Genomic DNA, 276195 nt, shown 5'->3' with positions numbered 1-276195 from the left:
ACTTAGACTTATATAGCATAAATGTACATAACTTTCAGAGGAGGAAAACATGTGAAAGGAGACCATCATCGTGTCTTCTTTAAGTTAATCCCCAGATGCATCACAGAGCTGTTGGAACAGAAGATGTGATCGGTCAGCAGAACCAGTTTACAAAAACAGCTCAGGTCCAAAATTCTATCAGAACATGCAACCGCAGATTTAAGTTTATTTATTCCGAACATGGAACACAATAACAAGGTGAACATAGAAAAATAAAAAATAAAAAAACTAAATAATTATTACAAACAGTGGAGAGTTTAATTCAGAAGAAAATAACTAAATAAGACAATTGGATAATAAGATATTATATGTTACAGGTCTGAAAGGAAGTGGAAGAAGTCGAACTGATTCGTCTGTGTCAAGTCTTTTGTGATCTTTGTCTTTATGTGAACCTGCTGTAAACCAGTCCGGACCGATCAACTGTAACTTTTGTGATTTTACTTTTTTTTATTTGACTGTTTAATACATGAAATGACAGTTTAGTTTATCTTCTTAACGTGTGTGAGGTCTAAATGTCCTGCAGATGGAGACAGCAGTGCAGCAGGTAGCTGTAGGTGGGTAGTGATGTCACAACAACAGCTTATCAAAGTAACATTTCAATCAATCAATCTTTATTTGTATAGTTTAACAACAATCAGGTAGAAGATCTTACTCTCTGTCTGTTAACATGACATTAAAGCAGGTAAAAAAGATTTCATATTTATTGATTAAATGTGGTGCGGCTGCTGATAAAGCCCGCCAACCCGGAGCCAGTGTCACTGTGTAATTACAGACACATTTCCACATATTGTCTGCATAATACCACTAAATCAGAGCAAGCAGCATTAACACAACTTAGAAGAAAACATCAATAAAGCGTCACTGCACACATGAAAATCAAGAAGTTCTTAATCCTGAAGACGGGGATAAACATTCAACACTGTTTACGCCGCAAAGCCTCATCAAACCTGCAGAAAATCCCCGCTTTGCAGCTTTTTCAGTCATAACAAAACCAACCGAGAAAGTCAAAATACCTGCCGGGGTAAAACATGGGAGAAGTCCGATATTCTGTTTGGTTAAAAAGGAGATAAATTATAAACAGTGTAAGACCACTGGGAGGAACGCTGGGACCCCCGCCTCCTCATCATCTCTACAAACACAACACTGAAAAGGAGACTGACGCCATGTTTACACCTTTGGACGGAGGGATTCAACAGATTCTGAGGAGTTATTGGCTGTTTAAGTTTTAAATCAGATTAATATGATTGAACTTTGAGCGAAGATAACGACCTCTGCTGGAACGGATTTGCAATTTATCGTCATTAATGAGGTAACCTGATCTAAAAGAATATTAAACAAGCTCCAATCTGTGCTGCTCTGTTGACCATTTCTTATCCAGTCCACTCTTCTCGAGGCCGAGGGCTCATTATTTGATTGTTATTAAAAACATCTGCTCAACATCGAGCTCACGCTGCACACATGCAGACAGTTTGAATGAAGGATGTTCCACATTCAGCACTTCAGTACAAACACAACATAATGGTCCAGAGTGTGACAGACTTTTCATCAACAATGTGTGGGGAGAAAATATCTCTCTCCAGTTTTCCTCAAAGTTAAGGCCTCGCCACAAACGTCCAGATGACATCTTTATATGACTCATATTTGCTGCTCTTCACAGAACCCAGAGCACTGACACATCAGGCTCGTTCAAAGAGATGTGTGGGTCCCTGAAAGGTAGAGTGAATGTGTCCTCTGAAGACGCCACGTGTATTTGATCAGGAGAGATTAGCCTGCTGGCTAACATTCACATCCTCAACAAGGATCCCATCAGCTTTTGGAGCTGACTAATACTACAATGACTTATATTGTAGCCCACTACTCTCTGATGTTCATCGCTTTGGATTTAAAGCAAATGTGTGACAGTCTACAAACAACTGGAGAAATACTTTGAAATAATTAACATTGATTTAGGTATTATTATTATTATTATTGCAGGCACAATGACTACTTATAATATAATAGTTCTAGACACAAACTCCATACCAGTTGGTGGCGGTAATGAACCAAAAACGTTGTTTTGCCTACCGAAAAAAATACACCGAGAAGAACTACAACACAATTCGCGCATGCGCAGATCTTCCAAAACACCGAAATCACCGCAGCAGTATTTTGAAGTAAAACAATGCTTTATTTTGTAAGTAAATTATTATATAATTAAAGTATGTTTCTTATTTTATGTGTACGATGTTGTAATTTATATCGACTCTTAGTGTAGCACTCGTAAGGTTACCATAGCAGTAGTTAGCATGCTAACTGATAGCAGCCTGTTTTATTTAATAAACATTAGCTCGACTTGTGTTTGTTTAATACATGATCTACCTGCCCAGGTGTGTGGACTCGTCAGTGGGACTTCATTGTGACCGGCTCAGTGGACAGACTGAGAGTCAACATGTCGGACGGGACCGTGGACTGTCCTCAGGACATGGACGGGATCTGTGTGATTCCGGACCTGAGCAGCATCAAGACGGAGCCGTCTGTGGGAGGAAGTCCGGACGGCTCGAACCCCCAGAATAATGTGGCCATGGGCATCAAGTTCATCCTGCCGAACCGCTTCGACATGAACGTGTGCTCCAGGTTCGTCAAGTCTCTGAACGAGGAGGACAGCAAGAACATCCAGGACCAGGTCAACTCGGACCTGGAGGTGGCCTCGGTTTTATTCAAAGGTAAGAAGGTTATTTATTTAAAATTATTTATATTATGAGTTTCTCCTCCTGGTTAAATAATAATAATATATATAGACACAAAACAGTAAAATAAAGCTGTAAGGAAGAATGAAAGAGAAATAAAAACAACAGAGCAAAATATTTTAAGTTACAACTAGTAAGAACATATATTTCTATTATTATAAACCTTTTATTTAAGCAGAAAGATTAAAAATCTCTTTTTCAAAAGTGTCCTGAACAAAACAAGCAGCAGCAGAAGTGACAGAGCTTCTGACTCTGAACACTGAGTAAACCTCCTCCTAATGTTTATAATGGATGTTTTATAAGTTGGGTTGAAACATCACCTGGATTTGAATCATGTAGCGTGACTGTCATCGGTGCTTCCATTTTAAGTTTGCTCTTGTTTTTTTGATTTGTTTTTTTTAGCCGAGTGTAACATCCAGACGTCGCCCTCCCCGGGTATCCAAGTGCGTCACGTTTACACGCCCTCCACCACCAAGCATTTCTCCCCCATCAAACAGTCGACCACGCTCACCAACAAACACCGTGGCAACGAGGTTTCTTCCACCCCTCTGTTGGTGCACTGTAAGTACAAAAAAAAAAAAAAGTCTTCATTTATGTTCATGTTCCTGAACACAAAAAAAGTCTTCATTTATGTTCATGTTCCTGAACACTAATCGAGTCTAAACTGTGTTTGTATCTTCTCCTCAGCTCTGTCCATTCATCAGCTCGCAGCACAAGGGGAAATGGTGTTTCTGGCCAGCAGGATTGAACAAGGTAAACAGTCCATTAAAGTCGTTAAATGGTCAAAATACGAAACTTAAAGTGGCTGCAACAACTAACAATAGTCTTTAATACAGCTTTATTTTCTTGAGTAGCTACATGATGATTTTATTGATGCTCTCCATGTCCATGTTTGACCCCCAAACTCCAGCTATGTTTGATGAGTGTGAGGGCTCTCACGGCGTGTTCATGTCGTCTTATATCAGACACACCCGACTCACAGGAAATAATGTTGAAGTTGTTTGAATATGTGACCAGAAGAAGTCGCTGTAATCTCACAGGAGGAAGTAAACATGTTAACACATCTGTAATCCTCTTCATAGAGACTGTGATCAACCTGCAGGACGAGGAAGGCTTCACCCCTCTGATGTGGGCCGCCGCTCACGGCCAGATCGCCGTGGTCGAGTTTCTGCTTCAGAATGTACGACGGCATGAAACCTGAGACTTTACTTCATGGTGTTAGCTTCTCGAGCGCGCGCCCTCTTTAATCTGCGAGTCCTTTTCTGTGCTGCAGGGCGCCGACCCAAACCTCCTGGCCAAAGGGAGGGAGAGCGCGCTGTCTCTGGCCTGCAGTAAAGGATACACAGATATAGTGAAGATGCTCATCGACTGCGGCGTCGACGTGAACGAGTACGACTGGGTGAGAAGTCTTCGCCTGTGAATCCAGTGTGAAGAAGCAGGAGTCCTCCGTGTCTTTGGCCTCTTGTGATGTTTTTTCTTGTGGTGGGTTTCAGAACGGAGGAGCCCCTCTGCTGTACGCCGTCCACGGGAATCACGTGCGCTGCGTGGAGATCTTGTTAGGTGAGGACGAATCGCGTCGCAGCGATGCTTTCTGTTTGTTTGTTTTTTTTGAAGGAGTAAAAACACAATCCTGCACGACGCTGAAGCTTTGGTGTTTGTCTTCCAGAGAGCGGAGCCGATCCCACCATCGAGTCCGACTCTGGCTTCAACGCGATGGACATGGCCGTCGCTATGGGACACCGGAACGGTACGTACTTGTAAATAAAAGGTTCAGTCTAAGCCTTTAATAATCAAACAACTATAATGTGTGTGTGTGTGTGTTCAGTTCAACAGGTGATGGAGGCTCACTTACTGAAGCTGCTGATGGGAATCAGAGAATAAGCTGTGACGCCTGAAGGGACGCCGGGCTCTGGACAATCATGTAGCACGCTCTGACTGTTGGACGGCGCTCCATCCATCCGTCCGTCTGTTCGTCGTCGTTGTCATGATGTCTGTGATGGTTTTGCTGTGTAATTTCAACGTTTCCTTCGTGCACTTTTCACTGAACGTGGAGTCTAAAAATCGAGGGATAATCTTTCACCGAGCGTGGCGGTTTAAACAGTCTGTGTCCATTCAAGGCTTTTTTTTTTTTTCCTCCCCACTGGCGGTGCCTGTTTTCTAAAAATAACAAATACTGTTCAATGTTTTCATCATCAGCTGTTCTTCATCACCGCTCAACTTTTGGAACACTGCTGCGCTCGTCAGTCACTTCCTCCTCTCACAAACCAATCAGCATCGAGAAGGGGCGGGACTTCTGATATCAGCTGCTGGACAAACAGCTGCTGCGATAATGTCGGCGCGGGTATTTTCTTTTACCTTCAAGTTCGGGGTGAAATAATTTCCTTTTTAATGAAGGAGAATATTCAGCACATATTTCAAACAGGCCGGATCATTGACCTGTGTAACCTAGCAACAGGAAACGCCAGGGCAAAAAGAAGAAAAGCCATTTATGGACACAGACTGTATATTTAGTGGTCATTGTTTTCCTGTCAGAGTCGGTGTGTTTGAACTGTGAGCTAGTCATGGTTACACATCACACAGTCGGCTGAAGAGTGAAAAATGCATGACAGATTTTGTGCTTTTTTAAATGCTGCCGAGCCGTTTGTCGGTCCTGAAGTTTATCGTGTTTATTTATTTGGATTATTTCAACGTTTAGTTTGTGATGTTGACAGTTTCTCTGTGAAGTGTTTATTGTTTTTGTCTTCTCCATCGTGATACCGTCCTCTGACGTCTTGTGAATTTTAAACTTCTCGCCTCCTTTTCAGTGTTTCCCACGAGGAGTCGCGTGTCAAAAAAAAAAACTTTGACCTCAGTGTCAGTCTGTAAGAAAGGTCAAAGGTCACTGGTTATAGACGGTGAAATGAAGCTGTTATTTAATAAAAGATCTTTTTAAAAAAACTGCAACCGGCTCAGCATGCATTAGTAGAAGTGGGGGAAAAAGCTGCAGAGTAACGTCTTTAAATGCACATAAAACTGAAGGATTCTGCAGTTTGAATCAATATCAGCTACTTTCTCTGATCCAATCAAATCCAGAGCATTCAGGAGCAGAATCTAAAGTTAGAAGGAGGACATACTGGCTGCTGCAGGTTTCCTTCATGTCTGATCACAGACGACGGTCTCACATCGTTCAGCTGAGGAAAAACAAACAGAAGTGCAGGCTGTGTATCGACAGTGGCAAAAGTTTATTCCAGATTTGGTGGGTTGAGCGAGGCCACAGAGAGTTCAGGTTCAGTAACATGGAGGAAACAGATGTACCACAGGAGCACACTTTACACACACACACACACACTCTCTCTCTCTCTCTTTAACTGGACAAACGGAGCACGATAAGCATGAACACAGTCTGACGGAGAACAAGAGGTGGAAGCAACACTGTTTAGGACTCCGGACTCGTCCACATCAGAGGTGATGGACAGGTTACACACACACGCTCACCGCCACGTGACCACAGCTATTTGAACTCTCCACCGCCTGAAATGCACAAAAACACCATCTTGTTCCCCTCATGGTCCTGGTCCCCCCCCCTCCTCCTCCTCCTCCGGTTTGATCTAGTTGGCCTCATCCTTGGACGCTTCATCGAAGTTCTCCACCAGATCTGAAGACGACAGAGAAGGTTAACTGAATGGGACGAACTTTGAGCTCCTGTGACGAATCTTTGACTGCTTCATGAAACAGACTCGACACTGACGCCTCAAATTCAGAAAAAAAAAAGAGACAAGAAATAGTTGACGATTTTTTATCTTTTCTTGGATCACATCAGTCGAACGACTTGACCACGTCGATGTCAATTTTTAAGATCTCGTTTATTTATAGCTCAAATAAAAAAAATAGATTCATTCATGATCTGAAAAACTGATGGTTACAGCGTCTCTCTGAAGGATTCTGGCTTGGGGCTTTTTCTGGGTTTTTTTTTTTTTTAGAGACAGAAGGGAGAGGGAGAACAGAACGTCTGGAGCCACAGGCCGGATTCGAACCTGCAGGACCGTGTTACATAAAAGCGCACGTACTAAACATGAGGCCATCGCCGCCTCAGGAAGGAGTGTTTTTATCTGAAACTTAATAACTGACGCACAGCCAACGCTCCACACGAGGCCTCTCTCTCTCTCTCTCTCCGTCTGTCTCTGTCTCTCTCTCTCCCTCTCTCTGTCTGTCTCTCTCTCTCTCTCTCCGTCTGTCTCTGTCTCTCTCTCTGTCTGTCTCTCTCTCCCTCTCTCTCTCTCTCTCTCTCTCTGTCTCTCTCTCTCTCTGTCTGTCTCTCTCTCTCTCTCTCTCTCTGTCTCTCTCCTGAAAGCAGCTGTGATAATGATGGCGTCAATCAAAAAAAAAGAGTGGGCTTCAGCGGCTCTGTGACATGTGAGAAATCTGCCTGTCCATGTTTTGGGCTCGGGGGGGGTCGACGGGGATTAAAATGGAAACAATCGAAGAGGTCTGAGTAAACATGTTTCCCCCGAGCTCGAGAACAAAAAGGAAAGTGAACTCCAACAACAACACGACGGCAGAAGGCTGTTAACCCTGCACCGTCGGCCTTCCACCGCTCCCACCGCTGACTGCATGTGTAATCGTTTGTTACATTAGCGAGAAGTCCTGGGAAACGGCAGAGAGCGCTGTAATGGCAACCTCATGTGTTCGGGCCCCCGACTCCTCACAAAGAAAAGCAAACTGGATCTGAAGCTCCTCTAAACACTGGACATGATTCAAACATGAAGAACCATCATCTGGAGCCAGTGACCAATCTCCTTTTGATGACCTCGAAAGAAAACAAACCTGCCGTTGGGGGGGGGGGGAGGGAGGGGGTGGAGGAACTCACCTGGAACGTCATCGTCCTCTTCTTCTACTGTTGCAATTGGCGCTTTTCCATCTACAGCTGGAGGAACAAACAAAAACAGATCTGTAAGACGCTTGAACATGGACAAGTGGCCAGAGACAATAAACCTTAAAGGGGAAGATTACTGGTTAAAGCGGCTGCTGATAAACTTGTGTCGATCATGTAAACAAATATTCATCGTTTGATCGGTGTTGGTCATAGTGCAGCGGGTCGAGGGAACCGAAACTATTTACTCAGAGCTAGCTGCTTGGGGCACCAGACCAGCAGGGGGTCTCTGAGAGATCTCAAACTTTGCATTTTATTGATATCGGTAATGTTGGAGACAAACTGTGTAACTGCATGCTAATAAAGGTTTTAGAAACTGTATATGTCAACACGTTAAATATCAATAATACGATTTTAGCACAATCATTCAAACATAATTACACATAATAAGGAGGGTAATTTAAATGTTGTTTTGGTGTCAGACTGAAAGCCCCGAGGTGTGACCCTGACGCCCCGGGGGGGGGACTGACCCTGTTTGGGCAGAGCCTCGGCCAGTCTCCTGAGGCTCGTCAGGCTGTCGGCTCCCAGCTGGTTCAGGATGCCCGGCAGCATCTCGGTCAGCTGTTTGGTCTCAGCGTGGCCGGTGATGGTGAAGGTGTTGGCGGCGAGGGAGGCCTGAACTTTGGGGTTGTTGAAGTGGATGACCGTTCCTTGATTTGTAAACATGTTGACCTGCGACACACCGAAAGGTTCGTACCGTTTAACAGCAACATGACGGGCAAGACACGTTCAACGACAACGCAGTAAAAACAAGGTGAAAGTTTACCTCCTCGATACCAGAGATGTTGTTGACGCCGAGCTTCTTTAAGGAGAACTGGAGCTTCTTGTCGTCTGCGGTGGCTGTTCTGTGTACGACCTTCTTCTTTCTGCGAGCGCTGCCCTGAGAACACGTTCAAACAAACAGACTGCTGTGTAAACCTCCTATTATTCATCATCTAACACCACAAATATGCAACTTATTGAATCTCGAAAGGCTGCAGCTGTCAGAGAATATTCTGCTGCATCAGCTCACTCGGACTCGCTGCAGAAAAAAAAAACACATGACGGGGTCTGAACGTCCGGGTGAAGTACGGATTTGGCACGTTCAGCTCCTCTGGGAAATATCAGGAGTTTTCTGCAAGTGTGACCGCCCTATTAGCTCCTCTCTTTTCAGGCAGAGCATTACTTTATGCTACATCGTGCTATTTTAGGGAAGTCATTTATGTCACAACTTGTTTCAACGTCTTTGCACTGATAGTCGATGTTAACTCTGACAAACATGCCGCTTCCTTCGAGCACTTTAAACAGCAGAGCGAGCAGAGTCCTGTTGTCATTTCATGAAGAACTGTGACAATGCATTTCTTTCATTTATTACCTTTCCGCCGATGCGGACTTGGGCCTGTAGCTTGGCGAGTTTTTCTTGATTCATCGCTGCTTCTTTCATCTGAAAAAGAAAAGGCACATTTTAGATGACGGACTCTGGCAGCCGGCGATAAATACAAGTCACGGGTTCAAAAAAAACATTCCTCAAGGCAGAAAACGCACCGTGCAGGGACGAAGACAAAAAGCCTGAAAATACATTTAACCAAGGAAAAGAACGCTGATTCATTCACATGAGTTTAAAGTTAAAAACCCTTAAAAGAAATGAGAAGCTGTTATTTTAGCGTGATGTCCAAAACAAATGATACGACCCATCAATCCTTCTCCTGCCTTTTTAGAGTGACAGGACACTTGTTTGTAACAATGGCGTGTCACTGGGAGGTCAGAGGTTATTCTCCACCTGTCACTCACACCATCTACCACCACCACCAGGATGCATCAGTCAATACATAGCGGCGCTCTTACTTCACAACGTGCATTTAACTGTGTAAACGTGATTCATTTTCTTCACTGATAAGTGCACCACAGAGATGTAGCCTCCATGACACTTCTCACACCTCGGCTCTGCTGTCTAATCACAGCGACCATGAAGCTGCAGATCACATCCCAGGATGTCTGCCCTGACTGAGGCCGACACACATCTGGTCTTATCTGGTTTATTCATGCGCTGATTCAAAGGTTTCATCTCGTTGAGTAATGCAAACACGATCAGTGATTTATAGCTGTTTGTTTACCCAGGAAGAGACGCGACGTACAGGTACGGCAACACCACTTAGACAAACCACTCAGACCTATATGCACAAAGTTTGTTGTCTGTCCGGAATTCAAAAGAGAAGAGAATTCTATATATTCATTCAGCCCATGTCACTTTCAACTTAACTGCATACTGTCTATTTATACTATATCATTGATCCGTATTCTTAAATTCTTATTTGTAAATGTGGTTGTAGTGTTATTTTATATTTTAATATGGCATCTATTGGATTGCTCTGATAGTATTTCGTCGTACTTGTAAAGTGATAATAAAGATATATTTAACAATTATTAATAAATGAAATTAATAATAAATGTTATCTTCGCGCAAAAAAAACTTTAAAAGCCCCCTCGGTTCAGTTTGTCCGCTTTGGGCTACCGTACACACAAGGCGGAGGAGACTCACGTGCAGCAGACCAGCTTTACCTCCGTGATCGTGAAGCTCATTTTAAAAGGTACAAAATCAGATTAAAAACTGCATTTTAACACGATTACACCCCTTAACACAGACTCACGTCTCTCCTGTTTACAAGGCTTTGACAGTGAACTTTGGAGTGGTTTAATCATTTACACAATCAGGGTGACACACTGTGCAAACACACAAGCCGGGACATGTGTGTGTAGGTGTGTCTGTGTGTGTGTGTGTGGAAGTCAAATCAGGAATTGTTAATTCAACAATCAAAGCAGCAGAAATGGAATTACATTAGCCATCCAAAGCTAATGGTTGTTATGCTCAACATGCTAATGTAGCTACGCCACTGACTGACCGTGTGATTGGCTTACACAACAAATAAACCAAAAACACCACAAGGTAACACCAGGTAGGTTTGGGTTCACGTTAAAGCCGAACTGATTATCCCAAAAAAAACAAGGTGTGGTTTATGTCGTCATGAGCAATAACTTAGCAGGCTAACTTAGCAGCTAGCTCCTCGGCTAGCCGGCCTGTCAGTTTGTGTTAGCTTTAAAAACAAAACCAGCAGACTCATTTATTCCCCAGGAGAGCAGACTGAAAGGTTTCCTTTACCTCGTGTTGTCGTATCGAGGAGAAACAGTGCAGAGAAGAAGGTATTTAAAGCTCCTCACTGACCTGTACACTAACAGCAGACACATGCGGGGAGCAAGATGGAAGCGCGAGAGAGAGAGGAGGGCGGAAGTGACGTCAGGAGTAAAAACGCAGTGAAGTATCTATCTATCGAGCTATCCATCGAAAGGTGTAAAATATGAGTCGAGGTGCGCAGTAAAATAAATAAAATCAGCGTCTAAATGAGTGGTTGATTTTAAACTAATTTTCCATCGTTGTATTTAATAATATAACCTGCCTGTTATATCTCTCGTTATCTGCTTTTATATTATTTTTATACTCCCTGTTTGGTCCGTCTGTTTATTCTTTCTCTAAAAGTTGATGTATCTGTTTTTATCTGCAAAGCACCTTTTAAACAGCTGTTTTTAAAGGTGTTATATAAATAAAGTTATTATTATGATCCAGAAGGCTTGGCAGTGAGCTCTGGCATCCAAGAGAGTTGAAGAAAAACGTTAATTTAATTATTGGACCGATAATTTCCACTAATGCATGCTGATCTGCAGCTGCAGGGAATGAAGGAGATGTGATTAAACACTTGTGATACATCAGGGTTGTTTAGAGGAAATCGTCAACACACTAATGGTTCAACCTCCCACTGCGTGTCGTAAATCTATTCAAGATTTGAACAGCACACACAAAACTCTGTTTTCCTGGCAGAAATCGTCCCATATCTCCACATTTCTGTGGCTCAGTGACTCTCAGTCAGTCGTCTCTCAACTGGAAGGTTGGGGGTTCAATCCCCAGCTCCTGCAGCAACATGTCCGATGTGTCCACAAGCTGCTCCCTCTGCTTTATCGGCGTGTGAGTATGAATGTATGAGTTAATACTGACGGATACTTTACAGAGCAGCCTCTCAGTGAGAGAACGTGAAGGTGTGAAAGCGATACGAGAGCGTGAGAAAAGAACGATATCACCAAGTCTATTTACCATTTAGGATATTTAAACTGAATTAAAAGTGATTTTATATCTCGGTGACTCCTGGAGACAAAGTTTCCGTGGAGTCATATCTCCGTCTCTTCCTGTAAGTGTGAAGGTGTTTTCCTTGTGAAATCAAGGTGACTCAATGCGAACACAAGGAAATAATCAGGACAAATGACACGACAGGAGAGCTCAGGGGAGATGACGTGTATCTCACCATTCTTGAGAAACAGGATCGTGTATGTGTCATGGAGCAGCTTCGTATTAGTTTCTGCTCGCCACTTTATTCTTCACCACTCATTTCTTGAATGTGAATATATCCAGTTATCTGTAGCACTGATATCCCTATAGCACCAGACTCTCGTTCTCCACCTGCCTTTAGAGCACTGTCCTTTTCACATCATGTCCAGCCTCCTGAGGCCTCCTCCTCCTCCTCCTCCTCTGACACTGAGGGACATGTGAGCTGCAGGCAGAGTCAGGAGTGTTTTTAACTGAAGAAATACACCATGCAGCATTTTCACAGTCAACAAAACCACTGTGTTGAACTTTTCTGAGGCAATGCTGCAGCGTCCTGATAGCCTCCATGTCTGACTCTGACCCGGTGCACCGTTAAAACCATATAGAAGTTATCAGGAGCTTTAAGGTCAATGTTTTCAAGATCAAATCCTGATTAATGTGATGGCTTCCCTCCATGGCTTTCCTTGTGATCGTCCCCAATCACGCTCTCTCTCTCTCTCTCTCTCTCTCTCCGTCTCTCTCTCTCTCTCTCTCTCTCTCTCTCCGTCTCTCTCTCTCTCTCTCCGTCTCTCTCTCTCTCCGTCTCTCTCTCTCTCTCTCTCTCTCTCTTTGATCACCCGTCCGTTCGGAGCGTTTCGATCCTAAAAATAAAGATTTGAAAACTAAAACACGCGGCCAACTAAAGTGGGCTTTCATTTAAAATTCATATTTAATGTAAAGTTATTATATTAAAATTTCAATAAACCCATCATGGAGAATTTCAGCCAGCGGTGAGAAATATAAAGAAGCTTTTGATTATTAGGTACATCAACGGACTGAAGATCACCTTCCTGTGTGTGAGTCATTTGTCATTTTAAATACATTAAAAAGTGAGTGTGTGTGTTTTTATTTAATGTGTTCATACCTGGATTTATTTTTAAATCAAAACAGTTTTTATATTATTTGTATTGCCCATATTTAATAAAATAATGAAGAATTACAGAAAATAAATTTCTTGTTTCCCAAATCTTCTCGTTGATTTCCCAACAGTAGTTATTATGAAGTAAATATAAATTATTAATGATTAACGGAAGCCTGGAAGTGTCATTTTGAGCTCACTTCTGGAATATTAAAAGGTTGGATTATCGCTTATTGTTTTCCCACTAAACTTAAATTATAATGTTCCACTGAAATAAATGACTCCTTCGTTTGTGGTTGAGACACATTTTCAGAAGTTTTCATCTTTTATGGGCCAAAAGTTTTTCAGTTATGAGTCAACCTCGACGCTAGATGGCGCTGCTTAAATGGAAACGTGTGAAAAAGTTACTGGAAACGTCTGAACCAAAGTTTGGAGAAGTGAAGGCAACGATTAAAGATTTCAAAGTTTTAACATTTTAAAAGTTTTACACCAGTTATATTTATATTTACATTTCTACAGCTGATGTTTATTTTAAGGAACAGTGAGGAAGAGAGTTCACAAACTTCTGCAAAAGTTTCTTATTTGATAAAAACTCATCCAGTGTTTTCTTGAATCTGCTTGCTTTGATTAAATTGCTTTTGCAAAAACAAAAAAATTAGAGCACATTTTTCACAATTCCTATAGAAAAAAATACAATTAATAAATGTCTTAAACACCAAGCTGAAGATTTTGAGTCTGAGGTGACCAGAAAGTCGATCAGAACACTTTACAATAAAACCAGATCAATATTTAAACTTCATTTAAAAAAAGCTTAAATTATTTGTTTTTCTTTTTCTTATTGACTGACATGTGAACCGCCATGAAAAATAAAAAACACTTCAATAAACAAGACACAATGTTTTTACAGGATGAAATTTAATCTGCGATTTTAAATTAAATATTAAAATAATTAATTATGCTTTTTTTTTTTTAAATAGACCTTTAAACTTTGTTTTTCTTATTTTAACTGGGCCAACTTAATGCACCTTTATTTTCAATCAGCCAATGATTTCCCTTTTATAGCCTTTATATGTATATTTGTTTCTCCTTTGATTAGATCAAAAACATCTTTTTTTCATCATCCTTCATGACTCCATACAACAAACTCAAACGAGCAGAGATGTCTTCTCTCTCTCACACACACTCACACTCACACACACACACACACACACACACACACTCACAGCTCCGTGCTCCAGACTCACGACAGAGGCCTTATATCTGGGGCTTGCATGCTCTGCGTGACCCGTGACTGATTCGAGTTAACAGCTGACTCTTTTCCATTACAAATGGCTCGCGGATAATCTAGATAACTACCGGATCACGCAAACCGAACTCCCTCACTTTGGTGCACCAGTCCCCGGCCACTATTTGTGCGCACGGGATATGCTTCACATTAAATATCACAGAATGTTATTTTATCCATAACTCAACCCCAGGTATTGTTTTGATGTCAGCCATTTATAGAAAGTCTAAATTTAACTCTTTAACCTGTTAAAAAATAATATGCATGTGTTTTGTTCATTTACTCCCACTGTAACGCTGCTTAAATAAATAAACCACTTATCCGCCTCAATATGGCGATGACCACACAGCCAATTAGACTTTTTAAAGAGCCCCCTTTTCTTCTTCTTAAATCTATATTTGCGCCAAAAACTGCGCCGGAATATAAGACTGAGATGATTGCGGACAGAACCCTAAAAATGACCACAAAAAGGGGATGTAGGGTCGCGCCATGCTTTTCAAAAAACCCCACTCACAGTTAATTTTTAGATACTTTTTTTTTTGTTATAATTTTCTCTTTCATTCTGCTGCGATGACGTTTCCCCTCCATGTGATCGGCGCGGTGGTATAAATAGGGAGACAAGGTCCGCCCCCTCTGTGATTCAGGTTTTGGACCTTTCGCAGGTTCTTCGGCGCATTTCTCAGCCTGACAACCACTGGGACTGTTGGTTAGTCTGCGATAGCTAAAAAAAAAACAACAACCTGAAAACATATGGAAATAGGTCGAAAACAGGGGGGACACCTCTCACCGACGGCGACACGTGCTCCTTCCTCTCCCCCTCCTCATATGAGTTGTTGAAGAGGGAGGGCAGGGCGGATTGTGCGTCTCATCGTCTTCCTCATCTGGCGTCGGAGGAGCTCCAGCCGCGCTGTGTTTGAGCCATGACTCTGAGCTCCGAGATGTCGGATGCCTCCATCCTGTCCGAAGAGACCGACATAGACGTGGTCGGCGAGGGGGAGGATGGGGACAACCACACGCGCTCCTATGTGGACGAGGTGGCGCAGATGCGCGACGGCATCCTCCTCGCCGGCTCTTCTCCTCCTCCGTGCCTGGACGGCTCCACCTCTTCCAGGGATGCCTACAAGCCGGCGGGCAAGAATACCCTGGTGAAGCCCCCTTACTCCTACATCGCCTTAATCACCATGGCCATCCTGCAGAGCCCCAAGAAGAGGCTCACCCTGAGCGAGATCTGCGACTTCATCAGCAACCGCTTCCCTTACTACCGGGAGAAGTTCCCAGCGTGGCAGAACTCCATCAGGCACAACTTGTCCCTCAATGACTGCTTCGTGAAGATACCGAGGGAGCCCGGGAACCCCGGGAAAGGCAACTACTGGACCTTGGACCCCGAGTCCGCAGATATGTTTGACAACGGGAGCTTTCTGAGGCGCAGGAAACGGTTCAAGCGGCAGCAGGCGCAGGACCTGCTGCGGGAACACAACAGCTTTATCCCGGCCGCTGCTGCTGCTGCCGCCGCTGCGTACGGCTACGGACCGTATGGCTGTGGAGGATACGGCATCCAGCTCCAGTCCTACCACACACACTCTGCACTTTTTGCTTTCCAGCAGCAGCAGCACAGAAATTCACACTCACACACGGGGACTATTATACCCGCACCCTCTTTGATGCCCACCACTACGGACTTATCCCGGACTAGGTTTTACCCCCAGCTCACCCCCAGTCTGGGCTCAGGTAGCGTGCAGGCTGCAGTCCCGGTGCAGAAATCCAGCTCCCCGGTGCAGCGCTCCCCTTTCTCCATAGAGAGCATCATCGGTGGCTCTCTGAGCCCATCAAGGACTTCTCCGGTTGTTGTCCCGGTCTTACCTTCCTCTTTGGGAGCTCCTGCTGTCAACCATCCGTCCAGCCACCACCCAGGAGCGGTTTTGCACCCGGTTGAAAACTTTCCGAGCAGAGTAGGAAGCGGCTCTAACGGGTGTTAAATCTCGAGGTGCGGGGGGCAGCAGAGGGAACCGTGGGTGACCCTCTCCTGGGCTTCCCTGGTCCAACAGTCCTCTTGTGGGCCTCCATCATCCACCCCGGAGCCTTCCCCCCCCACCACACACACACCTGGTTGAAAACTTTCCGAGCAGAGTTCTCTGGCTCTGCATGGTGGGTGTTAAATGTCTTAACAAGAAAACTTTTTCAAAACAGAAACAGCATCACAAACAAAAAAACGCCCCTCTTTGAAGGTAGGATTATTTTTGTACGTTTATTTGCTATCACGCAGCTGAATGATGGACATAAACAAACACTATTTGTGCCTGTATTCATGCTGTTAAAAAAAAAAAGATATATTTATGTTCATTTATTTTCGGTGTGAATCAGACTTTTAAACCACCAACTCTCCCCTCTTGTATGAAGTAAGTTCAGTGACTTAGGGCGTCTCAGGATTACCACTTTAACGGACAGGTTATAAATGATCACATGTTTATAAAAAAAAAATAGGTTAATAATGTATTTGTGTCAAACACATCCATGTTTTTATATTAGTTTGTCAAATCAAACAACATTTTTTTACGGTTTTGATTTGAGCTTTGTATTAAAGACACAGAGAGCAAAGTCATACATTTATAATAATAATAATAATAATAATATGCAGTGTGTGTTTTATTTCAGTCATTCAAACATTGTACATTTTTTTGGGCAATTATTGTGTAATTGAAGTGTGATATTTTTACACAGTTTGTTTTTTCAACAAGAATAAATTTCGTTTTGCAAAAAAAAAAAAAAGAGAGAGAATTTGTTTGGGAATACATTTATGGACTGGCGTTGAATTTATTGGGCCTTTGCTGCCACCCTGGGATGCAGAATATGGGTGCCAAAAAGTTTTCCAGTTGATGTAGAATAATAGCAGTCTAAAAAACAGGCTGTAAAATAACATCTGTATGGTTTTTAAGTGAGGAGGCTGAATAGTGTTTGCGTTTCCCAAACAAGATGTGCGTGCTGTTTGTGTGTCGTTGCAGCCTCTGAACATGCGCAGACGAGGCCTGCGTGTACATCTGACCTCTCTCACACTCATCCTCGTAATTACGGGGCTCGGACACGGAAGGTGTCAGTAGGGGTTGAGGCAGGAGGCTGTATATATTTGTTCCTGCTTCAAGTCGCTGATTGAGCCGCTGCTGGTGTCGACAGATGTGAAGAAAAAAAAAAACACCCCTCTTCTAATATTTCATTACCGGCTCTTATTTGGAGCATGTTTTCCCTTCGGAGGAAATAAAATGATGCTCCTGGGGTCTAGCGTGCTTGGACCTTTATCCACCCTTTATATTCCCACAGTGTTCATTTTATTTCTCTTTTATTTAAACGTGTGACACAGAAAGCCACATAGCGTGCTGCTTGTGCGTAAAAGCGCATAGAAATGTTCAGATCACAGTAAGACGATATGGTAAACATAGACCTCTGAGTAGATTACTTAGCAGGCTATTTGTAAGCTTCACAAACAATCGTTTCCAAAACAAATGAAAGCCCACAAGCTTGGATTTGCAGCACCTGTGTTGCTGCTGCATGTCAGACCTCTTCCTTTTTAATCTTTCACGAGCTCTCTGTGCAGACCTCTACTGTACAAGCCCGCTGCTTCCGTGACTGGATGTGTTCGCCCGTCGACTGTGTGCCTGCCTCCTCTGATTCAAAGCAACGTGTGTGTATATGTGTGTGTGTGTGTGTGTGCGTGTGTGTGTGTGTGTGTGTGTGTGTATAGTAGATAGCTAAATTGGTGCAGCGCTTAGAGCCAGTTCACTAGGCCACGAGAGGACAGCGATTGCGTGATGATGTAACACGCAATGAGAGACAGACAGGCACACACACACACACACACATTGACGAGAGAGTAACAGGAAGGAGGTCAGTTGTAAAGGCTTGTTTACAAATGGAGAAGGTTTAACGGGGAGGAGGAAATTATAATCGATGCATCAGCACACCTGAGCTCGGTTAGTGGCGCGAGCATTTCACCAAATTAATTCTCCAGCAGTCCTCTAGGAAAATGATTTGATCCCGCAGCCCATTGTTTATTCTCCTTAATCATATCTATATGGGTTATATCCATACATAATACCAAGCTGTGCCATGTAGTGTGACGGAAAACACAAATGATGTCTGCAAGCTGAATTATTAAAACAATTGGAGCATGGTATGACCCTCTTAACGGCGTACACTATGTGTGTGTAGGTGTGTGTGTGTGTGTGTGTGTGTGTGTGTGTGTGTGCAGCCTATCAGTAATATTTCTGTTATCTCGCCAGCTTGTCCTCTGTGCATTCACCTCAGCAGCCTTTTAAGACTAGTTCACTCAAATCTCGATGGATGGAGGCCTAAAATATAAAAAACATCTTCTGTTGGAATCTTAATTGTTTATTGTCTGTAATCATATTTTTGCGGTTTACATTCAGATGTTCCATGCAGGTTAAAGGCATGCACAAATGCTGTCTGTTAGGGGCTAATTATTAAATGAATTAGAGCATGTTTGGACCCTCTAACAGCGTACAGTATGGTGTGTGTGTGTGTGTGTGTGTGTGTGTGTGTGTGTGTGTGTGTGTGTATAGCACGTCATATTTACGTTCCTTATCTCTCCAGGTAATGTGTAGTCCCCATCAGGAGCCTGTTTTAGGCTACTCTTATCTCACAGATGGTCTGATAGTGAATCTTCCCTGCTGCACATGTTGGTAATGCGCAGGCGCACGCGTTGTGTGTTTGAAAGACAAATGGTGTGTGTTAGCATGAATATGAAATTCATTAGTGCGTTTTACGACCCTCTCTACCAGCACACGCGTGGAGCCAAACAGTAATATTGTCCCTTCATTAAAGGGGGGAATTCTAGGACTTCTAAAGGGTTTCCTCAGCTCTATGTGAAGCCTGTATGGATCGATGGAGGCCCAGTGTGATACTATAGGAGTCCTATATAGGAATCTTAATTGAGTCTGCAGCTAATTGTTTATTGTCATTAATCACATTTATGGATAGCCACTCATAGCTTAATATCCGGGTATTCCATGCAGTTTAAAAGCCCACACAAATGGGGTGTGTAAGGCTGAATATTAAATTAATTATTGCCCTTTACGACCCTCTGAGCGCGTCCAAGTTATTTCTAATATCTTCCCATCACAGCTGGTTTGTCTCCAGGATTTCCTCTAAGTGCAGTTATTTCTGTTTAGCTTATTTTACTCGCGTCTCTTTGTGATTGTTCTGATAATAACGTTATTTGTTGACTATTCCTTGCATATTAATCTAGACTAGCTTGGGCCTTTGTTGGTGTTCATGCGTGTGTTCATGGATCAGGACGCACCCCGAGCTCTGAATAATTGACGCATCGTAATTTCCCTTCAAGCGTTCAAACGCCATGTTGAAAACACGTCTCACTCCGGATTTAATCTTTAGATATAAATGTAAATCTTTGATTTAAATGCTTTCCAGGAACAGCGCTTTATTATATTGTGCATGAAAACGTTGTAAATCACTATTTCACCCTTCAGGGCTGCCGCCTTGAGACATTTCTGTCGTAAAAATAAATCCGTAGACTCCAGGGGGACAAAAACAGCCTAAATAAATAAAACATTATGATGGTTGCAGGTTGCAGGTCACAGACATCATTTCCGGATGTTTTTACCTTTGACCCACGCCATAACCACAGAAAAAAACCTAAATCTTTATTTCATTAGTTAAAAATCTCTAAGACAGAAAAAGCTGCTTTTTAAATGTCACTAATTAACAAAAATGTTTCTTAAATATATTACATCAGAGGGGAAAACTGCATAAATTCTTAATGTATAATATTAAATTACATGAATGTAATTCAGCCTATCTAATTAGGCCTGTAGATTTTTTTTCACTATTTTCCTTATTATTAAAATGCATAAAACGTTCATCCTTGTAATTATTAAACCGACTGAAGTAAATAGTCCCTCACATTCAAATCAAACAATAAAAAGGATGATAACAGTAAACTTCTTTTTTGGGTGGATTCATCAGAATTGAAAACATCTGAAGTGGATTTTCTAATCCCTTCTGTGTGAATGTCTGATCAAGTAACTCAGCCTGCTTCATTAAGCGTGTTGTCGTGAGTAGTATGAAAAAGTAACCCAGTTTGGAGGAGGAAAAAAAAGTGTCTTTGTGTGTGTGTGTGTGTGTGTGTGTGTGTGTGTGTGTGTTGGGGGGGGGGTCTTTTCATGACATGTCATAGATCATGTGGGCATCAGCCTCCTGGAGCATGACTGAAGCCCAGTTAGCAGTTTATCCTGCGTGGTCAGAGGTCATGAGGAGAGGGGATAAAGCACAACACTCAGCCCATAAAAGACACTGCTGGGCTGCGGCTGAATGTGTCGCTGGCCGTTCAGGCCTCTGAAAATAATCTATATTTCAAAGGCGAGTCATAAAGACGATGGCTACTTTAGTTATAAACTTACAGGGCCACTAAACATTTGGGTCACTCGGGTCACCTATGGCCCTGCTGAGTGAGTGAGTCTCCTACTGACCTCATCAGCGTTTTGTCCTCACACCACAGAAGAAGAAGAAGAAGTGTGTTTTTAAAGACGTAAAAAAAAAAAAAAGTAGCTGGGAGTAAATACGATGCAGTCAATTTAAATTCAGTGCAACAGTTGTTCCATAAATCTGACTTTTACGAAGCGTCTTACATTTTTAAGATGTTGTTTTAAAGTGTCAGAAAGGTGATAACTTTAACTGTTTAATATTAAAGACGTAGTGTCGGTGGTTGTTTGTGGTGTACTGAAGTGCATTTTAACACTGAGAGGTATTCCTAATATATTGACCTTTCAAAATAAAGTACTCCAGCTCACCACCACCAACCTCTAAGACGACCACAATCATGAATGTAAAGTTTAAAAATAAGTTCAACTTTCTGAGCACGTCAACAAAAAGTAAAAATGAGTTCATAAAAGTAGGATTTATTTCTTCGAAGAACTCTTGTTGGATTGAGTTTGAGTGCATGTGTGTTCATGATGTTACAGCTTATCATATAGGAAATTAATTAGGATGTTATTTAAATACTAATGGAGAATATAGGGTATTAAAATAGTTTCACATGGCTTTTTTTTTTGCTGCTCTAAACAAACATCCTCCTCATGAGTGTGTTGCTCTTTAACATTTCCACACAGCTTTAAAACGTCGACATATTTCTCGTTCTGTCAAATATTTTCTAACAAGTATGCGAGATAAAATATTAAAATCTCTTTTTTTTACAAATATCCACAACTTCCATTTGTATAACCCTCCAAACGTTTTAGTTTGCAGTGTAAAAGTACAAATGAGTGAAATGTAATATTTCCGGTTAAACCCCTCAAGCAGTATCACCAAGAGGTCCCAAACAAACATTTACAAAGACGAGGACAACACAGCGATGCAAAGATGATGCATAACACATTAAAGACAACGCAGGCTAAATAATACAACAACAACAACAACAACAAGAGAGAAAAACACAGAAGAAGAAAATACAACAACAAGCTACAACCATTAAAACTCCAGACAGTTCAGAGGAGAGAGAGTCTCCTCTTAGAGGACGTCAGCATAAACAGGTCTGACATTACTGAAAACAATCTGAATCTGATTTAATTTGAGAATATAAAACTTTTTTTTTAAAAAGTGAAAAGTTTAAAACTTTTTCCAATCAGAAGGAGAACCACACAGCAAGTGTAAAGTTTACGTCGAGATCCTTGGATGAAATGTGTTAACTTAAACTTCTTCAGTGAACAAAGCTGATGAACTCTTTGTGTCGTTCTGAGTCACAATAAAATCAAATCAAATAAAATACTTTATTTATCTACAAACCAGACTGACTACAGAAGTTCACCATGTTTGTTGTCGTTTGAAATGAAACCCTAATATTTTCAAATGATTTACTTTTTTTTTACCAACATTAAAACTTCAAAATAAGACTAACCAATAAGGACCACAGAGACACCAGTAAGGACCACAGGGTCACTAGTAGGGAACATAGGGACACCAATAAGGACTAAATGGACACCAGAGACACCATTAAGGACCACATGGACACATAGTAAGACCACATGGACACCAGTTGGGACCATAGGGACACCCAGTAAAACCACTGGGACAACAGTAGAGACTACAGGGACACCAGTAAGGACTGACAGAAATAATGATTTTAGTTGCATCCGTACACACTGAGAAAAAAGAAGGATGTATTTTTACTGGCGTTTTTCATTTCCAGTCAACTTATTATGTTCTTTTTTTCTGTTTTTTTAATTCCAAACACACAACAAAAAGTTGAGTTTTTAGTCATTGTTCTTAATCAGTGAATTGATTTATTCACATCTTTAAAGGGACATTGCACATTGTTAAAGTTCTAATGACTGCAGCTCCTCCGATCAGTATACTTAAAGCAGCAGCAGCAACAATGACGTGCGTAAACCTTTGAACATCTGTCGATGTGAAAATGTGCCGAGAGAAATATAAAGAAAAAAAGAGAGCAGTTGAAGGAGGCGAGTGCAAGGAATGAAATTTAAAAGAGTTAAAAGAGTGAATACCTCCCAGGGAGGTGCAGAATCTCTCCATCTGCTATTCAGTGTATGGAACCGTCGCTACACTTATCCCCTCTCTCTAAAAGGAGCTCCGCTTTCCACCCCATTAAAAAGTTTGGGAACTAATGCCACCCCTGAATACTGGCCTAATTAGAGGCTGCTCACAACTGCAAGGACCTGCTACACACGAGTGGCTTTGGGATGGATTCTGCTTTTCCCCTTTTGTAACGGCATCGTTTTGCTCTTTCTTTTAACAGAACCATTTCGTCTCTCTTTCTCTCCTTCCTTTTCTTCCTTTGCTAACAAAAAGGAGAACAGCACTTTCATAGTTTTTTTTTCTTTTTCTTAACACTTTTTGATCCTCCCCTATACACCGACTCAAAGACGGGGAAAGTCCAGTTTAGAGCAGGGATGAGTCCACATGATGAAGCCTTACAGTTACAGTGTTGTCCAGCTTTAATGGAGAGAATTAAAACCTCTGGCTCCGCTCCCACCTCTCCTCCACACAGGCTGGGGAGAGACTCCGAGCTCTCACCACTTCATGAAGTGCAATCTTACGCGTCCTTGCACGTAATTTATTCAGCCGAGGACTTTTCAGGGGTGTTTTTATTTGTTCTACATCCTGCCTTTCTCTCACCTCAGCATGAACTCGGCAGATCAGGGGTGCTGCTGCAGAATTATGTTGCTGCATTTTTCACTTTTCTTTTTTTCTTTTTTTTTTTTGAGCTGTGCACGTGTTTGCTTTGGCTTGCTAGCTGCTCGTGCAAACAACCGGGGGCCCGTAGCTTATCCATCACGCTTGTGCAGAATGTGATGATAAAATAACAGTGAGCTTGAAACAAACCATTTGTTACAGCAGGATTTATTGTTCTGTCCGCTTGGAACAAAGCACAGAGGTTACCTAGACATCTCCTGCTTCGGTTACAACAATAAATACAGCAAAAATTGGACACAAGCAAATCAGCTAATTGGAAAGTCCGAAAATCCGGAGTCCAGCAGCTGTGTGATGTTGCTGACCGTTTGCATCCCTCACATCATTTAGCATTATCACATTACCGCTTAGAGGGGTCTGCTTAAAGAAGTTCTGCTTGCATCTACCAGCGTCAGGCTTGATTAGTTACATGCAACAACGCCTCTCGGTCATAAACACTTCATCGAGCTCCAGCAGCCAGTTCATCATGGTGACACCCGCAGGTAATCTACACCAAACCGCCGCAGCTGACACAAGGCAGGAGCCCAACATTTCCTCTGAGCGGGACGGGCTTCCAAACACAGACGGCCTGCAACATACACAAGCAAACAGAGCGCCATGCTCAGTGAAGATATAGAACAATAACATAGACTGAAAAGTATTGAGCCAGATATTTGCATAACTCCTGGCCTATAGATACCTCGACTTGACCATATGCCGATACAGAGCACCCCTTCAATTCTAATGCAATATAAGTCTCGTATTTTCTTAATATTTAACACGTGTAGGCTAAGGAGTTTGTCCTTTTTAGCAGCTGTGCACCTAGAAGGCGATAAGATGTTATGCTTACATTAGCAGTAGCAGAGCTAGCATCCACTCCTGATGTCCCGTATTTACCAAACCCCAAAAAAATCCCCAAATTCAAATTTTATGATCTGGACTTTAATTTAAGAAGCACATACAGATTTGAAATGTTTAATATGAAGACACTGATATCTGACATTATGCTAACTTCGGCTAATACTTTACTATTACAGAATACCACCCAGAACAGTCTGCAGAACCTCATACACAAGAACCCACTGTGAATTTTACAAATTAAATTGACTCAATTGTCAAAGAAGAAATAAACAGACCAAGATGCAATTAGCTGGAAAATAAATTCAGGATGAGCCAAAAGTCAAAAAGTCCAAGAAGAAAACAAAAGCTGTGCACCCAAAGGCTAGTTAAGCTAGTAGCAGCGTGGCTAGCATCAACTCATGTAGCCAAAGTGTGTCAAAGACATTTTAAAAAATAAAATCTGCTTAATTTTCAAAACCTGTAATTACTTCAACTTTTACTTTTAAAAGCATCACCTTAAAATATTTCATAAACGTCTCATGTGACAGCTAATGTTACAATCTCTGTTAGCCTAGCATCCAGATTTTTGGACATTTTGTTGTTTGGTTTTCATTTTTTTCCAGGTTAAACTATCTGAATTTTTGAAAAGTGTTAAAGTGTCTGATAAGAAAGGATTGATTACTGTTTTGCAGAACAGGAATCAAGCTGTAATCTTTCTGACTATCTTGCATATCAGACACTGAATGCTTCTGATGTACTGTATATACCTGCATTGAAACAAGGCAGCTCAAACTTGCACACACAGCTCCAGAGTTTAAAATGTCAGTCTTCGCTCCCTGGATTATGTCATGATTTCTAAATGACGACGGCCTTGTCACTCAAAGGAGAAGAAAAACAACAACATTTGAAGCCACCCATGTAGGCCCATTCACTCCTCACTTTTCCTTCTCCTCCCTCCAAACGTTCCCCCCTCTGTTTGTGTATTTCTCTCGCTCCGTCCTTCCCCCCTCTTTCTCCAGCTCTCCGCCTCGTTGACTCGACCGCAAAGTGTCTGTAGCAGGAAGACTCGGATCTCTGAAAGGCAACAGGGAAGACAGACGCTTGAGCTCAAGTACAGCAACCCCACATCCTTCTGTGTCGCTCAGGCTTCTGGAAGCTTTCCCGCATCTGTCTCCGTATTTGACATACGTGCTCTTCTCGCACAGCAAAGCAGATCGAGCCACAATTAGATCCAGAGATTTTTTGAGGATGCTCTCACAAGCCGTGGATGCAGACTTTGCCAAAATGTGCGCCACATTAAAGACACGACCGTGACCCTCTGCAACTTATTAGAGACTGTGAGCTTTGATTTCCCGATCACACGCTGCATCATGGTTATGTATGACATTGTCGAGGTGAAGAAAATCCCTCAGAAAAGACACGTCATTAAATTGTCATCTGCCCTCTGAGTCAGAACGACTACTGGGAGGAAAAGAGTGAGAGGAAATACTATATGTGTCAGTATTTGGGAGATCATTTCAGAACTTTGATTGATATTAGCAGCTCTCAGTGGCCTGCAGCGTTCTTGGAAAAAGTGTACACACACTGTCTACTGAGGTAGAAGTACAGACACTTGAAGGATAAAAGGAGACGCGTTAGAGCAAATGCTTCATGTTTCCTGTTGAGCTGCAAGAGCCAAGTATCAGCGTTTTAATTTAAACGAAAAAGCATGGCGTGCTCGACAGATTTCACCGCCAATTTGATTCACTGCGTCACCGTTTCACGACTTCTCACTCTGACATGAATGAAAGTGGCGTGAACGAAAGGACAGCGGCGAAAAGAAGAAAGTTAAAGGATGAAGCATGACACGAGGTCAAAATGTTAAATCCTGCACTTTGACTTGTTTGCATTAATCAAACATCAGGATGCATTTCGTGTCGTATTGTACTGCAGTGCATGTTACCATGTGAACCTCACTCTGGTTACTACAAGGCCCTTTTTATGCAGCGATTTGAGATGAAAACCGTGAACTGCTTTGGTGCATTTTGGTTAGTTAGTTTACGAGAAAATGGCGTTTTGGATGCCTGAAAATAAAAACAGGTTCCAGAGCGCAAAGTAATGACCTGTAACGCACTTCATGCTTCCTGGCAATACGCATGCACAACATAGGCGGACTTCCTGATTTCTGGCAGGACGCACAGTCAACATTGTCTTGTAGTTTACCTGCTTCGTAGTTTAGAGTGATTTAGAGAAGCTCATCGCCCATCCACACAAAGAGTGTGTGCATTATCTGTGTTTGTTGCTCTGTAGAAGGATGAGCATTGTCAGACATTTTTTGTGGTTGCATGTGAACGTTGTCGCTTGAATGTGGACCGGTTTTAAAAAAACCCAAAAGGAAAAACGATTCAGTTTTTCAATTGAACGTCTTTATGTAAACGTGGCCAGAGAGGTTTTAGGGGATTGATTTTCGTTTATTTTCTTCGCCACACTCGTCTCCATTCCCTCCTTATTCCTCCACAGGTTTGATAAAATAACAAAAGAAAACACACACCTAGTGAGCAACAACAGTGTTGACTCTCCAAAGGGGGGAAAGAAACTGTAAAAACACTGTATATCCTTTGGAGAAGTCCTGCTGAAAGCCTGCTTTTGTCCGCAGAGTTGGTGGTAACATCAAACTGGCGAGATCTCACCAAAGAGGGAAAAAAGATGCTGTTCTATTTGATACTTCCTCCCAAGGCGTTTAGCGCTTCCTGTTCCTAGTCAAAACATTTTCAGGGGCCTCTATCAAAGTTGAACTTCACTGAAGGGGGTGTCCTGCGGGCCCCTGCGCTTCAGGGTGGTCAAACCCGCCAATTCTGGGCAGATCTCGCTGTCTCTCTCTCTCTCTCTCTGGCTATGTGAGGTGGCTCCCCTGACAGGTAACTGGATCCATATTCAGGGCTCAGCAGGGGGGCTGCAGACCTGCTGAAATAAAGCCGAACTCCAGTGTTAGCAAAGGCTAAAGTTACAGGCTAAAAATCTAACTTGACTCTTCTGCTAACAGAAGCTGAAAAATACCTGACGAAGACCCTTAAAGCCGCACTCCTACTACGGTTTAACACAAACTGCGACAGTTCTGAGAGGAGTGAAAGAGGTCCATCTTGTGTGTTTACTGGAGTCCCATATTCTGAATGTATCCCAGTTTGAATGAACAATCAATTTGGTTCACTTTTTTTCCCCCCTACATGTTTTATCTCCGATACTGAGAGTGCCTCACTTATGCTTCCATTTTGCCCTCTTGTACACGGCGAAGCTAGAAAAGTGGCTTTTACACACCCACATACCCTCGGTGCACACAAAATGTGAACACAAAGACTAATTATCACCATCCAGCAGCAGCAACTCGGCACAGTCATTATGCAAGCTGAGCTCTACAAACAGCAAAATACCAGTGTGACTCTACGACAGTGAGGATGTGACTGCAGGCTAACGGAGCATAGTGTAACTTCAGTTCACGTATTTATTGAAAATTCAGATGTCTAACAAATGAAGGAAGAGTCTCTACGGACGATCACACAATTTAAATGACACATACAGGAGTGTGAGGGAGTTTTTTTATTCTGCTATTCATTTAGGAGAAACAAAGCAACAAACATCTTCAACACGAGAGAAGAGGAAACATTAAGATCTAACAAACAGTTTAAAGTCTGATTGGACACACGGGTGAGGACTATTATTATTAATTATTATTATTATTTTTACAGTCTATGGTGAGGATAGAAAAAGTTCAGTTATAATATCGTTATCCGCGTTCGGAGTAAAGTAATCCGTTGAAGTACTCGGATTACTTTTTGTTGTGACGAGTGACGTAACACGTTCTGCAAATTGCAAAGTAATCTGTTCGTTGTTAAGTTCTAGTAAAAGTCATCCATTGCTGTAAAAGACGCTGCTCTTCCTTCTTCCTTTAATCTCTTCATTAGAAGATAACAAAATCCCCGAAGAAGCTGCAGTTTCCGTTTCTCCTCCTCTGGGCAGGTCAGCCTTCAGATGTGTCGGCGCCGTCTACTTCCTGAAAGTGTTCCCATTATTTCTTCTTTTTTTTGTTGTTGTTTTGAGTTATTGTGTCTTTCGTGTTATTGGGCTGCAGAGTGAACAGGTTTCGGACTTTAGGAGAAGCCGTGCAATGACTGTCAAGTCAACTATTTAACCAGCGTATGTGTAAGATTAGATTTTTATGATCAGGAGAAAACTCAGTAACATTACTTTATCATTACAGTAATCTTGTTATGTAACATGTAAAATTAAAGTAAAATGACCTTTCAGCAGCTTTCTTATCAGCATCAACACCTTCCCACATCACTAAGGTGTCTTTAGCTTTTCCTTAAAGGTGCATCAGGACTCTGCACATCGTCTTAATGTCTTTAAAGGCTTGTTCTCTTTTCTAATATTCAGGAACTTTCCTTAGCGAACGGGGAGGGAAGACATTTTCAGGAGTGCATATGTAAAAACAGCTTCGATGAATTAGAACGGAAATAAATAATAAACATGATTTTGCTCAGCGATCAAACTTTTTTTTTTTTTTTTTTTTTGGCTTGATTTGGCTTCAAAGTTGGATTTGTGACTTCAGTATTTCCTAAACCCAGTCCTGAGTCCAGGACTTTGTTTGCTCAGGTGTTTTCTGTTAAAAGCTCCAGTGTTTGCAGCTCTCTACAGTATTTATCTTCTTTCTTCTCAGTGAAGCAAAAACATGAAAAAAAAAACAATAAAAAGAAGCATCCAAATGATTGAAATAACAACATATACAACTCAAACCTGATGTCATGTTCTCATCTTCCTCTGTAACAACATTTGGCTGGATTAAGTCGAATACACTCAGCACTTCACTAATTTCAGCCTGCTGCATGTGAAGCCTAAAAAAACAACATCTGAATTCGTTGACAGTCTGTGTTTGTTTCTTTAAGTGTGGAAGTTTCTCAAACGATGCCCTGGATGGTCTTCAGCGCCTGTTTATTCTTTACTGATTCATGCACGAGCGAAGCGGCCAACTCAAACACGGTACAATAATACATTTGGAAACCTTCAACAAAAACTGGATTACAGAGCGATCTCGTGTTTTTAAAGCAAAGATATTAGGTGCCGGATAAACACAGAGGAGCATTTAGACAGTTTATAGGGAAGTGTCTTTGAAGAGAGGCTGGTTTTGTTTCCTGAAAGTCATCAGCAGGAGTTCATCGACGGATCATTAGGAATCCTGGATATCCAGATAAAAGGTGTTTAACAGCCAGAAGTTGAAATGTATAATCGTGCAGACTGGGACTTCCCTGCTCTCCATCGGTGTTTTCACAGTAGCTTAATTGATTCATCAGCCTCCTCTTCTTGATCTCTCCGTCCTCTCCCGTCACTCTGCACTCAGGTGGAACGAGGCGGTCACACCGTGGGTGGAGGGAGGGAGGGGGGGGGGGGGGGTGTCTCTGTGCAGCCTGAGCACATATGCTACACAGATCAGCATGTTTCCATTTCTCTGCCCGTCACCAGAGGGGATGAAGTTACGATGCATGCAGACGAGGACGCAGGGAGGTCGACGTAGCGCTGGGTGGATGGCGCTAAGACGTAAATCTGAGCATCTGAACGCTGCTCATTTGTTTGGCTGTGGAATTTGCACTCCCTCCATTTAGCTCACACTTTGCTCACACGCTCTAAGAACTTATGCAACTCTTGATCGAGGCGAGGTGAGTTTGAAGGGGGATTATTTTTTTCTTCTTCCCTCGTCAGAAACGTTCACCGATGCCCTCCATTTGGCTCTCCACAACAAAGACACAGATTATAACAGTTAGCTGATATCCGGGAGCTAAGCGTCTGAGTGCGGGCTGTGATGGAGATCGATGACCTTCTCGTTCAGGCAGGTCGATTACATTTAGAACCAGAGCTTGATGGACCGATGCGCTTGGATCTTTAATAAACGCATGTTCCTATCTAAAGAAGCCTAATAATAAAATCAAATGTGGCAAACAATGCGCAGGGAAGGAGCTGCAGGCCAGACCCAAAACCTGAGAACCACGGCACCAGTATCACACGGGACCCAAACAGCAGCCCGGCAGCACCCTGAACTCAGATCTTTAACCTAAAGATTAGTCTGTTAATCTGCTCATCCCGAGGTAACAGAGTCAAAACAGATGAGATGTAAAAAATGAGGAAAGGAGCTGTAGAGAGGCATCTTCTGAATCAGGCTGTAAACATGTTATACATTTTATCATGGGGCCTTATTGTGGCGGATTAAGGTTGTAAAGTGCTGCAGAGAATAAACGGGTTTGTACCTCTGACTCCAGATGTGTTTGTAGAATTATTAGACAAAAAGTCCAAAGATGAAGATGATAAAAAAATAAATAAACAGAAAATATTTCAAACCCTTTTTGTCTGGCTTCCCGCCACCCCTAATAAAATAAACCACGCCCACTGTTAATTACCGAAAACAATATCAAACCCATAGAAGGAGCAAAAAGATCCCTCATGTTTGAAGCCTGCCTCGAGTGGACACTTGAGGAATTGCAGTTTGATCAGTGATGTGTCTTCAGACAGCCTCAAGCTTTGTTTGTCTCCTGACACATCTTTCCATCCGAGTCGTCAACCTGAAGATGAATTTGTCTTTAATTTCTTCCCTCAGAAAGATCAACAAGATCTTACTTATCTTTGTCAAAGCAAGGAGGCGTGTTATCAATCTCTTACGACCACTTTCTTGAGCCTACACCTCAAAATGACTTCCCACTTCTTTCAGCTTTATTTTCCAGTTCAGAGGAGCTGACGGTCGAACAGTCTGACACATTGATCTTCTCTCGTTAATACTTAATGACTTTCTCAGTCTAAACAAATAATCACGCTCTCAGTAGCAGAGCGGAGGGGGGGGGGGATTCTCGGGGGGGCGGGGGGTGATCGATCGATTCTCTTTAAGGGTGTAGAAGGAGGGCTCACGGCAGAGGAGGAGGAGGAGGAGGAGCGGGAGACGCGGCATTCCCAAAGAATTACTCCTCCTTGTCTTTGGCTGCTACGAGGGCGGTCAGTGTGGTGACCTCCCCCCCCCCCCCCTGTAGGAGGGGTCCGCCGTTGACCCCTGTATTCCCCCTGCATCCCCTTCTCAATGCGGGCCATTCATGAGTGTGTGTTTATCCTAGTGATGCTCCGCAGGGACGTTCTGCTATCCACCGGCGTTTTATGGAGCCTGAGGGGCGTCGGGACAGCGATGGAAGCGTTTAAATACTTCACTCACACTTACTCACAGAAACGTTTCGACTCACCCCTTCAAAACACACTTTGTTTTTTCTCCTTCTCGCTCCAAGACGGCGTTTTAATCCGCTTGATTCCTCATATTTGCTCTTTCAACAACACGCCTCTCCGCACAAACGCAGGAGGATTGATACGCGCCGAAGAATAACACCAACTTTTACTCTCTCACACCGCCTTAGACAAACATACAGAGGAGGCGCACCCGTCGAGAGTGAGAGGGAGAGAGTGAAGGAAGTGTTGAAACATGTCTAACGGCGTTTAACCAAGTGAACCTTGAAGTTATTTAGCTTCCTTCGAACTAACCATCTGGATCCCCACAAAGAAAAAAAAACCCCTCTCTCTTTTGGATCTCCCCCTGCTCTGAAACATCGGCCTCCAGAGACCTGCCGCAGGAGAGAGATGCATACGCTCTTTGTTTTTACAGCTGAGGTCATTAAAGTTGTACGTGCGGGATTAAGACAAAGACAAGAACGAGGACGTCTAAAGTCAGATACTAAAAAGGAATTTGCAAACTCATGACGCGTCCACCAATTCAGAAAGCGATGTATAGCGATCCCTCTCTCCAGTCTCAGTCCTGACTGAGGTGGGCCGTACGGATAGACCACCCACACTTTCTAAAAACCTTCATCGGACTCAGAGTCCCTCGTCTGTCTGGTAGAAGTCGTGTTCTGCTGGTCTGCAGTTACTAGAGTCGATTTCAAACATTTAAGCCTTCTTGCAGCATGTAATGCCATTGTAGCAGGGGCAGATCCAGCAGGTAGCCAGAGGTGGTCTGTGCCCTTGAAGTCTGATTGGCCACCCGAGGTGTCACCCATTAATCCTAAACTACGATAGGCTGTTTGCCTTCTCAGACCACAGACTTGACTGTACTCGTGGTCATTTTGTGACTTTAGCAGAGATTGGCTGGTATGCTGCAACCGTTAGCTTGTCAAGTTCTCTCAGGTGGCGACAGCAGACGGCGTGGGTGTGAACGACTTTGTCTTTAGTGTGTGTTTGTCCTCGGCGCCGCTGGAGCAGCATGTCTTACTATCAGAAGGATAACAGGTTTGAGAAAAAATGATGTGACAATCTTTGAAATGATCTTTTTGTTCCCTCTGTTGTCAAAAAGGGGGCGGGGTTTATGAGCTATCCTGCAGCCAGCCAGCAGGGGGAGCTTTAAATATTATGTCTTCATCAGTCTTTTTCCTTACATACAGTCTGAGTCTCAGATGGGGGGGGGGGCTTCTGTCAGGCTCAACTTTTTCCGATTCCCATTCAACACGCTGCTATTAGCTTTCTTTGATTTGCAGTGTTTGTTTGTCCCGGAGATCTCTGCTTCTAACAAACAAGAAGATAATCAACAACAAACCCTCAAAGATCCCGCTCACATTACTCAGCCTTATTACACCGGCTCCCACTGCACTTAAAAAATGTTGTTCTAGATTATTATAATCAGCATTTCTCAGAAAGCCACAGGGTACATTTGTCTCCTCGCTGACTAATGTCGCCTCGCAACAACCTCGAGTTATTTCCTCCTTAAACATGCAACATTTGTTCCTACAAATCTACCTCGGTGTAAAGTGAGTCTGCTCCATGTGAAGGTAGTAAAAAAACGATGCCTGAGGACGTTTGTTTTAAAAGCCCCATAAGTGAAGCTGTTGGACGAAGATGAACCACAAGCGAAGCAGAGGAGGCTGTGATTTAAGGACTTTAAAAAAACCAGACACAGCGCGATGAGAAAACACAACTTCCCGACTTCATACGCCGCTATCATAACCGGCCGACTGTAAAGTGAAATTTACACCAACTCCACGAAAGTAACGACCGTTTTTTTATCCCCCTTCCTTTTGGCGTCCTCGCAAACTGAAATACCACAACCATTCTGCAGGATCCTGTAATTAGAAGCTGTGATTGTAACAATACTGTAAAAGAGCTGATATTTTCGGTACCTATGTGGACAAACGTAAACTTAAAAAGGCCTCTTGCATGTCGCCTTGTCTTTGTTGCGCACATGCGTTTGTGTGTATTTTACAGCACTGCTATCTTTAGTTCCTTGGGAATAACACAAGAATGCAGAAAGTGACCACTTCCATAAAACTCAAAGTTCGCCCACTTTGAGGTTTCTGGATTTAACGTGCTCTGACATACTTCAGTGAATATAATTTCCTTTATTTTTTGATGATTATTTCTATACCAAGCCATGCTCTTCAAAGCGTTCAGATCTAACTCTCAACTCGTTGAGTTCATTGCCAGAGAAGCCATGACCTCACGCTGTAATTTTAGTCTTAATTCATTTTGGGAAGGGGAAGCTGAACCGAGCAGGCCCTCGACGATTCAAGACCAGAAAGGTTAAGAAACTACCAGCGGCTAATAGCAGAGGTAAGGATGCTTAAGAAAATAAGGAGCACTTTTTGACCTGCTTTACTTCCTCTTTCAATCGCACCTCTCAATCATTTTTCCCTCTTAAGAGCCGGCTGCACGTGTTTTCATTTATGAGAGGTTATATTGAGGTAGATTCAGCTGCTGTAAGGTGAATTTTTGATTGGTCTTAAACTAGGCCGAGTCAGCGTTGCCTATAAAGCGACTGTTGACATTTCGCTTCAGAAACCGATGGTTGACTTCGACCTCGTCCGCAGGTAGGATCGAATTAAAACAGACGCTTTCCTCTCGTTTTTTTTGTTTTTTTCCCCTCAGCGACGCTAATATGAAGATGCAACTAAAAGCTAGCTTTACTTAGCACACGATTAGCTTAGCTCAAGGCTTGAAGCAGCTTGTTTGTGGCACATGATAAGTGACGTAAAAAAAAGGGCGAGGAAGAAAGAATGAAAAAAAGCTTGATTTGAAATGTGCACAAGAAAGAGTCACAAAGCGTTCAATCAAGAAACTTTTGCTTCTTTATTAGAAAAGATATATTTGTGTTTTCGGTAACCGAAGGCAGCGTGATAGCTTTGAATGCTAATTCAAATTTTAATTAATATTGTTCATGAAGTTTAGTTGTTTTTATTGATTTCAAACTTGAAAGATTAACTTGTGATTTTTCGGAGTTGATCAGAAATCTGTCTTGATGTTCGACATCCTTAAAGAACACTAATGTCGACGTGTTTAACTATTTCTTTGATTTAAAAAAAAAGCATGAAAACACACTAAAGAGTGGCTGTGGCTCAGTCTGCAGGGTCGCTGGTTCAAGTCCCGGTGCGGATCATGTCTGAAAATTGATCTAGTGCCCCCGTTCACTTCCTGATCACTGCTGGTTCCCTCAAGGAAACCTGCAGCCATGTGGGCTCTCGTTCACTCTGACACTCTCCTTCAGTGCACGAGTGTAAAGTTTAGTTTCCCCCTCGTGGGACTAATAAAAGAGATCGTCTTTGGTTGGAAGAGAGGGATGATGGGAGAGAAGGTTTGAAGGGGAAGGAAAGCAAACGTATCCCAAAATGTCGAACCTTGTTTCAACAAAATGAGCAGATCAATAACGCTGACCTTCAAAAACAGAGCGACGCCCAACAGGGGGTTCAAAGTGTTCCCTCGGGGTGCATAAAGCAAAAGCTTGCAAAGTAAACTTTCAGGTAGCAGAGGTCACAGTGTGCATCACAAAAAGGAGGTTTCAGGCAGAGAAGAAGAAGAAGAAGATGATGAAGAGGAGGAGGAGTGTGCAAGTTGAAGTCTGGGTGTCAGTCTGCTGTGCTGATTCCCTCGTATTAAACTCAGCTGCGGCTTCGGCAGCGTGCCAGCGAGAGACACACCGGCAAGTCAGCCATGCCTAAACTGCTGTCACAAAGACGTCACGCTCGCTTCTACTTTGCTTCACCCTCTGTCAGATATTTCACGTCTACATGGATCTATTTTGTTTGACATTCACCTCATCCCTCCGAGTGTTGTTGTCGCTCGGGTGTGAAACTCCTCCAGGGTTAGACTGAGGACTCATCGCTCCCCCTTCTCCTCCTCTATGACCTCGCCTTAGCCCAAAATCACACCCGTAATCCTGTAATGTGTCTCCCTGTCTATTTTCATCGCACACACACACACACACACACACACTCCCTCTGTGTTGGAGACGGCGAGTCCTTCTCTCCCACCTCGATTTATCTCGATCTTTTGTCGCTCTCATTTCTCCTGCTGTCAGTCCCCTCATCCAACACACGGGGTGATATTTCAGGGTTTTTACAACGACGTGAAGAAGAGCGTAAACTTGCAGGACTGAATCCATTTTACAGGAACATAATGGCAGACATGAATGAGTGTTTGTTTCTCTGCAGAAATGTTAAAAAAACCTGCAGTCTCCAGGAGTTGCTGCAGCTGCCTGAAAAAATGCAACTTTGCACAAGAACGGGTCTTCTTTTCCCAGCAGCCAATCAGCCGCTCCAGCAGCTCGCTCACCCAGCTTTCATAAAACAGGTAAGCTGCAGTGTGTACCGTGCTTGCATGCTTTCATACCAGGTCTTCCTTATATTAGACGCATGACTCTATGATTGGCCATGCGCTTTCACACATTTTTCATCCTGCATGTCTCCTGCCAGTCGCCCCAAAGTGGGTTATCGTGTTCGCAGAAAGTCCATGAGGGCTGATTCACCTGCACGCCATCGCTACGACCTCTGAGCACCAAATCAAACGGCCGCATTTTGTTTTCTGTTCTGCAGTATTTTCTTCTCCGCTCTTCTCCTACACACACAGTAGTGATATGAAGGCAGTTATTCTTGTTATAGCGTCTGACGCTGACCTTCTCTTTACATCGTGTCTTGCCTGCCTCATTAGACCCCGCCCACCCGCCCCTCCCATCCAACAGGGACCGTGCATGTGTGAACTTCCAGATCGGGAAGATTTCAGGAGCAAAATTCTCTCGACATTTTGCAGCAGTGCGAGTGTGAAAACGGCTTGTGTGTGCTGCAAGCAGAAGCCGCCTGACTCCACATGCTGTAGCTGTGGTTAGCTTAGCATCAGGTTTTAATGAGTGGCGCCTCGCTGTGTCTGAAAGTGACAAACGCCTGTAACGCTCGCTTGTGACAGAGTAGATCGATTTGTTTGTTTCACACAAACCTGAAGCTTCGTTTGTACAAACTGTAAAGGCAGAATCATTGGTTTGTTTGGAGCGCTCGTGTGCCAGGTTGGATTTTTGCTCCAAGCAGCTGGCAGCCAATCAGAAGGCTTGCTTCAAGCACATTGTCTGTGAATCCACCCACCCCCATCTTCAACACATCAGGTGATTTTTCAGAGCTTTAATCTTAACGCAAATAAAGGAATTGACACCATGAGCTAACATTTATAATGAAAGACACTGAACAAAGCTAATGCTAATCCGCCAGGCGGTGAAATGTGGTTTCTTGCAGAGGAGGGATCCTGGAGCCGAGCCGCTGTGTATGTGCGTGAGTAGTGTGTTTGTTTTCCGGCGTGGTCATACGGGGGAGTCCTATACGAGCCATCTCGTGCGGAGAGCACTCGGGGACACTAAAGCCACACGCAGCGTTTGTGGGAGATTATTAGAGCGAAAGATATCCAGTCTGCCGCTCTGGGAGGAGGTTCCTCGAAAGATTGAGCCAATGAATGCAGACGGAGGCAGTATGTGTATGTGCACCATAGGGTCGGAGTGTGTGCGTGCGTGCGTGTGTGTTTATACAGAGAGGGGGGGGAGGGGCTTCAGTAATAGTCTTAGTGGCGTTCAGATATATAACAGTAACGACACGCATGTTTCCATTGTGACAATATTATGGCAGTGATCGATTCAGTGCCATTATCCTACATAAACACACAGCTGATGCTCTAATAAATCACACGGAGTCGAGCAGCGCCTGCTCACACTCACACACACTCGCTTTCTCACAGTCAAATATTCTTTAAAGACTTGAAGGTGTGTTAAATAAATATTGTGTAGGGAAGCATAACGACCTAAGTGAATAAATGATGCTTTTCTCTGAATGCAGAGAAGCAGGTTTTATTCAAATATTTGATTTTTTTTTTTTTTCTGTGGCGTCGAGTAGTTAGAGCGTGTACGGAGGGTCAGTCCTTAAAGGGGGCGGTCTTGGGTTTGAATCCGACTTGTAGCATGTTATTTCCCCAACTCTCGCTCTCCAGTTTCCAACTTGACGACTGTCATGTTTTTCAAAATAAAAGCATAAAAAGCCAAAAATGTAAATATATATATATATAATTCTGCCACAAAAAAATACAAACTTTTTTATTGTTTAACGTTTTGGCCTCTTTCATAATTTATTCTTTCAGACAAATTGTTTCAACAAGTAGATTTACAAAAGATAGATTTTTGTAAATGTAAATAAATAAATAAATAAAAAGAACAAATGAAAAATGAACAAAAATGAACAAATGAACAAATAAATCCTAAATGACAAATAAAAGTGGGAGTTCAGGGAAACTTATTATACAGCCATGCTAACGTTTTGATACACGTTGTCCTCCAGTAACATACTGCGCTTTAAGCGCCCATTTTCTGGCTGTTTATTTTGTTTGTTTGTTTGTTTGTTTTTACTCTGTGCGCTCATTTAAAAATAGTTTAACTTTAAGAAAAGGCTCACTCTTCAATGTTACTTCTCCTCCACTGACCAATCACAATCAAGAAGGGGCGGGACTTCTGATATCAGCTATAACAGTTCCTGCTAATGCCAGGCTGGGATTTATTTACGTTGTTTTGTTGTCGATTATTGAATTAAAGCAAATAATCAGCACATAGTGATAACACTGAATTGGGATTAAAGTAACTTGAATTTGAAATCCTGATTTTTTTTGCAGGTCGTTTACTTTTCTGGTAGTTTCATCTTTATTGGACAAACAAAAAAGACACTGCCCTCTCTCAAGCCTCTGAAAGAAAAAAAACCGTCAAAATAATCAAAGTAATCGTTGCAATGTGTCGTATTTTTTTATAGTATTTACATGTAAAATCTTAAAAAAATTACAATTAAATGAAGCAAATAAATGTTGGTATTTAGAGGAGTATGAAACTAAAGGGGCATAAATTGAATTAAAGTACCTCTAAATACACTTTGGTAACTTTGTGAAGTGTTTTTACTGCCACTGTCAGACTTCTTTTTTTTTTTTTTTTTTTAATAAAAAAGCTCCTCAGCGGTCTGTTGTTACTCCAGCTGGGAGACTGAAAAAGCAACACAGGCAAGAGCGAGGGAAAAGTACATGAATAACACAGCTAAACACACAAAAAACAGCCTTTGTCTCTCCCTCACACACACACACACACACACACACACACACACACACACACACACACACACACACAGATGTACACAAACAGAGCGAGTATGACAGCACTAGCACAACACTGTCAGCACTCTTCTACATCTGTTCATGTAAACCTGCAAAGTGTTTGTTCCTCCTGTTATACGCACATAACAAGGCTCGCTTTGGAGGGGGAAATACACCCAGAAGACACCCAGACTTTAAAAAAAAAAACTCAGCGAGCACAGGGGGAGAAACTTGGCGAAGGAGGAGGGGAGGCGGGGCTACATGAGTGAAGGTAAATGACATTGGAAAGCCCGGTCTGATTCCAAGTGCCCCTGCTTTGAAAGTTTGCGTGAGGCAGCTTAACGGAACGTCGGGTTGTTTTTCCGCTCCACTGCTTTCTGGACTGAGCTATAAACTAAAGACGACATCCTCTCATTAGTCTGCCCTCTGTAGCAAAGCCAGGCCATTTAGTGTACCCAAAATCCCATTGTTTGATTGTGCGGGTCAAGTCAAAGGTCAACCAAAATATTGATGAACTTTTTTAAGGCAGGAGGGGGGGGGGGAGCAGTGAGGCTTGAAGCGGCGGGGAGGCAGGCGAGGGCAGAGGTGCAAGGGCCACAAACACAGCTGTACTGCAGCACACACAGAGCCGGGGAGGGCTGGGAAAACAGAGAAAACACGTTTCACAGTCTCCTTTTCATCGTGATGTCGGACTACAGGTGTGTCACAACTTCACATATACGGAGCCAGCGGTTTACTCCAGTTAACATTCAGCGCTATACTGCAGTGCAGAGAACAGATCTCACGCCTGCTGCCAAAGGAGAATAAAGTTTGCAAAACAAATTACAAACCCAAAGCAATCTGTCAGAGCAGGAGCATCCCTCGCACGGATGCAATTAACCCTTTACTTCCATTTAAATTCAGAGCTACTGTAGAGAAACACAGAGAGGACGTGCATGCTCCCGCTGCAAAGGGGAAATTAAACCATCCACTCTCTGCAGCTCAGTCATGACATTTAAGAAACACTCGAAGATGTAGATAACCCTTCACCTTCATGTCAATTCACCATGACTTCAGGGAACTGAGCAAAAGAACATGCTCCCTCTGTAAGAGGTCAACAAAGTCTGCAAAATAAATCACACGCTGCGTGTAATACTCAAAGCTACAGCGCTTTGCTTCTGTTTAAACAAAGTGCCTCAGTTGGACAAAAGTCATGGAGATGATCGGAGCAGGGTGACGGGTAGAACTAGACCTTTACTTGCATTTAAATTCAGACCTTATTTCTGATACCCAACGATAATAAAGTTTGCAATCCTTCCCTCGGACAAAGACAAAGACAGGAAACTGTAGCGAGAACTTCCTTCTTCATCCAAGCGATAAAAAAAAGTCTGCAAAGCAAATTACTCACTGGATGAAATTAATTGTAAAACAGGATCCATTAGAGACCGCATGTAGCCTGGTGGTTAGTGCACGCTACCCCCCCATGTACGCAGGCTGTAGTCCTTCACGCAGGCCGCCCCTGTTGGGTCTTACTCCTGCTGCCAAAGAGGCGTGAAGTCTTTGAAACAACTCACAGTTACATCTGCACCTTCACAAATATACTGTACCCTTTACTTCCATTCAGATGTCGAGGTACACCTGCAGGTTCACTGATTCTCAGCTTCCATTTCAGTCACTCACCACTGCAGAGATTTATAGAAAACTCCAGTCAGCTAGCCTTTTACTCTTATTTAAATAAATCAAGCTCTGTGAAACACAATGATGAAGTCTGTGCAGCTCGCAAAGGACAATCAAGTCCATCCTGTTCTCAAAGTAGAAACACAGGACCCTTGATTCCTGTTATTTATTTATTTGTATTTATTGAACCAGTTTGGTCCCTTTGAGATCAAGAAACTCTTTTCCAACGGAGACCATGGCTGAGAGAGTCAGTCATTCACAAACACACACTCAAAAGGAGAAAAAAAAGAAAACACTAAACGTTGCATTAAGAGGAAACCGTCCATGAGTCACATCTGGGAGTCAGAGGTTCAAAACACAGCGACATCCTGGAGAATCTGCTGTTGATGATCCATGTCTTTAATGTGAGATTTAAAAACATTTAAGGCCACCAGCTCCTTGAGTTCCAAAACCTTCTGGAACTGATTCCAGGCTGAGGGTGCAGAATGTACAAGAGGCCTTTTCATAATGTCTGAAACAATAAATATTCCATTAAATTCAGAATCAGAGGAACTTTATTTAGGCCTGGGGGAGACAGTGGGATGTTACAGTGGCTCTCACTCACAATGTAGCTGGAGGAATGAAGAAAACAAAGATATACATGCAGAGCGATGTGTGCAATAAGCACAGTGCTCAGTAAACAGGAGAGATTAGGATTGCACAGTGTAAATACATGAATAACTGAGGAGTTTATAGAAGTAAAAGAGGTCCAAGTTTTAATGCTTTAGGAGGGAAAAAAAGGGAGAAGTCACTCCTGCTGAGAGGTCAACAAATCACAGGGCCTGAGCCTGCAGTCTTAGCACAGTAGCACCTTCAGAGAACCCTTTACTTCCAGTACAATCCGGCGCTGCTGCAGGAGTTACAGTGAGAAGAAACTGCTGCTGCCAAAGGGGGCCACTAAAGTCCAAATCAAACCCTCCCAACGCAGCACAGTGGAAGCAGCCGCCGCAGAGCTCATAACGTGAATGAGGTGGTGTGCAATGGCTGAGTGTTATGGATTACACTGTTTGTTTAAATCCATGTTAGGTGGATTATGCTCCTTCACTAAAGAGGGCTGGCTGGGGTCAAAGGCCAGTGAGGCAAAGGCTGCTAAGAAGGTCCTCCAAACACAGCTTTCTCTCTGACCTGAGGGAATTCCTGCATGCAGACACCACTCTTTGTTCTCGTGACCACAACTCTGTTACTGTGTGTGTGTGTGTGTGTGTGTGTGTGTGTGTGTGAATACTGCGAGAAACACTGCAATCTGACAGAGGCTCAGGTTGGTTTTTTGACCTGATTGGGTCAAAAAAGTTTGTTGTTTGAGGAAAAATGTCAGAAATCTGAACATTTTATATGAGAACGCTTTCATGCAAGTTTATAAGAAATACAATGTAATGAAAACAGAAGTTAATAAAATGACATCGAGCTGTTTCGGGGGGTTTTGTGATATTCAAACTACTTCCAAACTTTTACTCTGGTGTAGTTTTTTTCTTTCCACAGTATACGCTGCTTTACCGTTTATTTTTCTCGTGCAATCTAGAGCTTTGGAATAGATGAAACCCTCCTGCAGAAGCGTCTGCATGTTTTAACTTGTTGCATGTTAAATCTTAAATCATATGGTTGCCATGACAATGTCAGGATGTACCTATCATAACAACTTAATGCAAAACAAGAAAAAGAAGCTGATGATTTTAAATCATTGTATTAATCACCTCTTAAAAAATCTTGTTGCCCTCTGACTTGTTGCTTTTATACTGAACTCGAGTGTCTGGATTTTTTTTTTTTAACCTTTATTTAAACAGATAATTAATCCTTTGAGATAAAGATGTCTGACCTGGCTGAGAAAGCAGCTGCACACGTCAGTCAATATCACATGATGAAGAAAAAGTTCACAAACTATAAATTAAGAAAAAACAACAATTAAAATGTTCAAACTTGCATAAGTTGTGATCACAGATTTAAAAACACCGCCACTCTTCATCGCTCTCTTCTTTGACATTTTTCGGATTATTTTACAATTTTTTTAATTTATTTTATTTATTTGTTAGTTTTTTTTTGTTTTTGTTTTTTTGGGGGGGTTATTAATGGATGGAAAATCAAAGATTATGGGTCTTTTGGATTAAGTTATAATTATTGGTTGTCTTTGTGTTTAAAGGGAGAAATATTCTTCTTTCCTAAACTCAGAGAATCATTTAAAAAACGGTGTCGAGACGTTCAACATTTATGAGCGAAATCTGAATTAAAAGTCTCCTAAAAGCAAAGCCCTTTATTTATTTGTTTTCTTTTTGTTATTATTATTTTTTAAAGGCCCTTTCTGCAGTGCTGTGTGAGCCTGTGGTGTGCCTCTCCATGCCGGGCCCTCCTGTCCCCCCTCTGTGGAGCTGAGAGCGATTTAAACGCACCAAACAAAAACAAAGTGGTCACTTTATGCCCCAGGCGCGTTTCTGGTGACATTTAGCAGCAAGGAAAGCTATTTCCTTTACCATTCAAAGCCAAACGCTCTTAATTGCTCCAGAAGTCTGCTGCAGTTTGGGAAACACTTAGTGATATTCCCCGAGCTTCTTGATCTCTGCGGTTCACTTGAGTCTGTGTTTATTCCTGAGCGCGCAAAATTGGTTTACTCGAGTTGTAATTTTGATATGACACTAAAATATTCCCTTGAACGCGCACCATTTGGAAAGCTTTGTAGTCCTAATGGCCATTCATTATGGTTTGAAAGATAAGTTTATGTTGTCATTAAATGTGACTAAACACAGAAACAAACATTTCCCAAACGCACCTTATCAGCAGAGCGCAGAGACCGGGACCCGACGCGGATCAGATGGCCTGAGGTCGCCTGATCGGCTGGATCACTTCACCGATATCAATCTTGGGAACAGTTTTTCTCTCCGTGCTGCGAGCGGGCACCCACGGGGCTCCCACCGGGGAAGAGGAATTTCCCTCTATGCCTTTTGTCAGAGGGCGAGAACCAACATCAGCAAAACTTTATTTCCAGCCTCCTTCTCAGCCACACTTCTCAAAGTGTTCACGGGTCTAACTGAAGAAAAGCTGGCGGTGTGGATTTAAATGTTCCAGGAGTGAGAGGACAAATGAGTGAAACACAGACACACACCACTGCCGTTTGTCAACAAACACCTGGTGACACTTGGAGAAAACTCTTTAAACCGAAAACTCCAGAACAGTGTGTGTTCAAATTACCCAGCGTGCAATTAAAGGAATAAAACTCCAGTCTTTATTTCACTACTGAACGAAATGACGGAAGGACGAAGCACACGTTCTTTACATTTAACTTTCCACGACGAGTTGTTTCAATAAAACACTGAATATTTCTATTATTATCAGGCCTATTCTTACTTTGAATTGAGGGACATTGATTCAATATGATCTTAATAGTCTCACCTCATAACCTCTACTGTTTTCAACTTTTTAAAAAAACTCCTTAAAGAAGTGAAACTTTATCTGCAAAATCAAACGTTTTTTGCACATTTGCTATTATTATATCGTTGTTTGCCTATTTTTATTTTGTCATAACATTATGTATTAAGTCTCAGGAGGCGGGGCACACACACACACACACTCCCTCTCGCGCTCTCACACACACTTTTTGGTTCATCTGAGGTAAACCTGCTGACTGGAGGATTTCCAGTTCAAACTCTGCAAACTGGCCTGATTACTGGAGTTGAGCTGTTATTAAAAGAGTTGGAGCCAAGCGAGTTTTGATGCCTTTTCCTGGACTCGTTCCTAAACGGAGGAAGGAGGCTATTCTTCTTTCTATTTCCCCCACCCCAATTCAATTTACTCCATATGCTACTTAACCCCAGCCTGTTGTACTTTGTTTCTAGATTAGAGCCCATTAACAAAAGTTAAAACTTCGGTTCTAACATCGCAAGTGAAGGAGGGGGAATTAAAGAAGTCAGACACACTCTTTACATTCTGCTTTTATATCCTGGATTCAAAATCTTTTAATTATAACTTGTCACGTGACCTTGTATTACTATGATCAAACGTGTTTAAATGATCATTTTCTAATTGGATCAACTTTTTCTGACAACTGCAGACTTTTAAAAACTCAGGAAAATAATTTTAAAATCTCAGCAAAAAAACTAAATAACCCTAAAAAAAAATTTAACTTTTCACACTTTATTTCAGTCATGGCACGGCAGCCTGGAGGTTGCGTTTACGTGACTATACTTTAGTGCAAACACAAAGCTGTGTGTGTGTGTGTGTGTGTACTTTACCTGGATATTTCTTTTCTCTAATCCAGAGAATAAAACTCACATCATTACGTTTCAAAACCTTCCGGTCACTATAATGTGGATTTAATGCATTTTAATAGATTAGTTAAAGACAGGCAAAGGTGTAAAAACAAAGAGCTCCTTCGGCCAAATATAATAATCCACTAGTAGTCTCAATAATAACCTATTTATAAAAACTCAGAGGCTTATTTGTTTACAATTAAATCAATTTATTGACGTTTTTTATTTCTTTTTTTTTCTCTGATTGTTTAACGTGTTAAATAATTCCTGCAACTCTCTTACATAACAGCTTAAAAGTCATAAAAACACCCTCTTTTTTTTGCACCCTCCCAGATATTGCAGTGCGCGTGACCCGTGGTGTGTACGCGCGGCCGGTGCCTATTAATAATTGATCGCTGCCAGCTGCTTCCCGGTTCCCGTTTGGCATGAAGCGCACGCGCCTTAGCAGCAGAGCAGGTCTCTACTGGTGTGTGTGTGTGTGTGTGTGTGTGTGTGTGTGTGTGTGTGTGTGTGTGTGTGTGTGTGTGTGTGTGTGCGTGCCCTCTAATTATTCACAATGCCCCCGTGGAGGGAGGGGGGAAAAGAAACAATGCTTTCGTGCAAGGGGATTGGCAAAATGTTGCAATTTAATAAATTGCCAAAACTCGCCACTTCCAGCGCGCGCGCAGATTTATCCAGGGGCTCAGTGTAAACTGTGCTGCGAGCTTTTACCATCAGAGGTGAAATATTAATGTGCAGCAGTCACGTTGATGAAAAACCTGTTTAAAAATGGATGTTTTGTTTTCCCATGAAGTGAACTAAATATGTTTTTGGGTGGGGGGGGGGGGGGGGGGGGGAAGCTGCGCGTGGGGGGCTGCGTCGTGGTGGGAGGTAAAGGCTCATTGATGAAAGAGAGGAGTGTGTTTTGCCCCAAAGCGAAGGAAGCTGCTCCCTTTTTTTCTCCTCCTTCTTCACCGCCAAACACACGATGTGAGAGTCACATTTTAACATCAGATCAAAGAGTCACACAGGAGGAGAGAGAGGAGCAGAGCTGCACGTGCACCACGCAGGAATGACGTGTAAACTTTACGTATATGACGCACATCAAATATTCTATAAAAGGTTGTTCAATCAGAAATAAAAGAACAGCAAAACAGCTTCAAGACAATTCAGCCTACAGAGAAGTGACTGTGACGCTACATTAGAGTTCATAATAATAACAACAGTTAAATCTGTGCACAAAGAAACAGACACATTTAAAAACAGACCTCGAACATGTTTGTCTGTCAGGGTTTCTAAAGTGCAGCTGAGATGTGACGTACACTCAGCAGCCTTTAAAAGGTGCAGAAGAAGCTGCCACAGATTTTGTCATTGATTAGCTGACTTAATTATTTTGTCAAGTCGTAAATGAATCAATGTTGGCTTCATTTAAACGTGAGGAAGGAGGCTGGTCTTTCCTCCAGCCAGGCCTCCACAGGCAGCTGACGGACATGTTTTAATTATTATCACCACCATTTACGTGGTGTTGCAGATGTGACCTGCTCCCTGCTGATGATCTGTTTTTTTTTTTAATTAAGTCACCAATAAAAACTTGATTAAATCAGGTATAGTGTTGAAGAAGTGGAGTCTAGTTTACAAGAAAGTTTGACGCTTCCGTGTAGTGAATCTAATCTTTATGCAGCCTGCAGATGTACTCTGCAAACAGCCTGATATATACATATATATTTATTTATATGAGATTAAAAGAGAGGTTAAGGACAGGGTGGATTTATAGCAGATTCATTTATTTGACAGAAAAATACACTTTAAAACGTGGAGTGACACCAGCACACATTCAATACAAAGAAATAGAATTTACAGGAATATATTTTATTCAAAGTAAAAACCTGTGTGTCATTATAAACTCTCTTTTTTAACACTCATCCCCTGAAGAGTGGAAGACGTTACTTGGAAAATGAAAATAAATCAGATTCTGATGCTAAAATAATCCTGATTTCACTTCCAGCTGCTGCAGAGACAGTTTCTGAGAAGTTCAGAAAAAAACATGCAGGTCTGCAGTGCACGCGCACTCTGCGTGGATTTGTTTTATCTGAGGCTTTTTAAACTTCTGAGATAAGAAGAAAAAAAAAACATGTGCATTTTACAGATTCTTCATTGTCTAGTGGAGGAGAATTAAATATAGGCCTCATCGTCGTTTTTTTTTTTTTTCCAATGCAGGGTTTGTGTAAACACATCTGACGCGCGTGCATGTGTTTATTGGCATGCAGCGCTCGTGCTGATTGTCTTGTTCATATTGCTGCGGGTCCCTGTAGGGAGGCTCTGTGGGACAAGACTCCCCTGAGGGGCGGAGAGAGGAGCTCAAACTTTAAAGCTTCTTAACAATTAAACAAAGACGAGACAGGTGTTTAAATACGAGCGCGCGCCTTGAACCTCAAAGATAAGATTGGAAGATTTTTTTTTTTAGCAAAACGTGTTGAGGCTTCTGATGGAAATCATCAATATGAATTATTATTATGAATTTCTGAAGAGAACAATTATTGCTAATTTAGCCAAAAAATAGTCAACAAAAGTCTACACATAAATAAATAGAAAATAAATCCATGTTTTGAATAATTTGAAGCAGAGAAAACTGTTTTGTTTTTTTCAGGATTCAACTCTTTACTGACATTATTCAAGAAAACTAAACAGCGAAGTGTCTTCCAAAGCAACACACAAATACATAAGAGCAGCACAGACTAAAGAAAACTTTATGATAAAGTCTTTTTACAAAAAAAAGTGTTTCTAGATTTTTTTAGTGTCTCGATGATAAAATAATTGTATTTTGTGATTACAGACCGGTATTTCTTCCTGTTTTGACTTTAAAAAGTGTTCCCAGATTATTTCAAGTATTTTTAAATATAAAACAATTATTCTAGATGAAAAAGATAATTTCTAGAAAAACAGCTTTCTGATAGATATAACTAACAGTATAACGAGATATAAACAATTATTTTAGAGTTATTCTAGATGTATTTATTCTAGATAAAGCATTACTAGATAAAATATGTTCAACTTTCCTCAACTGTTATTCAAGATAGAAACACTATATATATATTTTAAGTTAGTCTAGAAAAGTCTGACGAGATTATAACTTTACAACTTGTTAAAACTTTTTTAGATAAAAACGATAATTACATAAAAAGCATAACAACAGGTTTTCGATTAGAAACAGTATTTCTAGATTTAAAAAAATCATTCTAGACAAACGCTGCAACTATAAAAACATTTATTCCAGATCAGTAATACAAGTTAAAAGCAGAAGTCTATTTAAAGTGAAGGAAACATTTTTCACAGGGTATTTAAGACAAAGTCATAATTACACTGAAGTGGATCAACATCAAGATAAATGAATATAAAATAATAATATCAGAGTGTGAGTTTACACACAGTGTAAAGCAGCTGTAATGTGGTTCCCACCGTGTCATTACCTTAATGTGTGTATCAATGGATTTAATAGCAGATGGATGTGTGCTTATCTAAAGTAAAATCACATTCACAATAATCCACATGCACGTGGTCTTGCCTCCTTTTATTGATGGGAAGAGTGGTAATCTGTGGATTCTCCCCACAGAGAGGGGAGAACACAGCAGCTCTTCACACCGTTTATTCATGTGCTTTAATTTGACAATGAGTCCAGCTGGATTATATGAGGTTTGTGCGATGTGTTTGCTTCAACGTAACTGATTAATTTTATTCAGAAACGGAGCTGAAACAAAGACTTGTCGTGGAGTGATGTCGTGTAGAAATTCAAACTTACCTCACACATTCAGAGTAACATGTTAGAAAACAATACATTCAAAAAAAAAACAAAAAAAAAAGTGAGAAGAGAAAATGGTGATTTAACCTCCTGAATGAGTTTGGAAACATGATGTCAGACTTCTCCAACATCCAAATTAACCTCCAGAACGTGCGCATTGACTTGCAAATCACTGCCGTTTAAACCTCCGCTGACTCCTCGCGCGCACACACTGCATCGAAGTTCAACAAGCGCTGGTGCTCACCTGCTACACGCTCCGACTGCCGCCAGCTGCCAATTAACACCTATGGCATGTTAATTAGGCCGCAGAGATCTACCACTTCAGGAGACTTTTCAGACCCCTCACCACAAGTGCCTTTATTGTCCCCGGAGCTCATGTGCAATCTGCATATGCATCATGCATGGGGGGGAAAAAGGAGGAAGTTTGAGTGGGAGTCTTGTAGCTGCAACATGTGAATCAATGGAGTGTGAAGGTATGTGGAGACCATGTGTTGTTCATATCATTCAGACCAATTAAAGGGTTATAGATTTGTAAATGAAAAGGATTAGAGGAGGGTTTTTTGGGTTCATTATGTCTGAAAGAGAGACTAAACCCACATATGTTGGACTGCCACCTTGTAGAAATAAAAAATAAAACCCGAAAAAATTGGACTCACATACATTTGAGATTTCAGTGATTGATCATTCTTCCTATAAACATCAATCTGGTGCCTGCAGGGCTTTGAGTTCGTATAGCTTTAATGAAGATGGTTGGGTTGCATGTAAAGCCTGACATAATATGACATTTAAAAGTGCAACAAGTTGTGTGTGTGCTTAGATTATAGACTGTATAAACATGGACGTAGTCTCAGTGCTGTAACCCACTGGATTCTGAAGAGGCGTTATGAGGCTGCAAGGTGGCGATCGCCATATTAGAAGCCATATTGGAAGCTATATTGGAAACGCGATCACAGCCCAACTTTCAATCAGTCGAGGAGCAGCCCAAAGAATTCATAATAACGTGTGTGCACATTTGAAAGGATATCTTCTTACTGTTTCCTTTTTTTTTTTTTTTAAATGTCATTAAAACAAATAAAATGATTGTGAATTCTTAACAACAATGCGTCACTTTTTTCATGTGGTCCTACAGGGATCAACTTTCTTTAAGATGTAAGAAGAGGGGAAGCCCTCCAAGGAAAAAAGTTTTCACCGTACTAATGATGTTATTAAATGAACATATCTCGACTGTACTTCGGTGGCACATTTCTGGTCTTCTGGCCACTGAAAGCACTATTACTCTACATGTCACATGCACACGCTGCACTTAGGTCACCAAGGTCACCCCAACATGTGACTGCAGGAGCATTTATCCAACCATCAAGCCAACAATCTGACGCTCAGCTGTCCCCACAGTTAAATGGTTAATGCACTTTTCTAGTCTTCTGACTACTCAGGTCACACCAACACATTCACACGCTGCTATGAGACCATCAGATGTCACTAATCCTATTGATACACATTCATACGATAGATTGAAGTGTCTTGCCCAAGATTACATCAGACACATTGCTGCAGGGGTTTGGGGATCGAACCGTCAACCTTCCAGTTGAAAGACGACTGGCTCTACCAACTGAGCACGGATCTGTTTCTGGACGCGACGGTACATTTAAAGAAGTCAACTTCATCGTAAGAGTAAATAAAACAGTTCATTTTCTCAAAGGAAGTTCTCAGCTGTGGTCTCTTGAATTCAAGTCTGGGGTTGTTGTTTTTTTTTGGCCTAATCCTCCACCTCTTGGGGACTTCTTACGTTCTCTGTTTCACATAACCGAGACTTCAACTCTGCATCAAAACAATAAACTACAGTTAAACAGTCCGAAGACATCAAACTGTGGTGACTAAGGCCACCAATCACGCCACTTTTGGAGTGGAGATCCAAGCAGCTCTCACAAGCCCCACCAGGTAGAAAGGGAATATTGAATAAATGTATAGGTCAAACTTGAAGTATGATACAATAGGAAGACAAAGAAGTGTGTTTATCCTCAAATATCAACATGGGAATTTCTACAATATACACATATTGTTTGGATTCTGCTGCTGCCTCACACACAAGCACACATGGATGAGTAAGACAAACAAACCTCAAAACAAATTAACAAACGGCTGGCGCTTCTCACGCACAACCTATTGTGATTCTTCTCGAAAAAATCTGGAACCAGTCAGCTCAGAGGTAACGTACGTAAACGGCCTAAAAAAACCTGCTGCAGCGAGCAAGACCTCCGGTCCAGAGGCAGAGGAGAAGACAAACGCAGCAACACGGCATCATTAGTGCCCAAAGGGATGCTGGAGGTGAAGTGGAGAGCGAGAGGGGCCGAGAAGGATGTGTGTGTGTGTGTGTGTGTGTGTGTTCATGAAATGTTACTCAGAAAAGAAGAAAACCACCTAAAAGGCTGCAGAAACACAATGACACATCAAAAGGAAAAACCTGAAAACCGTGGCATAATAAGACTCATGAATGAGCTCAGATCCCAAAGGAACAATGTGAGTTTAAGTGTGAGTGAGAGAGCGAAAAAGAGAGAGAGAGAGAGAGAGAGAGAGAGTTTCTGTGTGTGTCTAAAGCTGATCCCTCTTTTTTTTAACACAGAGCCTAAATTCCCAAAACACAATACAAATTAAACGTGTGTCACGCTAAAATCGTTGTCACAGCAAAGAGAACATCCTTTTGACGCATCAGTGGTTTCACAATCTCTCTCTCTCATCTTCACAAAAACACGCTGATGACTTTGCTGACAACAAAGGATAAAAAGGAGCATTTCGCTCATTAAAGCGGCTAAACGTGTACGCTAAACTTTGTGAATTTAAACAAATACGTTTTAACATGTTTACAGCTTCATAACCCCTCTTTTAGAAACTGATGACTGATGCGACTAAAACTGCGTCCATCTTTTTATACGATGTATGGACATACCACTGTTCTAGCTGTAAGCGTTGTCATTGTGAGCATGCTAGCATCAGCCTACTGATATTAGCATTTAGCTCAAAGACAGATCACAGAGCTGCTCTAACTCCTAATTTCCACGTACTCTGTGCAGTCTTTCAGCGAGGGCACGATGCTGCCGTTCACTACCACTTTAGTCAATGATTGTGTTTCCACAGCGAGCGCCGCGGTTAGGCTCACGTTCCAGAAAATAAGCTAGCATGCCGGGACTCACGCCGTCTACTGGATCAAAACTGTGACGCTGACAGAACCCAGTGCACACCATGAGTATGTGGAAATGAGGTGTTACGCAGGTTTAAAGATAGTACTTATCTAGTGTGACCGCCATATCACAACATGCTAACTTTATCAGTTTACGCTAGAAAGTAAACCCCATTCAAGCTAGTGCTAAGCTAATGCTGTACAGCAGTGGTTCTCAACTGGTCTAGCATCAGGGCCCACCACCAACTACTTAAGGGGAAATTACAAGTTTCCTGATATTCATAAAACTAACCATGAAATGAAAAATAGTGCAGAAAATGTGACCGAACAAATACAATAAACGAAACAAGCATGTTTTTAAAAGCACTCCATTGACTTGGCACACATTCAAGGCCAACTAAAAAAAATGCTCCATGACCCGTTTTTGGGTCCTGACCCACAGGTTGACATACACTGCTGTATAGTCCAGAAAGAGTTAACCAGTCATGCTAACACTTCCTGCCATCAATCCATTTTTTAATATATTTCAGAAGTAATTACCAAAATCCCCCGTCAGTTAAAGCTAGCTCTGATAGCTTGTTACATTAGCACCATGTTTTTTCAAAGAAAGTCTTTTTTAAAAAGTTTTGTGCTTGTTTTGACCTTTTAAAACAACCTTCTTTTTTTTTTCTCGTGTCTGCTGATGTTCATCACCACATGCTCGCTGTGTGTTGAAGTAACTGAGCGGGTGTCATCGATCCCTGAAGTCTCTGTAATAGTCAGAGTGAATTACGCCTGTGATAGATGAGAAGTTAGTGTGTGTGGTTTCCTATAAGTCCTACCTTCTCTCTCTCCCCCTTCCTCCTCTTAAGTGTCTTTTTTCACTTTTGGTACCACTTTCACCCCTTTAGAAAAACACTATTATCACAAGCATGAAGAGCACCACAATTATTTACAGCCCGCTCTTTTTCAAGTTCGGAAATCGCCTTGAAAATTGGGGAGGCCTGCAGAGTGTTTCGGCCCCCCGTCCTGAGCTCTCTCTCTCTGTGTGTGTGTGTGTGTGTGTGTGTGTGTGTGTGTGTGTGTCTACAGACTGTCAGATCTCAGACCGTAACATAAACCAATTTTAAGCAGTTTTCTCCTTTAATCATTTTAAGTAACACTAACAACAAAAACGAGATATCTGTAATTTCAGGACTTACTGAGGTCAAAGTTTACATCCATTAAAAAAAACAAAAAAAACCCAAACAATTAAATTAGGAAGATTTCTGTTTCCCAGTTTGCAGCACATTTAAAAAGTGAATAAGTAGGGAATTACTTAAATCCCTTAAGATTGCATGCAGTGGCAATTACTCAAATTGTCTGTTATTGCTTGATGATTGATTTTAGCTTGAAGCCTCTTTCAGCTCGATCATATCTGGTTTCCAGCTCAGATCTTTTAACTCATAGAGAGCTGGACTGCGTCATATCTGCTTCAGCCAAAACGTTCCTTGTGGTCTCCGTGACATCCAGGTAAAAAGAGGGTCAGGGTGGGATTTCTTACTTCGCAGCTATTGTTGTTATAGAGGGAGAAGATATAGATGTAACCTGCTATTTGACTCGTACATGACCAACATGGGATAAGAGCATTTTTAAGCTCCTGTGAGGAGTTTTGATTTGTTTATGAAACAGCCAGAAATTAATACTGAAACCTCCTAATAAGCTATTTGCGCAAACGAGCACCAGAAATAAAATCTACTCTGTCGATAAAGGTATTTTATTAGTTACTGCTTCAAAGCTGTGATGATCTCAGGCTGGATTTAAGAAAAAGAAAAGATCAATATAAACTCCCTGACACGTACAACACGAATGTTTCTGCAGTGAAATCAAAGAACGCATGACGACGAATCAAATGAGCCGTATGAAGGTTGCCATGATAGCGTCAAACTGAGCCGTAACCGCGTGGACCTTTGTGCTGATGGAACTTGATGTAAAAATACAGTGAAAAAAAGATTTCATGCATTTGACTGATGAGGCTTTAAGTATTTGATTGTTTTAAAGCTATAAATCATATCTCAATAACTCTCGCCTTTGCTGCACTTCTGGGCTGTATTTCAAAACGTTATGCATTTCTGGAAAACCACACCACTCACACATGATATAAACACTTCCACAGAGCAGAGTAACTTGTTTGACTTCCCAAACACACAACAAAAGGAGCCCTTTTCCCACCTCACAGGTCCACAGTCTTTGCTAATAGCAGGTTGGCCTCTCGTTGTTTACAGGAGGGAGGAAAGTTGTATCCCTAAACTTCTGGTGGTGTTAAACTTCACTTTGGATTCAAAGCCGAAAACGCCGCACAGGGGGGAAATGATGTCATACTGCACAGAGAGACAGGGGCCGACTAAAAAGCAGGGGCCACTTAGAACAAAGTCATTTGTTGACAAACCGTAAAAATGGGAAAAAACGCAGAAATTGTGTTACCCCCTAAAAAACAATGAAGCCCTCAGCTAATGAGTTACAGCGCTGTGTGAGTGTATACAACCCAGATGACCGTGTTTCTCTTTCATGTTTTCTGTCTCTGTGTTTTACTTCAGCGTGACATCTGTCACGGCAAAGTTAAATCCAAACTTTTTATTCAGGGTAAAGAACAACAGTATCCTGTAGGGGTCTTTTTTCTCACAGTTTGAACCTCAAGGAGATCTCAGGGACAGTGATTCTGTTACATAAGACAGATTTAACAAATTGTCACAGAAAAAGGTCCAGAATTTAAAGGTCACATATTCTCTTTCTCTATTGTGTAAGTAAATCTCAGAGCTCCTCTTCATCATGTGTGTGAAGTGTGTTGTTGTAAATCCACTCTGATCCTGTATTTGATCATGTCTATAAGCCCCTCTATTTCAGCCCTGCTCAGAACAGGCTGTTTCTGTGTCTGTAGCTTTAAATATGTAAATGAGCTGCGTCTGACCACGCCCCCTCTCTGGAAGGGCTCGGGTGCTTTCATATCCTATTGTTTACCGTGAGAAGGCAGACTCAGAGGGCAGAACAAACATTTAGCTGTGAGAGTGTCAGAAATCTGTTTTTCAGTTTGATGCCCGAAATAAATTAAGCTTAAGAGAATTTAACGTTTCTTTCCTCCGACATAAAATACATCTGGACGTCTCCCTCTAGTGAATTGGAAACTTTTTCAAATCTTATAAATGGTGGTTTCTATTAACCTGTTAACTCGGACTACAAAGTGAAACAATTTAAACTCACCTAGCCTACTGGTTGAAAGCTAAGTAGCAGTGACGATGAAGTATCTTATCTAGATGCCACAGATCTTATTTTTAAGGGGTAATATAAAAACCCATGAGATAAACCTATAGGCGCTTTTGTCAAGGGAACCAGACCTTTGCCAACTTCTGGGTTAGCATACAAAAATGTTTTCTCTGAACAAATCTATAGGCGTATTAGTCTAAGCTAGCTAACAGCAGTGATCTCTAGAAATTGTTTTTCCAACTAGAGCTCATTAAGCAGCAGTTAGCCAATGACTTATATTCTACTATTTGTTGTTTAACCTTTTATAACCGTTTATTTTTGTCTTCTCCAGTTGCTAACTAAATGACAAAGATCACATCAGATTATATTCTTTCCGGGGCTGTGTCTTTGATTTTAAACATTTTAACCCTTTATTAGCTTCTCAACCTTAGCATGGCGATAGAGGACGCATGTTTGGACGTTGTGCTTGGATTTTAAATGTTAGGATAGTGAATCGTTGCTTGTAATGTAGGCATGTAAAATGACAGAAAACTACAAGAGGATAGCCTACCAAAATCGAAAAAACTAAATTTGGAAATCATGCTAAGCTTGTACATCTGCTGTGAGTTGACGCTTCCCATCAAGTGGAATGAGTAAATAACATTTTCACTTGGTGTTTGTGTGGGTGTGTGAGCGTCTGTAGCGTTGTGTGTGATGGAGAGAGCAGGAAGCATGTGTGTATGCTTTCAGTGTTTTGTCTGTGGCTTGAGTGCCCAGACTATTCCCTCATTCTGTCTGTTTGTGTGTGTGTGTGTGTGTGAACTTAATACCTCAGAGAGCGCTCCACCGGCTGTCTGTGTATGATCTGAATAATGCATATGGAGATTCCCTTCCTGTCTCCATCTTATCTCATATCTTAACCACGTCTCCCTCGATCATCTGCAACTCAAATCTCTCAATCATTCGCTTGTTTTTCTGTTATTTACCTTGTTACGTGACCTTTGTTTAGTGTCTCACCCAGCACCATCCATCAATCCACATCCTCCCCCCCCCCCCCCCCTCCTTTTCTCCTCTTCATTCCTCCTCTCTCTCTATCACTCAGCCCCCTCCCAAGCGTACTCATGCGTAAGGTAGTGGGGTGAAAATGCTGTGCTCTCAGTGCAGCCTCTGCACGCAATTGTGCCGAGATCGTGTGAGAAGGCCGGCAGACATGATGCAGCCCCACATGGCTGTGGCATGGAGCCACGGAAAAGAGGAGCCATGCAGAGGGGAGGAGGGTGTATTAAAAACTCCCCACAGTCCCAGCGATCAGGGGTCTCAGCACAGCTCAGCCGAAACCATGGCAACATTCACACTGATGAGGGATTTTTTCTCACTGGCATCGCCCCGGTCAGTCGGGCCGGTCAAGGTGAAATGCCTGCCACTCACGCAATGCCGCTTCCAACAGGAAAACAACCAGAACTCTGCTGATAGAATGATTTTCCAGTGATAATCAGCATCAAATATTGATAATAAATATAAAATGGAAGAATAAATGCATCTGTTGTGTTAGAATATGTAATTTGTACCAGATTTAACAACCTCAGATCCTGCTGAGATCTTCTACTTATCTATCATATTCATACTATCATTTTCTACCTGTGAATTTAAATTAGGGATGTCAAACAGTTGAGATTTCTGGTGACACCTTAAATGACGGTCACAGTATTTACCATTAACTAGTTTCTTATTAGCATGCTAATTATTAGCATACTGGCTTCTTGTTTGTCATTAACGCTGACTTCTACCTTATTCTGCATGACATATTCTACAGATACTCTACATATATAATAATTCACATTTTGCTGATGATGATAATGAAATGAAAATGATCATTCATATTCTACATGTTAACTCAGAGTTTGACCTCCTAATTACTGCTGATTGATAGTGAGCTTGTAACTGCTGATTGACATCCTTGCTAACTTTATGTGTATTAGGGACATGATAGACGAGGCATGTGTTAAATAATAATGTTAATTTTTGCGTCAGGTAAAACGATTTTTTTTAAAGGCTGAAAAAGCACCGATTATTGTTTCACTCTCCTTTCATTTTCGATAATTGATTGCTAATATTTCTAACTAATATTCAGCCTGATGCGTCTCAGGATGTTCACTATGCATTACACGTGTATTTATCAATCAGGTAGTGATTAAATGAAAACAAGTTCACTTGTCTAACAAACATGGAGTGTGACGTGATCGCAACATTTTGAGCTTCCCACCCTGATTGATGTGACATCCAAGCTGCGATTTCTGCAGTTTAAAAAATGACGCCAATCAAGAGGTGGAAAAACAAAAACTGCAGTTCCCGGAGTGTCCACTAGAGGCTGGCTGCAAAAGGACAGGAAGTCACATACACACCCATTGTAAAAAAAAGCCCATTTTCACAGCAAAATTAAACACTATTAAAACAAGCGTGTTTTTAGCCTCTTTCCTGTATAAACACACAGCGTTTGGGAAGTTAGCCTATTTTTTTTTTTACCATTGTGAATGATCAATAATAATAAGAGGCGTGGCTTATCTGACTGACAGGCCCGCCTCACCTCCAGCTCTCATCTTGCTACTACTGTATGTAGACTGAAAGTTAGGTTGAGAGAGCATTGTGACCAACATCTTCAAAAGCCTGTTTGGGAAACTAATGAGTGATGTCACTGAGATGGCGTCCGCGTTGAATACAGACGATGGTGACGTCATGTGAAAAAGGCGGCTGGAGGGATAAATGTTGAATTGCAATTTGAGGTAGAAACACGAAGAAGTTCTGTTGTGTTTTGTAATTTTCATAAATAAACGTGTTAAAATAAGATTTATACATATTTAGCAAAAAAAAAAAGTCAGAGTCCTACATTCACATAGGTTTTATTTAAACATACAAAATAATTGTTCAGATATCTGGAGTGGTCGTTCTTGTCAGTGTGAAGGGAGAGAGTGACGAGATGGCGGTGAAAAACAAACAAACCTCAGCAACTTTCCGTCCATTCATTCGGAGCTCTCCTAATGAAATGTGCCGCTCTGAAACCCCTCAGCATATTTCTTGATTGATTTAAATGTGTGTGTGTGTGTGTGTGGGGGGGGGGGGGGGGGGGGGGGCACAAAAATCACACCCATCACTCATTCTCTTTTGATTTCCACAGGTCAGTCCTCCCCCCCGGGTCCCTCGCACACCTCTGCTGCTGCCGCTCTTATTTCAGGGCCGACTTGTAATGAAGTCCTCGCCCTCTGATGTATGTTCCTCCGGGGCAGCAGGCCGTGTGGGCCGCGACGCTGAGCAAGCGAAGGCCTCTCCATTACAACCGGGTTAACGTCTTGTGTCAAGCTCCGGCCGCCGTGGCTGCAGTTGTCATAATAACATAATGACTTTCTACCCCTGATTACCAAAGAGTCCCAAAAACACGCCAGGATCAAAGTAAATAACAGAGTAGCACCTTCGGCTAGAACAATAAACCCCCTCAGAAGTGGTGCATGCTGGGAGGATTACTCATATTTTTTCTTTTAATTAGGACAATACATCATTTACATCTCGCATGGAGGAATGAAGGGGCCCGGGTTACTCAACATGGGGTGAGTTTAAACTCATGAGCAGCCAAGGAAAATGAATCAAATACAGGAAATATACGGAGTATGTTCAATTATTTTAACAGAAACACGAGCGTTTAAAGTTGATGGATGTAATTGTAGTTGCTGCTCACATCTTGGGTAACATAAGAGGAGAAATCAGTGGAGATCTATTGTAGTTTTCTTCTTTAAATAGACAACCATGGCGTGTGTGTCATGTTTGAATATAGTGCTCTAAGTGTGTGTGTGTGTGTGTGTGTGTGTGTGTGTGTGTGTGTGTGTTTTAGAGGCTGCAGGTGTCTGTTTGTGTGTGGTCCCACAGCGGAGGTGCTAGCAGTATGGGGGGGCTTTGAATAAGGAGGCCTCTTGGAGAACCATCACTCGCAGGGTTAATATCTGTTTCCCATCTTTTCCAAGTGCCTCTTGAGGAACTGCGGCTTTCCCCCCATTTCATTTTCAAAAAGGAGGAAGAAAGAGCCCTCTTATGAAATTACAAGTACTTGAAAAGATCTAATGTGGTCTTAATTGTGCGGCTGCATGTGACAATGGGTGCGGAGGGAAGCCGTGGGGGGAGCGGAGAGGTTTCTCAAGTATGTTTCAAATTACAATAGAGGAGCTCTATACGTAGAATGGGCTCGGCCGCGTTGTGTGGCTTTGTTGTCTTGAACGACACAAGTGAGGAGGTGCGAGGCTGAGGTGCTGCATGAAAGACAATAAACTTTAAAGCAGCTTTTTTTTTTTGCACCTTTTCACTCCTTAAAAAATGTCGAGATTCTTTTTGGACTCTTTCTGCCCATAAAGGACCGACATCCGGGGCTCGTGGAGCCAGCGTCCAGCGGACCCTCTATGAACTGCAGAATTCAACACTTCTGCATCGGCTTCACTTTTCAAGACCAGAGGTTGCATGTATGCAGGATCGCCAGTGAACCTGTATTCTGAAGCTCTGTATACAATGCCTGAGAACTAAATGAACTTCCATTATGAGCCTATGTTAAAGGCCTTTAGTATCTGTATGAATCACACATGTTGCCTTTCTGAAACAAAGACAACATGTGGCATGAAGGCTCTTTCACACATGTACTGACCTCCTGAGAAAATGTCAGAATATTTCAGCAAAGGGTTCTTGTGAAGATTTATTTGACCTTTTTCTTGTCGGGTTTCTTGGTAATATTTTCTCAGGACGTCTGGTGAACTCAGCGGGTAATATTCAACAAATTCACTGGGGGAAAAGCGATGGGATCTTTGTGCACGTAATGAGACTGTTTCAAACATTTTCTGTTTGCCGGCGTGTTCTTAATACGTCCAATTCCATGTTACATGATCATCTATCTTTAATGAGTTTTCATGTCGGTGGACTGTATTTTAAACGAGGCACCAGAAATAAAAACCTAAGATATTTTTAAGGCTGTTTGTATCCAAGAGAAAGAACAAAGTCTCCTTTTAGCAGCCTTCACATGTTGAACTTTTGCTCCTCAATCACCAACAAGTGATTCCTGTACAGGCAAGCCACAGAAACCAAAGCCAGGGCGATCACCGAAACTTTATTGTTTGACTGTACGGCCACCCCTGCTGCCAGGTTTTCTCCTCGGCCAGCCGCTGTATAACCTAATTAGCCATTTCACGAATCACCACGCCAGAAAAGATCTGTCTCCTTGTGTGTGAATTTCCTTCACCGGTCGTTCACTTCAGCATGTTTCCCACCCTCCACGACGACCAATCTGCATATGGCGCACATCTGGGCCTTCATTCAGGAACGTTCAGGGCACTGAGGTGGTTATCTGATGAGAGGAACACACAGGAATATGTGCCGCCATTTTTTTTTTTTCACACCGTGTGACCGATTTGATGTTGACAGTTTGAGGAATAAATGTGTCAAAGCTCAATCGGTTTAAAATACACAACTGCTTTTGTTATTTTCCTGTTTAGCAGCAAGAAAAAAAAATGCCTCTTCGGCATTTTTGAGCACGAGCTGGAACAAAGAGTTCAGTTTATACTCCTTTGATTATTCCCAAATTAAATCAAAGCGCAGCTTTCAGTCTGAAAGGGATTTACAGCTTGCAAAAATAAAGAGACAGATGCACACATACACACACAAATGCAAACAAAATCATCTCTAATTGGATTAGAGCAGCTCTTTGGGCTGATTCACTGACCATGGAGGCCTCGTCCTCTCATAAGTAGGGATCTAACCAGCACTGGTTGTCCACCGACACCTGACACGGCCGGCTTATTCTCCCCACCGGAGCCTAATGTCTGCTGATGGCACGGACCACCATCCCCTCTTTAGTTTGGGTGCAGTGGGCCGCGTACACATAGGCCACGCAAGTCTGTCACCCTCTGCCCAACGAGCTCTCATTAGCACCAGACAACCTGTTTCTGTGCAAGCAGTGTAGTCAATGCGGGTGGTGGATGATAGATAATAATTAGACCCCGGGGGCAGTGCTAAAATACCCCCACAGTCTGGTTGGGGTTGGATTTATACAAGCGTTTAACATTATGTGGCTTTTAGAACAATTTAGAAAAATTACAGCCCACTGTTTAGTGGTCTTAAGTTGTGGTTTTTCCCATTACACTGAGCATGTGCACAGCGGGAGCATGCAGAAGCATAAAAACCTGCATGATATTAATAGCACGCACGGCAGCAAATTTTGGCAGGGATGTGGCCGAGCTCGGAGTCCCACCAACGGAGCTGCAGCTTTCCCAGAATTCAACAGTAAATAACCTGCAGCAAGACTGATTCAACATTGATTTGAAGCTGGATTAGCTTCAATATGTGTGATTGAGTAATTGCTGTTGTGCTTTTTAGGGGCTCGGTTGGAGGTATTCTGTGCTACTTGACTCAATGGAACTGCTTGACGACTTGATTTAATGCAGACTAGAAATAATCGCTTTAACAGGGAATTCATTCGAATGAACACTTCTCAAGTTCTTTGTATGATACAGTTCTTGTGTTTCCTTAATAAGTTGTGATTCATGATGTGGGAAAGTTCAGTCAAAACTGAATTCAAGTGAAATCCATCTGAATGTGATTGATTACACTGTATATTTTACACATTATGATACACAGCTGAAGTCAATGAGGGGATGAAACAGATGCTTCTTCATCTTTGGTGTCATCACATGAATGCTGTCAAACATGTTGCTCTGAAATCTCCCAACATAAGAAATCCCATCACAGAAATGCAATACTATATTCACACATGCACCAAAGTCCTGGCCTTACAGGATCTGGACATTTTAAGGCGGCTATACTGAACATGCGTCAAATCATCAACCCGACTGTTTATAGAGATAGATTTAGTGGGAACTAAAGTGGACATTAAATATAAAAGTTTATTTGAGCTTTTGACAAAAAAAAAAGTTGCCAACAGGTTTGGAAAGTCGTCAGGTTGGCAACACTGCTTGCACCATGAAGCTTCATTGCCGTTGCATAGCAACAAACATGAATGCCACTATATCATGCGGCAGATCATCTCTAGGTCGGTGTGTTTTCGCCTTTCTCAGTTTCGTGGAGCTCCCTCTAGAGGACTCCTCCAGTAACACGTTGTACAAAAGCAAGTATGTGAACATTCATGTTCGAGGATGCAGCGTATTATTTACGCTGATGTGTGGCTCGAATGCAAGTGATATTTGAGCCTTAAGATTCTTCTTTAATCACTTCCACAGTGTAACTCAGAATCATAGAAATAGAAAATAAAATAGAATCTAAGAAGCAATTACCGATGTTTGAAATCGAATTTGAAAAATGTGAAATATAAAGAATCATTTTTTTTAAAAACTGTTAAGTTAAAGTTATCATGATATGTAATTATTTTGTTCACTTTTGTGTTAGCATTAAGCTAACACACTTGGGTGTACAAACTGGTGCATCCTCCCACTTGGGAACGATGCACCAGCAGCCACTGCTAATGAAAGTGCCGTACTCTTCCCGATACTTTTAGTTTGACTAAGTTGAGTTGAGTTAAGTTGATTCAGTGCAGGTGAGTGTAACCTCTGCAACGAGCAGTTTACACAGAGAGGGTTAAAGGCTACACATCCCACTTTGTGCACAAGTAATGAGTTCATCACACTCGAGTTATAATTCCTTTTAAATGATTTTTTTTAATCTTGCTTAATGGTTTAATGTCATGTCTGGAAATATGGAAAAAAATAGGAAATGAATGTTCTGGAGCACAAATCTAACCAGCAGTAATGTTTATCAGCTGCCTGGTGTTTGCCTCACAAGTTGGTACAATAAAAAAATACAATTCATCAAATGTAATCAAGTGCAACCAGTCGATCGTTTAAAAAATGATTAAAATAAAAAAAGTAAACTGTTGCAGCTTTCTCTGCAGCGTTTAAAAACCAGGAACGAGAAGCTTCATGTCTGATCAGTGGGAACAAACAGCTAATGAATCAAAACTTCAGAGATTGGCTGATCGGTCCTACTACATGTCAACAAGCTAACATCAAAAGCTCAGAGTGTTTAAAAAGAGGAATTAATCACGTCCTCTCTGCCTTTTTCTTTTTCTCGCATTCTCCAAAAAAAAAGTATAAAAGATGGATCTCTCTTCCTCTGCACATGCTCGTCTGACAGTCCCTTCCAATTATGGTTAGAAAAATGGGGGATGATGCTCATTAACTTGGGTGGAGAAGCTTTCTCTCCCACTCTTTCACTTTCTGACAGACACTATAATTCATATTGTGAGCAGAAGATTGGTGCATGTTAAGCGCGGAGCAAAGCTGGTGGTCCGTCTTGAGTTATGGCTGAGGAAATGTTTTGTGCATGTGTGTGTTTTTAACTTAAAAAATGAAAAAAAAGGACACAAAGAAGCACTCTCGACAAAACATCCATAACGTCCTGCCTCATGTGCTGTCTATGAACACCACATGTTGCTCGGTCAACGGCTGGAGAAATACGACTTTCCAAAATCGCTTGTGGCAAGTTTACAGTACGCTCCTCTCTGTCCTGCTCGCGCGGCGTGTGTCGCTCTTACGTAAGCGCTCGTAAAAACACATGCGACACCACACACAGGCATCGCACAGGCCAACATGAGACAGCATCATTCAAGACGTGAGCTCAATGAACAGGACGTTGTTGTCTTCTGTCTGCGTGATTCAAATCATAAAAGTTATTATAAAGCACATATTGTCACAAACGTAGACTTTGAAATGTCGTCTCAGTGACGTCACGCCTCGGTATCTAAAGACGCTTGATGGTCTCCGTCTTGGAAATGCTGTCTTAAACTACCTTCAGATGGATCTAAAACCAGGCCGAGAGGTGGAGCTGAGATGATTCTGAAGCCTCCTGACAAACAGCTACAACTCAGACACGCCCCTAACGACGTAAATGTTTGCGTCGCTCTTAGCTAACGGCGTAAATGTTTGCGTCGCTCTTAGCTAACGACGTAAATGTTTGCGTTGCTCTTAGCTAACGACGTAAATGTTTGCGTTGCTCTTAGCTAACGACGTAAATGTTTGCGTCGCTCTTAGCTAACGACGTAAATGTTTGCGTTGCTCTTAGCTTCGGTATCATGGAAACAGACGACTAACAAAGGAGTTCATCTCTCATCAATCTGTACTAAAGAAGAAATCAGCCGTAGCGATAAAACTGTTTTTTTTTTAACCAAGCTGTAAACATGTTGATTTGTGCTCGATGTGCAGCCTGCCTCAAGTGGATAATCAAGGAACTGCAGCTATTTGCACTTAGGCTTCATTTTTCTGCAGCAAGGTTTCTGCTCGGCCACAAACCTGACTTCTATCTATGGGGAAATGAAAACTGCATTTCTGTAATTGTACTTCAGAGGAGTCAAAACAGGAACGTATCAGAATAACACAAAGAAATCCTTTGGCTACATGACACATCTATGGAAGTCCTATGCTGACATACATCAGTACGATACGAGTCCCTCCATTTCCAGTTGTTTTCTCGAGGTCTTGACTTGTTTATCTTTTATTTGTTAGAGTTGTAAAAGCACAAAAAAAATGCTGAAATACACCTCATTAGTGCGGGCAATAGCAGCATGATATGTCATGGTCTGGCCTATCACATCCATCCTGCGTTTTGTTTTCTAGCCAGGCTAGCTAGTTACATTCAGGGCTTCTTATTCTTCTGATCAACTATTTAACTTTCTCTTTAGATTCTTTATTCTGTTCAGCTGCAGGACAATTTGATCCATTTTGAATGTCAGCATCCCTTTGCTTTTTAATGTCGCTTAAAATTGAGTATTTAAGTAAGCGCTACTTTTCAACATGTGCAGTGCGTTTATGCAGTCCCTGTCTCAACGAGAACACAAGTCCTGTCCAAACTGTTAAAACAAGAATATTGAGAAGTCGTATTAACAGTTCCTTTGATTCCTCCAGTCACGAGCTTAAGCTGGCCAAAATGTTCTCTTAAAATGAAATCGTCTCTCCCCCACAGAATAATTCAACATTTTTGTGTCGAGTGTGGGACCTTCAAATGGGAGCCAGCCGTGATCATCAAACCAAAGAATTAAAGTTCAGTAAAAACTGATCATTCTTTCCTCGAACTTTCCATGAAAAACAATATTTCAAATCAATCATAGCAAATAGCCATGCACCCAAAAATCTGTTTGATTGGTCCCCGTTGAAGGAGTCATACCCCACCGCCGCCACAGACCAATGTGGGATGAAAACTGATGTCACATGTGTTGAAACAGTCCCATCCGGAAAAGCTGGCATCTTTGATTCGGGGGGAACGATGCATCACGAGTTGTTCATCTCTCATCACAGGTCAGTTTCATGTGTCGCCAAACATGTCTGGCTCTGTTGGTGGTTCTGCTTTATGCCATGCGAGGATCCGTACCCACCGACTGCAGGGGAGTGATTTATAATGTATGAAAAAACAACTAATCATGGCTAGTCATTCATAATGTAAGAAAAAACAACCGCAGAGCATCCAGTCCCTGATGTCACCTCAGAAACTTCCTCAGTATTCTTCTAGCATGCTGTCGGACAAAACTGATCTTTAGATCGGGACGTTACACCAGCGTCTCATCATCTAATAATGATGTTTTTGGTTTAAATGTTTAGATCTGAATGCTGTTACCGCTTTCCAAAGATAGGGCCTTTAAGTCATAATAACCCTGTGTGAATTCATTGTGCCCACTTTCCTCTGATTGGTCAGCTCTCTGTAAGCCTTCAGGGGGGCCGAACGCTGTAGGGCTGCCAGGGGAGTGCTACTCTCCAGTGCTCCTCTTGACGCCGTTGACTCTCTAGAAGAGAAGTGCAACATGCGTTGGTTTTTATATATCTTAAAGGTTCTTAGTGGAAAACTTCCGCCTGGTATCACAGACCTGATGGATCAGAATCCGGGCACCGACGTGACCCCTTCCTTCTGATTGGCTCGTTCTTCAAAGTCCTTCAAACTTTTACTGAACTCAGTAATTGTGCCAAACTTTGAAGAATGCAATCCAGCAAAGTCTAAAGATTAAAATTCATCCCTCTCTTGCAGAAAATTTTAATTGATCTTAGTTCTTTTTGTCGATTGCAATGGGAATGCCCGGAAAATTTCCTTTTCGAGAAAAAATAAATGGTTTGAATTGAATTGAACTTCTCCAGTCCACACGACCACATACTCTAACTCTTGTTTTGCCTGCTACCAGTTCTACGAGCTTGTGCATAAACACATTAAAATTGCACTGCCTTTAGCGCTTTCTGGAACAACAATAAAACCTGAGTTTACTTTCTCACTGCTCAACTCTTCCTGGTTTGAAGAAACAGGAAGCTTTTTGCCAGCTCTTGGCACCAGTGATTACATTCATTTACAGTTATATCATGGAAGTGTTTTGTGGCCAAAAGTAGTCACTGACTTAATCACAGAGTTTGACATCTAACCATCGAAATCCAGACTCATTAGGCACCTAAAAATGAGCCCGATGGTTGCTTCTGTGAAAAGATAAACATCTCAGATTCATGAAGTCTTTGTAAAATTTGTAATAATACAACAACACATTCATCACATTATAAATATAGACTAAGCAGATTTCATGAGCACAACTGATGGATGCCCTTACAAGGAACAATGCATTTTCCCACTGAACTCAAACTAAGAAATGGAAGGGAAATGAGTAAGAGTGATTGATTTAAAAAAAAAAAAAAGACAATGGATCCCAGCTGAGTAATATAAGTGGCGGATGAATTGAAAACAATATCCCATCCACTATAGGCCTGCCAAATTCAGTTATGCACTTCAGCTTCAACCTATTGGATCCCTGGAGCTGTTTTGCGGGGAGTGAGCAGAAAAGCAAACAGTATTAATCCTCAAAAAGTTCAGAATATCTTCCTGTCATAACAAAGGATCGGGGCCTTGTTCTGCGTAAAGTCTGCAAAATGATATTAAGTGCAGATGTGAAGGAAGATGGAGGCATAAACACTGGGCCCTGTCTTTTCTAAATGTTTAAAAATGAGCCCTAATGCAGAAGGGCTGCGGGTATTTGCCCAGCTGTTGGATAAATAAGCAGAGAGATTCAAAGGCTGGATAACCTCCGCCTATGCCCATCAAACCAAACAGATGAGAGGCCGAATAATCTGTTCCATTCTCTGATGGGACAACACTGACTCCAATTAGCCTCCAAGTCACACGGGCACAGAGGGACGTGGGCGGGGATCTGAAAAACAAACGCTGGGATCGTCCTTTAAGTTTAACGAAAAGCTTTTCAAAGATAAGTAAACGCTTTCTCTCCGTGGTTTCTAAAAGGGCGTTTTGATGATCTCGCTGCACATATTTAATATATGTTTTCTGTTCGCCAGTGTGTCCTTCTCGACAGAGGTGCTGCTTAATAATTGAGCCAAAGAACAATGTCCACAATTAGGTAGCATAAGTGCCATATTGGATATTTACATTTATATGATATCTTCAACCTGTTCTTCTGGATGACACTTCCATCAGGCTTTGACCCATCTGTCACCGCACACAACCAACCAAGGCGCCCTTTCGCCCTGATTGTCTCATGAGTTCAGTGGTACAGTAAATCAATAAATGAAAGGAAAACACCTCAAACCCTCTTTTTTGTCCACTGACCAAGCTGCTGTATTCAACTTCTGGAGATTACAACCAGGCGTGGGATGAATCAAGTCGAGCATCTTTCGTTGTGATAACGGTCACCTCTCTGTTGACGAGCTCGCGCGTCCTCTCTGACACGTCGAGTCCAAAGAAAGGCCTCGATGAAAAGAACAGCCGGATCCTTCTTGGAACACGCGGGACAAACTTTCAAGAAATGTTTTCACTCCTGTTGAGCTCACCGCCGCTCGCTCCGGGCTAAATTGGAGGTGACTGAGGAATAATTAAAGCGAGGTGGAGAAAGTGGGGCCAAACTCATGTCCTAATTCTTCAGTTATTTTCTTGGCTTTCCCTCTCTCTGAAGTTTGTTTTGTCATTGTACCACCGATTTTTTTTCTGCTAGCCCAATGTCACGCTTCCGCATTTAATCCTCGCTATTGATTGTACAAACACAATTTCCAGAGTTATTATGTAATTAAATGTATGTTTTGCGGATGGAAACTTCAAAAGGCCGCCTCTCTCTGAACACATAGCTTGTTGTTGATGTAATAGTTTCCTTGGGATATGTAAAATAAACACATTAGGCTTGGAAGAATTCAAAACTTGTCTGGGGCCATAATGCCCAAGCTTTTGATTGGCGTGAGGAGAGGAATGCCGTTTTTTTTCCTTTTTTTTCTCCCCAGTGTAAACCAATGGGTCGCCTTTAACAGGCTGCGTTTCCAAGCTCCCATGCAGTGTAAATTATAGGATAATAGGGCGCAGGCGATTGCAGACTCTGTTTATTCAATCCATTTCTTCACACAAGTTCCCATTGGCTTTTTCCTCCTCTCTGCCGTGTGTGTGGTGGTCCCTCTGATCCGACTGACCCTCGCCATGTGTTTTCACTTTCCTCTCTGATCTCAGCTCCGCGACCAGCGGGGAACCAAATACAAATTGAACAGTAACCATTCACAGGCCCACCCGTTCTCATACCAACGTTAAACCCGCTTTGTCTTCCTCAGAAAAAAAAGAGATCCGGGAATACTTGTCTATGGTTTTGGTTCTCGGGCTTTCAATGTCTTGTTTAAGACATGAAACAACAATGCGGTTTCCTGCAGTTCGTTGCGCATTAGACATCTTTTATATCTACATCACATTATCCCCCTTAAAGAATCAACAGGCCACAAAACACAAGCTAAAAACAAAAAAATGTGCTCAAAGCATGAAGAAAGTGAGCCAGGGCCCAGAGAAAACACGGCACAGAGGAACAAATCTGGACTGTTTGGGTGGTGTGCTTTTTATTATTTCAGTTAAGGTGAAGTTTTCATTAGTCCCATAAGCCCCTCTCCCCTCCCTCGCTCCCTCCTTTTTGAAAGCGAGCCCTTTTTCTGTGAAACTCGCTGGACAGCAGCCGCTCGCAAGTGGCAGGGTATGTTTGTTCAGCTTTTATTGGGAGATGTGGTTTGAAGAAGTTAAAAAGAACCCTTTTGTTGTTCTTGGGGTTCATATTTTCTCTGGAGTCGCTCCACGTGTGCTGTTTGTTCCCCCGGCTGAAAATGAGAAAAAAAAAGAAAAAAAAATAACTCACCTAAAGTGAAGACAAACTCTGAGAAGACTCTGTGGATAATCTCTCAGATAAGATATAAATCAAGCGAAGGTGAAAACACCTAATCTGCAGGCTTTCTTTCTAAAGTGGCTGCCAGAGCTCGTGTTTGCACAGTTTAGCTTCAAGCTCTAAATGCCGGGCTAAGACTTAGCTGATATTTTAGGGGCTTAACATAATGATATCCATAAAACAGAGGCAAAATGGTCACTAAAGCCATGATGTTTGACCGACTGATACTGGACCGATAACATCTGCAGCAGAATTATTCCATTTACAGCCCGTGGACTGGATGTATTTATTGACCTCAGTTGGCGTCGTCCTGATACTTTCTGTCTCTGTGGTGACTCATGACTTCCCTTCTGCAGAGCGAACGCCGGTTTGAACTTACAAAGAGTTGAATTTTGTTGTTTTATAAGAAAAAAAAAATTAACGTCATTGTTTTCTCTTTATTTAAAAATGTTTGCGAACATAGCACGTGTTATCAGATGACTATCCCGCTGAGCATTGACCGGGATTTATCAACGTTGGCATTTGGTCAAAATCAATTCAAAAACTTTATTTGTCCCTTGGGGGGAAATTCAGATGACAATGGCGTAAAGGGCGAGTCCGTCCAAAAACTTAAAATACAGTCACATCATCAACGTGTCGTGTAGTTTTAGATAATCAGCTCAGTGAAATCTTATCTCAGTGGCCTGTTATGAGGAAGAATCGTCTTCAGGACAGATGACAGCTGCATTAGGTCACGCCACATATACAGAGGTCTTCAAGTTGCCGGCCTGGGTTCAAGTCCGACCTGCGGCTCCTTTCCTGGACGTCATGCCTCACTCTCTCATCCCAATTTTCCAAGGCAAGGCAAGGCAAGTTTATTTATATAGCACTGTTCAGACACAAGGCAATTCACAGTGCTTTACAGACATAAAAACAGAAAAACATTAAAACAGAGCTTAAGGAAAGGATGCAAAATACATCATTAAAAGACGGGGATGAAAGTGAAAATACAAAGGAAGAATGTGTTGCAGTAAGGCAGACAGTATATTTCTATTTGAAAGCCTGAGCGAATAACAAAGTTTTAAGGCCTGATTTAAAGGAGTTGAGTGTGGCAGCAGTCCTCAGGTGTTCAGGGAGTTTGTTCCACAGTTGAGGAGCGTAGTGACTAAACGCTGCTTCACCTTGTTTGGTTCTGACTCTGGGAACACTGAGTAAACCTCTTCCTGAGGACCTGAGCGGTCTGGATGTTTTATATTCTACAAGTAGATCTGACATGTACTTAGGGCCAAGACCATTTAATGCTTTATAGACCAGTAGTAAGATTTGCCTCTATCCTATCAAATAAAGGAAAGAAAAAGCCTCTTTGGCAGCCTGAACAGTAGTCTGTGAAAAAGTGTTTGTCATGTCCTAATGATAAAAGTCCGAAGTCTTTATCGGTCTTTATCAAGTCCTATTTTTAAAGCATTTTAGTTTCCATGTAAAAATCACAAGTCCATCGATTTATTGGCTGTGTGACCTTAAAATAACAGATAAGAGAGCAGAAGAAGAAAAACAAGTCATTCTTCAACTAAATCTTTGTGTCTGCTGTTCAGCACTGAAAAGAGTATTTATTAAAATGGTACGACTGAAAAAGGAATGAAAATATATAAAAACTGTGTTAACTGAGACATCAACCTTCCTCAAAGTTGAAAAAGATGCATGGTTAACGTTTTCAAATTCCTAACACACCAAAATATGTAAATACTCAGCCCCTTGGCAGGTCTCTGTTTTCCCTCTATTTTGAGTAGCAGTCGGTCCTGATCTATGTTTCTGCACACAACAGGACAAACCAAATCCGTGATCTCTTCTGGGTGTTTAATGTAGATTCAATGATCTATTCTTCACCAGGATTGTCCCAGGGAGCCTCTTTATGAGAGTAAAGAACACTCATCACCTGTTTCACATTACAGTTTCACGCATGCAGCTCCAGCCGCTTGTATCTTGTAAACTCTGCTTCGTTTACTTAGCCTGGCTTTCATTTTGGCGGCCATTTTGCAACGGTTTGCCTTTGTTTAGTTTATTAACCCGGGAGGTTACTTCACCTAAACATCACTGACGAATGCTTCTGCTTTTGGATTTCCACATTTGGAAGCAAAGACTTGACGTGACGGAGGGTGGGGAGGTTTATGATCCACTCTGAGAGAATGGATATGGATGTGAAGTGGGGATGTGGTTTAAGGAAAACATATAGAAGATTCTTGAAATGCGGACATATAGACGGAGATTTGTTTTGATTTAAAAGCTCTGGAAGCCTTTATTTTACAACACACTTATGATTCTGTTTGTTAGCTTCAGCATGGCAGCTTTTCTGCAGTTCAAATCTGAAAATTTTAAAATCCCAAAGAACCATATTATCACCAGCAGAATTTGGATTCTGCTTTTCTACGTTTCCAAATCCGGCCCAAGTCAAGCACGCCTCAGTAAGGTGTTATTTACACGCTGCTCCTGTTGTTCCCGCGTGATCTTTTAGTTCTCCCGTTAAACCACAGCGAAGACAGAACACTGCTCATGCTAATCCTGTGAAAACCGCCAGTTAGCCAAAACGTTCAAATACAGGGCTAGCTAATGCAACAGAGCCACCTGCGTTAACTGTTTTAAAAAAGAGAAACAGATCTGGTGTCTTCTTATATCATGATATGCCACTGGCTAACTTTGAAGAACATTTCGATATACACTTAAAATGTTAACTTAGAGCCCGCTCTTTGTTTTAAAGCTATGAATATAATGCTGAATCACGCCTTTGTTGCGCTAGCTTCGACGTTAGCGCATGTGCCTCAGTGGTAGAACTGGAAGGTTCCCAGCTCCTGCAGTCATTCCAGCCGCACTGCAAACAAGTTCAAAGGATAGCCGACACCTTCCGTCTGACTCCCAGGATGCATCACTTTCAACAACACACTCTCAGGGGGGAACTTTGTGTGCGCGCTGAAAGTGAGTTAAACTGTGCTCCGGTGCTAAACCAAAAATATCCCCAGTTCAAGGAGAAGCTCCATGGCTCCATGTTGCTCGGTTCCCATGCTCCAGCATTGTGTCGCTTCCAGCTGCAGCAAAGGGGAAATCAGAGGGGGGGGGGGGGGGTGCACACTCATGGGTGGTCTGCCCCCACACGGTCCCACACTCTGCGGTTTGCGCCCTACATCTGATAGCAGTGGCTCTCAGCTGTGGCGAGCAAGGCGCGCATTCTCCGTGCCATTTTACTGCAACAATCTCAAAACTCCAGGAGGAGGCTGGAAATGTTTACCGTCCAATATCTCCATCAGGGCGGCTCGCTGCACAGCTGGATTCACACACACACACACACACACACACACACGCACCAAGGGATGCTGTAAAAATCCTTCACATCGTAATTGATAATGGTTCTTAGTGGTTATGACTTATCTTTTATCCACTTTCCCCTGCATGCTGCCCGTCAAAAAACATGCCTCCAATAATCGACACTTTAATCTACTTTCATCCCGCTGAGTCGAGTGAGCATTAACTACTTGTGCTGCACCGTAACCATTACTCAGCGCACATTTGGCGTAAAGAGACTCTCACACGCCCTTGCTACGGGGGTAAAATCGATCATTTCTCAGCCAGAAGGTTTTGCGCTGTTCACACAGCCATACAGTCGAGTTAATAATCGAGGGGGCTGTTAGATCATTTATGTCGAAGTGGATTTATCTCAGAGCCCACAAATACCACATTTTATTGACTTTCATACGCTGGCAATCTGATCTGAAGTACAGGAGCACAATTAACTCCATAATAACATTTTATGGAAATCATCGATTTATGGAGCACGGCACAGATTTTGGGTTGCAGCTTCACGTGTGGTCCATGAGTGCAGAAGCCAACCACACACGTAAAGATGAATATCACATCTTTCTCACAGGAGGAAACGAGCCTCGTGGTCGTCGTGAGGTGACGTTTTGTCTTCAGAATTTTATATTACACTTTGCTCCACTGAATTTGAAGGTCACTTACACAGTTAGCTCTTTTTTTCTTCTGTGCATTTTACATATAGACGTTTTTATTATGATCATGAATGTCGAGGTTGAACCATCGTAAAAAGACAGTGAGGATTTTACAGTCATGTTCAACTCTTCCGATGGATTCAATCCGATAAAAGATGCCCATAAACCAAGACTGATGTTCTCACATGGGAAGATTTACTGTAAAGGGAGTGGTGCTCGATGACGACAACCAAACCTGCAAAAAAAAAAAAAATAATCCAGATGCAACAGTAATTTATAAAAGCAAAGCGGAAGGTTGGTCGTACATCATTCTGCTTCAGAGGCTGTTTTGCAACCGTTTTAATGCTCATCATGTTTGTGTCAAGACGAGCGCCAGAAGACTCGTTACGCAAGGAGCGACGCTCGTTCTGAAAAGTGACGGAAGATTTCTCCGAGCCAAAATACGACGGCCTGTTGATGATCCATGTTTTCAAGTTTCTTCTCTTTTCCACTCACTGAGGACGGCGCAGACTCAGGTGTGTGCTGCTGATTGGCCTTGATTAGGACCAGGTGTGGGGAGCTCGTGTGAAACTGTAAGCCTGAAGACGGACGGACACGTCGCCATTTCAGGACAATTTAGATTCTATTTTTGATAAGTCCAATCAGCTGCTCTTGATTGGTCAGAGTAATTTCTGTGAGAAGAACCACGAGCTGATCCCCGGACTCCAGGATATCTGAACCTGACAGAGTCTGGAAGTATTGGTCTCAGTGAGTCGACATCTTTAGGCCATTAAGTCCAGTATTTTGGGGCGTTTGGAAGCCAGCAGACATCAAGATCACTGATAAACAATCTTCTGGACAATTGTGTCAATCAATAATAAACCGAGTCAAAAAATTTCCCTCAATGGTTTTTGTTACCTTTGTACACCCAAGACACACTTTTATACAGCTGTTGAAGAAGAAGCATTAATGTGCAGAAAAATCCAGACTGACATCGACACAGACACTCGCTGTCCTCCCTCAGCAGAGCCTGTTGAACAAAAGTGTAGACAGTGGTACATAAATCACATCACCAGTGTTTTGATTTGAGTCTGCAGCTCCACACTTCAGTTTGTAAACCTTTAATACAACAGAATTAGATATATTCCTGAATTTCCCTCGGGATCAATAAAGTATCTATCTATCTATCTATCTATCTATCTATCTATCTATCTATCTATCTATCTATCTATCTATCTATCTATCTATCTATCTATCTATCTATCTATCTATCTATCTATCGTTTACAAGGGGGAAATTCACACAGACAAAGAAGTAAATGTTTCATGGATGCAGCGAGCGTGCGACACAATATCTAACACGGTGTAAGACAGCGACCAGCTGTTTAATTTTTTTAATTAAGAGTAGATAAATAATATTAAACGTACTTACTGTTGATCATTTGGATTCAAAGTTGGACAAATCCACTTGTTAGAATTTAGTTTTTTGTTTTTTTTGCAGTGTTAACGCAGCTTTCTGATCTCATTTTAGCCAATCATAAAGCCCGGCACACGTGGTCATTCTCTACAGTCATAGCTGACCCATGTGATGCTGAGCTTTGTGCTGCTGCGTCTCCCCCCCCCCTCCCCCTCCCCCTCCCCCTCCCAATCCCAATCCTCACATTGTCCCAAAGGTGGTACCTCTTGGCTGATGTCAGATCCAGCCCCCCTCCCCCTCAGATCCTCCCCCCACTCTAATTCTCCCCTCCTACGGTCTGATCCACCCTGGTTTTGTGTCCCGGCTCTATAGTGGAGACATTACATGGTAAATCTCCATTGTCGCTCCTCGGGCTCTGCGTGTAATCTCTCTTGTCAAAGGGAATATTCAGCGATTAGCCCCCTGCAAATTACAAGGGCTGATCAGTGTGTCTGTTCAGCCCTCATTAACTGCTAACAGGGGCTTCATCACAACCACCCACACTAGCAGGACCTCCAACCTCTCACCCCTGACACCCGGGACTTTCTCACATTGGCTCCCCGAGCACAGAGTTCTCTCTGAATTAGACAAACTTTTTCTTTTTGTGTCTTTTTCCAGAGACATCTGGGAAAGACGGGATGATTAAAGAGCGGCCGCGGTGGCTCAAAAGATAAAAGATTCGGTGGCATCGCACAGAAATAGGCGGGTTGTCATCGCCTGCCTTGACATCATACTTGGTGCCCGCCCATCTTTTAAACTGAAGAGCTCAAGTTAAGGTGTCATTCAGGCCTTGTTATCACAGGACCACCCATCTGTTACATGTGTTGGACAAACTGAAGAGTTTAGGAGTAATATCTTACAGATGGGGGGGTCGTCTATGAAGCTGGTCAACTGGTCATTTTTCCCCCCTCCCCGACCCATTAACCACCTGGGATCGGCTTGTTTTGTCAGCTTTTCCTGAGTTTTGAGTTTCATTTTCAGAGCTTTGAAATCAAACACGGCCGGCCCACACACGCCCAGAAACAAAGCTTTCACTGACAAACGCACATAAACACACGTGTGTGTGAGAATGAGTGTGTGTGTGTGTGTATGCACACTGATGGATGCCCTAACAACATCAAACACACACATGCTAACGCTAAAGTTATGTGCATGTCGGAACGGCAGATTTTAAAAATGAGATTGTGTTAAGGACTGAACTCAAACTAATCAGATGATCATCAGAGATTCAATTATAACGGATGAACGTCCCCGAACTTTTTGTATCACAGACGGGACGGTGGATAGAGTCTGAAATGAGACTGAGAGAGAGAGAGTGGGGAATGACGTACAGAGTCACAGGTCCGATTCACACCTGACATTCCTCACTTATAAACTGAGGATGTGTAAACACTCGAATAAATGCAGAAATGTTTTAGTCTGCAGATGTTCCTTTTTCTCTAAGATCAGAAATCTGTCAAAACTAAACTTTTTCTTTTTCAGATTCGAATGTCACATATCAGGTTTTGGAAGAATTTTAATAAATGAGGCTGAAACATATAGATCAACTTTAGAAAGTTAGGTTTGCTTCACTGACTGTATATAAAAATGGACGTATATCAGTGATGTCACTCATTGGTTTCTGAAAAGGCGGTTTGAAGCCAAATGATGGAGGCCATTTTTATTTATTTTTATTGGCGCCAGTCGAGTCCCGCGTGCCTCAAGTGGATACAAGAGGAGCTAAAGTTTTGTGGAATCCATCTTGACTTCATTTTCCTTCATTTCACCAAAAAAAAAAAAAAAAAGGACGGCCTGGGTTCAAATCCGATTCCCCTCCATCTCTCTCCTTGATTCCTATCCGCCATCCTAACTCTAAAGAAATGCTTAAAAACAGAGCTGAGCGGTGCTGCTGGCGTGCTCTAAAGACGGACTGCAGTGGTAGCGAACGGCGCCATAGTGCCGGGCGCTGACAGACCGCGGCGTGCACGGATTGCATGTAAATTGGTAACCCGACATTTTCAGTAAATCAGCTCTACTTAAGTGTCGTGAAGAATGAAGCAGGTGCGGAATATGATGCACTTGTAATATTCAAATACTGTGTGAAACAAAGAGAAAAAATCCAGAGTCCGAGGGGTTAACTTAAACCGTGATGGACTGCGAACATGTCATAAACCCAGATGCTTCAAACCCACATGAGAAGAACCTCCGTGCCTGTCTCAGCGGATTAAAAGGCTGCGCACAGACTGGGCTGATAAGTGTGGAGGATGAAAGCGGAGATGGTTACCACTTTTCCCCTTTTTGAAATCTGCAACATCTTATGATTCACCTCTCAGCCTGTCGCACAAATCACTGCAGAGAGTTCAAGTATGATAAGACGGGGAAAAACACAAAAGGAAAACCGATACTGTTCAGGGCTTCATGGTGTCCAGACTGCACATGGAAATGAAGCGTTGTATTCCCAGACGCTGAATACCAAATTTTTCTTTGGGGGGGGGCGAGAGAGTTGATTATTATCAGATGCAGACAAGACACTCTGAGCACAACCAAACACTTCAGAGCAGTTCTCACGGTTGCATTTTTCAGCTTTGCATTACGGTAAAGTTTTGCAGTTTGAGGGGGGGGGGGTGATTTTAGACGTGCAATCTACAAACCAAGTCTGCGTTTCATTTTCACTCTTCAACGACGAGCTGGCTGATGTGGAGGCCGTGAAACCCAATCCAATTGTTTCACTGATTGTTTACATGAAGCTCGACAGCAACAATGCCAAACATCTCATCTTTCATGGCTGAACACACTTATTAGTCTGTCATCATGTTTGCGTTCTTCTTCTCACTCGGCTGAGTTATGATTGGATCCTGAAAGAAGCCCCCCCCGCGCCCCCCCCCCTCCCCCCGCCCGTAGCGTGCTGTCCCCTTTCATTGTGGTTTCCTTTTGTCGGGAAATGACTGTGTACAATAATATTAATAAAGTGCCTTGATTTATTCCTGTTTGGTGTTTAGACACATTTATCATACGAAACAACAATAACATCTTTTCGTACAGGCCTGATTGACTTGTAAAACTGGATTCTCTCTCAGAGGGCTGAACGCACGAGATTAAAGGATTTATTTCCTCTCTTAACAAATTAAAAACAAAACTTTTTAGTTTGATGAAACGTGTCAGATGTTTATTCTTCACAGCGTGGGGCGAGCGCCGTTCTCATCCTTTACGGCCCTGACACACCAAGAAGATCGTTGGTGAGCGACCGTCGCACGGCTGCCTTTCTTCGTCCGATTCGACGAATTGGACAATCGGCCAATCAGAATCGGCGAGAGATTCCTCTTTCAGAGGTTTCATTAAACTCTCGTCACAGGTTTGCGCCATTTTCAACATTTGATCAAAAATGATTCTCGACTAGACGCATCTGTAAGGCGAGTGGTGCCCAACAGCAGTGTGAAAATTTTTCGTTACCTCCATTTTCAGTCATTTCCTCTCGTGCATCAGCAGAACAGACGTGGTGATTGGCTGTCTCCGTGACGCGTTCTAGTGCAACTTCTTAGCCGAGACAAAGACGACGGCGTCTCCTTGGTGTGTCGGGGCCTTTAAACGGACCGTGTGCATATCAGAGACTGACTGACTTTCTGTGGAGTTCGACGGAACGACGACGTGAACGAAAGAGCAGAGAAGAACATGCAGGAGATCGGAGCTCCCACATGCACACAGTCTAACCTTGAATTTGCATTATTCCATCGCATGTATCTTTGTCACGCTGAAGCTCTTCTCCGCACAACAAATGATCGTTTTCAGATGCCAAAAAACCCCCGAAAAAACCTTAAATCTTAAATTGTTGAATAATATCTCAACGTTGCAGTGGAGATAAAAGCGTAAAAATGAATAAAAAGGAAGCAGCTGGATGAGAAGTCGTCTCAGCTCTGTGAGGAAGCTCGGAGGAGGAAGAGTGAACACATGGAGAGCTCATAACTCAGCGAGGCCCGGCTGATGAGTTTTACAGAGGCGAAATGATTCCACACAAAATGAAGCAAACACTCTTACATGTGTGAATGTAACACACACTCCTCGGTGGTCCGTGTAATGCACTTAACATTTAGACGCTCCTAATACAGCGTGTGGTTCATTAAATCCACCCATGAGCTCACTTCTGCGCTCGCTTTCTCGAATATCTGCGATAGAGAGGTGCAATGCATGATGGGTGATTAAGGTTCTTTGTGGCGTGGATGACATATCCAGCCCGATTTAAAGTCTGTCGCAACCGATTGCGATAATTGACAAGGCCGTGTTGTGTATTGCTCCTGATCGAATCGAGCTTCCTCCGATGGAATACGCGACTTCATGCTCGGCCTGCTCCGACCTTTGACCTCCACTTCATCGGTGAGACAACGGGAACATGAGGAATGCAAAGGAGAAATCCTTCCTGCATATTTCCCCGTCTGATCATTTGTCTGGAGGTGACACTTGTTATAAATCGATTGATTGATTGAAGAGCTCGCTCAGTCGTTAGCTTGACTCAAAGACATTAAACCAGGATATTATTGGGACTCTGGTTTAAGTATTTAGACTTTCTCAGAGAGTTTTTTTTTTTTTTTTTAAACTCTGACAGAGCGGGGTTAAATAAAAGGGGACATGCAACCGAGCTAATAAGCTACAATATCTTTCTTGGTTTTCGTCCCTCCGCTCCCAGAAAGGTCAGCTCTGTCGAGACGGGAAAAGATAATCCCTGCACGAAAAATATGCAGGTTTTCTTTTTTTCTTTTTTTTGCCCCTTCAACCGTTTTATATGAAATGATCTGATTTAGCCGCACAATTTCTTGGAGTCGAATGCAAGAGAGAATAAAGCCTTTAAGATGTTCAAACATGCCTCAGCAGGAGGATAATGAGCGGCAGAGGGATCAGGCTCTGTGAGGCTAAAATAAGATGCCGTTTTCTTGAGAATCGGAGGAACATTTGGTGAATTTTTTAATCTGTTCTGTGTTATCTCGTGCCTCCGATTAGTCCCCCTCAATCTCCTCTTTAGTTTTCTCCCTCCTCTGACATCCTTTGTGTCAGTCATATCTGAGACGTGTGGCTTTTTGTTTTGCCAAAACATCCTTCGGGGTTTGGCACGAAGGTTGAAACCAAAGCATGCATGCAACATGTTGTACAAGTCTGCAAAGACGGATGCATTTTTCTTTTTCTTGTCTTGCTTTAAGGAGCCTCCGAGGACCACCAAGGATGTCGGCTTCAAATTAATTACAATCTTGAGGACGCTCCAGTTCGAGTGACATCAACTGCATGTTTCTGTTCCCTGATTCATGTTTGTGTGCATTTATTTTCAAGCGCTATTTGACATGCACTAAAAGCACTTTGAATCCCAAAGGCTCAGCGGCGGTCATGGGAATCTGTAGCTGCACGTCGAACATAAACTCCCAGTGGCACCCTGTTGTAAATCCTCCTGCTCTGAACATGTATGGTATCATTTTTTAGAGAAATGATTCCTCCGTGTCACGCACATTTTCAGGCAAAAAAAAAAAAAAAAGTTGAAACATGAGGCGACACGGAGGTGAAGATGCGGTGCCTTGATTTAACAGCTGAAGTTTTAAAAAAGCCCAGTGCATATAAAAGCCTGCCATCAACACATATAATCTCTTAGCTGAGCCCATTGAAAGCTGGGTCCCAGGGGTTAATTCTCCCATCACTCCACGTTTGAATCAACTCCTGACTCACATTGAGATGAAAGCCGCAGAGTCCCAGGACCAGAGCCCGGACTCCGAAGGGCCCGCTGATTCTGGACGACTGGAGCGGATTATTGCATGTTCGTCTCGTCAGACCTCCATCGGGACAGGGAAACTGAAAAGAAAAACAATAATTAGAGATAATTGCTTGTGTCCAAACACGAGCGTTAAAGCCCCCCTCCCTCCCCTCGCATCTCCTTTCGTAGTACGTGAGGTGGAATGAAAGGGACACCCCCCTGTTTTGACAGCTGGGCAGGCGAACATAATTTGTGACAGCTGAACTGAAACGTCTTTAACCGCAGGGACAGACACAGAGAGAGAGAGAGAGAGAGAGAGAGGTGGAGGGAGAAATAGTGAAGATCAGACGGAGAAGCGAAGAAAAGAAGATGTAAGAGAAGAAAAAGAGACTGAAGAGGAAAAAGGGAGAAGTGATTGTGATAAAGAGCGGGGAGGGGGATTTTCAGCGAGAAAAAGGACGAGGGAGGTTAAAAGGGGGGGGGGGGAATTAGTCACACACCATAAACTCTGAATTAAAAATAACCCACAAGAAAAAAGAGCGGACGAGGAGAATATTTAAACAACAGAGCTCGGCTGAACATGGTGTCATGCCAGCTTTGACACATTGGGTTAATTTGCTGCTCCCTGGAGTCGACCTTTGAGCTTCGGGGGACATGGGGGTCAAATTGAACTCAAAGTGAGACAGCCAAAACCATGTTAGTCTGAGGGGGCTGGGGTCACAGGTCACCTCGGAGATTCTTGGTATATAGGCCAAAACTAGGACCATATGTGGACGGAAACACGTTGGAAACAAAAATAAGTCCCCACTTTTTCCGTCTTCTCTTTCTCTCCGACCCACCGCAGACTTTCTGCCCTAATTCAATAAAGTCATAAATACCGCCGTAACAGCAAATTGACATAATGTTGGCCGCCGGCCTTTTAAATTGTCAGTGACAGAAGTTTTCCCAGAGGAGAAATATTAATACAAACACAGGATTCTTTTCCAAAATAACCCGGCTCCCAAATTCTCCCGTGTTTACTTTTCTCCTTGCTCCTAATTTCTGCGAGTGTGAAATGTTATACTTACTGTTGTGTTCACTGACAGGGGGAGGGAATGGGAAACCTGGCCTCTCACAGAGCGATCCTCCAATAAGTGAGGCTCTGTGTCCTTTCACTTTCACTTCATCCCCCGGTGGGAAATCTCCTCTCAGCAGTCGACATAAAGGGAAAAACAACGAGCAAACAAACTCGACATTAAGAACCAATGAAAAGTTGTTTTTCCACGTCATCAGAAATGTTTCAAATCTTCCCAAAAATTCCCATTACACTAACTGCATTATTGCCAAGAATATGGACATTGAGATGACAGTTATTGAATCTGTTTTTAGTGATCAGCAGGGGCCCGATGCAAAACCTCATTGGGGGCCCCTACAACTAGGCATTGGAGGCCCCTACAACTGGCATTAATTATCATTTACCTGACACTCCTCTTCATTTTCCTTCATTGATACATTTTGGTTTTCACAGGAATAATGCTAAAAACACTTAGCAGGGCATTGAGAGTGAGTGGGGGCCCCATCAGGGAGGTTTCCTACTGTCGTTGCAAAATTTGCACATTTTGAGGCGATGATTTGGTTCAAAGTTTGTCAGCCGTTAGGGGGCCCCCTACTGGCCTGGGGCCCCCAAGCAGTTGCCTGTTGACAGGCAGATTTGTTTTGACGGAGTCCCTCAGGAGACATCAGAGGAGGAAAAACTGAAATAAGTGTTTTGTTTATGTCAAAACTTCTGTCTGACGTCTATTTAACAGAAAATCTGAACCAGACCGAGTCGTATAGAATACCGAAGAATGCACTTTAAGTTGAGACCACTGCGTCTAAATACAGATAAATCAAATACACCCGCAAAGACGAGACAGCATTTATTTAATTTAGTTGTTTTCATAACATTTCAAACCGACTGAATGCAAAGCGTTAAAGTGAACGGAGCAGAACTGAACAGTAAAAAGAATCCCTGCGTGGCTCTTTATTTTTATTCTTCATGTTCAGAGACACGATACCCCCCCGATCCCCCCCCCGCACATGTTTCCCCACATTTAACGCCTCACACTTGTTAAAGTCATACACAACTCTCTCAAGCTGCTTATCGTATCCACAGAATGAAAACGGTGTCTCTCAGATGTTTAACGTCCTCCTGCGGTGTAACGGAGCGCTGACCCTGACAGACGACACATGTAATAACACTTAAAACGCCGTTAAATCCTCCGTGCTGGGACTCGGACTATATTTCCAATAACGCCGAATGAGCTGAACACCTGCTCTGGGAGGTGATCCGGAGACGAACGTCCTCGCTGTAAAAGTCAAGAGGGGAAAAGTTATTACACAGGGAGGGAGATGACTTTATCATGGCCGCTCTGCCTTACAGTCAATAAAGAGGGAGAAATGAGCGCGGGCAGCTGATAGTTTGTCGGCCTTCAGCTCGGGGATGAGCCGCTCTGATGGTTCTAAACTCTTTATGAGACATTATAACGACCTGTAAGTCAACAAACGGACAAATAGAAGATAAGAGGATCCTTTATGAGGAGACATTTAAGAGCTGCAGCCGTGAAAATACAAGAAAAAGAATAATACACAAAATAAGAATACACAAACTATTCAATTCAATTGAATAAACTTTATTTGTCCTGGGGGGGGGGGACAAAATAAATGGATCAACTTGGGGTCAGATGTGTGGCTGCAGGATCTGGGGATCAAACCCTTGACCTTCTACTTGAGAGACAACCAACCCTTCCACTGAGCCATGGGTCATATTTAAGGGGGGGTGGGGGGGGGAGGGTTATGGCCGCTCCTGATCTGACTGCGAGCGGGCGTGTTGCAGCTGTCTGTCCGGTGGATGACGGGCCCCGTCTCAGCTCCGGCTCTTCAAGCCTGCGTCTGTGTGACCTGCAAGTTTGGTTGAGGACAGCATTTCCAACATGGCCGCCACCATCGACGGGCTTCAAAATGCACCGTGGCTGATTGAATCAATCATGGCGACACGTTCCAGCTGGTTCGGTTTTGCTGCTTGAGGAGCTGAGCAAAACGTCTGTGAATTATCCGCCGTCATTTTTCAATTCGATTCCTACATGGTCATTGATTTAAAAATCAATTATTGACAAATTTAACTTCCCGCTCAATTCTGTTTCCATTATTTTCCCAGACATCCTGAGCGAGAGCATCCCGCCTCCTCTCCTTTGGAGAGTCTCTGCGTCAGTGGACTGGCCCTTTAAATGTCCTGTATACATGCATATGTGTATATGAGGAAACTTCAGCTGCATTAAAGGACATGTGTGTCTCTGCCGGGACATTTCCTCTCCTTTGACGTGAGACGCAGATCCTTTGAGCCCTGCACTCACTTTGTCAGGATTATTTTTAGCAGCTGAAGGAGTCCGTCTTCAAATCCTGATCCCAGTGACAGTGTGTGTGTGTGTGTGTGTGTGTGTGTGTGTGTGTGTGCCTGCTTCCTTTATTCCTCCATGTGTATCCGTCTGTGGTGCTACGTCAGAGCCTGCTGCAGCTACAGGGCACACGGGCGGGGGGGGGGGGGGGGGGGGGGGGGGGGGGCGCACAGACGGGGGGGGGACAAATGGATTCCATGTTTGCAGGGAAAAAACACGCTGCAGGCGCAGGAAAACTTTGTTGTTTATGAAGAACACGTGAAAACCAATCAAACGTGAATTATCTTCCTGTTGTTCCAGCTTTTGTCGTTTGCAGTTTTTTCAGTTCGCTCGCCAGCAGTGTCACCACCACCCATGCAGAGAGAGCGTGTGTGTGTGTGTGTGTGTGTGTGTGTGTGTGTGTGTGTGTGTAGGGAAGGTAGATACACTCAGGGAACTTCCAAACGCCTGTTATCAAACTGTTTCTTGTGCTTCGTCAACATCGAAGACGATCAGCTTTTATCCTTCAGATTAGTGACCAAAAAAGATGTTTGCTCTATATTGATCTTCTACACACACACACACACACACACACACACACACACTTTATTCTTTTGCAAGAAGAGCATCTAAACCTCGAGGGGATCCGATAAATAGTCACCACAGGAAATGATTTGCAGACCTCCTCAGCATAATAACCCATTTACATACTCATCCTCGTGTTTAGCACACACACACACACACACACACACACACACACACACACACACACACACACACACACACACACACACAGAGGCAAACATCCTCTTCTTTGTAGTGTAACACACACCATATGCACAGACAGACTAACAGGTATGTGCAGTAACTCCAGCGTCATTACTGCTGTCAGATTGTTGTTCTTTAATGAAGTCGTCTGTACGGAAGCCCAGAGCGGACACTTTTCATGCAGCACGCTCAATTTCCCTGTGATCGTCGCTCCTGTTGTTCTCCCACAAACAACGACACAGCTCAGTCCTCCTGTTTCTGAGTCCTCCAGGTCAAACACTTTTCTTTTCTTTTCTTTTTTAAATGTTTGTTGAATACAAATAATTTTCCTCCCACTTTTGTTTTTTTTCTTTTTGTTCTGGAACAAGAAGAAACACTTCATAACTTGACTCTCACAGTGACTGTGATGCAGTTAAATCAGTGCTCCTCCTTTAGGACAGTGAAGCTCACACGTTCACTTATTCAAAGTCAATTTAAGGCAGAACAAACGTGAAGCTCTGAGACACTGAGGAGGTCACCTGCTGCTGTCGTCATGGAGACAGACGTCAACAACCAATCAGAAGTTCAGGTTCAACGTTTAGAGATTCACTCTTTTCTGTCATGTGTGTTCCTTTTCTTTTAAATGAAGACTGTAAACTTTTCCCACGTCACTCTTTAATTTTTATTAAAAAAATCAGAGGTACTCTTCAAGACTTCAAGACATGCAACCTGTAACAAGAAGGTCCCACATGTGTGTCCTGAGGCTTGAGGAACACAGACTTACTAAATCCAGGTGCAAAAAAACAAAAAATGCAGAGCCGTGCATCCTCATCCAGGGTGCAGCTTTCCCAAGACCAGGACTGTTCAGATAGACTTGTAGATATTCATGGGCGGATGGGGTGGGGGGTTAAATGTATTAAAGTGATGTGAGCTGGATTACTATGCCGATATAAAAACCTTCTTAACATGCTGAAAAATGATCTCCAAAAAAATCATGACAAACACCCCGTTACCGTGACGACGCCTCACTTTAACTCTCATCTCAGCAGGCTTCATATTTAACCCATCTGTATTTAAATATAATGATGCAGGCTGAGCTCTTTGCAGGACTCGAACAAACAAAACATAAAACAGTCCGAGTGTGAGAATAAGACGGGTGTGTGTGTCCCGTAGAGCCACATGAGGAGAATAATTTACTAAGATACTGACTTAATGGTAGTTTGCATGTTAATTGTGAACAATCAGCGGCTCTAAACATTTCTCCACATGATGATGAAAACTCTTTCAGGCAGCTTTTTGTTCTCCTCTTTGAGCTGTGACGTTTTTTAAAAAACCAACAATGAGCTCCGGTTACAGCCCACAACTTCAATCTGTTGCTCGCCGCCCAGATCAGCGTGCGCCATATGGGAGGACGGGAGGAGCAACAATACAAACACAATGACCCACTCGGGTCCACTCGGTGCAGCCTGCAGAGCGGGGTCAGCACACATCACTCCTCCAGACTCATCATGATTTTCAGGGATTATCGGACACTTTGGTGTGTTTGAGCCTCGAAGAGAAAATCCACAAATGTTTAGGGAGCGTATTTGGCCTTTTCCCCTCTGATGGGAAATAAAAGCACTTTATTGAACGCTCAGCCTGGAAATAAATCATCTTTAAAAAAAAGAATTAAAAAAACTACACAGGGGAGGAAGAGCTAGGCAAAAAACTAAGCACAGGAAAACACCTGTTGCGTTTAAGGACAGCTTTAAAATGACTTCTTCCTCCTTTTTTTGTTAAATCTTGAAACAATTCACTTCATTCATTTTATAAAATCCTCTGATGTGTCACATCTATCTGGGAAGTGCTCTATATTTGCTCTCTGCTGCTGTCATCTGAAAATGTCCCTGTTGTTTTATAAATAAAAGTTGATCTAAATTAGATTTTCTCTTATCTCAGAGTTCATTTTATGAAATAAATTCCACTAATAGGCTGAAAATAAAACGTCAACATGCTCTTATTTTGTTCGTAATTGTCCAAAGTTGCTGCTGTGACTTTAAATGGTCTCCACATGGAAATAATAAAGTGTTCTACATTTTTATTAACCGCAAAATTACGGATCATAATCTTTTCATAACTTTACAAACTCATATCAGGGCTCGTGAGGATTTCTCGTGGGATTTTTTTTTTCCTTCTCCTCACTTTTTTTTTCTCCTCTTGTTTTCGCTTTCTTTCCGGAGTTGTGATGGTTTCAGCTTGTTCCCTCAGACTTTCATAAATCGTCTCTAATGCTGCAGAAAATGTTGAAATCTATAATAGGGGGGGTTTGGAGGTGAGGTGTGTGTGTGTGTGTGTGTGTGGGGGGGGGGTTCTTGTCGGCCACCCGCGTTTTACAGCGCTGTAAAAATAATGAAAGTCATATTGCGCTGCGGTTACATCCAGATCTGCAGGCACAAGTTTGAAGGAGGTTTGCTAAATTAATGTCAATGTTCAATTTTAGACTTTTTGTCTGAGAGTTTGAGTGCGCGTGCATCAACGTGCACGAGCGGCATACACTTATAAATGATTTTAAGTTAGTTATAATAAAACATAAATAAATACAGATGTACGTGCTCTTGGAGATGAAGATAATCTTCCGCATAAAGTAGATCCACTTTAATAGTTTTTCTCTGCAGCTGAGGCTCCGTTTGTGTCTCGTGAAGCTCCAAATTCAAAACATTAAACAGCAAAAATCTTTATTCTGAAAAATAAAGTCTCGTTTGTTTAAAATGTATCTGAATCTGATGTAAAGATTTGATTTATTAAAACACACTTATATCATTCAGGAGGAGACGTGAAAGGAGAAGTGTCCGGAAGGATGGGTGAAAAACAACAATTAAATAAATCAATAAAGTTTAAAGTGAACTTTTTTTTTACCCCCCAAAAAAGCTCTAAATTTATAGAAATTGCACTATTAAAAATACAATTTAAAATCCTCTTTTACAAACACTGGTTGTTTGAAATATATATAGAAACATCATGTGTTTTTTATTTAGTTTTTTTTTTAGATGTGACGTTTTGGAGGCTTCACGTGCTGACGTTTTACTCACGATCACAAAACACGACCCTCCGTTAACACAGCATGGAAATGTCTTTTACAAAAACAACATTTAAGACTCACTTCATGGATTGATGAGGCTGGTTTATATGTAAAACATCTATTAACAACCTGGGACATTAACGTGACGGTCTGTGACGTCATAAAAACACGATAATAATGATTTTATAATATTTGAATCATGTTTTAAAAAGCTAACAACATTTTTTTTAAAGAGTTAGTTTTAAAAAACCCAGGAGAATATCAGATAGGCCCACAGGACAGTGAAAGAGAAGGAACCTTTAAAAAACAAACAAACAAAAAAAGACTCTTATTATTATTATGATTATTATGATGATGAGTCAGGAGGCCGCGTGCAGCAGACACCTGTCCTGATCCGGGTCTGACTGACTGACTGACTGGCTGACTGGCTGACTGGCTGACTGGGCGGAGGTGTATTGATTTGCTCAGTGTTTCTGCCCCCGTGTGGTGCTCTGACTCTTCTGTTTATCCTGCAAACACAAGCGACAGCGAACGCATCACTAAACCATTACATGCAGCTCAGTGATCCTGCAGGAGGGAAAAAAGCACTTCTGCTTCATATGAGATGTTTGCTGAGCCCGAAACGTTTCATTACTCATCATTAATTATTATTAGAAATAGGGATTTTCTTGATTCTGAAGAACAAGCAGCTTTTTCTTTACTTAAAATATCTCAAATTTCTTTAAAGTTTCTGTAAAATAATATACTTTTTTTTTTTTACATGCTCTCCTTTTTTTAAATGTGTGTGTGTGGCCCACTTTAAATATGAGCATATGATCTGTTCTGTGTTTAGACCTTTAAAACACGTCGGTGGCGGTCCTCTCTCTCAGAAAGACGTGATTTTGCATCTCCATCTTTTTATTGATCTCACAGGAAGACGACCGTCACACTTCACAGAACTCGTTCGTGTTGAATATTCCTCGAGTCAGATCAGATACAACATCTTCTACAAGGGCAATGAACTTTGACCTTTTGACCATTTCAGGGTGACTGTGTTCGGCGGGTTGTATTTATTGTCTATCTTCATTGAGCTTGCTGTTTTTATTCTTTTGTGTCTTTTTCTTACACTCTAATATTTAATAAATCTTTTTAATTGAATTCTTAGAGATCCGTCTGTTTGTTCACTTCAGTGTCCTCATGGTCACTCGTGTCCTGGAGGTCGATTCTCCTTTCACCGACCTCTTTCAAACATCATCTGGCTAAAAAACGTCTCCTGTCGTTCGTTTGGGTGAACGATCGGATGCTTTAAATCTTTACAGCTGTGAGGAACAGTGGGACGGCGTTATCTCCTCTCCTTTGATCAAGGATGGTCCAGGGTTTCCGATGCTAAAGGAGGCTAATGAGTTAGCATTGACCCACCTTAGCTCAGCTCAGCTCTTATCATGGCCGCCACTTAAAAGCTTCCGGATCATTTCCCTCAGCTAGGAACCTTCCCAAGCAAAAAAAAAAAAAAAAGATAATTTGAATTGATTCTGTAAAGAGTCAGTGTCGTTGTTAATTAGGATTCAATGAATTTGAAGACTGATATGATTTTCCTCTTTTGATTATTTCCAGTCTGCAGCTATTGACACACAACAAGCTCCGGGTTTGTTTGGAAGTGTGTCATTCTCTACACCAAAATATCCAAAACACTTGGAGCTGACTTTGTCCATAAATCTCTGTATTTTAACGAGCTTTTCCTCGTCTGATTGGATTTCTGATGACTTCATATTTAATCATCGTGGTGAATCTCGAACGTGATAACAGCTGTGCGGAGAGGAGACAGACGCCGCCAAGTCACTCTCTCTCTCTCTCTCTCTCTCTCTCTCTCTCGCCACTGTGGGAAACTGCAGAACTTTACAACATAAACATCTGACTCGTCATGTTTGATATGTTAACAGGAAAGAGGAAGATTCCTGCAGACTTTATGTCCGAGTGTGTTCATGTCTTCGCATGCAGGTGGACTTAAAGATGTCGAAGCGCTCTCTTCACCGCCGCGTCCGTCTTCAGGAATCAAACGAGAACCATCAAAAAAACAGGCACAAGTGTTTACTGGTCGGGTCAGTTTTCCTCGAACCAAACGTGAGGAAGCAGATTTCCCCTTTTTAAAAGAAAAAGCTGGAGGCCTTGAATTCCTCCCTTCTTTGGCATTAAGCAGCTGAAAGCCAGAGAAACAGGTCAGACGCTGTGACAACATAAGTGAGAGCCTGCGAGCGGCGCTTGTGTCGGTATGATGAGGGCAGCAGTTTACAGCTATCCCGGGTTAACTGTATTATTCCTGCTGTCTGTTCGGATTACAGTGAAGGACTTTTCCCTGGAAACCTGCTGGGAGGAATCGAGTAAAAACAATAAAAGAAAAGTGAGAGCTTGCGGTGAGACGTCTCCACGAGGAGATTTGATTGGATTATAAATAAATGAGATCCTGAAATTAAATGGAAAATCGTCCTTTAACGACGACACGTGATGTTGTTCTTTCCTCGGCACTTGCTAACGGAGCAGGTGTGAAAATATGACGGGCTGAACGCTGACGACACTGTTAGTGTTTCTTTCACATGCTGAACTGAACTGGTCTGATGTGAGACACAGAGAGGGGGGGGGGGAGCAGGGCAGGGGGGGGGGGGGGGGGGGGGTCCAGTAGCTCACGCTGCAGGGACTCATGGGCACCAGAAGGTCACCGGTTCAAAGCAGACCACAGTAAGGAAGTTAGTCTGCTGGCTGGAGTGGCTACAGGTCACTTCCAGAGTACTGCTGAAGTGCCCTTGAGCAAGGCACCAGACCCCTAACAGCTCTGTTCGGCTGTTGTTTGTGCATGTATATTTCCCTGCACAGAGTGATTATACGTGGAGCTGTTTCAGTCCTAATCACTTCGATCTCATTCATGCGAGGCTTATTTATTATGTGGTCAAGTCTGTTTTTTTTTGTTTTGTTTTAACATTTCTGCTTCGGGGTGAATTCTTTCCAAGCTGCTCTAAATACTCCGATCCAACTGAACGCCAGTTTTGGATTTGAGTGTCGTTGAGAGGACTGATGTGTGAGCTGCGAGAGATCAAACGTGTCATCCTGTGTTTGTTTTGATGTTAAAGCTGTTTAATCTGATTTCACTCTCTCTCTCTCTACCTCTACCTTCTCTCTACTGCTGACATGTTGCATGCTGGGTAAAAAGTCAAACCTGGCCTCAGCAGGATCCGCTTCCCCCGGAGACGTACTGTGTGATTTATTTTCTTTCTCTAAAATCTCTCAAATTAAAAAAGAAAAAAAAAGAAAAAGAAAAGTTGAGGAGACTTGGAGAAGTAAACAACCAGCTGCAGATTTGTTTGAGATGACTCAGCGAATATTTTCAGTGCTGAGTCAGCTTAAGAAGTTGTGCTATTGGTGACTTTTTCAGACTTCATGTCATCGGCTCGTGTGCTTAAGTCACACACAGAGTGGAAAGGTGCGACGATACGACGCAGCAGAGAACACGTGGATTTTTATCACAATCAAGTAAACAAATATTAAATGACCGCTTCAGGTCTTTGTTGGTTCACGTGTCCGCCGTGTGCTGGATAGCTGTGAGCGCTGAGACGGTCAGAGAAAGTGAGTTTGGAGTCATTTGGATGTAATAAACCTTCTCCTCTCTTTGAGGTGAAGCCCGTGTGGTTAATATTTCAGTCGGGTAGGAGACACGTCAGCGGCCCCCAGAGAGCATAACGTGAGGGACCCTGAGAGAAGGTGTGTTTAAGGTCCGTTTCAGAGGCGGAAAAATCCGAAGAAAGGGAGATTCCTGCACGCAGGGAACGTGATCCGAAATCCATCCTGTCACATGTGATTTCACACAGACACATTCCCCCATCTGCGCCGTTATGCATAACTTATTAGCGACAGCTCGTGCCGCAATGGCAGGAACAATCAGTCTAGCATGTTAAGTGAGAGAGGCTTAAAAACACATCACGCCATACTGTACGTGTTGCAGTCAGCGGCTCAATGAGCTGAGTGGAACACGCAGAGCTGCAGCACATCAGGGTGTCGGCGCACGCTCGGAGAGATACATGATCCGCTAATGAACGGAACGAGGGAACCGTTGAGATCAGGTCACCATGGTAACAAGGATAGTAACCTGTACGCGTCGTGTCTCCAAGAGCTTTTAACTTCCTGAGTGAGTTTTAGTTTTAGTTTGTTATGATTGGTTTCAGTTCGGCAAATCTGCAGATCGATTTTGTTTGTGCTGCTGTAGCGTGTAGCCGACCAATAGCAGCTATCGACGAGCTCGGACACACGAGCCATTTAAAGGCGGGAAAACCGTGTCACGCCTCGCACGCCGTGTGGAAGGCACAGATCTAAATGGTGTAGAGGGTGGGGCGGGGGCGGGGGACGCTGTGTCCAGGTGTAACATCAGAGCTGGAGAGGCAGAGCAGGGCTTCGTGTGTGTGCACGCCTGAGTGTGTGTGTGTGTGTGTGTGTGTGTGTGCACGCATGAGTGTGTGCGTGTGTGTGTGTGTGTGCATGACTGAGTGTGTGTGCACGCATGAGTGTGTGTGTGTGTGTGTGTGTGTGCATGCATGAGTGTGTGCACGCATGAGTGTGTGTGTGCACGCCTGAAAGTGTGTGTGTGTGCACGCCTGAGAGTGTGTGTGTGTGTGTGTGTGAAGCTCCTCCTTCTCCGTGCCTCTCGCACTTCCGCTACGCCGTGATATAACGAGGAATTCACAAACTCGGAGCCCTTTAGTACGACGTTAAAGATCCCGCCCGCTGACAGTGAAACTCAAAGCAGGTAAAAGGACGATTTCTGTGATCTCGTCTTCGTTCATCCTCTCGCTCTATCAGAAGGTGTTTGATCAGGAAGCTGATTGGGAAGTTACAGCTTCACCGTTGTTGTGTGTATCTGACTTCCTGTGTTCCTGCAGACAGCCTCAAGTGGACACTCGAGGAACTGCAGGATTCTGCTCGGCTTTTTTTTTTTATTTCAGGACCGGAGGTTACCGCTTGTCATTGCACCATATTTGACCAAAGAGTCGACTGATGGACAAAAAAAAAAAAAAGAAGGGGGGGGGGGGGGGGGGGGGGGGGTATGGTGACAGAATATGGCTCTTGAGTGAACTTGCGTGATGATTCGGTGCTTTATAAATAAAATGTGATTGACTTTATGCTTGTGTGAAAAGGCAGAGTTCCTCCCAGTCTTGCTTAAGTATTCCTCCTCTAATCTGATGATGAAGTCAGCGTGCCTTCCTCTGTCGTCTGCAGCATACTGGAGCTAGACGTGTGTGCACTACAGGACAAAAAAAAAAAAAAAAAAATCACCTCTGTTCATGAATTTTTAATCTTGAATGCAAACACAGTGACATGCAAACATGTTTTCAGAGCAGTCTGCTCCTCTCCCAGCGGACAGCTTGCATTCGCCTACATAAAAGCACACCCGCGCTGGATAGCGTGTGACCAGCCCTGCCAATGGGAGAGCAGCATCCTGCGCCGCTTATGGCAAAGCAAAACAAAAGGGTAACAACAGACTATCTCACACAAACACACACACACACACACACACACACACACACAATGCCAGGGGCGGACCGAACCTAACCTGTGTGTGTGTGTCTGTGTCCTTGAATCTGTGTGTTTACTGTAGCTGCAGTTCATTTCACTCGGCTCTAATTAACAAAGGGACAGATAACTATACAAAGAATCCATATGAGTTCAGTGTTTAAAGAACCCCCCAGAATTGAAGCTGCGCACATTCTTTCAATTAGCAAACTCCAAATATTTACGGACTGAACATTTCCTCTCTGCAGGGAAGGGAAGCTCTGTGTGTGTGTGTGTGTGTGTGTGTGTGTCTGTGTGTGTGTGTGTGTGTGTGTGTGTCTCCTGTTGACTCACACTGGGCCGTATTGATCCCCTGGGCTTATGCTTCATTTCACTTGAGCTCTGGCACCATCCTTTAAAAACACATCTGTGCAGCATCTATAGAAGTCTTTTTAGCATCAGAAGGAACACGCAGAGGTTTCAGGATGACTCGTCCACGTTTTTCACAATCACTGATTTTCCCCCCGTAAAGGTGACGATCTCCTCCCACTTCGCCTTCAGTTTCCTCGACGCTGCAGAAAGTCCGCCATGTTTCCTCTGTGGAGTCAGGGGCGTGGCTCCACTTCTTCAAGACTGTGGAGGCCAAATCGGGCGAAAACAGTATGTCCCATTTGTTTACTCTTTCTGTATCCACTCGTCATATCTTCTTGAAATATTTACACTGACTCATCTTTTAGATTGTGCAGAACTTTGTAACGCTAACACTGAAGGGTTAGCTTACTCTCCGTGTACGGAGGCTGGACTCCTCCAAGCGGTCCGACATGTGGCTCCCTGTCCTCCGTCCCTCTTCTTTCCCCACTTTATCCACGGCCCGTAACAGAAGCCAAACGGCCCAAGGTTGCATCTTTAAAAAACGGGAACACAACAGACGGGTAACCTACTCAAAAAGAAGACGCAGAAAGTCGTCATTTAAAGAACGAGGAACGGAGATGCAAATCAAGTCACAGCTCAAGAGTTTATTTTTTACAGAAGTCCCAAAGCCGCCCCCTCAAGACAGCTTCGGTGTCCTCCGTCCCTATCGAGTCCTGAGCACGTCTCACACATGTATGACACTTGTTTTACGGAGTCCTGAAAATGTCCACAAAGGACCAATGAAAGTACATCTCATGTAATCATACCGGGGATTCCCTCCAAGCAAAGTTCCTTCCTTAATTCTCTTTAAAACTTTTTTTTTGTGAAGCCTTGTTTTTTTATTTCTTTAACGGAGGGCAACAGATAAATATTTTCATTTATTTTATACATGAAAAGACAAAATCTGATTTGTGATGCTTGACTCTGTAAAATAAGTTAAAATGAGTTTCTTGCGTTTGTTATTTTTTAAATCCTCGGGAGATTATTCGCTTTGTAGAAGTGTTGCACAAATTCAACTGCCAATTCTGTTGGGCCAATAAGAAACCGCCACAGGATCAGAGCAGGAATTAAGATGTGACCATTTCTCAGTCATCCCCTCCCCCAAACACACAGTCTCACACACACACACACACACACACACACACATGCTTACCATGACAAATAGCCTGTGACGTGCCTCTGTGAACATGGCACGGAAGGGTCCACTCCCTCTCCCCGGGGCAGAGAAGGCAGTTGAATCTGCCGGTGGACGGGACTCAAAGTGTCTCCTCACTGGATCAGGATTTCACTCCGAGTAAATCATTCACCTTTCCAGCAGGAAGAAAAATCCACAGTGAATTTATTCCTGCTTCTGTGTGTGTGTTTTTTTTTTAACTTCCTGTAAAAACCGGCGGTGCAGATTGTGTTTACCTAACCTTTAGGTTTTTACACGTCACCTGACTCGGTGTCCTGGATGTGCAGAGAGAAGCAGAGGGGTGATGGCATATAGAAGTGGGTGCTCTGAAAGCAGCCAACCAGAATGCATGATTCAATTTCACCCAGTCACAATAACTGAGGACGAGGTGGGGAGTTTGTGTGTTTTTATCAAGAAGAGATAAAAAAAAAAGACAACTGGCAGAAGTGAAGTGGATTCTTTTCTCAAAGGAACATTTAAAACAAATCTGACGCCTTCAGCGCACTTTAACGTGCTGTTAATCCATCACGTCACTTTTCTACATTTAGGCATCATATTTGTTTTGGAGGGAAACAAAGACTGATGCTCTCCTCTTCAGGTAAGAGTGACCCGACCATGACATGACATGAAAGCTCTTCGATTGGCGAACATTTGATCGATCAGAGGCGTGGCCAAAGATGTCTGCGAGGCCGCTACGTTGAGTCGAGCTCTTCTGGAGTCACTAAACGTTCGTTGGAGTCAGTATTTCTAATTTGGCACACAGTACAGGACGCCATTTCAGAAACCGCTGGGTGACATCATTCAGACGACGTCCATGTGTTAAACAGTCTATGAAAAATATTTGTTGTAATCCAATAAAGGCAGGAAAAAAAAAAACCAACCCACGTCTGCTGGAGTCGGTTTGTCAAAAATCTTATTTGAGGTGATTAGTTTCCTGTCTGTTTTGTTAACCTTGAATTGTGTTCATATTTGTGTTACCGGGAGGTCGTGGAAAATGTGAGCGATGCCTCTGGAGGTGAGTCTGACATGTTCCAGCTTTGAGTTATTCTTAAGAAGTCTTCTGGGTTTTGGAGCCAGCGGAACAAGAACCCATATTAATGCTATAAACTTACACCGTCCCTGTTTGTTCAGATGGTTTTCCTCGCGGCGAGGAGGGAGATCAAATGGGCACATCAATTATAAATTGTCCATAAACGTTACTGATGTGGGGTTCGCTCTCTGGACTGAAGAATAACTCAACTCTATGGCTCCAGTGGGCTTCTGGACAAACAGAGCTGAGATGCTCCCTCTGCTCCGAGTGTTTAGGAGTCGATTCCCATCGTTCAGACACTTTCAACGCTCTGATGTTTGTTTGTTGAACGAAGCAGAAGCTTCTCAATAAATTAAAATAAAGAAGAGAAAGAGACAGAGGATAGTGAGTCTGTGTTTTGTGGTGGAAGAAAGTATTTTCACCTTTGAACTCAGGATGTCAAACTGTGGATTCCTCAGTATATTTCAATACTTAACATGTTTTAAAGCTAAACAATCTCTCTGTCTTTGTTTACATTTAAAAGTATCACAAAGCGCCAAATGCTTAAAAAAACTACAAATCCTCCGCCATCTTTTAAGGAAGTTAAAGAGATGGATCAGCACAGGTCAGTTCGGACTTTTAGCGTCTCATAATGATGCAGAAGTTACATTTCTGTGTTTTGACTGTTTATTATAAGCCATCATCAAGCCGGAAAAAAAATAAAGTTTTATTTTGTTTACATGTGTGAAAACGTTTTTTTTTCAGGCCTCATCTCAGAATCTGAAGCATTTTTACTCGGCCTCGTCTCGGACTGAACGGACTCCAGACTCTCAATGGAGACCAGTCAGGACCAGCACTGGAAGGCCATTCCTGCCAACCAATAACTTCAGTTCATTCATTATTAGACTTTCATCCCGCGGTTAAGGTCGTAACCTTCCCGCTGTCATGGTCTATTGAGTGACACGCCCGCTGCACACAAGATGAAGATTTTTCAATCATATTTATGGTCTCAGTCTTGACTCCTACATTTCTTGGTCCTGTTTCAGAGCACTCTGGTCTCGTTAAGTGTGGGCTCGACTACAACACTAGTGAAAACACTAAATCTCGTTAATTAGCCTGTTACCTTTGCAGTCGAGTCACTGATCCCATTAGGTTGTGAAAAATGACAGACCACACACACACACACACACACACACACACACACACACACACACACACACACACACACACACACACACACACACACACACACACACACACACACACACGGACGACCATAGGTTCGTATTTGACTTCAGCTCACATATCTTTCTTTGGCCTTTGAGAGGATCATCACCCTCACATCTCTTCGTCTTCATCTGAGTGAGGCTGACGCGGAAAAGTAGCGTGGACGCTGATGGCTCTCACATGTGGCTGTAAACAAAAAGGCGGCTCAGATGGCGAGGAGGAGGTCTTCAGACTGACGGACACAAGGCGTGACTCGAGTGTGGAAACATTGCACAAGGTGCTGATCGTACATGCACAGTCATGCAAACATCCTCCTGAGCGGAGCGCTGCACGAGGTCCCTCGCAGTCCAAACATCGCATTATTGGCAACACATGTGTGGCGGTGTCTTCAGGCTTTGTTTCAGGCTCCATCATCCTGCAAACCTTTTACCACAGGTGATCGTAATAAAAACAATGGATAGATTTACTGCTTTGATTTTTATTGATCTTGTAGGACTGAATCTCCGACTTTTCTGTAAAAATCAGAATATTTTAGTGGGGATTAAGAGGGCTTTAAAGGGCCAGTTCACCTCTCTCTCTCCCTCCCAGTGTTTTCATCAATTCAGGTCATTTCTGGGTGAATTTCAAATGGTGGAACATTTTCACTGAGCAGCAATGTCTCCCAAAGCGAGGCTGCCATCTGTCACCTCAGAGAAGGGATCAAGTGTTTACATGAGATTTGATGATAAGAGTCTGGCGTTCCAGTTTTCCACTGAGTCATGTTGTTGGTTTTTTGTTCGCTTACAAGTACAATCGACTGTGGTCCTCCTAATTCTTCTGTCGAGCAAAAACTCAGCCAAAAAGAGTAAAAAACTGTTTGTTCTACTGCGAATGTGAAACTCTAATATACTCCAGATATTTCTTTCCAAACCCCACATGGCATTTTTGAGACGTACAAATGCCAGGGGAAATAAATCACTCAGAACACACTTAGTCATTTTAATATATTTGTATATATTCATATATTACACATTTAATACAGGCACGATGATAAATCATAAAGACAAAAAGTGGCTGTGATATTGGTAAAAATTTACAATTTATGAGAATCATTTACACAATTTTGCTCTCTTTAAAGTCTGTTTTAATACAACATATAAAGACAGAAAGAGAAAAGTGGAGAAAGGAGCCCTGTCGAGTTTATTTTGAAAGTGTTGTCGGGACAGCAAGAACCAGCTTGCTAAGACTGAACATGATTACAGAAATGTGTGCTTTTTTTTTTTTTTTTTTAATCTTAAACACATTTTTGCTGATCTGGCGAAAAAAAACAAAAAACAAACTATGATCGAGACTATTAAGAGAAAATAGAGAGCGACATGTTAAATTCTCACTGTGCAACTGTGTGGTGCTACGATTTTAGGACACTCAACAACCTTCAAAAAACTGCCCGATTAAGGTTCAAAGACAAATATAAAATGTAAGTCTAACGGACATTTCACCCACTGAGGGAAAAACGTCTTCCTCTGAATTCTTATTAAACGTTTGAGTCTTTAGCGGCGTCCTCCAAGGATAATATAAACCACTACAAAAATGTTTGTTACATATATTTACCCTGGCTAAAACCTGAACTCAGAGCTCAGGTAGCCACATGATGCTCCGTGTATGAAACTCCAGCCCTTAAAGGTCAACGCTTCAAAACAACTAATCCTCTGACATCCAACACCTGAACCCATTTCAGGACGAATACATGGTACTGTAAATGTCCGACACAGCTAGAGATACTCCATAAAAGGAGTGGCATAGCAACCACAACGACAGCAGCCCTCATAAGTTAAGGCAAGAATGAAGCACCAAGAGCCAAATATGGCGACCCTCCATCCATCCGTCTTCATAGACTGTGTATATCAAGTGGACGAAGCCATTGGTTTAAATAAATGAACTCAACGTTGTAACGTACCATAGATTTTAAAACGGGTAATTGAAACCGTATTCTCACGAGGGAGTCGAGAACAATGCGTCACCTCATTGCGTCCACACAGCTCACAGGACGGGTGGCTTAAATTCTATCGTAAGGCAGTTTAGTGTTGATCAACGTTTGCAAATGGAATTAACATGAGCGATATGATGACGATAATTGTCCATTCACAGCTTTACATCTGATTTGTCACAAAAATGGACACTGAAAACAAGGACGAGCCGACGAGGGACAACGCTGTCATATGCAGGCTAACATTAGCATAGAATACTGTACAGTTAAGTCTGCGTCGTGTCTCGTGGCTCTGTGATCGCCAAATCCGCCTAAAGTGACCATCGTAACAGACGCAAAGATCATGTAGGCTGACTTTAAGCTAGCTAGTCTGTATTTCTTCCTTTGCCCAGCTAGTTGACGGCCCAGTCATACCTCAGGGCTAGCTAACAGTTTAGTCAACTCGTGATAAATAATGCTAACTAGTTAACTGTATTGTAAGCTAACAGTCATGTATGCTAGCTAAAAAATATAGAGATTTCAGTGCACCATTTAGATGGCAGTCAAAGATCCACTCAGTGCTGAATAGTATGCTAGCTCGGCAAGGGATAGCTAACGTTAGCTAGCTTGTGACTCAGCAGATTTCGCATTAAAACAGGGCCTGGTTCCCTCCAGATTTTAATATCCATCGTTATGAGCTAATTCATCAACGATTGGCGAAACGGTGAGAATATGACAGATTCAAAAGGTTTAAACAATTTGCAAACGGATAATGAAGAGGCTTTAAATCCACTTCGTATACACAGTCTCATCCCTCCATTTTTTTTTTTTTTTGTGCTGTTTCAAGAGTTGTTTCCCAGCATGCACTTGGGAAGAGGCAGGACAGGTTGGTAATCTAAAAAGGCAGTGCTGCGCCACATTATCTGTAAACCACAGTGAAGAACGCTGGATTACTCTGCGTCGAGTAGTCGTGTTTAAGGCATTTCCATCATTGATTTGGCCTTTTTGTGCGAACAGTCTTCTGCAAGTTAGGATGAGAGTCCAGTAGAAGAAGATGTATAAAAAAAAAAAATCAATCACAGAAGGCATAGCATGATTAATTCATTTCGTGGAAGACAGTTGGGGTCGTAAAAACCTTTTTTTTTTTTTTCCCTTCAACATCCAAAATATCGGAGTAAAAAACACGTCTGGCACATTTGTTGGTGCTTTTCTTATTACTGTGCTTTAGCGTACAAAAAGAAATACAGAAAAAAGTTGGACTGTGGCACATTTCTCCATTATTAGTGCACAACAATTTCATTAAAAAAATAACACAGCCAGTTCTTCAAAAAACCCCCACAGGTTGCACGTTGGATTATGGGTAACATCCCTTGACTTTGTTTTGCAGCTAACATTTGACGCAATGTTTAGGAGTCAAAAAATGGCTGATTTTTTTTTTTTTATGAAGAGGGCTTCAAAATGTAAAAAAAATACAAAAAAATGAATGAAAAGGGAATTCACACGGGGAAAACATCCCAAAAGACCGCACCGATCAGAGACCCCCCCGAAGAGGTGATTGTTAATTTAAAAAATACCTCTGTAGCAGAGTGACTTCAATCTGGAAAACCCACGAGGGTAAAACCCTGACGCACTTTTGTTGCTTATTGAACCACAGTATAAGAGGAGGCACTGAGGTCAGACTTCTTCTTTTTTTTTTTGCATTTGTTTGAAAGCACTTGGATGTTTTTTTTTCTTTAAAGGTCGAGTATGTGAGTACGGTTTCTAAGACAGATTCCACCTTCATCGCTTCATTGCACATGATCAAAAACGACAAATCGTGAGGAGGAAAAGGAAGAGAGGAAAACCAGTAAACAAAACTGATTTGAGTTGAGTCAGAGCTGGTCGAGCGGAAAATTCTGCGTTAATATTTACAGATTGGAGAGAGGAAGCTTTTCTTCTCTGCCGTGCAGACGTGGATTTGTTTTATATTCCTGAAAGGCTCGTGAAAGACGGATACAAAGAGGAGCAAGAAGGAGCATCGGAAAAGATTGTTAGTGCATTTTTTTCTTTGTTTTTTTCTTTTCATGATTTCAAATACAATATAGATTTATATCTAATCCATAAAATGTTTTCAGACTATACAGAAGTGAATTGATCAGAAAGCATTCATATCTACACATTTCCTGAAAGCTCGTCTTAAGTTTTTTTTTTTTTTTCTTTTTTTTTTTTAAACAGTGTTCAATACTCAGTGCTGCTTTTTTTGTAGTGAGATTCTCGCTTGCCGATCTGTGCTCGGATGGATCCGGAGTTCTGGAGCATCCTCGCAGAGTTGTGTCAAGCAAGATTTGTTTTCTTTTCTTGAGAAACCAGAGTGATGGGTCCATTTAGGAATCTGCCATATAACGTCCTGAAGAGAAGAACAAAACGATTCGTCCTTAGAGCCTGAGAGATACACGAGTCAACCCAGACATTTTTTAGCTAAACTTGCGTATACATTTTAGGATTTCCACCTTTATAGAAACTTTTTTTTAAAGACTATTGTGAAAAATGCTCACCATGTTTCTCCAACTCTAACATGAGTCTCTAGTCTGTCTACAAACCCAACCAATGATGAGAAAAGTCCCCTGCCTCCTGCCTGCATCACTTTTCAGAAAATGTGTGCTCAAACAGGCCGTTTGGAGATTTTCCCCTCATGACATCACAAAGGGCAGTAGCCCCTCCCCCAGGTGGGTGACACTCCCACAGCTAGGTGTTTGTTCTGCCCTCTGAGTCTGCCTTCTCACCGTAAACAATAGGACATGGAGCCAGAAAGCAGCGAGTACACCCGAGCCCTTCCAGAGAGGGGGCGTGGTCAGACACAGCTCATTTACATATTTAAAGCTACAGACACAGCTAAATGTAATTTTGGCTTCACTTTTGTACAACGGGACACACAGTGGGTTTGTCGGTATTGGAATAGGGATTGGTCGGGCTCCCTTAAATAAAGCAGTATGAGGTATATATAAATGATAAAGGGGACCACAGACCTGTTGCAAATCTCTTCTTGTTCAGAGAAAGTCTGAATCCCGTCCCCAGCAGATCCATGTCCACTCCTGACAGGGTGCTCCCCTCGTTCATAAACTGCACCGCCAGGGTGGAGGGGTTCGACGGGCCGTTGGACAGCTCAAACTTGGCCCTCAGGGACCCGGCGCCTTGGGGCCAAACACAAACACAATACAGTCATTTTCTTCAGAAAGCTTACACATGATTCAGGTCTATGCAGACAGAAGATAAAAGGATTGTTTACCTTCATTTTCTGACTTTTCGGAGATGTCACTCAGCTTCCACAAACACTTGTTCTGCTCTGCATTCCTAAAATAAGAAAAGGACATGTTGAGCCACCGGCATAAATTAAAAAAATAAATGTTTCCCATTTACAGGACAAGCAGCGCTCCCTACCAGAGGGAGTTGGGAAGCGACTGCATGCTGGTGACTCCTCCGTCAACGGGCACTAAGACCTGGATGTTTGTGAGCGGACCCGGTGAGGCCATGGACTCGGGGTTGTATCGGTAATCCACCCGCAGGTCCGACGTCGTCGGTGTGCACTTCCAGTAAATGGCCAGGTTGAGAGGGGTGGAATGAATCCCGTCAGACTGGACCTGAACACAGCACAAGAGCATTTTGTCCAACTTTAAAATTAAACATCCTTACAGTTTATCTGCACAGAGACTACAGCGCGAGTGGAACTTAATCTAAAGTTCTTGTATTTGTATACAAGTCTTCCTGGCTCAGCGCGGGCTCACACACCTGATATTTGAGGATGTCCACGTTATAGTAGGAAGCTGAAGGATTCTGATCCGCGGCCTTCCTGAGGTAGGACGTCAGTGCTTGCATGTTGAACCAGAAGTCCTTGGAGTTTGAGTCACTTTGGGAAGGATCGCTGCATAAAGACAAACACACACACACACACACACACACAGAGGGGGATGATCCAGATGCTGAATTATTAACTGCCTTTGTTTTAGTCTTTAAAGCTCCATTTGGACCTGATAAGTCATTTTCTATTACAGAAGATGCAACATCATACTCAATGAAAAGAGACGCATTGTCTTTGGAAAACTGAGAGAAACCGGGAAAATAGATGAGAATTCCCTTATTTGAAAGTTCTTATCATCATGTTTGTTTGGATGAGGGTGGCGGAGGAGACCTCTGCAGATATAATTATCTCTGTGTTAAATCTTCCTGAGCGATGAGCACAGAAAGTCACGTATAAAAAAGTTGTACTGAAGAGGAGGCGAGGCGGCGTGCAGACGCCGGCCGCTGGAAAATACTTCCCTGACAGCGTAATGATAGCTTTATGTCACACAGCTAATTGAATTTCCTCTCGCTGACGCAGATTACATTTCCTCGCTGGTAGCAAAGCCACGACTCCCGACAGTTCAACCGTTCGTCATCAGCTCTTCACTTTGGCCTCCAGCCGCTCTCTGAGCACATCGACACGCCGCTCTCACCTGAACAGCAGCTGCTGGTTGGGCAGGATCTGCTCCAGTCTGCTGGTGTTCTTCAGTTTGAAGGTGAGCACGGCGGGGGAGGGGTTGCTGGTGAACACCTTGATGATGCCCATCGGGAACGACAAGGTCATGTCTCCGGTGATCTTCACAATGCACCTGCAAGATGAGAAGCACGCGAGTACGAGTTAAACGTCTCATAATGATCATTTCTGTCCACTTTTTAATCCAATCAACTCGTACGAATATATTAATTTAAAGGTTTATTTATTTATTTTTTGATTGGACGGTGGATAGAGGAGGAAACCAGGGGAGGGAGGGGGGAGAGGGGGAGAGAGAGATGACATGTAGGAAAGAAACAGGTCTGACTTGAACCTGTGCCGCCGTACATGGGAATTAAACCCCCACCTTTAAGCCACCTGCAGCCCTGAACTTTGTTTTTCTAAGTAAAAGAAAAGTAGCAGAGCCCTGAGCGGACATGCACAGGAGATTCACATTCAGCTAAATGTTTTCGAGGGGACTCGTTTCGGGTTTTTGAGCTGATAGTGGACGAACCGGCTCAGGTTTAACACACCTTCGTCCTCCCCCTTTTTTTTCCTTTTTTTTCCCCCACATACGTCGACATGTTTCATATTCTGTAAATCCAGTTTCTGAAAACGTTCTGCATCCAGTAAAAGTCTCGCTCCTCCTGCGGTCGGCCTCAGCCGCGGTTGGTTACAGCCAACAGCAGGTCTCCACCTCGCACTGCGTCTCCGCTGCATTGCTTCTGAAATGTTCCATTTGCTAATCCCTGCATAAATAAGCCTTTTGCACAGCAGCAATTTAGCAGCAGTTAACCAATAAACGGCTGTATGTTTTCTCTGCCCCAGACTATAATCTGCCTCGTGTAGGTTATCCACTCTGAAAGAATGGTGTCAGACTAACGCAAAACATTCCACGCAGGCGGAGCGAGAGGCGCTAACACTCAGCTCAGAAGCCCTTTGGTGCTGTGTTTGGCAGAGTGCATGCTGGGTAACGCCCCATGAGGTGCAGGACCATGTACTCTTATGGGCTCAGGTCAAATATGGACAAAAATGTGCATGCGTGCAGGTCCGAGTCGGGGCCTTTGAGCAGCTAGAGGTCATGTGAGACTCACTTAGTGGGATCAGCTCCTTTGAAGTAAGCATTAACCGATTCTGTGAAGGCCACGGCAATGGGCAAAGCATCTTGGGATGCCAGGGTCACAGGGCTGGGACCGCGAGATGTCCCTGAGAAGAAGAGAGAGAGTGTTTCAGGTTTCGGCTGCAGGTCAGACTTTTATACAATTAAATAAATAAATAAATACAGGTTGGATCATGCAGGGAAGCATCGAATTATTGTGTTATTACATTTCAGCAAGGCACCAAGGCATTCGGAGTCAGCACATTCTGTTAATCCTTCACTTACAGAAACTCGAGCGAGTGATTTAAAAATGTCAATAAATTGTCAAAACACTGTAAATGTTCTACTTCTCAGATATTTCTTTTTTTGCTAATTGAGCAGCAGCAGCAGCAGCCGGCCGTCCAGAGACAGATGGCAGCGCCCAGCGTTTAGTCCGAGCGCTCAAGTTAAAAAATCTTTCAGGAGATTGTGATCAAACTTCACGGCCACAAATCCTGGGGCAGGTGATTGGTTGAATTTGATTGAACTTTTCAAACAGACTGATAATACTGTTTTTAATCTAGTATCATTAGAGGGTCAGAATATAAACCAAAAAAATAATAATTAACACGTCAAAATAAGTCATGAAGCATCAGAAATGAAATATTTGAAATGTTAGACGTTGATGCTGTTTGAGAAAATGACAGATGTGAGAATGAAACATGGCAGAGCAAGACATCCAGATGTTGATCCAGCCCGTCCGGCAGACCGGTGTTAGTTAGTTTGAGGAACAAACAGAGAGGAGAGTCTTCTGGTTTGAAGGTTCATCATACCTGCAGGTGTTTCACATCGCTTCTCAAAGGTGGGCAGCTTCGCTACGAACACATCGTCCTCTTTACGTCACATTTAAGGCGTAAAGAAGGAAAGAGGAGATAAACCCAGAGAATGTGAGGAGAGATGACGCTGACAGTGATGCTAATGAGTGATGATTAGCATCACTGTTAGCAAAGAGCTAACAGGTGCTAATGATGAGGAGTGACACGCATGACGAGGAGACACGGCGACGGAAAGGAAGACTCACTTTGGCTTAGTAGGAAAAAAGGAGAGAGGGAGAGCAGCTCTGGCTCGGGGGAGGAGAGGGGGAGAGCAGAGGTGTGCTCAGCTCCTGTGAGGAAAGGAGTCAAGGAAGGAAGGAAGGAAGGAGAGGAGAGGAAAACAGAACATTGTTTTGCAGAAATAAAGGCTTGTGGGAAACGGGAGAAACAGAGACTTTAAAAAGTACAATAAAAAAAAGGAGATACTCAAAACACAGAGGCTGAGGATGCTCACCGACAGTGGGCGTGTTCGCGGCGCTGAGCGAGGCGTTCGAGGACAAGGAGGAGGAGCTCTCTGCCCGGGCGAGAGGGGCAGAGCTAGGAGGAGGGCTGGCGTTCGAGGTCTTGGGTGGGCTGAACGGCCGTACCTGAAGGAAGGCGAGAGCATATTTTTTAAAGCTCCGTGAGGAATTTTTAGTTTGACCACAGGGGGCGCCAAAATCCACATGGTGGTATTTCTTATCTTTTTTTTTTTCCTGACACCTAGCGGTGATTAAAAACACTTTGAATCTAGAAATTACCGAGTTTGTTAGTGGGCTTGAAATTCCTCACAGGAGCTTTAAGACCGATAAACATTTCAGAGATTAAACTCACGATTTCATTGATTCCTGTGAGCTTCCCGCTGGAAAGTTTGGGCCTGGAGGAGGGTCGAGGCGGGGGCACCAAGGCTCCCGCTGTCAGCGGAGTCGTGGGCCGGTTTGGAACTGGCACTACACAGAAACACACACACACACACACAAAAGGAATATTTTAGTGGCTGTAGAGAGTCACACAGCAGCGGAATCGGGTACAGAAGAAGAACGTGTCGTATAAACAGACCAAAAGTGGCAGTAGTTCTTGCTTAAGAAGGCTTCCTTTGAGGGACCTTTGCATAATCACATCGATGCTTTTTTTAAAATTACAGATTAAAATATCACTGCATCAGCCCCACTATTTACAAGAATGAAAGATTGTGAAGGCCAATATGCTAAATCTACAAACCAGTGTTTGGCTACGTCACCTTCTTATCGACAATCGTTCCCATTTTAATTGGACCAAATCTATTGAATAGGTCAGGCTGACATGTTAAACCAAAAGTATTTACAAGTTTCAAGAGAGCTTCATTCAACTTGATGCAAAAAACAATCATGCTTAAAAAAAAGAAGCATAAAAACCATAAAAAGGAAGAAAATACAAAAAAATACAAACAAGCAAAAAAAACCAAAAAAACACTTTCAAATCTGACAAAGAAACTCAAAGAAACTCAAAAACAAACTTTGCAAACCAGGCAGTGAGTTGGACAAAGCAAACCTTTAAAATAAATCAAAGTAAACAAACACATCAAAATCAATCAACATCACAAATAAAACAAACCGATCATACAAACCACACGGTTCAAATCAAACAAAATGTGAAACAGAAAGTCCAAACTCAGGCAAACACCACGAGCATCCATATTTGTTACCATTGAAGATTTTAGGCGAAGGAGAAGCAGCAGCCATCGCCCTGTCCGTGACCCCGGAGAAGGCGTCCGTGATGGCGGGGTTTCCGTCCTCTCTGCTTCCTGAAGCTCCGCCGCACGCCTCTCCAGAGTCGTCAGCGAGGGGGCGACTCAACCTGCCCGAGAACGAGCCGGACTGCAGCCTCTGGAGCTCCTTCACCGACGACCCCGAGCCCTGCCGGCGAGGAGGAGCGAAGTTATCACTGAAGGCGATCCACTGGCACTGGGACCAGGACGCGGAGGAGAAGGCGTCCACGCTCTTCGGAGGGCTGGAGGGCGGCGGGCTGTAGATGGGGTCGACGGGCTCGGCGGGCAGGGTGATGGGGGCGCTCTGGGCCCTCGCTGGTACGGGCTTCAGTGCTTGGAAAGGGTTCTCTGGCGAGTCCCACGGCGAGGACGTCGAGGAGGAGAAAAAGGAGACTTCTTTGGACTGTTGGCTCTCTGCGAGGGGAGGAGAGCGCTCCGGTAGTTGCGCCGTCTCAACTGAAGGGGGCGACGTGATTGATAAACAAGTACAGAGCGTAAACTCATCAGACAACAAAAAAATATGACAGAAAAGCAACCCGTCGTCAGTTAGTCGCACACACGCAGCAACATGGAGCCGATGCAGAGCTGCAGTTCCTTGAGTGTCCACTTGAGGCAGTCTCCAACAAAACGAGGATTCCCCTTTAAAATATGTATTTTTACAGCATGTTAAAGAGGATTTCAGCCCCAGTACTGATTGAAATCTGAGCTTTATTTAAAAAGGAACAAAATTGTTTTTTGTGTCTCTGATCTCACTCACATCCATCACGATAACATCCACAGGAGTTCTGTTTTAAACGCGTGCGTTCATGTGTTTGTGCTTCCCCACTCAGGGACAGTTTAGATTATTCTGGAGGCTCAGAGAGGATCTGAATCTGCAGCTGGAGGAGAGTTATATCTTTACATAAATAACCATGCACACGGCAGCCACACAGCGCTTCTATAACTGGGGGGGGAAAAAAACGAAAAGAGAAAAACAACCCTGAAACTGTTTGCACGTATTTATGTTGTAAGAAAAAAACAAAACAGTCGAGCTCACACAAACTCTGACATGCATTCGAGGTAAAGATAGAAAACAGCATGCACAAAGGCGGTTGACTTGAGTTTTTTTTAAGATGTATTTTTTTTTCATTTTTAAGTTTGAAGCTCCGAGCACACACGTTTTACCTGCAGCCTCCGGCAGAAAGACGTCATCCATCAGTAAAGACGGAGAGGAAGGGATGGAAAGGAAGAGAGAAGCGAGGTCTAACGAGAGACGTGCAAAACATAAATCAAACCGATGAAACACCAAGTTGTTCGAAACTTTCAAATTAAACCAAATAAACGATGCAGAATCAGTGGCTGAAAGTCCAATCATTGACGGTGTAATCTTTTGAAACCTTAATGTGTCATGTGTGCTTTAGGAGCTGCTAATGCTGCCTCACTGTACACAGAGAGATTTAACAGGCTCTAAGCCGGCCTGTAAGTCCCTCCACGTATCCTAATCAGGGCACTGCGAGCTGCTCTTTTGACTTTTAAGCCGAGACCTTTGACAGTAATGAGACACTGTTTGACAACATACGTGCCAGTGGGCTTTATGGGTCGACCCGCTGACCTCAACTAGGTGCCAATTAACTGTGGATTACGCTTAACCTAGGCAACGGGTCAGTGCTAATGTCACTCCGTTTAAAGAGGGGTGTCATGAACCGGCGCTATGAGAACCACGCTGTGTCCTTAAAAACGTCAACAGTAACAAAATTAAACAAACGTTTAAATGTCTCCTCCTGCTTCTTTAAGAACTGATTCACTGTTAAATCGATTGTTTTAAAAGTCAGGATTTCAATACCAGACAAGCTTTTGGGGGTTTTACACTTTAAAGGCCGGGTTGGTCATTTTTTTTGAAAACTAGCATGATTTTGAAAGTAGCATTCCCTCAGTGCTCCATCTGCACCGCCTCCCTCTCTGTGCTCCCTCTAAAGCCACGCCCCCTTTCTTACATGCAGAAGGTGACCTCGGCTCATCTCTTCATCGTGTAGAAACGACGTCGTCTCATGTCTCATTCAGCGGTGAGTAAACTCTCAATATAAACTCCGTCAGCGGTGACGAGCTTTGAGCGAGGGCGAGCAAGAGGTAGAGAACGAGCAGGGAGACAGGGAGGCGTGTGATTGGTTTATCAGATTGGTACCTCGTGGCAGACATTGGTTGAAGTTTTTACAAACCTACAAACTGATACAGATGATGGATTTTCTTTGTTCCTTTTTCAGAGAACCCGAGTTATTAATTTCTGTCAGGACCTAAAGACAATATTAGATCAATCTTAAAAACTGGATCTGGAGAAAATGACCAACCCTGCTTTAACTCTTCAACAAGTCCTGCTGTGTAAAGAAGTGAGAAGATGAGAAACGGTCCAGAGTTTAAAGGGATATCTAACAGAGCTGTAACGGGTCGTATGAGTTTGATTCAACAGGGGAAATAAAATTGAAAAGTCCTGGATGCACATTTCTTAGTTTTTTCTAATTTAATCACAGATTGTTTAGTTTTTTCGATCTCGTGTTGTTCAGAACGTCCTGTGACGTCGTGTTTCACATAAAACAAGAAAAGCGGGAAACGAAACAAATCAGATGCAAAAACCAAAACAAAACACAAAAACATCTCCAGAAATGAAAAACAAAAACAATGATGTGGCTCAAAACCCAAAAATAAAAACAACAATAACACTTTAAAGTAAGGTCACAATATTCACCATTAGCTTCTTGTTAGCATGAGCTCAGCAGAGCACCCACGACTGAGTGCGAGCTGTGCTTCCTCTAACGCCCTTCACACGGCCTGACAGGAGCCCTCTAAGGATTCTGGGTAAAATGAGCGGAGTCGGTGGATTACCTGCTGATGACGACGCAGAGAGAGAGGAGTTTCCTGCCAGAGTCGGACCGAACGGATCCAGAGACAGAAGGTCGTTGTTGGCCAGACTGCAGAAGAAGAAAGGGGAGGGGGGGGGGGGGGGGGGGAAGCAAACGGTAAATGGACTGAAGAAATACGACACATCTGTGATTTCTTCACGTGGGTGAAGATGGCGGCAGCCGTGCACGCTTTCATACTTACTCGTATGAGGTTGGCGCTCTGGGTTTCGCCAGCTCATCGCCTGCAGCAGAGATGAAAAAAAAAAAACAAACAGAAAAATGAAGAGCCGGAGGCTGACGCAGAGCGATGACAGCGAGAACACTTTCACACCAGCTGAGAAATGAAATCCAAACCCCGACACAAGAGGTTTTCATGGGCTGGTATTCAAACACAATGTGCCAAAAGTCATGTTCGATCTCCATCACACCTTCGACCAAAAACATCAACTGAGGTTTGGACTCGGCGAGTGAGAACAACCGCCTGCCATGAAAAGTCAAAGAATTATATTTGCAGTGAGATTCGGGCGAGAGTCAAAGTTTTCCTTTTTTTTTTTTTTTCCCCTCTTTCCTTACACAGGAAAAAAAAAAAAAAGTAACATCGCACCCAAAAATCCTGCAAAAAGTGTTTTTAATGTGCTGGTGACACTTTACAACAGGGGGGAGAGAGAGAGTCATTCTGCAGATCTATCAGGTCCAGCATTTCTTACTTTGCACCCCCTTTTTCTAAAGTGTCACACAGACTCTCTTGAAGCGACCTGAAGCAGCCCGTAAAGCACCAGAGGGAAGAAAATAAAATGATAAATCCTCAAACAAATAAAGTGCATTGAGAGGACACAGCGTCAGTGGTGTTAGCTCGTGTCAGCTGGCTGCAGCGAAAAGGCTCCGATGAGGGGACAGAGATGAAGGAGGAGGAGGGGGGGAGGGGGGTAAAGGTGAAAACATACTCACCAGGACGGCTAGCCTTAGAGCTTAATGAGGACACTCTTGTGGTCCCTGAGTGTGTGTAGAGTATACATCTATCAGTGCTTGTGAAGATAACTGACCTTTAACTCTTCTTTAAGCTGCACAGTGACAGTTTAGTTACCGTTTACATCTTCTTTCAAATTCAAAAAAACAACTGTATTTGCATTTATCTCGACTGGTTAGCACCTCAGGGTGCCTTTGCAGATTTGCAGATAAATCACAGAGACGGCCATCGACGAGCGTCTCCTCTTTGACTGTTGGTTCCAGCTACGATGGAGACGCTTTGGTTTGGTGCCTTGCTCAGGTGCATGTCGGCAGTGCTAACAAAGTGAGCGTGCAGACCGAACCCTGCAGACCGAGCTACAGCTGCCCATGTTGCATGACGAGGTGCGTTTGCCCCTACAGGTGTGTTGCAGTCATTACAGGCTGAGTGAAGCACACAGACCAGGATGTGCTTCTACTGCTGCAGACACTGAATGTCCTCTGACAACGTGTGCAGATGGAAGAGATACTTTGTGACATGTCCAAACATAAACAGCTAATTTAGCTATTACTCTTACTCGTCGGGCAGGAGGGAGACATCCTTCACGCTCGCGCTCGGCGAGGAGAACACTTGTTTACCTTTTCTCGGGGACGTGTTGGCTTTGGCTACACTCTCTGGATTTTCCCTCTTTAAAAAGACGACCTCTTTAAAAACACGTCGTGCCAAGAAAAATCTCACCGAGAAGTTGTTCAGTTCAGTTCACCCCCCTCCCCCCTCCCTCCCCGCGCTTCATACAGTTATACAGCAACTGAACAGACAGAGAGGAGAAACAGAGAAAATACTTACTGGACTGATTCCTCCGCATCTGACCCTGAAAACACAAACACACATTTATTACTCAAACCACTCCTCTTCATGCTTTTACTTTGACCCTGAAAAATCACAGAACCAGTCAAATGTAAAGCGGATAGAGATGATCACACAACGTGCAGGATGAGAGAAAACTAACGGGCTTGCTGTCACAAAGTGAAATGCAGTGTGTGATAACGTCCAAACTTCAGACTTCTGTCGACGCTCGCTGAAACTTCCTCTGAAGGCAAAACGCACTGAAGTTATTATTTTCAGTGCGCCGCTGAGTTTTGATCCACGAGGTGAAATGTGTAGAAAAAACAGCTGTTTTGTTTTATGTGCGTCTCATGTTGAGTTGTCTGTGTTTTAAAGGAGGTGCTCAAACCTCCAGCGTGGACTACATGTCACTGTCACATCATAACAACACAATGAAATAATAAATAAGATGCTGAATGAGGCAGCAGAGACGACCCCCCCCCCCCCCCCAGGAGGACCCACTTAAAAAAAAGAGGACAAACATTAAATTTCAAACATTAACAAACATTTTTGCAGATTTCATTCATCAGAATACGTCCTCTCACTTCTCACTAAAAACCTCTAAGCATTATTGAACATGATTTTATTCCATTTTAGCAAATCTAATTGGAAGACCCCCGAGCAGACAAAGCCTCACAAACCCCCCTGAGATCTCAGACCCCCCCCCTCTCCCACCCCCGGGTCCTTCGAAGAGGGCGATAATAGGAGAGTTTTCTGGCTTTACACGTGCACAAACGTCTTCCCTCTTTATTCACAGTGCAGCAGTCTGAAACCTCCTTTGATTGTGTTTATGCAATAACAGAAACTATTTAAAGTGTAAAGAAAGAAAAAAAAAAAGCACGAGGAAAGTTAAAGAGCGAGAGAGACTTCATGGAGTGAAAAGTATTCGGTGAATTGTTCCCAGCGGCCCGGGGAAGTTTTTCCACTTCGGAGTTAAAGACAGTAAATCACAGGACGGCTCTCCGCTCTCACATACCTCACGTTAAACCTAGGGTGAAAAATTCAGCCGCCGTCCATCAAAAGTCCAAACAAGAGTCAGTGAGGGACGGCGGCGAGCGAGCGTGGCCCCGACACTTCACCCACTTCCTTTTACACGTAAATCTGCCGCTTCACGCCGAGCAACACAAGATAGGAACGATACACTCCAGAGGGTCAGCCGCCCGCTGGAGACTTAGAGCATCAATTTCAATAAAGAATATATTTTCACAAGGAGAGAAACGTGTGTGTGTGTGTGTGTGTATGTGTATGTGTGTGTGTGTGTGTGTGTGTGTGTGTGTGTGTGTGTGTGTGTGTGTGTGTGTGAGGATGGGAAAAGCAGGAGGAGGAAAGGACACTGAAAAAGTGTTTAAGCAGCACAGCGCTGTGAGGCCAGGGTTTAGTCCCACAGGCGCTAAGCGGCAAATGGGTTCAATTACGACTCTTGCCGGCCACACACACACACACACACACACGCACACACACACACACACACACAAGTACGCTGCTTCAATAAAAGGAACACCGCAGAGAGGGGGAACCGAACAGGAGGAGAAATGAGCACGGAGAGAATAATTCGCAGCAGATGATGAAACCTTCGTCGTCTCCACCTCGGATCTCAGTTTTTACTTTAATGCAAAAATAACTTTGTTTGTTTGTTTGTTTGTTTTTGTTCTGACACTTGAAGGACGAGAAAGTGTTTGTGGGCTCGAGTCTCGACAGAAAACGTTTAAAGGAGAACATGCAGTAAATATAACGCAGTGAAAGTTGCACTTATTGATGTGCTTGAGTTTCCTTTTATGTGGACAAGAGAAGAAAAAAACAAAAAGGAGAGCCCTGAAAATGTGTCACTTCTCTTAATTATCGACTCTGATCATAAAGTTTCTATAAATAAACAAAAAGAAAAGAAAAGTCCGAGCTCGAATAAAACCAGAAGAGTGAAAGCAAACGAGAGAGAGAGAGAGAGAGAGAGAGAGAGAGAGAGAGAGAGAGAGAGAGAGAGAGAGAGACAGAGAGAGAGAGAGAGAGAGAGGGAGAGGGAGGATGCCGTGACACTGCAGCCGGTGAGAGCGGCGGGTGGAACTCACTAGACCCCCTCGGCGACACTGAGCGTGCCCTCTGCTGCAACACTCACACACACATAGAGACACACACACACACACACACACAGACACACACACACACAGACACACTCTGACAAGGTGGATGTTTGCACACAAGCTGTGGTGGGCCTTTAAATTTTAATGTCGGCGGCTGTTTTTCACGGAGGACAGTGATTCAGAGATTGAGTGGTGGTGAGAGGCTGAATGAACGTGTGTGTGTGTGTGTGTGTGTGTGTGTGTGTGTGTATGTGTGTGTGTGTGTGTGTGTGTGTGAGTCTGCAGAAAAGGCCAAAAGACATCAGATACCTTATTTGGTAACTGTTTCTGAGCTCTTGATGTTTTGAGTGAAACGCGTGTAAACTAGACATCACACCTAATCCTCTGAGTGTACATAAACACAGTTTTGACATTCTGCTGTTGCCCTCTAGTGTTGCACGTGCAGATCACACTTCTGCAGCAGCAACAGGTTGCTTCATGGGGGATCAGGGCGTGAAGCCTTACCGAGGTCGACGGCGACAGGATGATGTTTCCGATGGAGGCTTTCAGCTCGTCGATGGTGGCTCGGTTTTGATGCGTGCCGTTGTTGGGCTGCACGGGTTTGATCTCTACGTGGAACTTCCTCGGCTCGTCTTCGTCCTCCGAGTCGCTGGACGAATAAAAGGAATTCTCTTTGGCATGTGAGCGCGAGAAAAAACAAAAAAAAACAAACAAAGCTAAGGAAGCTACCGGAAGAACAGAGAGAGAATAACAAGAGGATGAAAAAAAAAAAAAAAAGGATATCGTTCTCATTGAGCTCCGGTCTGATGCAGAAGCCCTCTGCATCCACCTGCGGGACGTTCTGCAAAACAAACAGAGCAGGGAGGACGTTTAAAGTTTCTGTTCATAAGAACGCCAAGCAGAAAAGGTTCATCTGTGTTTCTTAATCCAGATGTTCTCAACGGTCCAATCAGTGACCTCGCTCTGTGATCAGACAGGATGGAGATTCTGCTCCTGATGCTCTGGATTTGTTTGGACCAGAGAAGTTTAACATATCGTATCAAATTATTCAACATGTAAACAACTTATACTGATGAAATGCATCTATTAAATATTTACCCATATTTACTGTCTTTTATTTCTTAAAATAAATAAACACCTGTGTGTGTGTCTGTGCGCACACACAGGTGGTTTGTATAGTGTGTGAGGGGGCATGGGTGTGCGGATGGTTTGTATTGTGTGTGTGTGTGTGTGTGTGTGTGCATGTATGGTTTGTATTGTGTGTGTGTGCATGTATGGTTTGTATTGTGTGTGTGTGTGTGTGTGTGTGTGTGCATGTACGGTTTGTATTGTGTGTGTGTGCATGTATGGTTTGTATTGTGTGTGTGTGTGCATGTATGGTGTGTATTGTGTGTGTGTGTGTGTGTGTGTGTGTGTGTGCATGTATGGTTTGTATTGTGTGTGTGTATGTGTGCATGTATGGTTTGTATTGTGTGTGTGTATGTGTGCGTGTGCGTGTGTGTGCATGTATGGTTTGTATTGTATGTGTGTGTGTGCATGTATGGTGTGTATTGTGTGTGTGTGTGTGTGTGTGTGTGTGTGTGCATGTATGGTTTGTATTGTGTGTGTGTGTGCATGTATGGTTTGTATTGTGTGTGTGCATGTATGGATGGTTTGTATGTGTGTGTGTGCGTGTGTGTGTGTGTGTGTGTGTGTGTGCGTGCGCTGGCTCACTCACAGCGTTCTGGATGTCGATGGAGCCGTAGTATCCGGGCGGAGCACCGTTGGCGGTGTTCTACGAGCGTCAACAATGAGAAATGAATGAATGAACAAACACGGGGGAACGGAGACGCTGAGAGAGTCACATGACCCAGAACAACCGGAGGGTGATACTCACAGCAGCTTCAACTTCTGTCGACTCCCTGGAAGACAAAGAGTCACATGATGAATGACAGGAAAACAAAGCGATTCATGCTAAAGATCAGAGATGGACACTCACGTCGAGTCCGTGTCCTTGTCTTTCCTGCGACCTGGGATGCCAAATGGTTTTCTTCTTCTGGGTTTAGCACCTTTATTTAAAAAATAAAATTAAAATCAACCAGTGTAAATAAGTCTCTGAAGTCCCCAAAAGAAGTGTGTTGATCCACTCTGATCCTGTATTTGATCATGTCTATAAACCCCTCTATTTCAGCCCTGCTCAGAACAGGCTGTTTCTGTGCCTGTAGCTTTAAATATGCAAATGAGCTGTGTCTGACCACGCCCCCTCTCTGGAAGGGCTCAGGCTGCAGATGTCAAGATTTAAAATCTTTTGGCTCTATTTTTCCCCCAACTTAGGATCTACACTTCACACGTGAGTTTGAACATTGAACGCCGTGTGACTGGGAGACACGCCGCTCGCAGATCTCACCTTCAGTGGCGATGGCGGCGTTGCACTCCTCAAACTCAATGGGCCCTAATGAGACAAAAAAAAATTCATTTAGGTTCATTTGGCATGGAAAGGGTCACTGACCCACTGCTGTGAGAGCTGTGAATGTACATCACGCAATATTCACACACACACACACAACATGCAGTCTGGCGTGCCATGCAGAGTGTGTGTGTGTGTGTGTGTGTGTGTGTGTGTGTGTTAGGGCAGGGTCTGCTCCCACAGGGCAGACAGGGTCAATAGCCGAGTCAACTGTGTGTCTGGTGGTCCTCGCAGAGATTGCGGCGCTCCCTCCTGGGAACACAAAGCGCCTCTTCCCTGCAGAGTGGCAGAGACGCACAAACGGGACACCTGATGGACGCGGGAGGCGTCGGGGATCCCGGGCTAACAGCAGGTATGGCGACTAAAACCCGAGCTGAAGCTAAACCTCCCCACACGGGACACGCAAACCGCTCTAACCCTATTACAATAAGACAAACACGGGCAAGATTACATGCAGTGAAGTGTTTAAAGCCACATGGACAAATCTGCTCTGCGGGCTTAAGACATGCCCTCTCCCCTCTTTCTGTTGCACGCCAGAAAAAACAAAAAAAAACAGAGCATACATAAAACAAACACACGTCATGAAGCCTGCACGAACACTCAAAGCCACTCGCATAATCGCGGCAGCCTTGATTAATAGATTGAACTAACAAGTTGTCACAGCGGATCCAACCCACTGCTGAAACATCAGTCGGAGCGCGACCAGCTTTTAATATCCACGAAAAGAAAAATAACTTTGCTTTTGGTGATGCGGATACGTCAGTCAGAGAAAAACAACAACGTTTACGCTTCATTTAATGCTCATCAATTATACACATCCATCGCGGAGGCTCCTCCCTCCTGCACGTCTCGGGACTGTCACGCATCCAACGTGCCTCCGGAGCAGCAACACACACACACACACACACACACACACACTAAAGGCAAGACATGCAATGAGGGTGCGTGTCGATCAGAGGGATCAGGGAGGTCGGGGCTGTTGGTGTCTGCGAGGTGTTATCATTCTGCGTCAGAGACAACTCGGCTACACGATGACAACTAACTGTTGCATAAGTGTAACGATTAAAGTGAAACATTTTAAGTGTTTACGCTCACTGAGCGCTGATGCAGCCAGAAACTCACGAGACGTCACGGCCTCAATACTTCAACCAGAGGCCGACTGATTCATCAGACTGACGAGAGCAGTGACGATCGGGATCGGCGGATTTTATTGCAGATATTTCTTTATTTTTTTTATTTTTTGAAGATGTTAAAACACAAATAAGACGTATAGGCAATAAAGAACCAAAATAAACAAACAAAACAAAAACAAACGGGGATCCTCAGCAACAAATAAGTCAAATAATATCGTTCATGTTTTGAGCTCGATTCATAAAAAATAAGTAAATAAATAAAAAAAAGGAGTTTTTCATCCATCAGTGTTTAATGTTGAACTTCCTGGTTAACCAAATTAAGTTTTTGGACAAGGCAGTAACCCAATAATAAAATGATGGTAGAAGATGTTCCAGCTCATTATTCAATGTTTTCTTCCTGACGTGATAAAATGACTTACTTTGGTTTTTTTTGTACCATGTGAACATGTTTATTTGTGCTGTAAAATCACCTTTTTGCAACTTCCAATCAGCCTCCGAGTGCATGCTGTATTACCTGCTGCATCGTCTCATCATGTCTCCTGAAATATTTGCTCACTGTTTTGTCTTTCTTTAGTCAGGGACGAAACAGACGTGGTTCCCCGCTCATCGACGCCCCGCCTTAGAAACGAGAGCAAATCTCCAACCTGTGAAATCTATTCGTGTGCGTCTCTTCAGCGCCCGATGATGAACGAGAGAAGTCCTATAGCAGGAACGTGTAAGGTACAGCTGCTCATGTTTTTCTCTCCTTTCTTAAAATCGTGTTCGGAGGAATCTCTAAAGATGCACATATGTTTCTTGAATCCTGCTAAATCGAAGAAAAAAAAAACACCATGAAAAGCTCAAATTTGAAATGTTTGGACTTTTTCCTTTTCCTGAAATGCACAACCTAGAACATATGTAGCGTGTGTTTGGTATCGAAGCAGCTCAGAAACAGATAACTAGAAAGCCTGACAGCTTGCAGGACGAGCAGGAGGGAGAGAAGAGGAAGAGAGGGAGACGGGGCAGCAGCCTCTGGCAATATTTCTGATCTGCTAACATGCCTTGACCTGAAAACAACAAAGCTAATGATATTTTAACTGAAAACGTATACAGTAGCGGCGGCCTCTCCCCAGAGGAGGCCGGTCGCGAGCAGAATTGACGCATTGTTCGGCGTGTGCGATTGCTGAGTGAAAAGCGCAGGGAAGCGGCGAGTCACGAGAGGCATGCATCACGCCAAGTGAAGTGGATAAAGTACACCAATGACCGATCTACTCTACTGTGCAATATCAGGGCCTCTTCACCGCCGGCGAGTACACAAGCGACGGCACGAATGAGTGTCACAATGTGTGTGTGTGTGTGTGTGTGTGTGTGTGTGTGTGTGGGGGGGGGGGGTTTCGTGCCAATCAAAACTAAATTGGCATGCTCGTTCCAGGACGCCAGGGAGGAAGTGAGGGAGGTCAGTGTGCTGACATGAAACAGGTGAGATACTGATTTTTAAAAAAAAATATTTTTGCACTAATATAGAAAATGCTTCATTTTTAAAACACAAGCAAACAGAGGGAGGATGGAGGGGGGGGCTGTGGGGGGGGTTGGTTACTGGAAAATGACAAGTCCTGTTCTTTATTCAAGCTCTGGGATGTTTTACAAAACGCTAAAGGATCTACGTAAGGCTCAGGCAGAGCAGGAACTCTTCGCCGCCGGCATCCTGCGATTGCATCTGACAATATTTATGCAGAAAAAGTCCAAACACCAGACAGATGAATATTACCTAAATGTGGGCAGACATTAGGAACTGTTTAAACCTCTCCCAAACAGACAGACGACTTTGTTTATACAGGGGAAGATGTTTCTTTTCTCTCTCTCTCCTCTCTGTGAGGGAAGCATGCAGTCACGCATGACTGGAGGATGGTTTTTTAAATTGCATATGCTTCACATGGCACTGGGAGTGGGAGTAGTAGAGGGAGGAAGGAGGAGGTGGGTGGAGGGGGGGGGGGTTTGCGTGTCTGGCCCACCGCCAGTTGACAGCTCAGCTGGATATCGTTGAACACTCCGAACCCCCCTGCCTCGCAGCGTGTCACTTTGGGATTGTTTCCGCAATAGAAAGTTTATTCAACCTCTCCCTCTCTCTCTCTCTGCGAAGGCACCGGGACCGGCCATCTTTTCAGCCATTTAATCAGAGGACAGGACGGCTGATTTTTCCTGACAGGGCCGAGGCTGCCGAGCGATCCCTAATGAACAGCTTGATACGGGAGGAATTTTCTGACCGTTTTTTTAGCCTCAATTAATTCTGCTGTCCAAACAAATGAAGGCCACCACTCCCCGGACGCAGCGTCTGCACACTGGGGTCGCCGTTTGTGTACACACAAACACAGCGGAGGGGGAACTGACCTGACGTAATCCAGTACAAGTACAGGGAGCGCTGTGGTTATTGATATGTAGTGGTGTTTTCACACATTCAAAAAAAAGAAGAAAAAAAATCTGCAACATATTCAGGGGGAGCTGCGAGTGTGAACGCACAGATGGATTAACACCCAGATTTGAGCCTGACTTGAGACTGACATGAACCTGACTTAAGTCTGACTGAAGCTTGACTTGAGCCTGACTTGAACCTTACTTAAGTCTGACTTAAGTTTGACTTGAGTCTGACTTAAGTCTGACTTGAGCCTGACTTGAGTCTGACTTGAGTCTGACTTGAGCTTGACTTGAGCCTGACTTGAGTCTGACTTAAGTCTGACTTAAGTTTGACTTGAGCCTGACTTGAACCTTACTTGAGTCTGACTTAAACCTGACTTCAACGCTGTCATCATAACTTTGGACTCGTCCACCATTTTGGATCTGATTTCTGGCTGTGATGGATGTGAGATGTGAGAACAGCTGAAGGCTGGGCGTCTTTTCACAGGTAAAAGAATCTACTGGGCGATCTAAAAACCATCAGAGCTTCTAACTGGGCCGAGCTGTTAGAGTGTGTGTGTGTGTGTGTGTGTGTGTGTGTGTGTGTGTGTGTGTGTGTGTGTAAAAAAAAAAAAAAAAATGGAGATGAGGGGCGGGGTCAGAGCCAAAGGACTCTGAGGAGTATTCCCTTGATTATTGTGGCATGGCCAAGTTTACACAAGAGTCATTGTTGAGCCCTGACCTCCTGAAAAGGTTGGTTCTAGCTGCTTAGTCCCCCCCCCCCCCCCCCCGCGTGTCACATGCTCAGTGGAATGCCGAGCCTGCGTACCTTTACTACAGATTACTATGATTGACTCTGATGGCCCTCTTTAACGTCTAATTGCCCCTCTCTACATACCCCTCACCCTCCCTCACAAGGCAGCACCAGGCTGAAGGCTCCTTCTCCATGACTGTTGACGTGTTTACACACACACACACACACACACACACACAAACACACACACACACACACACACAGAAAACTGAGATATGAACAGCATCAAGGTGACTCACCTGGCCTCTCCTTCCCCGTTCCTTTGCTCTCGGCCAGTTTCTGAATTAAGCTCTCCACGGAGGTGTTCTCGATGTTCCTCACAAACTCAGTGTGGACCTGAGAAATAAAAAATAAAAAAAGCAACGTGAAATCGACGAACTTCCCGCAGCAGAAATTTACTCCACGATCCACATCGGCCGCCAGGATTTGGGATTGATTTGTTGTGGTGGTTAAAAATGCACGGAGGTAACAGACGATCAATTCTTTGTACACTAACAGTCACTGCGATCAATCAGGGACATAACAGTTTATTAGGTCGTTTAATGTGGTCCACTTCACTTACTCCCAATAAAGGTCAGATTAAAGAGGAGATGTTGACCTTCTTTTTCATCGGTTTAACATGCGAGTGGAGGCTGCTGTGGAAAGTGACCACAGGTGGCTGCAGGAGCTGGGAATTGAACCCTCGACCTTCCAGTTGCCGTGGTTCTCAAATATTTCTTCTGTCATGATTCAGAAATTAAAGCCAAAAAAAAACATAGATGGATGGATGGATGGATGGATGGATGGATAGATGGATAGATGGATAGATGGATAGATAGATAGATGTGTGTTCATTTCCGTGTTTGCAAAACGTAAAGAAACTACAAATATTCACATCCACCTTAACTACTAAACGATAACGGTACAGGATGAGCACTGGTGGCGTGCCGTGCCCCGTGTGTGGATGCTTAGGTCCTCCAGGCGGGCGGATCCAGGTTCAAACCGGACCTGTGGCTCCTCCCCTGCATGTCCCTCCCTACTCTGTCCTGTCCTGTCCCTCCAACGACGACTCGACAAGCCCGAAAACATTCATTTAAAAAAAATAAATAAATAAAAATCTTTTATACGTTTATCTATTTACAAAAGACCTTCTCCCATTGGTTCTTCAAACCAACTGAATCCAGGAAGTACTCCTGTCCTTCCTTTTTGTCTTTCAAGCTTTCTGCGTTCGACACTGACGGTAACTTTGTCAACATCCAAAAATCGATGACCACGTGTGAAGGAAGCTCTTCCTGCGTCGGGCCGGGTTAAAGTTCAGCAGGATGATTTTAGAGCTTCCTGAAACGTTGACGGTCGTGTCAAAGAATGAAGAAAAACCAAAAAGCCAAAGGCTTAGCGTCACGTGTGGAGCGTTAGGTGTGACTCTGCTGCTTCGCTGTTGTCTGGTATTTATAAGGTTTATCTTCATGATTGGCCCGTGGAGACGTACTGTACTTAAGCGTCTTCCTCTGGTGTCAGCTCGTATCAGCGTTGTTGGCGCTGTGCTCTGCAGAGGCCCTTTGGGCAGTATCGGAGGAAGGGGGATAGTGTTTGTTTGCTTGTTTGTTTTGGATGTGCCCGTGTGCTTGTGTGTTCACCGAGGGGGAAAGTGAAAGCCATGTAGAGTTATGTGGATGAAGAACAGCGGCTGACTGCCATCTCGCCACAACCATTTAGATGTGCGTGATACTGTTAGCGCAGAGTGGCTCCACTTTCAAACCAACACACACACACACACACGTATGTTTCTGCCCCCCGGGCCCCCATGGAGAGGTGGAGTGCATTAGCCTTCTGTGCCCTGGCAGGAGAGGATGTTGGGGGGTGGGGGGGGTTGCCGTGGTGAGGAAGTATGCTCAGTGCAGCACACGCGATCTGTCAGGTGCTGCTGCCACGACGGAGGTCATCAACCCCTCTCTCTCTCTCTCACACACACACACACACACACACACTCGACCACATGCTCGAAACATGCATCTGCCTTCAAGGGATCCTCTCTCTCTCCCTCACACACACACACACACAAATGCTCACTTACAAAAACAAACACAGCACGCGAGCTATGACACACCTGCCCTTCTGTGAGTCTAAAGCCCTCTCCTCCTCCTCTGCTGTCTGAACCTAATACACCTATTTAAGGTCTTTTCCTTCCTCTATCCCCGCTCATCTTCTCATTCTAACCCTCTTACCCTTCATCCCCACTGAGCTGATCGCCGCTGTCTGTAAATACCTGCCAGGCTGACGTCTTTTTTTTTTTTTTTTTTTTCGGTGACACCTGCGGTCCCTCTTTTTGCCGTGAACAAAGCGTCTCTGCCTCGCCGTGACGAAAAAAAGGAACTCCACTTCGAGTCACAGTCTTTGATGAGCTGCAGTTTTTTCTGCTGACGTCAGATGCGAGTCGTCTCTCTCTCTTCACTCTCTGCACGAGTTTACCTTCAAACTTTCAGCATTTCACTAAAATCTTCTCTTAAATATTAGGAGCTTAAGATTTCTAATTCTGTTGCCATGGTGTCTCGGTGCATCTCGAGGTGTGCAGACACATCAGAGAAGAACTACAAGATCATGCAAAAATAAGGACGTCTTTCTGATGATGATTTGTGTTGACTAAAAAATACAACCCTTTCAATTCAATTAAAAAAACTTTACTAATCAATTTTTAAAAAAACAAAAAAAAACCTGAGTCCTATATTGTGTTTTATTTTGAAATTGACCGGACGCTGTGTGTGTGACTTCCTGTCCGGCTCGCTGTGTTCAGTCCTGCCTCTCGATCATTAACGAGAGAGGCAGCGAACGGCGTCATGGCGTGCTCGGAGTGAGTGTGTGTGTGTGTGTGTGTGTGTGTGTGTGTGTGTGTGTGTGTGTGTGTGTGTGTGTGTGTGTGTTTTGAACCTGTGTGACGTTTATATGAAGCCCACAGCACGTTACAGAGAAACATGAAGGTGACGTGTAAATATCAGCCGGACGTGATTCCAGAAGAGTTTGTAGCTGAACTTAAAACTCGTCTTTGCTCAGAGCAGAAACATCAATAAAATGACTCACAGCAACCCAACATGTGTGTGTGCAGTGTGTGTGTGTGTGTGTGTGTGTGTGTGCATATCTAACTCATTCAGCACTCACGACAACTTCTTTTCTAAATGCAAGTATATGCAAATGTAGCATCGTGTTTGTGTGACTGCCTGACAGCGTGGAGGCCTTAAAGCTCCGTGACTCAGCGCAATGCTGCAGCAGAGTCAAAAACCGGCCTCGGCCTCCCTCGCCCTGCTCCCCCCCCCCCTCTCTCTCTCTCTCCGCCTCACCCTGATGTGATGAGATCCCTCGTAAACCAGTTTGAAAAAAAGAAGAAAAAAAAAAGAAGTGTGCGTCTCAGATGGTCGTTGAGGCAGCAGCTCCATCCTTCAGAAGCAGGAGCTATGAAACCCGCACTCGCCCGTCGCTCTGTGTTCTCCCCACCGTGCCGCGCGGGGCTGCAGGCTGGACACGAGGAAGCATTTGTGAGGCTTGGTCGCCCTCTGTGGACATTAGGAGAACTGCAGCTTCACTCCCCCAGGCAGAGGGGGGGGGGGGGCAGAGCAGCAGATTGCAGCCCACTCTGTGTGGCGCTAATGTAAGTGTGATTGTTGAACAAATAAATGGAAAAAGAAACCTGTGCTCAGCGTTGAACGCAGATCCATGTAAATGATGTTTGAAAGCTCTTAAATTAATCACGTTTGATGCCATTACCTCAGACGTAAACCCGCTCTTGCAGAAACAAACGAGGCCGTGCAGAACTTTTAGATATCAGACGCAGGATTTAGCGAGTGTTTGGACTCGTGGAGGTGTTTCAGATCGGCTGGGAGGGGGGGGGGCGGGGAAGTTTTGATCAGTTTTTAATTGCTCGGCATTAAAGGCTGAAGGAACCATTTCCTGGTTCTCAGTTAAACGATTAGCGAGATCAAAGACAACGCTAATGGATATGACACACAGTGAACCCAATGAGCACAGCCCTCAGGTCAACAAGACACCTACTCCACCCAAAGGAATGTTACGTGTGTGTGTGTGTGTGTGTGTGTGTGTGTGTGTGTGTGTGTGTGTGTGTGTGTGTGTGTGTACACACACACTCACCTCTCCGATTTGAGAGTGTGTTTCTTCAACAGACTGCGAGTACGACTGGATGATCTCCTTCATGTGCAGGATGTGATTTTCTTCAATGTCTTGGAATTTCTGCAACACACACACACACACACACACACACAACCAGAGAAATAACATCATGGAGTCAGTCTCACACATGAAAACTCAAATGAGTAAAAAGAACGTACATCAATCAAAGACTGCAGATAAAAAGGGAGATACAGCACGGAGAGTTAAACCTGCATTCTGTGTGACGGCCAGCAGGGGGCGACTCCTCGTACAAAACGAAGAGGAGTGAATGTTTGAATCAGGCTGAAATCTAAAAGCTCCTCCCACAAGTCGTTGAATACTTTGTTTGATTCTGAGTTGGAGGTTCTTCTTTGAGTTTGTAGAGAGACGTATGGAGAACATAAGGAGGCGTGGACCGCCGTGCGACTTTGAGAAGGGGAGTGAGGCGGTTAAAAAAATCGATTCAAAAAGGTGTCACGGTTCGAAGACTAGAAAAAGGAAAAGAGGTGAGACGCTAACAGATGAGACAAAAACGGTGTGCAGATATTACAAGAAGATGGAGAACTTCACAAAAAAAAAAAAAAAAAAAAAATCACAAAGAGAAGCTCCGATCACCTCCCGATTCTCTCGTATCGTTACATCCCTAACTTTGAGATTTGTTTTGGAGTTTTTCTACTTTTATAGCAGAGATAGAAAAGTTGGATCGAGTTGGAAATCAGGGAGAGAAACACCGCAAGACATGCAGGAGAGGAGCCACGGGTCGGATTCAACCCCGGGCCTTCTGATTGGTCGTAGACTCTTTGAGGTAACTCGAGGACAAACGTATAAATAATGTGAGGAGGAAGAGGAGGAAGGAGAGGAAGGAGAGGAAGGAGAGGAAGGAGAGGAAGTCTTTTAACCACAAAGTCCGTCCTGCGTCCGCGCTGCAGAGACTCGTGTCATCCCACCGAGATAACAGCTAGCATACGTTCGGACAAAGAGAACACACATGCCGGTGCCCGGGTGATGTCACAGCTCACGTCCACATGTGCTGCGTCTGAGATGAGCCGTAGACTGAGGGACCGGGGGGGGGGGGGGGGGGGGCGGAGGAAGGGGGGCTTAGAAGTCTAACTGGAACCAGTTCTGGTGCTGTGGTGGAGGGATGGAGGGAGGACACGGAGGGCGAAATCTGTCGATCTGATTTTAATTTGGAGTTTATCTAATCAGACCTTCAGATGGATTCAATCAAGGATTTCCACAGCGATTCCGTTACAGAGGAAAAAACACAATCTGGAGATGATACAGGGCACTTAACATGAAACACACACACACACACACACACACACACACACACACACACACACACACACAGGGCCTGTTGGATTACACAAGACAAACGTCTCATGCCACAGAGACAGTAAACAGGGACTTTTTGAGGACATCCAACCGTTACGTACCTGCGCGGTCTCTGCCATCTTCTGTTCAAACTCCGACTTGGCCGCGGCGTATTTCTCCACGTACGACTTGTAGGTCTCTGTGGCTTTTTTGGCTTTCACGCCGGCCTGCAAAACACAAACAGACGCACAAACGGCGATGGCGAGTTTAAGCTTTGCACAATGGCCCCTCTGTTCTTCAAAGACCGAGAGAGAAAAAAAAAATCAGCGAGGAAACATCTGAAGCTTGTGAGGTTAAAGACACTTCATCACGCCTTATTACCATACCATGATTATGTGCGTGCGTGTGTGTGTGTGTGTGTGTGTGTGCGTGCACATGTGACCTCCCACCTTGTCCACATCTCTCTGGGTGGCCCCCTCTTTGCGGAGGCGCTCCTGCTCCACGGTTTTGGCGTTGTAGATCTCCTTGGATTTCTGCAGGGCCTGAGAGGTGGTCTGGATGTTCTGCACGGCCTCCAGCGTGGACGCCACTTCCTCTTTTGTCTGGTGACGCACAAACGTTTCACACAGTGACTCAGCCGACAATAATAAGTGCAAGTGTTGCTGTCGTACGGTCGTGTATGTCTCAGCCTGCTTCGTCCTGAACTCCACTCCTGTCTTTAGAGACTGTGACCTGTCGTTTGGAGACTTTTTGTGTTCATTTCAATAATATATAATTTGTTCTGATGTTTTGTGAACACGAAGCAGCAGGAAAAACAACAACAACACTGATGAGCTCCTGCTCCACACACACAGTGTTTACTTTGTGTTACTCACGCTGCTTAAGTTCACCGTGTATCCACGTTAGCCGAGAATCACGGAAAAAAACCCAGAGAGACTGAAGAAGAAAAAAAAAAAAAAAAAAGTGGAGGAGAAAGTGTGACAGCCTTTTTGTCATGCTAAAAGCACAAACACAGCTCCACTAATTCCGAGCTCCCTTTTTCCAGTTTGTGTTGTGTGGCGTCATGCGTGAAGATGTGAGCTGATGGTTCGTCTCAGCAGGGAGGAGAGACGTAGAGGAGCAGGGTGAGACTCAAACCAGCGCCGCACGCTACGTCCTTTTAGACTCAAATCTGCTCCTTTTCAGGATTTCTGTTTGGAGTCTCGTCTGACTGTAGAGCCGAGCCTGTTAGTGTGCGTGCTCCGTGTACACAGAGGGTTGAAGTGAGAGCAGGCAGGCGACCCGGGTTTGAATCCGACCTGTCGTCCCTGACTCTGCTGTCCTGTCTTTTAAATAAAGGCACAAAAAGTCCCAAAAATAAATCTTCAAACACGCTGATGAAGGCTTTCGCTAAAAAAGCGTCCATAGCTGGTTGATAGACTGAACAGAAGAAGCCTGAGTGACGTTCCCTGTCTGTTCCTGCAGGGGGCGCTGGAGTCTGTTTGAGTCAACCTAACAACAAGCTGAGAGCTGGAGCTGATTTTTAATAAAACACTCACAGTTAGTAACTTTCATCTTAAGAGGATTGTTGTGTTTTGGTTTTGGGAAATTTTGTGCAGCCGATGAGAGAGCTTATCCTTTTTAATTTCAGGAATTCTCCCCTCATTTTCTTTTCTTTTTTTTAATTTACCCCCCCCCCCCCATGTCCTTACCTTCTTGTGTGCTTTGGCCTGCTCCTCCACATACTTCTGAACCTCCTTGATAAGCTCCTGCAGTTTCCTCACCAGCTCCATGTGACAGCTGGCCAGCTTCTCCGTCGAGCTCTTGAACACATCCCACACCGGAGCGAAAGTGCTGCCATTGAAAACGCAAACGCTTTACACATACCGACACGGCAGCGACGACATCGAAATCAACGTCTGAACGGCTGCTCACGACTCACCCGAGCTGGGAGAAGTTGCCCGCTGATTTGGCGAGTTTGGTCATCGACCTGGCGTAGGCTTCTTCGATAGTACTCCTGAGAGAGAGCGAAGAAAAACAACAACACAGATCGCTTGTTTAATGGCAGCGTGATCACGTACTGCGTCTGACACACCCAATAAAGTCAGTGTAACGTCCAGAGTTTGATTTCACTTTTTCACCCGCAGCGAAGAGACGGGAGTAAAAAAGACACTTCAAACTCTGAGGCGGCGTTATCGTGAAGTCCTAAATGATGCATGTTTCATTTAGCCAGCCTCGCTCACTCACTCGCTCTCTTCCTGCAGTTACTTCACAGGAAGAAGGTCAGCCAGGGGGAAACGGGACAAACACACACAGGTACACACACACACACACACACACACAAGTACGCAAAACACAACACGGAGGACGGGCTCTAAATGCATCACACTCCCTCTTCTCCTCTCGTCTCTGTCTGGGCCCAGAATAGAGCCATTTTATTTTTACACTCCTGTGAAGACCGTCAGAGTGCCAGGAGTCACGTCTGACTCGAAATAGAACAATAAAAGAAGTGAAAGTAAAAGTTTAAAAAGGTGTGACGCTGATTTATTCATCTAAAACTTGTTTGGTTTTTTTTTTTATTGTGGTCAGGCGACCTTTTGACCTCCCGTTCACGCACGCACACCTCTTTCCAACATGGACTTTAAGAGTTGGAGGTTTTATTATTTCACACGTTTCTATCTGATCACCTTTGATCACTTCTATTTTTATATATTATATTGGTGCAGATGGTCTTTTTTCTTTGAGTTTCCTGCAAACAAAACAGTTAAGGCTTTTATTTTGAAGTCAGCTTTTAATTCTTATGGAATTTGTCTTATCGATTTGTTTTGTTTTCTTCGAGTCTGTTAGTTCTGACATCAATCTGCTTTACATCAATGTTTATTAGTCTCTTTTTTTCATAGTTCAGCTCCTGTGTGTGATTCTTAATTTTCATAATGTGCTTTTTTTAAAAATTGTCTTTAAAATAAACGCTGCTCAGGAGTATTTCCCCAACTTGCAGCAGAAATCATCTTTGTGTGTTTGTAGTTCATCAACAGGAAGTTAAGGCTGTTTTTAATCCTCCTCAGGTCTCGTCTTCAGAGTCTGAGGAAGCAAAAGAAGAAGTGAGAATAACGCAGCTGATGATGTTTATGTTTTATCTTGCTTGGCTGCAGAAAGCACCGACGAGGTTTGTGACACCCTGCAGGGATCGTCTTTGTCCACCAGAGGGCGCCACGGTGCAGCTTTTCAGAAGAAGGGGAAACTGAACTGAAGAGACCCCGCTCCTCGCTGCGACGCTGTGATTAGAATAAAACAACAAACAGAGAGAAGCTAAATAAACCCGGCTCCCGCTGAGTTTCTGTTGTCCTCTACGAGTCATTCATTCACTCCTCGGTACAGATTAAACAACTACATTCCCACAGACTGCGAATAGTGTTAATATGTGCTCAAAGCTGATTTATTACAGCCCGCCTCCAGGGTTTAAACAATGACCTGAACAGGTACAGGTGGGCTTAAAGGAAAACTTCAGTTGTCTAAATGTGTGCAGGAACAAAGTTGTCCTTGAATGCACCGTAATAATGAGGTGAAGAAAAACCTCCTCATCGTCTTTGTAGATCAGCAGCCACATCGATCGTGCACACTGAGCTTTTATATCAAACAGTCCGAGAGCATTCCTCAACGTCGGAATCCACGGTTGGATTCCAGCGGCAGAGCATCCATCATGTGGCGTGTTATAAACACACAGAAGCCACCGCCGCCGCCGCCGCCGCCTCCTCCTCCTGACGCTCGTCTTCACGGAGTGAAGAGGAATCAGAGTCGAGGCGGTTTTGACGGCTGTAGACGCTCAAGGAGAGGAGACGCTCTGTGAAACACTCAGCCAAAAAAACTCAAACACTTAACTTCTGCTCTACAAAACAAAATCCTCTCCCTGGTTTCCGTCTCTGTTCATTTTCCCATCCCTCCACTAAAGGCACAAAAAGACAAAAATGAATCTTTACAAAAATAATAAAAACAATAACAAATCCTCTTCGCTTTGTGAGTCGAAGAAGCGTGAAGGTTTTCTGCTTCTCACATGAGTTAGTAGCTACTGTCACGTTCTGAACGGTGACATCAGATCCTGCGTGTTTTATTTTGAAAATTAACCGGCTGTTTTGGTTTGAGTGACTTCCTGTCTCGAGGACGTCTCACCTTTCTCTGATGAAGTCCGTCAGCTCCTTGGACGATATTTGGCCGTGCTTCATGTTGTGGTAGAGGACGTCGAAGCCATTGTTTTTTTCACCCTGCAAGTCAGAGACACAAAAGAAGAAGAAGAAGAGATCAGTCATCGAAAACAAGCGGTGAGTGAACTAACCACAGAACTCTCTCTCTCTCTCTCGTGACGTCACCGTGAAGGCTCTCTCTACAAGCTGAGCTCGGACTGCGTGCAGAGCGTCCAGGTGTGTGTGCAGCAGCAGCCTCGGCTCCACCATGCTCATCTTCGCCATGTCTCACTGACAGTAACGGAGGTTGTTAAAGGAGGAAGACGGGGCTCGACGGGCGTCACACTGGAGTGAGTGAGTGTGTGTGTGTGTGTGTGTGTGTGTGTGTGTGTAACCATGCAACCAGAAAACAGTGTCCTCTTGCACCTAACATCCCTCTGAATTATTAATAAGAACGACGACCAATGAGAAGATGATGCTGGGATCAGATCGATCACATGACAGCTGATGACATCACAATAAATCAAACAGAGATGGGAGAAAGTATGAGGTCTGATATGGAAGTTATTTAAATATCGGACTGATGGCGCCGATCAAGAAACTCGCTTTGATGACTTTCCGTCAGTCCCCGTGTTCACCGAGCGCCGCCGTCTGTATCGATGAGTCGAGAGCGTTCGCAGCAGGAAAACGCCCAGGGTCTTTTTTTTTTTTTTTTTTTAAACAGGCGCTTCACCAAATGTAAGACATCCCCCGTCCAGTATTAGATTATCTTGTACCCGCATCCTCTTCGCTCCGTGTCTGCTATCTCAAATCTAAAACATGCAGTAAAACGTGATGTTGTCGACAGGCTGTTGTCATGGAGACAGCTAGGTGGACACGGGGGGCCGAAGAAGTGTCCACAAATCGTCTCCATGACGACGACGACGACGTTCAGAAGAGATGGAAACAGCTCCGTCTGCTTGATCAAAATTCAGTCATTTCAGTTTAAAAGCTTTAATTTGAAAAGTTGTTGCTGCTTCCTGTTTCAAACACATTTCCCTGGAATACTTTGAATTTTTAAGCATTTTTATTTATTTTCTCGTCATGCTGCATGCCGTCGTTTTTAACTTCTTCGCTTTAACGCCAACCACATTTACTGCCGAAGCAGAAGAAGCACAAACAGCAGCTCAACTTTCTCCTGTGATTTGGAAGAAGAGAAACAGAATCCCGTCACTTCCTGCTTCAGTCTCTTTGTTCAGGGAGGGAGGGACACGCACACATCATGACAAACACATCAGCTGGGACTGAAACACTGCTGCTGCTTCTTCTGGGGTTTTTTTATTGGCTCTGACTGAAGGTCAGCCTCACTCTTGACTGAATGAGCGGGGCAACATTGTCTTTCAATAAAGATTTTATTGCCATTTTATAAGATTTTGGAACACTTCAAAATACACACACGCACGCATACTTACAACTCAGAAAGACAGCAAAAAAACCCCTCTAATACAGAGAAAAGATAATATAAATAATATTAATAAAGTAAAACAAATAGCACTTACAAAAGGAATAAATAAGTTTAAATAAAATAAATTTAAATAAAATAAATTTAAATAAAATAAGTTTAAATAAAATTATAAATAAAATAAATTTAAATAAAATTATAAATATAAATATAAGTTTAAATAAAATTATAAATAAAATAAATTTAAATAAAATTATAAATATAAATATAAGTTTAAATAAAATAAACAAAATATATTTAAATAAAATAATAATAAATAAAAGTTTAAATAAAATTATAAATATAAGTTTAAATAAAATAAACAAAATCAATTTAAATAAAATAATAAAAAATAAAATAAGTTTCAATCCTTCCTCTTCTTTTGCCCCCTTTCCTCCAAACAGAGCGGGGCAAACTTTGCTTCACCTCAGCCACAGCCGGCTGCAGATATTTCCTGGAGCGCTCCACAGTCAGCAGTTTGTTGAACGGCGGGTGAGACAACACGATGAGCTCTGACAGAGATGAAAGGTCGGGATGTTTGGGACAAAATGAAACCCAGAGCCACGCTCAAATAGCTCGATATTTACACAGCAAACATCCTCCTCTAGGCTGCGCCGCCTTCTTTTTTTTTTTTTTTTTTTGCCTGGATCTGGAGATCACCATCGATCAAAACTTAATCCGTGAACCGGTCTGAAGCAAACAGCGTCACATGCAACAACAAGGTGAAGCAGCTTACGTAACACTGGCCTGAGACACGAAGCGGGACAGACGCTTGGCCAATCGGCTGACAAAACAGGGAAGTGAGTAAAAAAAAAAAAAAAAAAACCCACACAAAGCAGAACAGCGACAGGAAGAGGGTCGAACCAGAGCGCTCATGTGGAATGTGATATCGACGAATACAAAGAAAAAATACAAACAAACACAGGAACCAGCTCGGGCGTTTCTGACTTCTTCTACAATACTCAGATTTATTTTAAAAACGATCACAGTATGAACGACTGGCTTCTTAAAACGTACAAATTAAACAGTAATTATTGCAACTCTGGGCCGGTGTGCGTGGGAAGCAGCCCTCGTCTGGACGCTCATCGATGAAGAGGCCCGGCGTCGGCTGTTTGATATTCTAACCACACGTCGAGGAAGTTCTGTTTCTGCATGCAGCGAGAGACGCTCCGCTGCACGCCGAGAGGTCAGCGCAGACCTGTCAATCATGGCGTCGCTTTCTGCAGAGGGAGCTTCCAGAAAACGGTTCATTGACAGGAAGAGAGCGAGATCAATATTCAGTCTCTGTTGGTGCGTCTGCCTCGTCCGGGCTGCACGGGAGCTCAGCACCGTTTGCTTTAAGACGGACGGAGCACGGCGAGCACAGCGAGCACGGTTCAATTTGCTCTCAGGCTTTTGTTGGAAGAAGTGCAAACCATCACAAGCAAACATCACAACATAGCATGAAGTGATCCTTACATGGCGTGGGGGTGCAGATATCTCTGACCTGTGGTGGCGTTCATAACACGCCTGGCCGATAAAGGATCAAAACTCATATCTGGATATTTTATGGATAGATATCGAGTTGCACAAGAATTTAAAACTTCCTGTTTATTGTTTATTTTTTGTGATGCAGAAAATTAATTGTCTCCAGAGAGATTTGTCTCCTCCCCGGATGGAAACAAACTCCGGCTTGTAGAATCGACACAAACACAAACTTAAAGGTTGTTAATCAATCAATTCCATCGTTCTGAAGGGAAGAGCTCCAACGTTAACATCTGCCCGACAGACGAGGAATTCAGTCGTTTCTTTCAGCAACATATTAATATCCTGCGTGCACGGAGTCCAGCGTTCGCTCGCTGACGGGTGGTAATGAAACCCATCACACACAGAGAGAGAGAGAGAGAGAGAGAGAGAGAGAGAGAGAGAGAGAGAGAGAGAGAGAGAGAGAGAGAGAGAGAGAGAGAGAGAGAGAGAGAGAGAGAGAGAGAGAGAGAGAGAGAGAGAGAGAGAATTACACCGCCCGCTTGTTCAAACAACAGAAGAAGAACACCTGTCTGTCAAAACATCCCAACTTTACTCGCCGTGTCACAGATTCAGACTCATCGCCGTGTGATCTCGGCTTCCTTCCACTGTCCTCCTTTGAAAACAAACGCTGTGATGGCGTGCATGCTCCTACCGCCAACGCACCTGCCGCTGTACGTGGAACTTTACCCGACTGTCCTCGGGTCGAATTTTTCTGCAGGAAGTCGAGGGGAGCCGGCGTGACCACGAGCAGGAAGTGTTCAGGAACGTGAGATGTAAAAAGGTCAAAGTGTGATCGCAGCGTCAGACTCGGTCGCTCCTGAGATTTTTTTGACGCTTTTTGAATCCGGTCGAGGAAAAAGACGGCGGCACGCCGGACATCGCAAGCGAAGAGTCGGCGTGTGCATGAGCAATAGACTATAATACAGACGTCGTTAAGAAGGTGTCAAACTAAACGCCGACCTCAGGGGTCACTAGGGGTCATTTCCTTCTACGTCTAGCTGAGGTTCATTTGTATGTTATATCAGAGGTTAAACATTAATCATGTTTGCACAGTATTTTATTTTACAAGCAGCGAACAGACCAGAGCTCAACCTGCTGACAGAGACGCAGGAAATGCTTCTCAGCAGCGTGAGAGCGAATAAAACACGACATCTTCACAGTCTGTGCAGCCGTGATGCATCATCATCATCACATGAAGGTGCAGCGTGCAGCGTGCAGCGTCACGGGGAGCGTGCAGCGTTAGCATGCTGGAGGAAGTCTTCAGGATAGGATTTGCACCAGCAGCAGAGTTACGTACTGACTCCACTCCTTTCTGTGTTTAAAGGGCGAGTCGCGGTGGCGGCGGCGAGCGGCGTCTGCTCTGCACGCTCTGCTTTCAGGAATCTCAGGTCATTTAAACACACGAGTCTCCCTGCTGACACAGACGCACTGTGAACTGTGCACACAGCCCGGAGCGCACAGCGAGCAAGACGGCAGCATGATGACATCAGAGCGTCTGCCCGACCGGGGCGCGCACGCACACACGCACGCACGCACACACACACAGAGAGAGGTCGGCCTTTGTTTGCAGTACAAACATTAAACGTGTCCGTCAGTGAACGGTGTGACATCACAGAACAGGTCATCCAACCTGTAAACTTCAAGTCAACGTTTGACTCAACCGAGAAGAATAATAGAAATGTCTCCGACTCTCACAGCCACTTTTAACCTCTCACCTGGATTCCTTTTAACTGTTAAAATATAATATAATATAATAAAATATAATAAAATAAAATATAACCCACGCTCTGAAGTTTCAGGCCTTCAAACCAAAAATGTTCATCGAACAGACCCAGAGAAAACGTCTGGATCTGAAGGCTTCCCCCAACAAGTCCTCTTCTTCTTTTCTTGCTCTACATTTTGCCTCCATCATTCAGTGAGTAAGAGAGAGACACACACACACACACACACACACACACACACACACACACACACACACACACACACACACACACACACACACACACACACACACACACACACACACACACACACACACACACACACACACACACACACACACACACACACACACACACACACACACACACACACACACACACACACACACACACACACACACAAGAGAGTAGAATGGCATCCCGGGGCTGTTGGCTCTATCAGCACTGTTTGCTCATCACACTGCCATCTATATTTCCCCCTGACATGCTGGAGGCTAACAGACTCCATGTTTGACACCTCCTCCTCTTCCTCCTCCTCCTCCTCACACACGTGCAGCCTGAAGGTGGATCATCAGAGCCGACTACCAGGACTGGAGATAAGTCCTTCAAACCAGACCAGAGTTCTGCCCGGACCCTGGTCCGCTCTGTGCCGACAGTCCGCAGCACGGAGAGCAGAGACCCTCGACTGTCTGACTGTGTGAGCACTTTGCGGGGACAGATGAGCGAAAAGATCCAAGGTCGTTCTCCCAAGAACTGAATGGATGCATGGGATATTTTCTCGTGCAGACCTTTCATGTCCTTACAGTGAACTTGAGTGCTCAGCTTAAATCACTGAAGAGCAGGAAGGAAGGCCGAGCTCACTTCCTTTTTTTTTTTTTATATTTTACATTTTGGCGACCAACATTTTATTTCGGTCTCAAATTCACCGTCCAGGACAAAAACTCTGATGATCCCGATTCCAACTTGACTTTAAAGGCTGCAGTGAACTCACAAACGTGTGCACAATCACATGCAAACAAACACTGGGGGGGAAAAAAAAAAAAAAAGGGAAATGGACATTTGAAATGTGCAAGTAAAAGCAGAGAGCGGAAATGTTGCAGCCAGGATGCGCTGAAGAGCGGCAGCTTTGACAGAAAGTAAAAACACTCCTGCAGAACGTGTTTACTCAGCTGAGCGTGTCGTGTGCAGGACAGATTCAAGACGAGATTACAGACGAGGACGACGATGACACGACAATGACACGTCAAAGACACGAGAGCGCTGTTTGATAACAGACAGAGATTATAACCTGTGTCTGCATGAGGTGATGATTGGTAGTCAAGTCGAGGAGAAATGAATGCATCAGCTAATGCCAAGACTGTGTGTGTGTGTGTGTGTGTGTGTGTGTGTGTGTGTGTGTGTGTGTGTGTGTGTGTGTGTGTGTGTGTGTGTGTGTGCGTGTGTCCTGCATGCTAAACACACAGCTGATCTTTGCCATCACTGGTGTCTCTTGTGGCTCTCTGAGGGGCACAAAGGGCAGATTGAAGAATCACGAGTGTCTCCTCTCTCTCTCTCTCTCTCTCTCTACCGTTCACTTCATGATGGAGTCTCCTTCACAGCTCTCACTGTGTTTCTTAACTTCTCCATCACTAGAGCCGTGGTCGGAAGAGGCCGGAGTGTGGAAGTTGCTGGATTTCCCACGTTGTAGCAGAAACAAGAGAACGTGGTTGAGAAACACTGAAACTCGTCGAGTCATCAAAAAGTTCAGGACACAAAGATCTGAAGTCTCGTCGTCCTCGGACGTATTTTTAAGCACCAAACAGCCGAGAGAAAGCGGCGCCTAGAAATCAAAGCTCGATCTCACCTGATGAATCCTTCTCATATTTACTGGCCACATAAATCCCTGATTGGTCGAGCTCTGACGTCTGCATGGCACACACAGAAAAAAAAAGTTGGCAACTTCAACGGTAGCGAAGCGTCGCCAACATATTTGTGCAATCGACACCGCGGAGGAGTCGGGCCGCATTCTTCTGTCCATCAAAAACATGAAAAAAATCAAAACACCTGACACGTATCACTTCGTCTTGGACTCAAAGCAGACGAGAATCTCAGTTATGATTTATTTTTATCTTATTGTGAGGAAGAAAGAAAAACAAACTTTTGCAACAGACTAGACTTTTATTTTGAAGTCTCATACTGTAACCGCCTCTTATTTTGAAGGTGCAGCGTATCCTCTAAATGTTTCCTCCAGATGTGTCGCTTTACAACAAGTCATATTTAGTTCAGCTCAAATATGACACCTTTTTTTATTTGCACATCGACACTGAACTTCCTGTCTGACTTCAGGAAGTAAGGCTCGTTACGAAGCATCGATCACATATTTGGGTGAACTGTTCCTTGTTGTTGGTGGTGATAATTATGCGTCACAAACCAGTGGACTAAGTAGGGCGAAACCGACATTCACAACCTCTAAATCAACTTTTGATTATGATTATTTAGATTATTATTTTCAGGGCGGAGTCACATGATGACAGCGTCCGTCGTTTGGACACGCTTAGTGTTTGGGGATGACGACACCACACACCAAGAGGTCAAATTTTAAACACTGAGGAAAAAAAGTGTTTGAAAGATTTTTTCTTTGCTGTTTTAGAGAAGTTCATTTTTTTTACTTTAAATCTCAAATGTGCCGTTTTTAATTTCAAGCAATGTTTAAAATTTCAATTCCAAATATTCAATTAATCACCACAAAATAGTTCCTCAGATATTCACCCTGTCATCAGAACAAATATCCCAGCTTTAATACTTTAAAGCATATTTACAGAAGAGGGCGTGTCAGTGAACAACGAGGACAAAAAATAAATAAAACTAATCGTTCATTCATCGTAATCGAGCTCAAACGTTCATTTAATCGTCATGTTGATTTGAGGTCACGTCGCCCGGCTCTATACATCAGTTTTTCAGTTCAATGAATCTGTCATTATTTAGAAGTAAACCTGATTTAGACATAAATAGAAGTGTGTATATTGCATTATTCTGCATTTATCTTGCACTACATCACTTTGCACCTGATCATGTAAAACGCAGCTCTGTGTTTTTAATAAGTTTAGGTACAACAGATAGAACCCCCTCCATTCTGTATATAATAAACCCAAAACAAGATATATAAGCCCCCCCCCCCCGGTCAGAATAAACAAATTAAACCTGTGCAATTAAAAATAGACTTATACCTATATAAAGAAATGTACATAACTTGTGCAGGTAAATAAAAATAAACTTAAAAAGAGAGACCTCTGCAGAGGTGTAAAAGCTTATTTATTATTTACGTATTTATCTTAGGTCTACTCTGAGTGTTTTTGTCTTTGAGGCTCGAGTGTTTAATGTTTAAAGCTTTAATAAAAGGTCTCCAAAGAAAGCTGACTTGAATGTGACACTCAGGGATTTTTACTTTTCTACCTGCAACAACAACAGAGCCACGTCAAGAAGACAAACAGACCAACACACATATATAAACACACATCTATTTAAAGAGTAGAAGAAGAAGCACTGTGTAAATATTACACTTTTCGACAGAGTTTAAAGGGCGATTTCGCGTTTTTTTTTTTTTTTTTTTAAAGCTGTTCTCTAACTTACTAAACATCTGGCCTCTCACTGAAACTTTGTGACGGAAGAGAAATGACGAGTCCAGGCTGGTTTGTGACTGACGCGCCGCGGCGTCCAATGGCATTCGAGGAACTCGCCATAAACATTCCAAGCAAGTCCGAGACGGCCAATTAGCGCACGCAGTGGGCGGGTCCCTTTGAGATTTCATGTTAGATGGGTTTCCAGAGGCCCCCCCAAAAGCCCCGGAGTGGCAAAATAATATTTGCCGAGGAAATGTAACGATGTCCGGGTGGCTGCTGACCGGTTAGCCCCCCCCCCTCCCTCCAAACTAACGAACAAGCCGGCTTCTTGTGTGACCGTAATAACACTTGATTCCTGGCTGACATGAACATGACAGAGGCAGCACAGCAGTACAACAATTAGGGGTGAAAAAAAAGCACCACCTACCCAGAAACTCTCCAGGAAGTACGGCGTTATCATCTTGTTTTATTCCAAACTTCGCCGCAACTCTCAGAATTATCGTCGCTGCAACTTTTAACGCGTAAATCATCCGCCGTCCTCCTCCCTCCTGTTTCTGTAGTTATCTGCCTTTCCCCTTTCTTCTTCTTCTCCTTCTCCCTCCCCACCTTCAGACTCCACCTCCACTCCGCTGTGCAGCAGCTTCTCTCTCTCCAGTGGAGGAAACAGCGCCCCCTGTGGCGGGTCAAAAAAGGAAAAAAAGACACGGAGTGGCAGTCGCTAGGTAAAATGTTGCCTTCAGGTACATCGCGTAAATTCCTGTACTCAGCGAGAAATGTATTTTTTTCATTTTAAATCAGTAGTTTCCAAACCTTTTTTTTTCTTGCGGTCCAAAATTGTTGTGTTTAAATCCCTAGAACAATTTAAATAATATTGTAAGAAGTTTGGGAGTTAGTTACCTGTCTTGCATATTACCTGCCAGTGTCTGTGGTGTATTTCTTGCAGAGGATAAAATATTTTTGGTGATTCCAGAAATACTTTTGTTGGATTTTTTTTATTCATTTTTCCGCAATCATACAGTAATGTTAGTGCAGTTGACCTTCAGGGCCACCATAAAAGTGGACTCCTTAGAACAAGATTATCATGCATTACTCTAACTCTCTGTAGCTATTATCCATCATTTACCACTGACTGTTACTGCACTAAAAACATGCTGCACAGTCATTTTAAGTGCAAGTTTATAGCAAGAACTTCCAACGATTTCTGTGTATATAGTTTTTATTATTACTGGTATTATCTTTATTGTTTTTTATTTAAATGTTTACCCCCTGCACTTTTCAATATTCCTCTACAAAGGATCAATACAGCTTATCTTAAATTTATTACTGCAACATCAAAACATCCATAAATAAATCAGTGTCAGCTTTATTGGCCAGGTTTGTTTGCACATTCAAGGAATTTGACCCCGTAGTGGTGAGGAGTGCAAAGCAGGCTGGGCTAAACATGATAATAAATAGTGTAGTTATGTTCCAGACGGGTTGATTGAACATGAGATAGTTTTCACAGTATTTACAAAGTGTGTGCAAAGTGTCATGACACAGGTTGTCAGATAATCCTGACTAAAACCAGATTTAGACTCTGCTGCTCTGAACAAAATATCACAAACACAACGAAAATGAGTTTAACCAAGAAGAGGCTTGTGAAGTAAATTGCATCACTATAAAATTTAAGTTTGATTCCCACAATCCCTCATCGAGTGCCTCACCAAAAAACTGGTAAAAAAGGATCTGCTAAATTTGAGTAAAGAGACGAAGGCCTGAGATAATGTAAACAGTTTATTGGAACAATGTACAGATTCAAGCAATGGTAACCATTCACATCCACTATATCATCTTACAAATATTACAAAATTACTACAGTACAATATAGAGTCTTTGCATGATCCAAAATATTTGGTGGCCCCAAAAAGTATTACTTTTTTTTTTTTTTTTTTTTAAATTCAGCAGCTTATCAAAAAAAGAGAAAGAAATCAAACCATGTTTCTATCAAAATGATGTTTTTGCTTTTTATCAGCAAAAAATATGAAGGCAGATCGTCTAACCGAGAGAGAGAGAGAGAGAGAGAAGGCTAAATGAGAGGACAGGACTTTCTTTGACGACACATTCCTTAATATTGGTGGGTGCTTTACAAAATACACGCTTGATAAAGCTTCGTAGAAAGTCTGCAAACATGACGTTTGAAACTGTACGTTTACACGTTGGCGACAGGGTTGGAAATTAACTTTGTCTCCTACCTGCTGATCTTTACCTGCCACCTTTTCACCGGCAGCTTGATGTAATGAAGCGTAATATCTAACTGTTTTATGAATAACAGAAAAAAAAAATATATATATATATTTGTGAGGCTGGTAAGAGTCTCCGCTGTCTTCAAATGTTAATTTGGTTTACTGAGCTGTGAAAGAAGCTCAACTGAGAGGCAGGACAATCAATGTGTTGTTTTAAAATCGCTCAGTTTCGTTACTTTTATTTTCCCGCCGAATAAAACCCAGCCGTATTTGGTGGGAGAGGGGGGCTACAAACCACGCCCCCTAAAAAATACACCCAATTCAATCCAATCTAATGTAACCTTCACCCTAACCAATTGGGTGGGTGTGGTTTGCAAAGGGGTGTGGTTTGTAAAGGGGCGTGGTTTATAGAGGGTGTGGTTTGTAAATGGGGCGTGGTTTATAGAGGGGCGTGGTTTGTAAAGGGGGCGTGGTTTGTACTGTCCCTGCAGCTGGGTAAACTTGGGGCTAATTTCCAACCCTGAAGGTCAACCTACTGTACGTCTTTGCATTTAAACTCAGTGTTTCTTTAGATACAGAAGACTGTATATCTATTGCAAAACGCCAACTAAGTATTTGCTCTCAAGGCATTCTGTGCACTTGACTCTAAGTGTTTAAACCGCAGTCTTATAACAATCACTTTGGACTATAAAAGCACGTTAATTATGTGCAAGTTCCCGTTAGATTCTTCCCCCTGCTTTGCAGCTGTAATCATGTTGGACAGGCAGCCGTGTGCTGCACACATAAGGACACTAATGTCGTTTAACACCCACACGTTCTGAAATAAAAGGGGCGAGACTGATCTGAAGAGGAGATGCATAAAAAGGCAAAAACACACGAGGGCTGAACGAATAACACTGAACACAGACAACCTGAGGTCAACACATATTCAAGTAGTGAAACACAACTACAATGGATAGCAGCAGTCGAGTCAGAAGTACAGCACAGTAAAGGTGGGGATCGTTTGTGTTTGACATCCACACACACACACACACGCACACACACCCCATCGAGCTGTAGTTACTCCATTATTTTGCATGCCAAACAGCTGGAATGTGACGAGACGAAATCACTTAAACACAACATGATGTGGCACATACACGTCTCTGCCTCTGTATTCCATGATGCATTAAATCCTGTATTCACGAGTTCATCTTATCAGTGTTAAAATCGAACCGAGCAGGTGAACGCGTCGTCGCTCTGTTCGCGTTTGTCTAAGACACTAAACTGCTTTAAAAACGAACACACTTATTGCATTTCTTAAAAAGCATTTGAGCAGCAGTTTCTCATTTTTGTGTTCCAGCGAAAGTTATATTCAAGGATTTTGGCTACATCTTCATTTAGAAGCACTCGCTATTTAAAATGTGAGTGCATTCAATGTGCATTACAAATGTTTAAAATACTGCAGTTATTACTCTGGCCAGCAGAGGAAACACTTACTGGCTGGGCATTAAAAAAAAACAAAAAAATAAAACAATCAAACTAAGTCTCTCCAACCCATCATGGAATACATTCAGGCTTCATGTAACTTAAAACACTTTATAAAATAGAACAGCGCAAACACAACCGGAGACGATAACAGCGTTGTAGTTTCACAGTATTTAAAATCTATACATCCAGCTATGGGGTAAGAATTAAGGGAGGAACCTCCAGCGATAAAGCCCCAGTGTTGTAATACATTAATGGTTACTATGCACTTAAAAAAAAAAAAAAAAAAACTTGAATCAAAGCGCCCCTCCCTCCCCAATAATCCCTCCCCCCCCCCCCAGTTCACACTTTACGTTGGGGTGTGAGGGGCCACCAACATGCAAGAGATGAAAGCATCCAAGTACCCCACAAACAAACAAACAAAGAAAAAAAAAACACAACCACCCGAAACATTACACAGTCATCCTGGAGATCATGCTTTTAGCACAAGGAGGCCAAACAGCCAAGAAAGAAAGACATCGAGAAATCAACGTGTTCCACATTCGCTCGATGGACTGCCAGAAAATCTACGAGACAGGATCCGAGGAGCTTCTCCTTCTCTCTCACACACACACACACACACACACACACACGGTATATAAAGGATTTAAAGCTCTGCAACGTCACACGCCACAAGACCGAACGCCAACGTCACATCACAGCCAAGATTGTTGACACCTTTTTTTTTTCTCTTTTATTTTGTCCCACATTTCCCTGCGTGCGTGCATGCGTGTGCGTGTGTGTGTGTGTGTGTGTGTGTGTGTGTGTAAACCCTCCAGGCATGCTACACTACAGCTGAGCGCCGGCTGTAATTCTCTGTTGAAACGGAAAACTGTAAATAGATTTTTTTTTAAAAAGACGAGGTCAAAGAAGAACCTTATCACAGGGTCGATGACGACAGCCGTCCAAAACGTAACACGCATCACTAACGCTCCACAGCTTCACATCACAACGGTACACGCATGCTACCTACTCCCACAGAAGCTGCTCTTTGTGCTCTTCACTGACACTTTTAACAGCCTTCGTCCTGCTAAAGAAGAAGACGCTCGTCCAAAGACATGGCTCTAAAATGATTCATTAATCTCCATGATATGCAGCATTATTAAATTAAAAATCCCACCCCACTCCCACCCCTGCTCTGATAGCATTAGCCGCTAGCAGTCAGCTGTTTGGAGGAGAGCTCTCTTCTTCCTCCACAGGTTCGACTTCAGTCCTGTAGAGAGCGAGTACACCGTCCTAACCTTCCTGACCTTATTTTAAATCCACTCCTAAATGTGCAAACTCCTCCTCGAGCCTTCACAGAGTCGTGTAACCCTTCTGTTGGACATTTCTTCTCAGTACGTCAGGAAACAGGAAATAAGATGTTTGTGGGCATACATGGATTGAGAGAAAGAGAGAGAAACGAAAAAAAAACAGGTGACAAAGTTCATTATTTTCCAACTTTCGGTTTGAGAACGTGAATTTTCCTCCCATGATAAGGTTGTTCTGCCGGTCCCTCCCCCGCCCACACCCTCCCACCCCCTCTTTGCCTGTGCATGGGGGCACCGAGCACTGCAGCTACCACCTCCCACCCACCCCGTCAGTCAGGTCGGGAAGGGGTCCGCACCCCTTTCCCTCCCCGTCAGCAGGCAGACCCTTCCCCCCGATAAAGGGTAACATGTTCCCTGGGTAAAAGAGGTTCCCTATGTTGTCTCCCGTAGTTAATCACCTGTGGACAGAGAAAGGGGGGGGGGGGGGGGGGGGGGCAACATTAGAATATGAAAATCAAAAATTTAGTAATCGATAAATGAGAGAGGAAACGGACCCCAGTGATGAAGCTCACTGCTGAGGGAACATTTACACCCCGTAAAAGGTCGCCAGACGTTCTTTAAGTGGCAGCGGGAACTGATCTGAGAAGCGCGTCCAGTTCTCCTCTCCCACCTGGTTCTTAAACCCGTGAAGGATCTGAAATCAGACACCAGGGAAAAAAAAAAAAAGTCAGAACAGTGAGGGCCGCCTTTAAAAATAGACCCCGAGCATGACGAGCGCGTCGCCGCAGATGCTGACATTCTTCTGTTTGACCACTGGGGGGCAGACACGGTTAGTGAGGCACTTCCTGTTTGTTTGGTTTTACCTTGTAGAACATGTCTCTGAGATCATCCTTTGGATTCACCCAGGAGGCCACGGCGTCACAGAAGAAAATAAAATCCTGTTTGAGAGGAGAAGAGGAAGAAGAAACGAGGACACGTTTGAATTTGCGGTGCGACCAACAAACCCACCAATCACAGGAGCCCGGTGCGAGCGGACCTCACCTGAACTACACCTCCGGGGTTCACACTGATCATAGTGCAAATTCCTCTGAACGCAGAGTCTTTCTCCTCGTTGTCTCTTATATTTCGCAGAGAGGTGCACCTGACGAGAGCGACGGCCACATTTAATATCAGACGAATAAAAACACAAACAAAAAAAACAACAATCTCACAAACATGTTGAAATCTACTAACGATGCTCTCTAACGTGTTATCTGTGGAAAAACTTTCATAAGGTGTCTTATCCTCAACTTCCTCAGCATGATCAGACTTTATGTGTGCGTCTACGTGAGGAGAAAAATGTGTCTACGGTGTCGTGAGCTAAAAACCACCACGAGTCAAGCATGCACACGCAACAGATTCAAACATTTAACTTTAAAACAAAAGAAAAAAAAAACGCTGATTTTGACGTCTTGACTTTTGTCTATGAGTGATGTGTTCAGCTCGAGCTCGTCTGCAGCCATCTTGAATATAACGTTACTCTACAGAAGGGTTGGGCTCTTTGCTTTTTTGTCGGGACAGGCACATGCAGCTGGACGACTACTAAACGAGAGAGGCCGTTAAGGAAATGCTCTCTTTGTTTCGGAGCACCAAAAAATAAAAAAATAAAAAAATAAAAAAGCAACACTTGTGACAAATCTTGATCCCCCCATGCATCTTTTAGGTTAGCAACAATTAACAATGACGAAAAACTACAAATTAAAACAAATCAATATATAATACATGAAGGTGCTACTGAGGCAAAAAAATAAATAAAAATAACCACACGGAGGACCTAAAAGAGGACAGGGTTAGTAACATGGTTGGCAATGATTTACAAACTGAGAGGAACCAAAAAAAGAAAACTTTTTTTTTTGAAGAAGAAGAAGAGTGAGGAGAGGAGTGAGAGCGACAGTGGGGGAGAGAGAGAGGAGGGCGGGGTGGGGCGGGGCGGAGCAACAGGAGACAGACGAAGAAGAAAGAAGGAAAGCAGAGAGGAGATGAATTAAATAAAAGATTGAATAATACACACCAGGGTCTTATAAACTGCTGTAGCATGGGTGCCACCTCTTGAGGACAAACGTAACCAAGACGACCAATTGTTATTGCTAAGGTAACGCAATCACGGTTACACACCACCAAACGCCAACCAAGACATGAGCAATGAGGAGGGGGAGGAGAAAAAAATAAAGAAAAAACAAACAACTCAGAGACATAAAAATCAACAGAATCTGTGTGTGATAATAATAATAAGAATAAGAATAATAATAAAGAGAGAGAGAGAGATTTCACTAGCGTTGATTATTACTGCCCCCCGTCTGTCAGCCAGGAGGGGGCGGGGCGTAAAATATGACACTCTACAAAAAAAAACATACAACACGTTTAAGGGAGAACACATTGACAACTTTGACAGGACATTCATAGATAGAAAAAAGAAGGCAAACAATGGCATCTGCGTTCAGAAATCAGAACAGCTATCTGATTGGGAGGCGTTAGCTTGATTTGGAAATGGACACAGATTTCTCCCTTAAACTCACAAATGTTAAAGTTTTTCAGAGGAAACAGAAATGTTTGTTGTTGTTTTTACAAAGAAAAAAAAAAGAAAGAAAAGAAAATGACAAGATTACTCCAAGCCAACTACATGGAGGGAGACTAGTATCCAGCACAGCAGAGGAGGAGGAGGAGGAGGAGGAAGAGGAGGGACCTAAGTTTAAGAGACACAAAACTATGCAACATTCTCATTAACAAACAGGCATTTATGAACAGTCCAATGACACATGCAGAAAGCAGATGGTATGCTCATCAGAGTACAGTTCAGTGCAGGATAAACTCACATCACGGCTCAATGTTTACATTCTGAACCAGTTCACTAAACTGGGTTCTCTTCAAGCCGGATCCTGATTCATGACTTTAAATGTTTTCCCCAAAAAATGTTGAGACGCTGTGATAAAAACATGAATAAAAACACAATGTGATAATGTGCGAAACACCTCCAAAATGTGATTAAAAATTAGAACCAGAGAATTACAGACGTGAAATTTTGCCATTTTTAAATATTGTAAATCAATCAAACTTAATTTGTGTAGCACTTTTCATCCAAAGACGTATCACAAAGTTATTTTCAGATCCCCACTTGTGAATTTTAAAGTTTTTACACGTACTTAAAACGGCAGTTGCAAGCAGCTAAATGAGACTACAATGGTTGTCATGGAGACATAAAACGTCATCACATCGGGAACTCTCTCGCTCATCCTCCTTAAAGCCTCTAGTCGTGTTTTTCAGAGCTCTTGTAAATATTAGGTTCATGAACAACTTATTAAGCTAACGTTTAGCTAGCTTGTCAAAACCGCTGATTAGATCGATGAAGCATGACGGTCGTGACGTCAAAATCAACCGACCGCGGTGTAGTTAGCTTGTAGCATAACGTTAGCTTTTTACTTTTCTCGGCTGCGTTGAACAAAACAGCTACTCATCAGAATCGAGATTATTTTTTGCAAGGATCCAACATTCACTTCCTTGTTTGAGCACAGTTGTGTTTACATGTCCCTGAATCATCACATTCTGTATTCATTCACATTTTCGTCCCACATTTTTTAGAAACAGGTTTATACGTTGTTGGTTTTTTTTTTTTTTTTTTTAGCCTTTTCCGTTACTTTTTGTTTCCAATCACTTCATTGAAAGAAAAAAAAAAAGCAAACGGGTCAGGAACAGATATTCATCCAATGGCATTGCAGTTCTCATCACTTTAACGTATCCTGCATCAAACTTTGGCCATTCTTAACAACATTTAACATCTATTGGCAGATATGCATCCACATTTAAAGAACAGTAAATAAAAGCAACAAATAAACTGACAGCGAACAAACAGGAACACATCTACAGAGTCCCTACAGGTCTTAGATTTAGTGCGGCTTACACTCCACTCTTGAATGTTTAATTTTTTTACTATATTTTGACTCGTACTTTCCAATTTCTCAAAACAGGAGCGAGAGTGTAACCTTGTATTTAAAATCCTCTGAGCTAGCTGCCCTACGTTGAGTCAGTTTAGTTTGTTCTGTCAATCATTTATGAGCAGTTCTGGTTCAAGTGTCCCTCTAACTTCTAACCATCTGTCAAACACTGCCTGAGCTCTGCATGCTGTTCTGCTTCTGTATTCTGGTGCACGCTCAGTCTGCATTAGTCAATCCAAAGACTGGGCACTTACACGGCTCGCTCGATTCAGGACTGTTAAGAATTTCACACCGTGGCGTGCCTACGGTTGCATTTGTTTTATCTTTATTTTACGCTGCCAGGCTGCAAATCAGCAGGGAGAAATATTTCACATGCTTTGGTGAAACCAGCGAAACTTGTAAGGCTCAAGATTTGGGAAGGGTTTTTCTTGGATAGAGATTAAAGGGAGGGTGGGGAGGAAGGGGGGGGGGCAGGACAGGCTGGATCCTGACTGAGTGGACCTGAGTGTGTTTGACCACCTCCCTGTGTGTGGCGTGCGAGCTGGCTGGCTGGCTCAGCACTGCCACCGAGTGGTACCTGTGTTTTCCAGAAGAGTCTTTGGGGTATTTGGCCTGTTTATGATCTCCACCAGCTGGTGCAGCACCATGGCGATGTACGGCTGCATCTCAGGCCCTGAGGGTGTACAAACAGTGAGAAGTGGTGGAAGGAAATCTGTGCAATAAGTAGCACAAAACAAAGAAGCGGTTTACAGTTAAGCCTGGCTGGATTTACTATCATAACGCAGTCTGTGTTTGGGGGTCACCCTGAGGGAGAGAGAAGGGTTTCCCGTGTGATGAAAATGCAGTTTCTGTGCAGACGTGTCGCTCTTTGTGGTGCACAATCAAAAAAAAGAAGAGGCTGTGTTTCAACAGTTCCTATTAATTAAGATTAAGAACGTTAAGCTTCATCAGACGTATTGGAACAATTCCTGTGTTGTCAGGGAATTATTGTGAATATCACTGGAAAGAGAAGCACTCACCCATTTGTATGGAAATCTCTCCAATGGCCCATGTGGCATTGTTGCACACTGATATTAGCTCTGGGTTTAAATTTGTACCCAGTATGGGCATAAAATCAGCTGCAAGAAGGAGAGCAGGTGAGCTTAGCACGAGGCTATCAGCTTGATCTAAAACAGTGTTAATTAGAGCTAACTCCTCAGTACATACCGATGCATGGTTTGACGTGTTGGAAACAAGCTTTGGTCAGATCTCCCAGCAGAGCGAAAGAACTCTGACGCACTTCGGGCATTTTGTCCTTAAAGGCGGGAAAAACAAAACGTGAGTGACGTCATGGCTTGATCAGACGAGCGCAAAAGGTGGAAGAGCCGCTCACCTGCATGCACTGGAACATGAGCGTGAGGATGTTGCTACGGGCAACCAGCTGCTCTATGGTGCCCCCTAAACCTTCTGCCAGGCCGCTGAGCAGATCCAAAGCCACGATCATGAAGTCTTTGTCCGGGGCCTCGTACTGGTCCGGCTGCGACTGATGAAGCTTCAAGAGAAAGAGACAGCAGCAGAGTTAATTAAGCACACACAGAGAAAACAAGTTATTGTGTCTGACGGTAGCATCGAAGATGTGATCCCTCTGAAATAGGGAAAAATAAGGGGGGAGAAATGTGGAGGAATCAGGTGCTCTTCAAGGACAAAGGCGAAAAGTCGAACAGCTAATACAAAAGGAAGGAAGTGTCCTGATGAAAAACAAAGTTTGAGAAAAAAAGGTAAAAGTCCAAACTGAAAGTCCGACTCTGATGTCGTCTAAAAATCCTCGAGCTGCAAAACCGAAAAGTGTCCGAAGTAGGAAATGTCAGAGCTCTGTTTTGTCTCTGTTGTAGAGCGTCAATAATAACTTTAACGATTGTTTGTTTATAGTAAAAAAAAATAAAAAAAATCATACAGGAAATACAGTTTTGTATTTGTAAGGATCAGCTCACAGCCCTCCATGGCATGACGATCTACCCCGGTTTAGAACTGAAAAGGCAGAGTTTACCCTGAAGTGTCCTCGCTAACCGGAAAAACCAGCTTCGTGGTTCCATTTGACCAATCCCTCTCCTTCAGTACAGGCACACACACTCACCATGGACTGGGCGAGAGTCTTCTGCACCAGGTTGACGCAGCGCTGGTACACGGGCTCACAGTAGGGCAGGAAGCCGCTCTGCAGGGCCGTGGCTACAGACGACAGACACTGACGAAGGCAGACAGAGGTCAGACACAGTCAGAGGTGAGTTTCTGCAAGAAGTAGGACTGACACGAGTAGAGCTGTCACTTTAAAAAAAACACACACACACACAGTGGATTTGATTTAACGTGACAACAATGAGGACAGATTCATTTTGGATATCATTCAGAAGCAGCTTTCTTTTTCTTCGCCGCTGACTCGACTGGTTGGGGTTGGTAGCGTCCTCGTGTCTCTCCATCAAAGCAGCGTGTCTGCAGACAGACGAGTGGGTTTGCACCTCCTGCATCCTGCTGCTTCATTCCACAACATCGACTGAGGTCAAGCGTGCATGCAACGGTCACGTCACACAGAGTGCGCCCTCTGCTGGACACAACTACACACTACTTCAGCCGGCCTGACGCGCTGATCAGACTCAACATTTTGAACTTTCCTCCCCCGAAATGACTCGTGTGTGAAGTGCAGAAGAGAAACTCACTTCTAATAAAGGGAAGAGGTCTTTGTCTTCGTCTTTCAGCTGGTTCCACTTCTGGATCAGCGGGGGCATCAACATCTGGATGTACTCCTACAGATGACACACATTTAATTCTTCTTCTCACCGACACATATGTGCGAATGATCATTACAGACATGAAAACAAATGAAGAGAAGATTTAATAATGACACAAAGATAAAAAATCTTTGTTTCAAAGTTAAATTTAAAACGAGTGAGAGGGCGTGTTAAGAAGTGCGGCGTGTTATTGTTCTGCATACCGGTTTGTTGAGATGGTGACCCACTGAGTCTGCGAGCGTCCCGATGGCGTCGTACAGGATGAGCAGGTTTTTGTGCTGGTACTTGTTGAACGCGAACACGAGCGTGTCCAGGATGAAGGCCAAGTAGGGCACCAGCTCCGTGCACGCCTCCTCCTCCAAAGTGGCAAAGGCACTGACGGAGCGGGAGAGATTCAATTAAATTAAAAAAATTTAAAAAAAATAGGAGACGGGAATTTTGCAACGTTCACAAATCGGGATGCAAAAAAAAAAAAAAAACCAGAACTTCGTGCTCACCTGCAAGCAGCCTCCTGCACGCGCTTGTTGCTGTCCAGAATGCGTTTGAGCAGCTCCGTCATCAGAGGCTTCAGGTACGTGTCCGGCGGCTGGCTGACCACCCAGTGTGCGTAGCGGCTCAGAGTCCAGCAGGTGATGGAGCGCACCAGAGCCTTCTTATCAGACAAACACTGGACGAGGTGGGGGATGAGCTCGGGCAGGTACGGGATCATACCCTGCATGCAGCCTGCAGGCGGAGACAAGGAGGCGTGGCTTCTGATGCACATTTTTTTCTGCACTTACATTTTTATCGATTTTGATTTTTTGCACTGTGTGATTTTCTTCTGCTGTAAATGTCTCCGCTTGGATGATCTGATCTGATCAGCTGGTCGTGTATCATGACTCGTCAGTTTACGTGTCTGGAAGCGGTCCTTTACCTTCAGCGATGGCGCCCAGCACCAGGATGCCGGACTCTTTGACCACCCACTCCGGATGGAAGAGCAGCTCTTTGAGGAGCGGCAGGATGTGCAGCAGCAGGTCGTCCCTGAACACGTTGGCCAACACGTCCAACGCCGCGGCTGAACACTTCCCTGTGGGTGGGCACACACACACACACACACACACACACACACACACACAGGAGCGGAGCCGTCAACACGCTGCACGTGTCCAGGATCTCATCATGGAGAGAGGCACTGAACTCACGCAGGTTCCAGTCTGAGATAGTATCATCATCATCATCCAGTTCATCGTCTTCATCCTCATCGTCCTCGATCCCGTCGCCCTCGTGCTGCTGGGCGACCGTGCGGGAGCGATGGAAGCGCGGCCTGATGTCCTGCTCGTTGTCGGGAATGGCTTCATCTTCCTCGATGTCGCCCTGGTGGCAGGAAGTGTCAAATGAACATTTTACTTTTTGTCCTTCAGTCTACGGTTTTTTTCATTCCAGGTAAGAAGCTCGCCGTCACGACCTTTAACCCTGAGCTGCAGAGTTACAAGGCGTTTTTTTAAAACTGCATCCAGCAGGAACATAAACCGGTGAAATGAAGCACACGTCACCCTGAGTCACGGGGCAATTTGTCGTCTTATCCACAAATATTAAGCTGTAAAAAAGAAACTGACCTTGAGCAGGATGATGTCGATCTCAGAGTACTTCATCCCGTTGACGAGCACCGGAGTGAGCCTGGACAGGAAGCCAGAGGGAGAGTGATGAGAACAAGGCGGGGTCGGCGCCCGGCAGCCATCAGTCACATGTGACTCGGGCGGCGGGCGGCGGGCGATCTGACAGTTTGGTGACAGATGTTACAGCCGAGGTCAACGACCCACGGCTCTTAATCAGACGCCATGAGGTGAGGGAGGAGAATAGCCTCCTAAAGAGCAAGGTCCTGGACGAGTCAGGGCCGAGCGAGTGTGTGTGTGTGTGTGTGTGTGTGTGTGTGTGCGTGTGCGTGCGCTTACTGTGAAAGGTGTCCACACAGCGCCTCCTTACACACCGGCTGCTCCGCCAGTGTGAGCCAGAACTCACAGGCCTCCAAGGCGACGTTCTCATCCTGGTCCTGAGTCCTCTGCAGCATGTACTGAAACCACACGAAGACAACGTTCATCCTCTTTCATTCAGAGTTACGATGAGACCACATCTGCAAGTCTGTCCGAAGAGAGTCATCCAAAGGTCCCTGAATGTCTCGGCCTTGTATCAACCTCCTCTTATTTTATGTTTGTTTGCTTTTTTTCTCTCTTTTCTTTCGTTTTATTTGAATTGTTTTATCCTTTAAAAATCCGCCTGTGGACAAATGTTGCTAATTAGCACGCGTGCTAAAACACTCACATGTGGTTTGTCCACATCAAATCAACATTAAATTGCATCAGTGTCGGTCTGCCTTCTTCTTGACTACACTATTTCTATGTTTTTATTTCTGCTGCAGATCTAATTTCCTTCGAGATCGTTATAAGAAGTTCAAGTTGTAAAAAAAACAAAAAAACAAAAAAACAGAACACAGTAAGAAAAACATTTTCATTTTCAGCGCAGCGCTCTGGGAGGAAGCTTCATGGCGTCCAGCAGGAGGGAAGATCTGGTAAAGAGACCGGGACCGGGCTCTCTGCTGATCCGTGGACCGATACAAACGTACAGCACGCCTCCGTTCCTGCTCTGCACCCTTCAGTGTTCACGCAGCCGAGCCTCCACTCCGTCTCACCTCGATGATGTTGTGCATGTGCGGCAGCAGGCGGTCCAGACGCACTTCCAGCAGCATCACCAGAGCTCTGCACACGTTCTTCCTCACCTCGGGCTCCTCGTCTGTCGCCAGCGCAAACAGGTTCTACAGAGAGGAGGAAAAAAAAAACACGAGTCCAACGTTTGCTTTGTGAAACAATAAACACTTCAAAATAGAGAGGCCGAGTACGGAGACCCTGAAGGGGGTTCCTGCTGCAGACCAGAAGTTTGAATTGTGCACCAGAATATAAACAGAAAGTAGCTTGTGTGCACACAATACCTCCTTGTGCTCACATGAGACGTCTACGGTGCTTCGGAGGAGAGGTGGTGCAAGTCACAAGTTACTGCTCTCAAGTCTCAAGTGATGACTCCCGAGTCAAAAGTCCTGTCATTAGCACTCATAACCTCCAGGCAGCACGTGTGTAAGCGTGTGTGTGTGTGTGTGTGTGTGTGTGTGTGTGTGTTACATGCCTCGATGAACGGGTCGATGTGCAGCATGAGAGCCTGAGTCCTGCTGATGATGAACTGATTGACGCAGGCGATGGCGTGAGACCTGAAACGCAAAGACAAACAGTGAACGCCTCGTCCTCTGACAGCCTCTCCACAGGTTTAACACCAAGTGTTTGCACAGCTCTGTGTGTGTGTGTGTGTGTGTGTGTGTGTGTGTGTGTGTGTGTCTCAGTTTTAACCAGTGTGTGAAGGCAGCAGAGAGCAGGCGTGCATGAGTGTGGTGTAACTGAAGATATTGTGCATGACACACACTCATTAGTAGATGATTAATTCATGTTAAGATATGCTCCAGATAAAAACGCTTTCATCATAGAAGGAGACGGCGTGTGTGTGATGTATATGTGGCCAGCACTCGTAAACACTCGCCACGCCGAGGCGTGATGAAAGGGTTAAAACGTCACTGCACACGTGTCCTACCTGATCTTGGGACTGCTGTGTTTGAAGAACTGGAGGAACTTGGGGATCATGATGTTGAGCGGCCGGTCCAGCATGTCGCTGTCCAGGATCTCAGCCGAGTCCTCGCAGATCTTCTGCAGCGCCCCGAACGCTCCCTGAGACAGCGAACACAGAGAAGACGAGGGTCAGCTGACCCCCCGACACTCGCGCCCGTCACCAGGCTCAATTTGCTTCACTTTAATGCAAAGGGAGGTGTCGTCCATCTTTATACACAGGCTGTAACCCACATGACTGTGGGAGGATTTAGAGATGTGCATTTCTTAATTGTCCAATCACGTTTCATTTCTCCGGTTCTAAACGTTCTGCAGTAAACAAAGATATCTGTTCTGTGTTTACAGATCGATCCTACCGCCCGTCTTTGAGTAAAAAAACATTTTCATCCCGTTCATCTTCAGTGAGACTCAGAGCTTCTGCTCCAATAACCTTCAAACGGATGGCACACACACACACACACACACACACAGGCTGGCTGCTCCAGTGATGGTTAGTATGCATGTTCACAATACGCTGCAGACTTCAGGAGAAAAAAAAAAAAAGTCTTGTCTGGGAAGCAGATTACAACAGCTCTGCACTGAACCCAACGCCGTCTGAAATGTGTTGCCATGGAAACCGTTACCATGTCGGCATTCCTCTGAGATGACAGAGAATGGTCTAAAAAAAATATGGAGGGGGGGGGACGGGGGAGATGGGGGGGGGGGGGAGATGGGGGGAGAGAGAGGATGAGACTGTATCAAGGTCAGAAACAGAAAGAGACAAAGACACGCCAAGGTCAATGAAGACGCTTCCATCATTAGCACAAAGACAAAGCTAACGTGACGTTAGCGGCTCGGTGCTGTCGAAGGTTCTGTTTACTGTGGTAAGATCACATCCTGCCTCCATGAGGAATAATTCTCTCCACTTTATTTATAATGCAACACAGACGATCCAAAGTGCTGCAGAGAGAAAAACACAAAACAAAGGAAGACAAAGGACAATCTGAGTCCAGAGCAGAACATGGTCCGCTGTAACGTCGGCTCGTGTGTAATGTTGGCACGTGGAAGTGTTCGGGGCGGGACGTCGCACCAGCGTGGCGTGAACGGAGACGGGCAGGAAAATGGGAGTGGCCTTGAAAAGCATTCCAGCGACGCGTGAATCATCTGAAGAGTAATCCTCCCTCCGAGTCGAGCCGAGGAAGGTCATTAAAGTGTAGAATGTAAGTCACGCAGACGACCACGGCGAGCCGGGGGACAAGGGAGAGGAGAGCGTGTGTGTGTGTGTGTGTGTGTGTGTGTGTGTCCTGCTACGGACGTCTGAATAACGTCTCCATACTGACGGGCGCAGAGGTGACGAGACATTTTCAAACATGATTGTTTGACCTGAACTTGACCCTCGCAGGCACTTTCCAAACATCCATCTATCAGACGAGTATAAAACCGCTCGCAGGCACAAATCTATAAAAAGCTCTCCACCAACATTACACTTGGCATCCGACACACCTGCTGGTGTCTGTTTTTAGAGCGTGCAGAGAGGGGGACACTGTGCTGCGCAGGGGAATATTTCTAGCTGCAGATGGAGACGAGAGTGAGTCCCTGAACTCATCACGGGAAAAACTACAAACACCAGCTGCAGGAAAAAAAAAAAAAAAAGAGAAACTGCAACGATGAAACGTACGAGCGTGATCATTAAATCCACTGAGCCACGCGTCTGCAGGCATTCGCTTAACAGGCATCATGTTGCACAAATAAAACGTGTAAATGCACGACACAGGAGGCAGCGTGCAGACGGTGCAAACACGCGTGTGTGACATCGCTTCACGTGGCTCAGAGACGTCCCGGCGGCGGCGGCCACACACGCAGCTGTATTCACCTCAAGTTATTTAAGGCTCTCTGTGAGGCGTTCGTGTTCAGTCTCACCTCTCTGAGTATCAATGCATGGTTTTTAAGGAAGAAATCCGTGTCCTGACACGATCGCTTGAAAACTCCACTTCCTGTGACATCACAAATAGAAGTCTCATTGTGCAAAAACCACAAGGACGAGCGTGAACCAAATTAAAAATCGTCTTCCCAAAGATAAGTAGAGAATAATCCGGAACATTTTCAAATATGTGTTTTGCACCTTTAAGAAAAGATCAGACGTTCTCAAAAAGCACCAACTTCACCGTCTTCAACATCCGGCGCTAAGAAGCTTTTCAGCCACCCGAGCTGCTTTACAGAATTCAAAGGGCGTTTTGGTGGCTGTTCACTGCTGAGCCGTGTACACACACACACACACACACACACACACACACACACACACACACACACACACACACACACACACACACACACACACACACACACACACACACACACACACACACACACACACACACACACACACACACACACACACACACAGAGACTTCCAGATCCTCTGCAGTAAATAGCTGACCTAAATCTCAGCTTCTGAATGAGCTTCATGTGGGGGGGGGTCGAGGTAAACGGGGGCAGCCATTCCTGTCGTACCTTTTCCTTTCCTTTTCGGAGGATTAGAGAGGGAAACGTCACACGCTCGCCGGTGCGGCGAGCTGATGGTGATGATGAGCAATCCAAACAGGAAACATGCTGCCTCACGTGCTCTCTGATCTAACGGATCTGCTTCTGACCGACCCGATGGGACGGGTTTATCAGAATCAGCCACACTGTGTTTTAAAAGGCTCCCGTGTCTGTTACAGTCAGGAGAGTGTGTGAAGCCAAAGCTGTCCCCACAGGCGGCAGCTGTGGGCCCTTCACATTCACAGATCAGCAACATGCTCGAGTCCTTTCGTCGTGTCATTAAGACGCACAGCGGAGGAGGTGACAGCGTGCAAACGATACGTTCAGAAATCTTAAAGGGGCAGCGCCGTCCAAAAACAGGAAACCTTCAACGGAGCTGCAGTCGTTGATACTCATATATATTTATAATCATATTGTTGTCAGCTCTGTGAATTTACATGGAGTTGCTCGTGCAGAGGCAGAGAGAGCACAGCACAGCGGGAGCTCCACGTACACACACAGTCAGACGCGCACACACACACACACACACACACACACACACACACACACACACACACACACACACACACAACGCTGTTCTTCCTCCAAGCCGGCGCTTCAGCTTCCACTCTGACCTGCGGCTCCCGTCACGACGTCATAGAATGAAACACTGCAGATCTGCACGCCCCACGTTAAGAGGTGTTTACGCAGCGGCTGAGGGTTTGAATCCCTCCTCCCAGCATCCTTTGCTGCACGTTATCCTGCAAACACTTCCCGTCTCTCTCTCTTCAGCTCTCCTCTCCAACCAATCACATTTTGTATCAAAGAAAGAGAGCAGCTGAAATGTTGCTTGTGTGTTTGTGCACTTTCGAAAGTGTTGAGGACTCGTTTTTTTTTTGCTGCCATGGTTTTAAAACAGATAACACATTTTTATTTTATTTTGAATAGAATAAAATCTAGGCGTGTGTTGTTGCCAGATCAGACAATCCAACGCCCCCTTCAAACGCCTCTATCGCCACTTTTAAAAATACCGTGCGGTGCTAGACTGTTTGGGCTGATTTGCATATCTTGTTATGAAAGCTATTCCGGGAGCTGATGCGAGCCAAGTCAGGAAACGAGGTCATAATGGTGTTTAGGGGGGGAAATAAATAAATAAATAAATAAATAAGCGATTCCACGTTGAATAATCTGTGGGGTTGTGCAGCCGCTCCAGCTGTGAGGCGGCCATCAGCTCATCTGGCCAGCAGGACGCAGTCCAGCTGCTGCTTTAAGGTTGACCCAGCTCTCTCTCTCTCTCTCTCTCGCTCGCCCCACGGTAAGTAGATAAACAAATAAATAAAGCAGCGTGCATGCTGTGCTGTGTTCCCAGACATGCTTACTTACAGCACAAGTGTGTGAATGACATATGATCAGCACACACACATAATCCCTCTCCGTCACACAACAACCAACCACACAATCAGAGAAGAAGAAAATCTGTCGATAGCTCCAGGGAAGCCTGGGTTAGGGGTCAACGACTTCCTTTCCTATGCTACGATGCTAAGCACTCTTCTTTTCTGCATCATCATCATCATCATCTTCCTCAGCAGTGGATCATGACACAGATCCTCCTCACTCACCTCACACGTGTTGTAGTCCTCAGAATCCAGCAGCTGGCAGAGTTTAGGCAGAAGCTCGGGCCAGTTCTGCAGCTCTCCTTTGGAGGCGATGGTGGTGATGAGGATACCTGTGTGTGAAGGGTTAACGGTTAGCGACGCCAGTGTGAGACAAAACAACCAAGAGCTCGTCATATTTTTGTTTTTTTGGCTCGGGATGCAACGACTCCGTGAGTGAAATTATCAAAACTGACACAAATATTGACGCTTAAAATCATCCGTTTATTATCTATACCGCTTTCTCCTGTTCAGGGTTGCAGCTCACTGTAGCCTAGCTCCTGTCAGACGGGGATTCAAACCAGCAACCTCCTCGCTGTGAGGGGACAGAGCTAACCACTGAAACAGAAGAGGACGCGATCGCCTGCATCGCTTCTCTTGACTAGACAACCTCATGACTTCAGTTTATGAAGAGAAAGGAGGAAAAGGGGACAATGTGCACGTGAGTGAAGAGATAAGATGCTGCAGAGAGGAGTTTACATCCTGGCACATATGAGGACTGATGTATCCATGTGTTGTGTTTGATGCATATAATGCAAAAGTCCTTGAAATGTAATAAAGTCGACCTCATGAGACTCAGACTCACTAAGAGCACCAGAGATACAGACGGTGTATTTTTAATTTCCTTTGTGTGTTTGCGGTTTTTTTAATCAGCTTTTTCGTGTTGCAGAGTTTTTCGACGGGCGAACAAATCTTAGGACGCACGCCACATCCGGCCGGAGCCGGAGGATGAAACGTACCGACAGTGGCCCGAATGAGGGGCGACGAGTCTCCGATGTTTTGGAGGCACTCGCTCTTGATGAAATCAGACACGCCGTTGGGAAAGTTCTGATAGTGGGCTTTCACATTGTTCTTCAGAATCAATCCACTCAGAGACCGAGTTGGTTCATCTGCAGGGGGGAGGAGAGAGAGAGAGAGAGAGAGAGAGAGAGAGAGAGAGAGAGAGGGGGAGAGAGAAAAAAAACAAACACAAATTTATTGAAAGAAAGGCAAAACACAAAAGCAGAGGCGACATTAGCTGAGAAGATGCTAAGTGCCAAAAAAGGAAATAACTAATACACAAACTACACCCAAAACGGGGAAGCGATGGAAGCGGGCAGTGGAACTGCTTCAGATAGAAGTGATTGTACCCGAGCTAAAAAGCCTCTGCATGTTTCTAATAAGCTCCAGCAGCAGAAAGCTGCTCAGACTAGGATCAATGTTGGAGATGAAACATGGAGAGAGGTTAGAACGCAGAAAGCTTTACAGACCCATGCAGAGCTGGCTAAACACTGAAGCTACAGTGTCCACCACATGGTGACCTGTGTGAGAGGAGGGGGCGGAGCCAGACAGCTCTCTGTGATGATTAGAGTTTAGACTGCAGTACCCATTTTAAACACTAGGGGGCTAGAGAGTTTCATACTGCTCCTTTAATTACAATTGCGTTGATGGAAAATGAAATAAAACCAAAAAAAGATTGAATGTCAAAGACGCCCTCTGACTCTCATCTGTATATTCCAGCTAAAGGTTGGAGGCTGTTTGAGCCATGACAGACATATAAGCTGTGCGTTAAAGCTAACATGCGCTCCCTTTAATTCACATCATCATCCTAGCATCTTTCAACGCCATCACATATTTTTCTCGTAGCGTGCAGCTCTAATCTGTTTCCTCAAATGTTTTAACAACACCCCCCCCTCACCCCCCCCCCCCCCCCCCCCAGATGTTCAAGAGTTGCCAAGAATTAGGTTTAAAATTAGAGTGACCCATATTCTGAGTGCCACATCATCTGTGGCGAAGACGCCATCGGGTCAGCCGAGTCACGGCCGAAACAAGACCTGTCAGTGAGCGGTGACAAAAACAAATGTTGACATGACTGACGGTCACACTGTCGGCTACCACCAGGTGCTTTAAAGAAAAACAGGCAAAGAGACAAACGGAGGCAGACAGGCGGAACGCTTACCTTCTGATTTTAACTTCGTCAAAACAAATATCAGGTAGTTGTTGAAGTCTGGGAACTGGTTGAGCTGCTCCAGTCTCTGTGGGAGAAGTGGTTAAAGGAGGACAACTGTGCACTCAGCACATTAAAAACATTAAATCACACTGACGCTGCAATCTTTCACAGCCAAGACGTCCATGTGAGTAGATGAGGAACGAGCACAGAAGTGTGTGTGTGTGTGTGTGTGTGTGTGTGGCAGTAAATGTGTCACATAGGAACGAGGCTTACGACAGTGCGTCTGCAGCCAGATGGTGTATTTACAGGCCGGTCTATGAGTTAATGATGCGGTGCATACGACACATTACATAAGTAAATCTTTCAGGATCAGGGTGCAGCCGGGTAGAACGCAAACGGAGCGGCGGCGTGGAGCCGTGGATCACAACTGATCTCCATGCTGACGAACGAGGGGGGGACTGCTGTCACACTGACGGTTGGGTTTGAAGGTTCAGGAGTGAGACCGTCTGATTTTTTTTTTTTTTCTTTGTGTATGTCATCGTGCAGGTAGTTTCACATTTTATACAGACGATTATGGTGTGAAAACAAAATCATGTTTAGCTGTAAGCTCATTAAATACTCAACAGTGCAGCACGTCGCTCAGCTCTATTAGCAGATTAGGTTTATGATGGATGTATTACAATGTTGTTGCACGAATGGGCTGTTAACTTAATTATATCCACTCATCGGCGCTCCCACTCTTTTCTGCAGATTATCATCCGGGACATTTTCAGCGACAGGAACACGTCGTGCCTTTCCACCAATATGCTCCTGGGCGAAAGGGGGGGGGCTCTAACCTAAAGACAGATCATTTCTCTTCATCATTATAAAATTTGCACATTTTTTTAGTGCCACTGCTTTGGTTTAAGTTTGGCCGGGGGCCCCAAGCAATTGCTCGCCTTGCCCTGTCGCCAAGCTGCACCTCTGATGGCTACAAAATGATGTACAGCGTATTCCTCCAGCAGAGCCATCAAAATGTAAGAAAAGAAAGAACGTCTTCCTTCCTTATCTTAAATACTGCTACGTCTAGGTCGATAGGTCACTGTGTTATTAGATCTTTAAAATCATTTTAGCCCTTTTGAGGAAACTGATATGAAATGAGGAGAATGCTTAAATAATTTCCCAGAGCATTTTGCCTTTTCTCTCATTTTCTGTCGAGATGTGCTTCCCCCCTGAAATCCCATCCTGTGACTTAATGTATACAGAGGGAGTCGTCATTTAATGTTATTTTTAGTGCTGGCAGTATTATTTGATATGGGATATCATATGCAGGCAACCCCGAGGGCTGAGAAACTTTAAACCACCGTAGTAAAAGCTGTGCAATTTTTGCAACGACAGTAGGAGACCTCCCTAATGGAGCCCCACCTGTCTGCACTCCCTCTCTTCGCCCTGCACATCATCTCATGCAATCTTCATATTAAAACCAATGAAGATGAATTATGTGTCTGGGCATGAAAACAGCTCAATGGTGGTCGAAGGGGCCCCACATTTAACGTTTTGCTTCGGGCCCCCCTGACAGACTCTGACGGTCTCTGCTGTCGTGCTTTCTTTTTTTTTAACAAGGCAGCACATTTCTGCACAACACCTGCGTACCTGCTTCTCCTAACGGTACCCACCTAGGCTAAAGTGTTAGCTGTGGCTAGCCTGTTGAGTCGGTGTGATGTGATTATAACCAAAGAATAACAAGTTAATTAACACGGATTAATAACACAAACGCGCGTGCCTCGGCTCAGGGAAGGATACTTGCTGGACGGATCTTTGCGTGGACGTATCCGGGGACTGGGACTCTTTCAGCAGCTGTAAAATCTGTTGAAGTCCTTGCTCGTCTGGCTTCCACTCACACTCCATCTTGCTGCTGCTGCGAATAAAGAAATAACATCTTACGCACACGCTGAGGATTTGACAGCGAACGCCTCACGGAATACGTTTTTCTCCCTCGCAGGAGAGAGGAACTTGAACGTTACACGATGTATGTAGACGAGTAAACTGCTGCTTTCGGATCCAAAGGAGGAGTTTACCTGTTCTTCTTCCGACTGTGGCTGACTCTCTGTTAAAAATGTGACCGTCTGTCTGGTGGCTGCAGACATATGGGGCCTGTTACGGCAGGAACATCCGTTTTCGCAACAAGCTGGAGAAAGAAAAAAAAAAAAAGCTGCAGGCCATCCAGAGCAGCGTCGCATGTATGAGGCGGCCTCCCCCAGCTGACAGGCGGCCGAGCGGTCCTAGCGCCGGACCTGTATGAGGCTACCTCCCCCAGCTGACAGGCCGCCGAGCGGTCCTAGCGCCAGACCGGCTCCAAATGAGCCAGCATGTCCCGGATTTAATTCTGAGTTCTTTCTCCTGACAAATACTGAATCCGACACCGCTCCAAGTAAGAGACAGATTAGATATGAGAGAGAGAAAATACGACGTGTGATATTACGGCAGAGCAGGTTTACATAAAAAAAAAAGGCACATGTCCGACAGCGCGTAAAGGCAACACGACTCGTGATGTCATCACTTTGGTTTATCATATTGAGATAAACATGTATCAGCAGCTGTCTTTACAATAGCAGAAAAAAAAATGTGTATAACCCACAAAGTCATTTCAACCGCTAAATGTAAAACGGCGTGTGACGTCACCGTTATCTCTAATTTTGAGAAATGCTCAATAAACAGATTGTTTTTTATCAGCGGCTGTTTTAACAATAGCAGCAAAATTCATAGAAAAATTCAATAGCTGCAAATTTCAGACAGCACTTAAAGGCAACACGGCGTGTGTGACGTCATCGTTTTAGTGTTTAGGCTTTATCTCAAGATTTGTTGATATTGATGCTGTTGACTGATTTTTTTAATAGTATAATGTATTTCTCTGACTGCCCCCTTTACGTGTCATACTAGAAAAACCTTAAAAATTACATTTTACCAAAAACACCTGATTACCATTGACGATATATATTTTTTCCTTTCATATGTAGTGATCAAAAGCGCTGAGCTATTAACTTGTCATGATATTTCTTTGACAATCAAAATGTCATAGCTCACTTATATTAAAAGCCTTCTGACACACAGCCTGCAGTTCCTCGAGTGTCCACTAGACAGAGGCACATAAAGTCACATAGACACCCATTCAACAAAGCCTGTTTTTCTTTTTTCTTTTTTTTTTTACAGCTGAAATTAAAATGTTTACAGCCTGGTTAAAAAAAAATGAAATAGGTCATGTGTCGATTGGCATACACTGTACAGGGGGAGGAATTTGTTTTTATTTTCATTTTATAAAGGATAAGAGTAGCGGACCTGATTGACAGGTCAGAATCAGAATTAGAATCAGAAATACTTCATTAATCCCAAGAGGAAATTCGGTATTTTATCGTTGCTCAAACACACAATACAGAAGTAAAGAAATAATTCTGACTGTTACATAAAACAAAATAGAGATACTTAAATATTCAGGTATCTATTTTTTTTTTTGGCAAAGTATCTTCTGAGTAGGGCTGAAATAAAGGAGTTTTTTAAGTATATTAAAATGCAGGATTAAAGTGGAAGTGGAGCAGGATGATATATGTGACCTTTAAAGGTAAAATATAAACTCTGGTCCACACTCCAACACAGTAGGTGGCGGTAATGCCCCTGAAATGTAAGCGCCACCCGCCACAAAAAGATGTGCGTAATGTATGTTTATTTTTCACCACTAGATGGCGGCACACGACAGAGACGGCTTCAGCTCCGCTTGTGGACGTCAGATGAAGAAGTGATCACTACAGACAGTACGCTGCTGCCTCTCAGCGTACAGTCTACCTTTAAATTACATTTATATGTTCTTATTTTGACGTCTGTTTTATTTCTGATATTTTAGTCGTTATCATTGTTAGGTTAGAAAAAGTCTACAAACGGAAGAAGCGAAGAAGAAACAAGAGGACTTAAACATCCTTTTTTTTTTTTAAAGAGAGTTATTTTCAGCGGCCTGAGGAAACATGAGCTTCCTTTTGTGAGTTATTATTGTCTCATTTGTGCTTATATTAGTTTTTTTTAATTCTTTTTTAAAACAAGCAACAACAAAAAAACACCACAGTTCTCTTTTTCATTTCTGGTTTAGCGGCTAGCTTCTAGCATAATTCGGGCTATGACTACTTCCTGAATTCACATCTGAACGTCTAATGTGATTAGTTCTGCTCTTTTTTAAATTATTGTCAGTAATTATCATCTGCATCGATGGGGAATTAATTGTAACGTAAACTTGGGCGTTTCCTTCATGTCATTAACGACATAAATGTGTTGTAAGAAGTGAAACAAATGAGAGAGGTGTTATACAGCGGATCCGTCTATCTGCTGGTGTGAACACTTTGTTGCTACCAGCTAATCCAGCAGAAGGAGAGAGAGGCAAGATTATTTATTATAAAGCACATTTTTTAGCAACACACAAGGCATTCAACACATCTCAACTAAAGGCAGGAAACACATTTACATAATGATGAAAACAAAGAGAAGAATAAAAAAAAACAGCAGATGAAATAAACTAAGAGGTAGATTACAAATAAAACAGGTGAACAACGTAAAGATATGCGTGTTAAACTCTTAAATATCTTAAAGTCTTTTCATTAAAAGGCAGCTGTAAACAGGTTAAAAGCACACAGGGTCATAGACACTGATCACACACACCTATGAGTCTCTATTCAAGACTTTCCCAACCTGAGGGCCAAAAACAAAGTCAAAACAAGTCTCTGTGTGTCTGCAGGAATGTCCTCCCAGCCTTTCTGCCTCTCTACTCAATATTCTGTCAACAGGAAAAAAGCCTGAACGTGCTCCAAGATGCCAAACGATCACACAGGGATGTCCGGATTAAAGTTCACATCGATACTCTGGAAAATAAATCTCAATAATAGTTTTTCTTTATTTCTTTTACTTCACAGGGACGAGGCGTTTTAAAACACATTTCTGTAAATATACCAGAGTTAGTCAGAAAGACTCATTTTCCTCTGTCGTCGCCTGAAGAATATGATAAACGTCAGCAGCTGCAGAGAAAGATTAAGAAATTAAGGGGAGGTGTGGAAGCATTTTGACTTCAAGACAGAAAATAAAACGAGGAGAGAAGATGACACCCGTGTGCAAATACTGTTAGACGACGGAGAACGACACAAATCTCACAGCCAACATGATGCAGCATTTAATGGACAGCACGACGAGACGCTCCGATCGCCTCCTCTTGTTGAGAGAATGAAAACATAAGGTCAAACCACACTGACAGGCCGGTTAGCAGCTCCTGAAGGAATCTCTTTCACTCATCGTCTGTCTCATTTTGTAAAATAAATCGTGACAGAATCGTATCGTGAGTTGAGTGAATCGTTACATCATCAGCGCCAAAAAAGGTTTGAAAACCGAACCCGACATTTTCTTGGGTTTAATTGTAAAGTTCATATTTGAACGCTCTGTTAAAAACATAAATGTTCGATGAAATAATAAAGCAGAAGATAAAGAGTGAACAACCAGACGGACTCTCTCCTCCTCTTAAAGTTCAGCTTCTTAATTCATGACGCGCTCGGTTCTCTCGGCCTCTCCAACATATTTAAACTTCTCTCTTGATCTTCACAGCAGTAGAATCTAAAGAAAGCCTCCTCACTGTCTTCATGTGATTATCCACAGCTGACGCTTTAATGGTTTAATGCTAAGTTGATTAGAAGCTGGAGGAGAACATTTGACTGTCTGTTCTGCCACCAAAACTGAAAACGTCTCCCTCCCCGTTTTTAAAACGACACAGCCGAGTAAAGTACCGACGCTTTAAGCAACTACAAATCAGAATCGGCTCTCAAACATTACTTCATGTTGTAAAAATAAATCAGTAATTTCTCAGTTTGTTCTGAGCGGTTCGGCTTCCTCACATCCACACGGGTGTTACATCCAAATGAGTTAGTGTTGGTTTGAGGCTGTGACCCAGAATCGTGTTAAACGTGATGATAGGTCATGTGACGTCACGCAGGGCGATCCGAAGGAAGCTGCAGGTGAAGCACATCGTTTTCGCCACTCAAAGGATTATTGATTTTATTTTTAATCAAACGATCCTGCGACCGAGCAGCGGCGCCTGAGATCGCAGGATGGCCGTGTTTGAGAGCTTCTGAAACGACCAAGTTTTCCCCCCTCGGGAATTAATAAAGGATCTCTGATTCCCAGAACAACTCAATCCTAAGACGTTTGCATCGGAGAGAAATTGGGATATTAAAACATAGCTGCTAAAGTGTGTGTGCAATATAGAAAGAGTGCAGGAGTTTAGACTTTTGATAAACAGGAAATGAACTCACGTGGTTCCTATCTTCAGTTTTTTTCTAGTGGTGTCAAAATAGGTCTCAGAATTTTTTTATTTACGTTGAAGTTTACACGTCTGCTAACATGAGAACTCTGCTGTATTTGGACTGATTTGTGAATTGGGTTCTGCAGACGTTAAAAGAGGACAGATACGAGGAGCATGTCGTGATGCCTCCCTCTGAAATTCCTGTTTAATGGGGTGGCGTGGCATTGTGTACAGCACCTCTCCAAACGGCCTCATTAAAAGGCACAGAGAGACCCAGTGTTCTGATTCCAACCAAACCCATCAGCTCACCGAGAGCTCGGCTCTTTTGTCAGCTTGTTTTTTCAAAAAAACCAGAGAGTCTGTCCTGTTCTAGGAAAAAAAAAAAGTCAGTTGAATTACGAGAGACTGCGGGATTTGTCATCATCCCGTCTGACTGATCGTCCTTATTTGTCATCTGTCCTGTCTTCCTCTTTTGAAAACATGACTCACAGTTCAAAAAACCGTGCGGCCCGGACGTTCAAGCCCAAGAAGAACATCCCGGAGGGTTCTCATCAGTACGAGCTGTTGAAACACGCGGAGGCGACGCTGGGGAGTGGAAACCTGCGCATGGCTGTCATGCTGCCCGAGGGCGAAGACTTGAATGAATGGGTTGCTGTCAACAGTAAGCTCCAATTTTACCTTCCTCCCACTCCCCCTTCCTACTACTACTACACACCCTCCTAGCTTTAGATTCCTGCTAGGCTAACCTCACCTTACCTCGCCTTTTACACTTACAAATCACTCACTTTTTATTCCCACTTGATTCAAAAATCACACCAAGGTAAGAACATCAGGGTGTAAGATTTTGGCGTCCCCTCTCAAGGCTGCGTCCATTCATACTGGAGAAAAAAGCCCCTCCGTGAATGTTAAATAGAGCTTATTGACTGTGCTGCTGGAGCCTTGTTTGCCTCCCTCTGAATGAAGACAAATGGCCGCTCAGTAAAAGGCTTTAATGTCCTCTGAAGTGGAGAGTGTCCTTAAAGGTTCGGATGTGCAGTGACTGAGCAAAGCTTCGTTCTACACTTTGAGTCCGTTAAAGTTTTTATACATTTTAAAGGCGACGTATTCAGAAAAATCTACTTTGATAGTGTTTTTTAGAAATATTAATGTTGGTAACCGGAGTGTCTACAGATGCACACAGTGTGAAATAAATGCATCCAGTCGTTTGTTTGTGGTCTGCAGAAGTCTGACAGCACAGAGGGGAAAACGCTCCGTTTCAGCTGTGCTCTCCTTGTGATGTCACAGTGGGATTCCGGGGGTGGGGAGTAAAAAAAAAAAAAAAAAATCAACATGAAGTCCTTACAGCTCACACGTGCACAGTGTGTGAAAGGGCTTAAAGACAACTAAAAACAACACTGTATTCAGAACGTCTCACTTTATCATCACAAATGTTTTGGACCCAAAAAAAAAAAAAAAAAGGATTTTCTTCTCTGCGTCTGCAGCCAATGAAACAGCCACGATAACTCATCATGGAGGCAAAACTTGGCTGTAAGCCCTCCGAAATGAGTGATAACTCAATTTGCAGATAAGTGGAGTGTGTCCTGGTCTGTTAGTGGGAACTGGGCAGTGAAGTGGGGGGAAAGTTGATGCCAGATATTTCCGTTGGCACAGATGGTATTTTCTCTTTGTTTTTGAATGTTTGTTGTTTTGCTTCTTCTCCACAGCTGTGGATTTCTTTAACCAGATCAACATGCTGTACGGCACCATCACAGATTTCTGCACAGAGGAGAGCTGTCCAGTCATGTCTGCCGGTCCCAAGTAAGTACATCACAATCCATCAGGGGGGTCGTTGCCCCCCCCTGCTGCTGGGCTCATTCGCTTCTCAGTGAATGTTTCACTTCAAATTATGGCTCAAGATAAACAGAGCTCATGAGATTTAGATTCAAAGTATCCCAACATTGAAAAGAAAATTCCGGTGTTTGTAGCGATTATCCCTATTTTTAGATGTTTGGAGTCTAAATGAACAAAAGGATCGCAGCTGCCAAACAGACTTAATCTACTCTTGGCAAACCCCCCCTGATCAAAGTACATCCACGAGAAGCTTCTGTTAGCCACCAGTGGGCTCTGATTGTTATTAAGACTGTTTGCCAGAATTACAGTAAGGGCCTTAAAGTACATTTTTAATCATATAAACTGCTGTTTTTTTTCAAAGCCACCAGATTCTTCTCTCTTAATCACTCCCACGAGCCAATCATCCAAAATAAATCTAACTGTAATGTGAGCACGACCTGCGTACAGTCTTTGCTCATTGCTCCATTCCTGAAGCCTTGTGCTAGCATGCAAGGGGACTCCCTGTACTTCCTGTTAAGACGTGAAAGGGGAGGAGCTAAAGCCCATAAGTGGTGGAACAGACGACGCACGAGAGAAAAAAACCTGGTGATGAAACTCAAAAGGAGACAAAATTAAAAACTGGTCAACCAAAAGTGGAAGTCAAGTCGAGATTTGGCTGTGAATCATATGCAATGTTATTTCCCAACTTCAACATTGTGGCTAGTTAAGAAGTGCTGAGTGGCTCGTGATTGTTGGAAGCCTCGTTGGCCGGTGAGCAAAATGTCGGGCCCGTCTAAAGAAACGTTTGTAGCCATAAAGGCATCGACCCTGAGGACTCTTAACGCTCGGTGTTTGTTTCGCCTGCAGGTACGAGTACCACTGGGCCGATGGCACCAACATCAAGAAGCCCATCAAGTGCTCTGCTCCCAAGTACATCGATTACCTCATGACCTGGGTGCAGGACCAGCTGGATGACGAGACCCTTTTCCCTTCCAAGATCGGTACGTGCTGTGTCCGTTACGTCTCACCTCATTTTCTCTCTCTTTTTTTTAATTTATGTGTCGATGACATTTCAAATTCTTCCTCCGCTTGCAGCGGTGACTTGTGTGTCTTTTACCTTTTGGCTTCATGGGAAGTAAAACTGCCATGCAAAGTGAATGGAAGTTAAAACTGATCAAATGTAAATCAACTTGTGGACGTATTTTGAGCTTGAAATGTGAAGTGAGGTTTGCGTCGGGTGGAAAGAGAAATATGCGTATTATTAGCGAAGCCTTCGGGGGGGGGGGGGGAGCACATGTCTTTGTCTGTTTGCAGAACCAGTAGTTACATGTTCCTACAAACACTTCCACATGATAGTATCAGGAATTCTCTCATTTAAAAAGAAAAAAAAATAGAGTTGGCATTTGCATACATGTCAGCACAGAGCTCAGCCTCCTAACCAGCAGAGGCTTGTGCTGCCCTTATAGAGCTGGAAGGCAGCCAGCTCAAATACTCGTCTCCTTGGTGCCTCGGTACATCTCCATGGAAGCAGCCAATGACTGAAGGGAGGGGTGTCTTTTTCTTTTTTTGGGGGCCTTTTTGACCTCTATTGAGAGACAGTAAAATGTTGGGAGAAGCAAAGGGCTTAAGGTGCCCCAGGAGAGAGTGTCTGTTCATGGAGCAGCTGCAATAAAAGGACTCATTTTCTGTCTTCAAAAAGCAATCGAAAAAAACCCCACGACAGCGTGTCCTTTAATCCGGGACGTTCCTGCCGTCTAATTTCAATGCAGATTAAACACAAAGTGGAAATTATGACTGGCTGTCTCGTCCGACGGGAAGAAAACGCTTCAACAGTCAAAACACAGACTGAAGTTCTCGGCTCAGTCCAACGTGCAGGTTTACGTCCAGAGAAGCCCCCCCCTGATGTGCCGTTAATTTCACGTCTTGTAGTTTGTGCGTGCTCATGGGATGATCGAGAAGATTGTCCTGGAGTGTGACAAACTGTGTAGGATGTAAAAAGCGTCTGTCGTCTGGACCTGGAGGGTGCAGAGAGCAGCAGCAGCTCTCTTGGAACAACTTCACACCTTTCTAACTCGGGATGAAAAACAGTGTTACCATGGAGAACAGTCGAGAGTGTTTGCACTTCCCTGAAATCGTGCCGTGGCCTGCATGTTGAGACATTTCAGATCCAGAGAAGGCGCTGGAGCTGCTGCTGCTGCCTTCATTTGCTTTTTTTTTTTTTTCACACTTGTTGGGATGAACAGTTCTAATGGAGAGAGAGAAGTCGTGCACAGTTTGAGAGATTTATCGGATGAGTTTTTTCGGCTACTTTTTTTTTTTTTTTTTTTTTTTTCATTTCAGTCGTTCATTCTTAATCTTAAGGGTCCCTTCATGTTTGCCCAAGGCTGAATGTTTTTAAAAGGATTCACTGTCAGGAAAACTGATCAAACATGGAGATATAATCATCAGACGATCATGAATCTCTATCTGACCTGTCCGTAGCGTGGACCGTATAAAACATGGACGTAGTGATGTTTGAAAAGGTGTTCTGAATCCCTAAAATAGTGTTTTTGTTTTGTTTGTTTGTTTGCTTTGTTTTTTTTGCCATATTGGAAACGCTCTCTCCAACTAACCTCCGGCTAATTTGAAAAAAACAGGCAAAGAGTCTGACAACTCGCCAACCTGTCATTCAAATAAGCCACGCCCCTAATTATGCAAAACATTGTCAATATATAAAAACTTATGTTATAAAAATAACAGAAAAAAAATACAGATTATAAATAAAGAAACAAGTTTCATGATGATGGTTTCTGCTTCATATGAGCTCTGATTGGGATTTTTGTGCATTGCCTTTATTTATTTTATTTATTTTACTATGTTTGGTTTTGGTTGTTTTATGCCTTTTATCTTGAAAGATAGGACAGTGGATAGTGAATAACACGCAGCTGCCAAACAGACTTGTTTGCGTTGCCTTTATTTATTTTTAAAACGTTGACGTGAACGTCGTCCACAAGCAGCAGCTGTGCTCTCTTGAGCATCAAACTGGGAAGGTGGTAAACATGATGGGAACTCTCTCAGGACACGGAAGCTAACGGCTGCTCCAACCGTGTCCTGTTGAGCGTTGACTTGTTCCTGGAAGGTTTTTTTATTATTGTTTTTAACTGCGTTTGTTTTTCTGCTCTCTTGTTTTTTTTTAAGGTGTCCCCTTCAAGCGAAACTTCATGTCGGTGGCAAAGACGATCCTGAAGCGCCTCTTCAGGGTCTACGCTCACATCTACCACCAGCACTTTGACTCAGTCATGCAGCTGCAGGAGGAGGCCCACCTCAACACGTCCTTCAAACACTTTATCTTTTTCGTTCAGGTAGAGAATCTCCCACATTTACACAATCCTTTTAGCTGCTGGCGATTTAAAAAAAAGAGTCGAACATTCAGAGAAAAGAAATTAACTTTAGAGGAGAGACATTTGTTTGCAACAATTTATAATTAAAGAAAAGAAAGTCACGGTGAACGTCGTGGAGGCGTAACGGGTGGACGGAGTAATCCCGTCTCTGAACATTTCATACCAGCAGCTAACCCCCCCCGACATGTGTACAAACACCCGACATATTCAGATATTCACTCCGTGTCCTTTGTCCTTGTCTTCAGGAGTTCAACCTCATCGACAGGAAAGAGCTCGTCCCGCTTCAGGAGCTGATTGAAAAACTGACAACCAAGGACAGATAAACATCGATGGAACCCTTATTTTATTGGTCATCTAGTTTTTTGCACAGATACCCCTTTCCCCCTCCCCCTCCCCCCCCTCCCACCCTGGCTGTATGTATGCAGTATATACTATATTTCCATTTGGGGAAATGTTTTTAACAAGGCCAGGAAGAAGGAAAGGGTCTTGATAGGTTTAAGGCACCAGGACTAATGCAATCAGGGATTAGACTCGTAATAACGGATCCACAGATGAACCTAACAGAGAGAGTAGTTTTAGCTTTACGGACAGATTCACTCATGGCTTACATCCTTTAGTTTTCTATCCTCCCACACACACGTTCTTCTTCTCTCCTGGATTTCTGGCAACACTACGCTTTTTTTTTTCTTCTTCTTCCTGCTCTCATTGGATTTTCAGACTCACCCACGGGGGGCGGGTCGTAACGAGGAGGGCTTTCCTTTTTAGCGTTGAGGTGAGAACAGAACCGCTCACCGTTAATCGATATCAAAGGAGCCGGGACGCCGTCTTATCGCCCACATCTTTCAAACACAGAATAATCCTAAGTGCCTAGCATGGCTCGTTAAACGCCCTATAACAACACATCAAGACATCCCGCCTCCCCTCTTTAGTTTGTGGATCTTCTCTTTGTCTTAGTTTGAAGACGACGTTCTCTCGGCGAAGTGTCCTGTGCAGATTTCTGATCGATGAACGTGTCGGACGTAGAAGCGAGGCTCCAGGATGTTTGTCACACGAGTCGCACGGACGTTAATTAGAGTTTTCTAGCGACGTTTTCCCGTGTGCTAGCTTTCCCTCCAAATCTTTTAAGTAGAGACTTTTAAGTTTTTTTAGGACGAGTCTTCAAGGGATCTAAAAACTAAATTGTAAATATTAATGTCCGCTGAGTCGAGCCGCGCGTTTTTAAAAAGTAACAAGCATTTTGAATTGGAGTGTGCTGCATCCCTCGTTTATCTCACAAGCCATAAAGCACTTTGAACAATGTTTTTTTTTTTTTCCCTGACCCCTCTCTCTCTCTTGCTCGCTTGCTCGCCCGCCCGCCTTGAATGTTTAACTCTGCGTTGGCTTGTGCTTTGTGAGAAGCCGGTACGTTCCCTCCGTCGCATTTAACCCCCCAAAAATGAATGTCGAATTGCTTAACTTCCGCTGCGATTGGCTACGAGGCGTACGCGATTTCTCTTCTGCTTCTTGCTTTTTTATTTTCTTTTTCTTTTGTACGACGTGAGCAGATGCATGGCCCCTCCCTCTCCCCCTGACCTCAAAGTGTAGTTTACTATGCAATGATTGACACGACACTAAAAGTTTACCCCGTTTTGGCTCGTACTTTGGTATCTCTTCGGTGTATGATAAGAATAGAAAACGCTTCTCTTTCAGGATCGATAGATTTTATACGTCTTGTTATCTGAAGTTTGTCGGCGCGGTGTCAAACTTTGAACGCACACATGTAAATACTGAAGGCTTGAGAGTGATTTCCAGCGCGCATGGAGTGGAATTTTTTTCCGGTTTGAAGAATGCATCGAGTCTTTTTCGAGGCTGCTTTTCCCCCCTCCCTCTTATTTGAGAAATTAAAAGTATAGTTTGTTTTAAATGTTGAGTACTTCCTCTCCCCCCCTCTTCTTCCTTAGCCAACTCTTCTGAATGTTACTGCTCACCAGATATTTGAAAATGTAATAAATAAATGGGTCATCCTGAAAAGCATCTTATCGTCATGAAATGCCCGTAACATAGGCTTTTTTTTTGCCTCCAGGTTTTTCCTCTTCTGCTGTGAGAATTGATGAAATGTTTGTACATAATGGCTTGGTAGGGGGTTTTCAATGCTACTGAATTGATTTATGCTGTTTACAAGGCAAATAAAGGTGGTCTTGACTCTTTGAATGAAGTGTGTCTTCATTATGGGAGCCAAAGTTTAACGCTCTGGTTTCCTTCTTTATTCCAATATTGACTTTTTTATGGCACTTTACCTCACATCGTCTGACACCTACCCCTCCCAGCAGATGTAACAAGAATCCAAAAACAGTTGTGTAGACATGATGAGTCTTTTCCCTGAATGTTTGGATTGCTTTCGTAGCTCACACAGAGGCAGCAGGATTCATTTTAGGCTTTTTTCACAACCAGCAGAAAAGTCTGCACAGAAGCTTATAAATTAGAAACAATCGTTTTTTATTGTCCAGTCTATTCACACATACGAGGAATTTGTCTTGGTGTGAAAGGAGAGAACAAAAGAGGCTAAAATAAGTACTTAAATAAAATAAAATATGAGAAGCAATTACTGTGCAAGTAAACCTGTGACATCAGATTTAGAATTAGATTTTTTATGCATCTAAATCAGATTTATATTTTATTTTTTTCCTGAAGTTTATTTGCCTATATTTCTTTTTTTTGTTTTGTTTTACAGATTTACTTATATTACCAACATTTAAAATAGTATTTAAATATATTTTATATTATATTATATTTTAAATATTTTTTTAAATATTAAGTATAAAGAATAATGTACAGCTATACAATATACGTGTTCATACATTTTGACTTATAATTTCTCACCTCTTTATTAAAAGACAAACATGCAAACAGACTTGAAAACATGCACGGGGGAATGTTGTTGCTGGTGCACGTGGGAGGGCTGCGGGCTGCAGCTGCTTCCGGGGGGCGGAGCCCCAGCTGTGCAAGAACCCGCGGCTTCCATCCTCCTGACATCCGTTACCGCCAAACTTTAAAAGAACACGGAGGGCGCCTTCAACATCCACACAGCTGCAGCTCTCACTTTGATTAAGAAAGAGAAAAAACGTCTTCTTCTTCTTCTTTTTTTTATTGGCTTGAAGAAAAACAAAGATGTCTCCCACTCAGAAGAGACCCTGCCCGGACTCAGTGAACGAGTCCATGAACGACTCGATGGAGAAGAGGATAAAGCGGATCTCTGTGGAGGGAAATATCGGTGAGTGCATTAAATGAAAAGAAAACTAGCAAGCTTAAAACGTTGCTCTCAAACTAACTCTTTAACAGTGTGGAGCTAGTTGACGTTTCACTGCAATAACAACATGTAAGCTCATTTAACATCAAGACTTTACCGCCTTTTTGTGCTCCCATTGCATCTACTAAACTACATCTACAAACGCATTCAGATGACACAGTGTAGATATAGTTTTTCCCCCCCAGGTGTCATTGATTAACAGGCGATGCTTTGTGTTTCAGCTGCAGGTAAATCCACCTTTGTGCGCCTCCTGGAGCAGCAGAGCTCGGACTGGGAGGTGGTACCGGAGCCGGTCGCAAGATGGTGCAATGTGCAAACAAAAGGCAGTGACTTTGAGGTAAAAACACACTTCACTCTACTTGTGCATTCACAATGAATGCTCCTCAGTGGATGCAGGGAGCTTTATATTCATACATGCTCACAGATGCTTGCAGAAAACTGCACCAAAAAAAAAAAAAACCGATGTAAGGTGAGAGAAGACAGGGATCATATTCTGCATCTTAGCTTGCGAAACAATAAATCAAGTATGCATGAGGAACATGATCCCCTGGGTTAACATGCTCATGTTAGGGTAACTAAGAGGGTCTTCATCTGTATTTAGAGTGCAGCTGCTATCTGTCCATATATCTGCAGCCAGTGGTCTCCACCCAGAGCAACAGATGGTCTCACTGGACAGATGAACATGCCATCTTCATGAGGAGAAATGTCCCGGGTCCGACCTCCCACACAACTGCAGACTCACCCTTCGACCTCGCCCTCTGCGCCGGCTCATTTTCAGGAGCTTCAAGTATCCTGTCTGTAATCAGTCAGCAGCACGTTAAAGTGCCGGCCTGCATTCACGACCATGACCTGTTTAAGGGTCGAGGTTTTAAACGTAATTGATTTATGTAAAAACCCCAGATTCTAATCTTCAGAGATTTATTCCAGTCTTCTGAGAAGTGCTGAGGCGAGCACTCTCACTCGGCAGGAAGCTGAACGGAGCAGCCAGAAATTCAACCAGCTGACTCATCATGGAGATGTGTGTTAGTCTTTAGAGCTGTGTAAAGTGATAGCACAGGCCTGTTATCAGTGTGTGTGTGTGTGTGAGGTATGTGCAACCACCACGCCTGCTCTGCTGCAACACTGCAACCTTCAGATTATGGAAAATACAGCAGTTTGATGAAGCGCCCTCTACTGGCTGTGAGCATCATTACAGTTATGCTCTTCTTCTGCAGGGTTAACAGATAATTAACGGGCTGGGTGTTTTTTTTAATTTTTTTTTTTAAATATCGAACAGGAGCTGACCACGTCTCAGAGGAGCGGCGGGAACATTCTGCAGAAGATGTACGAGAAGCCCGAGAGGTGGGCCTACACCTTCCAGAGCTACGCCTGCATCAGCCGAGTGCGCGCTCAGATCCGCTCGGCCAACGGGAAGCTCCGAGAGGCCGAGAACCCCGTGCAGTTCTTCGAGCGCTCCATATACAGCGACAGGTAGCCACTCATTTCTCAATATGACTTAAAACAAACTTTAAAATAGGTTTGAAATGAAATGAGTAAAAATATCTTCCTCAGTTTAAGGATGTCAGGATGCACTCTTTTTATAAATTAATGTGAATATGCATCGTCTGTGTTTTGATTGGTCGTGTCTCAGGTACATCTTTGCAGCGAACCTCTACGAGAGCGAGTGTCTGAGCGAGACAGAATGGTCCATCTACCAGGACTGGCACGGCTGGCTGCACAACCAGTTTGGCAAGAACATTGAGCTGGACGGTATCGTGTACCTGAGAGCGTCACCGGAGGTACGCCGCCGCCTCCTCCACCGAGTGACGCAATCACACCTGAACACTCCTCCGCTGCACTTCCTTTAATAATTCAGATGGTGTTTTTTTTTTGTGTGCAGAAATGTTTGGAGCGTCTGCACCTGAGAGGCAGAGAAGAAGAGCAGGACATTCCTCTGGAGTATCTGGAGAAGCTGCATTTTAAACACGAGAGCTGGCTGCAGCATAAAAACATGACGTAGGTCCACACGGGCTCAGACAGCAGACATGTTTGTTGGCGTTAGAAAAAGACTCGGGCGGCGGTGCGAACCGTTTCAGGCCCTCGAGAGATGTCAGCTCCATCACTGTTAAAGAAAAGCACCAGGCTGGAAATGAGCTCGTCTCAATTCTAGTTCAAAAATCTAACCGTGTCCCCCCCCCCTCTGTCCCCTGCAGCATGGACTTTGAGTACCTCAGGAACGTCCCCGTCCTGACCATAGACGTGAGTGAAGACTTTAAAGTGAGCGACACGAAGAGCGCCGACATGATCGAGAAGGTGAGTGACACTGTGTTACATACAGACACTTTTTTTTTTTTTAACTCGAATATTTTTGCACGAGCAGAGTGAGAATTTGAAGGACTACAAGGTGCAGATAAAGTCTTTAAGACGTGTTTATTCAGGGGGGGGGGGAGCGTCCTGATGCTAATACACATGCTGGTTTCACTGATGGAAATCCGGCCTGAAGGACTGCTTCTGTTGCAGTTTCATGTTGACAGTAAACACAGGGAACCTTCTAGAGATTTCCATCCTGTTCAAAAGCCATTAGTAGGAAACGAATCCGCTCTGCATAAATGTCCTCCGAGGCTGGACTGAAGGAGATTTAGCCCATCGGCGCTAACGGTTCTTCTTCTTCTGTTTCAGGTGAAGGAGTTCTTGAGCACGTTGTGATGGAGGAGGAAGAATCAGAGTATTAATAAGGAAAAAAGAGTCGCAAGCGTGACGTTTGTTTTTTTATCAAATGATTTTGTATTTTTTAACTTTTGTTGTTTTCTCACATCTTTTATCTATTTATGATTCGTGCAAAATGAATATGTGTCAACTTGGGATGTATAAATGACAATAAACTTGAACATCTTTTCATAGCTGTTGGTTGAGATTTAATTCTGTCAAGCGTTTGTTTCTCAAACTGTGGTGAGAGTCCCGCTGGTGGTACGCAGGATCCCTCTAATGCTACATCACAAATCTCTATTTCTGAAATAAAGATGTGCAAATCAAACGGTGGACAAGCAGAGGAAGTAAACATGACGGCTCCAAACAGGAAATACAGAAACCGAGTGTCATCCAGTTTGGGATCTTTAGGAGTGGCACAGAGAACGAGCCCTGTATGCATATCAGGAATAAACTGTATATGACCTTAAATAACCCTACGCTACCGGATTTAGAAACAACCAATCACATCTCACTGTGAGAATAAAAAAAGAGGAAGAAGTCATGATATTTTGGCTCTAAATCACACCAGGTGCATCTTCAACGATCCCTCATCAGTTTAGACTGCGTTACTTATCTCGTCCACAAGAGGTCGCCAGTCTCCACAACCCGAGCCACTCAGCTATTCCGGACTGCTGAGCTCATTTACCTGTTGGACTTGATTCAAACGCTCTGAAATAGCTGCAATAAAAGAAGTGTTATCATAAGCTCCTGTTATAATTGCACGCGCTGTAAAGGCCAACAGGTGAGGAGGAGGTTGGAGCATCACGGTGAAGCAGCCTGATGCAGACCACACACTGGAGCTACACTTAATCAAAGTTAATATTTAAATGTTTTTGTGACAAAGGTCTAAAATGTACGCAGGCTTTTGCAATCATTCATAAAAAAATAAATAAAGACTGAACATGAAGTCCAAGCTGCTGAAAATCTGTCCAATCACAGAGAAGCAACGCACTATTTCTAAGTCTATAAATCCAGAGGAGAGATGTCTTTATTTCTCTGAGAATAAAAAAAAAGTGGACAATAAAGAAGGCATGAGTGAGGTTGAAGTGTGCTGCGCCACCCAAGAGCACAACTTTGTGACCCCCCCCCTCCCCCTCCCCCCCGTGTCGTCACTCAGGAGGAGGGATGGCACTTTAAATATGGAAAAGACACGCTGCGCTCTCAGAGTCTCTCTGCACGCTTCAAGCGAAACACACCACAAAAAAAAAAAAAAAAAAAAAGACTCGTATCTTCACCATGTCACCGAGTCACGACCTGAGCGAGCTCAGCGCGATATGAGGAGCGTGTGTTTGATTTACAGGGCGGAAACAAGTCATTCCAGCGAGACAGCTCCGGCTCTTTAATACTTTTTCTTTCACTCCTTTTTTTTTTTTTTGGACCCTTGGAAAAGCGCGGACAGTTCGAGAAGGAGAACATCTGTAATCAGAGACTATAATAAGAGAGAGAGCAGAAGGATTGATCAGACCTAACTGCTCACCATGAGTTCCGAGAAGTCCAAGTAAGTGTGAGATCTCTCCTCTTTCCTTGTTAACAGCTCTCAGCAGTGTGAACTTTCGCCTGCAGGAGGGCATTTCCCGTCTAGTTGACGTGTTCAAGTTGGAAGTGTATATTGGGCATCAGGTGAGTTTTTCACACTCGGTGCAGACTTCCTTGTGCGTAAAGTCAACTTTTCGACTCCTCTGCTTGCTTTAGTTAACCACTTGTGCAAACTGTATGTTTGGTTATATGTACTGAAAGCGAGTTCAGAAATGCCTTCAGTCATTCGTGCAGCAGTAACCACCCTTCCCTGGATTAGCCACTGCTGCCGCACCACCGTGGCTTTGAACAGCCAGGTAATCTATTTTCCAAGAACCTGTCCCAGGTGATTAGTGAGACAAGCAGGCAGGGAGCGCAGGCCAAGACAAGGACACTTGTCTCTATATACAAACTTTTATTTAAAAACAAAAAAGTTGTGTGTGTGTGTGTGTGCCTCTTGAAGCCATGTGGAAACACTCCGCGCTGAGCGTATGCGTCCGCGTTGCGCAACGCCGCGTCAGACTCCGCGCTTTACTATGAAACACGGAAACACTGTGCGTGACCTTTTCTGACATGCACCTGGAATCCATCAGCTGGTTGCAAAAAAAAAACCCTCCTCTGCAGCCAGCCAGCATGAGTCGCTTCAACAGAGGAGAATGTTAACTGTGCTGAATATGCGCCACGTTTTCCCCTGACTCTATCTCCGGTCCCCTGAAGTGTCACGATCAGCCCCTTCTATAAAGTGTGAACAGGTGAAACCAGCAGTCACCTATTGTGGCCTCACTCAGGTGTCTGCCCTGCCCTCTTCTTATACAATGACAACAGAAACTGTAAAATCCTCACTTGATTCCTCATTCTTGTCTGTTGTGTTGGATTGTGAAATCCAGCAGCAGCTTCCATTGATTTTTCTTTTGTCAGGTGTGAATCTTCCTCATGCTTCTAACCTGAGTCTTGAATGCTCCTTTTGTTGCCCTGCGGACTGATGATCCATCTGAGACGAGAAATCAGATGGCTGTTCATTTCCTCATCCAGCCCGCTGTTGTTATTAGGACTTCGAAAAGTAAGAGGAGAGGGGACGATTTGATTCAGTAATCGGATAATAAAAGGCTCCTGGAGTACTGAGTGCCCTTTTCCCTCTTTCACACTTTACACCCTTTGATTTAACTTCACCAGAAACAAATTCAGCCAGTTCAAACATTCTGTTACCCCAGCTTTTCCTATGTCGCATTTTGCAGTTTGGAGCCTTTTAACCGCAGTTGATTCTGTAATTAATTCATAAACCTGCAGATTATTTTAATGCATAATGAATGTCTGATTTATAGTCTATAAAACTGCAAAGCATTTAGGTAAACGAAGCTCGTCAAAATGTCCAAGTTCCTCAAAACGAGACCGTTTTGAGTCCATTGCTTTTGGCGACCTTAAAAGTTGGCTATAAACGGCTCCCTGCAAAGTGGATTAAGAGCCGTTTGAGAAGTTTTCTCAGGAGATTCAAACACTTAAAGTTCTTCTTTATGCATCTATATACATGCTACATGCAGCGGCTCTAATGCAGACCTCTGTTCAATCTGCTGGATGGGACTTAAAAACACTCCCACCTGTCACACCCTGGGATTGAGACTGTGAAACACTCAAAGGTCCCTCCTCTTCCTCCTGTTGTGGTGGGTCGGTGGGCGAGGGGGGGGGGGGGGGGGGGTTCACACTACACTATTGTTGAACCTGGCTGCTGGTGGGATCTGGTGCGTCATTCTGTTAAAGAGATGGGGATGATCCCTGATCTGGAGCAGCTGATCCCGGCTCCTCACGCACCCACAGGTTTATCCCGACCCATGAGGTCACTGAGACGCCGAGCAGCAGCGCAGGGAGACGTTGTGAGACGGATGCAGCAGGTTGCTCTCTGACCCTTCACCCCTGCTTGTGATTTTCTATCCATTTTTTTTTAATCAAGCTTGGGAGGTTACAGCAGGAAATGAAAAAAGAAGATCAAGAAGATTTCCAGCAGACACAAGATCTTCTCAGGCAGCCTTTGGTCATTAGGACAGAACTGAAAATATTTCAATTCATGCTCGCTCCCAAATTCTCATTATTCTCAGAGCTACATTCATAGAGGTCTAGTTCATTTGGATCCAGCGCCGCTTCCAGATCAGGAATGTGGAGCTCTTCCTCTTGCATCCTGCATGCCAGTGCACCACCTGTGTTGTGTTTTTCATCGTAAGGCTCTCCCTCTCTGAGGCCTCAGTGAGTGATTAACATGGCTCCATTGACCAGCTCCAGGCAGGCAACATGAGCTACCTCGAGCTCTCTCTCTTCTGTTTAGCTAATGGTTTTCTCCCTGTGTTGTTACCTGACCTTCCTCCGTGCAAACGCTCACTTAACCATCAACACTTGTCCAAGTAAACGCTACAAGACTGAGCTCTGATCCTGGACAGATCTGCACGTCTCCACAGCGGCCAAGTTCCTCTAAAATCAAGACTCAAATGTTCTTATACTGTCATAAAGTCAACCTGAGCAGAGTTTTTATTTGATCACAGCACTCCTCATTGGCTCCCCATACAACACAGAGTCACCTTCCAAGTCCTCTTATTGGTCCATGAAGCTGTCAGTGGTTCAGCTCCTCTCTGACCTGTTCATAGACTACAACCTGACCCGGACCCCTCAGGTCATCAGGTCTTTTGAGCGTACCCAGAATGAGATGGAAGTCCAGAGAGGTTCTCCAAGGTGTGTGTGTGTGTGTGTGTGTGTGTGTGTGTGTGTGTGTGTGTGTGTGTGTGTGTGTGTGTGTGAACTGATGTATGTTTTTGAATACACTTTTTAACCTCATTGTGAAGCACATTGACTTCATTTGTACTGAAATGTGCTTTTATAAATAAAAATGATATTTCAATGATTAGCAACGTTAAAGCTTATTGATCTTGAAGGTCATCAAGGACATATGAAATACAAAAAAAACCCAGCAAATAATTATTTAGGTGCTGACTCGAGGAAAACAAACAAACAAACAACGACTCCTTGATGCACCGAGCAAATAAGTATGCTACATCTTTGGGAGCCATTGTCTCTGTTTGCGTCTTTACTACAGTACATACTTTTCTTTGGTAGTTTAATAAATAAATAAAAATAACTTTTAATTTGTATCCTTCATAAATCAAACAGCATTTCTAATTAGATGGTTAATAACCCAATAAGAAACTGGCACCATTAGCATCTTAGCTTACCTTAAAGTCATCATGCTGTGCTTTAAAACTGTTTACAACATTAGCTGCTAGCATCAGACAACAGAAGAAGCTAGCATTCAAAATGCTACGTTATGTTGTATCCTATAGCTGTTATCTTTTCAGTCTGATTTATTTTGCAGAGGTTTAAAATAATGCTAATGATTTGCCGTGACTCTTGGTCTACGACGACATTGACGTCTTTTTTTGTTTATTTTAATATATTAGCATGAGCACATCTCCGCCTGAGCGTGACATTAGTCAGGGAAAATGGCCTTTGTTTAAATTTGGTGACTGGTTGAGCAAGAGTGGGAATAACAAGGCTCCACCCTTCAGTCTTCTGTCATGCTGTCCGCTGACCACGCTTTGAGCCGTTTGTTTTTAACTGCTGAAGTTCAGAGCCGATTGCAAAAGAGCCCACATAAGAAACTCCCTGAAGCTAAAGCCGCTCCGTCATGGTTGGAAAACTCGACGCAAAGAAACCTGGGATTAAACCACGGCTTTGAACTTGAACTACCCCTTTCTGCTCGCAACAAAAGAAGGTTGCCGAGGCTAATTACTGTATTAGTATTGCTTAAAACTTGACCCCAAGTCTCGCCACTCCCTCCTCCTTTTTTTTTTTTTGAGCTACCTCATGGCTCAACATTACTGTCTGCAATCAGCGTCGTACCTCTATCTATCTTTCTCAAGGCCAGATATCAAAACCCTCTGGGAGTAGAGTCCGGTTAGTTTCTGCTGCTATCGCTGGAACAAGTTGTATCCTTCCTGACTTTGTTTATTTAGGAGTTTGTGTACACTGCTCCCATCCCTTCATTTTGCAAACAGTATCATCCTCATGTTTGGGGTTTGTTGTTGGGATTAACTTGAACTGTTCTCATAAATTGGTCAGATATTCGATGCCGACACACTCGATGTTATCCCAGACAAAAAGCTAGAAGATATCCTAACAGATATGTGACTAAAAGCTTCTTTCCTGTAATGATTATATAATGGCTCAGTTTTTGCAGTGAGCTGTTTCGGCTTTCGAAGGTTAAATTCTGAGATTGAACGCATATGTTTTGGCTCAAAGCTTGCTTTTTTTTTTGTTTTTGTTCCTGGCTTCGATTAGTCAACGTTTCACTGCATCGAAGGAGCAACGTTCCCGCCAAACCTTCCAGGAACTTTGAGGAATAACATTTTCAGGAAGCTTCATATCGTGAGGATTTTTTCTGACCTCCGACTAAACATTCAAGCCTCCGATTTTGCAATAGTAGTTTCAGCATTTCAAGATTTTACTCAACATCTCATTGACTGTTTTTTTTTCTTTTTTTTGTGTCTGTCTCAGAACTGTCTGCTGGTTGCAGCATTGTTGTTGGACAGAAAACCAAAAGGCCTTTTTTCAGGTCATTTGTGGCCGAACTATCGTAGTATCAGAACGCTCTTATGTGATGACCGACCAGGTCGGCACATTTTAAAGCATTGCAGATATTCATGTTTTTATCAGAACCACAGAATCTTCTCTGTCAATGCACAAGAAGCAGTTATGAAATCTTTTTGTACAATTTATCGAATTTAACTGACACTTTATCTTTAGTTATATTTCAGTATACCTGCACTTGATGTACATTTGAAAATAAAAACACAATCTGTAAACGTTCTTATCTGGACGGCTGGAGAGTCTCGTCTACAGAAAGCTTGTTTATTAAAATGCATTTTTATTTTTACACTGAAGTACAAACTATCATGTTGATGTCGTCTTTTTTAGGTTTCCTTAAATTCAGTGTTTTCAGGCTGTGGAGATGATTGTAGCTGTGTTCTCTGGTGGTCATGTATTAAAATGTGTCTCTCCCTTTCGTGGCAGAGTGGAGGATGAAGCCGTCTTGGACAGAGGAGCATCCTTTGTCAAACACGTCTGTGATGAGGAGGAAGTGGAAGGTAAGATCCGTGATGAATTCCCGCTCTCTTATCCCTTCATCTTGACCTGTGAAACCTGCACTTCTCCGCTCTGGTGTCACATTATGTAAGATAAACACAGGAAGATGTTTCTGCAGCCTGTTCAGTGCTGGCTGTCAAGTTGAAGCCACAGGAGAATTCATCCTGTGTCGTCCAGCCGTTAGTGGTTGAACCCAGGACATATTTCACTGTGAGAGGCGTTTAAACTGGTTAAACTGGAGACGTGGAAGAAAAGTTTGCAGCATGACGAAGTTTGTAAAGATCTTAATCGAAGCACAGGACTTCTTCACGGTTTGCATGCTCAGACACACGTTAGCATCAGTGCTATCGCCTGTCTCGGTTCTGTCTTAAATTACACACTCATTCCCTTCTCCGTACTTCGGGAGTCCTCTGAAGTACACTCGTCGGGCGCAATAATAAAAACGTGTCATGGCCGAGAATGACGTCATTCCTGTTGCACAACGTGAGCGCACAACGTGAACAGCTTCACGCCGGCCGAAGACAAATAACGACATTAAAATTATGACACTGCCGATCCTGTTTTCACAAAAAGATTCGATATGACTTAAAATAAAGTTCCTGAGTTTCAAATGTGTAACGCGTTCTTTTTTCACTCTCATGTCGGTCAGCATCATTTGGAAAAACTAACGTCACTCCGCAGAGAACTTTTGACTCTTTACTCTAAGATCGCATAGATTTCAGTAACAATACTCCTTTTTTTTTTTTCTGCGTTCCCGCGGCTCGCTCCTCTCGTTCGCCTGACTCCTCTTTTTTTCCACATAGATGCAACGTGCGACGTTTTGCACCGTCGGTACTTGCATCGCAGGAGAACTACAAGATTACGCGGGAACTACAAAATTCCCGCGTAAACTACAAGATTACGCGGGAACAAAGAAGAAAAACATGCACAGTGTTTCGCTTTGTCTTTCTGAGACGGATTCGTCGTTCGATCATAATGTTGATAAAGTGATCAAAATACGTTAGTGAGTCTGTGTATCGTATTTTGAAGTTGAGTGTTTTTTCTCTAACTTCCTCACTGGGTCGATATATTCTGTCCTGTTAGACGTGCGCTTGAAGCCAGCTCTGATGAAAATAGAGGCAGCGTGATGATTTCCTGAGATGCTGTGAAGGGAAACAGTCCGCCTTTTGTCGAAACGCAGCTGTCATGCTCTTCCTGATTGGGAAATAAAAACATAAATGTCAAGGAAGCGCTGGAAACAATGCGTCAAAGCAGCCTCGCGATAAGCGAACATTCGGTCACACAAGTCAAACCAGTCCTCATTGTTTTCCTTCCATCCAGTGGTGAAACGGATTATCAGCGTTCAGGATTAATGTGACTTTCCTTTTGTGTGAGTGTAATCTGATCTGCCTTTCCTCCTCCTCCTCCTCCTCCTCCTCCTCCTCCTCCCCCGTGTGTTGCATCTTGTCACGGCAGGTCACCACACCGTGTACATCGGCGTGCACGTTCCCAAGAGCTACCACCGGAGGAGACGCCACAGACGCAAGTCCAGCCACAAGGAGAAGCGGGAACGCCCGGATCAGAGCACGGAGGGGTACAAGTCGGACGGCGAAGAGTCCTACGCCAACATCCTCAAACCTCTCAGTGAGTTCAGCGTGGAGAACACAAATCACCAGAGTCACATTACTGACGGTTATATCACTCTCCAGATGTTGTTGGCAGCCGAGAGAAGAACAGAGAAACCTACACTCAGAGTCGAGTTAGCGCCAAAATGAGCCTGCATCAGCTTTCTGTCATGTAAACACGGGAAGATTGAAGCCGCGCTTGGTTGTAGGATTTGAGCGAGAGGATCCTCAAATGATAAAAATACACAAAGTCAAGAAGCAGGAGAGAAAAGCACAAGAGACAGATGGACAACGCTCCTTTACTTAACCTCGGCGGTAAAAAAAAAACCAGTCTCTAAAATGACTGGCTGTAAGTGAAGCAGCATCTCGTGATTGAAAGCCTTCTTTCACATGATCGTCAGACGCTTGATTCCCAGAGTTCAGTGCTGTCCTTTGTTGTTTTAAGTCATAATGCGGAACAACTCGGATGCTGGGAATCAGATGTGTGGCAGAACATCTAACATGGTTAGCAGAACAAACTTCTTCTTTCAGCTCTTTTAATGAATAAAAAATGTGTGCGAAAATGTTTTTTTTTTCTACACCAGGAAGAAGGCGTCACCTCTGCGGTTTAAAAAAAAAAAAAAAAAAAAATTATGATATTTTCAGAGTGCTAAAACCTGAAGACGTGTGGTCTGAGTATTTACTGTCTTTAGGCGACATCATATTGTACTTTTTGATGAAGGATCAGAGTTGTTCTCAATAAGAGGCGTGCAGCTGTTTGTCAGGAGGCTTAAAAACCCGCCTCAGCTCTCAGCCTTGTCGTCATGGTGACCGTTGAATCCACTCGGTTGAGTGTTGTGAATCATTTGGACGCCACGTGACTCGCAGGTTTTCGGGGGCCACAAAGTTCACGTTAAAGATTGTCATGGGCCTCGTGGGTCTTCTCCAGGAAGGAGTGCACCAGATGTCTGCGCTCATATGGCAGATTAGGAATGTAGCAAGGAGAAATCATTAATCCCACGATCCATTTCTAGAGCAGGAAGGAATAATACTTATTTGTGAATCAGCTTTACATGAAGCCCGTTCTTCTCTTTCACATCAATCTGCACCACACATGCATGGAAACATTATCTAGTGACAAGGTAAAGGCAGATTTGAATCCCAAGAAAATCTCTATTTAATCTCTAAACTGTGAAGATGAAGGCACAACAAGCAGCTATTTTCTGTAGAAGACGTATAATTAACACAGAGCTGGAATTCACCTTTAAATCGCTCAGTCAGGAAGCTGGGATCATGGCCGTGTTTACGCTCTGCTGCTTGTTTGTGGATGGAACCATTAAGGTCTGACCCCCCCCCCCCCCCCTCGATCCAAAGGCAGCTGGAGCCGGTGGACGATCTTCACCTCGCCTCCTGCAGATCTGATCAGTTTGTTTTTCTTCGAACATGCACTGACTAAAAGTAGATGTGTAGAAACGTTGTGCAGTGTCTTCAAAAAGGACTGAATCGTACTACACATAACACGCACGTCACCCCCGACTAGCGCCTCCCATTTCCTGTCTGGCAAAGGCAAAAAAATATATAAAATATCTGTAAAAAATAAAATAAATAACAGTGAAAATAAGCCCAGAAGTAAAAGTTTAAAAATGTAATTTGGATGAGAAAAGTATCTTTGCATGGTCACAAGAAATACAATCCCTGGAGTTTTCTCTTTATTTCATCAGTCTGAGAATCAAGCGTATCAGATGGACTCTGATCAGCAGACCATAAACATGAATTAATCGTCTGCGGACAGTTTCCAGGCTGATGTGCCAGACGACCAAAGCAAAACAAACGCACACAGACACACTGCTCGACACGCACGCACGCACGCACAGAAGCCGCCACTTGTTGGATTTTCCGCTGTTTTGCCCTCAATCTAAATCCCTGTAATCCTGTTGATTCTAGCAAACCCTGCAGAGCCGTCCACTTAAAACTTGTGTGTAACCACAACAAACGGCTGGTTTTCATTGATAACACCACTCGTGGACTTGAGAGGCGAGTGATGTTTGTGTACGCCATGTGCTGTAAAAGTCAAGTTCCTGTCTGCAGACGGGCCCCCAGGCCACGGCGAGAACTGACGGACCTTTGTGTTTATAACTAGTGGCGGGTGACGCGTGTGTGTGTGTGTAATGCCACACAGGTGGGGATGCACCAAAAGTCACGTATATCATCGCTTTTCCGCAGACTTCGATCCTGACCTTCATGTAGCTTAGCATTAGATTTTCTCGCCACAGTAGAACAGGCCCAACAGCGCTATTTTAAAATCAAGCGTCCTAAATTAAGCCTGGGTGTGCTGTGTCAGGATTAAAGGGTTACACTGTTACGTTGTCAAAGTATCGACCTGGCACACACCCAGCCTCTTAACACTTGCCACCTCACCTTTTTGGTCATGCAGCTTCGTAGTTGCACAACTTTCCTAGAAGTGCGAACGGGAAAGATGTTTCTGGACACTGAGGTGATGTTGACTCAGTGCAGAACATTTTACACATGTCAGTTCAGTGATACCGATCAGGTCGCACCTTTTTATTACAAGGAAGTTAAAGTTGAGTAAAAGTCATGACGTGTTGGCAAGCTGCTTCTAGCACTGTTTCCTGTTTGAGAGTGATGTATCGTAGAGCTCTACAGAAGAGCAGGTTTAATCTGCTCTGCACATCAGAGAAACCTGAAACAAGCACGCAGTGATTTTTGCATTTCCTGTTGACATCTGCAACCAAAAGCTCTCAAAGGGAAATGCACTTTCAGGGGGGACACTCCTCAAATGTAAATCTGTATTTCTGTCGGTGCAGCCACATTTAAAAAAGTGTTGTGCTTGTGTCTTACAGGTGCATCAAGTGTGTAGATTTACTGTCTGTATGTTGATCACGAGTTTCTTTAATTATTCATCAGCTTTACGTTTGTATGCATGTTAGAAGTGTTCATGCATATGTCAAATTGTTTTTATTACTGCACTCTCACTTCGTTGGAATTTAATGTGTTGCCATGTCGCATCAAATGTGTTCAAGTTTCTACTGTTTTTTTTGTCTCCGCCGCAGTTTCTCCCGCTGAGAGGATCCGCTTCATCCTCGGCGAAGAGGACGATGGCCCCCCTCCTCCTCAGCTCTTCACCGAGCTGGACGAGCTCCTGGCTGTGGACGGACAGGAGATGGAGTGGAAGGAGACGGCGAGGTGAGCCGCTCAGTTCCACAGCCATGAACTCTGTCGAACATCTCCCCCCCCCCCCCCATCTCCACTCTTCTTTTCGAGCCGCGGGCAGGGTAGTCGTTAATTTCCTGCTGCACAATCCCAGGGCAGCCAGCGGAGCGACATCCCTTTTATGAATTATCGTGTTTTGTATGTGTGGGGAAATAGGCCAGTGAACTCCCAGTCTGCTCTTATCTGACTGCCATCTGGAGTACCTGACCTGTGGGACCAGGAAACAAGAGAAAGTCCCACATGGTTAGAACAAGACTTAAGGCTACAGGAAGCGTTTTCATAACCACATGATGCATTCATGACCTCTCAAAATGACAAATACTACCATCAGTCAAACTTTAGTTTCTATAAAGAAACAGGCAGCAAATGTCACGTTTTCACACATGTGCAAGTTTTGAGTCTTTGAGCTTTTTTTTGATGATACAGGAACGCAAAATAAGCTAACTCGTGATGAGCATTTCTTTCTAACTATTACTTCTTTAACGTCTTTGTCCTGGTTCAGGAGGGGGGGGGCAGGTTGTCGAATAGGGCGGATTAATGTACTCCCGGAGGTCGTCGGTGTCTTCAGACTTATGCTAACATAAAGCAAGACGTCTGTTGGCGGGCGTGTGGACGGCAGCCAGAGAGATACTCTATCCCCCCTGAGGAAACCCCATCCTCAGGCCTCCACAGAATGGCTCTTTTGTAGCGCTGACATGTGAGGCATTATTGTTAAAAAAAGAGCCCTTGTCCTGGGTCTTACCTTTAAGGCCAAGTTCACCCGAGTGTGGCTTCTCGTGTTAAGCCATGTGTGGTCTTGAAGTTAAAAAAAAAAAAAAACACTGACGCCGTTGTGTTTTCCTCAAGTCTAGTGATTTATTATGTCACCGCTACGCCGTCCTGCTTCCCGTATTATCGCCTCCTGTACTGTGACGGTTTCAAAACACCGTCGGGTTGTTTTGTAAAGAAAAGAGGACCCGTCTTGTCTCCTTTTGTTTGCAGCCCATTCTGGTTCACGAGCTTTTAAAGCTACTGTTTTTCTAGATCATAGGGACAATTTCTATCAGTGAAGATGTTCCAGGAGGTCCAATGTTTTAGATTTGGACCAGACTACCTCTCAGATACAAGATCTATTTGATCATTTATTTCTTATAAAGCAGCTGCTAACCATGTTTAAATGTGATGTGATTGCCATCCTTATTGTATAGCCTTGCTAAGTTTATCACATTTTTCAAGATCAGCTCAGCTAGCAGCAGCTCATTAGCATCCATTCAGTAAGCAGCAGCTCAGCTAGCACCAGCTCAGCTAGCAGCAGCTCAGCTAGCAGCAGCTCAGTTAGCACCCGCTCAGCTAGCACCAGCTCAGTTAGCACCAGCTCAGCTAGCACCAGCTCAGTTAGCACCAGCTCAGCTAGCACCAGCTCAGTTAGCACCAGCTCAGCTAGCACCAGCTCAGCTAGCAGCAGCTCGGCTAGCACCAGCTCAGCTAGCACCAGCTCTGTTAGCAGCAGTTTAGCTAGCGTTCCCTCCTGCTGCTTTAGTGTTCGCCCCTTTAGAGAGATATAGGCTACATATTTAGAGAATCAAGCATTGCAACACTATATTGGGGATCAACTTTAAACGTAGTTTGAGTGTTTTTCCGTATCAAAGTAATTCTACGGTCAGGAATCGGTTTCTTTGTACACAAACTGGAGCCCGTGCCTGTTGAAGAATCATCCAAAAATTAAACCTCTGTTGTTTTTATTACGTTTTCCTGACAGATGGATCAAGTTTGAGGAGAAGGTGGAGAAGGGCGGCGAGCGCTGGAGTAAACCCCACGTGGCCACGCTGTCCTTACACAGCCTGATGGAGCTCAAGACGTGTATTGAGAAGGGAACCATCATGCTGGACCTGGAGGCCTCCACGCTGCCACAAGTCGTCGGTAAGAAGCTGTTGTGAAACTTCTCAACCTTCTCTGCCTCCACGACGTGTGATGTTCACCGATCTTTTTCGCACGACAGACATGATCACCGACAGCCAGATCGAGAGCGGCCAGTTGAAGCCGGACCTGAAGGAGAAAGTCGTGTACACGCTGCTACGGAAACATCGCCACCAGACCAAGAAGTCCAATCTGCGCTCTCTGGCTGACATCGGCAAGAGTGTTTCAAGTGCAAGTCGGCTCTTCTCCAACCCGGAGAATGGTAAAGCTGACGAAACGAGCATGTCGTTTATTCTGCTTTCTTATCCTCAAACTAACCACTGCGTTAAATTTTCTTTTCCTAACATCACTTCTTTCTGCATCTTCTCTCCTTCCCCCAATCATTTGTTTCCCTTCTTCTTTTTTCTCTTTCTTTCCAAACCTTTCTCTTCGGGTCTCTGATCTTCCTGCGTCTTGGGCGTTTAAGCGCGCAACCCCCTCGAGCAGCAGCACCCCGTGCCTTCATTAAGCCCACAAGAATTAGAGGAAGCATCTGAGGTGATGAGGAGCTCCAGCATGGGATACCTCTGTAAGTGAGGTCACAGCACTTCGACTGGGGAAAAAAGCAGCATAGATGCATTTTAATTGTAGCTACAGAACAACGCAAATGCTAACTAGAATTACATAAACACAATCCGTCCCTCCCGTTTGAAAAGCTAAAGGCTAAAAAAATGAAGTGAGGGACTTGAAGCTTCCTTTAAAAGTGGATTTTTGGCACCAATTTGATATTAGATAACTTCTACAGTTCGGGAGCCAGTAAAGTGAATGATTAAGGAAAGCATACGAAGAAAGAATGTCGCTTGTCAAATGTCATTTATCACAGCCGATCATCGGCTCGGCTCCGAAAGCGATCAGAGAGAGAGAGAGAGAGAGACAATGTCTCACAAATCAAACATTTCTGTGGCTGCAGAAATCTTAGATCTGGTGGAGTCGGTTAAACATTTTCAGCTACAGTGATTCAATGAATGGGCTGTTTCAACGACTGAAAATCTTATCCGTGTGGTGAAGTGTAGCATGTTTCTGCTGACGCTCATAAGCAGCTGACCTAAGACGGCCTGCTATCCTCGCTCTCCTCTCTCTCTCTGAATGAAAGGCCATCTGGCATTAGTCCTAAAGCTTAAGCCTCTCTACATTTAGACACGTTTTCTGGCTCTCTTCGAGTACTTGTCCTGATGCTTCTTTTCTTTTCTGGAACTCTTTTTTTTTTTTTTCCCACCTGGGCCAAAAAAAAAAAAAAGTCTCACTGAGGCCTTTATAGTTTGTCTTCTTTGACCCCGACAGCGTGTCCCCTCTCTCTGCAGGTAGTCCCACCACTGCCCATAGAAACCTCACCTCCAACAGCCTGAGTGACTTCTCTGACAAACCAGAGAAGGATCAGGTAATATTTCTGTCTGTCTTTGAGGATTCTGTTCCCAAAGCAGGCCATGTGTTTGGCTCAGTGTATATGTGTGTGTGTGTGTGTGTGTGTGTGTGTGTGTGTGCACGAGCTCGTGAGCCTCACATACTGTACAGATAGATAAGACCTCAGGCCTGCCTCGCTCTCTAAGTTCCTCTCTCCAGCCGTGACTCATGATTCAAAAAAAAAAGGCGGCCAGTGAGTAAAGATCCCAGAGGCAGTTAAAGTGTAACAACTTGAATTACACTCCAGCGACAGTTGACGGATCTGTATGTGTGTCAGAACACTTTGGCCTTTGACAAAAACAACAAGGCTGGAGTTAATCATCTCCATGAAAGTGGGAGTCTTTTTTTTTTTTTTTTCCCCCTCCACATTTCATGGAGCTGAATCAAAAGTTAGCAGATTTCACTTTGCATGGAGATGTTTCCTGCGCTGTTGTAAAGTTTGTTTTTATTAGGTAACATAAATTCACATAATACAAGGAAAGGGCGGGAACGGCCTGTTCTTAATAAGCCTCTGCCAGGTTCCGGGTGATTGCTTTTTAATCGGCCCACACTTATTTAAAAGGACACACAAATCATTGCATGTCACGCAAAACGGGGAGCAAGAGTTTGAGTGTGTCAATCTTTGTTAGACATTGAAGCTCCCCGACTTTATCTGTCTGCTCTCGTTCTTCTTCCAGTTAAAGAATAAATTCATGAAGAAGCTGCCGCGTGATGCCGAGGCGTCAAACGTGCTGGTCGGAGAGGTGGACTTCCTGGAGACTCCCTTCGTAGCGTTTGTCCGTCTGCAGCAGGCCGTCATGTTGGGAGCTCTGACTGAGGTCCCCGTGCCCACGAGGTAGCGCACAACACCAAAACATTTTCACTAAAATAAAAAAATAAAAAGAACCTGTGTCATCTGCATGGAAACGATCTGTTCCTCAATCTGTAAATGTGAATCTGCCATCTCCGTTAGGTTTCTCTTTGTCCTGCTGGGCCCGAAAGGCAAAGCGAAGTCCTATCACGAAATTGGAAGAGCCATTGCCACGCTGATGTCAGATGAGGTACTTCATTATTTTGACTATTAAAGAAAAATCCGATCAGAAGCATGCATCAAGGTTTTATTTAGCTGCGAGAAGGCTGAGCTCTTGATCCCTAAAATGCATCGTTTGTGCTTCAAGTCTTTGCACAACATTGAATTCAAACTGTGGAGCGTCAGGGCTGCAGCACTCTGCAGGAGAACGTTGCTTTCCTGAATCCGTTGAGCTCAACCTTTAAAGCTTCGATTGGACTGATTAGGCTGTAATTGGTTGTGAACCTAAGTTAATGGCATCTGGAGATCTCTCTTGGAACGACACGGCCTTTCCTCCGGATTGGTGGAATACCTTGTTAAGGCTTTGTGGAAGATGCTGGACCAAAGATTAAGGGCACCTACTCTTTTCCAGTACAATGACATGACACTGTTGCAGTGTTATCCATAAAGGTTAATTATTTATATTCTCAGATTTAAACCCACTCAAGCAGGCGAGTTGTTGGGGAGGTTCGACACACAGTCGGAGGGCAGAACCAGACTTTCTTTACCGTGGGTGCTCTGACTAAGTCGGGTGTTGCATGAAGTTTTTGTGCACACATTTTCAGCACCTGCAACACAATATCTGTTAACGTAATGATTGATGGTATCAGAAAGTCCAAAAATCTTTTCAAAGAAAACTGCCCAGATCTCGTCATATTGTATTTTTAAGAGGGAGGGAAGCTGTGGTCCTTTCAAATGCCGTCCATTTGATGTCACGTAAAAATGCAATAGTAGCAACATTTCATTACCAAAGTGTTGCCAATGTATCCGTCTAAATCAGACCGTGTGCAGGAGTGTGTTTGCAACTTTTGCTAATTAAAAACAAGACGTGGAGTTTTTTTTTTTTTTTTTTTTTTTTGCAGTGGCATCTAAACTGGTATCAATGGTGTTTGATAACAACAATACTTCAAAAAGTAGCAACAATTTAAACATAAATCTGTGTAAATATTTCTCTCCTGACTCTACAGTGAGGGAGAAGCTCGAGTCCGGCTGGCTGTGTTGTTGTCAGAGCCATGTTTACACAGACTGCTTATTGATGTCATACCGCGTCAATTTTTGTGCAGTGTGAAGCTACGAGCTAACTAAAGCGTGCCAACACAACAATGCAAGAACCATTGTGTCCGCCACTTGCGCTTAAAGTTGCTTAATCGCGGTGCGTTGATTTCATGCAGGAGCTCAAGGGCGACATCTACTGGATCCAAAAATCTTCTTTTAATTACTCCAATGATTTGTTCTGGGCTGTTTCAGCCTCGATTGGATAGGACAGTTTAAAAGGAGACGTTGGAGGAAATGTTGTGAGGAGAGAGAGTCGGGGTAGACGTGAAGCAAAGGTCAGAGGTCACGTTTGAACCCACAGGCGTAATGACAAGGTTTATAACCTCTGTACTTATCACCAGGCTATCTGACAGAAACAACGCTATGGCTCAGTTGGCTGTGTGTTGACATTTAGGGACACATCTGTCAGCAGACTGCACGCAACACAATCAGGTCGTTAAAGACTTGTTATATGTTCCAGCTCTGTCTGCTTCGTGTCTCTGCTCTGTATCTCCACTCGCTCTGACTCAACCTCTCCGAGTTGTCAGGAATGTTGACGCGCATTTTCACAGGGTCCTTAACCCTGAGATTCCCACAGGACCCCCGACTCTGCCCGGTGTGTATCTCATGTGTCAACAACGCAGGACAGGAAGTGTTTTTCCAGGATTTCCTCAGGTTAAACTTTACCCTTCTCTGCCGTCACGTTTGTGTGTGTGTTCTGTTGAGGTTTGGAAGTTGATCAGTAGTTAGTTACCGGCGTCTATCAGTGGACGTCAAAGATCAGGACTCGGTATTTGTTTGCATTGCGAAAGTATTCCGATTAACTCTGGTGCTTGTTGATAGTATGTAGAGGGGATTCCATCATTTCACAGTCTGTTATCAGTGGGACAAAACTATCACGAAGGCCTTCAGTGTCAGATCCACTACGCCTGGATCACAACAGGGCCCTAAGTCTCGAACTAGACTTCTCCTCTGTCGCCCCCCGGTGGTGGAACGAACAACAAAACTCCATTCGATCTGCAGAGTCCCTTTTTAAGAAAAAGCTAAAGACCCCGCTCTTTATGAGCACCGTCGTTCATGATGACAATATTTAGTAAGGTTTTTATGCTGATTAGAACTCTGTCAATCTCTTCCGCTGGTCACTTCCTGAAAGCAGCTCTGGTCACTTCCTGTCAGCAGCTCAGGTCACTTCCTGTCAGATTTAAGTCTGTTTTTTTTAACTTTGGGACATATGACGTTGTATTTTTCTGATTTTAATAAGATGTTGGTTTTGTTTGGTTTGCTGTCCTGCAGGTTTTCCACGATATTGCCTACAAAGCGAAGGACAGACAGGACCTGCTGGCGGGTATCGAGGAGTTCCTGGATGAGGTCATTGTCCTTCCCCCCGGAGAGTGGGACCCGGACATCAGGATCGAGCCCCCCAAGTCTCTGCCCTCCTCAGACAAGAGGTCTGCTCGAAGCTGCACCACAGAATCCTCCAATCACTTCAACTCATCCTGTTCTATTATTTCAAGCCCAAGTGTTATGCATACATTTGCATAATGAGGGGGCGGGGCTAGGTTGACTGACAGCTGTGCCAGGAGGCTTAAGGCTCCCTGGCACAGCTACATAGACATGAATAGACTAAGATGGAACGAAAATATAGTAAACCTAGAAGCACATGTAAGACACTTAAATGCCAGACAACGTAAGACCGGACAGCAAAACCTTCCACCTAGCAAAGCGCTAAAGATACCTAAAAGCAAGACAACAACCCAACACGCAGTCTGTGTTTTATCCAGTCTATGCTAGTAACGGGAGCCGATGCATGCTAAGAGCTACGATGCTACCCCCCCTGAATTGTCAGTCAACCTGACTGCACTTGTAATTGCAGATGTATGCACAGCTAACCTCATCATAATGTAGTGCATTCATCCCTCCGATTGTTTTGAACTCCAGAAAATGTTTGAAGGGGCGCCGACCCGTAGACGTGTTTATTTCTGCTGTAAAACTTGTGTAACTGCAGTTTGTTGTGTTAATTTTCAACACCAGAGGTCGATAACGAGACAAAGTCCACGTTTTTATACAGACGGTTGGATTGATGTCCCCAAACTGACGCACAGTTTGTAGTTTAAAACTTCATATGGACAGGCGCCCCCGGTGGCCTCGTGGTCAGTTTGCACGCCCTTATGTAAAGAGGCTGTACAGTCCTCGACGCTGGCGGCCCTGGGTTCGACTCTAGCCTGAACCCTCGCCACACCGTCGCTGATACGTCGTTCTTTCCACTCTTCTGTTTCTACAATAAAGTCAAGAAATGAATCTTTATATGGACTAAAGTCCGCTGTACAGTTCGTTTCTGAGTTTTTATTGACGTATCTTAGTAAATTGCCCTCCTCAGATTGTTTGACGTTTGTGTGAAGACGTAAATGTGACAGTCTGTCTGCTGTGTTGTTTTTAAAGGAAGCACATGTACGCTGGATTAGAGCCGCCGCAGATGAACGGCGACACGCCCCACGATGCGGGACACGGAGGAGGGGGAGGCCACGAGGTCGGAGAGGAGCTCCAGAGAACTCGAAAGTAAGAAAATCTCACAGTGGTCAAGTCTTGATCACCCTGAAAAATAATCTTCATGGCATATCGGACAAGTCGCACAGTCATGACCAGGACAAATATTTAAATCTCTCAAATCTGCGAAATATTCTGGAAATATTCCAGACGTGACTCAGAGCAAGATGAGCTCTTCAAACCTAGATAACTTCTTCCTTCATGTTTCAGGAACACGCTGACCTTTCTTTTATCGTTGCATGCAATCAAAGTCGACGGCGTTATGAAATGAAAGGAGCGGCTGAACATGTTGTGATTGCGTGTTTTCTTTTTTGTTTTTTTTTAAGGTTCTGTGGCGGCCTCATCCTGGACGTCAAGCGAAAGCTGCCGTTCTTTGCGAGCGACTTCTACGACGCTCTACATATCCAGTCTCTGTCGGCCATCTTGTTCATCTACCTGGGCACAGTCACCAATGCGATCACGTTTGGGGGTTTACTCGGAGATGCAACGGAGAACATGCAGGTAAAGAAAGACCCCCCCCCCCCCCTTGTCACTCTGCAACGTTGTTATGAGTGCTGACATGTAACGAGCTGTATGGAAGATAAACCCTGAAATGTGACCACTTAGTAAAAGGTAAGAAGACATGAGCTGCAGCCAGTCACTCATTGTAGTTGATAAAGCTGACATCCAAAGTCCCGCCCCTTCTCGATTTTGATTTGTCGGTGAGAGAGAAGTGACGGGCGTGGCTGTTGAGCACAGTGAAGATAAACGGCTGACGCCGAGAGTGTTTCACTCCAATTATTTTACGACAACATTTCTACAGGCAGATGAACATCGGATCCGGACTTCCATCTGAGCCTACGTTTCCCATAATGCATCTGAGCCTTTATCACAAAACTCATGAAAATCTCCAGAGCTTTTCAAGCTGCAGGAGTGCACACACAAACGGCCTCTTGGACTCGCTGCGTGCGAGTGAGTGAGCGAGCGAGTCAGTGGGCGAGTTGATGATGTAAAGATCACGTGGTTTCTGTCTTTCTGCACGTACTGCAGCTGTTTTCCTGCTCTCGAGTTCACCACCGGGTTCAGACTAAATCCATGCAACATGTGAAACAACAGCAAATCTGCAAATCTGTCATCTTTCTCCATGTCATGCCTTTCCTCTCCCGAGACCAACACCCCCCCCCCCCCCCTCCCCCCCGCCCCGCCCCGTCCGACCGGGAAAACATTGGAACCACATGATGACCTCGAGACTTCAGGGCCAGTTTGGCCTGATGTGTTCAGGGCTCGATACACCCGAGATCATTCACATGAAGAGTTTTAAAGACGAGCCAAAATCCAGATTTCAAATGATTTTATTTTCTTAACTGAACACCAAAGGTCACTTCCTGTTGGTGGCCAGGAAGTCCGTTTAACCGGTTCAAATGAAGCGTTATTGGTTGATAGATTGTAATGCTGAAGTTGGCTGGGTTTGTAGAGACTTGATTTGGGGATTATTTTCTCTTCACACCGGTGAAGGTCACTTCATTAAAGAGCTAATCAGCACGGCTTAATTGGCTTTGGTGCACATGTCTATGCTTATTGTGTCCGTACGAAACAACAGACAAAACATCAATATGATGTATATCATCATCCTGACCCGTGTGGGTAAATGATCTCTGCTGCTTCAGGTCCATAGTTTGCGCTTCTTCATAGCTCCTGAACGATGGTGGATTATGACGTGATGTGATGTGAACAGAATTTAAAAGAGTCGGATAAGAAGGACGCAGGATGAAAAAAAAGATGAAGCGAGACGAGGAGACACCGAGCCCATAATTCTGTGTGTAAATCTGGACTTGATCAATCAGATATCCTGTGGTGTCTTTTATAGAATTACTTAGTTATATCTCATAGTTGTCTTGGTCGACGTATCGCGTCCTTACAAGACAAATGTGTCATTTTCTCCCTCCGACGTCGCCGGCCTGCGTGGAATAATAAGGAATCTATCGTGAGATATCTGTTGTTTTCCGCCTCCCGTCAAAGCTCTGTGTGAAGTCCCAGCCTAATTAACACCAAATAGAGTTCAGTTCAGCTGATAAGCCATGCTAATATGGAGCTCAAAGGCTCATACTGCATCCATCTGTTGCACCTGCTGTTGACGGAGCTGCAGACGGAAGAGTCTCACATCTCTGCTAAAACATCGCTCCGCTTCCTGGTGCAGCACATACCTCTGGTACAAACACAGAGAGCTTGTGCAGTCATTAAAAGCAGCTTTGGCTTCTTCTTCTTCTTCTTCTCCTAGTGGTGCAGGAAGCTGCCTCCACACACACTCACACACACACACACACACTAACACACACACACACTGCCTGCCTGCACCACCGCCGCCGCAACCACAGGGATTTACCTGGGCTGGAAATAACCACAGATCCAGATTACTCCACTGCAGCCTCGTCATGCCTGCATTTCTAATGACCCCCCCCCCCCCCCCAACACACACACACACTCCTCAAGCCCCTCTCAATCCGTCATCCCCCTGCGCTCCCACAGCGGAGGGCTTCCCTGCACTCACTTGAACTTTACTCGGCTCGAAGACTTCGACCATTTAAAGTCACGTATTCTCTCCATCGTGCTGCGTCTGTGGAGCAATAAGCTTTTAAATTACACACACAGTCAGAACGAGCGACGCAACACGACAGGAAACTGGCTTGTCCTGATTGGCCGGCTCGGCGATAACTGTGCATTGTTTAGAGGGAAAACAAAGCTCCCTGCTGAGTGAGCAGAAATATTATATGTGCTGTATTTTCAGAGGCTGAGATGAAGTTTGATTGTTTCTTTCTTTGGCACTAAATGAACACTTCAAGTTGATTTAGGTTAGCTTCTTTCAGCCTCACCCAACACACCCAAACGTGGTCGACCTCCCTCATACAGTGCGTGCATGTAAAGTATGTAACAGAGGTTTTGAAAGTGGAGACTTCCTCCATGTTTTGTTTTTTTTCTTTGTTAGACGACGACACAAAGAACAATTCAATAAAACATTTTTTTATGCCCCCTGTGGCCAAAGCTGTAACTGCAACGTCTTTTGCAGCGCTTGTCCAAATGAGCTTATCATGTTTCAAAAGCGTCGTGCGTTTTGGAGAAACCTTTTTAATGTTGTATATTTGTGTCCTTGTAGCCTCAACATGATAAAAAAAAAAAAAGGTAACGTGTTTGTTTGCCCTTCGCGCTGTCTTGCAGGGAGTGTTGGAGAGCTTCCTGGGTACAGCACTGACTGGCGCAGTGTTCTGTCTGCTCGCCGGGCAGCCGCTGACCATCCTGAGCAGCACGGGCCCGGTGCTCGTCTTTGAGCGACTCCTCTTCAACTTCAGCAAGTGAGTGTGTTTCTGACGGAGCCGGCTCAGGGTGACCCGGGGATGGGGGGGTATTTATAGATAGTGGACCCATCCCCAAAAGGACTGATGGCGTTTGTGTGTTGACTTGTGACCTCTTCGAACAGAATAGAAAGGGAAGTGTTGAGAATGCAGAGCGATCATCACATGAACTTTTTCCTGCTTTATTCACTGACGAGTTCAGACTCCGCCTGGTCACGAGCTCTTCAGCTCTGCAACATGTGAAGGAACCTCGACTTCAACACCTCTTTGTAAAGTCCGTTCAATTCATTCATAGTTACATTTTTAGTGAGTGAGTGACACGCCGGCTGCAGATGTAGATTTCTCAGCGACATGTGTGACCCTAATCTTGGCGTCGTCGACCCCTTGCCTTGATCTCGATCCCAAAATGTCTCCGTCTTTGAGGACTCTGTCTGTCTCGGTTATTTTGGTCTTCTTAAGTCCAGGCTGTAAGAAAGGGGAAAAAAAAAACCTTAACAAGGTGTTTATCTGAGCGCCGTCCTGTCGGATGACCTCTGACCTCTTTTTTTTCGAGCATGTTAAACTGCTGACTCCTCCTCCCCTCTGTTCTGCTCGGTCCCGCAGAGACTCTTCTAGCGTTACCAAACAGCCCCGCCGCTTATGTTCCACCATCAATAATTCACTCTCATTTAATTTTACACTGTGACTGAAGAATGTTGCGGCGAGCGTGGCCTCCGAATGTTTCCACGCCTGGAGTGAAAAAAGCTGCCGAGTCAGCGTCGACCTCAGGGAGCATGATGGGAAAAACCTGTGCAATGTTTTAATGCATTTATTAAAGGAAGCATATCAGCTGTTGCTCACACGCAGGTTGACTTCATGTCACGATACCTGTGATTTATAAAACGTCTCTCCTGACACCAAAATATCTCCACAAAGATCTGATCTCAATATTTTCCTTAATCTGAGGGCATTCCCAGGTTTCCATTCACCGGGGAAAATAGTTTAAAGACATGCTGAGCGGGAAGCATGGCGTGTTTTTCGTTGATATTTGTGGTGATAGATTGAGACGTTGTGAAGTGTAGCTCAAGGTCGTAGCTTCTTTTTAATCTCCTCCTCAGAGACAACGACTTCGACTACCTCGAGTTCCGGCTGTGGATCGGCCTGTGGTCGGCCGTCTTCTGCCTCGTGCTGGTCGCCACGGACGCCAGCTTCCTGGTCCAGTACTTCACGCGGTTCACCGAGGAAGGCTTCTCGGCGCTCATCAGCTTCATCTTCATCTACGACGCTTTCAAGAAGATGATCAAACTGGGCCACTACAACCCCATCAACGCCGGCTTCGACGCCAACCTGATCACTCAGTACGACTGCAACTGCATACCTGGTTCGTACTTTTACCTCTGGATTTAAACGTCCGTGATGGCGTGGTAAAGATTAGATCACATCTCATCCCCATTGTTGCTCGTTTCTGGCGCCGTCTCAGTTTCACCCCCGTCGATACCAGACGGTGAAAGCTGAACACTCGGATTCTGTTTTTCTCGTATTTGGTGCTGATGTTACCATTGTGCATCGAACAAAGCTTCCTGCTTCTTGTCCCGTGTTTACAGTGCAGATAACAAGTGATACTCGTATGTGTCGGCCTGGAGATACCGCTGTTTACTTTCTCAACAGCCTTATCAGTTTCTGTGCCTCCGTTTGACCTGGCAGGATCGTATTGGACAGAGATTTTGACTCGGGTTCATCACGCTGATCACATGTTGTTGTTTCTCTTCACCAGGCAACTCGTCGGATCTCCTCGACCTCGCGGCCTCGACAAACAGTTCTGAGCTGGTACGTGGTGTCCCTGTTCTTGGGACTTTTTTTTTTTTTAGTTTTTTCTTCCTTTTCCGATCCCAGACGTGCAGGAAACTTCATGAAGCTTCTCTGACAACAAAGCAGCAGCCAGTATGTCCTCCTTCTAACTTTAGATTCTGCTCCTGAATGCTCTGGATCTGATTGGACCAGAGAAGGTAGGCGGGGCTTTGAAGGCCGTTTTGGACGCCCCCTGGGTTTGCCAGATATGAGAGCAGTTATCAGGTGAACAGGTGTTGCAGCGATGGAAGCGGGCAGTGGAACTGCTTCAGATAGAAGTGATTGTAGCCGAGCTAAAAAGCCTCTGCATGTTTCTAATAAGCTCCAGCAGCAGAAAGCTGCTCAAACTAGGATCAATGTTGGAGATGAAACATGGAGAGAGGTTAGAACGCAGAAAGCTTTACAGACCCATGCAGAGCTGGCTAAACACTGAAGCTACAGTGTCCACCACATGCAGAGCTGGCTAAACACTGAAGCTACAGTCTCCACCACATGCAGAGCTGCGTGAGCATCCACTCTACAGACGAGGGGGCGGAGTTATGTACGACTCCTTTTTAAAGAAGCTTTTTGTTTGTGTCTCCAGCCAGCGAACGCCACCTGGGCGACCCTGACCAAGAAGCAGTGTCTGCATTATGGAGGTGAGCTGGTGGGAGACGCCTGTGGCTACGTGCCTGACATCACCCTGATGTCTTTCATCCTGTTCTTTGGGACTTACACCTGCTCCATGGCTCTGAAGCAGTTCAAGACGAGCCGCTTCTTCCCCACCAAGGTGAGAGACGTTCTGCCGGTTCAAATCGAGTCCTTCCCACCGCAGAAAAACAAACCGCTTTAAATCTGGTTCAAATGCGTCTCCCTTTGCAGGTGAGGAAGCTCATCAGCGACTTTGCGATCATCTTGACCATCCTCCTCTTCTGCGGCGTGGACGCCTTCGTCGGCGTGAACACTCCAAAGCTCATAGTGCCAACCGAATTCAAGGTAAGCGACTCTCAGGGAGGAACGCATGTTTGAAATCAGTGCAGTGGAAACGGCCAGCTGCTCAGTCCTCCTCTGATTACGCTGATCATGATCCACGTCGCCTCTGAAAAGCTGCAGTTTTTTTAAAACTCCAGGCATAATGCTTTCTTTATGCTCCGCCCTGTTCGTGGTGCACGTTACCTGAAACACAAGCACAGTCAGGGTTTTTTTAAAGCTGCCCCTGCAGCCTTGACCGAGGGAGGAAGGGAATGATGGGGGCAGAGGAAGCGGGTTACCTGCGTCGAATAACATCTTGATTATAGGCGATGTGAGAACACGCAGGACTTACAGACGCCGCTTTGTTTGACCACAGAGTCGGACTCTTCTCAGTGTTTTATTGGAAATGTGTCTCTGAGATCTGGACTCAATGAAACTGCTTTGAGCTGTATTGTTCCTTCCTCTTTTCTTCCAGCCAACCAGTCCACACAGAGGCTGGTTTGTGAAGCCCTTCGGAGGGAACCCTTGGTGGGTGTACCTGGCTGCAGCCCTCCCCGCTCTGCTGGTAACCATTCTCATATTCATGGACCAGCAGATCACCGCAGTCATCGTCAACCGGAAAGAGCACAAACTCAAGGTTTGGACGTGAACTTTGAACTTTACAGATCTACCGTTTGTTTGGTTTTTTTGCAATGTTTTTAAAATGATGCAACTAAAAAAAAAAGTCCTGTGCTCTCAGAAAGGGGCGGGCTATCACTTGGACCTGCTGTTGGTGGCCATCCTGATGATAATCTGCTCGTTCATGGGCCTGCCGTGGTACGTGGCCGCCACCGTCATCTCCATCGCCCACATCGACTCCCTGAAAATGGAGACCGAGACGTCGGCCCCTGGAGAGCAGCCCAAATTCCTGGGTGTGAGGTGAGTTACCCCGGCTGCTTGGCCGGCCGGGTGTTGATCCCGTTTAACCCTCCCTATTGTCAGAGGGGTTAGTTTATCTTGAGCTCAGGGTCTTAGAGCACACAATAGGAAGGTTACGAAATACATAGCTCCTTTTATGTGATCGTCACAAACACTCTGATGTCCTTCTAAGAGAATCGTCGCAATGCCAGGATCTCCGAGCAGGTGACCAAAATGCAGTCTGGGAAGTTTTGCAGAAAATCATGCAAAAGTCAACACAATACTTAAAATCATGTTTTACTGATAACGTATGCAAGCGACAGATCATGATCAATGCAGAGCACCTGAGAGTTTGCAAATTTTGCAACAAAGGAAGAAGAGGAAGAAAACCATCCTGCAGAAGAAGAGAAAAATGCAACTCAGAAAAAAGAGAAAACTATCTCAGAAAAGAAATCCTGCAGAGCTGTGATATGTTAATGCACACAGTTATGGACATCATGCATCTGTCCTCTTTAAAATGAAGCTGTGAACTTCATACATTCTCATTAACTAAGCAAGGACAGAACTGAACTGTTCCAGTTTCATGATGTTTATTTGTGTTGTCTCTAATCCAGGGAGCAAAGAGTCACCGGTATCTTCGTCTTCCTCCTCACGGGACTCTCCGTCTTCATGGCCCCCATCCTCAAGGTACACCTCCCAACTTCTTAATCCTCCTATTAAAAAAAAAAAAAAAAAAAAAAAAATCTGGATTACTGTCCACCTCAGGACAAAGTCGTGTCCACACCTGTTAAATTTTCAATCAATTCAAGCCTTTTATTCATCCGATTAGAAACCCCCATCGTTGAAGTAATGCGATGTGAAATAAGCATGTCCATCGGGGGCTTAAGCTCCGATTGCAGCTGAGTGGCTTCTCCAGTTTCCATTCCCACATTAAGCTGCCAAACAGAAAAAAATGTGAAGTCACTGAGAGGAGATTGTTGGAGCGTGTGCTCCCCCTAGTGGACATTTTTGAGTACTGCGCCGAAGGTATCGTCCTCCTTAAGTAGTCTAGTTTTCTGATTCTCTGTAAATATATGAAAGTAAGAAATATGTAAAATAAGTGATGTCATGATTCTGCTTTTTTTAAAAATGCATATTAATCTTTCTATCTAAAATATTTAATTTTGATGCACATTTTCTGCACCAGCTCGCCGGTGTTTAGCGACAGTTTTTTTTTTTTCTTTTTTTTTTTCGACCTCTACTTTAAAGTTCTCCAGCAATAAGTTACCAAACCTGCACAAATGTCAGCCAAGTGACCGTCGACTCCGATGTGCCGACTCAAAGAACATTCTTGGATAAGCTGCTTGGGGGAGTATTTTTAAACGGAGCGATGGCGCTAAAAATAAACGTAGTCATTACGTGGATGAAGGGAGTTCCCTCTTCCTGGAATATCTCAAATTGTTCACGTTTTAAAAGTAATTCAGCATAAACACACATTACCACAGCCACACACACACACACACACACACACACACACACACACACACACACACACACACACACGCACCGCAGTAATGAGCGTTTTCATTGTGTCCTTCAGTTCATTCCCATGCCGGTGCTCTACGGCGTGTTCCTCTACATGGGCGTGGCGTCGCTCAATGGTGTCCAGGTGAGTGAGTTCAGCGTTGAGCAGTTACTTTAAATAGTTTTTTTTTTTTTTTTTTAAATTCCTACTCAACAACAAAACTAAACTCTTGAACTGTATTAATGAATAATTAAGGAAGCCCATCGACGGTGCTTTGAAATAACTGAGGAGATAACAAGACTCTGTGATGAACCATTAGCCAGGATTTACCATCCTATTGGTAATAATTAGCTTCCTGTTAGCACTCCCTCCGACTCCGAACCTGTTTGTTGTCTTCATTGGATGAAAGCTCGTCAAATCTGCCGGTGGCTTGAAAAGCAGTGATTCTGTGCCGGCTGAGATTCATCAAAAGTGAAGCTGGTGTTGTCAAAGCTAGCTGACAAAAAAAGAAGCGGATGATGAGCTCGAGATTTCTGTCGTGTTTCAGTTCATGGACCGCCTGCAGCTGCTCCTGATGCCGGCCAAGCACCAGCCAGACCTGATCTACCTGCGACACGTCCCCCAGAGACGCATCCACCTCTTCACCTTCATCCAGGGTCTGTGTCTGGCCCTGCTGTGGGTCCTCAAGTCTACCGTGGCCGCCATCATTTTTCCTGTCATGGTGAGAAAACCCCGCTGGTGATCACAAACCACACGCACGACTAACCGTCTTTATCAGCTGATTTAAAACAAAAACAAACATGTCCTCCGTCTTCAGATCCTCGCTCTTGTTGCCGTGCGCAAGGCGATGGACTACGTGTTCTCCCAGCACGACCTGAGCTACCTGGACGACGTCATCCCGGAGAAAGACAAGAAGAAGAAGGAGGACGAGAAGAAGAAGAAGAGCAAGAAGAAGGGAAGCATCGACAGTGAGATTGACTTTGTAAGTATCCTCTCACCTGGACGAAGTCGAGTGGTTGTTGTCATGTGTCTACAGCCTCCTGTAGATGTAGAAGAGTTAATGTTCTCCCTCCCTCCTCCCACAGTCTGACTACCCCTACCATGACAATGTCCCCAGTATAAAAATCTCTATGGATATGATGGAGAAGGAGCCCATGTTGGGGGATAAATCTTTGGATAGTGAGTACTCGTGAGGGTCTGCTGCTCAAACTCGGCTTGTTAAAGGCTTCCTGCTCAAACGTCTCTCCTGCCTGACTAGTTTTCTTGCATGCACTTAAAAAAACTGAACACCTTCAATGATCAATACTGTTCTGATTATCCTTCCCCCCTCTGCTCTCTGCAGCCATCTTTGAATAAGTTCTTCACATTCTGGCTTTAGAAGCAGCTTCTTGGCCGTTTTGAGTTGACGTTTCTAAAAGATTAAATATGTTTCCTAAAAGCTTTTTTTTTTTTTTCCTGCAGGAGATCAATCCAAGACTTTCCTTGACACGCATTCGCCGTGCTGAACACTACTTTGAATCTGCCACTGTGGCCGAGTGAGTGAGTACCAGCTGGCATTCATTTCACAGATTTTTCTCTGTAAACAGCAATTCATGCAGCACGCTTTTTCAGTCCTTCAGACACTTTATTTATTTTTTTGGCTCCTTTTTTTTGTTTTTTTGTTTTTTTTGTCTTGCAGTCTTGAAAGAAGTGGCTTCACAAAAGGTTCCCCTCAGATTCGAATAGAAAGGGACTCTGAGGAGAACGGTTTTGTCCGGAGGAAGGGCTCTGAAACGGATCTGTGAATAAATTATCCAAAGACGCAGCAGAACCAGCGCAGCATAGCAATCTATAACCGTCCTCTTTTTCTTTTTTTTCTTTTTTTTGTACTATAGCGTGTTTTTAATGCTCCTCGTGTGAGGATTTTAATCAAAATGGCTGGAAACATTTTTGTCAACACTCTGGTGGTACTGGTTTGTAATCAGGGCTGAAAGGACAGACACGTCGTCTGACTCATTTTTTTTGTTTTGTTCTCACAGAAGCAGAAGGGGTTACTCAAGGTCACACATAATGCAGTTTTTTTTTTTTTTAATGCAACACTAATTATAGAAAATGATCGCGTACACAGTCATAAAATGTGTATCGAGCCAAAGATGTCAAATCAAGAAGGATGCCCGGAAAGTTTTAGTTTCACTCTGCACACATCAGCAGTCCCCTTCCTTTCTTCCTCGCAGACGACCTCCAAACACCGCCAGCAGGGACAGACCCGTCTTTGATTTCACCAGCACAGCAGTTTTCTCCCCCACACGGTTTTTAAGCGTTAAAACTACATGTATGATAAGAGTGAACACAAGGTCGTCTGTGAACCGTCACAAGCTGACATGAAATGAAATCTTCATTTAAACCTTTATCGACCTGCACGCGCGTCACAAAGACGATCCCATCTGTGTGTTCGCCTCGAAAAGACTGGAAAACATTTCCCCGTGCTTCCCTTTTTTTCCTCTTTCATATTTATTATATTTAATATCTTTGCGGAACAATCTGAGTCTGAAGTGTGATTTTTATTTTTTTCTCCCTCTTCTACCTGTAAGTAGCTCTACCTCCTCTGTCTCTCTGTAGGTGCCAGATATTACACCTTCAAAACATCTCTCATTGTGATCAAACACTGATTCATTTCTCTCTCTCTGCTGGCACGGTGTAAAATCTGAGTCTTCACTCAAGTCCTTTTTTTTTTAATTTTCCATTGTGACACTTAAGATATTATATTTTTGTAAATCAATATGTATTATGTGCGATTTGCAAGTGTTTTATAAGGAAGCCCTAAGAGGACGTGAAAGCATACATTTTATTTTTTTGATTCCCGGTGATGAAAATGTAATTTCGCTTGTTTTCTCCACGTCTCATCTTGCATGTCTTGTTATCTTTGAGTGACAGCCCAGTTTTTTTTTTCTCCCTCCCTCATCAATCAATCAAACAAACGAGGTCCTTTCAGTCATTTTCCTGACATCTTGAGATATTAAAACGTGAAAAAAGAGCGTCGTGCTCTCGAGATGAGAAGACGTACAAGTCAAAGATTCTAATAATAATAACTCGTCGGTGAAATGTTCTGAAGTTTAAATTCACTAAAGTCACATTTTAAAGTCCACTCGCAGCATGCTGGAGAATACTGGTGATAAAACAGCTTTTTGTGTTTTTTTTTTCTTCATGTAATGAAGTTGGGTGTTTGATATCCTCACACGCTTGACCGTATAGACCCTCAAAAGTCTTTTGAGTTGAATTCACCTTGACAATGTGATCATATTTAAAACGCTTAATGTGATGATTCCTGAGATTGTTTTTTTTTTTTTCTGAAGAAAGTATGTAATGTGTGTGCGTGCGTTTTTATTATGCAAATCAACAAACAATCACTGTGAGGCTATGATGCGTTGGTGTCACTTCCTGTCCTGGAGGAGCTTTTTTACTGTTCAGGGTTCAAAGTGTTGGTGCAGCAGGTTCTCTTTTTAAAACATGAATTCTTCTCTCGGGACGGTTAACTTTATCTACTATCCATTTAGTGACAGTTTGATTAGTGATGTCTTAAATTCTCCTGATCAGTGAGTTGCTTTCGTTGCTGTTTTGAATTGTTCACCTGATTCAGTCGATGTTATCATATTTATGCATATCTGAATGTAACGCATCTCAATCATTTAAAATGTACATGTGTATATATTTATATAATCCTCGATGGAAGAAGAAAAAAAAACCATGCACAATCACTGCCGTTTCTGCTTTTCTTTAGCGCTAACAAAAAGGGCTTTAATGATCATGAACTCTCCGTCTCAAAATGTGAAGCACAAGACTGTCAAAGAACCAAAAACTCCAAAATCACATCGTCTTCCACTTCCTGTGATCTGCACGTCTTGACTTTTGATTCCACGATAAGTGTGATATTTCTGATGTTTCTAACTCTTGAAATCAATTTTATACAAATATATATTATTAGCTCTGTAAGCGTAGGTGACTCCGAAGGACGCAGGTGTCTGTGTGTGTTTTTTATGGACTAGTGTTTGACATTAAGGACAATAAAACAGTCCAAATGATTCTTAAATTCAAGCCTCTGTCTTTTTTTTCCCCATGCGTGGGTATTGGTCCGGTAGCTGGGCGGGGGCCAGATCACTTCCTGAGCACTGAGGCTTTCAGACGGGGGGGCCCCTTAGGGAGGTCTACCACTGTCATTGGAAATGATGCTTATTGTGGGGCCGCTGCTTTGGTTCAACGTTTTCATCTCTCAAGAAACGCAGTATCTCAAGGAGACTTTTGAATTTATTATTTATTTTGTGATCATTTTAATTTATTTTGATTGATTGCTTTCCACATTGCCCCGAAGAGGGCCGGCCTACAGAGGGTCACAGGTCACCGAGCTGAAGATCTTTGGCCCTTTTTGATTCTGTCTGACTCTCACTTGTAGCTGCTTGTTTTGTGAATCACAGATTTTTGACTCACGATTGCTTTATTGTGAGTTTTATGTAAAGGTCTGTTTGTTTTATTGAAGAAAAAGGAACTCTCTGTGGATTATTAGACATCCGTTAAATCCTTCAGAAACGAAGACCAAGCAGCGATTTACGATGCAGCGTTCATGTTTGGGTCACTGTTTGAAGAAGAACAGGAAGTTACCTGTTATTGGGAAAAAATAAGAAAATAAAACAATCCATGCATGTCCCTTTAGTGCCTCAGTAAAAGTAGTTTGTTAAACTTGTTCTTGAGCCAACGCGGGTTACAACATCAGAAATGAAACGCAAACACATGGAGGACCACGTGCGTTATTAAGGATGTGATTCTGGTCTGATTTTAAGCCCGATCATCACAGGCGCCCATCAGAGCAGAAGATGAAGGCAGAGCTGATCCGAGGGCTGAGCAGGCTGTGATCACAGTAATTGGCTCATTAGCATGAGTCACTGTGTTTTTGTCTTTGCCAAAGGCGCTGGGAAAAATCATAATTAATTTGTGAGATGATGGAGGGATCATTTCTTTCCTGACATTTGCTCAGGTGGATTTTATTGCTTATTACAGGTGTTTACCCGAGTGGCTGCATGTGAGTGATGGTGTGGCTGTCAGGATTAAAAGACTGAAACGGGCTGAATATCCGCAGCTGATTATTCTTACTCAGTCAAAGTCAGTGAATTTATAACTTAACATTCTGTTGTGTGCTGCAACAAACAGGAGAGCTTCAAATTTTACAACCTAAATAAATCAAAAACATCACCTGCACATCCTCTCTGATGTTTCTGCTGCGCGTCAGGTGTTGTACGATAATTCACCACAAGAGGGCAGTAAAGAGACTGTTTTAAAAAAAACATGTAATGCTCCACATGTAACAATGAAACCTTAGCTTTAAAAAAAAATCAATAGCATGAAAGGTGAGTTCTGTTCAAAGCTGTTATTAATGCGTCTGATGTTACAGCATCAGAAACATCTGAAGGAAAAAATATCGACCTGTGATGCAAGACCGGGACAACAGCACTGCAAGAAGATGCAGTACTTGAAAAGAAAAAAAAATAAAATAAAATCCTGCTCAATGTAAAAGGTCAGTGCATCTTTTTTTTATTTTTCTTAACTTCTTAACTACAGTGGCTGGAAAGTGCAAAGCTAAAGTAAAAAAAACCAATATACTTTTACAGAGGATGAAACGCATCTACTAAACAACATTCTCCTCGTCAGGGATCCTGAGGCCTTCCCAGACGTGTAATCCCCCCCCCCCTCCCCCCCCCCCAGCAAACTCTGGGTCTGCCCCGGCGTCTCCTCTCAGTTGTGCCCGGAAAACCTCAAAAAAAGGGAGGCGTCCAGGATGCATCCACAGAGGAGGATGTGACATCAAAAACAGGTTTAAAGTAAGTAATTACAAGCCTATACGTGTGTAAAGATAATCAACTTGTGTGCATGGTAAAAATAGACTGTCTGTTCAGTAGCCCCCCCCTCACCCCCCCCACCACCCCCCCACCCCCTCCCCTCCTGCTGCATTAACACTCGAGCTGACAGCTCACCCGCTGGCTTTGGACACACTCTGGATGAGTTCCAATGACGTGCAGCTTCATCCAACATGGTCCACACTGTGCTCGATGTGTCAGGAGCAGCCATCAGTGTGTTTCTGAGCTGTAGGCAGCTCCACTAAAAGTTCCTTCTCTCTTGAACAGACGTGGAAGCAAACAGAAGCTCTTACTCTGCACTTTATGTTCCCGTTCATTTAATATTTCTGTTACAAATGACGTCCAGGAGATGTGTCCGAGTGTGATCTGAAGGCAGCAACACGGCTTTAATGTTTCTGTCGTTACAAGGTGCGAAAGCAAATAAAAGCTTTGCCAAGTTGAATGCATGTGAAGTCCAAATGGAGCAGCGTGAAATAAGATGTTACAATGAGGTCTCATGGGGAGCCAATCAGAGGATGAGTTGGACTTACGCTTGACAAATTAATAAAGTAAATGAGCAGGAATGTTTGTAATACAGGTTCTTGTAGAGTGATTTAAATCGTTGGAGTGCCAGTCCTGCAAACCCACGGGACACTGCTTCCAGATCTTCGGGGGGGTCGTGGGGAAGTGGATGACCTGGTGGTCATCCGGTGGACAGTGAGGAATCCCAAATGCATGAAGTTCCACTCTCCGGCCAGAAAAGGAACCCCCGGGGTCTCAGTTTGTGCACCCCATCCATGTCTCCGATCCTGTAGAAGCAGCCAGAAAGAAATCAGGCCAGGTGTCTTCCTGCTTTATTTGAGCATGAATGAAGTCTCCTCAGGAAGAACAGCCTGCTCTGTCCTTTCCCTGAAGAGGGCGTCGGGCGTTATGAGACCAGTCCAGATTCTACTTCATGTGGAACCCCAAAGAACTCGTAAGAGTCCACCCTCTCCTCCTCTTCCTCCCCCTTTTATTTACAGACCGATCTGAAAGTGGTGAAATGATGGATCAAACTTCTTCCCCCTTTATCCATTTCAGCTTGATTAAAAAGCCTTTTTAGCCTCCCGTAAATGAGCATGAGGGATTTCTGTGCAGATGGTGCAGATTGTTTGATTTGGGGGATTTTGCTGCAGCCTGCATGCGCTACGAGTCCATCAGAATACTGCCCTGTTGGAGGTATCCAGATCAATGCAGACATGGGCTTGCACACTTCCTCCACAGGAGAGACCTTACTCTTGATAAATGGAGTTTAGATCCAGGATGGGTGATGTATAAACACCCATTCTCTTTTTCCCCTCCAAGAAAAAAAAAACAAGTGTTTGAGTCTTATGGGAAGCCCGACCTGTACCTACATCTGTGACGAAGACACAGTGCGTAATAAAGTGACAGCTCTATATGCAATTCACACATCACCCCTTATGTATATAGCTCTCGACACCGCCCAGCACAGATCTCCCTCTGGAGTGAAGCTCATCTTCCCTCCATCATCTATGAGCACTTCACAGCAGTGTGTGTCTGATAGGCGGACTGAGAAGACGCACAGAGAGCCGAGAGCGCCAATTGTGTGAAATGGATTTACAGCGTCTGTAATCAAAGAAGAAAGGGATCTAAAACTCAGCTTGTGTCAGCTGGAAGGTAAGAGCTGAGTGAAGAAACGTAAGGTTGGTTTTCTTCAGTGTACAGCACAACTCTCCTTACTGAACTTTAATGTCTATTTGTGTTTGTAAAACTGTCAAGGTTTGTGGATTTGCACATTATTTGATTCTTACGCTCAGCTTAAAACTAACCAAGAACAAGTTTTTTTAAAAAGCATTTTTATGACATGAATGTCATTTTAAGTGTTTGTTTTGTTTGTTTTTTTCCCCCCTCTGTCTAATGTAACGTCTTGGTTCAAGGATCCAGACGAATTCATTTTGCTTTCACATGTTTTGTACGTCGTTTTGGAAGCTGAGCTCCGACATCTTCGCCATCATTTTGTTAGACCAACAAGTTTCAGAGAAAATAAATAAATAAATCTGTGCATTATTTCTTCCAAACCTCTCAGAGACTTTTGGGGGGGTTTTCCAGGCCGCTTGCTGTTTGATTGCAGCCATGTGAGCAATGACAGAGAGACTGAAACTGCAGCTATAATCAAATATTCTCTTTCTCTCTCTTTCTGTATTTGAAGACGGAGAAACGGAGAGGTCGTGAAAGGAATCTGTGTCAAACTATCACAGCAGCCCATAAATAAATAAATGAGTTTATTTTGAAACAACATTAAAAAAAAGAATAAGAAAACAATAAAAAAAGGCTAATTAAAATAAGTATTATTCGAAAAGTATTAAGAAGAAAAAAAAGTATATAATCCTACCTCTTAGTTTATAGATTATCCCAATCATGACGAGAGAAACATAAACATTAAATCATGTTTTTATGCCTAATCTAACGATGAGATCAGACAGAATACATTTATATTAAATAATATATAGTTATTGAGACATCACATGGTATTTATTAAATATACATCAATATGAAAACCTGGCCTACTTTTATACCTCTGAAGAGCTTCTTTTTTTTTTCTTTACACAAAAAGGCAGAGCTTTGATTTCCTTCAGTTGCACAGCAGGCGCTGAGCTGCAATAATTGATTTGAAGGCGTTGAATTGAATTCATAGTAAAAGCTTTATATTCAACACTGTACATGGAAAAAGCCAGACGAGGAACAAAGTTGGTTCTAAGAAGAATCGGAAATTTAAAGGCAGGGCTGGAAATTTGTTCCAGATCCACTTTCTTTCTTAAGATTCTGGTTGAACTTGTCTTTAGGTGCTGACAGAAATTAAATAACTCAGGTTCTCTGAAAAAGGAACAAAGAAAATCCATCATCTGTATCAGTCTGTAAAAACTTCATCGTTGGCTGTTGTGATGAGTAAAATATTCACATTTTAAAGTTTAGTTACCACTGAAGGAGACGTGACTTCCTCCTGACCTCGAGCAGTTTCCTGCCTTGTTTCTTGACAAGCAGCAACTGTTTACAGCTCGTATTGACCCCAAAACAATGTAAAAAAATAAAATAAAATAAATTCAACAACACAAGTTGGATTAGACTCGCGTCTTATTGGGAAATAATTTGGTTTAGTCAAGAAGTAGAACATCTGAGAGCCGCTGTCGAAATCCATGAAGATCCTAAAAAAACACCCCAGTTACACAAGTTAAAAAAGAAAAATCGGCACCAGTCAATAAAAACCCAATTTACGCGCCCTTAAAGCCTCCGACCCCACTTTCTTTCAGAATAGATTTTCCATTCGGGACGCCATGTTCTGTATCAGAGAGTGTGTGAGAGCATACACTTGACTTAATCAACCGAGCCACTCCAAAGACGAGAATTGGGGTATGGATTTTTTGATGGGTTATATTGTGTAATGTAATTACCAATTGATTCCATCTTGTGGTCTTCAGGATTGCACTCCCATTTTGAGGATTTGTAATGGTGCTCTACTTTATAATTTGGTTGTTTTTGGATGCGGATGTTATTAGAAACAAGGCAGAGGAAACACATGAGAGGTGATCCACGTGTCTCTGCTCGTCTCTCTTTCCAGAAACAACGATGAGCCAGAGTTTAAACTCTACCTGGGAGGGTTTGAATCCGCCCAATCCTTCGTTCCACCAGAACATCACCTATGTCGATTTCTACCTCCACAAGGCCTCTGTGGCCGTCGTCTTCACCGTCTCCTACCTGCTCATCTTCGTGGTGTGCATGGTGGGAAACGGGGTGGTCTGTTTCATCGTGCTGCGGAGCAAGAACATGCGCACAGTCACCAACCTGTTCATCCTCAACCTCGCCATCAGTGACCTGCTGGTCGGCATCTTCTGCATGCCGACCACGCTGGTGGACAACATCATAACAGGTCAGCATGTCTAAGCTTTTGTTGGGGTTTCATTTGAACTCTCCGAGAAGGAACGGTAAACTGTAAACATTAAGAAACTTAGTCGACCAATGTCTCGTCTTTTAAAAGCTGACTGGTGTCCCATTCTTGCTTGGTGTTGTACTGCAGCTTTAACTGACACCGCTAACAGTTAAAGCTGTACTTTTCCCAAAGCTCCAAACATTTACAAAGACAGTGGCAAGACAGTTAGCCTAACGTAGCCTAAAGCTACCGTAAAGCTAATCCAGATACGGTACGGCATTTGGTTTACAGATTTTTGGGACGACGAGATGTTTTTACGTTGTGTTAAACCAACAGAAATGAATCTAGCAGAACACGCCTTGAATGCTTTCTTCTTATTTCCTGCAGGATGGCCATTTGGCAGCGTACTGTGCAAGCTAAGCGGGATGGTTCAAGGGATATCGGTGTCGGCGTCTGTGTTCACTCTGGTTGCAATCGCTGTTGACAGGTGAGGGGAAAAGAGTACAGCACGTTATGATGTGCTTGGTCGTGTGTTTCTCCTTTGGAGACTTACTTTGCTTGATGCACTCCCTTTTAATCCCCCCCGTGTTTGTCAGGTTTCGCTGCATTGTCTACCCTTTCAAGCAGAAGCTCACCATCCCCACTTCAAAGCTAATCATCGTGGTCATCTGGGTCCTGGCCGTGTCCATCATGTGTCCCTCCGGGGTGATGCTGCAGGTCACGAAGGAGCACAGGGTGAGGATCATCCTCGGGCGTAACAATGACACCCAGCCCTTCTACTGGTGCAGAGAAAATTGGCCCAATCAGGAGATGCGGAAAATCTACACCACAGTCCTCTTCGCCAACATCTACCTCGCTCCTCTGAGCCTCATTGTCATTATGTACGCTCGCATCGGCTTCACCCTTTCCAAGACATCGATTCCTACGGCGAGTGGAAGTGGGTCTGAAAAGGGCGTGAGCAGCAACAAACCAATCATGGAGGGTCGTCTGACAATTTCAAAGAAGAAGACTCGTGTGATCATGATGTTGCTGGTCGTGGCGTCGCTGTTCATCTTGTCCTGGCTTCCTCTGTGGACGCTGATGATGCTGAGCGACTACGCCAGCTTGACAGAGCACCAGTATCGCGTCATTAACATCTACGTGTATCCTTTTGCCCACTGGCTGGCCTTCTTCAACAGCAGCGTCAACCCGATCATCTACGGGTTCTTCAATGAGAACTTCCGTAGAGGTTTTCAGGCCGCCTTCAAGTTCCAGCTCTGCTCCGTCGGCATCGAGCGCCAGAGGACCTACTCCCAACGGATCCGAGGGAACGCGGTGCTCCCGTTCCAACCTCCCGCCTTCAATAGATCAGGCTCAAGAAACGGATCAGCGCTAGCGATAAATGGGAATTGTGCAGGACAGGAGGGAAGCAGCTTGCGTGGCAGAAGTGATATCAAAGAACAGGACTTGATTATGGAGGATCTGGAACAGGTGTCCCAGATTTAGAAAGCCTGAGAGAGACAAAATAAAGTGCACTTCTGAAGGGAACTCCAAAATGTAGTGGGAGTGCAAACTGAAGCAGTGTAAACATGAAAGTGAGAGGAGAGCACATCTTGGCAGGTCACAAAGCAAACATTTGAAAATCGTCTGTCAAATATCAATGTTGATGCAGAAAAAAAAAGAAGAAGCTTGAATGCAATTTCAGCAAGAACTCATGTGAGAGCAGTTATTTCATGTTCATACGTAAATAATTCAAGCTCAAGAGCACGGGCAGAGTCAAGGGCACCCACGCAACAGAGGGAATGATCACGATGAAACATGTTTTAGTGATTGCTGATTACAGAGATTCGTGGTAAAGAAAAACACACAGGTTGGTTTAAAGGGCTGAAAGTCTTGCTTTAACATCACGTCATATATCCTTATGTCAATCCAGTCTACTGTAGATCAGAATGTAAAAGATCTTGATGCAACGTTGTTCTGAAGGTGATGATATTCCTCTGAGATTCACGTACAGCATACTGATCAGGCTTTTATTCATTATAAGACTATAGCACAGCTTTCATGGGTGATGTGTAAGGCTCTGTGATGAAACCCTGTCAGTGTGTTTGCTCTAATGCCCCGAGGCTGATGCAGTGTGAGAGCTCCACAGGCTCGTCTGGAGAGCCTCTCTGTCCACCTGGACACTGGAACTGCAGGAAGGTCGAGGGTTGACGCTTGGATTTACATAATGGCGGTGTGTTAGTCAGTATCTCTGAAAATCTATCGGACATTGTCTTCAATGCAGTTACCTCTGAAAACGTATTGTTTAGTCAACATGTGATGTTTCATTGCAGATGTTGAAGCAGATTGCAGAAGAATGCTTCGATTTCATGCAAGCCGGGTATCTTTGTTATTATATTATATTATATTATATTCAAACGCCAATGCATTTGTTATTGTGTTCAGTATTATGCTAACTAAGATTGTAATGTGATTGTGCCAAAATCTTCAAGGCTGCCTGTGCAGTTTTTCACCACTAGTAGCGCTGTGGAGCAATGTTTTCAAAGGTCAGCTTCCTGTTTTGGTTGGTTTCTCTTACGAGGTCTTGAATTTGATAGATTTGATAAATGTAACTTTATTCATTTTCACACCGTTCAAGTCTTGGTAGCTTGAATAATATCTGCAGATGAAACAGAATTTTCTCGATCTAAGTGTGCAGGGTGAAGTTTCTCCTCAACAGGGCGAACTTGTGAATGAACCAACGTGACAACAGACTTATATCACCCTATTTTCTAACCTCGTACGGGTAAAACAGCTCATCAAGGTGTGGTGAAAAAGACAAAAACTACTAAGTGTTGTGCAAACAATTCCTGATTTCCTGGTTTTATTTGCTCTTTCGTGTGTTTTCCAGGTGTCTTGTGCATGTTTAGGCACATCTATGTACATGCAGCTTCTCCTACCTCCTCCTGTTAGCAGTAGCAATAGCCGCATGTAACGCTCGTGACAAAACAAACCCACGATGTCACTGATCCGAGCCCATTGGCTCGCTGTTGCAAGCACAAGTTCCCATCAGACTGACTGTAGCGTTCCCAATATGGTAAAAGGGGCGGGACATATCTAGAACAAACGACTGACCAATTATCAGAGAGTGGATTGGCTAACCAATCAGATCGGACTTGGCACACATGGGGACCTTTTTTTATTCTCCTTTTTATAGGGATTGTGAGAGTTAGAAACACAGACAGATGAGAGAACCTGTGTGGAGTGGCAGGACATTAGCGATGCTGAATGTACATTATTAAGCACATTAATTAAATACAAGAACCCCAAAAAGGGCATAATATGGGAACTTTAAAACACGAGTCTTTTTTCAAATGTTTCATGAACAGTGAAATGCACTTTTGCCAGTTTGTTTCAGCGTGAAGTGGCGCCATTTTATAGTGACAGAAACTTCAAAATGGGGCCTGTTGTCACTGGACACCTGCTGCTTTAAGAGTATCATATGAACGCATCATGAATGTTATGGGACAGTCATGAGTGTGTGAGTCATGATACTGGTTTTGACTTACCTTATGCTATGCCAGTGCCTGTGCATGCATTCTGTCCTCGCCGTGCGTTAGAGAAAATATCTCATTGGCTTTCATGTCACTCCTTTGTCAGGGGTTAATATTGGCCCACATGGTACGATGGTAATGGAAGCTTACCTCAGCAACACTTGAGGAAGCAGCCTCAGGGACTAAAGCAAAGAAGAATACCTCAGTGAGTTCATACAGAGCTCTGTACTCTTGATTATTTTGGTGCTGCTTTTACACTTTGACGCTTTGCTATCTCTCCTAGTAGCAGGATGTTAGAGAATATGAAAGTGGTCAAAAGATGTATGATTGAATGCTCTTCATTAGCACAACCTGTTTCATATGTGTAGACTAATGTATGTTTGACCTGATGTATATTTGACCTCGTTAAAGGTTCATTGTGTAATGTGTTTACTGAATAAAATGATGAAGTGACCTTCCTCTATGATCATGAAGGAAACCTGCTGTGTTGAAGCTTCTCTGACAACAACGCAGCAGCCAGTATGTCCTCCTTCTAACTTTAGATTCTGCTCCTGAATGCTCTGGATTTGATTGGACCAGAGAAGGTAGGCGGGGCTTTGAAGGCCGTTTTGGACGCCCCTGGGTTTGCCAGATATGAGAGCAGTTATCAGGTGAACAGGTGTTGCAGCGATGGAAGCGGGCAGTGGAACTGCTTCAGATAGAAGTGATTGTACCCGAGCTAAAAAGCCTCTGCATGTTTCTAATAAGCTCCAGCAGCAGAAAGCTGCTCAAACTAGGATCAATGTTGGAGATGCTTTTGAAACATGGAGAGAGGTTAGAACGTAAAAAGGTTTTAAGGTCCCTGCATTGTCTATATTGTTCTTCAATATGGGCTGCAGTACCCCTTGTGAACGCTAGGTGTCAGTTTACACATTGCTCCTTTCATGTTTTTCTTATAGATAAAATGTGTTCTTGTACAACTGTATTTAGTCAAATGTGCTGTCAAAGTTTTTGATGCTTTTCAAATAAAATTGAACAGTACCAAGACCGACTCTTCCAAGAATTTGTAATTATTATCCTCACGTGTAACTCAGGGGTGGGCTGCATGTTGGTGCAGCTGTTGGTGCTGCCATATCCCACCGAATGTTCCTGGTTTGAATCCAACATTAGACAGAGCCTTTCTGTGTGGAGTTTACATGATATCCCTCTGCGTGTGTGACTTCCTCCCACCGTTTAAAAACATGCTAGTTTTTCTCTGAAAGTCGGCATTGTGATTGACTGCCGACCAATCCAGGGTGTACCCAGGGTTTGCAGCTGGGATCAGCTTGATCCAGTATAGAGAGTGGATAAACAGATGGAAACCTCCTGTGTTTACAAATAAAGCCAATAGGAAAGTGCAAAAAAAAAAAAAGTGCCCACTTAAGGCTAGCTCCAAGAGAACTGGCTCCAGCTCCTCGTCAGGTTGACTGAAAGTTGAGACAACATCCAGCATAGAGACCACCATCGACGGGCTTCCAAAAAACCCCTTCAGTAACAGATGAGTGACGTCCCTCCTGTTTCCTTCGTTAATATTTACAGTCCATGTTTTATCTTTTCATACTTTCCCATAGAAGCTCTGAACTGTCTGCGTAGTGATGGATTACCTTGTATGTCAAATCAATTTTCCCATGATTTCTTTTTTTTTTTTTTACTGGCTATTTAGTTTATTGATCGATTTCAGTTATTTTCTCAAAAATAAAAATAAATTGGCTCAGGGGAGTTTGACAATCTTTGAAGAATTTAATCGAGAAAGAAAAACCCCCCGGTGAAAATGGATCCAGAAGAGGCTGGATTTCATTACATTAACACAATCACACTGTAGAAATAATTCAGTGTGTGACTTAAAATAGATGAGATGTGAACGCCCAGATATGAATTAATTCATTTGACTCGTCATTTGTGCTTCACATCTTACAGAGAACAATGACAGTGTTCTGCAACATGACTCCACACCCGAGGCATTATACCTTTTGGATTTCAATTTGCTATACATACGGCTTTAGCATGTACAACTTGAATTCATTCAAAAAAAAAAAAAAAAAACTAATTTCACAACATCCCAGAAGCCCATTGTCGACCACGACACCCCTGACCCCCAAATACAAAAGACTGTTAATGTGATGGCTGTATGGACGTGACCATTATGGGCCAGTAAGTGGCCATATGAGAAATTCTTTGGAATTCTCTTCACAATGAAAAATAATTTATATCATTATATGAATGATATATGGTTCCTGTACTGACAGGCAGCCGCTCTCAGTGCATAGGTAACCATGGAGACAGCCGTGCGTTCCCTTGCACTGATGCATACCATACAAGTGTTTAGTTCCCAGCTTAACACCAGCACAACGACACGACACGAACAAGGAATACAGACTTGAGTTTGTTTCAACCGAACCGAACAGGTCAGGTGTGAAAACGCCCAAAAACGCTCCAGCGAGCTAACAGCAGTATGCGACATTCGTTATGCCTGTTGTCCGTCGATGTAGCGCGGTTAGCTTAGCTTATTTAAACTGAACTGGGTTCACCTCAAAACAGTTATTTCTTCTTGTACTTGGATTTTCCTTCAGCTCATTATTCTGTCACTCCAATAGGACTCACTTGGCCAAGAAAAATATGAACCACACCTTGTTTATTGTTGTACAAATGTGTGTGTTTGGGGTTGGGAAAAAAATTGTTATGTTAATGATTATAAATTCGATATAAGCCAACTCTAAGGAGCAAAGCATTTAATGAAAAATTAATTAGTTGTTGGTGCTGTCGTACCAGGACTGTCATTGAAGGAGGACAGAGTTGAAATGTGAATAAGTGATTTTACAGTTGGTTATTGAAGACTCTGATAAATACAGACCAAACTAATTATCTATTAAATCTTTGTCCTTTGGGTAAAGACGAAATGGATTGTCTTCTGAACAGATTGAAGTCGCCTCCCGCGCCCACTAATCTTCAAAAGCCATTAGTGTGTTTACCTCTAGCAGTAACTCCGTCTGTGCTTTTCCATTAGCTTTATGTGTCATTTTTTTATGGGAGATTTCCATCAAGAAGACGTGCGTGCCTTTTTGTTTCCAAGTGCTATTTATGGTAAAAGCCCACACCTTTTAGCTCCCTAACACTAAACCCAGTGTTAATCTTTCATCACCTGTGCAGAGCTTTTTTGAGCTTTTTTTCCACCCCCCCTTACCTCAGATACACTTTATTAAATGTTAAGGAGCACATCTCAGTACCGGTAATTGAGTTATTTAGCTTCATTATCTTATTCTACCAGGGGGGAATATGGGGCGTCAAACGTGATTGGTTGATTCTTAATAAATGTGGCATGGTGATGCATGTTGGGTAAATTCTCACGGGGCTTTTCTGGAGATTGATTTGGGATTTGTGCATTAAAGTTCAGTTAACAGCATATAATTTCAGGAGGAAGACAACGACTCTGTTTATTGGTATATTGGCGTTTTGGCAACGTTTTTTTTTAAAGTATTTCCTCCCGTGTAATCAGTAATGCTCAAAGATGTGTCCATTATCAGCAGTCAATAGACAATGTGGAGGTCAGAACAGAAATCCTTCCTCTCACTTACAAAGCTCTTAATGGCCAGGCGCCGTCTTAACTGAAAGAGCTAATAGTGCTGTATTACTCCTGAGTGCAGGGCTGCTCGAGGTAGAACATTCGGGCCGGAGGCGAACACACTGCGTACTGTTCAGAACAGACTTCAAACTTATACATCTTATAGTTTGGACTGGCGCAGGTATATGGACCAGCTGCTGTAGGCTGACACTGACGGCACCTTGAGCTCCTGTCTCTGTCTGCATTCACCTCATAGGTCATTATCTTTAAATCTTCAGGTACAATGTAAAGTAAGTTACTAACCACATTATTTACCCGGGAGCACCTGAGCGCTCTCGTGTCTCCGTAGGTTCTTCTGGATCGGCCTGCTGCTGTGGCTTATGTGATAGAAATCTTTGAAATTCTTCATTCAGGGTTGAATGAGAACTTTTCTCGTTTGTCTCCTCAGCTTCGAGGAACTCTTCATCCTCTTTATAGTCCTCATTTCTCCTCAACAGTCTGTCACCTGAGGAGCTCTCTTAAAGGCTAAAACATTTTTATGAAAAGTGACATTTGTCTTTACAAGGATCCGGTCTTAACTTGTTTTAGATTTTTGTCACTGGGAGTAACTCTTCATACTTTGAAAGCTTTGTGAATACGGCCCCAGGACTCGGAGTTCTTCAGCTGACAGATGTGGCAACTAGAAACAGAAAACTCTAGACAGTCCTCTTGCACCATCTATTGGCATTTTGACAGAAATACATAAAACATACAGCATTCACACATAAAACTGAATAATACAGAGCCACTGATGGCATCTCCTGCCTCATCAGTACCACAGATATCTGTTTACTGTATTCCCTCAGATGACACTTTCTCTAGTCTTGTGAAATTGCTATTTTCTGACTTTTAAAGGTCACATATCCTCCTCCTCTTCAGTGTAAATAAGTCTCAGAGATCCCCAAAACGTGTGTGAAGTGTGTTGTTGTAAATCCACTCTGATCCTGTATGTGATCATGTCTATAAACCCCTCTATTTCAGCCCTGCTCAGAACAGGCTGTTTCTGTGTCTGTAGCTTTAAATATGTAAATGAGCTGTGTCTGACCACGCCCCCTCTCTGGAAGGGCTCGGGTGTACTCGCTGCTTTCTCGCTCCATGTCCTATTGTTTACGGTGAGAAGGCAGACTCAGAGGGCAGAACAAACACCTAGCTGTGGGAGGGTCACCCACCTGGGGGAGGGGCTACTGCCCTTTGTGATGTCATGAAGGGAAAATCTCCAAACGGCCTGTTTGAGCACACATGAGGAGGAGGGACTTTTCTCATCATTGCAGGATTTGTAGACGGACAAGAGACACATGAGTCTTAGAAAACATTGGCAAGTGTATTTTAAATAACCTTCATGTGACCTTTAAATACACCAGCTAATATTTCCATAACAAAAACAAAAACAAAGCAGTGCAACCTTTGGGTAAAATTTATTTCCCAGGTGTTTAAGTGATACATGTTTTAAGGGATTGTCTCAACAACGATGTCTTCCAACCTCCCAAAACAACCAGGAGAGTAAATGAAAAGACTTTCTTTTTTTTTACTTACTTTTCACACAAACTGTACAATATGTGAATATACTGTAGCACAAGGGATAAAAATGTTCAACTGGAGTACCCTTAATCAGACCCGAACTCACTGTACTCCATCAAGTATCAAAAACAGACAAAAGTACTGCTGTTGGTACTGAAATGTTTCTGTGACTGCGTACTTCCACTTTTATCAAAGACGTATCATCTCCTCAATCAAACTTTTTTTTTTAGTCTTTGTTTCCTGTTAGAGTCTTTAAAAAAAAGGAAAAAAAAAAAAAAAAAAAAAGCCTTTCTCGTGTGCTTCAAATCTCCATCCCCTTACTTATCAACGTTATCATCAGCTCCAAGAGAAATATACATGCTCCAAGACGAATGAAGGCATTTCATACAATCGGATGTATGGATTAAAAACAGTCAGTGAAAACAGGGATTTTGACAGAATATTTGCAGAAGCGACCACGGGGACTAAGGCAGGTAAAAAACCCACTATGTGCAGCAAGACATGTCAGAGTGGCGTGAGTCATCTATAAAAACGGATCCATTTGGACCTTTCTTTGAGGGGTTTTCTGTATTTTCTTTTTCTTCGATGACTCTTCTTTATCTTAGAAAATGACGGCGCGGTTTGGAATGGAAGAGGAATAAAACAGATATGAACCGGAGTACAAAAACAAAAAAAAACACGGGACAGGCCGCTCAGTTCAACCTTCATCTTTAGTGGTTTTATCCTCCAGATCGTCGCTGCCGTCTAAATGACGCTGGAGAATCTTCTCCGTGTCGTTTCTGCTACTCTCATCCCGATCTTCCTTCTCCTGCTGCTGGACTGGTGGTAATGGTTTCACTGGTTCATAGAGGGGGGAAAAAAAGGAATAACTTTAGTTAAGAAGGGTTTACAAAATAAACACATTAAAACGTTCCGACGTTAAAACTCACCTGATGACGAAACAAATTGGTCTTCAGCTCCGCCACCGTTATTGCTGTGACCGCCGCTGACGGTTCCTTTCTGTCCCTCGTCTGTGACGATTCTCTGCCGGGCGCTCTCGAACACAGACTTAATGACGATTGAGTCCTCATAGATCTGTGGAGGTAAACAGAGACCACACGGACAAGTTCTGAGTCCAAATACAGCGGATAAATATTAAATAGACTGAAGACTGAAAAAAACGATTTTGTTGGTGTGAAATGACAGAAGTGCTCACCTGAGATCCCTCCAGGTTGTAGGTCTGCGCGTTGTGACAAAGGAGGAAAACATCCTTCTCCAGGTCGGCCACACTTCTGTACTTGTGATTGCGAACACGCTCCTGTGAAGCAGAAGGTCAGTGTGAAAAACCTCAACGTGTGAGCGCAGCAAGTAAACATAAAAAAAAGATCACAATCGCTGAGAAAGTCTTCTGAGAGTTCTACGCTCTGAGGAAAGCTGCTTTTAACAAAAAATTATTTTGGAAAACTAGCAAGATTTTGAAAGTCGCATTCCCACAGAGCTCTGTCTAAAGCCACGCCCCTCCCCCCTCAGTGCTACCCCTAAAGCCACGCCCCCTCTTTGCTCCCTCTAAAGCCACGCCCCCTCTTTGCTCCCACTAAAGCAACGCCCCCTCCCCCTCTTTGCTCCCTCTAAAGCCACGCCCCCTCTCCCCTCAGTGCTCCCTCTAAAGCCCCGCCCCCTCCCCCCTCAGTGCTCCCTCTAAAGCCACACCCCTCTTTACTCCCTCGAAAGCCACGCCCCCTCTTTGCTCCCTCTAAAGTCACGCCCCCTCCTGACGCCTTTGTCAGAATCCCAACCAGTCGCCAATAAAAAATATGAGACAAAAGTTGCATGCTCACTTTAAGAGTTGAGATTCTCTAAATCGTCCATATTGACGTCAGTGTGTGAGTGTTCAGCGACACGTTACCCTGATCCTCCTGAAGTCCACCGGTTTTCGGATCAGCTCGTAGTACTCGGGTACCTCCTTCTTCGAGGGAAGCTGCACGAAGCCCTTACTGATCTGTCGGCCCACGCTGGAAACACAGTCAGGTTATTCACTCACGTTATCGACAAACGGATCCATCAGAACACCAGTCTGACATTCACCAGTCCAGAACTGTGAAAATACACTTTAAACACCGGCACAGTTTGGCTTTTTTTTTGATTGACAGCTCTGATGACAAATGCGGCTCCTGCAGCGCTGAGTGAAGCAGACAATCAGAGCAGAGGAGGAACAGTGAGAGGAAACCTAACATTTGCACTTCCTGTTTTTGAATCGTAGGATCACAGCTTACCCGTCCTTGTAGTTGATGACCATGTCGACCAGCGTGCTCAGTGTTCTGGTGAGCTCGGGTGGATTCGGAGGCAGCTTCTCAGCCGGTGGGCGTCCTCGCTTCCTTTTCACCTTCTCACCCGTCTCCTGCGTGCTCTTTCTCCCCGGGCTGATCGCTTTTACGCTTTTTCAGACCGATGTCCTCTTCCATCTCCTCCAGGGAACCGTTCTCTCGAGACTCGGGCTGCAGGTAGGGACGGAGAGAACGTGTGAGGAACTGAGAAGTGAGGGAAAAGAGAGGTGGAGTAGTGGTTTGTGTGAACATAAAGAGTGCCTACTCTCCTTTTGTTGTTCAGGTAATAACCCACAATCTCAAGCAGCATAAGAGCTGAAGACAAACTGTTCCAGATTTCACATTAAAACACGTCTTTCTCTCCTCCATCTGAACTCTTAGTTTAACTTTCTTTTTTGTCAGTTTGGAGGCTTCGTGCTGAATTTTACACATTCATTTTCCCGCTTTACGTCTAAAACGCTCAAATCAAGCCCTTCATTAGCAGCTGTGGTTGAATATTTGGAGCATTCAGAATGTAGAAAGTATGGTTTTGTATTCAAATAAAAGACGTCTCATAATATCATTCAAATGTGCATGAGCAGGAGCGACCCCGCTGCCTCTGGAAATAGGACAGATTATTTTATCTGCAGGCTTTGAAGTTGGATGATAAACGAAGGATCAGCATCCTGTTTCTAACTGCCACATTGATGTCTGAATACAAGAGGAGAAGCCGTGCCTCATAATGCGATTAATGCATTAAATATTAACCCGTATTTCACCGGTTCCTCACAACAACAACAACAACAACGGGAAAAAAAAAAAACGAGACGCGAACATAATGTGACGCATCTGATGCTCGACATTCGTGCATTGCTGCACGCTGGTTATTTTCGATCATTTCATTGCTTCATTTTTTTAACTGTCTGCTGCAACCGCTGCCTTCTTCACAAAGGCAATTAGAGGCCAGAAACATGAGTATGCATGCAGCAGGAGCAGCAGCAGCAGCATCGCCGTCTGGAGAGAGGAGGGAGGGAGGGAGGGAGGGAGGGAGGAAACAGAAAAGGCATGCTGTCCAATCCGAGCAGAATATTGATGCATCAATCACACAGGCTCATACAGTACACACAGCAGCATTCAAATCATCTAATAAAATGAGCATGCGCTTGTACTGAAAAAAAAAAAAAAAAAAAAAAGTGCTTCTCAAGGACAGAGATGAATGCATGCGGAAAAACGTTTTATTTTGCACACATTTGGTGAAGGGAAGGGGAATATCATCATGCAGCAACATAACTGAAAAAAACAATAATAAATAATAATGCAATAGGAATGAAGGTGACTGTGACACACACACACACACACACAAGGCATGGCTGTAGCTGCAAACAAAAAGACGTAGCAGGTTATTGAGTGAGAGGAGGCAACAATAGGAATCCTGCTCTTCGTCGCTCGGCTCAAAATGTGAGCTTTGAAAGCCGCGCTACTCTCTCTCTCTCTAAGGGGCTGCAATGGTTCCAGAGGAATACTGGAGGGATAGAGGGTAATCCTCAAAGATGTCAAACGCAGCTGTGAGCTTGTCCGACTGTCGGCTGTGCATGTGTGTGAGAGAGAGAGAGGGAGGCTGTCAGCGTGTGCATGTGATGCTCCATGCCTGTGCCTTTTCTCCTGAACAAGCCTGCCTCTTCCCTGACTAATCTGGCAAAGATTCCCTCTCATCTGTTACAACACACACCTACACACTCCCTCTTCCTCTCCCCCCCCCCCCCCCCCCCCCCCCTCTCTCCCTCTCACACTCTCACACACACACACACACACACAGATAAACTCACAGACACTCTCTTCCCCCCCCAGCGCACACACATTTTATCCATCTCTTCCTCTCTTCCCATGCGATGTAGCCTGGCTGAATCCCGAATCTGGAAGGCTGGAAAAAAAAAAAAAAAGAAAAAAAAAAAAAAAAGGACATGGAGGAGGATATTTACCTGAGTGCAATCTGCAGGCTGGTGATCAGGATCGGCTGCCAGCTGTGGGGGAGAGAATTAGCAAGCCAGCATAGCGGCGAGCTGCTAGTCTCTTCATCAGCTGATCACTCAGAAGCAGAGCCCAGAAGGGGGGAGAATAAAAGCGCTATGTTTTCATATACAAATCAATGGGCAGAGGGAACACAGAAATGCCATACCCATCTCCTGTCCTGCAGCTCTCCGAAGTCTTTTTCCTGACTCTGGAAGGCCCCGAGCTTCTCTCCCTCTGCATGTTTTTAATATCGACCGCTGCCAGACGCTTTTTTCTCTCTCTTCCTACCCCACTGTTAAAGTTATCGGGTCCATTTTTGATTTTTTTTTTTTTTTTTTTTTTTTTTGTGCAATGTTGCAATTCAGAAAGGGGGACGTACCATTTCATGTCAACCAATGCAGTGATGGTAGAAACATGAGTCCAGCCTGCAGCAGTGGAGCTACAACACAGTCATGTCTGGGTCATACAGTGTGGCCAGTGAGGGAGGGAACAGGGTCATTTCCCTCATAAATATTTCTAAGAACACGTCATCAAGTCCTCTAAAAGCTTCGAGAAAAAGCGACTTAAACATCCAGCTTCAAACCCCCGTTAGTGTTCGGCTTTGTGTTAATGTGAAGCAGAAACAGTGAAGGCAACATGCTGTGCTGCCAAAGTTTTCCTTTTCCTCCCACCGCCCATTGAAGTCTGACAAACAAGTTAATCACTTGCATGTTTACACAAGTATCTGCACATTTAAGGGGGACATGAAGGCTCTGCGTGTAACCCCTGAACTGTGCAGTAACATTTACATGTTCATATATTATTTACAATGTGCGCGCGCACACACACAATAGCCCTTTGTCTGAGACTTATCAGAACTTCCATCGATGTTTTATACAGTATATATATATATACTGCTGCATGCATATATATATATATATATATATATATATATATATTTATTTATTTTTTAAATCTTTTAATTAATTAATTCTTTTTTTTTTCTGAAGCCTGGTCCCAGGTTGCATCACGTTGTGGCCATATAGGCAAAAATTCAAGTAGCCCTTCTGATCTGCGTTTATCACCATTGTGATATTTTTATATATAAAAAAATAGGGTACCAACACATTACATGAAGAAATGTACACTTTTTTTTTTAACTTTCCAAATTTAACAAAGTGTGAATAACAAAATGTAAACATGACGAACAATAAAAACGTGGGTATTTTGTTGATTGGTGTTTGACTCTGTTAGCTTGACACAGTGGGGTTTTTGTTTTTACAGATTTCCCGGAACATCCCGAGTCCCAAATTTTAAAACTGAAAATCTTGCAAAATCTCTCAGAGATGGGCAGGAAGCTTTGAGACTACTTTTTTCATTGCATCAGCTTTCATTAATGCTTTTGTACGAAGGCTCTAAATTCCATCAGGGTGATGGACCTAATTTTCTCGTGTTATTTTGAGCCGATGCTGGAACACATCTGTTTTCTGGGAATCAGTTTGTTGTCTTCCCCCCTCCCCCCCCAACATGTGCAAAATGCTGCAAGAAAACATCACACAGTGTCAACGTCTCACAGCACAGGAAATGAAGGTTACAAGAAAACAGAAACAGAATAGGACGACAATATCCTGCTGCATGTTCTTCATATTATCTGAAGCTCATCATGACAAGACATTTCCTACTCGTGTGTGCTGCAGATACTTGTGTGGATAAGTTGGTCTTTTAGCAGCTCGCCAAGGCTGTTTGTCATTTTTAACTTCACACCTTTGTGCTTTTACTCCAGCCTTACCATGGCTAGACGAAAACACTCTGATTAAATAAAACGCAATTCAAACACTTTTAAAACACACCAAACTTTTAATGGAAGAGACAGGGTTACAAATTACAAAGGGACTTTGTATTTTTCTGCACTGGCAGTGCCTGTTTTCAATTCAAAAACAATGTAGTTCAGTGTTGGAATCGGTGCTCACACAGGTCACCATGTAGTGGACACTGTAGCTTCAGTGTTTAGCCAGCTCTGCATGTGGTGGACCCTGTAGCTTCAGTGTTTAGCCAGCTCTGCATGTGGTGGACACTGTAGCTTCAGTGTTTAGCCAGCTCTGCATGTGGTGGACACTGTAGCTTCAGTGTTTAGCCAGCTCTGCATGTGGTGGACACTGTAGCTTCAGTGTTTAGCCAGCTCTGCATGGGTCTGCAAAGCTTTCTGCGTTCTAACCTCTCTCCATGTTTCAAAAGCATCTCCAACATTGATCCTAGTCTGAGCAGCTTTCTGCTGCTGGAGCTTATTAGGAACATGCAGAGGCTTTTTAGCTCGGGTACAATCACTTCTATCTGAAGCAGTTCCACTGCCCGCTTCCATCGCTGCAACACCTGTTCACCTGATAACTGCTCTCATATCTGGCAAACCCAGGGGCGTCCAAAACGGCCTTCAAAGCCCCGCCTACCTTCTCTGGTCCAAACAAATCCAGAGCATTCAGGAGCAGAATCTAAAGTTAGAAGGAGGACATACTGGCTGCTGCTTTGTTGTCAGAGAAGTCAAAAGGTACACGGTGACGCTCTGAAGTGACTGGATCAGCTTACCCACGATGAAGAGGAGAGATCATTCCAGTATTTTGTTTCCTTTAAAAAAATAATCGCCGACTGTTACCATGGCAACAGCAAATTCTGACGGCGGACCTTGTGTATCATTGTGTTTTACTGCCGTTGCTTGGAAATGACTCAGAGTGCACTCTCAGTGATGGGACGCAGATACACACAGCGAGGGGAGGAGGGATGTGGCGACGACGGCAGGCCGCTGTGAAGAATGACAACATAATTCATACATCATTGTGTATGTGTGGGGCTTTTTTTTTAAATATATAAAAGCTTTCTATTCTTGCTGAGAGGCAGCACTTTGACTACAGGTAGAATGAAGAACTGGTTCAGATAGAAGTGATTGTACCCGAGCTAAAAAGCCTCTGCATGTTTCTAATAAGCTCCAGCAGCAGAAACCTGCTGTATCTCCAATATTGATCCAAGCAGAAACCAGATCAATGTTGGAGATGCTTTTGAAACATGGAGAGAGGTTAGAACGCAGAAAGCTTTACAGACCCATGCAGAGCTGGCTAAACACTGAAGCTACAGTGTCCACCACATGCAGAGCTGGCTAAACACTGAAGCTACAGTGTCCACCACATGCTGACCTGTGTGAGAGGAGGGGGCGGAGCCAGACAGCTCTCTGTGATGATTAGAGTGTACACTGCAGTACTCATTTTAAACACTAGGGGGCGGAGTTATATACTGCTCCTTTAAAACGTTCACTTGAATGTATTCAGTTTTCTCATCGAACCAGCCAGAAAGAAGAGACGTGTTTTCAAAAATGTTAAAATTGTCTTTTATTCTGTAAACGAGAGTTAACTACAAATGAAAAAACAACAACAAAAACAAGTTTGAAATATAAACCACATCAAAACTGAATCAACAAAATATTTTTGACTATTACAAGCTTTTAAGGACCAATGATCTGTGGTTATATGATCCTATTGTGATGAGAAGCGATCGTGCAGGATACAACTCCTTAGAACAAAGAAAATGAAGATAGTGTGACATGCACACTTTATGTAATGTTATGCAGACGCTCCTCTTAAATGGCTGCCATGTGAATAAGTCGTCGTCCAGCTAAATCTCTGAAATGTGTTCCTTTTTGAAATTCTTCCTTCTTTCATTTAGGCTTTGATATTCAGCCACCTCATGAATAAAATCCCTGAAGGCGTTGAGGCTCATTCAGAGTGATTCCTCCCACCAGACGCAGACAGAGACCTGTGACGGGCAGCTGCCTGTAGACACACACACACACACACACACACACACACACACAGAAGACACAGTTAACAAACAGTCTTCCATATGGAGAGTGTCCAGGCTGTATCTGCATAATTCAAAATAAGACACACTGAACGTAAAGTAGCTGACTTCTTATCTGTGTTGTTCTCTGATGTGGACTCAGCTTCTCTTCCCTTTTTTAAAAATATTTTGTGAGTCTGCCTGTCTTATAAATCCCCCTCTCCTCGCTCGACGCGGCCCGCAAAATAATTTCAAATATTGATTTATTATAAATATTATAAAAAAAAGACAGACTGTGACATTTGCAGTTCAAACTATGACTAAAGAGGCCGCCTTCATGTAAAGGCTCTCTGACTTTTTTCCAAGAACAAACGAACAGGTGAGCAGAAGGGACAGCTTCATGAGGCGCGTAAAGACGGCACCAGATGGCGATTCAAAACGCCATGACCCCGACTGTCACTCTGACATGTAATCTCCTGCGATCACACCTTTACGTCCACGTGAAAATGTATGGGGGGGCTGGCAGGAAAAAAAGAGTCTGGGCAAATTCAGCTGTTTGCATTTCAAGCATGCAGCACATCGGACACGTTGGAGAGATGTTCGGGATTTTTATTTGCACGTGTAAAAACAGCGTTAAAGGCTGAGAGATGTGCGTGCATGTATTTACTGAAACATATTCATCAGACCCCCGCCACGGGTACGTTATGTATCTGTAACCACAGACTCTGCACATCAGTTGACACACGTACCCCCGTCTGTCCTTTGGAGAAGTTAGCGTGTGCGTAAAGGAGCACTGCGATGTCATGATGCCCCGCCTCCAGCGCGATGGACAGGGCTGTGCTTTCATCCTGTCAACACACAAACTCAGAAACATTACGTGACGGTCACTCATTCATGGACAGCTGCTAACTTCTCTACGTGAGTCAAAGTTTGGACAATCAGTCTGACACACTCCGCACACAGAGTGTCAGCGGTGACTCACATACACTGTCAGTCAGGGTGGCATCACAGTCCGGCTGTGCCAGCAGGAGTCTGACGATCTCAGCGTGGCCGTGCTCGCTGGCGCACATCAGCGCCGTGGAGCCCTCGTCGTCCTGCACGTTTACCTCCGCCCCCTGAGCCAGCAGCGCCCGCACCATGTCCATCCTGCCGTGACTCACGGCCAGCATCAGAGCCGTCTGACCCGCCTGAGCACAAGGAGGCACGGGGATGAACATCTCCAACCATGCAGGTAAAAACCCTCAACACTCAAAGCTTTGCACAGTAGAGTCATGACAGATTGAAAACGAAGCTTTAAATAGAACATGGACAAAAAGATGAGAGGATTGCATGCAGGGCGTAATCCTCACCACGCTCTGACATCAGATCTGACCTCCACATGGAGGAATAGTAAAGAAAGAACCCGGCGGCCCAGCAGCACCCGCTGAGAGCAGACTGACCTGGCTGGCCTTCGCGTTGACGTCTCCTTTAGAGAAGAGCTGCTCCACTACCCTCATGCCCTCTGAACCGTCCACAGCAGCGAGAGCCGCCAGCATGATGGGCGTGTAACCGGCCTTGTTCTGCTGATTCACGTTACACACCTCTGAAGTCAGCGGAGAGAAAAGCAAGAAAGACGTTCAGGAGGTTAGATTTATTTATTTAATTCCACTCAGACGGACTGCACCAAGCGTTACGACGACGACGTGTGAGAAATAAACATTCATTGAGTACAGCTGTTGTGAGGTGGACGAGAGCGGAGATTTCATTTCACTCAATCAAAAAGTTGCTTGTTCCCCTTTTCAACCCACGTTTTACATTTCAAGTCCCAAATAATAAAAACTAAAAAGTTGGGCCCTGTTCTCCTCGACCTGCACTGTTTCTGCGACATCCACATGCAAAAAAGATTTCATGACTCATCCTGGACTCGGGGAGGAGATTTTTATGTTCTCTATCTTTATGTGCTTGCTTGCACTTCAGCGTCACTGAATTTGTGTTTGAATAAGTCCCGACTGAAAAAGCCAATCAAAATCTGTCTCACTAGCAGGGAAACACACAAAGCAGAAAACACAGGCTTTGCTCGTGGAAACTTGAAGCTTGGTGTTTTTGTCGTAAAAGCTTTGAGAGTCAATAAACACGCTTTTTTTTTTTGCAAACATAGAATTACTGGTAGTCGTCCTGCCAGTCTTCCTTTTTACCTGCGTCCAGCAGTTTCTTGACGATGGCGAAGTTGGAGTGAGACACACTGTAGTGCAGAGCTGTGTTGCCGTTGCCGTCAGCCATGTTGGATACATGCTGCAACACCGAGGGTGCAATGACCCGAAACGTTGACAAGTAATCCTCCACAGTGTCGGGAGAAGCCGACTTGTTGCTGGACACAGAGAACCAATCCTGCTGCAGGATTTGTAGACAATCGTGCTGCAAGGAGGACAAAAAAAAAACATCAATGTTGTTTTTATGCAACCAAATAAAAGCCTTACAAGTTGCTCGAGCAATTTCGACTACTGCTTTGAAATAGACAGGAACATTTTGTAATTATAGGACTGTGGATGAAAGGACAGAGACGAGGACAAAACACGACAACAGCTCGCTTTTATAACGCTCAAAACAACATTAGAACGGATTCAGCTTATTGAATCTGACTCTAATAAATCCATACAAGTCGGCGCTCCGTTGGTGCGTCAGGTTTCATGATCAAATCTTTACTGTCCTTTTGTATAGGAACGTCCTTCCTCTCCTCACTTATCGGGAAAACAAGACGTCTCTTCTGCTCACTTAGACAATCGTTTTCAAGCTGAACACAAAATTAAAATGACAGAAAATTACAGAGCCGACATCATTCCTGTGCTTCGTGATTCCGACGCCAAAGTCATTTCTTTCTAAAATGACACACTTGAGCTCGCCCGTCTCTCCACACCCACCCGCTGACATACCACACACACACACACACACACACACACACACACACACTGCGCTCTCAGAGGAATACAGTGGACAAAAACATACCAGTTGAGTGCTGGATAGAGTCGTCTCCTCGCTCAGGTGCTTCTTTAAGGCTTGACAAGCGAAAAACATCTTTTCACTGAGTTTGGACCTGAAAGGATTGAAAATGCTGCAGGTTACGCAGAGTAAGATCACACCTGTGCACGGACCCTCAAATGTCACTCTCACATAGAAAACAACATCGCTGGGTGGGTGCCTTATCTGATTACCTGACTCTCCAAATGTTTCTGAACTTCTTCACACCGAATTCTCGAGGATTTCCTGAACATTTTTTAGATTGAGTTGGATGCCAAACGTAGAATCTGTTCACCCGAGGCTTTATTCTGACTTCTTCCAGCCAGAACCAAAGTAATGTTTTTCCCCCCCCATTCTTTGGTCGATTATCAAACAGCGTTGACAAAAAAAAAAAAATCATGATTGCATTTGAATAGGGGGTGTGGATGTGACTTGTGGGTCTTGTGAAGCCAGCCTCAGTGGGACCTGAACAACTGCACTTTACTGTACTCCAGTGGTGTCCAAACTTTTTTTCTTGCGGGCCAAAATTGTCGCGTTAGAATCACTCACGGGCCACAGGGTTTTTTTGTTTGTTTTTTTAAAATATTGAAAGGAACTTTTTGTATTTTGACCTCTTCAAAATACATGTGTTCTAATTTTTTAGAAAGAATAGTCAGGCTTTTATAGGTCTCCCTCGCCAACATGAAAAAGAAAAAAAGAACGAAATATGCGATCTGATGAGGCCTGGGGCCAAAATCTTCTGATTCTTCGATTTGAAGTTAAGGGCCACAAAAAATCCACTCAAGGGCCACAAATGGCCCCCGGGCCGCACTTTGGACACCCCTGCTGTACTCCCTTCCTGGATTCATTTTTTTACCCCCAGTTTAATCAACAGGCCACACAGTTAGCATTGTGCTAACGTATTTGTTGTTACCTTTCAAAAACCTGAATTAGTGAAACTACAAAGAGTCAAAACAAGTCTGGGATATTTCCCTAAAGGTCAGTCGCGGTCAGAATCACATGACTACACACCTCGTCATCCACCCACATTCATCTCATTATCCAATGATAATAATCCACCGTTCCCCCGCTTAATTGAAACCCGTCCTGCAGGAAAGGCCTTTGTATGAGTGCCAGTCCTCATTGACAGGAGTGGGAGAAAAACAGTGGAGGAGGAGAAGGAGAAGGTTTTCTGAAGTCCGCGATCAGCCGTCTCGGGTTTCCACTTTGGGGCTGAAATTCCGTCGGCGCAATCGCAGCTTGGATTGGTCTGTTTCCATCTTGGATCAGCTGGCTCCGGAGTCTGGAGATGCCGGGTCCAGTGGAGAAAAGACCGACTTACTAACGGACTGGCTGTTTACTTCGGTACCGTGAGTACCCGGTGTTTTTTGTTTTTGTTTTTGTTTTGTGTGTTATTTGCCGCACCGCGACGAGAGACGCTGTTTGTTTTTTTAAAAGTTTATTTCCTTAAAACCCGGAGCGGATTTTTGTTGTTGTTGTGTTGTGAGTACCTGGCACTGGACTGGACTTTGGGTTTGGGGAAAACGTGAACACATTTCTATTCCCGAGTGGATTGAACTTTGATAAAGACAGAGACTGAGATACACGCTGCTGCGCACTTTCATTTCAACTATGAATTATTATTCATGGTTTCTTATAAACATTGCATTGCTGAGTTGTTTGTGTTGGTGGCTGTTGTGTTGTTTAATTAATTATTCCTGACTCTTGCTTAATTATTTTGTGCAGGTTGACTATTTTTTTATTTAAATGTTTTTTACTTTGTCAGACTTGACTCTGACTGGCACACAAACATTTAAACCGGTCAATCCCTCAACAAGTCTTAAGAGGGTTTGTCTTTTCACACACTTCTCATTGTGGTGCAATCATGGCATGTACGTCAGCTAGTGTGGTTGAGGAGCCGTCAGGAGGTGTTGCAGGCCTGTCATCAAACCTCCCATATCGCCTAGTCTTAAACTAGAACCGTCAGAGGACAATGCTGCTCTTCCATCTTGGATATGTTGTTAATACTACACCTTTTCATCTCATGTCTTGTCTCCTATCTCTCCTATCTGACAGGGAAAAATCTCCTGCTGTGAGTCTGTTAGTGCCATGTGTAAAAGAGAAACTCAGGAGGAAGTATACAGGAGTGGATGTGAGAAAAGGGATTCCTCTTACCTTTGTTGTATCTGTAGTCTGGTCGATCCTTTTGACCCCTTGCTGGAGCCACTTTTGCCCTTCTTTGAATGCGTTCCATCTTGAGACGCTTCTTTTGATTTTCTGTTTCCTCTCCTTTCAGTTTCCTCAGAGTTGGTCCACTCGCTGGCAGAAAGCTCATAAGATGACACGGGGTCCAAACTGTAAGGCAGAAAAAGAGTAAACAAGCAGAAAAATAAAAAAGATATAGAGTCAAAACTACTATTTTTTTTATTAGTTCACATATTTGGATTATTACCCAGTAGTGACCCTCATAAACTTCATGTTTTTCCTGTTGCTGCTACAGCCTTGGTCTCCATTGGACTTCTTCCTCACGGGTCGCGTCACACCGGCAGGAGCTGACCTATCTAAACAGAACAAAGCAAAAATAAAGTAGACACTAAGTAATAGGCATTGTGTCATCTGCGGGGTTAATGTTCAACCTCGCCATGTGGTGGACACTGTAGCTTCAGTGTTTAGCCAGCTCTGCATGTAGAGACACTGTAGCTTCAGTGTTTAGCCAGCTCTGCATGTGGTGCACACTGTAGCTTCAGTGTTTAGCCAGCTCTGCATGTGGTGGACACTGTAGCTTCAGTGTTTAGCCAGCTCTGCATGTGGTGGACACTGTAGCTTCAGTGTTTAGCCAGCTCTGCATGGGTCTGTAAAGCTTTCTGCGTTCTAACCTCTCTCCATGTTTCATCTCCAACATTGATCCTAGTTTGAGCAGCTTTCTGCTGCTGGAGCTTATTAGAAACATGCAGAGGCTTTTTAGCTCGGGTACAATCACTTCTATCTGAAGCAGTTCCACTGCCCGCTTCCATCGCTGCAACACCTGTTCACCTGATAACTGCTCTCATATCTGGCAAACCCAGGGGCGTCCAAAACGGCCTTCAAAGCCCCGCCTACCTTCTCTGGTCCAATCAAATCCAGAGCATTCAGGAGCAGAATCTAAAGTTAGAAGGAGGACATACTGGCTGCTGCATTGTTGTCAGAGAGGCGTCAACACAGCATGTTTCCTTTATGATCACAGAGGGAGAGAGCTTTATCTTTTTATTAAGTACAGATCTTACTGACTGCTCCTTTAATCCTGTACTTTACGTTGCTACATATCAATTATCGCAGATTCCTTGCAACACGACAGCATGTCTTACTGTGAGTAATCCTACAATCACTTCCAAATCTGAAAGGTTCATTCCTCATGACACCAGCTCCTCCTACACAGCCGTTCAATTTTAGACCCTCAGCCACAAACCAGTATGTGGTACGAGACGCCTTCCGAAACCAAAATTCATTCCAAACATTGCAAGTGTATCCCTAACAAAAGTCAAATTGCCAAGCCAAAGGCAGCCACTTCCTCTAAACCTCACACGAGTTAAACTGGGGCTATAGGGTGTTGTCTGCAAGTGAAGTATTTTTGAACTGGACAGCTTTCACAAAGGCATTATTCCATTGTTCGGACACGAAGGCGTGTTTACCTTGCAGAGCTGATGAGGCCTGTTGTTCTAACATCTGTATCATTCGTTTGACGTCGCGTCCGTCTGCTTTGTCACACTCGGAAGACTCGGCTGTAGGTTGAGATTCACAGCTTCTGTCAACTGTGACATAAAAAAAATAGGTTATTAGAGGACTTGGTTCGAGAGTATGACATAATTGTTATTTAATTTCAACATTTAAGTTACCTAGTGGAGGATTTTTTTACGAATAGTGGCGCTATCGATAAAGTCCTTGATCTGTGGGGTCTTTATTCGTTGGATGATTTGATACTAAGTCCTGATGATTGTGCAGTGAAATGCAAAACATAGTAATCAAATACTATATTTATTTATTTATAAATGGTCAAATGGACTTTAGCTTGTAAATTTCTTTTCTACACTTCTGGCTACTTAAAGTGAGCTAAAGTGGCCATCAGAAGTAACAAATAAGAATCCATTCATACGTATCCACACGCTACCGATGAAGCAGCGGAAGAATTCAGGGTTAAGTGTCTTGCCCAAGGACACATCGGAAAATCCAGATTCAGTTGCTGGAATCAAACCCTCCACCTTCCTGTTGAGAGATGACAACTTTGCCACCCTCAGTGTTTATAATTTCTCCTTTTCACTGAGGTAACCAAGCCATTTTTAAATGGTTTTAAAGCCAACAAAATAAAATCTTCAACGCTCCTTTTTTTTTTTTTTATTCACCTGCAAACCTTCTTAACCTGTCACATAATGTGAGATTAAAATGCCCCCCCTCCAAAACATATTTTTTGTACTTTTTTCCCGAGCACCGATGTCTTCGAAAGTAGGTCTTATAAAAGTACTTTTTTCACTTGCTGGACTTGGAGGAATTATCCAAGAATAACATTTTTCCTATCGGTTAATGGATCCCCAAATTCTTTCTCACAGTGTTCCTTGAAATGCTTGAAATTCCCTACAGTTTTACCTGATGGCTGAGCATGTGAAGTCTGGATTTCTGGTCCACCTTGTGCTGCAGTTTTCATAATGCAGGGCAGCTTGGAACGGGCGCTTCCTTGGCTACAATGCTGGTGCACCATGCCATCTGTGCGCGGAGTGCAGTCTTCTGTGAGGAGTTCTCCGTGCTCCCTGAGGAGCCACTGCATCTTCTCGATGTAATGGTTCAGTTCTGGTTCCCACTTGGACCGAGAAGACGTCTGATCAAGTTTACTTGATGAAACTGAAAACTCTCGTATCCTCCCCTCCCCTACACCGATACTCCTTGTCTTGATGGGGTCAGGTAGATGGGATGGCCCAGAAGCCATGTTCCGTGTTTTCATCCCAACAAGGAAATTATCATTGACGTTCGTTAACCCAACACCAGTGTCCCGGGTAACCTTGGTGACTGTTCCGGGTGTTTGCTTGAATGCACCTTGTGGCAGACTTGCAGTTCCTACACCGATTGTCCGCATCTCTGGATTTCTTTGGACATCTTTAACCCTGTTTCCAACTGAAACTGTCCTAGTGACAGTCTGAGCGGTATTGGTGTGCTTGTCTTGGGTACTCAGGACAGTATTAGTGCTGGAGTCCGAGTTGAAGGCATGTCTGGTGCTGGTAAAGCGAGACACTGAACTGGATAACGTGTTGGTACGCTGAGAAGTCGTCTGAGGTGATGCCATGATTCCTAGATCCACTCCCCTGACTTTATCTGTGGCAATACCCGTGGAAACGAATTCCTTTGCCTCACAGACGATCACATCGACTGAACAGTCCCCGCAAGCCACCGAACGATACTTAATCTTCCTCTTCTCAGACCGTAGATTCGCTACTGGCACCTCGGTGTTGGTTTCTGCATCACAGAATTTGATCTCCATCCCAACTCCTTGTGTGTTTGTGAAAACGTGCATCCCAACGCCCTTTTCCATAGTCTCAACTCGCTCCCTTACCTCCCAATTGCTCATGGGTACATCTGGTCCTATGCAAACATTCTTTAGTGAAGGCCCACAACAAGATACTCCCACATCTTTTACATCTGTTGCCTCCCCCGTGCTGGCATCTTTGAGCTCCGTGTGATTACCCACTCCCTGGCTAGTGGTGTCGGGCCTTGCCTCAGTGCCTGTGCTCACAGTGGATGGCCTGGCAAACGAGGCTTTATCCACTCTGTTCCTTGCTCCTGCAGCCAGAAGCTCCAGTTTCAGACGGCTCATCTCCGTCTGGAGAGCTGATTCTTCCAACTCTGCTTCCAGGCGACAAATCCTCCCCTGCAAAACGCCAATTATTTGTTGTTGGGAGTCGGACTCTGCTTCCTGTTCTGTGTAAATTCCAAGATTCACTTCAGAAACTTCTGTTCCAATGGACCTCATTTCCACCTGATCAGTGTACACAGATTTGTTTTCCATTGCTACTTTTGACAAAGTGATATCGGTCTTGATAGCGCTGTCCTGGACAGGGCTATGGCCTCTTTCATGCCATGCTTGCGAATGTCCACCCTTGATGGTTTTTTCTAATGCCTGCATCTCTTTGGTCAGTTCCCTGAACTCCCTGAAGTCAGTGGAGACAGCCGTAATCATATTGTTGCCAGTGTCTGATCTTTCCATGCAAGATGCTTTTTTCCAGATGTCTTCGCTTATGTCCTCATCGTTTTCACTCAGGTTCTTGAGCTGAGAGAGCAGATGCCTCTTTTCTTCCTGAAGGACTGATATTTTGACCTGCAGGATGGGAATGATTTTCACCTGCTCCTCCAGCTCTTTCAGCCTCTGCAGAGCCACCACCATCTGGTCGCGGACAAGCTGCAGGTGTGTTTGGCCGACGAGACTTGAAACAGGGGTGCTTCTACCAGAGCTCTGTGGGCTTAGCCTGAGGCATCCTGTGCTACCTCTACCACTCATGGACGAGCTAAGGTGGATCTGCATATCACTTCCTGTGCCAGTAGGCTTGTTACCATTGTTGTTAAGATTATATGCACCCAGGCCAGTAAAGGGGGAAAGTGATCCAGATGAGCTTACTCCTCCAAAGCTGGCCAGTCTTCGACGAGGATATGGTTGAGGTGGAGACCGGGCCGGCAGCCCCTGGTCCAAGGCATTGTCGGTTTCCATGATGGTCTTTTCTACCACTGGGCTTTGTCTTTGTAAATGAAGAGATCTCGCAGCAGGCTGAGGCTTCGACTCAGTAAGCGTCTGAGAGGATCCCTGTCCTTCGTTCCTTGAGGGTCTGTAATCCAAAGAGGATCCATGTGGTGGAGGAAGAGGAGGTCGACCTCTGGTTGTCGCCGACATCCCCAGCATTCTTGTATCATCACTGCTGGAGGATGACAATGACTCTGCAGAGTGCCACTGGCTCGGAGAGATGCCACCCTGTGTTTTTTCCACATTATTGACGGCCGCCCTGGGCCTCCTCTTAAGGCTTAAACGCTTAATGTTGGTGCCGTTTTGGAATCTGTCTGCACACTCTGGGTCTTCCACGTCTGATGGACAACTGTAGTTGATCCCAAGGCAGTTTGGAATACCCTCTTCAGCACTTTGTCCTGTTTGACCAACAATGGTAAAGGCAAAGTTTATCGTTATTACTATTACCTTTGCAGAAATTCAAAAGTGATGGTGATTCTTAAATCCAGCACTATGATGGAATTTATTCAAATTTCTCCCTTAATGGGTGTAATAAAAATCAGCAAATGTTATCATTCAATACATTGAGTCTAAAGTTATTTTCAATACTGACTTTGCCTGATCAAAAACATAGATTTAGAAAAACTAAGACATGCTAATAAAAAGTCTCTTGATGCTACTTCATGCTATTTCTTCTGTCCATAGAGTTTATATGATTTTTCCTTACCTTGGTATAATACGCTCATCAGGTCTAGAGCCTTCCCTTCTGTCAGCTCCAAATGTTTTCGACTATAAACTCTCTGAGCTTGTCTCACAAGAGGAGGAGGCACGGAGGATGTACCAGTCTGTTTTCAGTAGTCACTTCTCCCCAAATGGTACGTCTCTCCACATAGACTGAACCCACTCTATAATTACTCTGCAACTTTCCCTCTAAACGCCTGACCATAGTCTTGGCAGGTTCTCCAAACCACAGACATTCTCCAAGTATTTGAGCGGGTGAAAAAACAACAACAGTAACAGAATCAACTTCTATTTCAGAAGATTTCTTGATCAGTTAGTCGAGTAATCGATAAGAACATGTACTTCCTGAGCTTCAAGTTGAATTAAAACCCTTAAAAAACAAAATTCTGGACTCATTCCTTTTTTTTTTGCATTACATATGGACGACTGGACTCTTTATCGTATTCACTTCAAGTTAATACAGGATTCAAAGTTATTAGAAAGGTCAAAGTAGTTACCTGACACATTTCTCAGGATGTAGCTGCCTTGAGCCATGAATATGATTCACAAACAATCAGTTATTGAGAAATTCCTTTACGTCCATTTGGACCTTTGAATAAGTCTGTGAATTAAAAAGGAAAAAAAAAACCTGTAAATGAAGCTGCACATCCTGAAAATGAGCTTTTCCAGCAGATGCACGGTCCTTCAGCATCACTTGTCATTCTCCGTCCGAGCCAGGGTCCAACAGTCAATAACAGCTTTCCTTACAATGCTGCTTACAGAGAGGAAATGCAATACCGGGCCTTGTCATATTATAGTTCATTCTGCAAAAAGTACAGCGAGGGACCGGCTAAGCCTCAGTGCACAAGAGTGACTCACCACATCGCAATGCCGTATCACTTTCTCATCGGTAAGCACCTTCTGCTCTCAGCATGTAGAGCTCATGAGGAGTTTTATTTAAGCAGAGAATGCAGAAAACCTTTAAGTCTGCCAGGGTCTTGAACATTACGTGTATTTTCCTTTTTATAGAGAGGGGGGTTAATTGGCAAGTAATGCAGGTAATGAGCTACATTTTGTTTTAGAATAACATTAAATGAGGTTAGTGGGGGTCACAGGGGTAGTGGCAATCATACACTGAAAAACCAAAAAGGTCCCTGGACAGGACACAATAATGGGTTGCAAAGCATTTTTTAGTTGGTTTCGAAATTTTGTCTGGAACAAAAACTTCTGTGAAAAATCCTTTTTTTATTTTTATTTTTTTACAAAGTTTGCGACATTCAGTTTCTTTTCTTTTTTTTCTGTCATGCTTTTTTGATTTTTTGTTTGGTCTGATGTCCAAACTGCACATTTCTTCTGACTGATTGAGAAACATAAGATGAGAATCACCGCTTTAGGCTACAACGCAACTGTTTCGTGAAGCTGCAGTTGATCTTTACCATCGAGAGTTATTTTCCGTGATTGCACATGCTCTACTATTTTATCTCAATAAGGGGGAACAAGGTTGATCCAGAGCATCAGGAATCAAAGGAGAAAACAGGGAATGTAAGATAACAAGATTCAAACACAAGGATCTGAAGAATAGTGTTAACATTTCAAAGCAGCTAACACTCATTTATCGTGGGCTGTAAAGACAGATAAGAAATGTATGTAATTATTCATGCATCCATTTCTCCAACATTGTACTCATTAATTATACATCTCTAACATATACAATCGCATGCACACCAGGGAGAGTTTTTCAGCTTCTCCTCCACAGCCGGTATCTCAGCGTGGACCGGAGAACATGACGCCAAGCCTCAGGCAGTCAATCCAAAAGTTTGGCAAGTTTACTTCAGATTCAGCAGCCACAGCGACCCGAAGAACTATTTTTGAGAATCTTTGATGAATAATATAGAAGATTTATGTTTTCTAAGATGATCCTCATTGAACACTGTGGAGCTCACACAAACAGAATTATTTAAAAATATGTCTAAAGCAGATCTTCTGAAGACACACAAAAAAAAACCCATTTCACTCAAAGCCAATGTTTCAGGTTTGATTGCATGACCCGGTCGTGTCTGTTACTCAAGTTAGTTCAAACACAGGATGATGAACCCTAACCCTTCAGGGAGCGACTATCGCCGCCTCAGTGTTCTTCACAACAACTCAAAGATCGGACCCGAACCCGGGCTGCCCAACCGGAGGATCCAAACATCCGTGAACGGTGCGCACACTAACCAACAGACCATCTCACATTCTCGCTGTCCATCCTGCTGGTCGCTCGAAAGTCAAGGCTCAAATCTAAAGGAGACGTTTATTTTGCCTTCAGGGCTTCTTGGCTTTGGAAAGATCTGAAAAGACATGAAGTCACCTTCTTATTTAACTGTTCTTTGTTAGTTTGTAGTCCTCTTCCTCCTGGACGTTGTAGCTTTTATTAAAGAATTTATCTTTTGACTTTATGTTATCCTGTCTCTTAACTTTTTTGGTGATGTGTTGGTCGCGATTGGAGCCTACTATTATTATATGACCGACAAAGCCAGCTCCCATTTTCCTGTTTGTTGTTATAAATACAAGACAGAATAAAAAGATGTTTTTTCTCTGTATCAGTCACAGGTAGTCATGGTGGCGTTCGTGTTTTGTTCCTACCTTTTAGACGACTCTCTGTTCATCCTGAATGTGTGGAGTGTTATTCCTGCCTGTGCATGGCCTGTTCGACTCTCTGCTTTTAAAGGTGCTATTTAAATAAAGTTATTATCAGTAACTTGGTGAAGGAGGGCCAGTGGAGTGAGCAGAGCTGATGCTTACAGTCATCTGTTTAGAAATGACCCATGTATGTAAATGTGCGATCTGTCTCACCAGCATTATTTGAATAGTGGTTATCACATTATTAAAAGTAGCCTGCTTCAAATAGGGTTCAGTCGAGGGGGTTATTAGAAACGGTGAAACATATTCACCTAAAATCACATCTTAAAGACACCCGAAAACAATAGGACATGGAGTGCCGCTTCCCCTTCCAGAGAGGGGGCGTGGTCAGACACTGCTCATTTACATATTTAAAGCTACAGACACAGAAACAGCCTGTTCTGAGCAGGGCTGAGATAGAGGGGTTTATAGACATGATGAAATACAGGATCAGAGTGGATTTACAACAACACACTTCACACACATGATGAAGAGGAGCTCTGAGCTCCTGCTTGTTTACACTGGCTGAACGTACCTCTTGTTTATTGTTCTGTCACTCACCTGCCCAGGGTCAACAATTGAAAAGTAGCCATGATGGCTAAACTGGCATGTTACAGAAATGTTATAAATGTGCATCTTCCTTGTATTTTTAATCAGTATAATTAATAACACTCTCAGGTTGAGCTGTTTATAATGTTCTTTGTTTTAAAGGGGTCAAAAAGAATTGTATTTTATTTTGAAGGGCCTTAGAGGTCAACAAGAGTTATAAGGTTGATAAATGACATTCAACAAGTAGTGATTCTAATTTTGACTCTCACATGTACTTATATTACATATTTTAAAATGTATGCATTCCCAAGAATCTATAGTGAGAGATGATTCAGGCCAAGTCGTCCTGTAAGGTCTATAAAGGAGAATAAAGTATAGTGATGCTGAACTCTGACGCCTTGTGGTCGAGCTGAGACAATACAACATCAACTTAAACTATAGTAATATAAGGCTGGTGCAAACTCCCTGAACCTGCTTTCTCACGTTTAAAGTCATATTTAAGTTATTCCGTTAGCTCAAGGTAGATGCTGCTCACCTGTTCAGGAGGAGAAGGTGTCAGACAGCCACTCATGATGTCTCAGCATGGCTTCACGGGCTCACATAACACGCCCTCCTTCTACATGTTTGTTTGTTTGTTTTGGAGTTTGTATTTTTTTTTCTGCAACGACATATCTGGGAAAGAATAAAAGTTTTCCAGCGCACGTACAGGAACGCGACACGCATTGCGCATGCGCATTGAGCTGTCAACATACACAGCAGGTGCTCCTGGGAGATGGTCAGGTGATGAAAAGTGCTCCGTGAAATATTCATGATGCCTTTTTGAATCGATTACACAGCATTAAGAGGACATGATCACTGTCTCGTTGTTGACATGTGACGCATCTTTCTTCACATTTCTGGAGGATTTAATCTGTAAAGCTGTTTAGTCTTTCTTAATGTCTATATGTATGGATTAAACTACAGGTGAAAGGTAGTTGTGTACTTCTCCTGTAGTTGAGCTGTGTTGATGTCTGTGAACTTGTAAGAGAAAAATGTAGGCCTTTTCTTTTTCTTTCTGCAGAGCACTCAGAAGACTGCAGTTGATTCAGGACCAGGTTTAGAGTTACAAGCAGAGACAGCAAGCTCATGAGAATTGATTCAATGCCCAGACTTCATTTGTTCTCATCAGCTTGTAAACTGCACAGCGACATCGTGTGGACACTCTGGAGAACTGCATTTGACAATAAGACAAGCAAGGCAACAACACAAATACAATACTTTATTGACCCTTGGCAGGAAATGTGTCATCACAGCCTTGCACAGTTTGTAAACATATATATGTAACACAGGTAGAAACATATGAACAACAGGAGGACACGTAAACAATCAAGGAACAGAACTGTTTTTAAAGTGTGCCCTCTTCTGGCTCAGAGTCCTGTATCTCTGACCTGATGGCAAGAAGAAAAAAACCAAAAAAAAACGTAGGCCTGTAATGCACAGATGTAAATATAAATACGCAGATGACAAATAGGACAAGTCATCTTCTTAGCAGAAAAAAATATCCATTTTATTTTAACCCATTGAGGATGTGTTTGTGTTTATCTGACATGACATTAAAAAAACATCTATGAAGTTGTTCAGAGTGCACAAGAAGCGCACTACAACAAAGACACACACACACACACACACACACACACACACACGTGATGCACATTTGCAGGAGGACATTAGTGTTAATAGAATATCTACAGTACATGTGTATTTTGCAGGTTTTTCAAATGCAAGCCAACAAAACTGCACACGTTTTAACATGAAAGAGCGGTGCACGGTTTGTGGTTAACCACCACACATCACCTCATGACGAAGGCTATCATCACGTCTGCTACCCTGTGTGGTTCAAAGTTCAACTTCAGCTCTCCGTCTGTCTTTAACTTGAACACTGAGCTTATGTTGTAAGTCATCAGCTCTGATAACTGCACGAGTCAGGACTGCAGGATATCAGTGCTCTGTTAAGTGTTGCCTATGATACAAACATGTGACATAAGAACCTCATCGTTCAAACTAAGTCATACGTCTACAGTGCAGATGTAAAAAAGCAGCTCATCTGAAGTCAAAGTGAGCGGCGATTAAATCAGGTGTTCCTTGAAAACACAACAAAATGTTCCCTATCTGTGAACTTTGAACCCTCCGCCCCAGAGGTGATCAAACCGACCCTCCTGCCTGAGGGGAAGAGAAGACTCGTTTGATTGGTTCAAAGACTCTCACACCCCCGTCCCTTCCCCCTGTCTCAGTTCTAGAGTCCACTTTTTTTTTTAACGTCAGGACTCCACTCACCTGTTCGACTTCATTCGGCATCAGGTCCCGGTCTCACACCTGACAGCAAGATGTCTGACAGAGGAGCCTTCGACACCAACGTTGTGACCCTCACCAGGTTTGTTCTGGAGGAGGGGAGGAAGGCCCAGGGCACAGGAGAGCTCACCACGCTGCTCAACTCCATCTGCACGGCTGTCAAAGCCATCTCAACCGCTGTCAGGAAGGCTGGGATCGCTAACCTGTGAGTAGGATAAACTCCATTATTACTACACTGTAAACATTTACACAACGCTGCAAGGCTTCTCCTCCTTTCCCCGTGCATTAGTCATGAATCCACGACTAGCCTTAAGGTGCATTTTGACATATTGAACGAGTTCTGTTTGTTTCTTTCGAGCACGGTCGAGGCGGTTTAATGCAAAGAGAAAGTTGTGCAATCACAGAGAGCGTGCACGCTCTGCAGTAAATCAAGCTTTGCAGACAAACAGAGCACGTCTTGCTACGTTTTCCCTCTTCAAATCGTGCACCTTGTTCAATATTCCTCAAACACTTTGAAGTTTTGACGCACAGTCACTGATGTGTACATTAACTGGGAGACGGATCGGTGAGTCAGACCCCAGGCCAAAGGTAAACTTTACTTGTTGTGTACATCCACTGGGGGCAAAGGTCAAGAAGATAATGATGTTTTCAGACTCTTCTCTGTGATGAAGCCTTTTAAACTGTTAGGGGGGAAAAATGAGACATTTTATTTAGAGAGTCATTGCATGACTTTTTTTTTTTTTTGCGTCAGAAGTGAAAACTTTTTACTCCGGCTTTGGTCTCACTCTCTCCTCTCTCCTCTCTTGGAAGATATGGCATCGCAGGAAGCACCAACGTGACGGGGGACCAGGTGAAGAAGCTGGACGTCTTGTCCAACGACCTGGTCATCAACATGATCAAGTCCTCGTTCACCTCCTGCGTGCTGGTGTCGGAGGAAGACGAGAAGGCCATCATCGTGGAGCCAGACAAGCGGGTACTTCTTCATCCGTACAGTCTACATGTGAACAATACAAAACAGTGACATTCAATATGAGCAGTGGGATATAAATAAATAAATAAGACAAAATACGATTTTTTCTTTAAGCTAGAAAAGGTAAAAATATGAAAAAAAAATTTCTTTAAAGATTTAATAACAGCTGTAATCATATTTTTTGTTCTCACCTGACAGGGTAAATACATCGTCTGCTTCGATCCACTGGACGGCTCCTCGAACATCGACTGTCTCGTCTCCATCGGAACGATTTTCGCCATCTACAAAAAGGTGAGCAGACGCATGCTGGTCATGAATTAAAAAAAAAAAAAAAAAGTCAAAGAGAAACGGCACCCGTCAGTGTGAGGAATCACATTGATTACCTTTTTTACCGTTCCATAGACCACAGATGACGAGCCGGTGGAGGCCGACGCTCTGCAGCCTGGAAGACAGATCGTAGCAGCAGGTTACGCTCTGTACGGCAGTGCCACCATGATGGTCCTCTCCACGGGTCAGGGGGTCAACTGCTTCATGCTCGACCCCGTAAGACCAGAGTTCAACTAATGCCTTCCTGTCGTATACAGAATCTTCTGCTTCCTGCTGCTTTGTTATTGTTATTTCAGTGTCCATGTATGTCGTCCTGATTGCGTCCCTCTGCAGGCTATCGGTGAGTTCATCTTGGTGGACAGAGACGTGAAGATCAAGAAGAAGGGAAAAATCTACAGTTTGAACGAAGGATACGCGCAGCAATTTTACCCAGACGTGACAGAATACCTGCAGAAGAAGAAATACCCACAGGTAACCCGGTGTGCAGTGTGCTTTTTAACACGACACTTACATGATATTTTATTACTGAGCTAATAATTCAACCGCACGTGTTCATGTTTCTAGGATGGTTCTGCTCCGTACGGCAGCCGGTACGTTGGGTCTATGGTAGCTGATGTTCATCGTACTTTGGTGTACGGAGGAATCTTTTTATATCCTGCAAATGTCAAGAGTCCCAAGGGAAAGGTGAGTGTGTGTGTGTGTGTGTGTGTGTGTGTGTGTGTGCAGCCGGATCAGTCTCAAAAATGTGTCTCCATGTGGGTGATGCATAAAACGGTGAAACACTCATAAAAAAACACAAAAATGAAAGAAGGCCTTTGATAAAGCTTCCTTTGCTTACCTTCCAGCTGAGGCTGTTGTATGAATGCAACCCGATGGCGTTCATCATGGAGCAGGCGGGAGGCCTGGCCACGACAGGATCTATGAATGTTCTGGACATCCAGCCCACATCCATCCACGAGAGAGTCCCTGTGGTCCTGGGGTCCCCTGATGATGTGCAGGAGTATCTGGACATCTGCAAGAAGCATAAAAAATGAGGCATTTAACTCCTCTATTTATCAATCATACTCAGAATATAATTTTTAAAAAAAAGGCATCATGTGGGATAATTAATGACTCGATGACGTTGTTGTTCCAGCAGACAAAAGATGCTCATCAGGACGTTCATCGTTTAGTGTTTTCTACTCATTCCCTCGACTGCATTGAAAAGGAACCGGGCTCCTCGGTGGTCCTGCTGAGCCTGCCGCACACTGGGCTTGTTCCATCTCGGTGCTGTTTGTGTTTGTTTGTTGAGACACAAAATGTATTTTTTAAATAAACACATTTAAAAAAAAAAAAAAAAAAAAAAAAAGTGATCTTCTTGAATACATTGAAAAGCGACAACATCATGCATGCATAGGTTTTCCTTATAGACTGTAAATATTTGTCCTGAGGGAGGTCACTCGTCTGTTCCTGCAGGGGGCGCTGGAGGCTGCAGCTGCCATGTTGGAAATCCTGACTCAGCCTAACTGGTTTTCTTTTCAGGCTGTAAACATGTTAGTGTGCTTTGAATGGGACTTCCTGTGCGAGCAGTTATTTGCACTTTTGCATTGGCTTCATTTTTCATCTCTGTATGTTGCAGCTCGTTTGTCTGCAGCAACTCCAGCGACACTGTGAAGGCTATATTAGTCTTTTCATTGCATTGACAGCCCGGTGCGATTGCTAGCATCAGCAGGCCACCCTGAAAGGCTTGAGCAGAAAATGTTCCAAGATTTGCCACACTGCTAATGAGCCATAAAGACTCACGGAGACAAACATAAAGATCCAGCAGACACAAAAGGCCCCATTCAATCAATCATGTTTATTTAGCGAAGCTGTTCTTGTGTTTCTGCAGAACTACAATGCCTTCAAAGTCAGCGAGCACACAGTCTGTGTCTTTCATCATAACGCAGAGCAGCTCCAAGCTACGGGAAAACCAGATTAAGATTCTGATATGAAACTAAATTAAGTTTTAATAACGTTACATTGTTTGAATCCCTGGCAGCTTTTGTCACTTGGAAACTTGGCACTGCGGCGCACAAGCACCTCTGAGAACACTTTATGCTGCCTCTTTTTCATGACTCCTTCACTGTATGTGAGTCATATAATAGTTAAATTACATGAATTGAAAGCAGATGTTCGATCAGGAATGGGATTTTCAGTGCTTTTCAAAGAACGTCTTTGTAAATGTAAAGCATAAAAAAACCCTAATTCATGCAGCTCCAGCGTGCTGGACGGGATCCATATTGTCTGGTATTCAATAAAAGCTCAACCACTTCCTTTGTTTTATATGTGTTTTGTTAGTGTCAGCATTCAAGGGGCCCCAGTGCCCATGAGACACACAAACACATGCACATTACAGGCGCACTTGTTTATTTCCATCGTGTTCAGACTGTGTATGATTATAGGTTACTGAGTCAATATTTAGATTGAGCAGAAAAAAAAAAAGCAGAAAGCCAGCCTGTGTCCCTCGCTACCGTGTGGTGTATGTGCAAGTATGCATGTGTGTGCTCGTGCATAAAGATGGGATGATGCATGTAAAGTGGAGGAATATTTCTTACTGTTAAAAAAAAATGATGCAACTCATTTGAAAAAAAAAAAAAAAAAAAGGTGGATTAATTTAGTATAGGTGGATTATTTTAAAATCTGTGTGGCTGCACCCGAGCTCTGTCGAATTGCTGTAGGAGCAGCTTTGTCCCTGGAGCCACTACAGAGGGAATTATGAGGGATAAAGTCAGAACAGAAAAAAAAAAAAAAAAAAAGTCTGAACCAAAATAATAAATATATTTCAGAAGGCCTAATCCTTTTCCGTTCTGTTCGGACTTGGGACTTACGCAGGGAATCGGAGGGTTACTTCCTTTTATCTCTCTACCGATGAATTCACGTCATATGACTGCATGTCACGATCTGTGTTTCTTGTAGTCTTGTAGGTTCGTCTGGATTGTTGGTGAGGATGACCGACTGTTGCCAAGTGAGCGTGCACATTTGCCCCTTAATCAAATATCTATTTATGTAAAAAGCTCACAGACGATGGACACAAGTTTCATAAAGACTGGCTGAAGCAGCAGCTCAGCTCATAGACAAAAGATTAAAAAAAAACTGTACACCGTCCTGGAACGTAATCAGCCAGTGGCTTCTATTATAAACAGGATTATCTGTGGCAGGTTGTGTACCATTAAACGTCTCTATAAAGTCCATCAGCAGCCGATCGTCTCATCTCTTGTTTAACTGATCAGCGTGGCTTTTCTCAGAGCGGTGACGGAACGCAGGCTCAGAGAGAGTCTGTGTTTAAATTCAACATAAACTCTGAACCCCAGACCACCGTGACTGGAGCTGAGTGCGAAACCAAATACTGCCTGGACCCATATTTGTACCTGATACCCCCCCACCACCACCACCACACACACACACACACACACACACACACACACACACATCATCAAATTCTCTAATTTGGAGGAAACAATGAAAACACCGACCTGTTGTTCTTTGTAGATTCCCATTATAAGACCATATTTCATACATTTACACATCACAAATCTTGAAACTAAACAGACATCGGAGTTATTTTGGCGCAGAGTAAAAACCTCCTCTCACGTCTCGTCTTACCCAGTCAGAACTGATGTGGCTGTATTGGTGCCAAGTTGGATCTGAGAACATTTTCCTGCAGTTTAGAGGTTCAAGAGAATACAATGTTTTCTCTAAAGTTATGTTACCAGGCAACATTTATGCTCACCAAGCGCTGAGCCGGCTCTTTTTTTTAAGTTTACCTTTGACAGCGCACTTTATTAAACCTCCATCTGCTCTCCTCTTTTTTTACGCCTGTATCTCTGAAAAGTGCTCAACCAAAGGCGTCCAGCTCAGCGAAATAGTTGGCAGAGCATCAGAAGACAAAAACAAATCTCAGTGCATCGGGACAAACCGATCCTGCAGGAAGGTTTATCTTTCATTGCTGGTGGTTCAAATACAGTAGTAACCATGGTGTTTGTGGTACGCGTCTGTGGAAGTGGTAAACAGAGCACTCAGATCCTCTTGATTTATTCCATGGTGTCATGGATGGGGACTGCAGGACCGGACCACCACCGCTGCTGCGTCTTACAAAGGCTGGTGTGTTTAGATTACATGCATGCGTGTGGTTACTGTCACTGAAGACAGTCTCATCTCAGATCCGACCACCGGACCCGTGTTCGGGTTTTTCTGCTCATAGGAACTGAGCGTAGTGAAGAAGACGAGTTATTTTACCTTATCTGTCACTGAGGATCTACTTCCTCTTCAAGGGAAACATCGTCAGAGTCAAGAGTTTCTTTGTCTTCTGTACACCCCTCTTTCTTTAGACACAGATAAACCCCGTTTTCACCAAGCAGTCCGGTTTGGTTCAGCGTAAACCAGCGAGTATTAGCATAGATTAGATTAGATTAGATTAGATTAGATTAGATGACTTTATTGTCCACCGTGGTGGAAATTTGTCTTTGGCTTCTCCAAAATATAAAAAACACACAGGACAAATTAAAACACTCCACAAAGTACAACAATACGCAATAAATAAATAAATAGTTGTGCAAACAGGTGACAAAAAAAAAAGGGGGGGGGGGGTCCAACACAGTGTAGCCCGTACATCAATCTAAGTTCAATGAAGAAGAGCGGTCCACAGTAAATTAAAGGAACCCTTTGGGGCCGGATTGGCACCCCAACAGAAGGGTACCAAAAAAGCAGGACGGTTTATTTTGACAGTGGAAACGCTAAACCGAACCGACCTGTACCGCTTGGTGGAAACGGGGCTTTACAGTACCTTTAAGGTTATTAGTGTGGGTTTATCATCCTCTTGTGATTGTATCAGCACCTGACCAGTGTCGGTGGGTCTCTGCAGGCTTTACACTGTCCAGTATAACAGATTTACCTGCAGGCATTATTAGCATTAACCTACACTACCTCTTTATCTGAAAGGTCCATGATCCTTTCTGTAGCATGCTCCAGTTTCACTCCATGGTGTTTCTCTGCTGCAGGAAACAAGACAAAGAACTCTCCAAGTCTTTAAACTGTTGGGATACATCAAAAAACGTAACCAACTATCTTCACATCATAGCGAGCTGCTCCCAAACGGTTAGCACTTCCTGAGTACATGATGCTGCCTAACCGCCTGACTGACCCACGTTTGAACTCAGTTCAAAGTCAAACCCCCCCCCCCCCCAGAGAGACTCACTTAGTCTGACAACATGTGGTACCATGCTCAAACATCTCTCGTGTTACAACAAACGAGCTAACGTGTGAAAACGCTCCTCTGTAGCTTTTCACCTGCAGCCGTCGGACAGTTTGAGAGAGGCCTTCTCAAGCAGGTTTCATCTCTATTATTGGTAGTTTTTATTCTTGCTTTAGCTTCCCACTTTAAAACGTCTTCATGCTCGGTTGCTGTTTCGTCACTGACTGATGTTGGTATTGTTGTTCTTCGACTTTGATTTCTCCCACAATGCTTTGCTCCAATTAGGGCGGGGCCGAGAGAGGGATGAAAGTAGACCCAGGCCGTCGTCTCTGGGGGAAATTGTTGGTTGTTTTTCTTTTAGCGTATCTCGTCTATTTTCATTTTAGTAATCTACTTTGGACTCCTGATTTTTGCTCTTTTGTGCGTTTTCATTTAAAAAAGCCACCGCTTTATTTTTCCGCCTTGCATGGTAATCTCTCAGTTTTGCAGTTGATGCAATTTATGCCCCGAGTCACCAATAAAACTTCAGCCCAGGAGATCCAATTACTCCTGATTTGTCAAAGTTTTTCTGGTGCATAATGGGGAAAAAGCCTGCAGGGAATCTGCTGTTGATTTGGTTAAAAGATGACAGTTATTCTGCTACTTTATGCACGGGCTGAACGAAAAGGACAAAGTTATTCTTTGTGTTTAACCGACATGATCGCAGCTCGTTTTTCAGTCGTTCGAAAAGAATGCCGAGAAACATGAGACACATCTAAGACAGACATCTGAGAATTTTCCAGGAGACACGGAGAAATGAAAAAATGCAGTCAGAAAAAAAAACACTTGGCAGCTTTTTAAAAAATGAATCCTTTCCCTCCCTCCCCTCTCTCTCTCTCCCTGTCCCTCTCTCTGGGCTTGGAAGCACTTGAATACAGAGTTCAGTGGATTGCAGCCGCTTGTGTGTAATGACTTCTGACAGCAGTGGAGACAAACTGAAGAGCACGTCTGTCTCTGCTTCAGTATTTACAAATCTACTCCCGGGAACCGCATTCCTATTCTGGAAACTCTATTATATGCAAGTCGCCATGAACAACCGCATCTACAGGATGCATATCCGGAGCAACCCGTTTGAAAATAAATGGAGGACAAGAAAAACTGGCCTCATACTTCCCTGCAAACGACCCAAAGACGCTTGCTAGCAGAGTAAAGAATCAGCGTGTATTAGAATAACTGAAGAGGTTCAGTTTGGGGGAGCGCAGCAGCTGCTGGCTCAACTCAATCTGGTCGTTGTTCTCGTCTGGCTACGACCCAGCACTGATGGGATTTATGCATTAACAGTAAAGTGAAACGTGTGGGCAGCATATGTTCTTGAAATGAAAGCTTCAAACAAGCCGTGTGCGTCAGTGTGTGCCTCGAGAAAGGCGTCATATCCCAAAGCGTGACAGAGCGCTAGCATCTACAGCACTGCTGTTAGCTTGAAGATCTCGCAAACAGTAAACAAGCTAATATGCTAATATGATGCAAGCTATATGATGAAAAATCTCAGGAAATACAACTTCATAACATGACACTGGAAATCCACACCACATATTAAAAAGACGTTTTTACAGCAGGCGTGTGTCCACGGTGAGGCGTGTAGCTGATCTAACTGACAGGTGGCTGAGTTAGCATTTCCAGCGTGGCGGCTGCTGCTGATGAGCCTCCAGCGCCCCCTGCAGGAACAGGCTTCATCCGTTAATAACTACAGTCTATGCTTCAAACAATTACATCACAAACAATTCGGGTATTAAGAACGTTTAAAGTTACGTGAATGTAAATGATTTAAATTGTGACACTTTTTTGAGATGCTAATGCTAACTTTTGAGCCTGCAGGACTCAGTAAGAAGGTTACCGTGGGTTTTAGGTTTCCATTGGTTGTTCAGTGTTGTTTTGGGCTTAAGCAGTCTGCTCTCATGTCAGATCTCTTGTAGTTAATGGACCCTTGAGCATCTCAATGTTTGAGCTTTCTCTGACCCCCTCTTTGATGTAGCCTTAGCTTGAGTCTGCAGTCGTCCTGTTGCTCTGGTATGCCTGCTGGATGACGTGGAGAGAGGGGGGTGGGGTGGGGGGTGTAAGTGTGGGTTGTTTGGGTAAGAAACTCCTCTGCTCTTGTCTTGACTCCTCTCTAATCTCTCTAATTGGAATTTGGGGGGGGGACGGGGACTGGCCCCTGAGAGCTGCCAGATCTTTGCAGTGATGGTGTGGTGAAGTGACAGGGTCAGAAGAACAAAGCTGACCGAATGAACGGGGGTAGTTTTGCTTTCTAGCCTTTTTCTTCTGTTGTCTTTAAGGTGCTTATAGAACCATTAGATGTTTGTTGACAGGGCTGCTTCCTCTTTAAGGTCTGTTTGTTAGAAAATACCCGGAACAAAAGGGAAAGTGCTGGATCAGGAGGATTTACGCCATCGTTTGAAGAAGAACGGCGCCCTTGTTACCGACCGTTCTTGTTGCACGGGTGAGCTCTGATAAAAGACTATTTGAAGTAGTTTGCAGCAGAATCATGTTGAGCATGATGTTGAATAACACAAGATAAATAATAAAAGATTAGCAAAACAAACAGTCCAGTCACATGTCCAGTCCGTCTGCAGATTCTGAACGTGAGCGTCACTTTAACAGAAGAGAGCTGTTGTTGTTTTTTTGTGCTGTGCAGTGTTATATCTGCGCGTGGCCACTGTAGCATGCTTAATTAAAGGCAATTAAGCCTGCAGTCAAGCTTGGCTGCTGATTGGTTGACAAACAACAACACTTTTGTTTTTAGCAGACTTACTGTCTGCTCTCCATTTTCTGAAACCTCACGTTTGTGTCGTGTCAAATTACGAGCTCTCAGGTATAAGAAGACCTTTATCTTAAACGTATCCGTCGGAGTGACGCGCACCTGACGTTAGCATCTTCCTCAGGATAAATACAGAGCCTTTGGGATGTTCTGACAGAGCTAGCTTAGCAACACACTGTGTTACTAACTCATAAACTGCTTCAACTTAAGCCACCTGATCTCCTCAGATCTGCTTAACAACAGTACAGCAGAAAGCAGCCCGACACTGTAGACTAAACTATGACAGCATTTATTACCTGTGCAGAAAAATGACATACTGCTCCTTTAACTTATATTTATAGTATAGATTCACCCTTACTAAGAATTTCTTGACTTCATATTTAAACAACATGACAGATGTATGTTTTCATATTCATAACAATTCTGTACCAACTTTTGGAGTGATGAAAAACTTTTATTCATCCTGAAACCTACAAATATTTAAGGTCATTTTTATACGGCACATTTTGGATTTACTAAATGTAAGCCTCTTTCAACAAAAACAAGTATAAGATACAAAAACATTTCCAACGTGTGATGACATAAATAATCAACCGGAAGTTAGAAGAGCATTCTGCAGAAAGTTTCCTCAAACACAAAACAGCTTGCGTCACTGCTCTTGCGCGTGACGAAATAATCACAACAGTTTCTCGAGCCAATCAGAAGTGGTTGTTGCAGCAACCTAGTCAGTCCATCAGCGCAGACTTCATCACAGATCTGCTGCAGTCCGGGTGGTTGCTGGACGCCAGCGGAGCGGAGCGGTGACTTTTTACACTCGCGGACAGGTCGCTTAACTTTGGGAAGAGTTTCGGGAATAACTTCCTCCTTTGTTTTTCAGCACGTTTCGTCTTGTGTGCACGTGCTGGGCGACAGATCGGCTGCGTGTGCATGTGAAGCCTCCAAACAGCAGCAAAGGGACCGAGTTGATCTGTGACTTTTGAATCCACGTTGAAAGTGAATATGATGGACTTGTTATGGACATCAGTGTTGACCTGCGTCGTACGTTGTGGCAGCTCTAATACCTTAACATCTAACATTATGACGTGATATAAAACCACCCGTGAGTAACCCTGCAGAAGCCCTGATGAATTCTAACGTATTTAAGATTTCTTCTTCCTGGAAATGGCAAATCGTGCCATATTGATGGAGCGGGTGGTGCTGTTGATATGCTGTGTATTGACCCTAATCATCGGCTCATGTATCGGCTCTCCTAACCACAGTCGCCGGCTGGTCTGCTGGAAAGCCATCCTCAAGTGCCACGGAGAGCCGGAGTGCCATTACGCTTACGACAACTACCTCTACGCGTGCGCTTCTGTCATCAACGGGGAGCGCAAGAGGTGTCCCAGCCACTGCATCTCTTCTCTCATCCAGCTTAATTTAACCCAAAGTGGGCCGGACCTGGAGGAGTGCGACTGCGCCCTTGACCCGGTCTGCAGGAGCACCAAACAAGCCATCGAGCCGTGTCTGCCGCGGACCAGCACCCTGGGCTGCACGGAGGCCCGGCGGCAGTGTGAGGCGGACACGTCGTGCAGCACCGCGATGAGGGATTATTTGTTTCAGTGCAGGAAACTTTTCGGAGGGGAGAAGTGCTCGGATGGGTGCCGGAGAGTGATAGCGAACATGCGCTCCATCCCTAAAGCGCAGCAGCTGGACACGTGCGTGTGTGATGGCACAGACAGGAACATCTGTGAGTACGTGAAAGTCAGCATGAAGACTTTCTGCTCGGAGTCCGCTGATAGGTTCGCGGGGAGCGGATTTTCAGACTCCGAGGAGGATTCAGAGGATGATTACATCGATCAGGAGGATTATCAATACGTGGAGAGCTCAAGTGACTCCACACTGAGTCAGACTCTGACAACTATCCTTTCAACCGCTTTGGTTTTTACGACATTAGTACGAGAGGTGATGCCTTAAAGTGCCGCTCGAGACTCAACACAGATCACATCAGTCTGCCTTTCACGGATCTCTGGGGCTGCAACGTTAGTTTTCTTCCTCCCCTGTCAAGATGATCCTGTTAGGACAAAATCAATACTACAAGTTGCCATGTGGGAATGTTTTCTAAAATATGGCTGTAATGAGTGCAGCTCCACACTCTGTTGTCTTTAAAACCAGCAGAAAGCACATCACAGTCTGTCCTGAATTAAGAATCAAGCTTTACATTCTACTGATCTGCACAAATCCTCAAACCCCCAAATGTTAAACTTTACTCTTGTAGGGTAAGATCAATAGTATATGTTGCTAATGAAGTTATATTTTCTAACAAATAAAGCTGTTTTTATGGTGCAACGAGAAGCTCGATTGTCGTCTAAGTCTGCAGAAATGACATCCAAATGTGTCCTGAAGCAACATCTCCACCTGTAAGAGGCTTTTTTTTCCCGCTGTAGATCTGCACAAATTGTCATGTTAAGTGCCTAGAATTCATATGCTGTTACAAATTCCACATTTTAGCCGTCAGAAAATGTTTAAGGGGCCATTTTTTATTGTATATCCCAATTATATAAAGTTAAATTGTACAGTATATTGTAAAAAAAAAAGTGTTTTTGTATAAATATTTCTTTTGTGAGAGACGAGTTTTGCACTGTACCAGAAGGTGAGCCACTCTTTTTTTTTTTTTTTTTTGAAGACCACAGAGGAGGGGAACATGTTCAAAGTGCCTGAAAAGTCTGGTTTTCTAGTCCCCATCATGTGACCATATCAGAGGCTTGCTGTGAAAGCAGCTGTACACAGACTTCCTCCACAAGCCCGTCATTAGAAACCAAAGTTGTTGTAAGCCTCAGAAAATGTGTCTAAATCTCCGAACAGGAAAAATAATGCAGGACAAACCCGAGGAGGGACTCACTTGACCTTGTCAACACGGATGTTTGTGTAAAGTACGAAGTGTTGATCCCCCCCCGCCCCCCCCTGGCAGCCTGATCTGGTGAGCGGAGATGTAAAGTGCCGTAATGAACACACACACACACTCCTCTGAATGTACATGCACATGAAATAAAAAAGGAGTTTAAATGATTATCTGGACGTTTGTGTCGCTCTGTCAAACTTTTCATGTGTCGTCTTTTCAGAGTGAAAGATGTTCGTGTCACACTTTGTTTGAACTCATCTGCATCTTTTTACACTTAGAAATGTTCCATCAACATTTGTTCCCCGTCGTTACGGATTCACAGTCTCATGACGAGCGTCAGTCGATGCAGATTGCAGATTCTTGGTCACATTTACACACTGATGGTAGAGGCTGCTGCGTGAGGCATCAAACAGGATAAACATTCATCTTCCCCAAGCTCACAGGTGCAGGAGCTGGGAATCGAACCCTCGACCTTCCTGTTGAAAGACTCACTTACCACTGAGCCACAGCTCAGGGTGATAAACACAGTAAGACGTTGAAACTTCTCCAGCTTTAACTTACATGACTCGCAGGTTAGCATCGCAATGTTTTTGTTTTGCTAACGTTACGATAAACAAAGCTTCTCCTTTTGTCTAAAACAGCTGTTTGCAGGCCTTTTATGTTACATATTTTTGGTGAATGGTAACTTCATTGAGATAAATAAAAAATAAAAAATTCTGTAATGAGGCTGAAAGTCTTTTTATCCAATCAGGGGAATAACGTGTGTACTCCTTAAAAACAGCTGATTGAGTGCATTTAAACAAAAACTACAGAGGCCCTATGTGGACATTCATCCTAATAGTTTCCTTTACTCTGTTTCTTCACGATAACGAATCTTTTCCACTTGTCCTCCCAGGATCTGGACTTCTGTGCGTCCATAACTCTGGAAAACGCTGATTTAAAAGTAAAACCACCAAGATGAACTGGTAATCACGGGGAAGATAAACATGTTAAAACTTTCTGCAAACATCCAAAACCTTTTCTCCTCGTTTCTTTAAAGTAAAATAAAATAAAATACATGGATGCATATTTTCTCTAAAACAACGCGGAGCATTTCGGCAGGAAAATGACAAAAGTCAGTTTACGAGCTCATGAGTCACTCAGCTCCCTCTCCAGTGTCTCCTCCTGCACTTGTGATAATGGGTCTTGAAACCATTGATGGCAGCCATGTTGCTTTTCAGAGGGGGGAAAGAGATGGGCCCTGAAGCCCATTGATTGGAGGAGAAGTCGAGTGGCACCTCTATTATGGAGATCCCAAAACACACAATGGTGCAGCGGTACAATGTGGGGGCACTTCATTCACTCCTTTTTTTTTTTTTTTTCCTGGCTGTCACCTCTTTTCAGGGGAGTGGGGGGAGGCGGGAGGAGACGGCTATCTAAGAGGAGGACGGAGGAGTTATGTGTGTGAACGCTGGGCTTTTATCGCTCGCTTTAAGGCCTGCTGGGAGTCTGTCTACAGATACATTTATATGTGCAGGTCATGTTCTCGTAAAACTCGACGCATAGATTCTCTGTTATCGTTCTTTAGCAGCCTCTGGAAGTTTAAAGCGCTGGGCTTTAAACGGCCTAAAAAAACAGAAATCATAAATCTCACAATGCCTGAAAACCAACAAAGCAAATGTGGTTTTTGTTACGAGAAACGAAAGCCTGTCACTGTCACTTTAAGAGAGCCGGCCCCCCCGCTGCACCCATTAATAATTGTAATGCCTTTTTATTATTGTTGGGGATAATGAAGGGATGAGGATCATATGGGAGGCCCGGGCTATACTTTGCCCTGAAATGTTTTCAATTAACTTTTGGCACCAGAGGAAAATGGGAACGTTGTGTTTTTTTTCCCATGCTGAATCGGAAAAGAGGCGACTTGGTCTTTTGGTGCGGGGGACCAGAACATCATTAAAATTGCTTCATCATAACCAAGTGTTGCTTGGCCGACCTCCCCTCCTGCCCCGCCCTGAGCCCCCCCCCCCCCCTCTTAAAACAAACACGCAGCCTGGGATAAACGACATTTAGTTGGTTTTACTCACTTTCTTAACGTTCCTCGGTCATGAATATGTGTGGGCACATAAAACTCCCCTGAATGCATCATGGATTTATGGCTCCTGTTGGATAAACTTCTAAATCATAATGTAACCTAAAGCCTTTTTCTGCAAGATCAACAAAACTGCTCTTCCTCCTCGGAACGACTTTTTCCTTTCAAACGTTCGATCCTGCAATAAAACTAACTTATTCCACTTAAAGTCAAATCACATGACCATAACCTCGGCTCGAAATGGAAAGATCTTAAAAAACACAACTGTCTCAGTCTTCATCTTCTCCTTGAGAAGAGGTCTGACCACAGAAACAGGGGACGTCTTTGGTGGCTTCGTCTGTAGATACAGGATTAGCTTTTTGGCGTGTCGAGGCGTTTATCTCACCGCAGTACGTCGTACCAGACGTACGTCCAGCCTGAACCCTCAGTTTGTGTCATCGCCATCTTGGATGACTAGACATGGACACTGTAGTTTGTGCAAAATGGAGCATTGTCATTGGCTGGTAATTTTTTTTACATTTACATTAAAAACACCCGAAAAGCCAGCCAACCACTTTTTTTTTTTTTTTTGTAAATCTGAATTTTTATTTTTTAGATTTTTTTAGGATCTTTTCATAGTTAATTTACACCATGGCTCAGAGAGAATTTTTTTTTGATTCTTCGGTATGTCTAGCACATGTTGAAAAATGGACAATAAAGATGACTTTGACTTGTGTGATCAAGTCACCGACCTGTTGATCGATACACAAGCCTTAATTATGCATCATGTCCATTCTCTGTACCTGTGCTTGTGTACCTGTTCCTTTACCTCGTGCATGAGCATACAGCAACGAGAGCCAATGAAGTCCTTTACACTACAAACTGGACTTTGGGGGTCCAGACTCAACGTTGGATGTCGCACTCGTCTGATCTTGAATTTCCCTCGGGATCAATAAAGTATCTATCTATCTATCTATCTATCTATCTATCTATCTATCTATCTATCTATCTATCTATCTATCTATCTATCTATCTATCTATCTATCTATCTATCTATCTATCTATCTATCTATCTATCTATCTATCTATCTATCTATCTATCTATCTATCTACTGAATCCTGTTTACCTTGTGTGGATTTCTTTACAGGTTTAAATCTTTGTCCCTGGATGCTCAAGGGTTACTCTTCAGTTTTAACCCAAAATAAACAACTTTAGCAAAAGCAAAGTAGTAAAAACCCCGGTGACCCACAGTAATTGGAGGTTCAGGGGGTGGACTTGAGGAGGGCAGCACCCTGAGCTTTTAGAGAGGTGGGAAAGGTGGAGGAGGGGTTGATTTATGATTGAGGGTTCATGGGGGGAGGGGGCTGTGCATGGGTGAATGTCAGGGGGTTTCGAGCCTCGCTGAATAACGATGCAAAGAAGGAATATTTAATCCACCAATCAGATCCCTTCTCTCGGCCATGCCTGGGTAGGAATTGTCCTCGGGTTACCTCCCCTGATCCCTCCTTCAGCCCGGCCTGGGAGCAAGGGTGTGAAGTTTGAAGGCTCGGGAGGAGGTGGGGGGGGGGACACAAAACATAGCTGACAAGGGGGCATAACTTCATTTCCACGGTGCTGGGACAGCTGTGTGGAGTAATCTGCCGTGGCAGCCCCTTAAAACTTCAATGCCTTTAGTGACCCGGGGAAGTGGGGAGGGGGCAAACTCCAACTGTGTCAAGGCGTTTAGGAGTGCAAGGAGGGGTGGGGGGGGGGGGGGGCTCCTTTCACACCCTCCAAAGGCTTTTGTTGTAAAAAATATCCCTTACCTCTTTTTCGCTGAATGCGAGGACTATATGTTTATGAGAGGAGACGACAATGGCTCCTGTTGGAGACCTAGAATTCATTTTCTCGCTCGTGAAACCCAACGTGCCAAGTCCTAAGATTTGAGTTTTTAAAGGGAACATAAAATGCATTCACTCTTTTTTTTTTTATCTTACCTGATGAATCTCTAGAAATAAATATCTAGATTTTTTTTTTAATGGGTGAGAGAGTTTGAAATGTTCGACTCGAGATTTAAAATTATAATTCTGCAACTAAACTGCAAGTCACCTGCAAGAAAAAAAAAAGTCCACGTTTGCAGTCAAATATTGGATTTTGAACTGAACATATGATGTATTGTGTTGTTGTTTTACTTGTTGCGTGTCATTTTTTAATTTCCTATTCAAAAAGCTTGACTGAGTTTTTCTTCGGCCAGCTGACGAGCGAAACATTTTGAATCTTAATCACATGTGTAAGTTCAAATCAAAACAAAAATAATTTGCAAATTAATTCACTTTATAGTTTGAGTCAGCATATGTACAAAAAAAAAAGGTATCAGGCAGTCCATCGATGCAGAGGGGTTCATTATTTGGTGCTAACTGTTCTGTTGAAGGCTGAAGGAAGAACAAAACATTTTAGCCTAAGATAATGGCCCGAGGCTGGGTCGCTGTCCGCGCTGAATGGGGTCTCCCTGGAGCTCAATAAGGTCCCAAACTTTTACTCCATTATGCTGACAACCTAAAGGCCAGGGGGTCCCACCCCCAGTGGTTACCTCTCAAGTATGCATTCATCACCCCCCACTGCACACACACACACACACACACACAGACACGCACACACATAATCTGAGGGATCTATGGGAGGCAATATCTTCTGAAAACGTACGGAGGAGGAAGAAGTAGTGAATGTGATGTGTTCAAATATAACGGTTGAATAACTGCTGTGACATTCGCACCTCGTACACACACACACACACACACACACGCACACACATCCTGTTGCTCATCGGCCTCTGCTTGACCTTCTGCTTTTACAGGAAACCTCGACATGACCTCCTGCTTTTCTTTGAATTAAGGTACAGGAAATGTCTCAACTTTGTTCTGTGCCAAACTCTTAATCTGCCCTATGACCAAGCCGGCAACCTCCGGCATGAAGAAGAAAAAATGAAGGAACGGGAAGTGTAAAATCCTGCAGTTCCTTGAGTGTCCACTTGAGGCTGTTCCCAGGAACATCGGAAGTCGCGTACACATGACTGGCAATAAAAAAAAGCATTTTTTACAGCATAAATTAACATGTTTACAGCCTGGTACTAAAAAAAAAGTTTGATTAGTTATTGTCATCACTGTCACACAGTACTGGGGTGAATTATTTAAAAACGACACCATTTTGATTTTATGAACGATAAGTGTTCTCCATAGTTAGGCGTGTAGCTGAGCTGATTAGGAGGCGTAAAACCCGCCTCGGTTCGAGCTCTCAACCTGTCGTTAGCTTGACTCAAAGTCAGGATGAGACTGCATTTCCAACATGGTGGCTGCTGCTGATGAGCCTCCAGCGCCCCCTGCAGGAACAGACGGCTCACATCACTCAGGCTTCGTCCGTTAATATTTACAGTCTAGAGTTTGTCGATCTCCACTCCTCCCCCTTTTGATGCAGGGGGGCCTTCTTCCATCTTGCTCTGCAGCCTGGTGTGCTACTCTGTATTGTTTCTTCCTTACTTGGAAGAATTAAAAAAAAAGAGAGCCAGATCATCGTTCGAGAAGATTCATTTCCACCTGGCAGTCAATAAATGTTTTCCTCCACTGCAGAGGGACCAGAGGGGCTTTAGCGGCTCAGGCCATTTTAAATTAAATTCAGAATGTCCGACATTAAACTCAGAACTTTTAACGTCATGGTTAATCAGTGTATTTTATAACCGATGGATTTCTCATCACAAGAAGTCTCCATTTGAAATGAAATGTAAGCACATTTCCCTTTCACAGGCCTGTGCACATTCCTAAATATTGTGCAAGGCTGCAGCAGCTCGATCACTGGTGCTGTTTGTTTAACGGGGCCTCTGGCACGAGGATCTCCACTCATGCCTGCAGAGTTGGCGCTTAAAGGACAGAGTTTAAATCCATGAGCAAACATGGGAATAAAAGGCTTTAAGCTGAAGCGAACGCCCCGGGTGAGAGCAAATAGTCTATTATTCAGTATTTGTCCATCATGTAAATCCAAGAGATTGACAGTTAATCCATCAATACTGAATTTTGTCTTCATTTGCAACATTCAATTGAGGACAGTTTAGCACAGATGGACACCATCATGCTCATTGCAGTTGTCAGGTTGCAGCCTGTCCTGCAGCCTTCGCTTTTGCATTCGAAGAACTGTGTTTTTTTGTATGTTTTTTCATTCTTAAAATGGTAAATGGACTTGTGCTTGTACAGCTAAAAACTTCTCTGGTCTTCTGACTATTAAAAGCTGTTTTTACACCAACCTATTTATACGCCGCAGACGAAGCAGCAGAAGCAATTCGGGGGTTCAGCAACATGTTGCTGCAGGAGCCGGGGATCAAACCCGTGGACATATTGTCGCTTTAAGTAGATGTTTACGTCTCTCTTTCCAACGGCTTCTCCCTTCAATCCCACTGTGGTCACTTCTGCTTTCAAAAAAATATAATGACAGCAAAAATGTTAAAACTTGAGGCTACAAAACGGAATTCCACGAAACGCTGGATATCGTCCAAGTGGCTCACTTTCTAAACACAACATTGTCTCTGCTTTACAGGGATGTAGATAATCAGAGTATGCAGAATATCCATAAGCATTAAAAAACATGTGAGTCCTTCAGCTTGTTAAATGAAAGCCAGGAAAAAATGTTTTATAAGTTATAAAAGCCACAGAAGAACAGCTGTCTAAATGATCATTACTTGCATTCAGATAACTCCCCCTTCATATTTGCACATTTCTCTCTGAGCAGATTAAAGTACAATAATGAGATTGTGTGAGTTTCATCCAATATTTGCATTGGCACTGCAGCCCCGTCTCCCGTATGAAGACAAACACCGCTTAAAGGTTTCTTCTTTTGTTTTCAGTCTCGTCTGCAAAAACACCAAATTTACGTTAGAGCCTTCTGCAAAAAAAAAAAAGAATCCTCTGCAGCTGAAGCGAAGTACATGAAGCAATGCATGCATGATGTCGTCCTTTGTGTTTGTCGTGTTCATGTCCAACACCTTCAACTCTCCCGTGTGTCTCTCCATTCCGCTCAGCCTCATCTGGTTCTCGTTAGCAGAGCACGGCCAGCTGGAATGTGTTTGTGCTTTTAAAAATGAGTTATTTGCCCATTAATACATACTTCAGCCTGACACTATTTTAAGAGTGGAAAAACACAGCGTTGTTTGTGGTCAGAGAGCCAACGTTCCTTTGGATCTAAATGTAAGTCTGATTAATGATTAAACTGAACGTGCTGTTTTGTCTGTTCGGGGTGCAGCGGGCTGCAACAGACGTCTGAGGAAGAAGTGATAGAAGGAACTTTTAATGTTCATTATTGGATCAAAGCGGGCCGATAAAGACAGAGAGGAAAGAACTGACAAGTTGTGCTTTTAACAGACACAAAACCCAATAATTTGAGGGGCGAGCAAAAACAAACCTCTGACTTTTTCAGCCAGACTTTACCTGGAATATTTACAGCCAGCCGCCTGGTGAAATATTCAGGAAAATTCACCTCGACTGAGCAGTAGAGGGCGACAACAACATATCCTGCGACCGGTGTGATCTTCTTCTTCTCTGCTCTCTTGTTCTACTTCACTCTATTAGTGATATGGTGACTGTGTTGATTTACACATTTCTGGTGTTCATATAGGACGCTCACTTTTGCAGAAAAATTTCCAGGAGGAGCTGCATGTCAGAATTTTTCTTTCTAACTTTATCCAGAGTTTCTCCTTCCAGACTCCAAATATGATCCTGTTACTGCAGCACGGTGCATCGACTGTATCCCTGCACGGAATTAAACCTTTACCCCATTATAGTTTTCTACACGTGGCTTTGATATGAAGGCAAATATTCTCATTACGGCATCATATAGCGATGTGTTTTTTTTACGTCATGGCTTACCTTAGGAGACCCCCCCCCCCCCCCCCCCCCCCGCCATCCCTCCCTCCCCTCCCTCCCAAATGAAAGGGATAGTCTCCCTGTTATGAGGTGCATGTGTAAAAAAATGTCCAAGAGTTCAAACTTAAAGAAGCAGCAGCGTTTTTTACTTTTACAATGAAATGTACAGAACAAAGGGGACGACTTTAACTTTGAATCTTTATTAAAATTGCTATTAATAATGTAATAACTTTTATGATTGGGGATTTAAAATGACTTTCAGCCAAATATTTGTACATATTTACATTTCATGTTTAATACTCAAACTTCACAATCCCCCCTAAAAAAAGACTAAAAATGTCTGACCTGCGTTATCCATTACCAACCTGCAGGGGGCGATGTAAAACAGCAGGTTCAGGTTGTACGCGTGTAAATGAAAGAGTTGATATATTTTCTGTTTAGCAGTATTCATCACTTCGTATATCTCCTCTGCACGCAGCTCCAGGCAGCCCGTCTGTGTTACAGGTGCGTGTCCGTGTGCGTACCCCTCCACTGCAGTTCGACCAGTAGGACCAGCATGACCAGTTACCTTCCTCATTAACTGGAGGTCTTGGAGCTGCAAAACACGGACCAAAAAATATCATTAATATTTTATTTTTACAATAAAAAGCATTGCTGCAATATGCTAATTTATCCATTCGCGTCTTACCTGGCGGGTTAGCTTTATCACCCTTAAAATTCTGGCATGCCAAACCCTCAAACAGGTGAGGACAAAGGCAGATACACTTTCCGTCCAGCAGAGTCAAAGAACCTCCGTTACGACAAGGCTTACACTTGCACACGCTGTACTCAGCCACGTAGTCTGCCGTGGCCTGCTTCAGGTTGGATATCCGGGAATTAGCACCTGGAATATTGGGAACTAAATTGTAGATGGGATCCGGCTGTGGAAAGAAACACACAAGGATACATCATTTTTTTTTTTGGGGGGGGGGGTATATATTTTTAAATGTAATAGAGTTTTCTCTTAAAACCATTAAAGGAAAAGCTCAAGCATCAGCAAAGGGATAAGAGCTTCTTTGTGTGCGCCGAACAGTCGGAACTTAAAACTAAACATTGGACAAAAAGTAGATTATTTCTTGTCGTGCTTCTTGGCAGTCAATCTTATTCCATTGGAGCAGCCTGTTGATTTCCCTTTTAAATGCTGCCACATTTGTAAGGAACATGCGTTTGTGGGATGAGCAGCAGAGCAGAGGATGTGCGCTGTACCCATTAAAAAGTCACCAAAATCTTCTCTGCCAAGTTCATCCTGAGCTGGAAAAGTGTAAATATTGACCCTCTAATGGTGGTAGGTGAAAGTCTGGGAATAAATAAATTAACTAACTTATCTTGAATGTTCGAATAAAAATATGTAGAGAAACGATCCACTGGTTGTCGGGATTATTGCAGCCTGGATCAAGTGGTCAAGTCTGCACCTTTCCACGAGGCTCGCATCGTAAAGTCACGATCGTCAGTCCTACCTCACTGTTAATCAGTGCGGGGGCCGCAGCGATGGTCCGGGCCCAGTTCTGATACGTAGCGATGTCCATCACGCCTTCCTGGTTTAATTTCGCCCTCATGGTAACGGCACTTTCCAGAGTTCCTCCTTTCACTGATGTCATCACTTTATCCACCACTGCTTTTCCGAAAACTTCCCCTGAGAAGCAAACGGAGAACATCTCTCTTACAACAGGAACATTAACGCACAGCTCAGTCACTGTTGTGTCTGCTGAATGTCAGAAGAAAAGACGGGGAGGTTTTATTTGTACGTCTAACAACCTGTGAAGAGGTTGGGAAGTCGCTTGAGTCCGATGTTTTTCCAATCACCATCGAATTTCAAATTTTGGAGGGAATACAAATCTGACTTCATAGATCACCTATCCCGCCCCGTTCTTTCTTCCCAGAGATTCAACAGAATAATTACTTGTCTTAGAATAAGGAAGGCGATTAGAAAAGCATACCTTCTACTTTTGATGTTACGTCATCACAGTCGTCTAGGGACACCTTTCCTTTCCCATCAGATATCTCCGTGGTACCGAAGTCCACCGTGATGCCTAACTTGACGCATTCTTGAATCTTTCTCTCTGTCAGATCTGCGAGAATCATGAAGCTTGGAGGATGAGTGTCCATCATTTTTTATTTAGTTATTCAATTTTGACAAAAAAAAAAAAAAAAAAAAAAAAGATAAAGCATACTTTTTGCCTTGATGCTGTCCTGGTTGAGAACGTAGATAAACTCATACTCGCCGCCAGACTTCCCGTTTTTGGTGTAGTGGGTCCCATAGTCCTCCAGAAAAGCAAAATAAATACCCTTTTCATACTCCAAAGGCAAAGACTTGACATGCTCTACGAACTCCTCGGCCACTTGTAGCTGATGGGAGCGCATTCTGTAGGTGCTTAGCTGTACTTTTCCTTTCACCCGCATGAAGCTCTTGTTCTACATTTACAAGAGAAAAGAAGCAAAGACAGTCACCAGACAGTTGTTTAATCTTGAAATGTGTGATACTCATTTAGTCACAACCTGAATTACTCCGCTCTGACTGAAGTTTACCTTGATGTTGGAGTACTCCGAGACCTCCTTTATCATTGTCTTCTTTTCGTATTGACCACCTAAATCCACACCCACAGAAACATTCGACAGAGACGGCTCGCTTGGGTTGAATTTGAAGGAAAGTCCAGCATCAACTTTGAAAGTCATCTCTCTCAACAGTTCCCTCAGGAGGCTGTGAGTGTCTTCATAGATTTCTCTCGAGACGGTTTCCTCCACCAGAGTCTGGAAAGGCAAAGAAAGGTAATTCTCTCCGTTTCACAAACACACAGTGAATGCATCAATAGGATTAAAAAAAGTCGAGATACTTCTTGCTGACCTGATAGTTCAGCACACCAACGTTCCAGGGACGCCTGTCGTCTCGCCCAGTGTTTGGATTCCGCACTCGATCACACCTCCCGTTGAAGTAATCGTTGTTAAAGGGGTTCATTCGAGGATCTGCACCCAAGATGTTGATTCTGGTGAACAAAGAGGGACCACTTTTAAAGTGCACATATTCTCCTCGTTTTTTTTAAGCCAATTTAAATAAGCCTCTGAAGTCCCCAAACCGTGTGTGAAGTGTGTTGTTGTAAATCCACTCTGATCCTGTATTTGATCATGTCTATAAACCCCTCTATTTCAGCCCTGCTCAGAACAGGCTGTTTCTGTGTCTGTCGCTTTAAATATGTAAATGAGCTGCGGGTGGTAAGGGGGAATCTCTAGATTCACTAGAGACACATGTTAGTGTTAGAAAATATTCTGAAGTGTATTTTGCAGAACATGTGACCTTTAAGTTTCTAAAAATGACAGATGGTGATCAGATCCTTATTCTTTACAGCTACAGAGTTAGGCTAGCTCTATTCTCCATGACTAGCTTAGCTTAGCATAAGGCTTGGAATAAAGGGCAAACCAGATAATTAGACTTTGACATTGATGAGTGGTACTTGTAGGTGAATTATTTAAAATGTAAAACAGAATGAGGTTACTTTTCCTCTCAAATTAGATCTAAGAAGTATTGCCCTTCTGTGATTGGCTAGAAAAGTCCAACAGCCAGAACTTTAAACCAAACATTGCACAAAAAAAGTAAGCAATTGTTTGGTAGATTATTTCTTTGTTGTAAGGTTTCTTGGCGATTAATCTCATACTGTTGGAAAGCCTTTTGGTAATTGGTACAATTAATAATATTAAATTACTTTTACTGTTTGACTGAAGAACTAATTAAAAGAATATACCCATATCCTGCTGTTCTGCCTTGCTCATTGGTCTCCACGACTGATGACTGACATGGTCTACGGATATCATCGCAATCTTCATCCGATCCATCCTCACAGTCGTAGTCCCCATTGCACATCAATCTTTTCTTGATGCACGTACCTGTGTAAAGATGAAGTAGAAGTTTAATTGATAGGTTTACGATGACAATAAAATAAATATAGTGTAAAAGAAGTTGAAGTACCTGACTCGCACTGGAACTCTGAATCGGAGCATACAGGTGGCGGTGGTTGATCACATACAGAGTCCGTCATACAGAACTCCCGGTCCCCTATCGATCCTTGACAGGACTTACCATCAAACTGACCAAACACTTCGACACTTCGAGAACGCCTCTGAAAATCACGCCACATGTTAAAAGAAGCAATATGTAACTCTGACCCCCTAGTGTTTGAAATGGGTACTGCAGTCTAAATTCAAAACATCGCAACAAAGCGGGATGTGAGCCAAAATATTATGGTATGCCGTGGTTAACTTTCAAATGGGCCATTTTTAATGGACTCACTCTGCTTTTGGTGCAAGGATCACAAGCACTCCAGTCTGACCAGCGGCTCCAGGCACAGTTTACTGCTGGTGGATCAGGAAGTTCCACTCCCCTGAAATACCGGTATTAACGTAAATGCATTTTTTGTCCGGTTCAAACTTTGTACAAATTTAAAAATTGCCGTCCTTGTTGTCTTGCGAAATTAAATAGAAAAACGACTTACAGTCCTTCCCCAAAGAGCGCCACAGTGAGACACAGGCCGCAGAAGCCAAGAGCCACCTCAATCCTCATCTTGGATCTTTAGACGAGACAGATAGTGTTGAGTGTCTGCTCCCCTTCTTTAGCCTTTTAAGCGACCTCTCTGTCAATAATTATCTGACTGTAATCAAGGTCAGCAGTTTGGACTTCAGAGGCAGCCATATTGATTGATTTGGGAAACTCCGAAAGCAGAGACGACAGCGTTTGAATATTTTGTTCTTCAAATGATGAGTTCACACATAACCTTTTTGTTTAGCTTATGTTCTTATCATATTGTTGAACCGGCTTTTATTTTTGTTTGCATCGATTAGCTGTAATTTTAACCATTTACTTTAACGTTTTTCCCTGAGACACATCAGATAGGAGCTGCAGGGGCTGGGGATCGAACCCCCAACCTTGTGGTTGAGAGACGACCATGCAGCTCTACTACTGTACCACAATGGCCTTGTAACCCCCCCAAACCCCCCTTAGTCTAGCCAGAGTTATTTCACTAATCAGAGACTGTTTGTTTCCTTAAATCCCATGTTTCCAGGATTATGCAACCTTTCAGTCCAGTTAGGAGCAAAGCAGAGTAAATATTTAAAGAGGGCTACTCTTTTGCGTTTGTGTTGTAATCCACTGCCCGGAAACATCTAAGGTACATTGAGGTCATCATCAGAGATTGTGAAAGTGAACCACAGGACTGAACAGCGAGAACATTTGACTGTGAATGCCAACATCTGAGATGTTTAAAAAAAGGCTCATGTGCAGTGAAAGGATTTGTCCTGCAGGTGTGAAGTGCAGATCTTTGCCCACAAGATGGCAACGTTGAACAGATTACAGCCGTGTCATTCTATGTGTCCGTGATTTTTTAAAAATACTCTCAACGTCAAGGGTGAATGAGTGCACGAACATTAAAAAAAACACACTTTTCCACTTCTTCCTCCTTTAAGCCAAACTCTGTTTTCTTTTATGAATATAGTTAAGCAGGTCTTGCACAATGCAGAGGAAGTTTTGCACCTAATGATCTGTCATGTGATCTCAGAGGCTTTTGCTGAGTCTGCAGTACTTTGTTCTTCAAAAGGAGGGAGTGCGGGGAGTATAAATTACAAAAGAAGCAACACAGAACCGGAGCAAACTCTGGTGAATTTAACAGTCCACACGATAAAATGAGCTTGTTACTACTTTTATTAACGGTCGCAGAGGTTGAGGCGTGTTGACAGGCTGCTTTTGTGTCCGCCTGAGAGAGTGAAACTGATGTTTGAATTCCTCAGTATGTTCTGCTGACTTAAACAAACACATTCTGACTTTTCCCTGATGTCTCCAGAGACGATCTGGGGGGGGGGGGGGCTGCCCTGTCCCGCTTCCCCCCCCCCCGCCCGACCTCGTATCTACGAGGTAGTCTCCGGGCTGCGTGGTCATGGCCCGTTAAAGAGCACAAATATGTGCTGAGGTCACCACTTTGATGAGGTTCGACAGTTTCCTCCCGGCTTTCTCAGGAAACCAGAGGGTAGGTGAGGTGCTTGGCCAATATTTCTCCTGACTAGAAAGACTTCCTGTTTTTTTTTCTGACTGGAGGATTAAAAACTGTGGAAACAATCGTTGAACAACATGTTGTCCTGCTTTTACTGTAAATCTATCTATCTATCTATCTATCTATCTATCTATCTATCTATCTATCTATCTATCTGTCTGTCTGTCTGTCTGTCTGTCTGTCTGTCTGTCTGTCTGTCTGTCTGTCTGTCTGTCTGTCTGTCTGTCTGTCTGTCTGTCTGTCTGTCTGTCTGTCTGTCTGTCTGTCTGTCTATCTATCTATCTATCTATCTATCTATCTATCTATCTATCTGTCATTCAGCTTTATATGATGCTGCTTCCTGCGTTGATGCTTTTTGTATTCTTAGACTTGAAACGGTCGGAGGCATCGAGTGTAGTCAAGAGTTAAAAGATAAAATCATAGAGGCAAACTCAATTATGGGCTGGAGATAAGTAGCTATCTTAGGTTCTGGTTGTGGTGGCAGACTGTTCCAGGATTCACGCCCTGCATGTTTGGACTGCGGCCTTCCGGTTATAAACTGAAAGAGGACATTTCCCATTCGATTTTTAATGTCAGCGTTCTGTCGTAAAAAAAAAAAAAATAAAATAAAACTCTCTCCTCTTATGTCTGAAGTCTGTCACACTCTTCCTTTCCCCTGTCACAAGAAAGTTTGACAAAGTCGACTCCAATATGTCCTTGCATATGTGTGTGTGTGTGTGTGTGTGTGTGCGTGTGTGTTTGTGGTCGAACTGGCTGTAGCACTGATGGAAACACACACTGCTGAATCACATTCAGGAGAACAGGGAACCATAATTGTAAGCCAACGTCATCACACTTGTGATGCAGGACCGGAGTGACACGTCATTCATTTATAACGAAATGCTCTTGAAATCTTACATCAGGAAAAACACGTCCTCTCCCCTCAAATCTTTGATGTGCGTATCCAAATGTTCTTCCTTTAACAAAAAGCAAACGTAAGACATCTTAGTCCAGATGTGACGCAGCAGCAGATCTTACATTCAGGTTGTTTTTTTTCTGCACAGATGCATGCATTTCATTCTGTGTTTTTGCACTTACAGACAAAAGCCAGAAGATATTAAACAAGCTGAATAAGAGGATATGGAAAAGATCATTCCAGTGGTGGAAAACAGACTCTGAGCTCATCAGTAATCTGGCTTCTGAGGGGCTCATCTCCCAAAAAACCAGCTTCTGTCAGCAGAACACAGGATACAAAGGCAGGAAGGACGTCCTTCCTCTGTCCCGAACGCTCTCGTTTCTCATCCTCCAGCGTACAACATACAGTAAAGTGTAGGTCTCTCCAACAGCAGATAACGTGATGAAAAATCAGCTTGGAGTTTGACTACAGGGAGGAGAAACTCACCGTGATTCTGCAGTAACTGCAAGACAATCATTCACTAATATCAGATGAATTAAAGAATATAAAACAGTTCAATAAAACGGTTTATGCTTTCAAGTCTTTGTGCATGAACTGATGAAAAGTTAGCTTCCACTACCCTGTGTGTTTTAGATATCTCTATGTGCTTGATGTTTGCTTCAATTCAAGGAAATATCACCCAGATAGCCTGATTATAATGTGGAGCTGCATAATGTGGAAACTCTTCCCTTGAAAAGGTGAGTCAGGTTAGTTTCTCACCCCGCTTTCTTCTTTTTTAATTTATCCTGCTGTCCACTTTGAACTTCCTATCACATCGACCCTCAAATCTCCCCAGAGTGCTGTTATTTGAATATCCATCTTTAGCCGCAGCGATACAATAACTACAACTTGGCCTGCAAAACAAAAAGTACAAATGCAGCGTCTGATTGGACGGGCGGGAAAAAATAATCGGCACTCACTCTGAGACCTCTCCATTAATGCAGAGTGAAAAACCGAATTTCCCCTCGCGGGATTAATAAAGTATATAAAAAAAAAAAAAAACCTCTCTCCAGGAAGTCTTTGAGGAGACGAGGCCGCAAAAATCGCCCAAATCATGTCCTCTCCAGAGTAGGAGTTGTTGCCTTCAGGAAAAAGCTAACTGCAAGTTAAATAGACATGAACTGTATTTCAAACCTACTTCCATTAAATTATTAAAGAGTGCACGACACTGTGTGTATGAGAGTGAGTGAGTGAGAGAGAGAGAGAGATTCATAAAAGGGCTGTGCAATAAAATCGATGGTATAGGTAAGTGCAATAGAATAAAAGAAGTGCAATAAAATCAGTGCAATGGAATTTATGATGTCATATGAGTATATGTGCAATAGAAGGAGTGTGTGCAAAAAGTGCAAATAAAGTGATGTGTGTGTTCTGTGCTGTAAGGAAGTTTATCTTTACAGACGTTTGTGTTGTGCTGCCTTCTTTGTGATGTGCTATATGTGACATTCCCTTGTGTCCAAAGTAACTAACTAACTAACTAACTGACTAACTAATATTTGATCACGAGTCAGGACATCTATTTATTGCAGAACTAATATTTTGTCCTCCTGACCCTTGCTCTTAAAGTGCAGAGTGCACACT

At 43.6% G+C, this 276195-nt stretch overlaps 14 protein-coding genes and 1 long non-coding RNA gene across 27 annotated transcripts; 8 read left to right on the top strand and 7 right to left on the bottom strand.

Moving 5' to 3' along the window:
• The first annotated feature begins 2103 nt into the window (after positions 1 to 2103).
• On the top strand, positions 2104 to 5738 carry ankra2 (ankyrin repeat, family A (RFXANK-like), 2). 2 transcript variants are annotated; one of them, XM_079363950.1, is made up of 9 exons: positions 2104 to 2212; positions 2406 to 2741; positions 3168 to 3326; positions 3453 to 3518; positions 3848 to 3945; positions 4039 to 4164; positions 4259 to 4325; positions 4432 to 4512; positions 4591 to 5737. In XM_079363950.1, the coding sequence occupies exons 2-9, from the start codon at positions 2468 to 2470 to the stop codon at positions 4644 to 4646; spliced, it is 927 nt and encodes a 308-aa protein (XP_079220076.1). In that variant the 5' UTR covers positions 2104 to 2212; positions 2406 to 2467; the 3' UTR covers positions 4647 to 5737. The 2 variants fall into 2 exon arrangements, with proteins under 2 accessions (XP_079220076.1, XP_079220077.1); XM_079363951.1 differs by having other exon boundaries at positions 2115 to 2192; positions 4591 to 5738.
• A 227-nt stretch (positions 5739 to 5965) lies between these two features.
• Positions 5966 to 10958, bottom strand: btf3 (basic transcription factor 3). 3 transcript variants are annotated; one of them, XM_079363960.1, is made up of 6 exons: positions 10874 to 10958; positions 9029 to 9097; positions 8441 to 8554; positions 8145 to 8346; positions 7612 to 7668; positions 5966 to 6399 (listed from the first exon to the last, which is right to left on the bottom strand). In XM_079363960.1, the coding sequence occupies exons 2-6, from the start codon at positions 9095 to 9097 to the stop codon at positions 6353 to 6355; spliced, it is 489 nt and encodes a 162-aa protein (XP_079220086.1). In that variant the 5' UTR covers positions 10874 to 10958; the 3' UTR covers positions 5966 to 6352. The 3 variants fall into 3 exon arrangements, with proteins under 3 accessions (XP_079220086.1, XP_079220085.1, XP_079220087.1); XM_079363959.1 differs by having other exon boundaries at positions 10811 to 10950; XM_079363961.1 differs by lacking the exon at positions 10874 to 10958 and adding an exon at positions 10193 to 10293.
• A 3904-nt stretch (positions 10959 to 14862) lies between these two features.
• foxd1 (forkhead box D1) lies at positions 14863 to 16952 on the top strand. Its single transcript, XM_079365009.1, has one exon. It carries the CDS (start codon positions 15126 to 15128, stop codon positions 16179 to 16181), a length of 1056 nt encoding a protein of 351 aa, XP_079221135.1. The 5' UTR covers positions 14863 to 15125; the 3' UTR covers positions 16182 to 16952.
• A 6465-nt stretch (positions 16953 to 23417) lies between these two features.
• LOC306837271 lies at positions 23418 to 24652 on the bottom strand. The gene is made up of 2 exons (XR_013780907.1): positions 24555 to 24652; positions 23418 to 24007 (listed from the first exon to the last, which is right to left on the bottom strand). It is a non-coding gene; the product is annotated as an uncharacterized lncRNA (long non-coding RNA).
• A 75553-nt stretch (positions 24653 to 100205) lies between these two features.
• fcho2 (FCH and mu domain containing endocytic adaptor 2) lies at positions 100206 to 138830 on the bottom strand. Of its 7 annotated transcripts, XM_079364465.1 has the most exons (29): positions 138592 to 138830; positions 129848 to 129939; positions 127623 to 127697; positions 127393 to 127534; positions 126151 to 126303; positions 125824 to 125928; positions 124370 to 124468; positions 120493 to 120589; positions 115877 to 115921; positions 115469 to 115538; positions 115367 to 115391; positions 115208 to 115264; positions 114274 to 114331; positions 113995 to 114170; positions 111377 to 111401; positions 109787 to 109826; positions 109568 to 109653; positions 106649 to 107167; positions 105799 to 105914; positions 105440 to 105572; positions 105192 to 105275; positions 104944 to 105003; positions 104127 to 104238; positions 102995 to 103150; positions 102291 to 102423; positions 101943 to 102142; positions 101791 to 101855; positions 101531 to 101695; positions 100206 to 100911 (listed from the first exon to the last, which is right to left on the bottom strand). In XM_079364465.1, the coding sequence occupies exons 1-29, from the start codon at positions 138622 to 138624 to the stop codon at positions 100889 to 100891; spliced, it is 3144 nt and encodes a 1047-aa protein (XP_079220591.1). In that variant the 5' UTR covers positions 138625 to 138830; the 3' UTR covers positions 100206 to 100888. The 7 variants fall into 7 exon arrangements, with proteins under 7 accessions (XP_079220591.1, XP_079220592.1, XP_079220593.1 ...); XM_079364466.1 differs by lacking the exon at positions 104944 to 105003 and having other exon boundaries at positions 138592 to 138829; XM_079364467.1 differs by lacking the exon at positions 105192 to 105275 and having other exon boundaries at positions 138592 to 138829.
• A 1094-nt stretch (positions 138831 to 139924) lies between these two features.
• tnpo1 (transportin 1) lies at positions 139925 to 162193 on the bottom strand. 3 transcript variants are annotated; one of them, XM_079363933.1, is made up of 26 exons: positions 161882 to 162193; positions 161652 to 161825; positions 161377 to 161491; positions 159604 to 159679; positions 158405 to 158554; positions 157632 to 157738; positions 153482 to 153615; positions 153026 to 153107; positions 152538 to 152660; positions 151804 to 151922; positions 151468 to 151528; positions 151054 to 151225; positions 150786 to 150938; positions 150370 to 150595; positions 150076 to 150247; positions 149801 to 149887; positions 149224 to 149331; positions 148483 to 148641; positions 148317 to 148404; positions 148130 to 148228; positions 147688 to 147783; positions 145193 to 145268; positions 144184 to 144283; positions 144006 to 144080; positions 143697 to 143836; positions 139925 to 143600 (listed from the first exon to the last, which is right to left on the bottom strand). In XM_079363933.1, exons 3-25 carry the CDS (start codon positions 161479 to 161481, stop codon positions 143729 to 143731), a joined length of 2676 nt encoding a protein of 891 aa, XP_079220059.1. In that variant the 5' UTR covers positions 161482 to 161491; positions 161652 to 161825; positions 161882 to 162193; the 3' UTR covers positions 139925 to 143600; positions 143697 to 143728. The 3 variants fall into 3 exon arrangements, 2 of the variants coding, with proteins under 2 accessions (XP_079220059.1, XP_079220058.1); XM_079363932.1 differs by lacking the exon at positions 161882 to 162193 and having other exon boundaries at positions 161652 to 161867; XR_013780808.1 differs by lacking the exons at positions 139925 to 143600; positions 143697 to 143836; positions 145193 to 145268; positions 161882 to 162193 and having other exon boundaries at positions 161652 to 161867.
• A 1279-nt stretch (positions 162194 to 163472) lies between these two features.
• LOC306836946 (MOB kinase activator 1B-like) lies at positions 163473 to 171588 on the top strand. Its single transcript, XM_079364336.1, has 6 exons — positions 163473 to 163600; positions 166387 to 166556; positions 167599 to 167692; positions 168572 to 168705; positions 170882 to 171045; positions 171330 to 171588. The coding sequence occupies exons 1-6, from the start codon at positions 163587 to 163589 to the stop codon at positions 171405 to 171407; spliced, it is 654 nt and encodes a 217-aa protein (XP_079220462.1). The 5' UTR covers positions 163473 to 163586; the 3' UTR covers positions 171408 to 171588.
• A 2458-nt stretch (positions 171589 to 174046) lies between these two features.
• dck (deoxycytidine kinase) lies at positions 174047 to 177249 on the top strand. Its single transcript, XM_079364862.1, has 7 exons — positions 174047 to 174334; positions 174592 to 174707; positions 175647 to 175840; positions 176001 to 176148; positions 176250 to 176365; positions 176563 to 176662; positions 177029 to 177249. The coding sequence occupies exons 1-7, from the start codon at positions 174232 to 174234 to the stop codon at positions 177053 to 177055; spliced, it is 804 nt and encodes a 267-aa protein (XP_079220988.1). The 5' UTR covers positions 174047 to 174231; the 3' UTR covers positions 177056 to 177249.
• A 976-nt stretch (positions 177250 to 178225) lies between these two features.
• On the top strand, positions 178226 to 209081 carry LOC306837382 (electrogenic sodium bicarbonate cotransporter 1-like). 2 transcript variants are annotated; one of them, XM_079365035.1, is made up of 26 exons: positions 178226 to 178595; positions 183662 to 183735; positions 185189 to 185356; positions 188388 to 188520; positions 190286 to 190446; positions 190526 to 190705; positions 191784 to 191860; positions 192561 to 192718; positions 192836 to 192923; positions 195260 to 195414; positions 196406 to 196522; positions 196837 to 197011; positions 199703 to 199836; positions 200934 to 201196; positions 201590 to 201642; positions 202247 to 202432; positions 202525 to 202638; positions 203090 to 203251; positions 203354 to 203532; positions 204126 to 204198; positions 205091 to 205159; positions 205563 to 205736; positions 205833 to 205997; positions 206101 to 206194; positions 206477 to 206550; positions 206694 to 209081. In XM_079365035.1, exons 1-25 carry the CDS (start codon positions 178576 to 178578, stop codon positions 206518 to 206520), a joined length of 3216 nt encoding a protein of 1071 aa, XP_079221161.1. In that variant the 5' UTR covers positions 178226 to 178575; the 3' UTR covers positions 206521 to 206550; positions 206694 to 209081. The 2 variants fall into 2 exon arrangements, with proteins under 2 accessions (XP_079221161.1, XP_079221160.1); XM_079365034.1 differs by having other exon boundaries at positions 206477 to 206554.
• A 5419-nt stretch (positions 209082 to 214500) lies between these two features.
• LOC306836593 (neuropeptide FF receptor 2-like) lies at positions 214501 to 216324 on the top strand (the record flags this gene model as incomplete). The annotated part of the gene is made up of 3 exons (XM_079363767.1): positions 214501 to 214801; positions 215189 to 215288; positions 215398 to 216324. The coding sequence occupies 3 exons, from the start codon at positions 214501 to 214503 to the stop codon at positions 216284 to 216286; spliced, it is 1290 nt and encodes a 429-aa protein (XP_079219893.1). The 3' UTR covers positions 216287 to 216324.
• A 7374-nt stretch (positions 216325 to 223698) lies between these two features.
• On the bottom strand, positions 223699 to 228206 carry LOC306837561 (putative global transcription activator SNF2L2). The gene is made up of 6 exons (XM_079365276.1): positions 227709 to 228206; positions 225700 to 225921; positions 225333 to 225438; positions 224643 to 224744; positions 224377 to 224521; positions 223699 to 224284 (listed from the first exon to the last, which is right to left on the bottom strand). The coding sequence occupies exons 2-6, from the start codon at positions 225720 to 225722 to the stop codon at positions 224145 to 224147; spliced, it is 516 nt and encodes a 171-aa protein (XP_079221402.1). The 5' UTR covers positions 225723 to 225921; positions 227709 to 228206; the 3' UTR covers positions 223699 to 224144.
• Positions 228207 to 231279: 3073 nt separating this feature from the next.
• Positions 231280 to 245991, bottom strand: LOC306836592 (KN motif and ankyrin repeat domain-containing protein 1-like). The gene is made up of 11 exons (XM_079363766.1): positions 242485 to 245991; positions 239038 to 241665; positions 238182 to 238346; positions 236966 to 237074; positions 236689 to 236868; positions 234523 to 234610; positions 233715 to 233934; positions 232980 to 233122; positions 232527 to 232727; positions 232290 to 232388; positions 231280 to 231533 (listed from the first exon to the last, which is right to left on the bottom strand). The coding sequence occupies exons 1-11, from the start codon at positions 242519 to 242521 to the stop codon at positions 231477 to 231479; spliced, it is 3927 nt and encodes a 1308-aa protein (XP_079219892.1). The 5' UTR covers positions 242522 to 245991; the 3' UTR covers positions 231280 to 231476.
• Positions 245992 to 247484: 1493 nt separating this feature from the next.
• fbp1b (fructose-1,6-bisphosphatase 1b) lies at positions 247485 to 250117 on the top strand. Its single transcript, XM_079364784.1, has 8 exons — positions 247485 to 247709; positions 248315 to 248477; positions 248673 to 248765; positions 248877 to 249017; positions 249135 to 249272; positions 249366 to 249485; positions 249647 to 249836; positions 249959 to 250117. The coding sequence occupies exons 1-7, from the start codon at positions 247540 to 247542 to the stop codon at positions 249833 to 249835; spliced, it is 1014 nt and encodes a 337-aa protein (XP_079220910.1). The 5' UTR covers positions 247485 to 247539; the 3' UTR covers position 249836; positions 249959 to 250117.
• Positions 250118 to 257588: 7471 nt separating this feature from the next.
• Positions 257589 to 259834, top strand: gas1b (growth arrest-specific 1b). The gene has a single exon (XM_079364870.1). The coding sequence runs from the start codon at positions 257969 to 257971 to the stop codon at positions 258758 to 258760; it is 792 nt and encodes a 263-aa protein (XP_079220996.1). The 5' UTR covers positions 257589 to 257968; the 3' UTR covers positions 258761 to 259834.
• A 7960-nt stretch (positions 259835 to 267794) lies between these two features.
• On the bottom strand, positions 267795 to 272231 carry c9 (complement component 9). The gene is made up of 11 exons (XM_079365050.1): positions 272136 to 272231; positions 271934 to 272024; positions 271613 to 271763; positions 271389 to 271530; positions 270497 to 270635; positions 270181 to 270402; positions 269826 to 270066; positions 269592 to 269723; positions 269112 to 269287; positions 268304 to 268535; positions 267795 to 268210 (listed from the first exon to the last, which is right to left on the bottom strand). The coding sequence occupies exons 1-11, from the start codon at positions 272201 to 272203 to the stop codon at positions 268053 to 268055; spliced, it is 1752 nt and encodes a 583-aa protein (XP_079221176.1). The 5' UTR covers positions 272204 to 272231; the 3' UTR covers positions 267795 to 268052.
• Between the last annotated feature and the right edge of the window lie 3964 nt (positions 272232 to 276195).

The sequence above is a fragment of the Symphodus melops genome, assembly GCF_947650265.1.
Source record: "Symphodus melops genome assembly, chromosome: 16".
NCBI classification, from domain to species: Eukaryota; Metazoa; Chordata; class Actinopteri; order Labriformes; family Labridae; genus Symphodus; species Symphodus melops.
The sequence above is the reverse complement of the archived record's forward strand: the minus strand, read 5'-3'. Positions and strand labels throughout refer to the sequence as shown.

Bases quoted from the DNA above. Each gene is read 5' to 3' on its own strand.
- ankra2 (XM_079363951.1), top strand. From the start codon at position 2,468: ATGTCGGACGGGACCGTGGACTGTCCTCAGGACATGGACGGGATCTGT. The intron at 3,946-4,038 runs GTACGACGGCAT...TCTGTGCTGCAG, and splicing joins TCGAGTTTCTGCTTCAGAAT to GGCGCCGACCCAAACCTCCT. The intron at 4,165-4,258 runs GTGAGAAGTCTT...GGTGGGTTTCAG, and splicing joins ACGTGAACGAGTACGACTGG to AACGGAGGAGCCCCTCTGCT.
- btf3 (XM_079363960.1), bottom strand. From the start codon at position 9,097: ATGAAAGAAGCAGCGATGAATCAAGAAAAACTCGCCAAGCTACAGGCC. The intron at 8,555-9,028 runs GTAATAAATGAA...ACGTGTTCTCAG, and splicing joins AAGTCCGCATCGGCGGAAAG to GGCAGCGCTCGCAGAAAGAA. The intron at 8,347-8,440 runs GTAAACTTTCAC...GGTGTGTCGCAG, and splicing joins ACATCTCTGGTATCGAGGAG to GTCAACATGTTTACAAATCA.
- foxd1 (XM_079365009.1), top strand. From the start codon at position 15,126: ATGACTCTGAGCTCCGAGATGTCGGATGCCTCCATCCTGTCCGAAGAG.
- fcho2 (XM_079364465.1), bottom strand. From the start codon at position 138,624: ATGATAACGCCGTACTTCCTGGAGAGTTTCTGG. The intron at 107,168-109,567 runs GTAATCCACCGA...CGCCCCCTTCAG, and splicing joins CTCTGCGTCGTCATCAGCAG to TTGAGACGGCGCAACTACCG. The intron at 101,856-101,942 runs GTAGGGAGCGCT...TTCTTATTTTAG, and splicing joins TCGCTTCCCAACTCCCTCTG to GAATGCAGAGCAGAACAAGT.
- tnpo1 (XM_079363933.1), bottom strand. From the start codon at position 161,481: ATGGAGTGTGAGTGGAAGCCAGACGAGCAAGGACTTCAACAGATTTTA. The intron at 150,248-150,369 runs GTGAGCACGAAG...CCGCTCCGTCAG, and splicing joins GTGCAGGAGGCTGCTTGCAG to TGCCTTTGCCACTTTGGAGG. The intron at 149,888-150,075 runs GTATGCAGAACA...TGTCATCTGTAG, and splicing joins GTCACCATCTCAACAAACCG to GAGTACATCCAGATGTTGAT.
- LOC306836946 (XM_079364336.1), top strand. The intron at 167,693-168,571 runs GTAAGTACATCA...TTTCGCCTGCAG, and splicing joins GTCATGTCTGCCGGTCCCAA to GTACGAGTACCACTGGGCCG. The intron at 171,046-171,329 runs GTAGAGAATCTC...CCTTGTCTTCAG, and splicing joins ACTTTATCTTTTTCGTTCAG to GAGTTCAACCTCATCGACAG.
- dck (XM_079364862.1), top strand. From the start codon at position 174,232: ATGTCTCCCACTCAGAAGAGACCCTGCCCGGACTCAGTGAACGAGTCC. The intron at 174,335-174,591 runs GTGAGTGCATTA...TTTGTGTTTCAG, and splicing joins CTCTGTGGAGGGAAATATCG to CTGCAGGTAAATCCACCTTT. The intron at 176,663-177,028 runs GTGAGTGACACT...CTTCTGTTTCAG, and splicing joins GCGCCGACATGATCGAGAAG to GTGAAGGAGTTCTTGAGCAC.
- LOC306837382 (XM_079365035.1), top strand. From the start codon at position 178,576: ATGAGTTCCGAGAAGTCCAA. The intron at 195,415-196,405 runs GTCTGCTCGAAG...TTGTTTTTAAAG, and splicing joins CTGCCCTCCTCAGACAAGAG to GAAGCACATGTACGCTGGAT. The intron at 206,195-206,476 runs GTGAGTACTCGT...TTTTTCCTGCAG, and splicing joins GGGGGATAAATCTTTGGATA to GAGATCAATCCAAGACTTTC.
- LOC306837561 (XM_079365276.1), bottom strand. From the start codon at position 225,722: ATGGTCATCAACTACAAGGACGG. The intron at 224,745-225,332 runs GTAACGTGTCGC...TCTGCTTCACAG, and splicing joins TGGACTTCAGGAGGATCAGG to GAGCGTGTTCGCAATCACAA. The intron at 224,285-224,376 runs GTGAGTTTTAAC...TCTATGAACCAG, and splicing joins CCAATTTGTTTCGTCATCAG to TGAAACCATTACCACCAGTC.
- LOC306836592 (XM_079363766.1), bottom strand. From the start codon at position 242,521: ATGGCTCAAGGCAGCTACATCCTGAGAAATGTGTCAG. The intron at 241,666-242,484 runs GTAACTACTTTG...TTGGTCAAACAG, and splicing joins CATCCTGAGAAATGTGTCAG to GACAAAGTGCTGAAGAGGGT. The intron at 233,123-233,714 runs GTAAAAAGGAAG...CGCTGACTTCAG, and splicing joins CAAGAAACTGCTGGACGCAG to AGGTGTGTAACGTGAATCAG.
- fbp1b (XM_079364784.1), top strand. From the start codon at position 247,540: ATGTCTGACAGAGGAGCCTTCGACACCAACGTTGTGACCCTCACCAGG. The intron at 248,766-248,876 runs GTGAGCAGACGC...ACCGTTCCATAG, and splicing joins TTTTCGCCATCTACAAAAAG to ACCACAGATGACGAGCCGGT. The intron at 249,273-249,365 runs GTAACCCGGTGT...TCATGTTTCTAG, and splicing joins AGAAGAAGAAATACCCACAG to GATGGTTCTGCTCCGTACGG.
- gas1b (XM_079364870.1), top strand. From the start codon at position 257,969: ATGGCAAATCGTGCCATATTGATGGAGCGGGTGGTGCTGTTGATATGC.
- c9 (XM_079365050.1), bottom strand. From the start codon at position 272,203: ATGAGGATTGAGGTGGCTCTTGGCTTCTGCGGCCTGTGTCTCACTGTG. The intron at 270,636-271,388 runs GTATATTCTTTT...TTTGTTCACCAG, and splicing joins GGCAGAACAGCAGGATATGG to AATCAACATCTTGGGTGCAG. The intron at 268,536-269,111 runs GTAGGACTGACG...TTCTTTCCACAG, and splicing joins CCGCACTGATTAACAGTGAG to CCGGATCCCATCTACAATTT.